This window comes from Rhipicephalus microplus, unplaced genomic scaffold, assembly GCF_043290135.1.
Source record: "Rhipicephalus microplus isolate Deutch F79 unplaced genomic scaffold, USDA_Rmic scaffold_14, whole genome shotgun sequence".
In the NCBI taxonomy this organism is placed as follows: domain Eukaryota; kingdom Metazoa; phylum Arthropoda; class Arachnida; order Ixodida; family Ixodidae; genus Rhipicephalus; species Rhipicephalus microplus.
Window position 1 is genome coordinate 35,415,327 of NW_027464587.1, and position 288,358 is coordinate 35,703,684.

Below are 288,358 nucleotides of genomic sequence, written 5' to 3' on the forward strand. Positions count from 1 at the left end.
TGATGGTGCCAGTAGCCACAACTTTTGCCCCGCGGGACCAAATTCGTGGTGCAAGCACAAGCGTGTGGAAGCACTGGGGGAGCCTGCACCACGCCACACCCCACTGTTGACGAAGGCTCAAGGATTGGAAATTATGCCTATCTACAAGCGCCTTACAGAGGAGAAACTCCTTATTCGGTGCCTTCATGGCAAGACACAGAATGCAGCCGAATCGCTGAACAGCAAGATATGGCTGCTATGTCCAAAAACAAAGTTCGCCTCCAGAACAACTGTGGAGACAGCCACCGCTCTTGCTGTACTCTGGTACAACAAAGGCCACAGGGGCTTTGAAGAAGTGCTCGAAGGCATTGGAATTCTCCCCTCACAAGATCTGGCCACACATGGTGACCACTGTGACGTCATGCGCATGAGGAAGATGAACCTGAAGCAAACTGCAGAAGCGAGGGCACACCGTCGCAACACAGCGAAGAGAGCTCGTGTTGAGGACACTGACCGCAAGAGCCGTGAAGGACCAAGCTATGGTGCAGGGGACTTCTAGACACTTGCAGTGCATTCAAGGCAAGGTACTTTTCATTGTGCCCCAATTTGATGCAAAAAGAATGATTTCCTAATAAATGCCAACTTTGCAAACTTTCAAACTTGTTTTTCTCATTTTCATTTTTTTTGACAGTTTCACGTTTTCCGGGCAGCCTTTTAGGAACTTATATTCATTGTATAGTAACGAAACTTGGCACACATATTCTTCAACACATGCAGAATGCAAATATCTACTCTAAATTGCAATGCCTACCAGCATTAGTTGTGAAAATATTAGCTTATTGTTTCAAGGGAGATTGAAAATAATAGGTCATCCAATACAATTTTTTTTTTCTTGGTTCCAATATTTTTGTGACATATCTATATAGATATTTGCACTTTTCAATCTACCAAGAGTCAAATAAGATCAGACACAGTGCTTTTACTGAAAGTTTAGTACATAAAAGAGTGCCCGCAAAATATGTAACTTTTTGCTATTGTTTATGGCATAACTCAATAATTATAGCAGCTACACAAAAAATGATTGCATATTAGAAATCTGCATGAAAAACTATACTAATAACAAACTTTTCAAGTCTCTATTACTAGAAATAAAAAAACTTTTTCGAGGAGCGTCTCCCCTTAAATACTTTACATTGAAGCTTATTTTTTATTCCTTTGCCAATGACTATTATTGATTTGAAATCAGGGACGCAGGGCCATTGCAGTGCAGGGGTGAATTTCCACCAGTACCTGTAGGGCGTATAATGCGGTGTTCACACAGTCAGTCATTGAATCTGATTGGCTTTTTTGAATTTTGTAGACGCAGCCGCATGACAAGGGAATTTCGTACTCTCACGTACGTCTGTGCTACAAAGACTGTAGCGGCACCGCTGATTTCAAATCAGGATGTCATTAAAACAGGAATTTGGAAATAACATTTAACATGAAAGTGGCAAAATTTTTCGAAATAATAAAAAAGGCAACGTGACATATCTGACGCGAACCCCCAGTTATTAGTCAACCGGCGCACGTGGCGTTGATATTTTGGCGTTTTGTGGAAATGCACTATTTGCACGACAGCTTTACATACTTAATTCTTGGCTTTTTACAAGTAAATATGCAATGTACTAGGCTCACATAGACCATTTACACATGCACTGAAGATTCATGCGTGTGGGGGCATTCTTTATTAGGTATTTAGTTGTTAGTTCAGCACTTGCTCCTTCACTGTTTTGGTGCTTTTAGTTGGTTTCTTACAAAGTATAGTTCCCTAAAGATCACGTTTATCGTCATGCGAGTGACGTATCGACCATCCTCACACTATTTTTCTTCTCCCAATTACTTCACATCATTAGCATATACGAAATTACTTCATCAACGCACGACGTGATCTATTTCACCTTTCATTCACTAACTATACAGACCAATCTACCTTCTTTCAGCATGTTGTACGAGATATTCAGAACAATAATCTGAATCGTGCACAGTGTTTCATCATTGATCATCGTCATCCGAGTATTTGAATAATTGATAAAACTGACAAATAACAAAAGAACCCTCTATATAACAAATTACGAAACGGCATCAAACTCTGTAGAGATATATCAGCGGTTCTAGAGATTGAAGTGTTGCGTCTTGTCGTTCTGGCACAGGAGATTCGCAAAGACGGGGTCGAGGCATCTTGCTGATACTAAGTTTCCTTCAGTAGAAGGAAACTTGGCGTTCATTCAGAATAATTGCATGACAAGTATTTTGCTACGTGACGAACATTTCGTGAAGCCAGACGAAGATTTCTCTACTGAGCCCACGCCTGCCCAGGTTGACGTTATTGACATAGCCATTGCCACGACACTTTACCTATGATGCCAACAGATTGTTGTTTCTTGCTTTATGAATTACTCAGTTTAGAGAATGTGCAGGCTTCAAAATTCTTGGATAGTGCATGTCATGGGGTTCACAAACTGTACTTCACTCTATATGTCAAACTTTGCATAGAGAATCACATTTACCTAGGTAACAAATGGGCTTGTAGTAGTGCATATTTAGCAGCCATTCTTTTTCATATTGTGTATAGATTGCTGTGAATAAAGACTGTTGCAAAGCTGCAGTAGGTACAGCTATAGTAGAGTTGAAACAGTTACTGATACAGCGAGCATGTTGGGAGTGACACTGTCAAAGTTCTAAAAAAAGAAACTGTGCAAGAATTTGTCTTTTTATTAAGCATGGCATGTCTTGCAGAGGTAGCAATCGCGGAGCCGAACCATGAGAGTAAAATAACTAGAAGAATTAGGAAGAATAAGAATGGATGGATCACATTCGGCAAGCATTCTCAAATCATGAGTGATAATCTGCCACTAACCCACAAAAGGAAGGTATATAACAGCTGCATTTTGCCAGTACTTACCTATGGAGGAGAAACCTGGTGGCTTACAAAGAGGGTTCAGCTTAAATTGAGGACGACGCAGTGAGCGATGGAAAAGAAAAATGATGAGTGTAACTTTAAAAGACGAGAAGAGAGTAGAGTGGTTAGGGAGCAAACTGAGGTTAAGGATATCATAGTTAAAATCAAGAAAAAGAAATCGACATGGACAGACACGTAGCACATAGGCAGGATAACCGGTGGTCATTAAAGGTAACTGACTGGATTCCCAGAGAAAACAAACACACGAAGGGGAGACAGAAAGTTAGGTGGGCAGATGAGATTAAAAAGTTTGCGGGTATAACATGACAACGGAAAGCACAAGACTGGATTGATTGGCGGCTCATGGGAGAGGCCTTTGCCCTGCAGTGGGCGTAGTCAGGCTGATGATGATGATGATAATCTTCATGCTTGCGCGTGCGTGTGTGTGGACTCATGACTCGATTGAGTTCCTTGGCTAGTCTTCTTGGGCGCAAAAAACCTGGTATTGCATCATAGCCAGAAACTCCAGAGAATATTATATAACTACTGTTGTCAGTGGTTTGTGGAGAAAAAGTTTACTTAATGCAGAAAACAGCTGAAGTAATGCAAAAAAAACTCCTATGCAGGTTGTTTATTACAAAGCCAGATTCTTCAACAACCAAAAATACAGGCCATAACTTGAGTACACATGGTCCTGCTCCAACATTTTGTTTCCCATTTAAACAGGTGTGCACTACAGCAATGGCTCCCCTGGAGCTAGCACCAAATGCTAAATAAATACTTGAAGAAGGAGGTTATCATAATGGATAATAAAGTTTGTTTTCAGAAAAAAAAAAGCGAGCACAAGAAAAGAAAGGACTAGATAATTACTACCAGAAATAAGCCCATCTTAAAAGATGGGTTTAAAGCTGGCTGAGTCACTCATCAATATCACACATAATAGCACCACTTATTCACATCTACTGAAAGTGGGCCTGATTTCGCAAGCCTGGCAAAAAAAAAAAGAATACATGGTCAAACACAGTACGAAAGAAAAAACCCTCTGGCACTTCTATAACTCAACAAGTCAAAGCAGTTTAGATCAGCTGATTTGTTTTTTTTTTCTTTCACCAGCACAACATCAAATACTCATTAAGGTGACTTCATGAGCATCAATATACAAATAACAAAAACCTTGCAATACAAATACAGCTCCAACAGTATTAGCCTAAGTGACGCCCAATGACCATGTACCATTCTATTATTGCATATTTTCGAACCTTATCATGCCAACCAGAGTTGACGAAAAAAATGAATACGGTGCAAAAGGGCAGAAAGGGGAAGATGGAAGCTTGCAATGAAAAATTTGTGAACAGGGGTTGCATGCTCAAGCTGACTTTTTGACAAGTGGTCTTCTTTAAGGCTGAAACTATTCCAGCCTTGAAGAAGACAAGTCCACTTGCAGAAACGTTACAGACTTTTTCTCAGAGAAGACTCTACTGCTCCCCATCTATCATAAGAGATATCTCTGCCCTACTGGCGACTTCATACATCCTCTCGACCACATCTACGTCTAACCTTCAGTGATCATAGATTGCAATAGTTATTGCTATGTTCTTCAAAGAAAGATAAGTCAGTGCGTTTTCCTCTTAAACGGGCCCTGAAACACATTTTTGAGTAACCATGGAATCGATTCACTGAAAAAGCGTATTACCTCACAAATTGAACGGTGCGAAAATTTTAAGAATCCGTTCATTATGAGCGGAGTTACAAAGATTTGTTACATGCTACAATCATATTCTCTCTTCTCGACAAAAGCACTGGAAGCTGAGCAGAGAGAGATAGGAGGGACAAACAAAAAATGTGACTCGCGCTTTGTAACCTTATTTCTTTTTTTTTTCCCCTTCGAATACGCAGCTCTTTCAGTGCAATTGCACGCGCACGCATGGACAAGTGACAGCCTCTCGCGGCGACCTCTGTAACTACCGAGCATGCCATGTTCAAATAGCAGATGGTTGATAGATGGGCTTACTGGGCTTATTTTTTGTGATTTGTCGAGAGGAGACAAAGCTATTTTTAGCTGACTTTGATATTTTATTGTGAATTCCAGGCCGCATGCTGCGCTATAATATTTGGCTTGTGTGTTGTTGGGAGCCTCTACTACCGATCGGCAGTGTTTTCTGACCATGCTCAAAAAGAGTTGCAGGGTCCCTTTAATACATTATTCTTTTAATTGTGTTTCGGTAAAGCAGCACGCGACACTAGAATTATTGGTGCATGATACTTTATTGATAACTTTTATTGTGCTCCCCTGGCTTGAATGTTTGAAATGAAAGGAGTTTTGGAACAAGGAGGCTTAATAAGCATGAACTACTGGCCAAATTTATAACCTACTGTGCCAGTCGGCAGAGGTGCAGAATGATGAAAAACGAACACTTACAAATGGGTTTCAGTTACTGCAGTAAAGAAAGTCAGCAAAAATGACAGACCTGTCTGGTTAACTTGAAGGAAAACAGCCCAGAATGACACCAAACAAATACCTATCTTAAGACACAGACTCGCTTGAAGTCAGCAGTTTTCCTTAAAAGGCCTTTCCTTTAGCCTTCCTCTAGAAAGGCACCATAAAGGCTTTCAGTATGCGATGGAGGGGGTTGACTTGTTCAAGCTAACTTTTGTATTTTGCATATGCCAGGATTTAACAAAAGACATTTCACTAGATGTCTTTAATCCTCTAAGATGGTCATGTCTCTAAATGGTTCACCATGTGAGTGAAATTCTGGAGGATATGTGCATGCTGTCAGAGGCGCTCTGCAAGGCCCATCTCACTCACATAGAAAACTCAGAGTAGGAGGTATTTTGCAATGAACACACACTCACCAAGGTTACAATAAAAACAAATAAGCATTGACAATTCAGGCCCTTGTACAGGTTTCTTGATCACAATGAAGATGTTAGCATGGGCATGCGGCTATTTATGGGTCCGGTGCCACAGTGTGTGGTTGTATATCTCAGGTCACCCTTGCAAGAGACTTCTCAATTGAACTCTTCATTACCTCAACATATGCCATTTAAAGTCGAGGACGTCTGCCACCTTCTGAAATTTTCCCTTGACAGCACATACTACATGTTCAATGGGCAATACTTCAAGCGGGTGTTCCGCACAACAATGGGAGCATCCGTATCTGTCGTTTGTGCCAACATTGTACTGGAGGATCTAGAATGTACAGCTCTGCCCTCATTTTCGATGTGATTAAGGTTTTTTTCTAAGATGCATGGACAATTGCTTCTGTATCATCCGTCGCCAACGTGCCGCAAAGTTTCTCAAGTACCTGAACTCTTTCAAAACAAGCATACAGTTTATGGTAGAAGAGGAAATCGATGGACAAATGCCCTTTCTTTATGTCCTTGTAAACAGAACCTTTAGCGACTTAAGAAAAAGCTCGTACAGAAAGCCAACACACACGAAAAAGCATCTCAACTTCAACTCGGCGCATCCTATTAGACAAAAGCAATCTCTTGTTGCAGCATCCTATTCCAAGGCATTCGACCATGTCTGCTCCAGCCATACGAAACCCACAGAGGAACTGTAGATAGTGAAAAAGGACCTTTCACTGAATAGTTACTCTTAACAACTGCTCAGGTCCCAGGAGTGCAATGCAGCCAAGCACTGCTGGGAAACAGCGGATTAAAAAGAAATGGCAAAGTATGCAGCAATTTCGTATGCAGCAGGAACCAGCGAGGCTCTTGCAAGAATTTTCAAAGGCTATGTTGTTCAAATAGCCCACATGCCTACTAAGAGCATGTTCACGCAAAGAATCCTCTGGAGTGCACAACTTCCCGGGAGTAACCTGTGCAGGGATTAGGATGTGTCATATACAGGTGAGAGCAGGAATTTCAAGCGGTGTTTCAAACAACACGAACACGACGTCACCGAGGGCCACACAACTGGGATCACCTTGGCAGAACATCACAATCAAACTGGCTGCAGTATTGACTGGGATGCAGCAGCTATCATCGCAACGGAAAAACATTTACCTTATCTGCCCGTCTGCTTTTGGAATAATGTTTTATTCAGTTGACTGACCGCATGATGAATATGACAAAGGGCAATCTACCTGAGACATACACCCTCACGCTGCACCACTCGACCCACAAACAGCCGCACGCCGATCAAGAAACCTGTACTTGGACTGTAACGCCAATACTTGTTCGTTTCTATTTTTACTTTGATGAGTGTATGTTTATTGCACAAGTATGATCCCTCACAGGAAAATTTTTCATCAAATGCTTAATTATTATCATAAAAAAACTCATAAACAATCTACACTGACACCTTGATACAATGAAATACTTTTCATGCCGGAGTCCGCTAGGGGGCCAGGCAAGGCTGGTGTGCCTCACATGGGCTCCGTATTCTACGAAGTTTTTGTTGAACCAAGACTGCATTTTTAGTGCCAACAGTGGTCTCTCTTGAACTTCAGTAAGTTGCTGACGCTGCTGGTGAGTGCCTCAAACCTCTTTGTTCTTGAGGAGCTTTGCAAACTTCAACTCTTGCTGAGCGGGGGAACGCCGCCTCGTCAGCCCTAACGCCACCGGCACCGGCGTCGAGCTCGCGCTTCGATGCGCGTGCACAAGTTCATTCGGCAACGCAATGGCATACAAGGTGAGTGGCACGGATTTACCTGCCACAGAATTCAACCCAGAAGAATGGAGTGTAGTCCTGAATGCCTGACAACGCTCACCTCGACAACAGTCAAAAGAAACTGAAGGAACGCAGTAAAGTAAAGCGGCGTCAGCTGCCGAAACACCAACACCCAAAACGGAATCACCGGCCAGTGTTTCTTCAAAGCTCGACAACACAGCTGTGGCGCGTCCTCGCTTAAAACGACTGCCACGGTTACCAGTCGATGACTTCAAGATTGTCTTTCGTCCGAGTGCGGGCGTAGATCTGGCCAAATACAATGATGGAGAGTTACGAGCGGCTGTAGTCGCCAACAGCGGACTGCACTCTGTGGTTGTCGACGAAGATCTTGTGTGCACCAATCTGGCCAAGAATATTTTCACCGTGTCCACTTCTTGCGCCGACCAAGTTGCCAACTATGCAAAAATACGAGAACTCACGCTACGTGGTAAAAAACTGGGATTTCACGCGTACATAGCTCCCCCGGACGGGGCACGGACAGGGATGATCTACCGCGCTTGGAATGGTGAATCACCTCAGGACTTGCTTCAAGAATTACGTCGGGCAAATCCCCTTCTACCAATAGTCCAAGCAAGGGACATGAGGTGTACCTCACGCTCAGTGCTCATTCACTTCATGGCTGAGGAGCTTTCTTCGTCAGTCAAAATGTTTGGCATCCTCTACGCCGTTTTCAACTTTTGACCGAAGGTGGAAGCATGCCTAAACTGCAGGCAAATCGGCCACCGACGAGATGTATGTCCTTTGCCAAATCGCCTCACTTGCTCAAGCTGCGGACAGAAACACCCGGAGGACTATCCCTGCACCCCGCAGTGCGTCATCTGAGGGGACGCTCAGAAGACGGGTGACAGGGCATGCAAGCAACGCTTTCAGCGTTGCTTCAGCTGTCTCTCTCGGCCACGACAAAGGCCGCAACAAGAGCACCAGCAGGAGCAGCCTGAGTTCCAGCTCGAAAAGGAGTTTTTTTCAAGCATCAACAATAGAAATCGTAGCAGCAGAAGCAAGAGTCCTGGACGAAACCGTAGCAGCAGAAGCAGGAGTCCTGGACGAAACCGTGGCAGCAAAGGCAAAAGCCCTGGACGAAGTGCATAACAAAGCCGTGACTTCAGCACCAAACCCGAAAAGGTGAGCTGGGCAAAGCAAGCCTCCTGCTCCTGTTGTATGCTCTCTGACACTAAAGAAAATTCTAAAACTCAGGAGACTATAGAACGTCTAATGCGAGAGAATCAAGAGTTAAAGCAACAGTTGGCTCTGGTGCTGGAAAGTTTAAGTACACTTACAGCTGCCCCACCCGCGTCTTCTCCACCCCTATCCATCTCCCCCTCTGTAATAGAGCCTGATATGGCAGACGAGTCAGGGACCGATATTATAGATTTCTCTCCACAGCCAGCAAAAAAAAAAAAGGACAGAGCAACCCGAGAATGACTTCAAAAGCACCAGTCAAAGAATTCGGAAAGAACACCGGGAACTCTAACAAAAGGTTAATTTAGGCTTTACGCAAATTGCTGAACGCTTCAATAAGATAGAGAGTATTCTAGACGTGTTAGTTGCTCGGCTCGAATCTCTCCCACAATCTCAATCCTCTCCAGCGCCTTTGCAGCCATAACTTCCTCTTGCACCCTTGCCTCATCTTCACCCTCTTCACTCTGCATATGGCAATGGAATTGCCGTGGATTAAGAAACAAGAGAGACAACCTCTCACTTTATATACAGCGGTCTACACAGGCCCCTGATGTCATCTCCGTACAGGAGCCTTTAAAAAGCTTGCAAACTCCTCGGCTATCAGGCCTTCTTCTTGAACTTCTCCCATGTCGTACAGGACAAGGCACATATTTTATTTTGAATATTTATTCTCATCCTAGAGATGGCCTCACTGCTGTTTTTGAAGCAATCGATAGGGCCATCCAAATAGCAAACTCTGCTGCCATAGTTGTAACGGGTGACTTTAATGCCCCGCACGTAGATTGGGGTTACAGGAGAAACACTCGGAAGGGCACCAGCCTTCTTCAATACATTCAGCGAAACAGGTGCACTCTAGTCACTGACTGCATGCTACCAACACGAATTGGCAACAGTGTGAGCAGAGATACCACCCCTGACCTTACTTTCACTAAAAATGTGTGACAAGCTAACTGGACACACAGTGGGATCAACCTGAGCAGTGATCATTACATCCTAACAATTACACTGTCCCATGCCAATTTTCGTCCACAGTTTCTTTTAAAACCTATTGTTGACTGGGACAAATTTCGCGAAATCCGAGACCGAAACTCGAAAAAAGAAATTCAAGACTACAAAGACTGGGCGTCTCAGCTTAAACAGGATGTAGCTCTTAGCGAAAAAGTAGCCCCAGCAGCACATATTCGTGATCCAGTAGACAGCAGGCTACTCCACCTATGGGAGGCCTATCAGAGCTTGGAGAAACGATGGCTCAAGCAAAAATATAATCGTAAACTAAAACGCAAAATGTCACAAACACTCCAGCTTGTAAGTGAACACGCGGCCAAACTTTCATCGCAGCAATGGAACCAGATATGTAACCAACTCGACGGTACTCTACAAATGAAGAGCTCTTGGTCCCTGCTTCGCCATATGTTAGATCCATGCTCCTCACAATGTGAAAGTAATAAGCGAATTACGAAACTCTTGTTTGAAGTAGAAAAACAAGGGCAAGACGTTGAAACTGCTCTTAAAGCTATGTACTTCCCTGGCCCAAGGCGAGAATCGTTACCTACCTACAATGGAGCTCCCAATGCAGACTTGGGTGCACCAATTGCAGAGGCGGAAGTTTGGGCTGCCCTAAGCGAACTTCGCACCACATCTGCTCCAGGACTAGATAGAATTACTAACAAAACACTCCGAAATTTAGACTCCAAGTCAGTGGCAGCTCTTACCGATTACATGAATGAACAATGGGAGCAGGGCACGCTACCCCAGGAATGGAACACAGCTAAGGTGACTTTCATACCCAAACATAATAAGCCGTTAGACCCTAATAATTTGAGATCGATCTCTCTTACCTCATGTACAGGAAAACTGATGGAGCATGTAATTCTCAATCGTCTTAATCGCTACATGGAACAAGAAAAACTGTTTTCCTCCACCATGTACGGCTTTCGAGCGGGACTCTCCACTCAGGATGTCAAGCTGCAGCTTAAGGAGGACGTGCTAAATCCTACTTTTTCACACATCACCAGAGCCATCCTTGCATTGGACCTGACTAAGGCTTTTGATAATGTTTCTCACTCCTCGATTTTACAATCTCTTAGTGAACTAAACGTAGGCTCTTGCACACACAGGTATGTCTCTGCCTTTCTCAGCAATAGGTCCGTATGCCTACAGTTGGGCACTTTCAAAATTGATCCCTTCACGCTAGGTAGCAAGGGAACGCCCCAGGGATTGGTTTCGTCCCCGTTCCTTTTTAACGTTACTCTCATACCGCTAGCGCGGGAACTTGCCAAACTTTCTTCCATGAATCACTCCTTGTACGCGGATGACATCACCATCTGGGTCAATACTGGCAACCATGGCAATATCGAATCGAAGCTTCAGTTGGCCGCTGACATTGTTGTTAAACACGCCAACAATATTGGGCTCACCAGCTCGGCGGCTAAATCGGAACTCCTAGTAATTGACTTTAAAAAGCAAGATACATGTCACATTCAAGTCACGCTTGATGACACCCCTATTCGCAGGGTCAATAAAATCAATATTTTAGGCCTTAATATTTCCGACAATGGTTTGAATGCTGACACCGTAAAGTTAATCCGCACCTCAGTTCAAAATACAGCTTCCCTTATTAAGCGCATATCCAATCGTCATGGCAGCATGAGGGAAGCAGACACACGCCGCCTCATACAGGCCTTTTGCCTATGTAGAATTACCTATTCTATCCCCTACCTTTATTTCTTACTTACGGAGATCGAGCAACTTAACAGACTCATTCGTAATGCCTATAAAACTGCACTCCATCTCCCTAATGCACTCCATCTCCCTAAATCAACAGCCACGGATAAACTACTTCAACTTGGGGTGCACAACACTCTGGGAGAGCTTGCAGAGGTGGATCTTTTCAGCCAATATCAGACTATCACTCACAGAAACAGGACAGCTTCTCCTGCGCCGACTTGGAATCAACGTTCTTGGTCACACTACGGCCACGCACGCAGTTCCCGTCACTGTTAGCAGCAACCTATTAATCCCGCCACTCCCCAAAAATACTCACCCAGAAAATAATCGGGCGCGACGGGAAGCTCGAGCCAAGTCCCTTCAGAAGTGCTTCCCTCCTAACTCTCCCGCAGTCTATGTAGACGCAGCCGAATATGTAGATAATCGAGCTTCCGCGGTAGCCGTCGTAGATGGATTTCAAAAACTGGTTGCTAGAGCGTCCCTTCCAAATTCGACAGATTCCCTGGAAGCAGAGGAGGCGGCAATTGCTTTAGCCATTGTTCACTCCTCCGCCGAGTATATTTTTTCCGATTCAAAAACTGCAATTCGTAATTTCGCCACTTTCCGATTCATTCCCCGGCTGCTAAAATTCTTGAATCATCTCTTCCGCCTGATCGCTTCATCACCCTCCTCTGGGTCCCTGCGCACTGTGGACACCTAGGCAACACCGCCGCTCACACCCAAGCCCGAGCACTCGCCATTAGGGCTCACAGCGACCTGCCTTCGCTTCGAGGTGCCAGGGATCGACTCCTCAGCTATCATGATATCACGCTATTTTATTGAAATTGCCGCCTAACGTATCCCCCGCCACATAAATATCTCCCCAGAAGTGACCAGGCTTTGTGGCGCAGACTTCAAACGGCCACAGTGACGACTCCTTTTCTTCTCTCCCTTTTTACACATGGCAAAACCTCACCTCGTTGCAACTTATGTCCTAGCACCAGAGCCGACTTCCAGCACATATTTCTGAATTGTCCAAACAAACCCAAGCCTCCGTGGCAAGGGTCAGAACACCAGGAGCGATGGGATGCTGCTCTGCGCAGCTCGCAACCACGTTTACAGCTCCGGACAGAGCTGGGCCAGGGGGGTCGCCGAAGCACAGCAGTGTCCGGCCACCTAGAGCGGCCCGAGGGCTCGTCGTCATCCTGATTCCACTTTCCCGACCACACCCCCCCCCTCAAATGATTCCATCGTGAATCAATAAAGTTGATTACTTACCTACCTGTCATGCCGAAATAGATGAAAAATAGTTTTGTAATTCGTACTATATAGTGTTAGAAATAAATCTTTATAACGAATTTTCGAATATAAAAAACTTACTTTCGTGTAAGGCACAACTTTGTCATAATGAGATTTGAGTGTGCCATGCTTAACGTAGAGCCGGAAAGATTGGTTTTGCCACCCTGGTTTCAGAACTCGTATCGCGAGTTTCCACCAAGTAGCCGCGCTAGAGTTGAATGTGATGCTAGGCCTAAAAACAGCCTCTGCACCAATGATGGCACTGATTGGCAGTGCTCTGTAGCCATAAACAGCAGTGCCTGACCTGTTGAGCAAAACGTCAGTAGAGTAAAATGTCAGGAACAACACTGACAACAGCAAAGTAAGCTTAATATTTTACTGACGTGATAACATGAAAAGTCTCCAAAAGGTTAGCTCATGTACACAAGGGTGCACTGTTAAATGGAATATCGGAGCTTGGGGAAGTCGGGGGCAGTCATCCTAAAATCTGGTAAAACACAAGAAATAGATTTTTTGAACTTCTTGTTCGGGTAAGGCTGTAGAGGATGAACCACCTCAAGGTGCACCTCAGGACCAATGACAATTACATCCCCAATGTGGTTGGCGTCAGAGCTGGCACCTCAAATGAGGACTCCATGAAGCTAACTAGTTCATTGACCAGAGTACAGGAGATACCAGAGCCATTTTTTAATTACACCATGACAATAATTCTGCAGTTTATTGCCGATCTTGCAGAAGAAGGCCTACGACTTTGTGAGACCCTTTCTTGGCCAGAGAACTGCTAAGTTCAAGATCGAAGGGTACCTCTCCCAAGAGGTCACCCTCAATTGACGTTGGACGTCTCAGGGCTCAGTTATTTCTCCTATACTACTTAACATCGTAATGATTGGGCTCGCCAAGATTTAAAGAATCAGCCATATTATCTAAGCAGATGACACACATCTGATGTACTGTCGAGAGCAATGGCCAAGTTGAGGAAGCTATGCAGAACACCATCGATATGATTGAGCATTTTCTTCGTCCCAATGGGCTCAGGGGTTCTCCATTGAATCTGAACTACTGCTCTACAAGAAAAGACTCAGAAGCAGTAGTAGCCACCATGACTGGAAAGCCGAGTCTAAAAGCGATATATGGCTTTTGACTCGTAATGGGTCTCCGGTGCCCAAAGTGAAGTCACTGCGAATATTGGAGATGTATATCTGGTCTATGCCAACAAAACAGCACTTAGATTGCCACAACCGGAGGATCGCCAAGAGACACCGGGGAATCAAGGAAGACAATCTCATCTGCATCATACATGCTTTTCTCTTCTGCCACCTTTCATACCCGGCGGGGATGAATAATTAGCATGTTGCAGAGAGAAGCAAGCTCAATTTCCTCATCTGTGAGGTCCTCAAGCGCCCTCAGCTTGCCTATAAGTGCCCGCACCCAAAACCTATTCAAGCTTGAACTTGAAGAGATAATTGAGGTGCAAGAGTGCTCACGCCGTGTTGATTCCCAGAGACATCAGGTCTCAACTACCCATTGCACCTGTTACCCGCAATACACATCCCGTTACCTGCAATACACATCCCGCACACAATGTTAGTTGACGTTGGGCAAAGAGTAGAGCTCTGCTCGATCATGTCCAAAGTAAGCACATTGAGGCAAGCTTTGTGGATTGTGCGGCGTATGTTGTACAAGAGAAAGTCACTGTCTCCATCGTCTACTAATATTGCTCCGCTACGATAAGCACGTCACTGCCTATGATAGCCGAACAGGTTGCAATAATAGCGCTGGCTGTACTAAATAGTCTCACAGTGTCTATAACAACTCCAAGGCAACTATCAAAGCTTACGAAACCAGGATGGTCACCCCTTCGCATTCTCTAAAGCGTCAAAAGTATCACTCCCCATTCTCTCACTTTAACCCTAAAAAGGATGCACATGAGGACTCACTGACCACACCACCTCCACAGTCCCCCTGCCTCACAGTGAGTCCTTGCTCATGTTGAACGAGATAACTAAACACTTGTATCTGTCAAGACAGGTATTCCCCTTCCCACACCCCCTTCCTTGCGTAGGGTATTGGTAAGCACGTGTATATCCCAACCCTGCAGTTCTTCATGGCATATACCCTGAACAGTATTCCAGTGAGAACTGCCCTGCTTGTGGACTATTAGCAACATTTAACCATGTGTTGGGGGAATGTGAAGCCACTGACGAGGAGAGGTGAGCAGTGCTCCTGTGCAAGCCTGAACTCAATGACCACACACTGACCGTCAAACAGGCCGCCAAGCCCTGCTTGACGGCCTTTACGTGCGACCAGCTGGGTGGCACAAAGTCTCCCATACGCCTTCTCTGGACCAAAATAAAGTTTTTATCACCATCATTGCCAGCCGATGGGCACGAGTTTCATGAATGCACTAAGCGTGCTGTCAATGATGTTCTTTCATTGAACGAAAGTTTCGCTTCGCAACAATTGACAGTGTGGAAGCAGACGGTATGACAAAAGTGTAATACTCCTGTCACACGGCCACCACCAAACTCCGTTGAACACCGTCAACGTAAATCTCCCCTAGGGGGTTCGACGGAGAAGGAGTTGTGGCAGTGTCACACGGCAATGGCAAGGTTGCAACAGTTGCCGCGAGGGGGCTCAGCTGGCGCTTGATTTTCAGAAAAGCATTCTAATTTCATCTCTATTGATTTTTTTTGTGAATCCTTGTTGTGTGGTTTTTACAAAAAAGCACTATTAAGTAAGTATGCGACTAACAAACCATTAAAAATGATTTCAAATAAAAACACATTTGCTAAATGTAGCAATGCTGCTAGTGACGCTGGCCACATTGTGATTTTAGTTGTTTTCTTGCCGGTATACATGCTCGGTACGAAAGTTCTTATGCTTCCTTGCCTCGTGAGCGCACATTTTGTGTTCTTCAGCCATGAGTGACACAGCGGACGACGCGAGGAAGTGGTACGATATTGCGCTGGTAATGACGTTGATCGGCTGGCGCCGGCCGTCCCGATAGGGTGGTTAGTCCCGACTCGCGAGGCACGGTGTGTAAAGCATAGGTGTTGAGAGTAAGAGGACTCTGACGGGCGTAAATATATGTAAACAAACACGCGCAGTGGTTGAGTACTACAAAAAACAAGTTTAATACTGCCAAAATGTATTATTCTGTCACTGCAGCCACTTCGTGCTCCAAATTTTTCTCTGACCTCTAGACTGCTGGGGACGAGAGTACTTCGTTTCACTGCGAAGGGAGATCGTTGAACGTCCTTTGCGAAATGCTCCGTTTACCTTCGTTTGCGTAAGGATGGCCGTGTGACACGGATCGCATCTTCGTTGTAGTAAGGACAAGGGAGTTAAACAGTCTTCGCAGGTGCCCATGTGACAGGGGTATAAGACTCCTTGTTGCAGCTGCTGGCTGGCAGTGGCTTTCACACACTCTCATGTTCCATTTAACAGTGAACCCCTGCGTACATTGAATAACGTCAGATAGGTGATAACACTTTTGTTTCTTTCAAGATTACAGGCATGCACTGACTCCACATGGTCAGATTTTCTTTTCAAATCACTGGCCTGGCAAAATTACTGTTCAGCAAGCCTGATAAACATTTCTAAATTTGCTTTTGTAGTCTATGTTCATCTATATAATGCATCAAGACCCCGTTTTCGTAATCATGCAAGAAGACTATCAATGTAGCCTGTTTGAAAAATATTAACATATTAGTGTGTGGGCCAGCATGCAAATTATTCCTTGTCACGCATCTAAAGTCATGTCTGTAGCTGAGGCTGAATCCCAGACAAGCCAGCTTCGTAGGAGCTGCAGTACGTAATTCACTTAGAGCCATCAATAAGCATCTATGGTAGTTGAGGAAATAACAGAAAGTATTTTTAAAATAAATACAGGTGCCCCAAAATAAGCAAAAAAAAAAGATCACTGGGAAAACTCGGAAGGAATATTACAAAGCAATCAACAATGCATAACAAAATCAGGCATCTATGAGGTACATCATAAATAAAACACTCAAGTTTTTAGTAATACTGTGATACTGTGACTTCCTATTCTCCAGCATGGTGCCAGCACCAAAGCAGGGAGTCAATAAACAAACCACTGCAGTATTTCTCAAATGAGTAGCTAACAATAAAGCACAATCCTAAAGTGTGTGCATTACAGCACAACGTTGAGACATCAGATGCAAAGAAACCCTTGGTGGTGCTCACTCAAAAACAGATGAACAGAAAGGCTTGCCAAGTAGTGCAAGTTTTGCAAAGCAGAAGCCCATGCACACCCCACAGATGCAAGCTAAAAGCTGAAATGTTTCAGGAGAGAACTCTTTAGTTCAGCAAGCTTTTACTAAGCACACACAATAAAAATTAAAAAAACAAATGTTTGTCTACCATAGTGGATCAGTGGTTCAGCTGGTCAGCTGCTGACCCGTAGGATTCGATCCCTGCCACGGGAGTTGCATTTCAGTGGAGGCAAAATGATTGAGGCTTGTGGGATGCAAGAACACTACATGCATAGAACCCTCCATTTTGTTGTCCCTCACAGTTATGTCATGCTTGTGGATTATTATTATTATTATTACTAAACAAAGTACTGGATATGATCCTGAGACGATGACATTTTTCTGAAAACAAAAAGATGTGCACCATCAAGGAAGAAAATTTTAAGGGCAGAAAAGAAAGGGCGATTGGACAAAACAGAAAGGAATTGAGAATGAACAGGCAGCCGATGGAAAAAAAGGCCCATGGTTTTTGATAATGCCATACATGCACAAGGTTGCTCACAACCTGAAGAATATGGCTAACGGGCACAAGGTACCTTTGGTGTTCTTCACGTCCTGCAAGATGGCAAGCCTGTGCCCCTGAGTTTCTACTACATTGAGGCTCCCCGTGTGGAAGAGCCAAGCAAGGCCGTATGTCGCCTGCTCAGTTGGCGTGGTGTACGAGATTCCGCTTAGTTGTGGTAGGGTTTATATTGGCTAAACTGGCCGGTGCATAAACGACAAAATTATTGTTCATAAACTTTATGAAAAATAATCATTTGGGAAATTTGCTTGTGCATTGTGGTTCCTGCAAGTGTATCCGTTTTTTGGAAAGAGTAACGATGCCGTGGCAAATGAAATCAAGAAAGCATTAAAAAGAAGAGAGATGATTATGTTAGTAATACATCTGTTGCTCTTCGTTGTGGTAAATTTAATTTCTTGGAATCGTTTTTCGTTTAGTCACTTTTTTGTTATCATATCTTTTTTCCCAATCTTATTGTGCATTTTCTGATGAGCATGCGAGATCACGTGCGTGCGCACGATTGCTACAGTGACATGTCGCTGATATTCTGAGAAGAAAGTTAGTTGCAAGTAACGGCCTTTCTGTTTCGTCCTTATTTTTCTTCCTTGATGATACGCGTATTTGTGTTTCCAGTAAGCATGAACCAACTAGCCCAACAAAAACTTTCATTAGGATCACTTTTTGCATTACATGTTGCTTTCCTTTAAAGGGACCCTGAAACACTTTTTTGAGTAACCATGAAATTAGTTCACTGAAAAAGCTTATTGCCTCACAAATTCGATGCCACAAAAAGTTTAAGAATCCATCCAGTACGAGCAGAGTTATAAAGATTCGTCACATGCTGCAATCGCATTCTCTCTACTCTCGTCCCTACGAAAGTGCTGGAAGCTAAATAGGGAGGGGGATGGGCAAACAAAATACGTCACACACGCCTCAGAACCTAGGAACACTTTTTTGTTTGTTTGTTTTTGAATACGTGGCTTTTTCAGTGGAATCGTGCACGCAAGCGTGGAGAAGTGACGGCCTTCAGCGGCGATCTCTGGAATGACCAAGCACGCCATGTTCAAATCAGCCAAAGGCTAATAGATGGGCATTCTATGAGTGATTTTCCATCATCTTCCATCATTTGTTGAGGAAAAAAAAAAGCAATTTTTTAGCTGACTTTGATAATTTAATGTGAATTCCAGGCCTAGTGCTGCGCTATAACATTTGGCTCGCGTATTCTCGAATCCTCTACTACTGATTGGCAGCGTTTTCTGACCATGTTCAAAAAGTGTTGCGCAGCCCCTTTAATGGCATTTTAATAACCACTTTCCTGTATTTTCCATTACCTACGTATATTCATTCTCTGCCTAGATATAGTTTCTTGATACAATGCACCAACTAGCCAAACAACTCGCATTATTAGATTTTTTTTATTGACTGTAGCTCGGAGTAGCATTGTATGGCACACTCCTTTTATTGTTTCCATGCCGGCTTTGACATTGGATGAAGTCGAGCCTGAACTTCTTGACTGGCGGGGCACAATTGAGGCCACACATCATTGGTCTATCATTCTACAGCCAGTTGAACATTATTGCTTATTTATTCAGAGCCAAACAAGGTAACCCCATTTAAAAATTAGTTTGGCTCCAGCACTTGACCCCGAACATTAAAAGCAAGCCAAGGTGGCAGCCTAGCCTAAAAACGAAGAAGCGATTTCAGAAGTACAATAGAATCTCGATGATACGAATTTGAAGGGAACACGCAAAATATTCGCGTCATCCCGAATTCGTATGAACCAAAACAAAATACGGGTGATTATGAAGATGAACGATAACCTTATTGCGATCAACTACTTTTTGCTGGAAAAGTCCATAATGTTTTTTTGCACTTTCATGCTTTTGCCGTCTTTTAAGAACACTGCTTGAAAGGCATAAAACCGTGCTGCGGTTTATTCACTCACGTTGACAGCGCTTACGGTGCAGCGCAGGACATCGAGGACGTGGTGGTTTTCCCGACGTCGACGGCAGGTCACACACCTTGGCGCCTTTACTGTCACTGTTGGACTCTCTCTCCTTAACCTCGTGACCCAGTTCTTTAACAGATCACAGCCCACAAGTCGCGACGTTATTGTCCGCGGTGACAAGTCTCGCGTGGAAGCTTCAGTTTCGAAGTTCTCCTAACCCTCGATGTGCAAATCAGCGTCAGGCTCTTCATTATCTTTTGCCAGAGCCGCATCTTGTCCTGAAAAAAAATCCAGACTTGCGAAAACAGTTCGTGATCGTGTTCTTCGTCACATTATCCTAGGACAGATATAGCAACAAAATGTAGCGCGTCCAGCAATATTCAAAATTTCATCCTTGCGCTCAATTTTCGCTGGAAGCAATCTTTTGAAATGATGTTTGACATTTTGAATTATTCTTACGTCCAGCGGCTGTAGACGGGTCGTCGTGTTTGCGGGCAGGAACCCTATGGCGGCATTTTTAAACTTCCAAGTTTTTTGGATGGGCTGAACACTGGTTGACAAAAAGCAAAAGATTTCTGTTTTTTGCTACCACTTTCTGGTTCAACGTAGTCAGAAACTTGCGGAAAAAGTCTGATGTCATCCATGCTGTTTTGTTTCCTTTGTACAAGCAAAGTAAACGTCCTGCCAATCAAAAGCACTTTGGCTGCTTTGATTTGCCTATACCAGTAAGCTACATTTTTTTGGAGCCGTCGGCATTTACGCAAAAAAGCACGGTGACACGCTCCTTACTTTTTTGACCACCCTAGCAAGCCTACCCCTTTACACACAGGCTACTCTCCAGCTGAAGGTTGAAAAATAGTCCCACCTTGTCACCGTTGAATATGTCACATGGTGCGTAGTCCGAAATCAGAGCCAGCAGCGTGTTGAGCGAGCCGTTCATCTGCGACTTGTCCACTTTCTTTGCTTCCCTGCTGACAACTCTGTAAACTAATCCATGCCATTCTTTGAAACGGTGCAGCCATTCGCCGGAAGCTTGAGAGTTGTCGATGCCAAGAAAAAGCGCTACATTGTACGCCTTTTCACGTAGCCCCTTGCCGCTCATGTTGACGCCGGCTGCTGTCACTTCCCGAAACCACGTAAGTAGAACGTCTTCCAGCTTTACGTCCATGTTGACGCCGGCTGCTGTCACTTCTCGAAACCACGTAAACAGAACGTCTTCCAGCTTTACGTGTGTACCCGTCTTCGCTGGCTTCACGTTCACGCCGAAGTGCTGGGCATTTTTCAAGATTACTTCTCGCTGCCCAACAACAGTGCAGAGTTGAAGGCCAAGTCGGTGCACTTTTTCTTGGGGTCTTCGTCGACCTTCCTCAGAATTTCGATTTTCTTCTTGAAAGAAAAAGCCTTCAACTTCCTAGACACAACAAACGCTTCGGTCTTCCGATATGTGGCAAGCTTAGGCAGTCCAAAAACTCTCGAAGACCGTACGAACACAGCAGTTGGAGCAGCTAAATTGGCATGCCCAACACCACCTGAAAATGGCAAGGAAAGAATACAACACTTCTTCGCTATGCAAGAGGTGAAGAAAAGCGGGGTGTAAAAATACCGCCAACAGTCCCGGTGGGCCGGTGGCCATTCCGCATCACGCTACTCATGTGAAATGGTCATTTGCACATTTGTATCATCCCCGGCAGCTGGGGAAACTGTTCGTATAGGACCGAACGATGGCCTATTTTATGTAACATAGACCGTCCAAAAACCTTCAAATTCGTATCATCATGAAATTTGTATAAAGTGTAATCATATCATCAAGATTCTACTGTATTGGTAAGGCATCCAAACGGGAAAATGCAAAAAAAAATGTTTTGCCAACTAAATAAGTTTTAATAAATGGTGTTTTGTGGCACGAGAAGTAGAGCGTGCTTTGAAAACATGCCATGCTGTGGATGTGCATGTTGGTATTACAACTATAATACCACTATATGTTCGTGTACTTCTTAACTATTCAAACAAAGAGAGACAAGAGGGAATGAGCCAAACATAATTGCAGCTCAGAACATTTGTGTAGTTAAGTGCACTATTAATAAGAACTAACAGACAGTTATGCCAAGGAAAACATATGAATGTTAGGGGTGATTGTAATTTTAATGTGTTAATAGTGGACCAAAAGATAAATTACTGCTTTTTTTTCATCACATTCACACTAAAATTATTACCACTAACACCCCCATACTTTTCTTGGCATCATTGTCTGTTAGTTATCATAAATATTGGGTATAAAGAAAAATTACCTCTTATACTATCACTTTTTTCGTTAAGTTTTTTTGCAGAGGTGTTTAAAAAAATGGAAAAATAATGCTTCATCATTTTTTCTTCTCTTCGAAGCCACATTTTTGTTTCAGATACCCTAGAAGCTTCAATGAATGACTGCACTTTGTTCCAAGGGTGCAGCATAATGGTGGTATAAACCTTGCCCAAACACTCTAACATTTGACCTGGTAGATGTAAAATGCAATATTTCGTTTAGACTGCCAACTTGGGCAGATAGGAAGCCTTTGTTCCCTACCATCGAGTGCCTCATATCATGGTTTTAGCGAGTAATACCACAGATTTGCATACGCATTTAAATTGGGAGCTGATATTACACAGCTATAGATGGCACGCAAACACACTGTGTGCAACATATGTTGCTTCTAAAGTATGTCCCACTCTGTAATCATATTTTCAGAAATTACCTCTAAAAACCGACACAATTAGCTCGTTCGATGCCACATGAGAATAAATAGGTTCAAGCACAAAAGGCCAGCAAAGCTATCCAAACCAAGAAGGTGCGAGACTAGGCGGGTTAGTCAAGGTCCATTTTTAAAGGGGCCCCACAAAGCTTTTCAACATGGTTAGAAAACGCTGCCGATTGCTAGTCACGGCTTCACCCATTAATTCCAGGCAAACAACTTGGAGTTGACAATTATTGAAGTGGGCCACAAATCGCACCCTTTTCTGTCTACAGATGATGCCCAAATCACTATGCCATATACACGAGTCCGCAGCCACTGCCGGATTCCCGCATTGTGACCATGGGTACTGTGACATGCTGCCACGCGCCTGTGCGCACACTTCCGATCACATTCAGAATAAGCTGCGCTTTCAAACAAAGGAAGTAATCAAGGTGCACTGACATCATCATCTTGCCCCCTTGTAATCCCCCTCTGCCTAGGAAAGGAGAGACTTGAAGGGTGCAGTTCCTGTCACTCCGCTTGTGTCTAACGGATTTTCACAGCAGTGAGCTCGTGAAACAAGAATATTTTTGAATGAAGCTATTGTACATAAATATTGCAACTCTTTTTCAGAGAATGATGGCATACTGACAGACGCATCACCAAGCACAGCTAGTTACGTGCTTCTATAATCAGCACTGTCATCTTGAACCTATTCAACATAACTGCTTCACTGAATTTGGTTTGCACCTATTTTTCAAACCCTAGAAACCACTTCTGTAGCACGTTATGTGAGAATCTGTTTTCTGGACATTGACACTTCACACACCAATTACAAAACTTGCCGCTTATACAAACCCCGGGCAAATAAGCAGCTTTTATCCTTTGATTTCATGCACACTAAGCTATTCAAGTATTGCGAATGCACGCCTCAGCGATGCACTCAGAAAATTGTGCCAACACACGATGTGCTACAGCTCTGAACAAGTCTTGCACATCAGCTGGGTACCACTGAGTACTCAGGGGTACAGAATATCGATATGGATACCTGCGAGTACTCATTAGAGTACCCAAAACATGGCTGGGTACCCAAGCGACATTTTGTGTGACACAAAAAAAGTGCAAAGAAAAGCATTGGGAAAGTATTCCAGGAATGTGTATGACACCTTTTGCAGTGTCTGAAAAAATTATAAGGTCATGCCCTATATTCATAGTGTCTCCCGTGATACAAAATAGATTGCTCAAAAGAGCAACATTAATGTTGTTCATAGTGCTTTCATAGGGCAAAGAAAAAAAATAGAACATTGTAAAACGAGTTAAGCAATGTTAGGTGCTTGCTCTTGAAATTTTTTCCACAAACCAAATGTACCCTTCTGTAAAACACTGAGTGAAAACATCAGTACTTGACAGACCTTAGTAAGCCGTTTTTTGCAGAAACAGTTGAATCTGCTAACTAGGGAGGATCTTTTCGACACAACTCAATTCTTCAAAAGTTGTTTCCTTTTTAAGAGACAACCTTTCAGTAGTCTTCAATGGCATGTACAATGAGGATGAACAAAGAGGTATCTGTGTATCTTTTTTTTGTTCAAAGAGAAGATACACAAATACCTCTTTGTTTGTCCTCGTATATGCTGTGAAATAATGCTCCACCAAATAGCCCAATGCTCAACCTTTCAGGATTTTATCTGTGAATGTCAAAGATTTATATTTTATTCAATACCATACGATGAGATAGTTCGTAGTGTGATGATGCGCATAGAAGAAAACGGCAAATGAGATTTTCAAAATGCTGCTGGGATGTCCTCAGAAAAATTCTTCTCCCTTCTGGAGTTTCACTTAAGGGCAAATTTCATCTCATTTGAAAATAAGCTACATATTGAGAAAAAAGGGTGTGTGTATTCAGTTGAGTGTGCTGCATGTCCTTTGTGATATATTTTTTATCCTTTAATGACTGCGCTCTAAAAAAGTGCTTTAGACAGTGACGTGCTCTTGATTTTTAGATACATTGACAATTTTCTTGTAGTGATAAACTAACCATGAAGGCCCTGCCACAGTAGCCGATAGTTTAACTGACAATGGCAAGAGCTCAGCTCAGAAGGACACATGAGATCACAAGGGCTCATATGGGACAGTAAACTGCACAAGCAACTGTCCTTACCAGATGGTCATGCCTGCTGGATGTACTCGCTATGTGTGCGTAAAGGTCTTTTGCCTTACGAGACTACACACTCTAAGATTGCGAAATGCGCCATTGTTACAATATGTGTGGTATGGCTCTATATGAAATCGCCCCATCACAATTTGAACAAGTTTGAACGTGCATTTAAAGAAGCTGCAGAATATGCGTTACCCATGTGTGGTAGTGACGTTTGTCTCTGAGGTTTTGCTTGAGAAGCTGAAGGGCAAGCACCAGAGATGGAACTACACAGAAGAAGACAAGAGGCCTGTAGTTATGCCGTATTTTTGTACCACAAAAAGGCCTATAGTTGTGCACAAAGTGGCTCATAATCGCAAAGAGCTGGGTACCGACACAAAAACTTTGACCTTGTGTTTTTTTGCTGCAATGTGTTGCTGAAGGCCTATTAGTTATAACACGGCACATTGTTTACTGCAGCACGTGGCAGATAATTAATTACAGGCTCCTCATTATCGACCAGTATAAGTTTCGGTTTGAGGGAGCTCCAAAAACGACAAGCCACTGGGTGAAACTATCGATGCCTAGCGTGTGCAGCTCTCAACCACGTCGGCACACAGAACTGTGACGCACTTATACACGGTCTGCATCAAGAATTGCTTTTGAATAGTAAGTGAAACTGTAGTGTCGCCAAACACAAAGCTTTCCATGAGTGCGCTGTGGTCATGCCGGCGTCCAGCTGCCAAGAAGATGAGACTGCTGGAAGTAGGCTTGTGCGAATATTTAATTGCTTTGAATAATCGAAGAAACAGTTGAGTATTCGAATTTGCTTCAATTCGAATTAAAATTATCGTATATTTTCGAAGTATTCGCAATCAACGAATAAGTATTTATTATTCCACATGTCACCGCCTGTAAAGGTGGTTTCACTGCAATGTGGAAGTGCTAAGCAGTGAAAACATTTATCCAAAGAAAATTCGCTTTGCCGCAAAGCCCCCCTTAAATTTAAAGGGGCTCTGCAACACTTATTGAACATGGTCAGAAAACGCTGCCGATCGGTAGTCGAGGCTACCGTGGATATGCGAGGCAAATATTATAGCCAGCACGCGGCCTGTAATTCGCAATAAATTCTCAAAGCTAGAAATTGCTTTCTTCCCTCGGCAAATGACACTACAAGCTCGAAAATCACTTGTCACAGCCATTGGTTGATTTGAGCATGACAAAAATAAGCGTTTGTAGCAAGTTACCACTGCGTGCCGTCGTATGTTCTTTCTGGCGTCCATGTCCTTTGCCACACTACAACAAAGCTTAAAAAATAGAACAGGCCTCTGCCCTGCACTAAGAGTATTCAGGGTGATGATGTCACAATTGAGAATTATTATTTGAAAACTTTAACATAAATATAGAAGCATAAATACAAGAATGTATTCAATTAATTTATAAAACACTATTATATAATTAGTGTAATTTCTGGAGTACTACATGCTGAAACCACAATATGATCATGAGCACACTGTAGAGGAAATAACTTCGACCGTCGTATTTACTCAATCATATTGCTACCACTATTTCAACGCGACGAGTGCCATTTCATTGCATCGAAGAAAACAAAATGGCTATTTTGGCATTTTGAAAAAAACGCGAAGGTGGACCTTAAGCTGCAAAAATCGGGGAAAAAAATGTCGCGTTACATTTCAACAAAAACGGTATCTGGGGCTTCAGTAACAATAACATCACATAGTACCAAAGCCTACAACACCATTTGAGCGTTCGCAAGCCCTCCTATTGAAATTTTATAGTGTGTGTACAGAGAACAACGTTCAGGCTTTGTCAACACACCAGGCACATGTCAAACACCTCAACTGCTCAGACATTTGCACACCTGGTGCCAAGTCATGTGCAAAAGAAATGCCATAGCTCAGACGACACGTTTGAAGCCACCGCACAGCCATTGGTTTCAGGTGGTGCTTCCTGCTAGGCAGCACTCAAAAGGCGTGATGGATTGCGACAGCGAAAGTGGCATTCCTTTAAAGTGAGTGTGGCAGTTGGTTTATGGAGCCATCTTGTTCAGTGTCGATCATGGCCTCATCCTCCTCTTCAGGGTCGGCATGAGGCATTCGCAAGCAGAGTCTGAAACCATGCAGGAATAGACAATCAGAACATTCTGATGAGCACAGTACAGCAAGAAAACTTAGGGCCCCGACAAAGCCATTTCAGAACTCGCAAAGTAACCACTAACATTGATTACTAGAGACATGTGCGCTTATTTTCTCATATCATTTAACTGAGCTTCCCGCACAAAAAGCTTTTATCATTGCTCGGAGTAAACCATGCCGCAATGTTTCGGAAACTTCTCCATGTTTCAGACTATTCTGATAAGGTTGTGCCACGATGCTGTCACATGCTACGAAAGATCTTTTACTCAGAACAACTGAGCCGGCACGAAGACGCACAGAAAACTGGCAAGATGGCTGACTCAGTAACAACAACAATTAGCAAGAGTGCACGCTGCCCCATAACATCTTCCATTCTAGCGGACAGCCATGGCATGCGCTCGCTCTACCTAGTAGGCAAGTGGCATTATTCTCCTTGTGAAACAAAGAAAGTGCAAAGAAACAAAGAAGTGCAAAGAAAAGGCGGGGCAAACCAGCAGACAATACGCACATAGACAAAAACAGAACAATAAGATTCATGCGCAGTCGCACTACCACGTGAAGTACGGCTTCAGTCGCACTATGTGCACAATCTCCAAGGGGTGCCTTCGAAAAAAAAAAAGGCATTGCTCCGATGCTCTAAAGTGCAAAGAAAAGGCGGGGCAAACCAGCAGACAATACACACATAGACAAAAACAGAACAATAAGATTTATGCGCAGTCGCACTACCACGTGAAGTACGGCTTCAGTCGCACTACGTGCACAATCTCCGAGGGGTGCCTTCGATGCCGTGGCAAGAAGGCCCCATCAGAGACTACAACGTAGTTCACATCGCTCACGTGTCGCAACACTTTGTACGGTCCAAAGTAGCGACTGAGCAGTTTTTCTGACAATCCCTGGGGTCGGACTAGAGTCCACACCCAAACTTGATCACCTGGATGGTAGTCAACTTGTCGATGGCGAGCGTTGTAGTGGCATGCGTCAATACTCTGCTGGTGCGTAATGTGTAGGAGTGCTAACTGGTGTGCTTTTCCGGCGTACTGGGTAAGCTGCAAAGCGTCAGGCGTGATCAAAGCGTCGCAATTGTGCGGAAGCATCGCATCTAGCATGGTCTGGACTTCAAGTCCATAGACAAGATGGAAAGGCGTGAATCGCGTAGTTTCCTGGACGGCAGTATTGTAGGCGAAAGTGACGTACGGTAGCACCTACCAAAACTGTCCTTAGCACAGAACCAGAACTGTCCTTCACATTTATGAAGCAGAGCACATTGCAATGTGCAGCCAAACTGTAAATGCTACGCTCTGGGAATAGCAAAATTGTAGGTGCAAATCAAACTAAAATAGTGAAGTGTGAGTGTGAATGGAATATTTTTTGCATAATTCTGAAATACTTCTAGAGTATTTCTCGAATACTTTGAAGAGAAATTGCAGAACAGAAAAGAAGTTGAAGAGGATTCCTATGAGCAGCATGAAAGGTTGACACAGCACTGGTAGTGTGGTGCTTCATAGTTGCCTTATCAAGAATGAAGCAATTATGTCACTACATGATATGATGCAACCGAAGCATTGCCGACGATAATTCTCACTAGAATAGCAAAAATGCTATTTGTTTAACCTCCCCTTCTAGTCTTTTAACTTCTGTAAAAACCCAACTAATGTGACAGAGCCTGAAAGGCAGCTTTGCCGCAACACGAGATTGTATTCATCATCATTATCATCAGCCTGACTATGTCCACTGCAGGACAAAGGCCTCTCCCATGTTCCGCCACTCAACTCGGTCCTGTGCTTGCTGCGGCCAATTTATAACCACAAACTTCTTAATCTCATCAGCCCACCTAACCTTCTGTCTTTCCCTAACCCACTTGCCTTCTTTGAGAATCCAGTTAGTTACCCTTAATGACCAGCAGCTATCCTGTCCACGCGCTACATGCCCGGCCCATGTCCATTTCTTCTTTTTGATTTCAACTATAATATCCTTAACCCTCGTTTGTTCCCTAATCCACTCTGCTCTCTTCTTGTCGCTTAAGGTTACACCTACCATTTTTCTTTCCATTGCTCGCTGTGTCGTCCTCAACTTAAGCTGAACCCTATTTATAAGCCTCCAGGTTCCTGATCCGCAGGTAATTACTGGCAAGATGCAGCTGTTATACACCTTCCTCTTGAAGGTTAGTCGTAGACTGGCATTAACGATTTCAGAATGCTTGCCGAATGTGATCCACCCAATTCTTATTCTTCTAGTTACTTCAATCTCGTGGTTCAGTTCCGTGGTTTTTACCTGTCCTAAGAGTTGACATACTCTATTACATCTTCAAGTGCACTATTACCTATCCCGAAGCGCTGTTCTCTTCCGAAGTTGTTGTTCATTACTTCTGTTTTCTGCAGAGTAATTTCCAGACTTACTTTTCTGTTTTCCTTGTCTAATTTTATAATCATGAATTGCAACTCGTCCCCTGAGTTACTGAGCATTGATTGCAATGTTATCTGCGAAGCACAGGTTACCAAGGTACTCTCCATTAACTTTTATCCCTAACTCTTCCCATTCTATGACTGTGAAAACCTCCTGAAAGCACGCAGCAAATAGCACAAGAGAGATTGTATCCCCTTGTCTTGCATCCTTCTTGATTGGTATTCTGTTGCTTTCCTTATCGAGCACTATGGTGGCAGTTGATCCTTTGTAGATTTCTTCCAGAATGTTTGTATATGCTTCGTCAACACCTTAAATCCGCAGTGCCTGCATGGCTGCGAATATCTATACTGAATCATATGCCTTCTTCAATACAACATTAGGATTCAATCAACGAAAGGATCAAGCAGGATTACATACAGGCTGATCAACAACCGACCACATTAATACTGTCAAATAGGTCCAAAGTTTACATTAAGGTAAGTGAGGTGAGTGGCGAGGCCGCGATTACATTTAAATAAATGAGCATGTCCGAATTTCCAACATTTGAATAAACAGTCGCCGCCTGTAATCGAGGTTGAACAGAGTAGTGCAAGCTTTAGTAACGTGTATACAAAGAAAGTAGAAATGTGAAATAGACGCAGAGAGTGAAAAAGCACAGGCTTTTGTGTGAAGTCGTTAAGTAGTAGCAGCCTAAGGGTCCAAAAAATATTTTAGTGAAGGAGAAAGAGTTATAATTAGAGCGATATACTATTTTTGTGAAAGTGGTAGTACAAGAAAAGTGTTAGGAGTTAACAAACAGAGGATAATGACTATGAAAGTATCTTGAGCAAAGAGTGACGTGTAGAAGTTGTGGTTATTTTGGTGTGCAAAACCATTGTTGAAAAATTGCAGCTGATATTCTTGTAGTCCTTCTAAAGAATACAGAGCAGTCGTTAGAAAGATTAAGGAACAAAACTGATATATTTAAAAAATTAAAAGGTCAAAAAGAGGATTGTACCATGCACAATGATGTATTAATGTACATTCGAACCCCGCTACAATGAACAACGCTTCGACAAAATCCCCGCTACAACGAAAAATTCACGGTTCCCTGTCAGCTGTCCATAGGAGTCAATGCATAAATATTGTCGCCACAACAAACACGTTTTCTTCTGACATCTCGCTTCAGGAAAATTTCACGATGCGATTCCAGGCTCAGATATTTATTGCTATACAGTAAACCTAATCTTTAACATTTTGATGCATTTTCAAAACCTGAATTTGCGGACAAAGTCTGAAACATGCATTGGCACCACCGAAAACCACCGCTGTTGAGCAAGCATGGGCGCCGCCATTGCTCGATAGCGATGGCGGTGCCCATGCTTGTTGAACAGCGGTGACTTCTGGTGGTGCCAACGCGTGTCTTAGACTTCGTCGACGTATTTTCAGATTCTGAAAATGCATCAAATGTTCAACATTGGGTTTACTGTATAGCCGCAAACAATCCAAAGCTGAAGCTCAGTTGCTTAGTTCATGGTTTCCTTTGCGCAGCTGCTGGGTAAATCTTCGGAACAATGGCTTTTCCGATTCCAATGCTTAACATTTAGTTCATACTTGGCCTGCGTGGTAACTAATCAGAGCTTCTGTTTGTCCGCATTATCAACAAAATCAGCTAGCCATGAGTGATGGATGATAAGAATGGCATAAAACAAAACAAAAGTCACCGCTTCACGATACCCTGCTGCCATCTCGGCATTTTGATGGCAGACAGCTGCTGGTGCTAACGTGTTAATGCAATTGTTTGGTTCGTTCACGAAAATGGTTGTAGTCATTGTTTCAGCATGCTATTCACCATGGCCTCGCTATGCATAGGTGAGAATCACATCGTGACGCTGCTGGGATAAAATTAAAAGCAGCGAACACTTTTTGAATTTTGAAAATAAACGTTCTTTTGTTTTGCTACTTCAGATCAGCTATATTTTTCGATTTCACAACAACGAAAATATTGCTTCAACGAAATTTTTTCCGTGCCTCTTCAGTTTTATTGTAGTGGGGTTCGACTGTACAGTTAAACCTTAATATAACAAAATTAATTTATTTCCCAAAAAATCGTTATAAAGAGGATTTCGTTATATGCAGGTTTGGTACAAAAATTTGGAAATTAAGAGGGCAAATTAAACATTATGGTGATTGAGGGTTGAGATAACTCAAAATACTTAACTTACAGTAAAAAAATTGCATTACTACTGCGGTAGCAATAATATAGGTAGCAATTATATAGACACTCTCGGCAGGTTTTTGCCGTCGCCGCAATGTTCCATAACAAGTCCAAATTGATAACATGCCCCGCGCATCGCAACTTTCACGAGCGGGTAAAAGCACGTAAGTGCTGTTGAAGCAGAAATAAAATGAGTCGACCCATCCCTATCGCCTGGAAAGTGCATAAGATAACATCTCCCGCGTGATAGAACCGCCTTCGAATGTAACCACCTGCCTTGAACGAGCATGAAACAATGCGGGGAGGTTGGGGTGTTGCTCAAGCAGCAATAATAAACTAGGACTTAAAAGGCGGTCGCGATTGCTGGCACGCTTGCTATCCTGGGGAGTATCTGTGCGGTTTCAACAAGAAGGGACTGTGTGAAAAGAGCACTTTTCCCTGGAGCACCCGTATTTGCTCACACCAGCATTTTGTAGGAGTTCTGCGATATCAGACACAAAAGAGTTGGCTGCCAGCCTTACTTATTATAACATTACACTTTTTTGCTATTGTACTGATTGCATTGCATTGAATGCACCGTCGTGTTGCCAGAATTAATCGACTAATCGCAAAAGCTACCAGCCTGCGAACTCACGGCACGAGACGGAAGCGCGTGACGAGTCGACTTCCGAAGATTCGTTGTCACCGTGGTACCAGAGAGTTTCCATCAGTGCCTAATCTGACATCCCCTCGGTAGTGACGACATGGTTGTCTAAAATTAAGAAAAGTCACAATTTCGCCGTAAGGGCGAAGCAGTAAATGCGATAGCAACAACTCGGAATGTAATGCTGGGAACGGCAGGCAGATCGAAATGTGCAGTGCACTGTTCACGCTCAAATGACGCACGAGAACAGCATACACAAGACAAGAGCGAACAAACAATGTTTACTGTTTGGCACTTAAAGCACTGATTAAACGAAAACAGACACGAAACGTGGTCACAAGTAGAGATAGGAGTGCAAACTAACAAGCGCCCCAGTTGTTTGAAAAGCGCACTCTTTTCGTAAACGGCGCCTGTCCAGTGAGCGAAGTGATCTTTGTGCGCCTGGCAACTAAACGCAATCATTCCGGTCAAAGTCGAAGGCGCACGATTCTACCCAGCGAAAATGAGCACGCACGCACAAGCTAGAGTTACTGTATATGCTAACTTTCAGTAGCAGAGTTGCGCCACTGTTTTCTGGGCACCGCTCGCTCCGCCAACAGGAGTTCAGCTCCCCTATTCGTCGAGCGCTATCACGTGGTCATAGGTGGTTTATTTGCACAGCGGAGAAGCCAACGCTACGCAGATACCGGGCAGATAATGTGGGTTTGACAATGGCTGTTGTCATTCTCGCCGTACTTCTTCGGTAATGTAGCCATGCTGCCTGTTGGTCACGAGAATTGCGGCAGCAAATGCATTTTGTATTGAATTGTACTACGTAGAGGCCATGCGATTAGACGCCGGTGCAGCGGGTGTTGCTATAGAAAGATCAGTGCTCAATCGGAAGGAATAAACGCTTGGCCACTGTCGTCAGCACGATTTTCTCTTCGGGGTGCAAACCATTGTTGAATTGCTGCTAAGGGAAGCGAGAGCACTGGTCTAGCTTGGGTGAGGGCAAGTGCTATTGTGGCTTGAGGGGGGCAAGTGCCCCTTTATCACTTCTCGGCTGATGCCCAGGCGCTTGCTTTTTTTTTAATTAATTGATGACAATGCAAAACTTGCTCAATTTGTAATAACTACAGATGCAGTAGTGAATACGTTATACATGCAGAGTTGACCAGGGTGTGTCAGCTACATACGTCCTAATTGGTCTGGCGGTTTTAAAACACTAAAAAGAAAAGGAAGAATATAAACTAGAAGTATTTGAATCGGCAAGGTGTTTTTGCTAGTTTGTGATTTGAATGCAGCTTTGAAACCTTAAGCGAAAAGAATGTCGGACACGACAGGGTTGTTGATCGACGATTCACATCAATTGTCGTGAGCCACGGTTTTAATACAATCATAATACGAGATGTGCGCTTAACTCAGGCGTCCCAGAGCCACTCTCGATCGCTATCCAGCTCGGTTCAGTAGAAGACTGCAAAGCTTTAGCTGGTTAACTCACACAATTAACGAATGAGCCCAACGCGATGAAAATATTTTATCCCTGGCTTGATAGCGATCAAGAGTGAAAAATAATTTTATATATGTAAATCGGAAAAACGATGCAAGGAAGCCGAAGCTAATGTGAGGCCTACTATAAATATTTATGTGTACCACTAGTTCAATGAGCTGATGCACGTTTTTTCATTACTACTTACCAAAAACGTAAACATAAAATTAAGGCTTCCAGCTGTGACCAGAGCAACTGAGTTTGTTTCGTATCTTTATAAAAAATAGAAAGAAAAGAAAGCAAAAAAAATAAAGCATAGCTATAGGCACGAGCGCTGCTCCTACGTGGGTGGTGAGTGGCTTTCCCGCAAGACATTTGAACCCAAGATGGCGTACCTTGACGCAACTCTGCTACCTAAAGGTAGCATATACAATAACTCTAGCACAAGCATCTACCCCTCCCTCCTCCCCATTCGCGTGGCGAAGTACGCGTAGAAGCTGCAGAAGATGTATACTCGTACCAAAATACCAAAATGCGGTGCGAAACCGCTTGATTGCCCGTGGGGAAAATTCCTTATATCAAGGTTGCCTCCCGCTGTTACTTTGTTACATAGAAGTCGCAAATACATGTGCACAGCGGGGAATAGAAAAATTTCGTTGTATTGAGGAATTCGTTATATGGAGGTTCGCTATAACTAGGCTTAACTGTATATGATGCAGTGAATTGAGTGATAAGGCCCTTCACTTAATAACAATGTAGGGAAGTGACTTGTTAAGTGTGTGTGTGTGACAAGTACGTGGAGAAGTGTTAAGTGCAAAAGCCTGCCAATTTACAAGAAGACATCACAACAGTACAAGATGCACAGGCATTACAACAAAGGACAAAAGAATTTTTTAACGAAAAAAAAAAACTAAGAAAAAGAAGCCTATGTCACGAGTAAGGAGATGACGAAGACGATGAAATGGGAGGTGAAGCATGTGGAAGAGGCACAAGCATGTGCATGGAGTAGCACACGGTCCGATGTGTGTGACATGAGCCGTAATGCAAGAAGACAATGCGATGAGCTGACATTGTCTGTGTGGCTATGGAAGAAGAAGGTTGTATCGACAGCTACATGCTGTCAACGGGTGATATAGGAGTTCGGTTCAGAAGGCCACAACACTGGCACTCTGTTACATAGCTGTTGACCTCTGCGAGATTCGGAGAGGCCCCTCAAAGGTGCTGTAGCATCTTTTGGCTGATCTGGATGCACCGCCCTCAGTCCCCCTTCGAACATCAGCTAGTGGCAATCCCCGGAACACCATGCAGAGCAGAGGGGCCGTATTGGCACTGATCCTAGCTGACAAAGACACCGTGCTACGTCACTGACAGCGACCGGGCACAGGCAGCCCAACTGACTGTTCCACATCGGAGAGACGATTGCATAAGGATTATCGGTTACATCGACTACGGACCCAACAGAATGGACGTTGGACTTACAGTGATGAACGAAACCCAGCAAGAGTGTTCAATTTGGGCTGCAACCCGACTGCAAGGCCTAAGTGGCCAGACATTTAGAGATAACTGATGATCACGTTGGTTTATTTTTGGATAGTCGTGTAGTGTGTTTCATGTAGTGTTTTAGCTGTTAGTTGTGTTCTATTGAGTGTTCAGGTTAGCTGTTAGCTTTTTTTTTGGTCAATAGTCAACCATGTTTGGCCTAGTTAGTGTCTGTCCTCTCAGTCCACACCCTTTAACACATGTCTCTGAGATCTGCGACAAAACACCGCCTGTACATGCATACATGACTTAGTTCGAGACGGTGCATAGGTGGCAGCTAGCCTTAGAGACCGGGACTCGACCGAGCTATGTACCTTATTAGATGAGGTTCGATCTCCAATCGCTATTAGTTGCCAGGCACTGCAACGGCTGTGTGATTTAAAACTGAAACTCCCCGATAGCTTTTAGCCAACAAAGCTTGTTTTCACGGTCATTTGTAAAAGAAACAGCCTTTGAAATGACCGTGACTCACAAAAATGCATCATTAATCTTTTTCAGTGATACAAATCCCACAGCATATTCAAGCATTACAACAGGGCTCGTACAGGCTTTCAAGGGAGAAAATTCAAGGATATTCAAGGACTTTCCAGGACTTGTCACAAGTTTGTTTAAGAACTCAATGATGCTAGCAAAATTGCAATTCACTCCTATAAAATTATCAAAAAAAACTCATCTCATTGCACTTACAATAAATAAATAGATATTGCAATTAAAAAAAAAACCTCTAGTTTCAATAACTTCTCAAGATCACAACACAGAAAGCTGACAAAAGCCGTCGAGATTTTTTCAGCATAGGCTTGAAGTTACTCAAATACATTCAATGTCCTGTGTAGCGTTATTTCACTTATATAAAGTTAAACCAATGTATATCTTAATCTTATAGCAATGAGGAGCCTGGATCAGTTTGCAAATCCTAAATGGTAAAAAAAAAAAAAAAACAGCCTCGCAACACAGTGTATTCTTACAACAGCGGTGAGATTTCTCCATTGTATGCTCTGTGAAATTTACCGAACGCATTCAGCTTCAAGAACTTTTAAGGACGGGAAAAAATTACAGGACTTTCAAGGACCTGTACACACCCTGTTACAAGGAGTTCACGGGTATTTAAGGATTTCATGGGGCTGTGCAAACCCTTTATTACTTTTAACATGTGGTGCCTTTTGCTTGCATTCTGAATTGTCATGAACTGTCGGAATGTTTGAAAAATGTCTTTCCCTCTTCGTCCCAGCGGATCAGATTTCATACAGGAATTTCTTCTGCTTCAGCAAAAACAAAAAATTCATTCAATGCAGCATTTCATTAGAAGCACAGGTGTGTACTCTTTCGAGAGACTCTTTTGCTTCCATCTAAGTTTTGATTTGTGAAAGAGGAAAAGGGGCGAGGCCCCCTCTAAATTTTCTCTAATTACTTGAGAAGAATCGCTTCTGGGCCTAGTTGGTATTGCCTACTGCAGGACATTCTGTTGCAATTAAGAAACACACACAAAAGAGAGATCCAATGTAGATGGCACTTCCAATTGACGTCCAACGGATTTTGATATGAGCGGCACTTCCAACTGAAATCAGTTACTGCCCATGTCATTGTGTTCGTGTCTCACTTTATTAGCAGCAGAAAGTCCCTTTTGTCTGATCACCTTTCACAGCAAGAGAGGGGGATCTTCTAAGCCTCTGAGCACCACAAACTGCCTGAATTCACCAAAGCATGAAGCAGGATGGCAAGTCGGGCCAGTTGGTTGAACTTTTTTTTATAAAAACAGAAGATTATGAAATGATGCATACGACACGCGCTGAGCTGTATAGATGTGCTGCATTTCTGGATGTTAAGCGTGTGCCCTGTGAACTTTTTTCTCATTGTTTGTTAAGTAACACACCGTCTTAAGCCATGGTATGGCGAAATAAATACATCTGAATAAGTTTCAAGAGTGTCGAGCTCATGCGCCCTTATCTGCAGCACACACGATCGATGGGAGGAGGGCGAAGAGAGCTCATGCGCATTGCACATGCGCGGGACGAGCGCCAGCATCCGAAAAAGCTGGAGGGGATGGAAAAGTGGTGGCCAGATAAAGAGGGTGATGAGACGAGCCCAGCAGCTTTTCGGTAGCAGGCGAGCGACCGAATGCGGTGCCGGTCGCGCTAGGCGTGATGGATTTTTCTTCCACGAGTGCTACAGAGCTGAGGCCACGCGGGTTTGGGCGTTTGCTAAGGCGAGTCAATGGCTCATACTCTAAGGCGTGTTACGTGTGAGTTAGTTTTCCTGCTGTTATGTTTCGCGCTGGCTTTCCTGCCATTATATTCTGCGCCGTATGTTTCATTGACCGCCTGTCTATGGGGTTTGTTTGTTCTGGGTTTTTGGTCCTGTTGTGTGCGCTAGTGCTGTGTTGTGCCGGTGCGGAATGCTGGTTGAGCTTTTAGAGTCGTAAACTAAAGGGAGCTCTTGTTCTCAGCGTTGCTGGCTTGTGTCCTGTGAATTTTGACGGACTGACCCCCCAGAGTGGAGGCGGGGCGGGGCCTTCAAGATGCAGGCTTATCTAATTGTTTTGGCTGATCAACGGTATGAGTGGTGGAAGCGACATTTTGATTTTTGGAGCAGATTCTAGAGCAGAGAAAATAGCGCTTTGGAACAGCCATAAGTGCTTTTGGAGCAGAAAATATGCTAGTTTGGAGCAACTATTGACGTTCTCGGAGCCGATGGCATAATATTCCAAATGACTCCGAGAGCTTAAAGTATCATCTAAGCTTCTTATGAATATGAATACTTATCAAACATATTGCACATACAATAATCACTTGAAATAGTATTAAACAATTAAATAAGCAGATGGTTAGTCCCTGAACATTAAGTAGGATGAGCTAACAATATTTGAAATGCCAATACTTGTAATAATGAGAACTAACAGACATTAATGCCACCATAGCTCAGTAGTAGAGCATCGGGCACATTATTCGAAGGTCGTAGGCTCGAATCCTGCCAGTGGCAACTTATCTTTTTTTTCCCACTTTTCTTTCTTCACATTTAAGTTATACTTACTTCCTATAACATCTTCCCTACTTTTCATGGCATTATTGTCTGTTAGTTCTCATTGTTGCTGTGTATAACAAAGGAAATGAGCACTTAGGTTTACTTGTGATGGATATATATTAGTGATAAGGCTGAGCACCAAATCACAAAAGTAGCAGCTGCCACATGTAAGTATTGCTAAAGCAGCTGTCTATGACTGGTAGAAGTACAGTATGTTATCTTCATATTTCACCAAAACAGCCAGCCTTGAAAATCTTGAAAGTAAAATGAGCTAAGTGAGCTAAACATTTGAAATGCCAGTTCTTGTGATATAATTGAGGTCAAAGTGGATAAAGTGGTAAATGTAATCAGTCACGGATGAAAGTCGTGACAGGATCAGTTAGTAATGATTGTAATGCTAAGCTAATCTCACACAGTTCACAAAAATAGTCTGCTTGTAAAACATCTATATATCTACAATGTTAGTACATTTAGTATCGTGAATATGCTAGTATACATCCTGCTTTTGTTTTTGTTTAGGCTCGCTTGATGGTCACGCAATCGAAGTTCACTACTTTCAATTTCCCAGCTCCATTTTGGAATAAGTTTGGAGCAGTTACTACTAACAAAAATTATAGTTTGGAGCAGCATGGAGACACATTTCTCTTTTGAAGCAGTTCGTAGCAATTGGAGTAGCACATTCATCGCTGCAAGACTTTACATTGAAGTCAGTGAGGCCACACTCACATTAATGCAGCCAATGGGAACAGCTGCAGGGCGGCACCAATGAGGAATGGCAGTCCCGGCTGGTAGCTCAGAGCAGCATTGAACACCAAGGAAGAGAAGATGTCTCCAAAAGCAGGCACAAGTGATTCACATGTCGTCCAGAAGGAGAACACCTTGGCTGCAAAGGGAAGTATGTCTGTCTTGTGACGACACAAACACATTCCTGCTCTCTAAGGGGCCCTGCAGCACCTTTTCTGAGTTACAATGAAATTTATTTATTTATTTGCAATACTGCCAGTCTTCACTGGGACCATAGCAGATGGGCACTCTGTACAAATGCTATGATTGCTCATCATAGTAAAGAAGCTGTAATACAGAACATAAAAGCAACATCAACTTGGCCCTTTGTACATTAGTAAGAACAGGTAGGCACTCTGTACAGATGCTATGATTGCTCATCATAGTAAAAAAACTGTAATACAGAACATAAAAGCAATATCAACGTGGCACTTTGTACATTAGTAATTTTTATACAGCATAATAAACAAAATACAAATGCATACAAAATGGCAAGTTTAACAATAATAGTCTCCCTATTAGCCCATGACACTTCAAAAATATACTGTCACCCATTTAGTTGATTAGAATAATTTTGTTTGTCCCATGAAATCCGAATTACGAGCTTATTGCTGTGAGCTCGAGATGTAGAAAAGAAAATGTCTCTCTACAGAGCTTGAAGGTAACTAAAGATGTTTGTTTAGCAGGCACTCAGACACACATTCCCTTGGAGTGCAATCCGATCCATGTACCAGGAGGGCACACTGAGCTGTTTGTTGTTTACACTATGCGGCCCGTGCGTGTTACAATAGGCGAGGTGCCGTGCCACATCTCCCTCTTGAGTGACTGCCCTGTAATAGTCAAGCACAAAGACTCTGCTGCCAGACTGAGTGGTGATTGATGGAAATGTGCTGAGGCATTGTTGACTGGCTTGGGCAGTGAATTGTTGTTGTTGGTTTGCAACAAGTCGCCTCGCTGAGACGCAGCTATATTGTAGAGGGCAGCTAACAGAACTGTAACTGTCAAGGGCTTGCAATGTAGGTAATAAAGGTAATGAGGCCGGAGGCAATTGTATTTTCTTCTGTGAAGCCGGTAATAGGCTGAGCAGCCTTTGGTTGCGACGGACATGTCCACGCTCCCTTTAAACCCAGTAGAAGCGAGGAGTGTTTGTTAGCTGGGTTACGTCCCTTTGGCCTTTTAGGTCTCACACCCAGACACAGGTTTTCTGAGATACAGCTGGTAGACCTTTGGCTGCATGACAATAGTCAAAATTTCGCCTCTGGCATTGTTTCACTTCAAGGTCCTTTTTTGTCACTTGTTGTCAATGTTTCCAGAAAGTAGGAGGGTGGGCAGTACAGGAGCTCAAGTGGGCAATTTAATTGGGCTGAAGCCCGTCAGCCCCAGTGTGTCTCTGTGGGCCAGTAAGGCGAGGTCAGTCATCTACTTTCTTGAGCAGATGTTTCACTGCTCAGCGGTGCAATAGCCGAAATACAATTTGGAGCAATTTTTCAGGCAGCAAAATATTACTTATAGAACACTAAAATCCAAATTTGGAGCAGGTTACGGGAAAAACATTCATTTTTTATCATAAAACATGAAATTTGAAGCAACTTAAGAAGAAGGCTTACATTTAAAAAAAAATGCACATAAGCCATCCAACATCACCTAAATCATGAAATGTGAACATGAGCACTGCTACCTCAATAAAATTAGTATTTTGAACCATCCCCCGAGCAAACAATGATGAAGCACATATTAGCATTTGCTGTGCCTGTCAAATCATTTGACGAACTCTGCAAATTAAAATATGAATCTGCCATGCTCGCCACTTAAAAATTACGGAGATTCGTAAAACCGAAAAGTAGGAGTGAAAAAAAAAAGCAAAAAACTGGCCAACCATTTAGTTTGTTCTTTAGGGAAGCAGAAATTTCATACACTGCTCCAAATGATTGCCAGTAATTTATTTAGATGTCAGTGATTATAATGACACTCCGAGTTATTCGACATAAAAATGCATGAGTAACTGAACAAAATGTATGGTGCAGTGTCTTGTGACTTGCGCTAACAGCCCCTTCTAAATCTCAATATGCTTTTCTGCACGTCCCCAGTCTACTGCAGCGAAGGTAGCTTAAGCAGCATTCTTTGCATGGTTAGAACCAAGGACAAAAAATTTTCCAACCGCTACACTTCTTACAGCCCCATTTCCTACCTCGCCCCCTCTTTTTTAGGGGCAAAGCTCCTTAGGGCGTGGGCTGTGCGTCCCCTGTAGCCTGTATGTAGCCACCTCTAGTTTAGTTCTTGCAGTGTTCACTAGATGGCGGTACCGTCCCCTGTATGTAGCCACCTCTAGTTTAGTTCTTGCAGTGTTCACTAGATGGCGGTACCGTCTCCTGTATGTAGCCACCTCTCGTTTAGTTCTTGTAGTGTTTACTAGATGGTGGTACTTGTAGCTGATGATGAAAAGATGCAAGATGTTATAAACTAGAAAGCGGTACTTGTAGTTGATGAAAGACGCGAGATCTTATAAAATAGGAATGATGTCACATATGGCGCGTGTCACTGGTTGAAGGCAATCGTTCGATTTAGTGCAGCGACGTACGCTAGGGGGAGCGTTGTAATAAAATCCGTTCGCTGTTGGCGCGCGCTCGGAGTCGCCGGATGGATAAGGCTGCACAGCGGAGAGAGCGCAAGGCGGCAGCAGCGCGCGCTCGCAGACAGAATCCCGATGTGCGAGCGCGCGAGGCAAGGGACATCGCAAGCCATCCATCGTTTAAGAACAAATAAAAGTTGATTTGTGTATATACACACACAGCGTTTCTCACGTCTTTACATGATGATCGACTGGGCGAATTACACGGAAGATTCACAGTTTACCGATGAATCCCTCCGGAGCTTCGCCCATTCATCATCATTCACCCCGTGAATATGCCGTAATTTTTTCCTTTCATCGTGGGGTTAGGTGCCACTTCGCCTCACTTGCAAGGCAGGTTCGACATTAGCACACTGGCAGGAAGCATGCCACGGCGGCGTCCCGCCGGTTAGTGCCTCCGCTCGGCAGCCAGCGGTGCTGTCCACATTGGCGGCGCCGCGAGAGAAGCGTGGCAAGAGTGGACATGTCGGAGTGTGCGCGCCCGCCTGCTAGCTGCTGGCTCGCGGCTTGTTTTTTCCGTGGCAGACGGAGAGAGGAAACGGCATGGGTAAAGAGGCGACGCAAATGTAAAGAGGAATTAAGTGAGATAAAGCAGGCGGTCATAAATGAGATAAAGCAGGCGCAATGCTCATTGGTGGTTTGCTTGCGCGGGAGCCGGCGGCAGCGACAAAAATAGCTCAGTGAGCGATCCAGTCGGCGACAAAAAGAAAAAAAAAAACTATGAGCCACTGCTATGGCAATTGAGGTGGTCGCCGGCAACGCCGGCGTTTCCAGCATGTCGAGCTTGTTCGCACAAGAAAAATGTGGCATACGCTTCCAGCTCTAGTTCCTAACAAGAATAGTCTGGTTTTCAGGCTAGAAAATTTACATTTCCCGTGAATCGTTAGTGGCTACAGCAATACAGCAACGCATTTCTGTCTTGAAGTTTCGTCGTCTCGCCCATGGGTATCAGGTACAGTCGGCAGACTGAAGGGAGTGCAGTTTTCTTATTCTATCTGGTCGATCATGTTTCGCGAGCATAGGGCGGGTGCCTAGAATATTCGGGGCATAATTGGTAGGGTCTGCGTGCTTTGACTGACAGCGCAAACTGCAGGTGGCCGACATGGCCTGCCTTTTTCGCCGATATTAGCGCGCACCTGTGAAAAAGGCTGGCTGAGCATTCTGACGCAGTGTGCTCAATTTCACGAAATTTCACGGTTTAGGTGTAGCTCCGCACAACAATCAGAAATTCTACCAAATCGGCACAACTGTTACACCCCTGCACTGCTTGAACAGCACATTCTGCTTTCCCATCGGCCTTTAGATGAAGAGGACTGCTTAAAGTGTGGTTGAAGCCGTGTGCTTTTGCGAATTTTCCAAATGCCGAGCTCGAGAACTGCAAGTCGTTGCCTGACACCACTGTCACAGAGATGTCATGACGAGCGATACAGCTATTGAGATGATTGATGACCATCTGCGGAAGTAGAAACCAGGAGGTACCATGAGCGATAGTCCATGAACATCAGGTAGTTCTTTTCTCCGAAGATGAAATGAGCCGATTCCCACCATCTGCCATCAAAGCTCTGGTGTAGCTGTTGGCAGAAGCAGTTCATATCTGCAGTTGATTCCTGCCACAAGTTACACAGCTAGAAACGATTCACTGGATATCCGATGAAATTCAAGGCCACCCACCACACAGACTGATTCATCCTTACTCTGCAACGTTCAATGCCATGGTGATTTATGTAGGCAAGTGAGAATTTCACTCCTCAGAGAATGCAGAACCACCATGTGCATTCCGTAGAGTAAATAGTCATCAGCACCAGGCAAACTTGTAACTTGTTCAGTAATGCAAGAAAGAATAGAGGGGGGCCGGGACACTGTGGTTCTCTAACCATCCCTTCTTCCGTTCGAGCTTTCTTCACTGGATCGAAGGCAGAAGTTTCCAGGCACGTGAGTGCACTCTGTACATAGGCGTTCCCTTCATAACAAGTGAGAGTCCTGCTATCGAATTGCTTGCTGTTGGTGCTCTCGAGAAAGTGTCAGCAAAAACAATGCTTTTTTCTAGGACGTGCTGCATGAAGTAGCTGAAGCGCAAGAGGCACATGAAGAAGAGTAGCGATTTATGGTGGCAGCAGATTGAGAGACGCATTCCCAGGTGGGGGATCAAAAGCTTGATGATCTGTTTGAAAGGTTGTCATGAGACTACTACACAGGTACCTGTTCGGCTCCCAAGGTTAGAGCCAATGTCTCCTTTGTCATGAGACTACACACGTATCGGATCGGCTCCCAAGGTTAGAGCCAATGTCTTCTTGTCATGAGACTACACAGCTATCTGTACGGCTCCCAAGGTCACAGCCAATGTCTCCTTTTCTAGCTGGCATTAGGGACATTGAGCGAATGCAGCCAGGTGGTTGTTACCATCAGGTTGTACTTACAGCAGTAATGTGCCCAGTCCGTGGGCTAATGCGTCTGCTGAGAGTGTAGTAGGATATTCTGCATGGTATTTTTCCAAGCACTGGCTCAAATAGATGAGGTTCTTGATGTTTTGGGAGGCAGGCTTTTTCCTTAACAGGGCCTAATGTCCACTCCGACTCGATACGCCTATGTTTTCTTGACAATACGTGCACCTTGCGCACTTATGACACAGCCTAGGTATGTCACTTCCTTAACTCCGAAAGCGCATTTAGAATGGTTAAGGATTATTCCAGAGGAAGCAAGCTGCTTGAGAGTCGGGACAACTTTTCCGTTGTGCTCGACTTGACTGCGGCCAAAGATGAGAATGTTGTCGATGAGGTTAACAGCTCCTGTGAGTTCACCCAGGATTTACGACATGCGTCTTTGAAAATATTCCTATGCAGATGTTCTGCTGAATGGAAGACTCAAGAAACAAAAACATCCAGAGAGCATATGAATGTTGTGAGCTCTTTACATGCCAGGGAAAGACGGATTTGGTGAAACTCAAAATTAGCATCTTGTCTTGAGAAACTGGTAACCTCACCTAAGAAAGTGAGCGTCTGTTCCACTGATGGGTGGAGAAATCTTTCCCTCAGGACCAAAGAGTTGAGGCGGGTCAAGTCCACACGTATTCGAACACCTCTTAGGGGCACCAGTCATTAGGGCCTTCTACGGGATGAATCACTCTTTGCTGTTGCGTGCTGACGATCTCTAGTTCGACTGATTTCCGTAAGGGCACAGCAATGCACCATGCCACCGTCACAGAACATGGTACAACTGCAGGATGCGCGCAATGATGTATGCACTCAGTGGCAGTTCTAGACCGTTAAAAACTGGGATATAGTTCCTCAGCACGTCCTGTGGCACACAGAAACCCAATGAGTTCCAAGCTTTTGAGGCAGGGAATCCAAGGAGTAAATGTTTTAGCTGCAGCAAAATGTAGAGGATTTGGTTCGATCTTCGCAACATACACACGATCATAATGTTAAAGTCTTCGACAACCAAAAGCACCTTGCCACTCGGTCCTAAGAGGGTTTCCCTCGGCAGCTGTTCTTCTTAAGAAAATTCAGCAAAGGTAGCTGGGACAACAAAATTGAACACCAGTGTAGATCTTTGCGATTAGTGGACAGCTGTTACAAATTGACATCGACAAGCCTTGAGTGATGCTGATCGTCAGCTGGCAGTTTTTTGGTCCCGAGATACATCACTGAGGTTCCTTGCTCGAACATTGAGATGTCTCTTGCCAGAGCTTTTCAACAAACCCGAGCGAAATGGCTCTGGTGTTGCGCTGCATACACTTTTCATACCTTGATGGGCACAGGAAACGAAAATAAGGCTCTTTATCATAGTAGCCGAGTGATTGATTACTTGATTTAGCATTATGCTTTAGCATTGCGGGAGGCTCTTGCCTTTACCATGATGATTGTGAGAGACAGCATCGAGGCCAGTGTACTCTGATATTAGAACAGATCATTCCTTAGAGGCCTGAAGGAGCTGCTGCGTGTGCACGGACTACTTATGTCATGCCTTAGCGAGTGCCATGGCGAGTGTGAGATTAGCATTCAGCTGTAGAGATTCAGAGAGCTTCTTTTCATGGAGTCCAAGTAGGAAGTGGTAGCAGATAAGGCAATTCCACAAGTCACCTTAGTCGCACTTGTCTGCCACGTTGCGTAAGGTGGTGATGTACTGGCCAACGGTCTCAGAAGGACTGTTGATTGAAGCATGCCAACTAGTAGATGACGTTTTTAACTTGTACGAAGTGAGAGTCACATTTCACCTTGATGAGGCCGAGTTTTTTGCGTCTTCCATGGAGAGTGAAGAAGTACTGAAGGCTTGTCTCACTTGGGAAGCAATCACGGATAGCAGGATTTAAAACTGCACTTCTTGTGCTTGTTGGATGAGGATAGTGGTAGTCGTAAAATTTCAAGATCTATGTTGGCCACTCGGAAGCTTGATCGAAAGTAAATGGCTAGAGAGGCTTTAACCCTTTCGGGGTCAAATTTTTTTGCTAAATGCAGTTAAAAACGTATAACTTCTTTATTGCTATTGTCACCGGGTCGTGATATGGCTGAAGGCAGGAGACTGGATGGTCAGATCAAACTGTTTATTTGGGCAAACCTGTGCCTGGTAAACGGAAAGTCGGATTACAGTAGCAGACTTGCACTGATAGCAGCAAGCGAAGCATCGGCCATTAATCAACTGACAAGTGGCAAAGCGTGTCGGCATTTATACACTTGCCATAGAATATTCTAGCGTTATCACTCGCAGCGACGTAAATTTCAGAATAATCTGTAATGTTCGCGACGTGGGCATAATCGTAACAAAATTATCTACTGCAGTCCCGAAGCTTCTCATACAGTGTAGGCATGGTTTGTGCTAAGAATTACTGACAGTGAAACGTGGTGACAATAAAACTTGAGAAGGAAATGTGGCAATGCGCCCTTAGAAAAATACATAGTCCCGATACTGTAACAAAAGACTAAAGTACAATAATAAACAAGATAAACAATAAGTACAAGAAATAAAGCAATGAATCAAAATACAGTCCTCAGGTTAGCACGTGAAATGGCTTGAGGTGCACAATATGGACAATTTCAAGACGAGCACGGCACCGTTGAGAGTTCATAATGCCGTACGGAACAACCTCGTAGTCGAGTGGGCTGACACGGCAAACTACTCTGTACGGTCTGAAGTACCGTTGCAGAAGTTTTTCACTGAGCCCACGTTGGCGTATCGGGTCCATACCCAGAAACGGTCCCCGGGCTGGTACTCCACAAAGCTTCGTCGAAGATTGTAACGACGGCTGTCGGTCGCCTGCTGATTCTTGATGCATAGGCGGGCGAGTTGACGAGCTTCTTCCGCGTGCTGAAGGTAGGCGGTGACGTTAAGGTTCTCTTTGTTAGCGACGTTTGGAAGCACAGCGTCGAACGTCGTTGCCGGGCTCCTTCCATAGACCAGCTTGTACGGCGTCATCTGCATCGTTTCCTGGACGGCCGTATTGTATGCGAAGGTCACGTACGAAAGAATTTCATCCCGCATCTAATGCTCGAGGTCGACCTACATGGCCAGTATATCGGCGATGGTCTTATTAAGACACTCGGCGAGTATATTGGTGTGTAGATGGTAGGCGGTGGTCTGGCGGAGACTTGTCAGGCTGTACCTGAGGATTGTCTGAGTTAGATCCACCGTAAAAGCTGTACATCTGTCAGTAATGAGAACCTGTGGAACTCCGCGACATAGAATGATGTTTTCGATTATTTATTTATTTATTTATTTATTTATTTACAGATACTGCAGGCCCTACCCGGGCCCATGCAGGAGTAGGATACAAACAATACATTCAAGCAATAACTAGTAATACACTGGAGTACAGGGCATAAATGAAAGAATACATACTATCAAGTACAGAAAAGTCAAATATATTTTCTCGCTGTTCAACAGAACTGCGCACAACTAAGAATATTTTCAACATTTGTAGCCGGATGATTTGCACTCAAATGACACTATTTTCTGCATACATCACTTATATGGTGAAATTAATCTTTTCTATCTGTTGAGTGAATGAAGCCGTCGAGGCAGCATTCACTACTTCCGCAAGTAATGCGTTCCAATGAAAAATTGCGCGAGGAAAGAGAGCGAACTTGTGGGCATTAATGTGGCTAGGTGGCTGCCTAAACGTTTTGTTGTGATTTGTCCTAGCTGAAAGTTTAGAAGGCTGCTGAAGGTATCATTCCCGTGATAATTTAAAGTCCCCGTGATCAAGTTGGTAGACGAATTTTAATCTGGATATTATCCTGCGCTGTTCTAGTATTTGTAGGCTTGCCCTATTACGTAGATTAGTTACACTATGTTGTCGGGAGTAAGCGGAATATATAAAGCGCAGAGCTAAATTTTGGACCCTTTCTATTTTCTTAATCAAATATTGTTGCCAAGGGCTCCAAATAATGTTGGCATACTCCAATTTTGGTCGCACGAGGGCTTTATACGCTTTTAGTTTTAACGTGGGAGGAGTGTTATGCAGTTTTCTTTTCAAAAAGGATAATTTCTTCAGTGCACCCGAACACACATTTTCAACGTGCGTTTCCCAACTGAGGTTACTGGTAAGTGTAACTCCCAGATATTTAACCCGATCAGCTCTCGTGATTGCAGCATTTCCTATGAAATATGTGAAATGAAGGGGTAACGTTTTGTTGGTAAACGTAACGGAATTTGTTTTTGAACGATTTATTTTTAGTCCCCACCTTATACACCATTCGTTAATTGAGCGCAAGGCATCATTAAGTTTAATTTGGTCTTCTTGGTTATTTATGAATGTGTACACTACGCAGTCGTCCGCAAATAGTTTAATCTGGATCGGTGGCTCGACACAGAAATAAATATCATTAATATAAACCAAAAAAAGAAGAGGTCCGAGGACTGAGCCCTGCGGAACTCCCGAATGCACTGCCAACTCTTTCGAGAGACAGCCATTTATGGTAACACACTGTCTCCTGTTACTCAAGTAGCTCGCGATCCATGCTACAACCTTCTGCTCAATGCCTATAGCTAGTAATTTTGTTATTAAATTCTGATAGGGTACGATGTCAAAGGCCTTAGAAAAATCCAAAAATATGGCATCGGTTTGACCTTTCAAATTAAGCGTTCTAATTAAATCATCAGTTATTTCAGCCAGTTGGGTGACGGTCGACAAACCAGACCTAAATCCATGCTGCTGGGCATACAGTAGTTTGTTATTTTCTAAGTGATCATGGCCTTAAATATAATGTGCTCAAATAATTTACAGCAAGTACTAGTTAAGGAAACAGGCCTGTAATTGTTAACTTCCAAAGTGGAGCCCGATTTATGCACCGGAATTATTTTTGCCGAGCGCCAGTCATCAGGAATAACTGCAGCGTCTAACGATGCAGTGTAAATGCAATGTAAATATCTTGCCACCCAAACAGCATATCTACTCAAAAAAGTATTAGATAGTCCGTCCGGACCAGGTGATTTCTTTACATCTAGTTTGTGTAAAAGGCAAAGGACTCCATCCTCAGTGATTTCCACTTCTGGCATGAGACTATCAGAGTCATATGACCGCAACTGAGCATGCGTGGCTGTCCGTGTAAAAACGAACTGGAAAAAGACATTAAATTTGTTGGCAATGATAGTCGCGTCAACAATACTTTCTCCCTCGACCCTGATCTCTGAAATGCCTCGTTTATCTTTTGACAGATAGCGCCAGAATTTTTGGGGTTCATTCTTCATGAATGACGGTAGAGTATCTGAAAAAAATCTTTCCTTTGCCGATCGCGTTAGTTCTCGCAGCTTAGAAGTAAGGCTTGAAAAATCACTCGTGTTCTGACGCTTGCGCTGATGCTTAATTTTGCATTTCAAATGAATCATTTCTCTCGTGAACCACGTATATTCCCTATTAACTCGTTTCTTTTTTAATGGCACATATCTTTGCTCGCAAAAGAGAACCATTTCTCTAAAATTTGACCACATTTCATTGACATTATTAACTTGGCTAAAACAATCAAAGCGCGATTCCAAATATTCTAAAATAGCGTTATCATCCGCATGAGTGTAATCTCTCACGAAAGTATCCGACGGTCTAGTAAATGAACGTGTTCCCGAAACAGGACATGACACAGCAAGCAACTTGTGATCAGATATTTCTTCTTCTACATTGGCTGAACAACCTTGGAACGAGCTGCTAACCAGTGCCAAATCAAGGAGGGATGATGATGAACTGTCAACCCTAGTAGCCCCAGAAACTAGTTGTTGTAAGCAGAAGTTGAATGCGGTCGTAATCAGTATATCTGCACTTCGAGATTCTTTGCCATCATAAGAAAAATCAGCCCAGTTTATACCCGGTAGGTTGAAATCTCCTGTTATTATAATCCGGGATCGAGAATTTGTATTATCTGCAAGGTAGTCTTGAATGGCCTCTAAGTATTCGGGCGAAGAACTCGATGAAGAACTTTGCTACCTCGGCGGCACTGCCTTTAGGAGGGGCCCTTGTCTCGACAGAGGGTGAGGTAATCGGTAGCTAGGACCATCAATTTCTTCTTGGAATGCGACACCGGGAACAGCCCTATAAGTCCATGCCAATTTGCTGGAACGACTGGTGAGGTGGCTCAGTGGGAGAAGTCCGGCGGGCCTAGTAGACGGTGTATTTTGTCGTTGGCAGTCCCAGCATGTCTTTACATAACAAGTGACGCCGGCAGAAAGATGTGGCCAGTATGGCACTTCTCCTGCATTCTTGCGAGCGTACGAGAAACACTGAGGTGTCCAGCCCTGGGGTCGTTGTGTTGAGCATCCAAAATTTCTGGACGTAACGCCCGAAGTGGCGAGAAGTTTTTCTTTGGGAGAACGCCATTCCACAAGAAGAATGACTCAACTCCTCGTTTGAATACCCTTAGAACAATGTCAGCCTCGAGCTATTCTACTGCGACGAGTGGAGTACATTCTTTAGTGCAACGTGGATTTAGAGCTGAAAAGGGGACGAAAATGTGCGTGGTGCGCAGCGGTGCCGCTCATGAGAGAGCGGGAAGAAGAAGAAGAACGATATTGGAGCGCTCGAGAAGCCAGGCGGGTCGAGGCAGTCAGACAGCAGAGGAGATGGAAGGTTGCGGCCGCTACCGGTCTGGTTTGGTTTGGTTTGGTTTTTGTGGTACATAGGTAGCTTAGGCCATCATGCACCAAACGCATGGTATGCTTCTTTGAAAATATTGGGATGCCTTGCTGAGTCCTTGCCTAGGCAAGGGCCTCAAGGATACCAACCAGGTCTAAAAAAACCACGATTGTCTTCTCAAAAGTGGGAAGCCCTACGAGGTGTTCCTGTGTATTTAGACGATGCAGTGTATAAGTTTAGAGTTTATCTAAAAATCCTGCTTCTTTTAGGAAGCTAAAAACTTCTGAGTTTTCAACAAGCGCGTTTTCACTTAAAAGCAGTGCAGGATGAGGAGGTATATGTTGATTGTAAAATACGATCAAATGTTTTTTCCGTAATTCTTCTAGTTTAGTGCATGACATTAAAATATGATTTACTGATAGTTCGCCTCCACATTTCGGACACGGAGGTTTGTCCTCTTTTTCTAGTAAGTAATTGTGGGTGAGGTGTGTGTGTCCAATGCGTAAACGACATAAAACTACTTCTATGAATCGTTCTTGGTGTGAGCAGGACTTCATTCTGCTAAGGTGGGTTTCGTTAGGTGGAGCTTGTTTTCTGTTTCATGCATGGCAGGCTGTGCCATCCAGCCTGCCATGCATTTCTGAGTTACCGGCCTGTTGCGGCGCCGAAGCTCTCACGGGTGGACGCAAGACGAACCTGGACGAGGAGTGAAGCGTTACCATCCCCGAGCATGTTGGTGACTTCGAGGGCAACCAAGCCAGGCAAGCTGCGGGACTGGCCAACCGGTGTTCCAGGCATGGTTGCGAGCTGGCCAGCGACGCTACAGCAAAGCGGCCATCCCAGCGACTGTCATGATAGCAGCACCACGACCTCAAGGTGACACGAAGACACGTCGGACCATCTCGTCGACTGCGACGTGTGAGTGGCTCACATGCAGTGTGGGGCTAAATAGCTGCGCGGCATCAGGGCCTACACGAACCTGTCACATCTACAAGGCTCTTGAGTTCCGCGTCAGCTCGTTGTCGCTCAGCGAAGTCGTGGGCACTTATGCTTCCGAAAAAGAAGTGATCTGCTGCGTCATCCTTCGGCGGTGGTTTGACGGGTGCACAAGACAGGCAGTCGGTGTTAGGGTGTTTTCTTTGACACTTGCAAACGACAGCAACATCACATTTCTGAAGTCCCGGGCTCCATTGTGTGAGGCCACCTTAAGGATCTTTCAAGTTAGCTAGCCAACACAAGGCGTGGTGGTTGCTCACAAATTTGAAGGGCCTGCCGTGAAGGTAGGGGGGGGGGGACTTTGATGTAGCCGAGATGATTGCAAGGCACTCCTTTTTGGTTGTAGAATAGTTGGCCTCTGCCTTTGATAGTGACCAGCTAGCATAACTGATGACTCTTTCCAGTCCGTTAGTCATCTGCGAAATAACGACACTGAATTCTGCACTGCTTGCAACGGTGTGTATTTTTGTCTCAACGAATTCCTTGAAATGCGCAAGTAGCGATGGCATCTGCAGGCGTAATTTCAGTTCCTGAAATGCTTCCTCCTGCCGCGTTTCCTACGTGAACTCCACGTCGATCTTGGTAAAGTTATTGAGTGGCTCTATATTGCAAGCGAAGTTTTTGGCAAACTGCTTGAAATAGGCACACAAGCCAAGACATCGACGCTTGGCCTTGTCGGTGGGCGGTGGGAAGGTGGCGATTGAAGTTGTTTTCTGCGGGTTGTGGCAAACACCGCCCTTGCTGATGACGTGCCCCAGGAACAAGAGCTCCTCGTATGCGAGGCGGCACATTTCTGGCTTCAGGGTGAGTCCGAACTTCTGAACTGCTTGCATTATAGCTACAGGCACCTGAGATGTTCGTCGAAGTTTGAGAAAAACACCACGTCGTTTAGGCACACGAGGCAAGTCTGCCACTTCAAGCCAGCCTGTACTGCATTCATAACTCATAGAAAAGTCGTGGCCGCTGAGCGATGACTAAAGGGCATGACCTTGAACTCAAACAGGCCATCCGGTGTTATAAAGAAAATTTTTTCTCGGTCTCTCCTGTCAACTTCAATCTGCCAATAGCCGGTCTTAAGGTCCACCGACTCAAGAAAACTACCTCGCATTTCGAAATAGATCCAGGGCGTCGTCTACCCGAGGGAAAGGGTAAACATCCTTCTTCGTGATCTTGTTCATGTGCCGATAGCCGGTGCAGAAATGTAGGGTTCTGTCTTTTTTTTTTTTTTTTTGACTAACGCAACGAGTGATGCCCATGGACTCTTTAAAGGCTGGATAGTGTTGTAGCGCCCTCGTTCGGGCAGCGCGCAAACCGGAGAGCGCACGATGCCGACAGAAGAAAATAAAGAAGGCGCTAGGCCGTGGCACGTGAAGCCACGGCTCACGTTCCGGGCTGGCATCGGTTATCGTTCAGGCGTGTCTCTCTTTCGCTCCTGTGGCATAAGCCTACAAGTGGTGACCTCGGACGAAGACAATGACTGACCCGAATGCACCCTCAACCGAACAAGCCTCACGTCCGCAGGACGTCTCGGCCGTGCAACTGCGTCTTCCATCTTTCTGGCCACAGGACCCGCAAGTTTGGTTTCATCAGGTCGAGGCGCAATTCTCCCTGTACCGCATCGCCTCGGAAACGACACGCTACTACTACGTAGCCTCCGTCCTTCCTCCTGACGTTGCCAGCGAGCTCTCCGACGTCCTCTCCAACCCCTCGGACACTACGCCATATCAGCACCTTAAAACCAAGGTGCTGGAACGATTCATGCCTTCGGAACGCGTCCGCCTACAGCAGCTCCTTGCAGAGGGGGACCTTGGCGACAGGCGCCCCTCCCAACTACTGCGCCGAATGGGACAGCTTCTTGGGAAACACGACGTCTCTGCCCACTCAGCGTTGCTTCGCGAGCTCTTCCTCCAACGCCTTTCTCAGCCAATCCGCCTCGTCCTCGCGGCGGCCGGCGACGTCAATCTCGACCGCCTGGCGGAGCTCGCCGATCAGGTTCATGAAGCGACCTCCCTATCTGTCAACGCTGTCTTACCACCAGCAGACACAGCGATTTCGCGCCTTGAGGCCCGCATCGACGAACTCGCCGCCTCCATTGCCGCACTCCGGAGCCCCCTGCAGGAGACTCGTTCGCCTCGTTCCGGTCGTCGAGCTCTTCCACGCACACGAGATGCTCGGAGTCCCAGCCCTCCACCCCTCTGCTGGTACCACCGGCGTTTCCGACACCGAGCCACGAAGTGTACAACCCCATGTTCGTGGCAGGGAAACGCCTGCCGAAATCACTGACGGCGGCGTGTGATCTCCCTTCTCGTCCCAGCCGCCTTTTCATGGTCACAGACCAGCTATCGGGCGCCAGGTGCCTTATAGATACGGGCGCGGAAATTAGCGTTGTGCCCCCGACTAAGGCTGATCGTTCAAAGTCACAGGGGCAAGTGCTTCGTGCTGCCAACGCCTCGTCTATAGCAACGTATGGGCTCCGATCTCTCACCCTCGACTTCGGCTTTCGCTGCATTTTCCGGTGGGTTTTCGTCATCGCAGACGTGGTTCAACCGATCATCGGCTCGGACTTCCTCTCGTACTTCGATTTGGACGTCAGCGTGCAGCGGCGCCGCCTCATAGATGGTAAGACTCGTCTCTTCATCTCGGGAGTCCTGTTCGACATCGCTCCAATGGCCATCCGCATGCTGATACCTTCCTCACCGTTCGAAAAAATCTTGGAGAGTTTACCGGAGTTAACTAAACCGTGCAACCTCACTCAGCCGCCTAAACATACGGTGACATGCCACATCGTCACCCGGGGTCCACCGGCAGCCGCTCGACCACGCTAACTGTTCGGAGACCGCCTAGCTATTGCTAAACGGGAGTTTGACCACATGCTGCAGCTCGGCATTATCCGCCCGTCGTCAAGCGCTTGGGCTTCCCCGCTGCATTTGGCGCCAAAGCGTGATCCTGGTGACTGGCGTCCTTGTGGGGACTATCGAGCGTTGAACGCCAAGACTGTCCACGACAGCTATCCTCTACCTCACATCCAGGATTTTACATCGCGCCTCGACGGCTGCACAATTTTCAGCAAAGTGGACCTTGTTAAGGCGTACCACCAGATTCCTGTCGAGCCCGCCGACATACCTAAGACCGCCATCACAACGCTCTTTGGGTTGTTTGAATACGTGCGGATGCCTTTTGGACTCCGCAATTCGGCTCAAACTTTCCAGCGGTTCATTTCTGAGGTCACACGGGGTCTTCCTACTGTGTTTGCGTACCTTGACGATGTCCTCATCGCCAGCCGCACACCTGAAGATCATGAGCACCATCTACGCGCTCTGTTCCAACGTCTTCAGCAGTACGGCCTCGTTGTGAACGCCTCTAAGTGTACTTTCGGCGCATCTGAACTCGAGTTCTTGGGCCATCACATATCATCCAAAGGAATACGCCCTCTCCGGTCCCACGTTAAAGCAATTCAGGTCATTGCGTCACATTTCATTGACTTGCTTCTTAATAACATCGTGCTCTTGTGTCGACACTCAGTAAGGGCTCGAACGGAGTGGCCTAGTACTCTCTTCTGTTAGGATGCGATGTTTGCAATCAGGGTCTGTCAAATTTTAGACAACGATGAAAAACACTCCTTGTATTGTCGGAGCAGAGTTCTGAGCTGTTCTAGCTTCTGCATCGGAAGGATTATGTTAATGTAGAAATCTAGCTAGCAAGCTTGGTTCGTAGTAGCAGGTTCGGTAGACTCTACGAGGGTAAAAGTGTTGCTGGCTTCCACAATGTCTTCGATGTAGGCAACTGTGGTGCCTTTACTGACGTGCTTGCATTCGTTGCTAAAGTTCGAAAGCTTTCGCTCCTCTCAGGTCGGCTATTCCTCTCGCAACACAAATATCGCAGTGATGGCCTTCAACGATAGCCTTCAACAACGCCTTGCATATACTTGTTGATATCTGTGTGCCGACGGGAATGCAGACGCTGGAGCGAGGGGGAATGGTGGCTTGTTCTTCCATCACATTCAAGGCGTGCTTTCCTGATGGTGAGTGCGGCGGCAGTGGTTTTTCTGTCGATAGCGTTATGGACTTTGATCTGCGATTGATGTCTCCACCGCGAAGGCTTTCTTTGAGAATTTCATACCAAGAATGATGGCTCTGGAGTAACATTGTAGGATTGCAAAGCATGCGGGGTAAATTCGGTTGTTAGTAGAGATTCTTTCTGTGCAGGTTCCTGCCGGCGTTACTATGTGACCTCCAGCTGTCCGTATTTCAGGACCTTTTCAGGCGGTCTTGTCTTTCTGCAACTTCGTGGCAAACGGTCCGCTGATGACGAAATAGTTAGCTCTGGTGTCAACGAGAGGTGTCACATTGTGGCCGTCGATAAGAACATTGAGGTCGCTAGTTCATCATTGCGGGCTGCAGATAGGTTGTGGCGTAGGGTCACGACTACATTGGCTTGTTCTGATAATTCCGTGTTGCATCATTAGGTCGTCTTCAGTTCGTGAAGTTTCGATGTCAGGGCTATGTTGGGATAGTGTCGTGTTCTGAAGGGTTCCTCGTGGCGTCCGCGGCGGCAGAGAAAGATCTTCGATATTTCATCGTACAGCAACCTTCCCTCTATCAGTTGCTGCCCTAAGTTTTCCAAAGGATATGCGCTAAGCAACTGGCCAAGGGTTGGGCCAGTGTACAGCCGGTGGTGTGGCGAGTTGTAGCGACCGGGCGATGGAGACAGATATGGTCATCGTTCTTGCCACCGTGTTCTGGAGGCCTAATCGCTGATGTTGTCAGGCCTTTCACCCAGCTGTGGACGCAGCGTGTTGACGGCGAATCCCTGGTGCCCCATCTGTCGGTATTGGCAGCAATGGTAGGTGTGTGGCCGGCCTCTCCGCAGTGGTAGCATAGCGGGAAGTTGTCAGGGGTGCGCCAAACGTCCGTTTTTCTTGGTGTGTAGCGCTGGCCGAGAGAAAAACGGTAGGGTGCCGGTGGTGGTGAAAGCGGCACCATTTGGCAACGGAAGTTTCGCTGAGAGGCGTTTTAGTGTGGGCGCAGAGCGGGTGCGTAGTGTCGAGCTGCATCAGCGTAGCTTATCGCTTGCAGCTGAGGCTGCGGTGCTTCAGAAACCTTAAGCGATTGCCGAAGTACGGACAATGTCGGAAATCGAGTCCACTCGGGGCTGCGATGAAGGCAGCAGCTTCGGTAGCACCTCCCGCATGATCTGTCGGATCATTTCACGCAGGTGTTTGAAGTCAAGGGCTTGAACAGTTGTACAGTCTGGAGTCAGGCGATGATTGCACTGTCTGGTGCTCATGTCTGGGCTATTTTTGATAGTGATCACCTCTCATACCAATTCTTGTACGCTGTTCGATGAATTCCGCGTCAGTCCAATGAAAAGCTCCCTTTTTTTTTAACTTCTCGCATAAGGAACCGGAATTTCTTGTCTTCTGGCATCTTGGGGTCTGCATGACGGAAGAGTTTTGACATTTCTTCTGTGAAGAGCATGACGTTCTCGTTGGGTAACTGGACGCGGGTTTCAAACAGAGTTTCGGCCCTCTCTTTGTGGATGACGCTTGTGAAAGAAGGCCAAAAACCTGCAGCAGAAAATGTCCCACGTTGTCAGGGTTGACTCTTGGTTCTTCGTCATCATTACCTGAGTGTCAATTTCCAAGTAAATCTTTGACGTACAAACTGAGCTTTTATGAGCCAGATTCGACACTTGGAGAATAGTCCACATCAGAAGAATTACCGCTCGACTGCTTAACACCAAAGCAACCACTCCCGTGAAATAAGCAAACTGCATGAATGGGTGCCTGGAAGAAAACTGCGTAGTTGTATGCCGGTCCATAAAGCAAAACAAGTGAAAAATATTTAATAATCTTTTGTCTTATCGCCTATACGGTCAGTTTCTTCAAGTCCCCAGAACATAAAATGCAACCACAGTGGTGGCATTTGTGTAATTTAGCATCGCATGAAAATAGATGTAATCACTTCCCGGGGAGCAATAAATGTGAGCACAAGCAGTCCCTTTTTAAAAGCACCAAGTAGACCCTTTATGGCCCATGCATTTTAGTCATTGTGAGGTACTGTTTTCTCTCAGTGACGAAAAGAAATACGCAAATAATCCATACATCATTTTTTTCAAATTTTCCTGCTCTTCTAACTGATGCAGATTTATTAAAATCTATTTAGTATTGAAATTTTTTGCCGACTTTCTATAACTAGGACCTAAATGTTGAGTTTACTGGCACCTATGAAAATTTGTAACACAGAAACGGTAAAGTGCATAATTTCAATTCTGTTTGAGTAGCTGTATGCATTTATGCAGAATACAATAAAAAATAATCAATTTCTCACCCTGCAATACTTAGGAAATAATGGTACATAAGGAATAACAACATGGTTTTGAGATACTAAAATTTTAAAGTGGAAACCGCTAAAAAGGGAATGTATTTGTTGACAAACACCGTTAAACGATTTTACTGGATAGCTACAAGCTTGGTAATCATTGCAAAAGTTGATTTTTTACTTTGCAGTCTCTGATAATGCTTGCCTTGCTTCTTCTGTGCTCTGTCATGCAGCTATATGCGCAATGTATTGTCGAGCGTGGTCAACGTTTCACAGCAAAGTGATTGTAGTTTGGCCAAGCTTTAATCCTAACTATTTCAAAATTTTGCCTCGTGCAATATTACGTACCATAATAAAATGCCGGAACAATATGCAATGTCACAAGATTCCAAACCTAAACAAGGCTCTGCGACGCAATTCTCATCAACTCATCACTTGCACTAGGCTGTTCGGTCTTATGGCATCACAAATGATCAAAAGGACGCTCAAAAGGCTTACAGGCTCAACTATGAAGAGCTTGCTGTTTTACCGTTTAGTGCCTCGATACGTCACTGCCATTTATTCACATTTACAAGAAAACTGTATGGGTCGCCGTGAAATTTACACTAGCTGAAGACATTCTTTACCCTCAGCATCCCTTAGCATGTTAACTTATCGACAAGAATGACTAACATACTGTGAAATGAAGCTAGCAGCCGTAAATGTTCAAATCATCATCATCATCATCAGCCTGACTACGTCCACTGCAGGACAAAGGCCTCTCCCATGTTCCGCCAATTAACTCGGTCCTGTGCTTGCTGCTGCCAATTTATACCCGCAAACTTCTTTATCTCATCTGCCCACCTAACCTTCTGTCTCCCTATAACCCACTTGCCTTCTCTGGGAATCCAGTCAGTTACCCTTAATGACCAGCGGTTATCCTGTCTACGTGCTACATGCCCAGCCCATGTCCATTTCCTCTTCTTGATTTCAGCTATGATATCCTTAACCCCGGTTTGTTCCCTAATCCACTTTGCTCTCTTTTTGTCTCTTAAGGTTACACCTGCCATTTTCCTTTCCATCGCTCGCTGCGTCGTCCTCAACTTAAGCTGGACCCTCTTTGTAAGTCTCCAGGTTTCTGCTCCGTAGCTAAGTATCGGCAAGATACAGCTGTTATATACCTTCCTCTTAAGGGATAGTGGCAATCTACCTGTCATAATTTGAGAGTGCTTGCGAAATGTGCTCCACCCCATTCTTATTCTTCTAGTTACTTCAATCTCGTGGTTTGGCTTTGCGGTTATTACCTGCCCTAAGTAGACATAGTCTTTTACAACTTGAAGTGCACTATTACCTATCTCGAAGCACTGCTCTTTTCCGAGGTTGTTGTACATTACTTTCGTTTTCTGCAGCTTCATTTTAAGATCCACTTTTCTGCTCTCCTTGTCTAACTCCGTAATCATGAGTTGCAATTCGTCCCCTGAGTTACTCAGCAATGCAATGTCATCGGCAAAGCACAGGTTACTAAGGTACTCTCCATTAACTCTTATCCCTAACTGTTCCCATTCTAGGCTTCTGAAAACCTCCTGTAAGCACGCGGTAATAGCATTGGGGAGATTGTGTCCCCCTGCCTTACACCCTTCATGATTGGTGTTCTGTTGCTTTCTTTATGAAGCACTACGGTAGCAGTTGATCCCCTGTAGATTTCTTCCAGGATGTTTATATATACTTCATCGACGCCCTGATTCCGCAGTGTCTGCATGACGGCTGGTCGATGACGGTTCAAATCGATGCGCTCCAAAGACGAAGTGTGAATATGAAGGCACAGAGTGTCTTCGGCTGCCTTAGAAGTTACCTGACACTCTCTTATACACAGCTGACTCTATACAAGCATTTTGGCTTTCATACATGACATTTCTTTTTATAAAAATACATTATAAGCGCAGAGCCCATACGAAGGGCTTACCCTGGATGCGTTTTCATTCGCTACTTGCTTTTTAAAAAACTGGTTATGAGCAGAAAATAAACACTGTTTCAGAAAAACATAAATGAGGAAAATATACACAAAGCCATAAACAAATTGCAAAGACTTTGAAGTGAAAGCCTTGAAAGCAAAGGCTTCAAAAAAAAATTCTTAAAAAATGAAGGAAAGGGCTATTGCTATTCTTCAGAAGCATAATCTGGAACATACAGTCGCGTCAGTAAAAAAAGCAAAAGCGATACATTTAGATATATTTTTTGCGGCAAAGACACACGAACGGGGGATTCCATTCTGAGCAATTATTATGGAAAGAGATACGTGGCAGAGTGTTGTGTCGTACTACCTGAAAAAGAACTTACACTGCAAATTATTTAATGATCCCTTTGCATTACAGAACTCTGATGAACTTAATAAATTTCTAGATAAGTCTATCCCTGGTTCCTGTAATGTTTTTATTTGATGTTTGTGACCTGTACTAAAATATTCTGCATGATAAGTTGATGAAGAAAGTGACACTCTGTATTATAGAAGATAATGACGAAGGGAGTTTTTGTAACAATGCAGGTGTTTCTGTGAACATTTTCCTGGAGATTCTTTCCTTATACTTGAATTCTACAATTGTTGAATGGGAAGGTATCTTCCACTTACAATTCTCTAGTATTTGCAGAGGTTCAAAATTTGCTCCTGTGCTGATTGAAATTTTTATAGGATCAGTAGACAGGTCTGTTCAGGTGTGTCTCAAGGGCCTAGTGTTTACAATAATTAGGTATATAGACAATTGTCTTGTTTTTGTTCAGGCATCCAGTTTTGAACAAACAGTAACTGAGATTATCCACGTTTTCAAAAAATGTGATGTGATAATTGATATGTGGGGTTTAATGTCCCAAAGCACCATATGATTATCAGAGACGCCACAGTGGAGGGCTCCGGAAATTTCGACCACCTGGGGTTCCTTAACGTGCGCCCAAATCTGAGCACAAGGGCCTAGAGCTTTTTCGCCTTCATCAAAAATGCAGCCACTGCAGCAGGAATTCAATCCTGTGACCTGTGGGTCAGCAGTCGATTACCTTAGCCACAGGACCGCTGGAGCGCTGCATTTCAAAAAATGTGGTCTGGTCTTGAAATTTACCCATGAGTTACCACTAAATAACCACCTATAGTTCTTAGACATCCAATTAGAAGTTCAAAACATTCATGTGTGTTGGAAGTATCGCGCTTGTTCAGAGAAACCACAAATTTTAATTAAGTTATTTTAAAGTTATTAGGAAAGGTATTGCTTTTTCATGTTTGCTTTTCACACCATTTACGTCTTGCTTTCACCAAATAGGCACCAGCTTCTCGGAACAAGTGACGAGGTATGAATGACAAACTGGGCTTGTTGGTTTAACATACTTTATGTGCAAATACGACACAGACGTAGAGATACAATACACAGAGAGTGCCACTTACAAAAAAGACTTATTTCGAAAGAGTACAGAAAATATATTGACACCACGTGCACAGTCACACTCTAGCAGCGTAACTCTTGTGGGGATAATGAAATGGAGGTTTCGCAGATGCGAAGATTACCTAATTCGATTATTCTCTTGTCCTCAATGATTAGTCTCGTACTGATTTATCAGGACTTTGGGTGACTATCGCGCAGGCGCTAAAGTCAGGAAGGCAACGACAATTCCGGAATTGAATCGTGAGGTGGCCTTCTCTGCCATTTCTGACGTTGTTATTAGTATGCTGTCTTAGCCTGTCATTCTCGCATTGCTTGGCCTGGCCTACGTACCTTCTACCACACGACAAGAAAAACTCATAGACCACACCCATCCGACAGCTTACATACTTGTTCTTGTGGTTCACATTGCAGGCCGGAAATTTCCTGAAAAGGGTCAGTCAATTTGCAGAGCCTGGACAGTTTTAATGAGGCAGAGAAGACCCCATTTGTGTCAACATGTTTGGCAATCTTTTTCAAGTTATGGGATACGCAGTATACATAAGAAATCACAGCAAGCTTAACATTATTCTGGAGCGGCTTGCGTGGCAAGTGGTTCTTGAAGGAAAGGAAAAAGGAGCTAATTTCTGTCTGCCTTATAGGAGACACGGCTAAGCTCCTTGTAAAGGATAAAGAGAATAAAAAAAATTGCAGAAAGAGAAAGATACTATGATGAGTGTTGCGCATGGGTACCGAAATCCTTCTAAGCCCCCTCACCTGCTTGGTCACGCGCCACCACCCAATAGGTTGGTTTTCGATGGCCCTCTCGCTTGCCTCCTCGCAAATACATCCATTCTGTTCTTGTCGCTTCATAGACACGGCAGCTTGTGACAAGTTCCTACGATGAGTGTTACGCACGGGCACCAATATCTTCCCAAGCCCCCTCACTTGCTTCTTCACGCGCCACCATCCAAGGGGGTTTTTGATGGCCCTCTCGCCTGCCTCCTCGCGAATACGTACACTCTGCTCTAGTCACTTCGTAGGCATGGTGCGAGTGACAAGTTCCTACGATGAGTGTTATGCACAGGTACCAATATCCTCCAAAGCCCATTCACCTGCCTGCTCTCAACCCTATTGGAGCACCCCTGAAAGCTCTACGTATGCCATTTATAAGTGTTAGGCATCTTGAAACTCACTTCAGCAGCCAGTATGGCGAAGGGGCAGGTGGTTCATGTGCCAATGTGGCCAACGCTGTGCATTGGCAGCTACGGAACATGACCCAAAACGTTGCCCTCAACGTACACATCATGCGCCGGCTCGCTAACAAGCCTTCCTACAAAAATGGTCTCGCCAAGAAATGTCGTGTGCACCTCCCGGCAAGGTCCCCAGATCATTCACTTTGTGGATATGGCGGTGACTGCTTCTGCAATTTTGCTTCAAAGTCTTCGAAAAATATGCTAGACGTATTTGATTCCATTTGCTAGCCCTTCATTAGTATTCGAATACACCAAGCGAAATCAAATAATAATGGGATTTCTAGTTTTTTGTATAAATGTTCAAAACATTTTTTCCTTTGATTTTTGAAACGGCAACATAGTAGTAGAAAATAGTCGATATTTTCAGGTTCGTTAGAGCTAGAACACAAAACAGATTGCACCAAATCAGACCTGTTTAAGTACAAATTAGACGGTGGTATACAGCATCATAGTTTTGTTATGCGGACTTCGTATTTACATGTGTGTCATGAGTATATGACAAGATATGAAGAAGAGGACAATAACGCCCGCCTAATTTATAGAAATTAGAAAAGAGGAACATGAAGGAGAAGGGGCACAAGCGACGACGTGGCTGAGACAGGCGGAGGCGCAAGGCTTGGAACGCAGACGTGCGCGGACGAGGGGTCGAAGCGGCACGGTGTTTGCCGGAACCCCACAAGCACAGCTCCTAGGAAAGACGTGCCCCAGTCTTTGCAGCAACGCCCTGTGAGCTGCAGGGCGCAGCCAGAAGAACGACTAGCGGTACAACCGCTGTGGGGGGGCCCTACGCTACGGTGACCAGACACGGTAGAGACGCGTCTGTGCAGCTTACGGCCGGGACTATGGACGCAACGAGCTTCGAAGATGGGACGAGCTCTACGACTCGACGGCGGAGCTAGGTCAAGGCAACGCACCTTCAACTCTGTAAATATTACATTCTAGTCTTGTATATATATATAGTGTGTGGGGAAACTGTTATAGCACATTTAGCATAAGAGTGGAAGCTTGGGCTAGCTGGTGCGTAGTCATATTCACAAGATGTTTCAGCACGCGAACAAAGGAAAAAGGACAGGGTAGACAGAAAGAGTGCTGTCGGGAAGAAGTATCTTTAACCGGATGCAGTACGCCAATGAGCGTGCGCGGCAAGCAGCCACACTGATTAAACTGACGAGAAGAGAAGGGCTTGTAGAAGAGGAAATATAGATGTCCGATGTACTAGAAATGTAACTCACAAGAGTGGAAGCTTGGGCTAGTTGGTGCGTAGTCATATCTGCAAGATGTTTCAGCGCGCAAACAAAGAAAAACGGACAAGGTAGACAGAAAGAGCACTGTCGGGAAGAAGTATCTTTAGCCGGATGCAGTTCCCCAATGAGCATGCGCGGCAAGCAGCCACACTGATTAAACTGACGAGAAAAGAAGGGCTTGTAGAAGAGGAGATATAGATGCCCGATGTACTAGAAATGTAACTCACAAGAGTGGAAGCTTGGGCTCGTTGGTGCGTAGTCATATCTGCAAGATGTTTCAGCGCGCGAACAAAGGAAAAAGGACAGGGTAGACAGAAAGAGCCCTTCTCTTCTCGTCACTTTAATCAGTGTGGCTGCTTGCCGTGCACGCTCATTGGCGTACAGCATCCGGTTAAAGATACTTCTTTCCGCAGCGCTTTTTCTGTCAACCCTGTCCTTTTTCCTTTGTTCGCGCGCTGAAACATCTTGCAAATATGACAATTAGCATATCTTTTGTTCTTAGGCTTTTTGTTGTTGAGTATCATCATCATGAATAGTTTTTCGTGTTCCTTGATGTTCCTATCTCGCTGGCCATCTATGCAAAGTGCAACTGCGACAATGCCGCTCTTGGTATAGTAATTTTTAATGAGTCCTCAAGAAGGGAATGTTTTCTGAACCTCGCTGCTGCAGCATGGGCTGTAAAGGCTTGATTGGCATAGTCAGACCATCAAGGAATGTTTGGACGGCTGAGCCAGCCATCTAATTTAAAAATGCACCACAGTGACCTGGCACCAAATTAAGTTGAACTAGACAAATGTTTGCTGGTATCAATGATTTAAATGTATTTAGCACAGCTGAGTCCATTGACGATGACAAAAATGAACACTCAGTAAACAAATCAGTCACTATCACAGCTGTTGAACGAGTCGCAGGAAGTCTTTAAAAAGCTAGAATCATCATCATCATCATCTGCTTTCATGATGATTAGTGCTGCCAAGTGCTTGACAGCACCATTTTTGTCCGAGTCCGGTTGTCACAAGCACTTACAAGATAACCAAGAGCTGTGATTTATTGCCGGCTGAAATCGCACTTTTTAGAGTTCAGCTGGTCTCCTGCTCGACGAAGAACGGCTAGAATGGCCGAAAAACGAGTTAGGTGGCCTTCAAATGTTGGGGAAAAGACAACAACATCATCGGGGTAGCGAAGGCACATAGGCCAGTTATAACCATGATGGAGAGAGTCCATCATGCATTCGAACGTTGCTGGGGCGTTGCACAGCCCAAAAGGCATAACCTTGAACCAATAAAGGTCATCTGGTGTGACGAAGGTAGTTTTTTTCTTGGTCTAAGTTGTCGACAGAAACGTACCAGTAGCCCGAGCCAAGATCTGTGGGTGAGAAGTATTGCGTGCCATGAACGCACTCAAGGGCGTCACCAATTCGTGGCAGCAGGTACACATCTTTGTGGGTAATCTTGTTCAAGGCACAATATTCAACGCAAAATCTCCAGCTACCACCCTTCTTCTTGACCAAAACAACAGAAGACGCCCATGAACTTTAAGAGGCCTCCATGACGTTTTTGGAGAGCATCTTATTGACTTTTCATTGTATGACCTGGCAGTCCGAATGAGAAATACGATATGGTCGTCGTTCGACAGGGGACTAGCGTCACCAGTATGTATTTGACGAGGCACGAATGACATTAGACCTGAAGGGCGCTCATCGAAGTCGAAACTATTGCAGGAAGTCATAAGTAGGTAGTGGAGCTGTGCAGCCTGACAGGGCAGAAGATCAGCGGCAATCATTTTCGTGATTTCGTCGGGAGGTGCATTGGCTCGGCTGGCTGCAATAGGGGATGAGCAGTTGTCAAGGTCTAAAGTGGGGATACGCAGGATACGCATGCATGCTTTAAGTGGGGATGCTTTAAGTGGGGAAACATTGCATGCTTTAAGTGGGGATACGTGGCACAAGAAAATGCTTGCGGGAGAACTTGGGTCAAATAACTAAAGTTCAGGAGCGGAAGCTGAACGTAGTTGTCAATGATAGTGACAATGGTATGCGAGACAGCAACATTTTGGGCCAGGAGCACATCCATTATGCAGTGGCCGTTAGGAGGAGTTGGTGATATTGCCACGTCCCTTCCTCAAGTTTTGTTATCACCTCGTTACGCTACGTTCAGCGCAAACTGCTCGTACGATGTTCGAGAAGCTTCGAGGCTTTCGTAGATCATTTTGTTAAGATTACGCCCACTTCAAGAATGACACAGATTATTCCGGAACCTACGTCGCCGCAAGCGATAATGCTAGAATATTCGATTGCAAGTGTTTAAATACCGACACGCTACGCTGCTTGTCAGTTACGGCCAACGCTCAGTTCGTCGCTATCTGTGCCAGTGCCTTGCCGTAATCTGACTTTCCTTTTACGTGGCCACAAGTTCGGCCGAATAAACAGTTTAATCTTCAACTTACTGTCTGCTCCCTTCCTCAACGTAACGACCCCGTGACATCTGGTGGAGGTGCTTTCCTTTCCATGTTCCACACCTCCCCCTCCAACCGTGAACCAAGTACACGTCGTAGAGAAGACACCGACGCCAACCACGACCAGCGAGTCAGCCGTAGGCAACAAGGCCTACCACCAGAGTACGGCCCTTTACCCAACAAGACTCGCACGCCCACCATGACGACCACTGCTGCAACGATGACTGCCACTGTGCCATTGCCTGCGGCTATCGTGATGCACCAAAACAGAGAGCACAGAGCTTCCATAGAGCATCTAATGAAGACCCGGAAACCTGGCTCGAGACATACGACCGAGTCACCTCCTTGAACAGCTGGCACACCGAAGAAAAACTATGCCGTGTATACTTCTACCTAGAAGATGTCGCAAAGACGTGGTTCTAGAACCGAGAGTCCACGCTGCTAAGCTGGGATGTCTTTCAAACGACGTTCCTCCGCACGTTCACTAGTGTCGTCCGAAAGAAACGTGTTGCGACTATCTTGGAGACGCATCTGCAACTCCCCTACGAGAACGTCTGAATATTCGTCGAGGAGATGATCCATTTGTTCCGCCAGGCTGACTCTGCCATGACCGAGGACAAGAAGGTCCAATTCCTTATGTGAGCTGTTAAAGAAGAGTTGTTTGCAGGGCTTGTGTGCAACCAGCTCAAGCCGGTCAAAGAATTCCTCACCGAGGCCACCACAATCGAGAAGGCACTTGAAATGCACACAAGGCAGTATAACCGCTGCTCTTCAGCAGTACGCTACTCCAAGGCTCATGCCCTCAGTAACGACGATCTGCGTGAAACAATCCGAGCGATTGTGCGAGAAGAGCTAAGCAAGCTATTACCTTCACCGCAGCCTCAAGTTAATTCGATCGCCGACATTGTGCGAGAAGAAGTACATTAATTGCTGCTAATTCACCGGTTATGATGATGATGTTTGATGTTTTGAGGCGCAAGGGCCATTTCATGGCCAAAGAGCGCCAGTTCATCTTACTAGAGATATGAACAATGATCGTGATAAGCGGCTCTATAAGAGCCATAAAATTCCTCGCACTAAGACGGGTAAAAACGAAGAAGTAATAAAATTATGACCATGCCGTGAAAGGTGTGTGGTTTTAATGGATGACAAAAGTTTGTGATAATAAAAACGATGGTGGACATGCTAGGGTGTGAGGCAAATGCTTTGTAGAGTGTAGCCACGGCAGCGGAGACCTTTCTGGAGAGGTCGTGCTATGGAATGCCCGGGTATATGATATAAAAAGTGCGAACCTCTTTTAAAAAGCTAACAATGATTTATGCGTAAAAAGTGGTTCCCTACCGACGGACATTGCAGGGTGAAGTGGTATCTGCTGTCGGGTAATGGAAAGTGTTGTCTTCTTAGCGTGTCTAACTCTTTACACTGGATCAGAATGTGAAGTACCGTGAGTGCTTCTCCACATATTTCACACAAAGGTGGATCGCCACCAGACAAAAGAAATGAATGTGTAGTGTATAGATGTCCTGTTCTTAACCTTGCAAGAATTACTTTTGTGTGGCGTGATTTTTATACTGGTGGCCAGTGATCAGTTTGTGGCTTGATGACATGCAATTTATTACCTGTGTGTGTGTCTGATGTGCTCTGCCAATAACCCCTGAGCTTTCATTTTAGAGAAGATTTCAAGTCGAGTGCAGGAACTGGTATTGATGTATTGCTAGCCGTTTTGTTGGCGGATTCAGCTAGCTGGTCCACCAGAATGTTACCTTGTATTTCGCAGTGTCCTGGCACCCAGCAGACTACAACATGCTGCTTAGATGAGTAGATTGTGCATAACAGCGAATAAAGCTAGACAAACACAGGGTTTGCGTACTTTTTAAGAGTTTTCAGAGCTTTTACTACGCTTAGGGAATCTGTATATATTATTGCCTTCTGTAGTTTTATTTGTTTATTGTGTTTAACGGCCGCAAGTATCGCATAAGCTTCACCGGTGAAAACGCTTGTATCAAAGTGTAGAACACCAGCTTCCGAAAAGGATGGGCCGACGGGTGCATACGAGACAGAAGTGTTAAACTTTGAAACATACGTAAAGAACTCAGGACACCTGTATTTATGTTGTAGTTCAAGGAAGTATGTCTGGATACGTGCTATTGGAACAAGCTTCATAACCTCTCAGAAAGACAAGTCGGAATCTATCGCCTGCTACTGCCACAGTGGCAGGCATACTGCGGAAGCCATCAAGCGGTGCTCGATTGGCACACCGGTTTCCTTCGCTAGGCCCCTCACACCGAGTGAGTAGGCCTGTCTCATAGAAGGCCGTTTTTCAAACACAGCAAGGCTTAACATGTCATTATTTGTGGAATGTGATGGGCGATTCTTATCTGCATTTACATTAAGATAATATTTAAAAGACATGTAACATCTCTGTAGGCGGAGCGACCACTCGTTCAATTCCACGTACAGGCTTTCCATGGGGCTAGTGCGAAAAGCACCCGTAGAGAGGCGGATGCCTAGATGATGAACAGTATCAAGCATTTTAAGAACAGTAGGTGTCGCGGACTAATATGCTATTGCCCCATAGTCTAGGCGGGTACATATGAGGCTTTTATATAAATTCATTAAACACTTCTTGTCACTTCATCATGTAGTGCGTGACAACACTTTTAGAACATTTATGGCTTTTAGAACATTTATGGCTTTTATGCACTTGTTTTTTAAATACTTGATATGTGGTATGAAGCTGAGCTTCGTGTAAATATTAGGCCTAAGAATTTATGTTCAGTATTAACAGCAAGATGTTGCCCATGCAGTTGAATATCAGGTTCGGAATGAAGGCCTCTCTTCCTGGAAAACAAGACACACATGCTTTTCTGTGCATTCAGCCAGAACCCGTTTTCTTCTGCCCGATTGGAGACTGTTCAGACAGAGCTGAACCTGCCGCTCACACATGGCCAGATTACAAGACTCAAAACCGAACTGGACGTCGTCGACATATGTGCAGTAAAAGATATTTCGAGGGATAGACAAGTGTAAAGAATTCATTTTGATAATGAAAAGTGTGCAACTAAGTACACCACCTTGCGGCACGCCTGTTTCTCGGACAAATGTTTGGGAAAGAATGCTGCCTATTTGAACTTGGAATGTCCGATTTGACAAGTACCTTTTGATCATGTTAAACATTCTTCCGCACACGCCAAGATGGGACAGGTCTCTTAATATTCCAAAGTGCCATGTTGTATCGTAAGCTTTTTCGATATCGAGGAACACAGAGAGAAAATATTGTTTATGGACGAAAGCGCCTCTGATCTGTGCTTCGAACAAGGTGGTCTGTAGTGAATCTACCCTCTCGAAACCCGAACTGAAATGGGTCGAGTAAATTTTTTGTTTCAAGAAAATGTACAAGTCGGCAGTTTATCATTTTTTCGAAGACTTTGCACAAGCAGCTTCTAAGCACAATAGGCCAATATCTCGAAACATAAGAAGGGTCCTTGCCCTCTTTCAAAATGGGAATAACACCTAATAGCCTCTTTCCAGGAAGTGGGGAGGATAGGGCCAGAAAACTAGATAGCATTGTACAAACAAAGTAGTAAGGTTTCTTGTGTTTGGATTGGTAGGTTTTTCAACATTTCATATACCACACGGTCAGCACCTGGGGCAGAAGTACTGGAGGAGTTTAGAGATGTTTGGAGCTCAGCTAAACTGAAAGCCTGGTTATATGTCTCGTGTTTAGTGCATTTGTGTTCAAGTTTCTGCTTTTCTATTCTTGTTCTGTATTTTTGGAAAGCGTCAGTATAGTGTGACGAGCTGGACACCCGTTCAAAATGTGCAACGAGGAAGTTCGCCTGATCTTCCAAGGTATGAACTTGTGTGTTTACGAGTGGGAGTGTGTGTACTTGTCTTCCTGCTACCCTACCAACCATGTTCCAGACTTTAGCCTCCTGTGTGTATGAATTGATTCCTGACAAAAACTTCTGCCAGCTTTCTCTTCTGGCCTGCCGACGCGTTCTCCTGCCTTGAGACTTTATTTTCTTGAAGGTGTCAAGATTTCTGCTGTCGGTGAGTTTCGAAGCAACCTCCATGCTCTGTTTTGCTGTTTGCACGCGTTTCAGTATTCAGAGTTCCACCACGGCACACGCCGTTTTCCAGGGTGTCCATTGGTTTGTGGGATGAATTTTGTTGCAGCATCAATCAAAAACCCTGCAAAGTAGTTGACAGCAACATCAATGCTCAAAGTACATATGTCACTCCAACCTAAACGAGCGATGGTATGAAACTGTTCCCAGTCGGCTCTGTTTATGAGTCAATTGGAAACACGTGGTGAGGGACACTCAGTTGCTGTAGTTGCGCTCAAAACTACGCGGAAGTGGTCACTTCTGTACAGATTACTGACGACTTTCCACTGGAGTAGAGGCACAAGAGACGGAGATACTACGCTTAGGTCTATGGAGGAGTAGGTGTTATTAGCGAGATTATAATAGGTTGGTTCTTTTCGATTTAGGAAACACGCGCTCGACGAGAGAAGGAACTGTTCAATCAGTAGACTTTGCGCCTCGCAACGAGAGTTACCCCATAGCCTTCTATGCGCATTAAAGTCTCCTAGGAGAACATAAGGCTACAGAAGTTCATTAATTAAACAGTGTAAATCACGTTTTTGTAGCTGATAGCTAGGAGGAATGTAAATAGTGCAAATTGTGATCAGTTTATCAAAAAAACAGCTCGAACAGCCACTGCTTCAAGGGATGTTAGGAGTTGTAACCGTGTGCATGCAATCTCTTGATTCACTATAATGGCAACACCTCCGGATGATGTCATGGAATAATCACGGTCCTTTCGGAAAATAACGTATTCAGGAAGAAAGTTGGTGTGTTTTGAATTAAGGTGTTTTTCTTGTACACACAGCACTTTTGGTGAGTGTTGGTGTAGAAGTTCTTGGATGTCATGAAGGTTTCTGAGAAGACCCCTGACGTTCCATTGTATAGTTTGAGTGTTCATGGTGAATGTAAAGTAGTGCTGTGTGTAGGAAAAGCGAGTGGCTGTTTAGGCGGGGAGTTTGAGTTCATGTAACAGGGCAGTCACCAGGCCCTGTTATCTGCTTTTTTTGTTTTCTTGGCGCGCTCCAAGGAGCCATGCCGCTCTTTTGGCACCAAGGGTACTACCGATGTATCCATTGCCTCCTCAGAGGCACTGGATGCCCGCACGTACGATCTGGTAGTTCGAATTCTTAACCTCGCCTGGTGAGGTGAGGCCTCGAGACACGAGAACCCTGGAGTCTCTGGTCTATGTTTGTGGGTAGGCGGAATAGTCTGGACTACAGCCATCTTGGGGCCAGGTGCGACAACTGCCGGCTCGCTATGGGCGGGCCGAAGGAGTGACGGGGGCTGGTGCGGCGGTGCCCCTGACGCACCGCATCAGCATATGTAGGTCCATAGAATGGTGAGACTCTTCGCTGTGTTTCCTAAAATAAAATGTTCTCCTTCACCTTCAATGTATTTATCTCTTTTTCTTACTTCCGGAATGGGCAGGAGCGTGAATATGCAACATGGTTTCCTTCACAGTTTACACAGTGTGGTCGTTGTTTGCAGTTCTCAGACACGTGGCCAAGGACTCAACATTGTGCACAAGTCTGGTGACCACGACAGCTGACCACGACAGGAATGTATGGCCTAAGAGAGGTCTTTGTGTACCCTGTTTGAATAGATTCCGGCAGTTTACTGGAAGCAAACGTGAGTATTAGATGCTTTGTTGGTGGTTCTTTGTTATCTCTTCTGATGATGATTCTCTGTACATTGGTGACATTTTGGCTTTTACACCCCTCCAAAAGTTCAGTTTCGGTCAGGTCAAGCAAGTCTCTGTCAGATACCACTCCGCCAGTTATGTTGATTGATCTGTGTGGTGTTACGATGACCGGTACGTCACCGAAAGTTGAGAGGCCGTCTAGCTTTTCAAATTGTTTTTTGTCGCAAATTTCGAAGAGAAGGTCTCCGCTAGCCATTTTGGTTACCTTGTATCCAGCCCCGAGAGTTTCGGTAAGAGACCTGGCAACTACGAAAGGAAATACGGTCCTGGCTTGCTTTCCAGTTTTCTCACAGTGAATGACGTGGAAGTGAGGAAATGTTTCTATTGGCTGGTTGAAAAGATTTATGTCATCCGTGCGTACCCACTTTAATCCGGTACGATCACTAAGGGGGGGGGGGGGGGGGGAACGCTCTGTGCATGCCGGTCTTATTTTTATTCAGCAACGTTGGCGGCCACCCACCACGGAGCCCAACAAGGGGACGCTGCAAGTTTGCGGATGCTGAAAGCTTGTAGACGTCAGCCGTTCAACACTGCCGTAACCCAATGCGCCTAGACCAAGGTAGGCTATTTGCAAAGGGTTAATCCTTGCCGCCAGGAAAATTGGAAGTAAACAGAAAAGAGAAGTAGACAGGACCGACTAAAAGTGAGAGATAAAGACGAAGATGTAGGGAGAGAGAGATAGCAAAAGGCGACGGCAGATTTCCCCTGGGTGGGTCAGCCCAGGGGTGCCGTCTACGTGAAGCCGGGGCCAAAGGGGTGTGTTGCCTCCACCAGGGGGCCTTGAAGGTCCAATCACCCAGCGTCGGCTTGACCCCAAGGATCCCCTTTTCCCCGGACACGGCTCAGCCACAGACGGCTAGGCGTGAGAGGGAGTCGAAACCACCCCTTGCTAGCTCGGGTCCGTGGTGTCACTACACACCAAACGCCTACTTGCCCAGACGCCCCTGCGGGCTTCTAATTCCCCAAGCACCACTGCCCAAGCCGGAAGTTATGAGCTGCGCCTCTGCAGTGCTCCGCGACCCTCCTCCCCGTCCACGTCAGGACACTGCCCCATCGCATTTCCCCCGTCAGACATCACCGCCGCTGCTATCATCCACGTCCTATCAGCCTCCAGTAGGCCAGCGCTGTAGGACAGAACCTACTTCGTAGAACGAAGCTCTTCACACAGCTTTCGACGTCCATTCGAGCCTTCCAAAGCATAAGCAAGAACAGCTCAAGGCTTTGCTCCTGCAATACAAGGACTGCTTTTCGTTGTCAACGAAAATTCGCCAGACTGCAGTCACGAAACATCGCATATTAACAGAGGAAAATACCAGACTACAACGCCAGTGCCCCTATAGATTTTCGACGTGAGAACGCGAGGCCATTAAAAGACAAGTCGACCAAATGCTATGCGATGACATCATCCAACCGTCTAAGAGTCCGTAAGCGTCACCCGTGATGTTAGTAAAGAAGGACGGAACCCTGCATAGATTATCGCCACCTCAAGAAAATTTAAAAAAAAAGGTGTTTATAATCTCCCACGGATGGACATCGCCTTGGATCGACTCCAAATAACGAAGTACTTTTCGTCGATGGACCTCAAGACTGGCCAAAGAGGATACGCCAAAGAAGTAGCCAAGGTCTTCCTTGAGGACATCGTCCTTCATCGTGGCGCCCCAGAGGTTATCATTACCGACACAAGTACGGCCTTTACTGCTGGTTTGACTGAAGCGATCTTGAGACATAGCCAGACAAGCCATCGCTGCACCACTGCCTACCACCCACAGACAAATGGTCTCACCGAGCGGTTAAACAAGAACACGAGACGTGGGATGCCATTCTCCCGTACGTGACTTTCGCATACAACACGGCCATGCAAAAGACGATGCTGATGCGACCGTACAAGTTGGTCTCTGGAAAGAACCCAGCTACGACGCTCGACGCAATCCTGCTCAACGTTGCTGAAGAAGAAAACTTTGACGTCGCCCTCTATCTTCAGGGAGCTGAAGAAGCTCGTCAAATCGCCCACTTGCGCATTACGAAACAACAGGCAACCAAACGCAGCCGTTACAATCTTCGGCGGCGCTTCACGAAATACCAGCTCGGTGAACGTGCCTGGGTATGGACGCCAATACGCCAACGTGGACTCAGTGAAAAACTCCTGCGACGGTACTTCAGACCATACAGGGTTGCACAACGTCTGGGCCCACTTGACTACGAAGTTGCCCCCGACGGCATTACGAACTCTGAATGACGCCGATCGCGACCTGAAGTCGTCCATGTTGCGCACCTGAAGCCGTTTCATGACTGTTAACGCACTGAAAGAGTGTATTTTGTTGTTGACATATGGTATATGACATATGTTGACATATGGATTGACGACATATGAAAACATGGCCTCATCTGGTCATCTGCATCATTTCTTCTACTGCTGTGTTGTATGCTAAGGTCACGTATGGAAGGATGGCACCCTACGTTTGGAGCTGAACATCAACATACATGGCCAGCATGTCGGCGATGGTCTTGTTTAGGTGCTTCCTGAGGCCACTAGTCTGTAGGTGGCAGGCGTTGGTCTGGCGGTGGCTTGTTTGGCTGTATACGGGATATACGGCTATGTGCCAGAACCTGCTAATTTGCCGGAATTTCAAAATCACCTGATTTAACTCTGCAGTGAAAGCTGTACCTCTGTCGGTGATGAGGACCTCTGGGTCACTGTGACACAGGACAATGTCTTCAATGACAAACTTTGCTACCTCGGCAGCATTGCCTCAAAGTAGAGCCCTTGTTTTGGCATAGTGGGTGAGTAGTTGGTCATGACGACAATCGATTTATTACCACAAGTTGATGTAGGAAACAATCCCAGTAGATCTATACCGGTTTGCTGGAATGGTCGAAAAGATGGCTCGATCATCTAAGGAAAGCCTGCTGGTCTTGCCGCAGTGTATTGCGTTGCTGACATTCTCGGCATGTCTGGATGTAACGAGTGACGTAGGTGGCGAGGCATAGCCAGTAGTACTTTTCTTGTATTCTTCTGAGCATGCAAGAAACACTGAGGTGTCCAGCTGTCAGGTCATCGTGTAGAAACTGGAGGACTTCTGATCTGACTGCTGAAGCAGCCACAAGAAGGTGTTTGACTTGAAGGGGTGAGAATGAGAATTTGTTTTTCAGAACTTCCTTTCACAGAAGAACGACACCAATCCTTTTTTGAATACCCTCGAAAAAGTAGCACTGTTACCCTCGAGGTATTCCACAAGGCTTCGAACTTTCGGGTCAGCTCGCCGTTGCTCAGCAAAGTCATCAGCACTTTTGGTTCTTATGAAACAGTCATCATCCTGGTCGTCCTGTGGCGGAGGTTCGATGAGGACATCAGACAGGCAGTAGGCGTCGAGAAGTTCCCTTTCATACTTGTAACGACGGTAATGTGAAATTCTTGAAATCTCAGGCTACACTGTCCGAGGCAACCAGAGGGGTCTTTCAAGTTAGCTGGCCAACACAAGGCGTGGTTGTCGCTCACAACTTAGAAGGGCCTGCCGTAACGGTAAGTGAGAAACTTTGATGCTGCCCAGACGATGGCAAGGCACTCCTTTTCTGTTGTAGAATAGTTGGCCTTTGCCTTCGATAGCAACCGGCCAGCATAACTGATGAGTGATGACTCTTTCCAGTACGTCAGTCCTCTGCACAAGAACAGTGCCGAGTCCCACACTACTTGCGTCAATGCGTACTTCTGTTTCAGCGCATTCATCAAAATGCGCAAATAACAAAGACGTCTGCAGGCATCGTTCTAGTTCCTCAAATGCTTCCTCCTATGGCGCTCCCCACTTAAAGTCCAGGTTGGTCGCCGTAAAGTTAGCGAGTGGCTCGGTGATGCGGGCGAACCTTGTGATGAACCACCTATAATAGGCACGCAGGCCGAGAAATCGATGCACAGCCTTTTTGTCAGTAGGCGGCAATGGCAGCTGTTTTCTGCAGATAAGGGCGAACTCCGAACTTGCTGATGATGTGACCCAGCCACAAGAGCTTCTCATATGCGAAGTGGCACTTTTCTGACTTCAGTGTGAGACTGGAGGTTTTGATTGCTTGAAGTACAGCTTCAAGGCACAAGAGGTGTTGGTCGAAATTTCAGGAAAATGCAACAATGTCTTCCACGTACACAAAGGCAAGTCTGCCACTTCAAGCCGGCCAGTATTGTATAAATAAAACGTTGGAAGGTCGCGGTGACTGAGCAAAGACCAAAAGGCATGACTTTGAACTCGGACAGGCCATGTGGTGTTATAAAGGCAGTCTCTTCTTGGTCTCTCATTGACTTAGACTTGCCAATAGCCTGCCTTGAGATACATTGACAAATAGTATTTCGCAACGTGGAGTCGATTCAGGGCATAGTCTATCCATGAAAGGGGATACATGTCCTTCTTCGTGATTAGGCGTTCATACTCGATGCAGAAATTTAGGGTTCTATCCTTATTCTGCACCAACGCCACAGGAGAGGTCCAAGGACTCTTGGATGGCCTGATTATGTCGTCGCATAGCATTTTATAGATTTTTTTCTTCAAGGCTTTGAGTTCTCCAGCCAAAACTAAGTAAGGGCTCTGACGGATTGATCAGGCACTTCCTTCTGTTATGATACGATGCTTCGTGACTGGAGTCTAATTGAATTCTTAAGGAGGACAAGAAGCAGTTTTTGAAGTGCAGGAACTGAATTTGGAGCTGGTCTTGCTTGTGCTTTGGAAGGCACGGGTTGATGCTAAAATTGCATTGGAAACGTCGATTTGTCAAAGCAGGTTTGGAAGTATCGAAGAGGACAAAAGAATTTCATGAAGTACATGATCGTCCTAACAATGCTGAAGTGCCTGTATTCATGGCTGAAGTTTGTCAATATTACTTTTGAGTTCCCATGACTCAGCTTGGTGATACCTCTCGCAACACAAATCTGATGGCTCAGAAACAGGTGCTTGTTGCCTTCGATTATGCTTTCGCTTTGTTGCCTTTGATGACGTGAGCGGGTATTTCGGTGTCGACAGAAACGATGACACTTGAGCAAGGCGGAATGGTGATTTAGCCTACCAGCACATTCAATATGTGATTTACTGGCATCGTGGCAGTTGGCAGCGTGTTTTCTGAGGTTAGTGTTAACTCAGACCTCAGGTCGATGACAGTGCCGTGTTGACTTCCGACTTCCCTGCCAAATATCACATCTCTGGAGCAATGTAGGAGGATTACAAAGCTCCCAGTATAAATCTAGTAATTGATGGTGACTCTTGCTGTGCGGACTCCAGTCAGCATTATTGGATGACCTCTAGCCGTCCGGGCTTTGGGGCCTTCTCCAACTGTCTCAACTTTCATCATCTTCGCGAAGAATGGTCCACTGACGATCAAATACTAGTTGACCCCAGTGTCGACGTGAGAGGTGATGTTATGGCTATCGGGGAGGCATTATTTATTTATTTACAAGTACCTTACAGGCCCTTGGTTAGGGCATTGAGTAAGGGGGGCTAACAAAGACATGTACAACAAGTAAAAGGGCGAAAGGTGCCAAAACGTAAGCTCGAGACATGAGTAACAAATAAACAAGAAATAAGTAAGTATAAATTGACATCATACATCGTTACCAAAAAACTAGAAAGATGCAGTTCATGGCACGCAGCAGTTAGGAAGTGTACAATACGTTTAAGTTAAATTGGCACAGATTGTGGTATAATACACTGGGAAAATCATGAAAGCGCTTGCAGGAAGTGTGAACAGTTCGTCCTAAGCAAACAAAAATAAAGCACAAAAAATAAGGGGGCAATAAGCGCATTAGAAAAAAAAACTTTTTGCACAGCATTATGAATGTCATATACATACAAGAACGAAGCTGTGAACATAAAATTATCAACCAAAATGTAAGACCAATTTGTTGCGGAAGGAAACAGGGTTAGTGTCAGATACCAAGTTATCGGGAAGATCATTCCACAACGTGATGGCACGAGGCAAATCGGATGCGTTAAAAGAGTTCGTTTTGCCGTACATGCGCGAGAAACTAAGCCGGTTGTGTAGTCTAGTTAATAAATAGGAGGGTCGTTCAATTGGAAGTCTGGTCATTTTAGTGCTATTGACGTATTTATGAAAGAGGCATAAAAGAGAAATGTTGCGGCGAGTGGATAATGATTGAAGTGAATAATTCATTTTAAGTTGTGTTACGCTGCAGCGGAAATTATAATTACGAGAAATGAGTCGGACTGCCCTATTTTGAACTGCCTCGATCATGTTGGTTAAGTAATTTTGGTGGGGGGACCAGATTGGTGAGGCAAATTCAAGTTGAGGTCGAACAAAAGTTTCGTAAGCTAGTTTTCGGACGTTAGTGGGGGAGGAATGTAAGTTACGGCGTAGGTATCCCAGTGATCTCGAGGCATTTGCGCAGATATTAGTGATGTGAGAGGACCATGAAAGATTTTGTGTGAAGTGTAGGCCCAAATATTTGTATGTGGAAACATGCGAGAGCGGGTCATTATTTATACGGTATGAAAAAATGGAGGGGTCATGCTTACGGCTAAATGAGATGGTTTTGCATTTTGATGCGTTTAGAACCATTTGCCACGTCTCACACCATTTCATAATTACATGAAGGTTTTTCTGTAGTGCGTAATGATCGTTAACATTTTTGATAGGGTGGTAGATTATGCAGTCATTGGCAAATATTCGTATGAATGATGTGACGCCATCAGGCAAGTCGTTTATAAATATAAAAAATAGCAGCGGGGCGAGCACGCTGCCCTGTGGCACCCCGGAAGTTACATCGCATATTGACGACGAATCGTTATTGATGACAGTGAACTGTTTCCGGAGAGAAAGAAAATTTCGAAGCCATGATAAGGTTAGTGAGTCTAATTGAAGAGCAGATAGCTTTGAGATTAGGCGGCAGTGGGGCACACGGTCAAACGCTTTCGAAAAGTCAAGAAAAATGCAGTCTATTTGGAGGTTATTGTTCATGTTCGAGTGAAGGTCAGTCGTGAATTCTAGCAGTTGTGTCTCGCATGGCCAACCTTTCCTAAACCCATGTTGGTTGCGGAAAAAGAACTGGTTAGACTCAAGATGGTTGTAAATGTGCGAAGCGATAATGTGTTCTAATAGCTTGCAGCAAATGGATGTAAGTGAGATTGGACGGTAATTTTGGGGTAGATGTTGGTCTCCAGATTAATAGTATGTCCCGGAAGCTAATCCACTGTCCTGCATTGCAGTTATCGGGGCATCAGATCACAGCTACACTGGTTCGCTCCACAGCTTAGACGTAGTGTCGTCAGGTCTTCCTCGAGTCACAAAGCTGCATCGCATGTGCTCCGTTCGGCTTGCAGCGGGCTTTTAGGACTTGGTCAAGGTGTCAGAAGCGGCGACAAAGGTTTTTCGTTGTAGTACAACAACCACACTTCCATCGGTTGCTACCCTTAGTTTTGGGCCATCGATTGCTGGCCCAACTGGGGGCTGCACGCCGGCCCATAGTTGTTGTCACTGTCCTCGTCACTGTCATCGTTGTTTTCACTGTCCTCGAGTGATGTAGTCCGCAATATCACGAGGTCGTTCACTTGGCTGCAAATGCTGCGGCTTTGACTGTGAAACCGCATAGCCCCATCTCTCGATACTGGCAGTGGAGATAGGCCGGCCTCCTGGCAGTGATAGCAGGGTGGGCAGCTCTCAGGGACGCCAAACATCAGCCTTCCTCAGAGCATAGTGCTAGCCAGATGGGCGTTATAGTATCGGTAAAAGTGCTGGCGGTGTCTACTGATGGTACTGCGGCGATGCAACGTCTTGACAGGGGTGTAGAGGAGAAGAGTGACGGTGGGCTGCAGCAGCATAGCTTATGGCTTCCAGCTGCGGCTCTGTAAACTGATAACACCCAGCGATTGCTGGACCTCCTGGCATACAAGTTCATTGATGGAAGGCTGTGCTGAAACTAAACGTTTTCGCAACCCATGTTCATTTATTCATTTTATTTACACTTCACCTACATCCCCGTAAGGCATTACGTAGGGAAGGTACACATGAGTAATTTGACACCATAGTTGGCAATCGATACAATAGATACAATAAATACAACAACATTCAAAATATGCAGCTGCCGCAGCTGGGATTTGGTCCCATGATCCTCAGGTTAGCAGTTCGAGTGCCATAACCACTAGAACACCGCAGCGGGCCAGTCGACGTCTTCAAGGTGAAACTGTTCATTTGGCTGAACTTGAGGCAGTTAAACGGAAAGTCAGATCACAGCAATACACACTGGCACTGATAGTGGCAAACAGAGCATTTGTTGTTGAAAAACTGATCATCTTGGGGATGCACCGTCTTTTATACATCATGTGCCAAACTTGCTAGCTTAATAATCACTAGTGGTCGTGCAAGTTCTGGAATAATCTTGAGTGTTCGCTTCCTGGGCGCAGTTTTAACAAAATGACCTATTACAAACGTGAACGTCCTCGAACACTGAGGCACGATCTGCGCCAAGTATTGCTCCCAGTCTTCGAAGGTTTTAACGGAGCATATCAAAATACTAACACTCATGCAGTAGGCAGTATCTTTTGTCCCACGACAGTGGCTATTGTCGGTAACAGGCGCCCCTAGCTCGAGAATTCGGCACAGTTAGGCACAATTTCCATTGATATGATCAGGATAGCCCATTAAATCTCAGTTGGTGCACTTTAGCGCAGTTGGCGCAGGAGTAAAATCATCTCTGAAAGGCAAGTGGCACCACAAGACACTGTAAGGCCCAACGTTTCTGCTGGTCATTTTGTCCCTATACGACAGCGTGCATAGCCATAATCTAGAGCCATAACAGCAAAGTGCACACATTCATTGGCAGGCATCTCAAGGCTTCTCCGAGGATGATGAAAGAAAAAAAAATACTATAGAGCTGATGTCATAGTGCACACATTCATTGGCAGGCATCTCAAGGCTTCTCCAAGGATGATGAAAGAAAAAAAAATACTATAGAGCTGATGTCATAGCTTCAGCTTCCATTTAGACCACAAACTGCTGTCGGATGAAGTGTGCTTAAGAGAGTGACAATGCGACACTCACTGGCTTCGTGAGGGCTGATCAACTTAGAGGCATAAGATGAAATACCGATGCCTGCTGCTCCCCCAGGGGCCCCAAGGACATAACCTGCAAAGATAACCCCAGCAAGTTTTATGAGAACATAGCAAAGGAACACAACAAACTGCACAATCCCCTTTCGCTTCCCATTAGCAGTTTACAGTGATAAAATGATATAACAAAGCAATAGCTACATTCACCCCTTCACCAGTTTTCATCCAAGCAAAATACTATGGTGAGTAAGACCCTGAACTTTATTGAGTATGCTGTTTGGTAACACTTTACCCATGTTATTCTCTTGAAAAGTGTTCAGAATACGGTGATCCGACTTCTGTTTATTCACTTTGACAGGGTGCCAGTCTTGGGGTTGCTGGCAAAAACGGTTCTAAAACACACTTCTGAGGTAAATAAAACAGCGCAGCTACATTTAACATTTAACTCTTACGTTACCATAAGAAAATGTTTCATTTTCATATGCCTCAGAAAGAAAGATTTGGCAGTCTGAAGAGCCCTCCAGCACACATTCCAGCATGTAAAATTGTGCATAATGAGATGCTATTTGAAAGAAACAAGGGTCTTACACATGCAAAAATAATGTGCAATGTTTCACTATATATGCAAACTATATGCACTATATGCAAACACATTCAAAATAACGACACTTCAGAATATACATTTTGGAGATAAATAACCAAGCAATGCTATAAAAAAATGGCAGCATATCCACTGGGTTAATGATGGACAGTGGGGCGAAGCATCCGCCCGACCATTCGTTCTTGCTTCAGTCCGTCCATGCGTCCATCTGCCTGTCCGTGCGTGTGTCTGTTCGTGCGTCCGCACGTCCCTTCATCTGCCCCTGCGTCCGTCCATCCGTCCGTGCAGCCATCCGTGCGTCCGTCCATGCATCTGTCTATGTGTCTGTTCGTCCATCTAGTCAACACTCCAAGTACCACCATCTCGGATCTTTTCATCATATATTCCGCATATAGAAGCACCGCTATCCAGCAGACATTCTAAGGACTAAACGAGAGGTGGCACAGGCACACTTTCTTATGGCTTGCGCTTCGTGTCTCTTTCCCACCTTTAACCACATCGAGTTCATAGTATATACTAGTTCACTGCATTCATGGCACTGCGGCCCAACTCTCGCTAAACCTTTCTAAAAGCAAGGAAGTTATGCCAATGGCTGCTAATGGGGAATGAGAGACAGGAGAATTCGGCTTTAGTTAATGTACACGCTGCAAATTTTTTATTGTTCAACAATGCACCGGAGAAATTTCCCAACGGCACCACCTTGCAGGTCAAAGCGTAAGACACGTTACACACTACTACGAGGGACCAACGAGTGCCGCTTTAAAGAGCTTCGCCTCTCAAATAATAGATGCTCTACAAAATATTGCCGTTAACACATCTGAAGCACTGTACTGCTTCATCACTCACGCTATGGGATAAACCTTCCGTTCATTATTATTTTTTGTAACGAGGAGAGCATGCTGTTCTCCAATATGTATGGATGCCCGTGATGTGAACTACGCCTATATACATCAGATGTCCAACTAAGTTCACTAGTTTGTCTCTCGTCACTTATGTCCATGAGCAAACTCTTGCTGCATGGATTGGCGTTCCAAAATAACCGTCCAAGCATATTTATTTGTATCCTTGCAAAGGGCAGTCGAAAAAGCAATCCCAGCATATCCATGAAGTGAATGATGACGAGGAGGCAAAGCGGTGGGATCACTTGGTGTTGCCGCAAATCACCCATGACATTGACAACTCATGCATGTAAATAAGTGACAAAGCAGTGTACAGTTATATAATATTTATTGGTCACAAATGGTATGCTGCATTGAGCTATGAATTTCGTTTTGCCTTTGTTGTATATGTAAATGTTCCTCTGGTGGTTATAGGTTGTTTCCAGTCATATGAAATGCATAGCAGAGCATATTGAGACATCACATACTGTACAAGAAAGCAAGGAAGGAAAGAAGAGCCAGGAATCTCTGGCACGCACCCACGTGGGAGGATTGGTCAAGAAGCAGGTAGTTCTGATGAAACACTGTTAATTTGTTAACTCACGTATTTTATACAAATGACGGCACAAGCTAGTCGCTGTCCATTATCTTTATCTTCATTGTTAATCAGAGTCATGGTCTATACAAGAGGTACCTTGCATGTGCTCGGCTACGGCGCACATAAAAAAGAGCCGAGCTTTGCCCCCAACGAACAGGAAAAAATACCACGCAGTCCTAAAATGTCTCGCACCACTCTGTAGTTTATGAACGAGATGCGCTCCAAATGGCCTTCTTGTCGCGAAAAGCTTTGCACAATACGCCTGAGTGGCATGTGGGCCTCGCATATAACAAAAGTAGCTCTCAGATTGCACACAAAGGTCAGCAGCTACGTGCATGCGGCGGAGAACACATGAGGCCGTAAATGATGCCAACCTCCGAACGGCTGTAGCTGTTCCGGGCTGTCACGAAACATTGTTTTCTTCAGAGCTTGAAGCTAAGGTGCAGTCATCTTTGTAGTCAAAGCTCATCGCCATGTCTTTCAATTTCAATGCAGATTCAAGAGAGTTTCAAATAGTGCACGTTTTCCGCGACGCAGGTGCATACACAGGCGCTTGTAATGACTAGAGGCCGGATTTATAGACACTAAAACGTCGAGTTTTAAGCGCCAGAAACAGGCAGGCAAAAAACAGTTTTAGGAGCCCAAAATCCTAAATATAGGCACAATAAATTTTAACAAAAACTCAAATTTTCGAAGAAATACATGCGTGATCTGTGTATATGATAGGAAAGCAAAAAGAAATGTTTTATTTCATGATAGTACAAAGGTGCCAATGTTCGCATCCCCATGCAGTTTTTTTTCCTGCATGGTTTGCATAACACGGTCTCTTCTTTTACAGTTAAAAATAGTGAGATAAGTCTACACTGTCAAAGAAACACGCTCCTGGGTCTCTTTCTTTTAAGAAGAGCCGTACAAAAGCCAATAGCCAGACCGCTAATAGGCCCTTTCAGCCTCGCGATAACCGAGTCTAGTCGCACAGAGTCCATTTCTCCTCTGTCTATGAACACCTTAAGCGCCCGTTACCAAGTTTGAGCATTTGGGCAGGCAAGAGAAATACATGCATCGGCTGCTGATGACCTTTTATGCCAAGATTTAAAACTCTACGTGCCTTGCAAAGAAGCGAAAAGCCAGACTGAACGCTGCTTGCCCTTCATCTCAAGGGCGCACACCCTTGATTGGTCGAAGTGACACACAACAAGGTATGGTCCCGCATACTCAAAGTAGTGCGTGACACTGCGAGCATAATTCAAGGCATGTGTAATTAGTGACCTGTTTTTGAATACCTAGAAGCATGAAGGTTGATATAAATATTAGAACGTACAAACACAACCTGTGTGTGTTATTTTTTTGTATACTTCTTATCAAACAAGGTGCAACACTAAGCTGCTTCCATGTCATTTGCATTTATGTTTTCACCGCACTCGCACCGTGCCAGTGCCAGCCCTGAACACGCTTGGTGCACCGTCCCAGCACTGCGACGCTGTGCATTGTGGTGAGGATATATGATCTATGCCAGCATCTCCAAACGTGTGCACACAGAAGGATCCATCTCACAGAAACAGGCAGTACAATATAGAGAACGCCAAAAAGCTTGCGTGCACGACCTCGCTTAGGCATATCATGCGAATGTAATATTGCATGCACATGACGTGTTGATGTGTCTGTGTCGTGTGATTTTCCGGCTCCGAGTTGTTCCGATACCGATGAAGGCAGAGAATATGGCTTGCAAAATCTACACAGGGTGAGTAGCAAAGGTTTCAAGCTCACCCCTAACATCATGCTTTTGTGGCTCGTGATGAACCAATTGAAAAATTCTGATAATACAAAGCTTTCCATTGGACACGCAATAGTTTCCACTGTCTAACTAAAATGAAGCACCTTTCAAGAAATAAAAAGCAAAACAAAACAAAACAACAACCACGTGAACATGTAATTTTTTTACGCACACTCTACTTTTCCCTGATGACACAGCCAGGTTTCACATTCGTTCCCCGCCATCCCTCGGCTGCACAGAAGCACCTTCTGTTATCTACGCAGGCAAGCAGACGCAGGGAGATGTCGAGGAGATGACACAGTCCGGATGAATACATGTGTAGAGGCTAATCACCTTTTAATGCTTGATAGTACTGTATAACTGACAGTGCTGAAAGGAACTTCTGAGAAGTATTGGTTGCATCCCATAGAGTTCTGAAAGCTCAATTTTGACCGATAACATGAATACCAGTCTCCAGGTGTACTCGAAAGAAATATTTCAGGTTAAATAGCCTTCATATAGACTCTGAACTTGAAAATAGGCCTTTCAGAAATCAGAAATAAATTTTTATTATTTCCATAACATCTGGTTATTGCAATTGAGTACACAGGAGGCACTTCTACATAGGCACTTATAAAAATTTAGACGAAAATGACCTAAAAGGAAATTTATAGGCACTATAAGGACACTATATAAGCCTTTCTTGACTTCTAATTCTTGCTCATATATTAAAATGCATGATAAGAGCACAACGAACAAAATAGGCATTTGCCTAAAATCCCGTCTCTAGTGATGATGAAGCTATAGGTACAGCTAGTGACACTGGATGTGGCCTTGTGTCTGTTGTAACAATATAATCACATAGCTGCCAACTTAGGAGCATGCAGTACCATGCAGCACCAACCAGCCTAATGAAGCACTTTGTTATAGGAGCATGAAAATTCGGAAGACCGCTGCGAGGGAAGGGGGAGGGGGTTACTGTATCGCATAATAGAGCTGCACTTTTCTTCCACAAAAATCCTGCTCCAAGTACGAGCTGCGCCTATTACGCGGGGTGAAATTTCTGAAAATTTTATTTTCAACGACAGCATTGACCACTGATGTATAAGTCGCCAAAGCCATGAATATTCGCACTAAAGCTGAAACAACCTCCTTCATAGCTAAAATAGTGCAAAATTTGTTGAGCACGCAGTCCGGCATGTCCGAGAATCGAAGCAGGCGATGAATTTCAAATTTCCGAAATTTCCAAATACCCGTGTTGCCAATGAAATGAACGCTACAAAAAAAAAAAAAAACTGCGAAAGCAAAGCTCCATCATGGAAATTCGTCGATTATGTTTCAGGCCACATAGATTATTAATGTGCACAGCGGTAATGATTGTTTTGATTTCACAGGCTCGCACCCCCATATCTAAGACATTTCAATCACATCACGAACCACCATTCGAGTGTTACAAGCGCCACCCAAACCCTCCTTCCTTGATGCAGAGCCACTGAAAAGAGTTATGTTGATTCCTTACAAAACTGTAATACGATCACCCGCAGCGCCATCGAAAAGCACGAAGTGATCAGGCCTAGCCTGCAGCTCGGCATGTTGTCGCGGAAAGTTTGTACTAGACAACATGAAGATTTGGGGTCGAAAATATTACAGGCAACTACTGATCCAAGAGCAGCACGTGTGATACGATGTTTCGGTTTGCGGCCAAGAAATCAAAGATGACAAAAGTCCGTCGAGCTTGTGCAAGTTCCTGCAGTGGCAGCAAATGCTAAAGCAAAGCTTGTGTTGTAAAGATGAAAAGCTTTTAAAATTGCGGACGAGGTAGCAAACACAATAACGATGTTTCTTTCTTGATAGATAACTTAATTCACACTTGACAAGGACCAGATTGCGCGTTTCATAAGGAGCGCGCGCAGCCGGCGAGCGGCCAGGGCTCACGTCCGCGCGCCAATGCAAAGGTTACTCCGACGTCCGCTTACGCTCTGGAAGTGGTCATCTGGTTGCTGTCCATCAGCAAACACCTGAAAATCTATTTGTCTTCATTGCTAGTAACTCGGTCATGATGGGTCTTGGCAAGTTAGGACTAACTTCAGGGGTTAATGTCCCTTAACGCAAACAAAACGTCACTAGTCTCTTTCCATCGCCGACAGTGCTACCCAACTCCAGCATACTTCATTAACAACACTAAAATTTCATGTGTAACTACATACAAGTATTTAGGTGTCCATTTTTCTTCCGATTTAACATGGTCCCTTCACATAACGCACATTACTAACGAAGCAAACCGTGCTCTTGGCTGTCTGCGCCGAAACCTTCATCTAGCTCCTACCCCTGTCAAACTACTCGCTTATCAGACACTAATTAGACCAAAACTTGAATACGCATGCGCTGTTTGGGACCCTCATCAGAGTAACAATACTAAAACACTTGAAACAGTGCAAAGCCGGGCAGCAAGATTCATCTTTTCAGATTATTCATATCAGTCAAGCGTAACCGAACTTAAATCTCGTGCTAACCTCGCTACCCTTTCGTCACGCCGCTGTATAGCTCGTCTGTGCCTGTTTTTCAAGTTTTATCATGGATCGCTTCGTACTCCCACCATCAAGCCAGCCCATCGTCATTCAGACCGCATCAATCACAGGAAAGCTGTTTACCCACCAAGAGCTCACACCACTGCGCACCTTTCATCCTTCTTTGTCAAGACCGCACAAGATTGGAATGGCCTTCCTCCTCACGTTGTGCACCACTCCAGTATCATCAACTTCAAAGCAGCGATCGAGCATCTACTCCTTTAACCGATCGTAATAGCCCACCCCTCATGTAAAACCCCTTCATTGGGGTCTTTGAGGTACTGTAAATAAATAAATAAATAAACTGCATTTCTAGTCTGTCTTAAAGGGGTCGTGAAACGTTCTTCAAAAATTTTTGAACTATGCGTGTTTTCAGAATCCTGGAAGTCCATTCAACGCTATACCTCGACTCATTTGATCGTCTGAGCTCGATGAATACATAAAAAAGCGCAATTTCGGTTTTCCAGCTCACGTTCCCGTCAACTGTGTATCTGACGTCACTTTAAGACAGCCAATGAAGTCTCTCTATCGTCGACAAAACATGGTGACGCAGCGATGTTTTTGAGCCTTAGTTGACCGTGGTTCGCAGCATCATAATGTTTGGCCCCATCACCACCATCCGACTTTCCCGAACTACATGCAACTACTGCGGAGATGAAGAGACCATCGAACACGTCCTGTGCAGCTGCGCTTGCTACGACACACAGCGATGCCAGCTACGGATGGTTTTGAATCGACTTGACCCCGGACCATTTTGTGTGCAGATGATACTAGGACCTTGGGCATCTGCCTCAGTTGCGCAGAAAGCAACTAAAGCACTGCTACTTTACTTTAAGTCAACAAACCTGAGCGACCGCCTGTAAACTGTGTGTGCTCCCCGAGTGAACTCGTGATTGTGTGTACCTTCTCATCTTTCTGCAACCTCTTTTCTCCCCTTTATCCCTTCCCCAGTGCAGGGTAGCAAACCGGATGTGCGTCTGGTTAACCTCCCTGCCTTTCCTTGTATCTTTATCTCTCTCTCTCTCTCTCCCGAACTACAGTGTCGTCTGCTTCAGGGGAGCCAGCTCAAGAACACGGCAGCGGCAGTGGTGACGACGGCGAAGAAGCCTGCACCCTGCAAGCACTCGTATCGAGACTGCGTGGCAGAACCAGCGCTTGTGAAAGGCCCGGCCACGAGTTTCCACTCTGTAGGCCCATACTATCGGGGGACATCGTGGTTGATAGCTCGAAGCAATGCTCAGCGCCGGGCAGCTTGTGAGAACGAACGGTGTTTGCACTTTGATAAGTTGTGGATCCGGCACGGTCTGATGACGCACACGGTTGACGTAGTGAGGGCTAAGCGCTCAACACATGGTGCGATTCAGCGTCCGATCCGGCGTGCGACGCCGCACACGACGTACGACGCTTCACGACACATGGGGTGAACGAGCTATCGGCGCTCAGGCTCCACCTACGTACGGCATCTCAGCTTGCACACTCGGAAGACATTGTATCCTCTTACAAAATAAACAACCTCACACAGTCATGGGTCGTTGCCTAATAGCATTGCTGGCATCTCAGCTTGCACACTCGGAAGACATCGTATCCTCTTACAAAATAAACAACCTCACACAGTCATGGTTAGTTGCCTAATAGCATTGCTAACAAAGCTACGCCTTCGCGAGCGACAAACATCACTATAGCCCACATTCATTCTCAACTCCGAGCGTAGGCCTAACGAAGCCAACGTTCTCGGTAGTGCCACTCACTTTCCAACGTGAGCTCATTGTTGAACGCTTTCTTTTACCAACACTATAAAAACTTGTTCACTTACATATAATGCTTTACCCGTGCAACTAGTTTTGTCGACACCCTCGGTCTAAAGAGCAAAGACGGCAACGAAGCTGGCCGGTTCACCGAGACGGCTGGTGCCACTGTTTGTTTACCTGCGAAATGGCCTTCCATCACTGTTCGATATCTCGTTAATAGCTCGGAAATGGACATTGCCTTGCAGAAATAACACACTTCAAGCATCAATTTATTCAATCATCAGTCATTTACCATCAGAAACAGTTTATCAAACATTTTTCATGACGATATGCACAAATACCAGGGCGATTGGGGCTATCGGAGCGGCGAGAAAAAGCTTGCGACGGGCGCCCATCAGTGGCGCCCCTTGTCATGCTGCCGCGCTGCCATTTGCTGCGATCGCCAGACCGGTGCAGTTGTCGCATGGCTGCATTCAGCAAGTTGGATGCTTATCCAGAGATCACTCATTTTAACTGCACATCATACAACTTAAAGCGCAAAGATTGCTCTATTAATTTTTTATTTTTTAGGTTCTTATAAATTATTACTTTGGAGCAATATAAAGCTAGCACTGTGTTTTTAACTTCTCTTAATGTGACGTTTCACCGACGTCACATATTAGTGCCTATAGTGGCCGATGGTCGCGCATGGTCACTAGCGACCCCAGAAAACTGCGACTTTTAATGGTCGTCCTTATTACAGAATGGATATTGTGCCGAAATATTTTGGAATTGGTATGTCCACTTCCAATCAAATCAGAGAAAATTGAAACCGGGAAGTTTAAAGTTTTGTTTCATGACTTCTTAAAGTGTTTCCCGGGCAAACCGACGATGTGCACTCTGGGGAGTGTCAGGTGGACGCAGCCATCCTGTCAATAAGGTGAAGAGTGGCAGGTGTCCTGGGCACTGCTGTTACGAGGCGCTGCATGTCCGGAGAGCATGTCTTAGTGTCTATCAAGATCGATGGCTACTTTCTGGCACTTTCACACCTCTACCTCCAGTTATGGGTTACTGGTACTTTTGCTGTCAGAATGACTCTGTCTTCTTCAACCTTCTTCTTTCAGTGCTCCACGAAGCAAAGCCTCTGGAGTTTTTCACCATGGCTCAAATAGCGCGCGGACAGCCCTTCACCCACCAATCGCATGTGCAGACGTGGCAGGGGCGGTTACCATTGGGTATTTTTCTGTGGCTCTGCGAGCCATCGCCCCTTGCAGACCTTCTGTACATGCCTCGTGCTCCTTTACTCATGACATGTCTCATCAGACTCCCGTCAGACCCCAATAATGGTTAAGGGCATACAGTTTCATACAATAATACCTAGAGAAGAATCCGGCACTGCAATCGTGTACCTCTATGGTAATTATAGAAAGTACAGGCTTCGGATTAAATAGGGTTAGCTAGCGAACTGTCTACAGACATTTTTCCACATTTTCAGTTTGACTCTTCATGCATCGTGGGGAGTGGGTGCGATGAAAAGGGCTGAAGCAATGCCTTTGTTCCAAGATGCAGAAGACTACTGAATTTTCTGATTTGCTGCGACGTTTGAGCTGTACGGGTTGTATTTGACAAACGAAGCGTCGTACACTCACCATTGTGCATAGATGTAGTGTCTGATGCCAGAGCAAGATATTGCATCAAGTTCATGTTTTCCACAAGCGAGTCTTGCCTAAACTTGTTTAAATTGGCTGCAAAACAGTGACGAAGCTAAGTAGACGCACTATTACGCTCCGCTGACTCAATTTCACATCAAAACCAGAAGTGTGTTGGGGGCAGACCACTTGGACAGAAGCACCTAGCATCGCAGAAGACGAAACGATAAGCGTTTCTCACTTAATACTGTACTGTTATTTCTATAAATATGTAATGCGTACTTTCAAGAGAAAAACATGCATGTTTCTTTTCAAGTGTTTTAAAAAGTAATCCATTAAATCTTGAGGCCAAATCTGGAACGCATTGGCAGAGCAATGCATACCCTGACAACTAAATTTGCCCAGGTTTCACTTCTACTACATAGCCACAAAAACGTTTGGCAATAAAGTTTACATACAAAAAAATGAAGCAAGTTTCAATTAAATATAGGTTCATATCTCTCTGTTTTACACTCGCACAAAAAGCGCCTGATCACAAAAAGAATGTGATCCATCTGAAGCGAATCAGAAGCCTGTAGTTCCCATAATTCCCATGTAGGTACAAGCGCCGCTGGCGGAGCCCACGTAGACACTAGCGCCAGATTCCCCTCTATGTATTAGTGCATGAAACTCTATGGTTAATCAATTACCAAATTTATACAACTGTCTTTAATTCAGTATTAGAAGATATTTAGAATGTACAGTGTCATCTGTGAATGATTCTGTGAGCTTGGTCCACCTTGCAATGTTGGACACGAAAATGAAACGAATGGCATATCACAGCATTTATGGTGCAAGTTACTGCTTGTCTATCTTCGTTCTGCGGTGACTTTTCCATGCTTCGTGCGCTATTCAGGCAACATGGGAGACCTAAGAATGCTGGGAACAAGGTAAGACTAATCTTGATGGAATTTATCAGTTACATGAATTAAAAAAAGAACATCAACAAGATCAGCAGCTTTGGAAGTGTCAGGCACATGCAAAAGCACTCTACAGCCTCAGTTCTTATTTCTCTGTTCAAGTTAACTCCTCAACTGCAACACAGCTAGACTTACAGAAAAATCTATTATGATAAATGCATTTTAAAACAGATAGCCGCCATCGCACATGTGCCAGAGAGCAGGATTTATTAATATATAGCTTGTTGGCGGTGGAGATCGATGAAAGAGAAAACTTACATATGCATAAGCAGTGCAAGAAAATCAAGGCCACGTATAGGGTCATGGGGGCAACGAGCTAGCATGGCAAAAAGGACTACAATGTGCCGACAAGCAATGCTGACATGAGCAGTGCACATTCTAACGACTTCTATGGTGCCACCATCAGCAACAGGCATGGCTTGAGTCGTAGAAAGTGTTATAATTTTCTGCAAACGGCGGCGCAGATGAGTGCTCATAATAGGTGGGCGCCTGTGTCAACAAGGGCAGTTACCGGAACATTGTTGACATTTACTTCAAGAGGAGTGTGGTGTGTGGGCAGCGTCAGTAGATTGTTTCTGGGCATCGTTGGTATTGCAGTTGCACCTTCATAAGCTGCAATATATAGTTTTCCAACTGTGATTGTCCAGAGGAGCTTGACGAGGAAAGGCACCGAGGTGACGGGGATTGGGAGTAGGAGTCACCGAACGAAGGGGCGACAGTGGGGAGAGGCTCGTGAGGAGGTGGCGAGTAGAAGTTGGACAGTGTAGCAGCTGGACGTCTGGAAGTGGTAGGGCGCATATAAGTAGAATAACTTTGGCGTGGCGGGTTTGGCCAGCAGCGACAGCAATAACGAGAAACATGCGTGGGTTGATGACAGGAAAAGCAGATAGGCTGGTAGTCAGGGGTTCGCCATTCCATAGGGTTTTGGAAGGGCAATGTTGGAGGAGAGCAGTCAGTGTTACTTGAGGAGTAATGGCACACTTCAGGGTGAGTGAAGGGACACGCTGTTGGAAGAAGACCGACATTACCAAACTCCTTCCTCATCACAGCTTGAATTAAGGCTACCGATAGCTGAAATGGATCAGTGGCTTGGGTTGTAAAAGCACGCTGTTGAATAGAAGCTGGACAAGCTGTGGAATAGGAGCTGGCCAGGCAGCTTCAACCTCCGGACGAACGATTTGGGTGATGTGGTCATAGGTGGGTGGCTGGCGAGCAGCTTCGCACAAAGAAGCTGCGGTGGTGTAAGGCAGTCGTGTAAATCTCTGCGTCACATGGCGGCTCTTGGCGTGTTCAAACCGCCGGCACTCTTCCATGATTTCATTGACGGTGGCAACGTAAGTGTAGACAAGCAGGTTGATGGCATCGGCTATGATGCCTTTGAGTACATGCGACACCTTCTGAGACTCGAGCACGTGTTCGTCAACCAGGCCGCAAAGGCGATAAGATCGTGAATATACGCAACGTACGATTCGGTAGAGGTTTGTGCCCGAGTAGCCAACTGATTTCGCGTAGCCATGTGCTGTCCAGCGGTCTTGCCAAAAAGGTTACAGATCTCTTTCTTGATAGTCTGCAAGCTGGTAAAATTTCGGCTTCGTGCGTCTCGAATCACACCTGCGGTAGGCCATCAAGGTAAAAAAAAGCACATTGGCAAGCTTGAGTGTCCGGTCCCACCTATAGCCGGCGCTGATTCATTCATACACGTTAAGCTACTTGTCGAAGTCAACGTTATCCTGTCCGGAAAATACACCAGGATCTCGAGCAGGAGTTAAGACAACATAGGTAGGAGCCACAGAAAAGGCGAGTGGTGAAGAAAATGTTCCTTTAGCCTGGTTTGAGCCGCGATGATACGTCCTTTGCGGAGCTTCGTGATGGGTACAGAGCAGAACCAGCAGCTCCACCACAAATATGTTATGTAAAATGAGACGAGACGTGACTATTTGCAATTGTATTGCCACCGATCAAGACAGAGCACAGCACAGCAGGTTCGTAATCAGCAGGTTTAACTGTATCTCAAAAAAATATAAGTTGATGAACGCACACACAGAGCGCTCAAGAAAATCAGAATGACAACGGCCAATCCACATAACAGGTTACGACCACAAGGCATTATAAATAAGTGTGTCTTCGGGTTCAAAGAACAATGTTACTCCAGACACCCTTTCCATAGCGCATCCTCGTCAAGATGCGCAATCAGTATTATTGTTCGGTCATCAGCTACTAGAGCTCACTTTCTGCTAAGATCTCGCTTAGGTTGTCTCACCTTCTACGCGTATAGGTCCAACTGGATCCTCAGTGCTTGACTTGATATTCTTATCTGGATCTCTCCTCCCGTTTCTTGATATGTGTGAAATTGATGATGGTCTTTCTGATCATAAAATGGTTTTAATGTCTTTAGATGTCTGCTAATGCCATGGGCAATGACAAAAAACTTGTGATTCCCAATTTTAGGGCTGCCAATGACTTAGCTATACTTGAACATCTGGAGCAGTCGTTTCTGAAAATGTACCGAGCAACTCGATTAACAGAACAACTATGACAGTTTTTGGTTCTTTATTAATGTTTTGCGTCCAAAAATTTGTCCTGAAATGTTGTAAAATTGTAAGAAAATGAAACCCTTGAATAAAACGCGAGATGATAATACATGCTAAAATAAAGATTAGACGCAAGCAAAAGGCATGCACTGCCAATACAAGCAGTGAAAAAAGGAACAGTATGCAGCTTTTAATTAAAAACGTCAAGCAGAGTGTGAAGACCTCTGAAAATGGGCTTTGTAACTCAACATTAAAACAATATCTCAACAAATCCTCAGATAAATTTTGGAGGTATGTCAATCCTTCAACGAGGCCAAATGGCATGTCTAGCTATAAAAGAAGCAAGGATCAGGCAGAGGCATTGATTGATTGATATGTGGGGTTTAACGTCCCAAAACCACTATATGATTATGAGAGACGTCGTAGTGGAGGGCTCCGAAAATTTAGACCACCTGGGGTTCTTTAACGTGCACCCAAATCTGAGCACACGGGCCTACAACATTTTCGCCTCCATCGGAAATGCAGCCGCCGCAGCCGGGATTCGAACCCGCGCCCTGTGGGTCAGCAGCCGAGTACCTTAGCCACTAGACCACCGCGGCGGGGCGGCAGAGGCATCTATTCCTTCTTTTCGTCAGTGTTTACAATCAATGATGGTATTGTTCTTAACATCAGTGATTCTTATTCAGGATACGAGAATCACGAACCTCTTGCTTTACATTAATGCTAAAAAAAAGCCCTGACCCTGATAATATTCCAAATGAATTTCTTTACATATATGCCGAATGGTCATTGAAGTTTTAACATTAATTTTTCAATCATCTGTCACTAGTGGTTCGTTTCCCAGAGCTTGGAAACTTGCGAAAATTGTGCTCATACACAAAGGTGGTTCTACATCTGACACTTGCAATTACTAACCTATATCGCTTGCAAGTACCTGTTCTAAAATATTAGAGCACATTCTATCAAAGCACTTGTTAACCTATCTCGATGAACATAACCTAGTTTTTCCTTGTCAACATAGTTTTAGGAAATGATTATCCACCATTACTCAGCCTACTGAGCTCGTACACGACCTCTCTATCACAATTATTACCCTTGGTCAAATTGAGATATTATTTTTAGATTTCACAAAGGCTTTTCGTGAGGTGTCGCACAAAAAGCTCTTACTTAAGGTCGATGTTACCTTTAAAAATTGTGCCCTTAACCGCTGGTTTCATTCCTATCGATTGCAAAGAGAACAACATGTTCAACTAGAACACTACCAATCTGGTTTATCTCCCGTGGTATCTGGGGTTCCCTAGGGGCCCCTCCTGTTCCTGGTGTTCATAAACGATCTGCCAAAAGTTATTACAACCCAAATGAGAATGTTTGCTGATGATTGCATACTGTACAAAAATACAAAATCCCTGAGTGACCCGGCTGAACTTAATCTTAACTTACAGAAAATTAAGAAATGGTTCAATGAGTGGCGAATGCAGCTTAACCCAAGAAAAACCGTATTTATGTCGATTTCCAGAAAAAAGAGCATTCTTAGTTACCCTTACAGTATTAACGGTCACCAACTTTCTCAAGCTCATGAATACAGATACCTAGGTCTGATATTTACGCCCAACTTGCGCTGGAATCTTCACATAGAGAAACTTTGTTCCAAGGCTAATAAGGTGTAATGAGGCCTGAGACGTAACCTCTACTGTGCCTCTCCCTAAATTAAAATTTTAGCTTACAACACCTTGTTAAGACCTATAATCAAATATGCCAAAGTACATTGGTATCCCTGCACCCTAATTAACTGCTTGAAACTCGATTAATAAGTACCACGGTTTTCATTCACCTACTGAATTATGTAAACATGCAGAGCTTTCACCACTAAAGAAGCGAACCGAAATTAAAAGCCTGAAATTCCTTTTCCTAATAATTCATAATCACATTAAAATAAGCTACGATAAGTACTTTGAGATTAAAACACAGGAAACATCAAGACACAGACACAGTATGCACATACTGCCTCTCATAGCTCATAACGGTTGTTTCAGGTACAGTTTCTTCCCTAGGGCAATTTTACAGTGGAATTGGTTTCCAGATCTCGTAGTGAAAACTAAATCCCTTACTGAGTTTTTAGAAGCCATAAGCTCTATAGTGTTTTCTGATTTCATGAATTAAATTGAGATGACTTGTGTAAATTATGTGCCTTCTAATTAAGCTATAATTTTCATTATGTGTTTTGATAAGCTGTATAATATATGTTTCAGCAGTGATACTTGATTTCCTTGTTTTACTGAGGAGCTTGCAATTATAATACCTTTATTCTCTGAATTTCGATTTGTACCGTCAAGGGATAGGTGTTTCTATAATATTTTTTTCGTGTTTCCCATATGCACATTTCTGTTTATTTATGATTTCTTTCCACTTCTGTAACAGCCCTACAAGAAGGGTTGACAGTATCAATAAATGAAATGAAATGAAATGTTAGGTTTGCGAAGGCCTGCTCATGCACATGTCCATGCCATGTTTATTTCGACACAAGTACGACACGCCCTGTTGTGAAGGGTCTAAAGATCATCATCATCATCATCAACCTGACAACACACACCGCAGGTCTAAGGCCTCTCTCATGATCCACCAATAATCCGCCTCTTGTGCTTTCTGCTGCCACATTATACCAGCGAACTTTTTAATCTCGTCAGCACACTTAACTTTCTCTCTGTGGTGATAGCACCTATGCGCATCAAGTGTCCGCAGTATCTGGTGTTGTCCCCCACAATTGTAAAGTATTGCTTGTACGTGACCTCATTTGTCACATGAGTGTCTGGTATACATGTATGCTGGTTGCATAGAATAAAGTTTGACCTTTTTTTCTGCACATCGACAGCGGCTCAGTCCCTTCATCTGCTCCCGCGGCTGGTATGGACGCGTATGGCCTTTCGCTAGGCCGCAACATGACATGGTGTCAGAAGTGGCCGTCTTTTGATATTCCAAGGGTGTTGCACCAGTCTTCGCCAAGCACCACCATGTAAGAAGACAACTGAAGCCAGTCCACGACATGTTCACTGTTCCAGCTCCGTCAGCATTTGACTTTGACCGGATGTTCGAATGGCCTTCCAGGATCCACCTATTCGACGACTACAGCTTTGCCTCTGGCTTAAATGAGCAAAGTAAAGAAGCGCAGAAGCGCAAGTCTGGACTCTACTTAACAAAATGGGCAGGCAAGCAAGAGAAATCTTTTTGACCTTCTCACTATCTCAACAACAGCAGAAGCAGCATGAAGTCGTCAGAAAAAAGTTTGACGATCACTTCGTGGGCGCACGGCATCTCATTTATGAGAGTACATGTTTTCACCGACGCATACAACAACTTGGAGAGTCAGTCGACCAACTCATCACCACATTGCACACACTGGTGGGCTAGTGAGACTACACACAAAAAAAAAAAAGAAACGCATGATCCTTGACCGGTTTGTGTAGTCGGCCTCAGTAATCTCTTGGAATGTGTGGGGGTGCTGACATCCCCGGTAAAGTTGTTTGCGCCGTGTGGCGCACGTGTCTCGCCTCAAGGCCGCATTTTGGGTGACGACCGCCGGGCGATAGGTGGCGTTGTATTCGCGTTGAGCACCACTATTGTCATCATCATCATGGCGTAGCGCCGGCAGTGACCCCTGGCGAAAGCGAGCCTTGGTGGTGGGCGAGAGTTGAGAGAGTCTCTTTTGCGCGTGGTGGTTGCCGCGAATGGTTGTCTTTCGCGGTGGGTCTGCCGTGGACGCCGCCACGAGCCGCCTGCGGTAGGCCCACAAGGTGAGTGACGCGTTGGCGACGCCGCCTTTTGTGTGCTCTTGTGTTATGTTGTTTGAGTGTTTGGTAATTTTGTGTAATGATGACTTAGCGTGTTGATAACGATTGATGTATCGATTCCGCAGACGATAGCGTCGTTCAAAAGTAGTTAAATAAATGTGTATTGTTTGGTTTGTACCAACCGAGTCTACAGCGTCCTTTCATAGTAGCCACACTCGCTCACCACATCGAGACCCCACACTGGCTGCCCAACATGGAGCTCTTGTAGTATTGGACGACAGTTTTTGCGGTTCGGTACAAGCTTTTGTTAGAGCCGGGGTAGAGTAGGCCTAGGGGGACTTCTTTGCTAGCGTCGGTGGTGTGCTTTGTTGAGAGCGAGGAGATCGGTATTTGTGACGTGTTTGAATTTCTCGGCAGGTTGAGTTTTCATTTTTTTTGTTTTGCTCGCAAGTGTTGTTCTTTTTTGTTGGTGTTAGTTTTTAAAACCATTGTTGAATTGGGACGAGAGCCATGCGGTCTGCGTCCTGGGGTGAGCAAGGCCTAGAGCACGTGGTTTGTAGGCCAGGCACGAAGTGAGTGAGTACGGAAGCCTCGTGGGTGGTCCAATTTTCTGTAAATAGCTTCTTTTATCTCTTTGGGCTGAGGGAGCCGGGGGTCGTTGCTGACTTGTATTGCGGCTCGACGCCGGGCGGTGGACGCCGATCGCTCGATAAGCTCCTGTGTGCGGCGAGTGATAGGGCCACCTCACAGAGTGGCTGTCTCCTCGCGGCTGCCTCTTCTGCATCTAGGCTGGGTGCTGGATGGATGCCGGTTGTTGTCGAGCGACTCATTAGGCCTAAGGCCCTGCGCAGCCGCCTGTCGCACGTGGCACAACTAGGTGGATCGTGGCATTGAGGTGTTGCGCTCTGCTTCCCTCACTTTTTTTTATCTTGCGATGCACGAATTAGGAAAAGTGACCTTTATATTATTTTTGATGGGCGTCTCGGCCGACGCCGATGTATTAGCTAGCCGTACTCACCATCGTACAACGTGGGCGAAAGGCCCGAATCTCCCTTTTCTAAGCCCTGCTTGCTTGTTTCGAGTGTTCGGAAGATACGCAGCGGGAGTGATGTGATCCATGGCCGGCTGTCTTGTGCACATCGTCAGCGCCGCTGGCCAAGAATGCGGTCGTGAGGTCGGGCGATGGAGACGCCTGAGACATGCGCAACTGCCTGCAGTCCGGCTCCCTCGTGAGTGCTGGTCGCAACTGGAAGACGTGTTGGCGCTAGCGACGGTTCGTCGCGCCGACGGCAACGTTGATGTTGTGGGGTTGGTACTGAGGTGAAGTCGAGCCGGACAGTGCAGCAGTGTTGACCGGCGGCGGTGTCGTAATGCAAGGACATTATGGACATGTGGTGTCATTTTCTCTTTAAAGCTTGTGTAGCTTATCTTTTTTTTTTTCGGGATATAGTTTCATTTAAGGTTGAGAGATTGTGGGGGTGCTGACACCCCCTGTAAAGTTGTTTGTGCCATGTGGCGCATGTGCCTCGCCCCAAGGCCGCATTTCAGGTGACGACCACAGGGCGATAGGTGGCGTTGTATTCGCGTTTAGCACCACTATCGTCATTATCGTCATGGGGTAGCGCCGGCAGTGACCCCTGGCAGAAGCGAGCCTTGGTGGCGGGCGAGAGTTGAGAGAGTCTCTTCTGCGCGTGGTGGTTGCCGGGATTGGTTGTCTCTCGCGGTGGGTCTGCCGTGGACGGCGTCGCGGGCCGCCTGCGGTAGGCCCACGTGATAAGTGAAGCGTTGGTGACGCCGCCTTTTGTGTGCTCTTGTGTTATATTGTTTGAGTGTTTGGTAATTTTGTGTAATGATGACTTAGCGTGTTGATAACGATTGATGTATCGATTCCGCAGACAATATCGTCGTTCAAAAGTTGTTAAATAAATGTGTATTGCTTGGTTTGCACCGACCATGTCTACTGCATACTTTCACTCTAAGAGTGTGGTGGCAGCGCTCGCTCGCCACATCGAGACCCCAAATGAATGCAAATTTGACACTCGCCAGCGCTTTCACAGCTCGCTTAAAGGAGACCGTCCAACGACATCAGCAAGAGCAGCGAAAAACCAGAGACGACCCTTTGGCAGCACCAGCAAGCAAGTTGAAGCAAGCTGAACACGGTCAACAAACAATAGCAGCCCTGGAAGCATTCTTCAGGACAGTATCCCAACATGTTGCCAAGGACCAGTGCACCTGTCACACAAGGTCAACGCACCAGACCACAGTCTGATCTCCCCCAGTTTATGCGCCAACTGCGTTCAAGGAGAGCACCCGAGGGCCTTCTGGCCGGCACGAGCTAAGAAACACAACTACTGTGGCTGTTCCAGTCATTTCGCAGAAGTGTATCAGAAAAAGGCCGCAGGGGAGTGAAAGAAGGTACAGCTTCCTTCTCTCCATATGGACAAGGGGGCTCATTTCATAGTCACATTAAATGGGGAGCGCTATAATTTTCTGTATGCTCACGTTGTCAGTAAAGACACTTCGGTGTTTGCTAAACTTTATTCGGGTGCAGAAGTGTCTGTTGTACCCTCAACGTTTTCGGGATTGCCTACCAAACTAGAGAAGTGCGACATAACCTTAACAGGCCCTGTGAATGAGCCACTGCATGTTCTCTAAAGTTTCTTGCCACTATCCAGTGGAAACAACACAATGTCCTCTAAACGTTGTATGTCGTCTCGCCTTTGGGCTCGATACTTTTGGGTCTCCAAGCGCTCCAAGCTCTTGAGCTGATCAAGTTCGCTTATTCGGCCAGTAGCGCGACAGCCATCGAAGCTGTCTACCCTCAGCTTTTCGGTAGTCTGGGAGCTCTGAAAGGGGATGTCAGACTGAAGCTGAACTCTGTACCCTTTGCTATTCGGGTCGCTCGCCCCACTGCCTTACCCCTGCGGGACTGAGTTAAGCAGGAGCTAGAGTGTATGAAGCGAGAATACGTAATCCGTAAAGCACTAGACCAACCAACAGAATGGTGCGTGGGTATTGTACCAGTACTCAAACCTGCTGGAGACGTTCGTATTTGCATTGGCTTGACGCAACTGAACAAAAGTGTACTTCGAGAGCGCTACGTTATGCCAACTATTGAAGATAGCCTTGCTCAGTTAAGGGGAGACGCAGGTCTTAAAATGATCAAAAATGGTTCAAAAACTAATTTTTCACAAGGCTCATATTTGGGGTGTTTGTACTTCTGAGAACCTACTCTCAAATTGTTAATGCTGAATTCGGTCAAGAAACGCAATAAAATAATGTACTTCAGTTGCACTAAAATGCCCCCAAAAAGACAAAATTTGTTCGAACTTCCCACTCGCGCCATGGACTTCCCATTCGCCGCCACCTTAGGCTTTATTTGAAACTGTACTCTTTGTGCATATTTTTTGCCATCTCAAAATGGCGTCGCTAAAGCAGAATGGCTGCTGTCGGGAGTTTTCTGAAGGTAATTTCTAGATCCTTGATAGGGTCTTATATGGCGCCCGTTTCACGTCAGTTTTTCCAAGTCTCCCATTGGCTGGCGTGACCGATGTGCCATCTATTTTCTTTGTGTTGCGTTCGCTACAGTGGCTGCCCATTTGTGTGCGGTTGCTTTTGCGATAGTGCATGTTTCTCAATGCACTGTGTTTCCGCTTTGCACTGGTACTTTTTCAATGCGATCGAGATGCCTGGAGACGCTCGACTAAAACCATCAATGCGACAAGCTTTTGGAAGCCGTAAGAAACAGCCTTGGAACAAGTAGGCGCAGTTTACAAGTGCGCCTTTGGCTGCTAAGTTGGAATCGCGGCCGGACCTATTGGATCTGCCCGAAGCTCCAAGGGCGCTGCATTCCACTGATGACGTCGTGGGACCAAGTTCAATGAGTGATACACTTTGGATTGATGCTGCGTAGTATGCAACGGCACAGTAGGCGCAGTGAGTTGAGAAATCGCCACAAACGAAGACCGTTTTGTCAGGAAAGTCTGCTACACAGTGAAAGTTAGACTTTTTTGGAGTGAGCGTGGAGTGCCGAAGACTTTTCGCTTGTCGATTGATAAATTTGAATATCGCACAAGTGAAGTGCGACAAGTGCGACTCAAAAAGTCTCAACCTGAGTAAGGCAACGGACAAGGTATAAGACCTTGCGATTAAGCTTATTCTTGCTTGCGGCAATTGTGACTTCAAGAAAAAGCAATTTTTTTCTCCAAGAATGAGCGGAACTGCCATCACCACTCCCTTCGAAGTCAACATGAGGGCCATGAAAGGAATACAGATGATAGGCAAAGGCGTTACTGCTTTTCCAGACTTTTGTGCATCTATGAATCTTTCACATTGAGGTCTGCACCATAAGACATTAAAGAGACACCTAAAAAGTTTTGTGGCAGTGTGCAAAACACGACGACTGAAAGTGAAGCTACTAGTGTGGCAGTGATAAAAGATTTGTATTCCGACTTTTTGAACCCCCATAGGGAACATTGATGTTGTGTTTGACGAGTCTTAGATGACATGAGATCAGAGCCCACACGTTGGCGTGGGCTGCATCATTAAACTTAACACAGGCCTTGTAATTGACCATGTTGTTTACTCACATGGCTGTACCCTTGGACCGCAGCCACAAGACGAACGGTACACAGACTGGCTGGCGACCCACAAGTGCCAACGAAACATTGAGTGCAACTCTGGTTGCATGGAAGTTGAGGCTGTGTTGACCACGTTTCAAGGGCCATTTGCCAAGCGTGGTATGCGCTACACGACTATGCTCTCAGCTGGAGACAGCCGCATTTTCCATGCCTTGCGTGAAGCGGAGGTGAACAGATTATTCAAATTGACAAAAGAACTGCATTAACCACGTTTACAAGCGAATGGGTGCAGCTTTACAGAGCCATGTCGACAAAAAGAAGGCTTAAGATGAGTCTCTTGGGGAAAAAGGAAAGCTGACACAAGAAAAAAATCGAGAAGATCGCTAATTATTATGAGTATGCCTTGAAAGCAACGTCAATAATGTACCAAATATGAAGAGGGCTGTCAAAGCTACACTGCTGCACATGACATCAGAAGATAATGCCACACACCACTCAAAGTGCCCCGAGGATGCTAGCTCTTTGTGTAAATACAATAGAGCCGTGGCCAATGGGGCAATCTGACATTTTTTCACTGGGTTTTCTGTTCACTCGGATATATTAACAGCCTTCTTGTCAATAATATTTTAGTTGGAAGTCAACGCTTGTCCTGTCCTTTTCCTGTTCGCCGTGTATTTTTTTTGTGCTGTTAAACCTTAAGTTTGAAAGTCGGTTCTTTCCATCCCATCTACTCGAGACAAGCTAAGCGTCAAATCAAGCGAAAGTCAAGTAAAGACGCCCTTGGCTGAATTCCAAACGCTCCATCCAGTGCCTATCTATATGGTGTGGTCCGTGAACGGTTGTGTCGCGCCTGCCGTCAGTTTTTACTCACACGCGCTGCCTGGGTTGGCTTTGCGAGGTGAGAGAGTGTGGGGAGTGACACTTGGCACGAGATGAGAGCATACGCAGTAGGGGCGGAGACACCACCACTGTCGCCGGATTTGTGAGTAGGCGCAACTATAAAATGCTCCGCATTTAAAAAAGCTTGCATTATGCCTGCAGCTGGAATTCATATACAGATGGCTCTACATACGCTAAACAAGAGTAATGGGAATCTTCTGACAATGTACTATTGCTGCTTATGTCACGTATCTAGGCACACTTAAGTACGGTGAGCCTTTCTTATGGCTATTAGTGTAAACAAGGCTCTCTCCCATATTGGGTACTGAAAAGTCAGTAAACTTTATGTGTCCTATGGGTCGGTGTATCTACTACTATTACTACTACTACTACTCACATTTACACTCAGAAGCAAGAGCTATGCACTGTCTTTTTTCTTTTTTTTTCACACCCCCTTCTAGCACCTAAATGTAGTTGCAGCTGAGAGAGACTTTTTAATCTTTGATCAATGGTAAAGCTTCTTTTTGTGACAGTCGCACAGAACATCTGTCAGTTTTCATGACCTGGCCAGCTTTTTCACAAATTCCTCAACTTTTCCATGACCTTTCCAGAAGGGTCCAAATTCCCTGACTTTTCAAGGTTTTCCAGGTTGTTCAGGTTGATAGACACGCTGAATTTTTTCAAGGTACCCAGAGATCGCTTTGTTATAATTTATAACCTGTGTTACTGTCATTGCACACCTTAAAAGTTTTTTTGCAAGACATGGCATACAAAAAGTTATGTCTGATAATGGAGCGCAATTTGTGTCGCAGGAATACAAGTTGTTTGCTCACAACTTTGGTTTCCCCCTGTGGCGTCTAGCCCCCCGCACCCCCTAACAAATGGTGAAGGAGAGAGGATGGTCCAGACAATTAATAGCCTCATTACAGAAGCGAAGGACCCATATCTTTCTCTCCTAGCATGCAGGGACACTCCGGTGCTACTTGAGAAAAGCCCTGCAGAACTTCTAATGGGCAGGTGGCTTACGCAACAGTGCCTATTCTTCCCACCAGCCTTCTGCCTCAGACGGTGCACCTGAGGAGGTCCAGAAGCCATGATATGACCACCCGACAGCGGCAGCATAGGAACTTCAACTTTCATCATAGGGCTACTTCATTACGAGTACTTGAACTAGGCACGGACGTGTGGGTGATGAACTGCAAAGCAAAAGCAGGAGTCTTGCAACTTGCTTAGCGGTCGAGGTCATATGTGGTTAGAGCTTCTACTTGCGTGGAAGTTCTAACGATGGCTTTTTTTGATTAAGATGCCACATTTAAGTGCTGGAGAGTTTGAAGCAAGTCCTCAGCTCGCTCTTTCTGCAAAACATTCACAAATGTTTCAATGCCAGGCTCTTGAAAGCATCACACATTGTCACGTAGGGCTCTTGGTTCTAGTACTAGGTGCTAGCACAGTCCACGAGTGCAAGAAAATTGTTTAGATGCTGATCCTAATCAGACCACTTGTTCAGGACTGTGACTCACTCATAATACTCCAGCCAGTCTTGCACCTTCTTGGAACCAGAGCCCTTAAACAGTAGGGGTTGGCGAGGCTGCTGGATGACCACTGGTGTAGGTGCTCTGGCGGTCTCCATCGGTGAAGTTGAACGGTAGTTCACGTGATGATTAGTCGTTGGGAGCTGTCCCAATTCTGTTGGTAGCCCTTGTAGGCAGTTACTACTCTGCGATTGTTCTTTCTTGTCATCTTTGGTAGCTCCGTTAGTGTCAGCTGCTTGAGGGGCACTTGGACTGGTGTCACAGTGCAATGGGGATGTGCTAAAAATCAGGAGCTCTACTAAATGCCACGCAGGTGATGGTACGCTGGCTGGAGCACAGACTAGTAGAGAGACAGACCACAACAGCAATAAAATAAAAAGAATTTATTGGGCTGACTTGCACTCGAAAGCAAGCTAACACACACTGCTCAGTGACAGCGGATGCAGTAATCCCTTATCTATTTGTTGCAACACATTCGGGTATCAAGATGGCGGCTACACTCGATCACATGCATGACGCAGGTAATGAACGTGACACAATAGTCTAGCCCGCATCTGTTTTCTAAACGCACATATAAAGAATGAAGAAGACTGAAATAACAAGCAAGCAATGGAAAGACACTCAAGGAAAGAAAGAGAGAAAAATAAACACCCAGCTCCGCACTTCTTTCATGCACACTAGTGCTCCTTTCAGCATCCAGCGCAACCTACGATAACTTTTTATGGCTGTCATTTAGCAGCTCAGCCAGTCTTTGCCAAGTGTCTCCTCTAAACCAACAATGGCAGAAATTTACGTGCAAGCCAGCATCACAGACTTTGGACCACTATGGGACCCATAAACTTAAGAGTTTCAATACCACTATATCCTAAACAATTACCATTCAGCACTTTAACTTAATCATCTCATTTTGCAATCATAACTAATCTGTATTTCTATATTGGTTTTCCCTTACATCTAGTGCTATTACTGTAAGAGTTATTTCTATATTTATTACTCATGTAGAGTTGAGTTGTCTCTTTAGCTATGTATCATTAATTAAAGTCACTTTTGTTCACGATTCTACTTCCATTTTTTATGTGTATTTGAATCTTTTTCACAGCCATGTATAATTACTGAACGTTGTTTTGTTGCCCTTTTTACTGAAACTTATATTTCATGTTTCTATTGTTTTTATTCCTATCAAAATTAGTTGTTGCTTTCAGTTCCCATTTTGTTGTATTTATCTACATGTATACTTCTGACAGGAGGTCCCCTTTCAGCCTTGTCCCATGGGGCCTCCTTTTGTATATACTACCCCAATGCGTGTATATATTTGCAACAAATATAGATTTTTTTTATTGATTGATTGAATAGTAGGTAATATCCCCACACAGGCACACACACTGTCCCCTTCCCAATGACTTCCCCCTGCCTTTGACTTTTCAATGGTGACTTCAACTGTGCCTTGAAGAAAACCAAAGTGCAAATGCCTTCTGGCTACTATGTTGCATTCCCCTCTCACTCATGGCCAATGCTTTTTCGCCCACAACCAAACACCACTACTGACACTGACACCGAAAATTTAGCAAAACGAGCTTTATCACTATTGCATTTAACATGCACTACAAAACAAAGGGCTGCATGCATCTATTTTTCTTTGCTCATTTTTCACTTCTCAAAAAAAAATTCTATAGAAAAAAGACTCACTGAGGTAGTACATCCATTCGTGTGTGGAGATGCCCTTGAGGGCATTCTGTAGAGCAAACGCCACCACTCCGAGACAGGCCAGCACCAGATCACGAACCTGCAGCAGCCGGCTGAGCACCACCACACACACGGCTGTGGCCAGCAGTTGCACCAAGCCAAAAAAGGCCGTCACGTTGGAGAACTTAACAGGACTCCAGTCGAAGCGGGTCTCAGTGTAGAAATAGTTGATGTTGCGTGCCGCTGCATGTAAGGGAAAGTCACACACGGTGCAGAACCTGATGTTTTTCTCAGAGAGCACCAATGAAAATGCGAGCTTATCAAAGGAGTGCCAAGGTTATGTTACACTGTTAGTGAAAGAAGCGTACTAACATTCAGGCAACACCATGCAAGCGACAGAGTATTGGACTTTCCCCTCACAAATACAGTAATAGTTAAGGCTGCTTCATTTGAAGGTGCAGCTGGCTGCTTTTGGCACGCTAATGTGCATTCATCCTGGACGACAACATGTTTTATGTGGGCCACAATTACATTGGCGACCGCAAGAAGCAAACCTCAGTCTCGTTTGCAGGCTCGGTCTGCATTCGAGTGAGTAAGTTGACTCATGAGTGAGTTTGCCGGCCTATGAAAAAGGCCTCTTCGGCCTTACTAGACAAATTTGTGCTCTTTGCCTACACAAAATTTCTTTGTGGATGGGTTGATTGTGTCAGCACTGTTGATTCCAATAGTTTATGCTTTATTATATTCGAACTGTGTGACGAGACAATGCACAAAGTGATAGGACGCATTTAGCATTGAGTCCAAGATGCGTGAATTGAAAACTATATCTTCCCCAAGTTCTACTGTCGTCGTCATCTTTCGCTGAACGAGCCACTCCACCTTATTGCCAATTGGTTCTGTTCTTCGTTGTACTCTCCGGCTTGGTTAGGCTATGCCTGGCTCGTCAACAACTTCTTGACTGTGGTGCGGGCCGCATATGTTCCGCCTGAAAGCCGAGGAGCTGTAGTCCACCCAGGAACTGCTGTGACAGGTTGCGGTAAATCCTGGCAGCCTCGCTCGATTCTTTTGATATCGATGGCCACTTCCCAAACCTCTTCGCCGACATCCTCAGAACCAGGTGGTTCTACTGCTTCTGTCGCAGTAGCGACGCTTGTTTCCCACGTCTTCGCATTTCGGCGTCGCAACACCCAGTGCCAGCTCATCCTCTGCAATTTTTCTCCTCGGCTCAGGTCGCGTGCCACGAGCCTTTCTCCAACCGATCTCTTGCGCCTACGTGGCTGGTGTGCGCGCACTCGGGTGACTCTCTTCTTCTCGTGCCTCGTCACCATGCTTCCGTGTTAGGCACGCACCTCGTGCCTCTCCTTTATTCATCACATGTGTCAGTAGAAACTTTCTTGGAAGTTATGAACCTTTATGTTGATTCGATCACTCCTAGAGTGAAAAGCGTACTCTTCACGCAAAAAACTGGTATTTGCATTGGGTCCACTGTGGCTCTAATACTGAGTTTTAACAGACAATCATGCCAAGGAAAGTATAAGAAATGTCATATGAGTTAGTTGTAATGTAAATGTTAAGAAGAAAAAATAAACTAAAAGATGACCTGCCGTTGGTAGGGACCAAACCTGCGACCTTTGAATAACACGTGCAATGCTCAACCAACTGCAAATACCATGAAGGCTATTGCCCCGACCACTTTATGGGGTATATTTATCAGGAATGAAGGCCGGTCCCCGGCAGAAACGTAGGAAAAATAAAAAGTTTTCCTTTTGCCTGTTCTCCTAGCACTTGGCTAATGAAGCCTAATGCTGCTAAATGTAAAATCATTCGTTTTTGCCACAACTGTCAATCTTAGCCTTTGGTGCCCTAATGCCTGTATTTGAACGAACGCTGTGGCATCAGAGCCTACCAATGCAGCCTAGGTGGAGTTGGCCCTGCTTGAAACGCTGTGTGTGTGATTGGGCTTGTATTGTTTGGAAGGCCTCCATCAATTAACATAACTGTATTCATGCAGAAAAGTTGTGAGGTAATGCATAAAAAGTGTCGCGTCTAATTCGATATATCCATGACATGCATATATGTGTTGTCCCAGTGGAAGCTGCTTAAAACCGACTGTCCCTTTTTTTACAGTATTGAACAAGTGCCCTGTGTAGGAAAATTCATCTCAAAGTGCGAACAGGATATATATATATATATATATAAGAATAACTTATGTTGCCGCAAGATTATAAGTATTAAAGTAGATGCGCTTTTTTATAACAACTGTTTATTCAGCCGACATTTTGACGGGAGCCCTGGCTTTTTCGAGGCATAACAATATTTACACATTTTTCATGTCTTCTTATAGCTTCTCGAGATAGGAGGGAAGGGGACAGAAGAAAAATATGAAAAAAAAAAACCCGGGAAGATAAACGTTGAAAAATAAAAAAATCTAGGAAAAGAAGCAAGAGAAACAGGACCGGATTAGGAAGGGAAAGCATCTCCAGAGAGTAAGGCGAATGTAAATGAGCCATGCCATCATTGTCAAAATTACCTTCCAAGCACCCACCCTTCCCTCAGGTGAACACTGTGATGACCCTTTTAGTATTCCACCTTCCGGTGCAATCTGCTGATGGCTTGTCCACATTTGAAGTTTACAACAAATCGGTGCGGATAAGCTTAAGCGCTTAAAGTGCATGTTGGTGGGGCCGGAAGATATGAAGATGTGCTTAAATGCAGAAATATCAAGTTTACAGAAATATCAAGTTGAGGACGACGCCAGTGTGGAACTCCCTGACTATTCACAACTTCCAGGCACCGTGGCACCGCTGTGCCGTGGCGGCCGGAAGCTCTGTTGAGATGATCGAAGTCTTGGACCTACTTCAAACACCAGTTGTTTAAGCTTGTTTTCTCGCGTTAGTAGTCGTTTTACATCATTATTAATGGTTTCGATATTCCCGGAACCCTTTGAGTTTCTCAAGTTAAAGAGAAAGTAGAAAGAAAAAGAAAAAATCCCACCGTTTTCATTCGACAAAAGTCGACTGATGGCGAGCCTCATGTGAGAAAAAGTAAGTCTCCCGTTCAAATTAGCGCTCCAAAAAGCCATGAGTGGTTAAGAGGGTTAAAACTAACAGTGAAATAACCAAAGCCCGTGAATGTATGCACACCTATTTTGAGTACGAGTACAGCAACTTCCAGGTTTGCAGTTTTCGTGCTTAGACACGGTCGCTGTGCAGACAGTACCAGAACTAAATTAGGAATGTGTTCTGCTTCTAGAATAGAATTAAATAAACGGTTTCAAAACGTTCATTGCATCATTACACACCTGAGGCATCTGCAAAGTGCCTCCATGACCTTCATATCCGCAGCAATTTGTGTTCGGTTGTACATGCTGATGGCATTTTTTTTTTTTTGTTTGTCGTTTCTGCCTCGTACCATGCTATCTTTTGTACTTCTCAAACACCGAGACATAGAATAGTAACGAGAATGTCCCCTCTTAAACGTGGCAATACGACCTTGCCTGTTCATCATAACTGCTCATCAGTGTGCATAACTACGCATCAGTACTGCTCATCATAACAGGTCGTACACGACAGCTGTAGGATGCGCCCGCAGTTTGCTACTACAAAAAAACCAACATATTTGCCAGCTGTCAAGACCTTAGGAATTCAGGCAACGATCTGCCTGACAGAAAAGAGAACTAAAGAGAGCAAAGTTAAGCACCAAGAGAGAATGAAAATGAATTCTGACAAAAACAGAATACAACGAACCCAAGAATAGAGATGGGAGACTTCATGCTAGTAAGAAAAAGATTGCCAAACTCGGGTGCAAATCGCCGTGGGCCAATCTCTGTAGTCAAGACAGCAAGCAAACAAGAACACTTAAAGACTATTTGGTATATAGGCTCCAATGGCACTGTTGAATCAGTGTCTACAGCCACCGACCGATTTTCCGGACCTGGTGGGGGATTGCGAAATAGTACGAAAAATTGAACAATCTGAAAAAGTGGTCAAGCCATGAAAATGAAGTTTATTTGGATTACAAACACCTAAAAAAGTCCTCTATAATGTAATGCATCATGCTGTTCTTGTGAACGAGCGAATTTGGTTTTATTTGGGCTACGGTAACATCATTGGCAAGTGCATTGGCCGACCTTTGCAGTCGGCAAAGCTCGTGGTTACATGGTGCCAAACAATCAAAACTTGATGCTGTTCACAAAAGATGCATGCAACATCTTGCCTGTTTAGTGGGATTTAATAACGGGGTCTGCGATTCTTTTACCTGCGCCGACAACGCACAGTACCCAAGCTTCCAGCATTTTGCCCCCATCAAAACACTACCGTCGCGGCAACGATCAAACCCACGTGTTCCAGGTCAGTAGCTGAGCACCATGACTACTGGAGTGCTACTGAGAAATCGCAAACAGCAGCGTAGCAAGCATGCGATGTACACGACGACACAAACACACTTGGCACACCACTAGCCCGACCACGTACACAATGATGACCAGAAAATCAACCAACCAGAAAATAAGAACAACCTACCACTGTATTAATGATGATGATAAGGCTGAGTAAGAAAAAAAAGCCGTTTTTTCAGCCAAAGAAGATGAGACATGGCCTCTGAAGCTGAAAGATTGCGCACGCTTCCAATCTCGGAAGCCACACAACTAGACTTTGCAAGCCAAACTCGACCAAGCCACGAAAAAATCCAGCGTCACAGCTTTTATCATTATTAACTCTATGTTCATCCCCAAGTGAAATAGCTCAAAAAAAAACAATTTAGTCCAGAAAATCGAACTTCGAAACATAAATTCGTCTGAAAAATTGGCCTTGGAAATGCATTAGTGCAATGAGAAGCTATACGGTGCATTTGTGACATGTGAAATATTTAGCAAGCTTGACTTTTCGGAGTCCCAAAAATCTTTTGGTGACTGTATTCGCAACTTTCAGCCACTATAGGGGGTGCCACGAGAGAACTAAAATGGCTGTCGATGCAGTATTCACCTGCATGGACGGAGTCATGCACGGAGCTTTCGTTGCAGGTGTTGTAACTGCATGGTCGCCGCTGATTGCGGCTTGGATAATTTTCCACGGCACTGAAATGCCTAAAAAAAAGCAGCTTGTGATTGAGTGCATTAAGCAGGGAAACGCGGCATGGTCTTGCGCCGCATTCGGCGTCCGACGTGCTGGTGCAGCAGCCAGTTTGGTGATGTTCTGTTGTACTGGGCTGCTGGATTGGGCATCCATTGAGTGTCACACTTGGCAGATTTTTGTCATCCACTCAGTTTGGATCTTGCGGCAGAATATATTCAAATTAGTAAACAGCACAGAAGACGGATAACATGGAGCCGCCTGTGCTGTCGCTTGTTTATTTACCACTCCTATCATTTTGACCGAGGATGACGAGGGACTTGCCAGTAGTGGTGCTATCACTGGCACGAAAAAGATGGCTTGCAATTGTTTCTTTGTGCAAACTAATTAATAATCCAATAAAACCATGCTCCAGTGTGCCACTTATTCAAAACAATGCTGGCTTACAAGCTACGAGCAAGATCGGTAATAGGGTATTTTGAAGGTGAACATGTGACACTGCATGCTGTTTCTCCCAACTGGTTTACTAAATTGCTTACACTTTCGCTCTTCATACCAATGTTGTCGAGAAAACTCCTTGCATATATTCGCACAAGCATAAAGCTACAAGTATCACCATAAAGCTACAAGTATCAGGACAGCAGCGGCATCTGCTTGGGTGCTGCTCGCATATGTCAGTTGCGGCTAGCTGTTGTCAAGTATTGTTCCCTCGTGAAAGCATATTTGTATTAACCATGTTATTGTAGACCAAACAAAAAACAAGAGCACTCGACTATGCCTTAGGAATAATAATAATAGTTCGGGTGGAATGTCCCATAACCACCATATGATTATAAGAGATGCCATAGAGGAAAGCTCCCCAAATTTTGACCACCTCGCGTTCTTTAATGTGCACTCATACCTAAGCACACAAGCCTCAAGCATTTTCACCTCCTTCGAAAATGCGGCTGCCACGGCTGGGATTGAATCCCGCAACCTGTGGGTCTACAACCGAGTGCCTTAATCCCTAAGTCACTGTGGCGAGTGTGTTTAACTCAGAATTACCCACAGGGGTCGCACAGTTTGGTGAGCGGAATTTCGATAAGGCCAAATGCAACGAACAACTTTGAGCTGAAGTTTAGAGACACTTTAAAGAACCCCAAGTGGTGAAAATGAATCCCAAGGTCCTCGCTATAGTGTGTCTCGTCATATCGTGGTTTTGTCAAATGAAATCCAAAAAATTCTGTTCCATTCCACTAGTAAGCCAAGTAGACGCCAGTAACCCCTATGTTAACAAGCTTCACGATGTACAGTTTGATAGCCCATTCCTTTTTCTGTCATCAGCCGAAAATAAAACCAAGTACGCTTATGAAGCATTTCACCATGCAGCTTGGGCCTTGCAGCCTGCAGCACAATCGACTTCTCTAGTATCATTTGCCCATTTGGGAAGCTGAAAGGTTCCACAGCCTTGCACCAACAAAATATATCGTACTTCGGTTCACGCATGCGCAAAAAGTTGTAGGACACAACAACGACGAAGCAGGGCTTTTACATTGTTGCCAGGCAAGTTTTCGTTATATCACCGCATCACAGCTGTCACCAGTTGTCATGTGGCGGCGCCAGCATAACTGAAAGTTGCAAATAGCTAACCTTTTTGTTGTTTATTATGTGCAGACTTGACACAACATAGTTGCAGCGCCAGCTCAAAATGAGAAAGTGTCGTTACAGTAAGTGAAGGGGTAACCTTGTACAGGGCCACTGTCATAGACTCTGTGCCTAAAGGGACACTAAAGTCAAATAACAATTTACGTGAGTGCGAAAGCTCAATGTAAGACAACATCTAAAACGACAATATAAGCAACAATAGTGCCCTACTTACCAAGAAATTAAGGAAAGTGCAAGACAACACATGCGCCACTGTAGGGCATTTTCAAAATGACCCCTATGGCATCAGACGGACCACCTAGAATTAATCACTCGTAATCAATCTAGCTGTACTAAATAAAGAACCTTCTGTGCCTCAAAAGATGCAATAAAATGCTGTTTGTTCATTTCTGTTTGATTCATGGAAAAAAGAACTGCTGGATGTCACTATGAGGAATAATGCGAGTGGTTCAAAAATACAATTTTTGCGTGATCGCCTTGGAAAAAGGGCCCCACTCGCTATAAACCACCTTTTCGTTTAAAGACCTTTGACGAAAAAATTTTGGTCTGTCTGTCTGTCTGTCAGTACATCTGTCTGTTTTTCCACCCTTAACAATATCCTAAATGGCACCAAATTGACCAAACGATACTCCAAACGGCCGACCCCATCCGCAGCGCCCATTGATATTGCTCAAGGTTCAGCGTTCATACTTGTGCGATCGTGAATTAAAAGCAATTATTGCACATATGGAGGCACGATAACAACACGTCAATATTTCGTATGTGTGTCTTTCTACTAGAAAAGGCCTACATAAGTAATTCTAAGGACCGTAGCATTTATTACGCTGCGCTGACCATGCAACGCTTTCACAAAAAGGCCAGTGTTTCCAACGCTTTGCTAAGAAGATATGGTGGTGGCACCTACCCGTCGCCTTGCGTTCTACACCTTATTACCTCAGAGACGGGCACGCATGCCGCGCGTCCCGTTTTCCGGAATAAATGCCAGATAGTGATCATGTCTCAGGTATGACGTGACTTCATGCGCTCGTTCACCTACGCTGCACGCTCGAGGCACTCTAACGCAGCGACCGCAGAATACCATTTACCATTTTTTTTTTAGCAGAACATCAAATAAACGTTTTGATCACTCTCTCCAGATGCAAGACTATCGTCTTTCGACCAGATTTGCAGGGTATTATGCAGATACGGGGTCATTTTTTATAAAGTAACTGTTGTTTTTCTCTGCGCGAACCGACCAACGTTTATAGAACCTGTTCAGTTTGAAAACTCGGCTGTCTAGCGTGGGACCACCGCAAGCAGTGGCTGGAAGTGGCGTTACTGTCGCAACAGGTTTCCACCGCTCCACCAACATCACCGTGCGCCGGTTTGAGTGTGTGTTTGGCTGCAGTTATGCTGTGTTTGTGTGTTTCAGTATGCATGCTAAAAAGATTTCACCTGCTGTTGTGTTTTATGTAGCATGGATGTTTGTTATCTGCGATGCTGACTTGTGTGCTTGTATGCCCAAGCAGATATAGCACTAACAAGTGCCAGCGACACTTCTGGGCTCTCCGTGCTGTGTGGAACTGCACTATTCTCCGTCTTTGCAAAAAGGCTGTCAGATATCATGAGTTTGCGATGTGCATTTTCACCCTGAGGACACTTTGAAAACCTACAGCCTCATTGTCGATGGGGAAAATGTCGGAAAGGTTCGTGGTTATGAAGTGGAGCCTTGAGCAGGAAAGTGTGCTTAAATTTTTCCTAACTTCCCGAAATATCTTCGGAGTCACAAAAAAAGATTTCAGTTCAAGGGAGGATGGTCGATAAAAATTGTTTGAGTGTGTTAAATCAACACGCAAGCTTAAAAACTGTGCTGATACAGCAAGCATTAAGCTAACTTTGAGCAATATTGAAAGGGTTCATCTGCCGTCTGCTAATTGACGCAGCATTAACAGCTGTGATAAAAACGACCAGTTTGTGGTTTTTTGAGCACTAAAGGCTGAAGAGATCACACTAGTCACTGAAAAAAAAATGCCACCCGCATCTTTCCACAGGGGAAACTCGAGTTGATGCGTCGCAGAGTGGTCGGGGGTATCGCATCAATGTTGCGTAATTGGGTATGGTTTGAGAATGCTGAATTGTTATTTCATCTTTACTATTCTTATTCATTGAATAAAGGAGAAGCGTTGTTTTCAACGAGTGATGGGACGCTAATGTGCAATCCAGTGCCTACGTATACGGGGTGGTCAGTGAACGGCTGTGCAGCTCGATCGGTTTTTACTAGCAGACACTGCTTCTATTGGCCTTGCGAGGCGCGACCATGCGCAGTGGAAGTGTGGACATTGCCGCTGACGCACGACACGTGACATCGTACGACTAAAAAATGCTACCGCATTTAAAATGCACGATTGTCACTGAAAATATCTCACTGAGTGTTCGTGCGCATGGGCTTGTTGCAAATACATTTAAATCTGACACTATTACCGTGCTTTCACAACTGAGAATCGCTCATCCGCATTGACGCACTAAATGTGTGACCCGGCTGCAAGAGATGTTGTCACAAACCGAGCGCTCAAAAAAGGGCGCGCCGCCAAATTCTCGCGACGAAGCGCCGAGAGGTCAACGATAAAAAAAAAAAAGAAGCAGAAAACAAGCATCCAAAGACTCCCCGGGCGCGCGTCCCTCTCCCCTCGGAAGTGTAGGTTCGCCAACAAACCTCCTCGCATCGGCGGCCAAGCAAGCCCTAGAACGTTCTCGATGGAAAGGGGCGTGGTGATGCCGGGTTGCGTCATCCGTCGTGGACGGCCCTCATACCATCTCGCCTTTTCCCCAGCCTTCGCTGCGTATCGCGCCGACGAAATGATGAGAACTTTCTGGAATCTCGCGCAGAAGGTATTTAACTGAGCAGCAGAGATGGGAGATCAGGAGAAGAAGGAAGTTAGCGCCAGAGTGCGTAGGGTATCCCGCCGCGTATGTCGGTGAAGGTTTTGTCCTTAGTGACAAAGCAGGAGAAGAAGAAGGTATGCGCCAGAGTGCGTAGGGTGTTCCGCCTTGTGGGCGAAGCCTTTTGTCTTCCGTGACAAAGGAGGAGAAGAAGAGGATTACCATTTGAGGGTTGAAGACTCGAGCTACAGGCAAGAGTGTGTGTCTACCGCTATCGAGCGAAGACGCGTGGCCACAGCTGCGTGTGTGAAGCCGACGTGTTTCCGGCGCAGAAGTTCTGAGCTTGGAGAGCGGCCAATTGAAGACGCGAGGTTTCCTGGAAGAGAAACTTCGGGGGCAGCGGAACGACAAGAACGCTGGACTTTGAGTGAGTGATTTTCGGAAGAGTATCATCCAGGCCTTTGCTACAAGGACTTTTGACAGAATAAGTTTCCTAACTCTTTAGTCTTTAAGTGTCTTGGTTGTTCGATGCATGCGACTGCATTGTAGTGCGTATTGTTGTCTGTGTCCGTTGTTTCGAGTGTGGCTGATTGTACTGTGTAGTACATTGTTTGATTGGTGACATATTGTAATCAACTATTGTCGAGTGTGCATACTTGTGTATCGTTTTTATCTGCCGTTATTGAGAACATAATTTTGTTTTGTTTATCAACTCTCGGCTCTGACTTGTTCTTTGGACCACAGCCGGTGTCCGCTGGCGCACCAAATAGGACCACTTCTAAATTGTCCACACTTTTGTGGTGCGGTTCAGGGGGCCGATACTTCGGCCCTTGGAATTGGCCCGGCGATCGCCCCCCGAATTAACGGGACCTGTGACAATTAATCTGGCGTCCGCGACAAGGACCTTTTGGTGCACAGTGTGTCCAAAGTAGTGAGAAAGAGCCTCGAGTTGTTGATACTGCTATCGGAACGATTTTGTGTGTTGCTCAGTGTTCTCGTTAACGAGTGCAGGGGAGTGGTCCGATAGGCTGATTTAGGCAGATAATTTTGCACGCGGCCAGACTTTATCTGCGAGACACCATGGATCTCGAAAAGTTAGTAGCTCTTGGTGAGAAGATGGGCCTTTCTGGCGCCGAACTACGGAAGTGGGTAAGCCAGAAGGAGAAAGAGGCGGTGGATAGAGAGAGGTTGGTAGTTGAAAGGGCCAAGGAAGAAAAAGAAGCTGAGTTAGAACGAGAGAGGTTGGCAGCTGAGAGGGCCAAGGAAGAAAAAGCAGCTGAGTTGGAAGGAGAGAGATTGGCAGCTGAGAGGGCCAAGGAAGAAAAAGTAGCTGAGTTGGAGAGAGAAAGGCTGGCCGCTGAAATGGCGAAAGAAGAAAGAGAGGCAAAGGAGCGACATCTGAAAGAAGAAAGAGAGCAGCAATTGAAGTTGGATCTGGAGAGAGAAGCTGGCCGCTGAGAGGGCGAGAGAAGAAAGAGAGGCAAAGAAGCGACAGCTGAAAGAAGAAAAAGAGGAAAGGGAACGGCAGCGGCAGCACGAGATGGAACTCGAGCGGCTCCGTTTGCAACAGCAAAGTGAAACTCCCGTCCAATCTAGAGTTGAAAGCAGCGAACGGGAAGATCATGGCTTCCGCTTGAACCCAAGCAAGCTGCTCGTAGCGTTTGATGAAAGGAAGGACGACCTTGACGCGTACCTTCACAGATTTGAGACGATTGCAAGGAGCCAGAATTGGCCGGAACATCAATGGGCAACTGCTTTGAGTACTTGCTTGAGTGGTGAAGCGCTAAGTGTGTACGGCAGGCTGACGCCGACTGATGCAGCCAACTATGCAAAGGTGAAAGCTGCTTTGCTGAAGCGATTTAGATTTACTGTGAAAGGTTTCCGGGACAGATTTCGGACAGGAAAGCCAGCTGATGGTGAGACGGCTACGCAGTATGCCGCCGGACTTTGCCATTATTTCGACAGATGGATTGAACTTTCAAGGACAGTGCAGGAGTACGATAAGCTTAGAGAGCTCCTAATAAGAGAACAATTTCTTACTAGTTGCCACCCAAGCCTGCCGCTGTACTTGAAAGAGAGGAGCTCAGTCACATGAAGACATGCTTGAATTAGCTGATCAATTCTTGGAAGCGCAAGGTGGCACAAATTTGGCCAGAGTCAAGAAGGAGTGTCCCGAAGATTCGAAAAGTTCGGCACCCGAACAAAAGAAGTGTGCACTGGAGAGTGTTCCGCGATGTTTTCTGTGTAACCGAGTGGGTCATCGCGTGAACAACTGTGGAACGATCTTTACGAGCCCTACGGTATTAAAATGTTTCAAGTGTGGTCAGACTGGGCACAAAGCAGACGCATGTCGTAAGGGAGCGAGTCAAACCCACCAGGTATCCTGTGTGCTAGCAGCACCAAAATCCGATGATAATGCCGTCACCGACGGATTCGTAGAGTTGAAAAATGGGGAGAAACTTCCTATTGTGGGTGCTGTAATGACAAAACAGCCAACCGGTGTTACGAAGGGAATGCCAACGCTGCCTGGAAAAGTTGCGGGCAAGAACGTTACGGTGTTAAGAGATACCGGTAGCTCCACTGTTATCGTGCGAAGAAATTTGGTGCGGGAAAGTGAGTTAACAGGCAAAACGAAACCAGTTTGCCTAATTGACAGAACGATTCGGATGCCTCCCGAAGCAGAGATCGAGGTTGAAACCCCGTACTTCAGCGGGAAGGTTACCGCTCTATGCATGACGACCACCCTGTACGACCTCGTCATCGGACCACTGTTATCGTGCGAAGAAATTTGATGCGGGAAAGTGAGTTAACAGGCAAAACGAAACCAGTTTGCCTAATTGACAGAACGATTCGGATGCTTCCCGAAGCAGAGATCGAGGTTGAAACCCCGTACTTCAGCAGGAAGGTTACCGCTCTATGCATGACGACCACCCTGTACGACCTCGTCATCGGAAACATCGACGGGGCGCGAGGGCCGAATGATCCAGAATGTTTGGGAGAAGACCCTAAGATAGAGCCCTCGCCAACCCAGCGACCGCGAGATACAGTGGAGGAGCATCCCGTGACGGATCTCACTCGAGCCCAAGGTGAAGCCGCGGTGCAAGAGACAGTGAATGAGAAGATGATCGTGTTGAATGAGTTCACGTACAGGGCAGCTGGATTTACGTTGGCACGACCTTAACCGACCGACAGTGTAAAGGTGACGGAGTCGGCCAGCCAGGCCCAACGCTGTGACATGAACAAGCTGGTAAATAAACAGACAGGACCCGTTGAACGTTATGACCCGTTAACGGTGTCGGAAGTGACAATGATGGCTGAGACGCCGCCTCAGATACCATCGTTGGACAGGGCTCATCAGAACAGAAACAAGAACAATAAGAAGAGATCGAGAGAGCACCGCAAGAAAGGGCACAAGCGCCGCTCAATGTACACAGGATAGGTGTTGAGGTCGAATCGGAATGTGTTTGGCAGTGCTGAGTGCAATATGTTGTGTTAATGTTGTTGCTATCCTGTGTCACAATTGTATGTCGAGCGAGTCAAAGTGTTTGGTGTGGTGATGTGATGTATAGTATCGTACAATTGTTGTAATGAGAGAACTTTGTACATTTGTATTGTTTGGAATATGTGATGGAGTGTTGTACTCATGTACCTGTGGTTATATTCCATGTGTTGTGAGATTGAATTACAATGTACAATTGTGTTGAGTGATCTATTGTGAATGTGACGTGTCATGAGAGACGGACTATGCTACAGTCTTTGAGAGTGAGGGGACTGTTCATGCTCGTTTGTGTGGTTTTGAATATTATGAGATAATATTCTTAAAGTGGGGGGCAGTGTCACAAACCGAGCACTCAAAAAAGGGCGCGCCGACAAATTCTCGCAACGAAGCGCCGAGAGGTCAACGATAAAAAAAAAAAGAAAACAAGAATCCAAAGACTCCCCGGGCGCGCGTCCCTCTCCCCTCGGAAGCGTAGGTTCGCCAACGAACCTCCTCGCATCGGCGGCCGAGCAAGCCCTAGAACGTTCTCGATGGAAAGGGGCGTGGTGATGCAGGGTTGCGTCATCCGTCGCGGACGGCCCTCGTACCGCCTCGCATTTTCTCCAGCCTTCGCTGCGTATCGCGCCGACGAAATGATGAGAACTTTCTGGAATCTCGCGCGGAAGGTATTCAACCGAGCAGCAGAGATGCGAGATCAGGAGAAGAAGGAAGTTAGCGACAGAGTGCGTAGGGTATCCCGCCGCGTCTGTCGGTGAAGGTTTTGTCCTTAGTGACAAAGCAGGAGAAGAAGAAAGTATGCGACAGAGTGCGTAGGGTGTTCCGCCTTGTGGGCGAAGCCTTTTGTCTTCCGTGACAAAGGAGGAGAAGAAGAGGATTTCCACCTGAGGGGTGAAGACTCGAGCTACAAGCAAGAGTGTGTGTCTACCGCTATCGAGAGAAGACGCGTGACAACAGTTGCGTGTGTGAAGCCGACGTGTTTCCGGCGAAGAAGTTTGGAGCTTGGAGAGCGGCCAATTGAAGACGCGAGGTTTCCTGGAAGAGAAACTTCGGGGGCAGCGGAACGACAAGAACGCTGGACTTTGAGTGAGTGATTTTCGGAAGAGTATCATCCAGGCCTTTGCTACAAGGACTTTTGACAGAATAAGTTTCCTAACTCTTTAGTCTTTAAGTGTCTTGGTAGTTCGATGCATGCGACTGCATTGTAGTGCGTATTGTTGTCTGTGTCCGTTTTTTCGAGTGTGGCTGATTGTACTGTGTAATACATTGTTTGATTGGTGACACATTGTATTCAACTATTGTCCAGTGTGCATACTTGTGTATCGTTTTTATCTGCCATTATTGAGAATATAATTTTGTTTTGTTTATCAACTCTCGGCTCTGACTTGTTCTTTGGGCCACAGCCGGCGTCTGTTGGCGTGCCAAATAGGACCACTTCTAAATTGTCCACGCTTTCGTGGTGCAGTTCGGGGGGCCGATACTTCGGCCCTTGGAATTAGCCCACGATCGCCTCCGGAATTAACGGGACCTGTGGCATATGCGCAGGGGCTCTACTATAAGAAGGAGATAGCAACAGCTGTGAAGTATTTACCCACAGTTTATAAGCCGCATACTTTGTTCACATGTGAGCCTCCCGGCCTCAATGAGCTCCTTTCCACAACTTGTGCGGATGAGCCAGTGAAAAAATTCGGTCTAGACTGGGCTTGATCACTATCGAAGTGTGCACATGCATAACATAGTCATGCGCCTGGGAGTGTTGATTTTTGCACACATGCAGTGCCACATAGCCAATCTGCACAACTTTAGTGATGTTACCGAGTCTTCTTGGCATTTTTGGGCACTTAATACAAATTATTATAGCAATAACTTGGGTTTAACCATACTAATAGGTGACTTAAATTTCAACCATCTGGTGCTCTATACTGTACACTGGCATTGCATAGCACACAGGCCTCTCGCATTTCCGCTGCATCAAAATGCGACCCCCATGGCCGAGAATGAACCTGTGACTAAATGAGCATGTTGCGAAAACATCTAGATCTCACACTATCCCAGAAGTTTTGCGCCGCTTTCAATGTATGGCGGAGGCAAAGCGTTTGGCGACAGAACAGGTTATATAAACGTTCGAACCGAGAAACTGTTTTGTGTTCTCCATACTCAGGCATACTCATAACCTTCTCTTGAGGAAGCTATTCCATACTGTAACTCAAGCTGGCAAATGTACTTTATTCGTGCAAATGATAACGCACATGCAATATATTTTTAATGCCTACAAACTATAGATACCATTTTTAAACTGCTCAGCGCAAGAAATTTCGACAAAGCATGCAGAAAAGACGACTACCTGTGTATGTTGTTTAAATTTCTTGTGCTGAGCAGTTTATTAAAAGAATACCAACTAGCCCAATCCCACACTTTACTGTAAGAGTCACACTGCACAATTCATGATGGAGCCCAGAGGAGGGCAAACCTGCTTTTTAGCTTAGCAGATTTGACATGCAGACATACAAATGGTGCAACTTCAATCAGATAAAGCGATTGTCTATGCTAAAATGTAAATGAGACCAAGACACTTTTTGAAACCATGGAAAAGCCACCTTATTACTTGCCCCAGTGTGAAAGGTGATATTTCAGCTTCGTTACCATGCATGACTGACCTTTTGCGAAATCCTGAGCATGCTACTGAAAACTGCGTGAACTTGAATGTACCAATGAACTGAACGGCATTCCGAGGTAGTATGTACCGGGCGTGCCTGATAAATTTGCTGCAGTAGAAAGCTGCTAGCGAGCAAGTGCGATTGCTACTACATGTAACTCAATGTTTAACGTGGCTATAGTTTGCAGACATATTATGCAGTCGTCATTACTTGGACTGTCAGGAACACGGAGTTGCTCATGAACGGAACACAAGCATTTAACATCCCCTTAAAGTGCTTGTGCCACAGCCATGCTCAGACTCTAGCCATGTGCAATACACTGCATTGGAATGTTACAGGTTCAATCACTGCGCTCGAAACATGAATATTGAAAAGCATACTACACATGTTTGCTTTTCACAATGCCGACATTGCAGAAATATGTCTAACAATTATGCCGTTTGGGAGATACCGGTAGTACAGAGGTAAACTCAGAGGCATAGATTGCGTAGCCGTAACTCCCCGTTGCATCACTCTAACCATTTCGCTTCGCTGGTCGAGCTTGAGCATGTTAATGGCATGCAGCACTCCATATTATCCACACTTATAGCACTACATGCAATGCACAAGAAAAACTATGCTTTTGTTTTGACTTTGCTGAAGGATATGATATTCACATGAGCAGAGGCTAAGTTACCCTACTGCTAGGGAGCACACACCCTGGCATTTCTCTCTTCAAATGCTGATGCTTTGAATGAGAGCATATTAAGTAACAGTGTTATGTGCTTATTGATACCATCTTTGAATGACATTCAGCACATGCTTCATCCAGGTGTATGTTAAGGGGAGACAGACATCTTACAACGACCGAAAATGGCCAACAAAGAAATTTTTTGTACGACTTATTTTCGGGACGTTTCTACTTTGCAGAACCTGCTCTCAAATTACTATGATGTATTCCGCTGGTTGTTTTCGAGTGCCCTGAAAAGTAGCTGTGCCTCTGATTGCTGGAATTCGAGCGTTCGCACTACCTTCGGTTGGTTCTTTCAGAGCGCCAGCCTTTGACTCGGAGTGCTCCCGACCGCCCTGATTTCGAAGTGAGAGCGTGGCCTGATCTAACTGAGAGGACGGATCCCATGACACAAGGCAGCCAATCACGTGGCTGCCAGCAGGTGAACAAGGTAAGGAATACGAGCATTCATTTTGAAAGAGGGCATCACCAGGCAAATAGTACTTCGTGCACTTGCGTTATTAGTGTCGTTTTTGAGCATGTGCGGCGCGAATTCACATCTACGAAGCCTTAAATGCACCAGGTCAATAAACAAGGCGGCTAGCGAAGGTGGAGGAAACGCCAATGCTGTCGTCACAGCAGCTCGTAGACAGTCTCGTGATTTGCATTGAAGACAGCAGCTCGGACGAGGACGATCGCCAGATTTATGTGCTGAGCTCAGAATGCTTTCGCTAGATCCAGACATGTCGGAGAGATAGACAGAAACAATATAAAAAAGGTCAGATATGTCAGAGTTGTCCACTGAACTGATCGGCACCCTTTGTTGACCCGGCACAGCAATGTTTACTCGGCAGCTTCCCGCGCTGGCTGCACCGTGGCGCTATAAGCATGCTGCTCTTAAGCTGCTCCGAGATTGCCGATGCATTAGATTAGTACGCTGCCTCTCACGCTCCGCTTGCAAGCCGCCTCTGCATCTGGCGACTCTGAGCTAAACCAGAGCGGCCAACCGAATCACGATAACGCTGAATTGAGTCGGGAAATGCGATAAAATCGGCGTTCAAAGCACCCCAGCAGCAGTAAAATGCCCCCAAAAGAACAAAATTTGTTTGAAGTTCGCGTGTGCTATGAGCATTGCAGTGAGCTGAGCACAGCCACCTTGAGCTAGATTTGAAGCTGTTTTCTTAGTGTGTAATTTGCACTATCTCAAAATTGTGTGGCCAAAGAAATCGAGCAGAATTACAGTTAATTAGAACTAACATTTTAGTGGTGCGAACAGAGGAGCTTTGCGACGCAGCGGCTGAAACAGAATACCTTTACTCGCCGCATTGATTGCGACTGCACTTTTCGCCAATGCTTTGCTTTTTTTTCTTGTTTTTTTTTTTCTACCTTTTGCGAATATTGTGGAGGGGGGCAATGCGAGTTTGTGTCTCACCGGCTTTTTGAAACACGGTAGTTGCGCCGTAGTAGAAGCCACTACATTGAACACTAAGAAATATAATAAAGAAAAGCCTATTACACTACAGAGGCCACACAGATTCCGCCACTACAGATGTACCTCCTCGCCTGAAATCGGAAAAAGAGCTCATCAGAGCACCTTAATTTAGTAGTGTTCATCGCCGTGACATTGTGCAGTCGGAAGGGCTCTTTGGTTTACTAACTCGCGTATTTTTGCATGGTTCTTCAAGAAGCTGTAGTGAAAATCACCTCGCATGTGTCCTCCTGTGCAAGTGCTCTTGAAGCTAGTCGAAGCGAATTGCATGCACATTCTCTATATTAAATGTGTCTCAAACTATCCAGGCAACGAGTTTTTGGAAGTGGTAGAAGCGGGCTTGGAACGAGGAGACACCGGCTAGAAATGCACCGTCGGGACAAGAGTAAGGTGGAGCCGGTGCCCATACGTTTACGATCCGCTCCGCGTAAATGTAACTACGAAGTTTGTGTGCAAAACAATCGTACGAGCAGTGGAACGTAGAGCGCATCTCAGGCTCCGCTCACGAAGTTGATTGAGCGAAGGGTGAAGGTGCGTCTACAAGATTTCGCCGCGATTTTGCAGCCGATCTAACTGCCTCTCGGTAAAATGCACTCATCAGAAACACAAAATATAAGCACTTCCCAGCACTGTCTGATGCCAAATCTGCATGTGGCTGAGCGTAAGCGACGCTCAGCTCACAGCGACCTATTGCACTGGGCAGCATGCTTCTTAACATCCAGGTGGTTAATTAATGAGAATCAAGTTCTCATAAATTTACGAAGAACGAGTGGCTTTAGTCTTATACCTTATGGTCTTTTTAGGACTGCCCTCACCCAACCACTTGCCACGATGGGGCTCAGATCATGCTTTCCACATTTGAATTTTTTTTTAAACGATTCCTATGTTGAAATAAGACAATTTCTTTTGTTTAGCAGGAAAGTAGACAGGAAATATCTAAATAAAATTTATTGTTGAAATTCTTTTTAGAATTTTTTGCAGTGAGTGTCAAAACTTCAAATGCGATTTTCTCAGCTTCACATGTTTTGCCAGCCTGACCAGCCTTACGGAACTTCACGTTAAGTGTTTGTGAGCACATTTTAATAAATTTTATACCGTTGAACTCGTAAGAAGCCAAAGTTTGAAGCTATGCTATTTCTTTATGGCTAAATTAAGCATATGAAATTCTGTGAAGAAGATTGTAAAGTAAATACATTTCAGAATTAAGGAGCATTAATACAAATAGCATAGCTCCACATGGCAGATCTTTGGCTACATCTGCATTTTAAACTGCATTAAAGAATATTGAAGGAAAGTGCTTTAATGACCCCGTAAAAAATGACATAGTTACACTTCACTCATTTTCTCATAATCTGGGAACTAATATTGAGATACCGTAAAACTAATTACATTTTCAGAAACAGAAGAAAAAACATATATACACACCTTATTTCATTAAAATATATCTAAAAATAAAGATATTCACTTTTTAAGACCAGCATCCTCTTCACTCTTTAAGACCACGTTTTAAGACCACACAACAAGGTGAAATCATGGTATTCGGCGTTAGTCATCGGGATGGGGAAATGCCACTGGCGTCAACGTGGATACATAGTATTAGATATGCCAAGCACTGATAGACATTGAACAAGCTGCTGTACATAATTGTACAATAAACAATCAGCTACCATGTTCTATTGATTCTTATAATGAAGGGACCAATATGTTTTTCAGCAGCTGTTGATGCCTAAAGCACCCATCAAGCTTTTGTGAGATCCTTAAGCTAGCCTTAGCCTGCACTTTGGTTAGTTAATATGCATACAGTCACACACAGTCCGGTTTTCATGTGGATCAGACACTGGCAGTTGTTGTGACTGGCGCCCGAGCTGAGAACGGCGCTCTTTGGATCTTCAAACAAGTAGCCGACCGGCCGGCTGCCTATGCCCGTCAGTTATTGTCCCTCCTAGCCAGATGGTGAGGCATCGTGTCACCACAGCGCCGTAAGTGGTTCGGGAGACGACGAGTACAGCTTCTTCCTTGAAAGAGACCGCTGGGGCCGCCGCAAATGGCCTCGCTAATTAGGCGAGCAGTTCGGCAGACCCTTCCATGTATGCGGTCATGAGCTTGGGACCCCTCGACCAGCTGCAGAACACAACGAGGAGGAGCCCCGCTGGTGCCACCTTGGATTGCAGTGATCACGGCTCAATATTCGACGTTCACGTGGGCCGTGCATGCTCGTCCCCCTCGCCAGTTGTGTGTGATATGTGATTGGACAGTACCATCTGAACGTGTTCCCTGATCTAAGGATCTGGGAAGCACATACCCTTTATAATGAGTCACCCGGCTCATTTGAGAGAGCGCCATGTAGAGGAACGCCAGATTCAAGAGCTCGCCATGTAAGAAAGAGCTCGTCATGTACGAGAGCTCACCTTGTATATAATGCAAATAGACCCTCTTCAAGTCTCTCTTCTTCCTGCCTCGACAACTTCATACCGGACCTCCGGTGCCTGCAAACCCCGGTTGTAACACAGTCCATCCCTTCGTGTCATTCCCCCATAAGCTGCTGGCATTTGGTCGGGAAACTTTACTTTAACTTTACTAAGAAAACTTTACTGTTGTACTAGATGCACTTTTCCCACAAGGTCATTATATTGCTTGTTCCAGAAAAACTGCTAAGCCTGCGCGAAAAGGGCAGAATAGTCACATCGAAAGCTGGAAGAGCAGCCTTTCTAGAGCCTTTTTTAAGCACTCTTGGAGCAACTACTACAAGCACATATACATGGTCTCTACTATGCCATAAATTATAAAAATTCTTATCCTGTACACAAGTGTCCCCAATGCCATTATTCATCATCCTTCGAAAAAGCATGGTACGCGGTACACACTTGTAAGGCATTGCGTACACTTCGTTGAAGCTGTGGTTGACGACGGTGAAGAGCTAAGCCTGAGGCTTTTGTGAGGAGTTGGAACATTCAAGGACCCAACCTTTACACAATTTCCCCTGTGTGGTGCATATTTGTTACTTTACTCTTCTAAAACACTTTGCTACACGTAAATGCAATACCTTACCCAACCCGAAACCTGCACAGAGTCAATTTGCAATGAAGTTTGAAGCACCGGTGCAGCTTTGTGGTAGAACACAGGGCTGTTATGCAGACGAACCAGGTTCCATTCCCATTCCGTCCTTAGTGTTTTTTATTTATTTAGGTTTTTTTCATTTTGTACAAGAGCGATGGTCGTTAAGGACAGCCACGGCGAACAAGCACAGCACTAGAATCAACCCTTGTTGTAATCTAGCTGTAAAAGAAGGCACTCACTCTCACTGTTGAACAGAATGAACCAGATGGAGATCATGAGCAGGAGCAGCTTGGCTCGGTTGTAGCCCGGGCGTTGGCGGAACACTGCCTGCCCACCTTCACGTAGGTTGTCCAGTCGTATCAGGTCCCGGACCAGCTCCCTTCTGCTTGTGCGGTGAAGCTGATTGCTGAATGGCACCGTCCAGCCAATCCACACAAACATCAATGCTAGCAGGATGGCCGACGTAACATAGATGGCCGTGTAGTTTCCTCCAGCTGCTCGAAACACCTGTCCTCCAACAAACAGTCCCAGCTGAAAGCCCAGTGTCAACGCAGTCATGATGCAAGCAAAACGCACAGTCTTTAGCTCGGCCGTGGCTGTCCGTGTGCCACTGCTATAGACAGATGCACACACGGATACAAGACCACCACTGAAGCCATTAGGAATAGCGCAGAGGACGGTGGCATACAGTGGAACACTGGTGTACATCACTGAGAAGAGAGTGGTGAGGTCCTGCAAGATGCCACCAGAAGTGGCAACGAGCAGCGGTATCTTGTGACCGTACCGGTCACTCCAGGGACTGACAAAAATGGAGAGCAGGCCGGCTGGCACAAACTGTATCAGGAACAGCACCAAGTTGTGCAGATTGGCATACCTGCAAGGAAAGCCAAAGCTCTAGAATGTGTTTGGGTATCTATTTATTTTTAACACAAAAGTGTTTTTTACCAAGGTCCACCAATACTTAAGTGGCACATTTTTGTCACAAATACAGCGTAAAATTATTGCTTTGCAATGAGAAAGAAAAAAATATTAAGAAAAAGTTCCCCCGCCAAAAGTCGAACCTCTCACTACATGGCTCACAACAAAAAGCAACCGGTGCTTAACCAGCTGAGATACTAAAAGAAAAACACACTTTGTTACAAACGCGCCTTATATCTCTCACACATTCTCTCTCAAATGGTGCTCTCTGTTGGCGAGGGGCGAGAGGAGCGGCCGCGTGTGAATGGTGAAGAGGAGTAATGTGGCATGACAATTACTAGCACAGACAGAGAACGATTTATCGACGACATGGTTAACGCATGAAGTCCGAGATTGCGCACCGGTGTGCAATCTCAGCGGCCATGCACAATCTCAGAGGCCATGGCTTCTCAACAAGTGAAAAACTGTGGCCACGCTAGCATCAGAGAGTCGCCAACACAGCTATGTTCTTGCCTTTCACTTCGAGTTAGCATGTGTCGGCTTGTTCTTGGAGTTGTGGAGCTTCCATGTGCACCAACAGTGTTTCGCCGCCGATTACTTCGCGTGCGATAGCATCGACTAATAAAACTCTGCAGTAAGCACTTTAGCAAGGCAACAATGTCGACCGATGAACATCGTGCTTTGGCGAAGCGAGACAGAGGCCAGTGGGACATTGAATGGTGGTGTGTGTTCAGGGCTCAAGCTACGACGCCTCGACCTCCTGCATTTCTAAAGTGCAGTGTGGTAGTGTATGCACAAGTCCAGCCATAGGTGTCTCTGGAGCGCACACCATAGTGTTTCTCTTCTTACTTGACGACAAAGCTGCGCAGAATTGAAGATACATGTATCTTAGATACTATTTGGGTATTTTGTATCTGTATTGCAATACGTCTAAAAAAATCAGTATATGCATCTGCATTCCTGTTATATTTAACAATGTATCGCGATCTGATACTGACCGCTACAGCAGCACCACCATGTGAAACAACAAACATCAACAGAACTCCACTTCTTAATCTGGTACTAGTGCCCCTAAGCCACCTCAATAGAAATAGCATCCGTGGCATACTTTTGCCTTTCTGTCAGAGTCTACGGGTTAAGGCAGGCAATGAGATGTGCGCGTCCTTTTTGGCAAGGCTGAGAGAAAGAGAGAGAGAAAGCTTTATTAAATAGTCAGTCAATTACTTCAGGCATGGCCCGTTGCCTCTAGCTGTCGGCCGGAATCCCATAGAAAATGGCAGCAGCAAGGGCTTGACTTATTATGTCGCGCCGGACGTTGGGGTCTAGGCTGCGGGAAACCATCGTTTCGACTTCGACATGTCCACACCATGTGGACCAAATTCGCTACCTCATCACAAAATTTACACTGGGACCGGAAAACTGCGGGGTGCCACTTACTGTAAAGTGCGGGGTTAGGAAAAACCTGGGTCTGTAACTTTTGCCACAAAACTTCATTTTTCTTACTCAGTGAGTTGTCCACTCTCGGGCATATTTGACGATTCAGCCTGCAGTGTGCGACGATTTCATGGTATGTGCGCATATCCTCACTTCTTTGTTCGGTAACTTGGGAGGTTCCAGGGGTCGACCAATAGGTGAGACCTCGGATGACCAAATGAGCCTCCTCGTTTCCTCTAAGTCCCTGGTGAGCTGGCGCCCAGGTGAGCAGAACCAGCTCTTTGGGCACTCCTACCATGTTTATTATACGGACAACAGTCTCCATCACCCTTCCCAATTCATAATTTCTCACGGTGTTTTTGGAGTCGCTGATGACCACCCTGACCCCTTTTTGGATGATGGCCAAAGCTATAGCCACTTCGTCGGCCTCAACAGTCTCGACACTACGAACTGTGCAGCACACCATCAGGCTGCGGTCTTCCGTGACCTCTACTGCCGTGTGTGCGGCTTTGCCTTCATATGCCACAGCATCTGTATACGTGACGTCCTGTCCACAGGTGTACCAGGTTTGCAATGCCATTGCCCTGGCTTTACGCCTGCCTTCATGAAAGGTATGGTTCATGTCCGAGTAACATGACAGCACTCGCGTAGTCTCAACAGAATCAAGCACCAAAGAAAGAAGGAGTCAGACAAACAACATATTTGTGCGCTTGCCAACGTGACTTTTGTTTTATAGATTTTTTTTTTCTCTTTTCAATAGTCATTGCCATGACCCTTGGCCACTTATCAGCATCCCGTACCTCAATGCTTGGAAATAATTAGGGTTATGAACGTCCCAACGTGCCACTTCAGGCTATTTTTCATAAACACTGCATTTTCTGAGTTTTTTATTCTCTTACCTTAACTGCAAAGAGGTTGACACTTCATGCTTAATTTTCATAGCTATTGGGGGCACCGCCTGTATTGTGCTTCTATACCTATTCGTAATTATTCTTTCATAAGGAACAATTTTTTTATTTTATTTATAATTCTTTTTTCAGTAGGCTTCCATATGTTTTTATATCAAACTCAGATACATCAAATTATTGGCTACGTCGAACAGCTGAGAAATCGCCTTGAATTTTTCATGCAAACGTATGGGACCGCTGCACACATATATCAAACTCCTGTACAGTGGGACACTCGCTATATCGAACGCTTCGCCGAGCCGAAGCCCAGCAAATCATTTTTCTTAGGAAATATAGATCGATTTTCAGCCACGATATATCAAGTTCAGATGTCTTCGCGTGCGCAATTGACGAAAGGCAGTATTGTTCCATTGCGCTGATCTGGTTCCTTGCGCGGCGCTTGGGAACGCACCAGTATCTTTGATGCGCGATCTGTAGGTCTTAAGGCGCAAGCATAGTGTTTTTCAAAAAGATCGATAGCTGGCGACACCAAAATGAGAATGCGAAAAAATTCGGCGATCTCGCTGCAATGTTCCCATTCCCTTCTTTATTTTTTAGCGCACAATGGCACACGAGCCTGAAAAGCATGGCCTTCAAGATGTGAGACCTCACGACGCGTTTTTAGCGTTTTCGTCATTAAAGCCCACGCCTCAGAGGCTACGTTTTTGCTAGCTCTTCGCACCTAAGCAGCTAGAAGCAGCGGCTGCCAGCTACAAATACACAAGTGACATCGATTGTGGGAACACGACGTTGTCTTTTACACCTTCTGGACTTGCGTACTTCTTGCCTCATTTCTGATAAATCCTTATTCAGGAGTTGAACTGAACGTTGACCCGCACGCAGCAATAAAAGTCATGACTGGTGCTTGGAGTCGCATCAAGTAAAACATCGTCGTAAACTTTCCTTGCTGGCCAGGTGACAGCTTCAGTAGCATCATGACCACTGGCGTACGGTGCCTCGGTGAATTCTGCCACTTATGAGTGTTTCCTGGCACCATCTCGGACAGTGCACGACTTATTGGTGCAGATGACGACCTAGCTGCTTCTGACTCCATCGATGGTGAAGTCATGACTGCCATGTCCAGTGCCTCCAATGTGTACCCATGTAATTATGAATATGCCATCGCTACCGTCGCTAACCAACTTCTTGCTGCGCTACAAAGCTTGTATCCGCGACCTGCATCAATCAATAATGTTGAGGCCGAATGAGCTGAATTTGCTTATTTGAAAATCTTCAATAATATTGAAGATGACTGGAACTTGACAGTGGCGGACTATTTACGACAAAATTATGGACTATTTTCATGCTAAGTAAAGTGCAGTAACTTTCACTTCACACCTTGTCCTTCATTATACTGTCAAAGAACTGTTATGTTAGCACTTGTAACGATTTCTGAGGCCAGAAATGCTTTATTTAGGCATCAAATATACATTAGTTGTGCTTCCAATTATCAATATATTAACTATTTTGTGATCCCCTTTGAGTTGGATATATCCAGGATCGACTGTATTACTAATTACCACGTCAGAGCTACATGCAGCAGAAGCATGAATAGCGGCATTGTTTTGCAATAGTTCGTGAAACTATACTGCCATGTGCTTTTACTTTTACTTCGATGTGATTGGGTTTAAAGCACAAAAAACAGTACCACTGCTTCTCTGGGCAAGCCACTCCGCAATGTATCAAAATCTCAGTTCGCGTGTATACCCTTCCCCCGGTGTATACACACGGACTGCGCTCTACGGCAAAACAAGAGAGAGAGAGGTCATTAACCGCCCCGAGAGTGCTTTGAAGACGCCGCTGCTACGTAGTCCCAGTCCCCCCTGAGGAAGGAACCAAGTCGGTTCCGAAATACGTGGTTCCTTCGCCTACTTTTAGTTGGAGTTTAAATCATTTCCCTGATTCTAGGGTGCAGATGTTCTCTCACTGAGGAAAAATCACAGCATATCCACGGACCAAATGACGATGAATGGGGCGAAGTGCCCATCAGTCCGTCCGTGCTTTCGTCCATACGTGCGACTGTCCGTGTGCATCCACCTGACCTTCCGTGCATCCTTCCGCCCCTGTGTTTGTTCGTGCATTCATCTATGCCTCCGTCCGTCGGTTCGTGCGCCCGTCTGTGCATCCATCCGTCTGCTTGGCTGTCTGTCCATGCGTCCGTCCGTCCGTCCATCTAGTGAACACTCCAAGTACCGCCATCTCGCATCTGCTTATACCACCTGCATTAGTTTATTCCACCAACAACAATAATCTAACGGTGAATCCTGGAGCGAGGTGGCTATGTACTACATACATCAGGAACGACCAAACACGCCCTAAAGGGGCCCTAAAACACTTTTTGAGTAACTATGGAATTAATTCACTGGAAGAGTTTATTCCCTCACAAATTCAATGCCGCTAAAATTTTAAGAATCCACACAGTATGAGCGGAGTTACAATGATTTGTCACACGCTGCAATCGAATTCTCTTTTCTCACGTCCCAACGAAAACGCTGGAAGCTAAGCATGAAGGGATGGGAGGGGAAAAAAAAAAGTCACGCGCACCTTATGACCTTGAGCACTTCTTTCCTTTTTTCTTCTTCGGATATGTGACTTTTTCAGTGCAATTGCGCGCGCACATGCATAGAGAGGTAACGGCCTCCAGCGGCAATTTTTGTTACGACCGAGCGCGCCATCTTGAAATCAACCAACGGCTGATAAATGGGCTTTTCACAAGTGATTTTTTAGCGTCTCCCGTCATTTGTCGGGGGAGGAGAAAGCCATTTTTAGCTGACATTGATAATTCATTGTGAATTTCAGGCAGCATGCTGCGCTATAGCATTTGGCTGAAGTGTTTTCGGGAGCCTCTACTACTGATCGGCAGCATTTTCTGACTGTGCTCAAAAAGTGTTGCAGAGCCCCTCCAAGAAGCTTCGCCCCTAAAATTGATTGCATAGACAACAAATGCTAGCAGTGGGGAAAATATTATGAGATGCAGATACGAGATGCAGATTTATTTACACAGCGGATCGTCAGCCGCACAATATAGCTGACGATTCTCACGGGCGAGCGCTTCATGTTTACTCCTCATTTTCATCTTTGGCCACCGCTATACTAATATTGTCGCTGTTGTGCAACGGTGATTCAGTACTGCATAAACAGCCTTTTTGGACACCGGTATTTGCATCTTCATCAGAAGGATTCTTTAGAAGCTCATGCAGCTAGTTGGCACCTTGGTAGCTGGTCAGCAAATGTATCAGCGAATCCCATCAATAACAAAAAAGCAACCAAGAACGACAGCCAGCAAACTGTATAAAAAGCTGCCCTCTTAAGAGGCTAAAACAAACCCTAAGTTCTTTCGGAAGTAGACTGATGTATTTTGAGAAAGCAGGACAAAACCTTGGAGCTACTAACAGCTATTTCATTAAAAAGAAATGAAGTTGGTCACACTTGAGACATTTTCAAGGAGTCATTTTTGTGCATGGGTGTTGGCTATTCAATTATACAGGTTTACAACAAATTTTCAAATATATCGAAGTATCTTATGATACAATGAGCAAGTATCGTATTGGACACAATTGTTTCATTAGTATTTTGCATCTGTATCTCCAATACTTCTTGCCTGAATATCTTTTATTGTACTGTGATAACATTTCAAAGTATCTTTGCTCAGCCCTGATACGATGCTTTGAAGATTCGTATATAGAGTACAAGTGTTAATTATGTGCGTGTTGATGACATCTTAGCTCGGGTTGCACACACAATACCCATATGCTGTCAATTTCAGCTTCTTCAAAGATTAAATGATGATCATGGGAATTAGTCGCCGCCATGGAGATGTGCCACTAGGTGTCCGCGTGGGTATATTTACGTCAAACAATCCTATAGCTTTGAAACATCAACAGACTTTGTGCAAGCTCTCATGTACCACCACAGTAATAAGCATTTCTTCTGTGAAGACGTATTTAACTTTTTTTTTATACCAGTTCTTATGAAGAAAACATCAGCCATGTTTCCTGTTTTGTTATTTCTTTATTTAAAGGGCCAGTGAAGAGGCTGTGACTTTCTTTGCACCCTCCAAATAAGCCTGTTAATTGGCACAGTAGACTGTGGCAATCATAATTCGTGAATATTGCAGCAGTCTGCACCATGCAGACCCTCCATTTTGAAAAACAATTCCCACACTTTTTTCCTGCAACTGACCAATTCTCCTTGTCGGTGCAGTGACGAAATCCTGCCCATGAGCAACATTATGCATCCCCGTGCACCCCTAAGATTGTTAATTGGTCTTTTGCACTATGAAATGACGCCTAGGCCCTGCGGTGATGCAGTTTCGACCAAGAGGTTCGCATTTCCATTTCCCTGCCGTTTCATAGAGCCCGAGATTACCGATATAGGCAGTATTGCCTGTAGAATAAAGAGGCATCTCGCTCTTTTTTAACGTTTAGGGAAGGGTGCGCCTCGCATTTCCATTTCTCTTTGCACCACTATGACATCTGTGCAAGTGCGAGAAGCCTTGATCAGTCGTTAGCTGCGCGCGAATGGCGCATCGCTTACATACTGTGACGTTGATAAAACGGATAAAGTTGTGACAAAGGGCCACACTTACTCCCCTTCACTGTGGAAAAAGTTGGGAAGGACGAGAGAAAAAAACTAGGCCAATCCCTCTTTTTAGGAATCACTATGTATAAAACGAAAATGAAACGTGTCTTCACGGAGGAAGCTGAGCCGTGAAGGGATGAATTCTACAGCTACAAATAGCAATGTCACGCGAAGAACGGCATGCAGCTCGAAACTGGCAGCGTGCACCTCAAGCAGCAGAAAGCAGACACAAAACGAGCATACACAGCGGGGCTTTTCGATTTTCCACTTCTATTGGTCGCCAAACACTTCCCGGACAATTTAATCCTAGAAGCTCTCTGGGAGGTTTTAGGCTGGGTTTGGGTTGGCATATGCCAAAAAGCTACAATACACACTCGCAGCCATCTTTGCGACGACTCGACAAATTGCATAGGGGGTGCCACAGAGTTAATATACTGACTCTAGAGGAAAAGCTGGGCCGGAAAAGCTATAACCATTAAAGCGCTGACATCTTGGAACGTTGTCAATGTTGCCATCACAATAATTTATAGAAATGGGAAATTTAGACGGTTCAAACACCCAAGTTATGGCAGTGAAAATCATCAACAAGCATGTTCACGCATTACGAAACAACGAAAACTGCATGATGTTTATACCAACTACTTTTAGGAAAAATCCGATGGCCATTTATGCAATTTACTGTGTGTAGAATGGGGCGTTCACAGATTTGTTCAGTAGGTAGCGCCACCATTTTTGTAACTTGAGAGCGTGGTGGTGCAGCATGCGGCTTATTGCACCAGCTTGCCTGCCTTAGTCGTCCGTGTTTTTTGTTGCCATGAGCCAAAAACTCGACTTCATGTGACAGTCTCTTCCTTCTATGTAAGAGAGATCCACATAGAGCAAAAATGATGTTATCTTGTAAAGCCTGCTCCGCCGTGCGATATGGGGTGATTACGAGTAGCGGCAAACATCAGAAGCTACTGTTTACCACTTTAGTTATGTTTCTCGTGAAGCTTCCTTCCGTGAATCACATCCGAAACTACTGCCTGCAAAGTGCATCATGCACATGCTTAAAAATTTATGTACACATTCGTTTGCAGACATGGAGACAACCTTAGAGTTATTAACTTTTTCTCAGTGGTTGTTCCTGGTGCCCTCATATGCAGCGTTTCTCGACACCAACGGTTAATTTTGCGTGAACGAACACCACGTAGCGTATCAACCTTAAAAGGCCACTCACTACGTTTGACGATTTTGAGCTGACAAGCGCAATGCGTTAATAGGGCATTCAAAAACACATATATTAAAGCTTGCAACGCTATGCGCCGTGGAAATGGGTCAAATTTTAAGATGATTGCTGCTCCACCTTCCTTTCACTGGCGCACCGTGGCCAGAGGATGAGCGCATGATGTGCACGTATAAATTGCCCTACGTACACGGCAGTGCAATGCCGTTGCTCCTCTAGATAGACGATTGTGCTCTGACATTTCCAACAGTGGCAAGTGGCATGAAAAAATTATTTAACACGACATGTGTAGTTTATGTGATTGGCTGCTTGAATAGATTTACAAAACTTGAGATAAATAATGAGACACAATAAGGGAATGTGCGCGTCTTTTCCTCATTTTATTCCCGTGAACTGAAATGAGATGCGGGGCTGATGCACAGGCGTTTCGCATGCGGTCCTGTCCTTGAGCTCAGCGCATCGAGCAGAGGACAGCCGTGGAAGCGAATGTAACACTGCTACGCGTTCGCGCACTCGTTGTGCTTATCTATTCTACCGCGTCTAAGCCAGCATTTTTGAACCGTCCCGCAGACACAGGCAGCAGACCCCGAAATAACACTGGTCAACAAAATAACGCCACTCTCGGGTTCGAGAGCTGGGCTAGTTCGGGCACGTCGTGTGCACGCGACCTCTTCATCGGATGCTGGATAGAGTAGGGAAGAGATTTGGCTTATGAAGGCTACTCGGGGGAGCGGCATGAGTTTCGAGCTCGCCTTCTCTAATCCTCAATCCGCACCGCTTAGAAGAAAAAAAAAAAACAGTTTTCTCAGCTCGTAATGAACTGATCGGAAAAGTTTTGTGGTATAATGCTCCTTATCGGACACACAACAACTTTCACAGTCTAACTACAATTCGTTATGGGGCCTAGTGAGTGGCCCTTTTAAAGAATTGAAAGTTCCCGCTATGACGTATGCAGTGGTGTAGCACTAAAGAAATATAATCAAAAGAAATGGCGCACACACCTTGAGACTGTCACTTCACCTCAGTGCGCAGATAAGAGAGCGCGGTATGTCGGCATTATCTCGACGGCAACGACTGGCAATGAACTGATAGTTTTTCTAGACATACCCTACCAGACAGCTCGCAGCATTCCGCATGAAATGTCTGAGTGTCATAGACGCAACCTTGCTTTGATTGATTTATATGTAAGGTTTAACGTCCTAAAACCACCATATAATTATAAGAGACACTGTAGTGGAGGCCTCATGAAATTTCGGTTACCTGGGGTTCTTTAACGTGCACCCTGATCTGAGTAAACGGGCCTGCAGCCTTTTCGCTTCCATCGAAAATGCAGCTGTCTCAGCCAAGATTCGATCCCACAACTTGCGGGTTAGCAGCCTAGTAACCCATAGCTACTAGACCACTGCAGCGGGGCAAATAGATGCACCCTCGCTGTATCAAAATGAGCGCATTTGTTTTTGTATGTTTTTAGTTTCTGCACTGCCATATCGGTGGGGATATTAGAGAAGCATGCTGCTTTCAGGGTTCCGTGTTCACCAAGTGCACCGTGACCGAGTGTCAAGCATTATGCTTGAGTACAAACAGGACATTGTGGTTGTATAGTAAGCAATTTTTTCGTATGTGCGCTACTTAAGTGATGCTCATTTGCTCCTTGCTTTACATCAAAGTAAAACAGCATAACTTTGAGAACGCTAGGAATGAGAGTACTAAAAATAAAAATGAATAAAAATGGGTATTGTTTTCATTTAGTGCTTGTCGAAATGTGGCTGCCTTCTTCAGCTCTGCGCCCTCGAAGGGCTGTGGCTCGAACTTACGCACGCAGTCAGGCTTGCTTTTACACCGCACAATGTTCTCGGTGTTGCATGCACATTTTTGATCGCAATCAGGGCCGGTACAGATCGAGTATGGTTCGGAGATTAGTCACACAGCGATTGAAATTAACCATGCAACAGCACCTCAGACTATGTCGTAATCAAATCTGCAATGAAGCGTGCCTGTGCCAGCCTGTTGATGCTCTCCGGTCCCTGTGCTCCGCACACTGCATACTCTCTACCCGCGCAAGCGAAAAAAAAAGAAGAGAAAGAAAGCAGCAATAATCTCCCCAGTCAAAAGCCTACAACAAAGTAGAACATTAGATAATTTTAGATTATTTGAAATTTTATAATACCTCCAAATATATGGTGAGGTTGTTTAGGGAGTTTTCAACTGAGGGGAAAGTTTTATTCTTTAATAAAGTGTCACTCTTTAAATATACAATCCAGGTTACGAGGAGTTCCTGAGGGAGCAGTGCCCTCGCTTCTTTTAAATATATTGTTAAGAAGGATTCCTAGTCATGACGAAGTATACACATATGTATATGAAGATAATATAGTAGTTTTTTTGGCTTCAGACAGTGACATACATTCGCTATATATTCACTTACAAATGTATAAATGAGCTAGTAAAAATTTGTTGCAATCTATCCATCTTTGTCTTAATGTTTCAAAGAGCACAAATATAGTTGTGCCTTTGGTCAAGTCAGTTACCATCAGAATAACTAGCGGCCTGGAGAACATGCCACAGTTGGATTTGGTAAAATATCTGGGAATATTTTATGACAACCACTTCCCTTGACATATGACCAAGAAAGGAGTCCATTGACCATTGGGAGTCCCCAGAGGCTGTGCAGCAGTCAATTGGGGATGTGGAGAGACACACTAATTATGTTTTACAAAATCCATAGAGTACATGCAGCTTTTCTGGGCACCAGCTGTTTAGCCCCGTATGAGCATTTGGATGCATATAATAATATGGTGCACCCACTTATAAATTGCGTCTTCTTCTACTCCTGCAAAAGGAGACCCTAAATTTATTCCTAGGATTACCAATATTTAGAGCCAATAATGTCCTCTACTAAGAAGCGAGATCATCTTCTCTTTTGTGCAGATTTGGAATACTAACTGTACAATCATTCCTAGTGATCTATGAGAATTCTATAAAAACCCAAATTACTTTCAAGTGTATGTCCACCAGAGTTGTTTTTTGCATCTTATTGACCACGGTTTCATACAGCGTGGGTGGACTATGAAGAATCACTTGCTGAAGCATTACATGTTAAAGTGAGTGAAGTTCCTTTCATCAGCAACGAAAGACAGAACTTTAGGAATGTTTTTCAGGATATATATCCAAACCATGCAGAAATTTCGCCTTACCATATATTAAACTAGCTTTTGCAGAAGCATTTAGAGTGGATAAATATAACAAATATCATAGCTACAGATGTCTCAAATTCTGAAGGAAAATTCGGTATTTTTTTCCAAAACTTTCAATTGTTTATTCTGATTAACACTTCCAAATTTCTTACCAGTATCTTTGGCGGAATAGCATTAGGAAAGCTGAGCCAATCAAACTCAAGTGTGGCCACAGTCACAGATACTTTATCTGTGTGTTCGACACTCGCTAAAATAGCGAATCACAGGGCTTTGGGACGTAAAACCCCCAGATAGTATTATAATTATTCTAAATTATTACAAACTTTATCAATTTCTGTTCTCTACCCACGTAACTTTAATCAGATTGTTGTGAGTGTACCGAGTCGCAAAGGGATAAAAACGAATGAAGTGATGGATGCTCTGGCGGAAACCACTCTAAGTGGTCTGATTATCTCAATTATTTTGCCAACTGCCCACATTATTCGTGACAGATTTAGAATGCGAGCAATACCTTGTCCTTAAAAAGTCATTATTCACTCATCAAAATGAGTATCGACACCTCTCCTTCTCTTGGCGTATGAATTTCTGTTGAACACGAAAAGAGGTACACAGTTAAACATGGATATATTAACCAAAAAATTCTTTGTAGAGAGGATTTTTTTATATGGAGGGTCGGCACAAATTTTGAAAAATAGATGCACAAATCAAACAAAAGTGGGACAGAAGGCAGAGCTAACCCAAAACACCTGCAAAGGAAAACTATCAATCAGCGAAGAAACTAGACCGAATGCTGTTCGCGGTTTCAACTTCCACTTCTTTTTCTGGCAGTGCTCGCCTGCATATGTTTATTACTACATCTTTTTCTAAAACATCTATTTAGCGGTAAAAGACTGCGTTACTATTGCGTTAGCGATTGTATGGACACTTTCGGCGGGTTTTCGCTGTCGCCACCATGTTCTATAACAAGTCTAAATTGATAACATGTCCCTGCGCATCGAAGCTATCTCGAGCAGGTAAAAGCGCCCGAGCCCAGCTGAAGCTCAGATCAAATGAGCTGGTTCATCTCCCCATCACTTGGAAGAGGCATAAGATAACATCCCCAGCATGTTAAAACTTCCGTCGAATGCTCAAACAGAAAGGAACCACCTGTCTTAGAGGAGCATGAAAAAAATCGCAGAATATCCACATAGTGAATGATGATGTGTGGGGCGAAGAGACCATCCGCACTTCCGTCCGTTCGTTCGTTCTTGCTTCCATCCATCCATGAGTGTGAGGCTACACAGCGCGCAAGCTGGTATACAAAAGGTGGCAGTGCACAAAAGCATTGTGTCAGCGTCAATACGCATCCCAACTTTAAGAAGTGTCTTTTTGAATATGTGACCGAGCCAGTGAAGGCTACTGAAGCAAAAACAAAAAATTTAAGGGTGGGGAGAGAGCACGTGGCTGGGGCGCCGCCGAAGAGGAAAGAAATCACAGCATATCTACGGAGTCAATGATGATGAGCAGGGCCTTATGGGGACTACAATGGTCATTATGGGGACTACTGAGATTGCATTCTAGAAATATGCATTATGAATAAAATATTACTAGCATACCACTCAGTGTTTTTTGCCTCTCTTTTGAGACAGACTTTCAGTGCATTCTCAAGAAATTAATTTGGACCACCTCGCCCAACTATCAACCGTGCTAAGCAAAAGCTTGTTTACTCAGTTATGCTTGTTTACTCTCCCAGCCCAAGTAGAGTTTGCCAACCAAATGATATGACTAGCCTATACTGCATGCACTTACTACTACCATTTTGTCAGTTTTCGAAGTCAACGGGGCAAACGCGAGGCCCTGTGTGCAGACACTTGCACTCACATGTGCAAGCAGATGCACGACCCAGAGGAAAGGTATGAGGAGAAGTCGAGCCAATAAACATGTTCACTTGTGCACAGGTGTAACTAAATTTCATGCAGCTTGCTACGGGGTATCCATTCTTCACTTCAAGGCCATGCGAAGATATACAGTGAAACTTGCTAGACTTTAACAGGAAATGCACCTTGTGACGTCGTCCTTGATGGTAACATTCCAGGAGAGGTTGCGACATGCACTGGCATTGATGGCATGCCGCTGCCAGCAGGCCTTGGTGAGCAGCAGGTCCTGGGTCATTACGAGCCGCATGGAGTACGACACGGCATACACAAATAGGAAGAGCTCCAGGTGCAGCGTGCGCACAAAGTGCAGCCAGTCCACACGCCGCATGTTTGGGGGGGCCTTCTTGTTGGCCATTGTTATGTTGGGCTGCTGCTCGGCCATGTCCATAAAGCAGCTGGTCTGAAACATTGCACTCAAGATGGAACCTCATCTAACTGAAGGTGTGCACTTGTTTATTCATAAATACTGCCGTCTAACTTTGTGTAGTACGCAAACATGGAAATGATACGTTTGGGCAAGATAAAAAGGCAGTCAGAACAGGTTAGAGAACACTTCAAAAGACACCAAAGATATTTTCTTGGTTACAGCTTCAACACACAGGTTATTCCAATTGTTTATTGTACAAGGAAAGAAAGACTATTCGACACTTTGAGTGTTTTTCAGTTACTTGTACAGGAAAGGTTTTCTGTCCCACAGTATCTTTGCCGTATAGGTATATTTTCAACCCTCCGCCTGAAATTTCACACCATAATGTCGATGCATGTTCCGTAGGAGGTGCTGCCGCCTCTAGGATTTACAAGATGCATTGAAAATGACTATGATACCTTCTTTCAGAGATATTCTTGTGAAGGAGTCTCAAATTATCACAGCATACTGTAACATAATGTAGATAATCGAAGAACAACTTTCTAAAGGCATTGGCCACATGTTTCGTTGAATTGACTACAAACAGTGCAAAAAGGAAAACAGAACAAGTGCCTTTTTCAGTTAGTTTCTGCAAAGTTACTTGAAGCATACAGTCATCAACTTTGCCCACTGATGGTAGCCGGCAACTTCTAGGACAGTACATTGAAACGATCTGTTGCAATCAACGTTAAAAAAAAAAAAAAAACTGTTTGTAGAATCTAGTCCACAATGCTTGCTACTTATTTTTGTTTCAGTAAGGCAAAAAAAAGTATGGTCCAGCAAAAAAACAAACAAAACAAAAAAATAATGTAGATTCGGGGCTGGTTTGAACCAGTGCATGTTTGCAAGACCAAGGAATTATTCTGCAATAACAAAATAACTATTCTTATCAAAATAGCTGATTAGTTGAGTCGGTGATTCCCAATAAATGAAATAGGAGCGCATAACTTAAACAGGGACTTATCTTCTCAAATGCCTGTCTAAGGTACACACTCGTTTATCAAATAACAGTTCTAATTTTTTCTTTTCTGCGTACCATACAAGGCAAATATTTCTAGGCTAAAAATAAAAATATTTATGCCATATTTGTTACAAATGACCTGCAATGTTCCCCCCAAATATTTCTTTAACTTGTGGAGAAGCAAACACGAATTGAGTGAAACGAATTCTCCATATGTCGTTCTGATGAACCCGGCAGCTCGAACTTAGACTCTCACAAATATAGCCACTTATGGCGCCTAACACACTCACTTTGAAAATATAGTCACATGCTTCTGACAGTGAGAAAAGCAATAACAGCCAGTAAAAATAAAACTCCAAATGAAATGATAATGGCACATTGTAGCCATTATTTGTTGAACAATCTAATAAGTGATAAAGCATGTCAGCATTTATACATGTGGCATCAAAGACTCAAGCGTTATAGCTGGTGGCCGCATTAGCTCCAGAAATGAAGTCTTGCCTTCATGTTGTGGATGTAATCTAACTAGAAGAGTCTAAAAGGCTGTCGGGCATTCCGGCTGAGCCTGCAGAAGGGCAAGATTATTACATACATAATAGATCGGTCACATGTTGAAAGGAAAAGCCGTACAAACATGAACTCACGAGAGATGTCAAGAGAAATATTTGTTTTTTCTTCTTGCTGTGAGTTTTCAATCCAGTTGTGGTCCAACATTCTGAATACCTAAAATGCTAGTCCAATGTCCTTACCTGATCACTCTGAGCTCTGGTTCGTAGGAGGGGCGTTCTGCTGCTGGTGCTGTGGACACCCTCGAAGTCGTCTGTATCCAGTGACAAAGCCGCGTGCATAGAGGGCTACTGCCTAATGTTCCTTTGTCTTGTCATCCACTAAACTTGTACTGAGGCTCACATGCTGCCTGCAGAGCTGCCAATGATGCACCAAAATGAGAGCATTGCAATATACAAACCACATTTTTAAACAGCTACCTCTACTGGACTTCTTAGTGGGTTGGATAGCCGATATTGGAGAATTCACCTTACCATACGTAAAACAGACACAAAGAATGCAAGATGTCAAAAGTAGGACAAAATCACATCTTGTCGATATTGCTCAAAGTCAAAGGTAAAGAAATTGACACCAGCCAGAAATGTGGCAAAAAAAAAAATGCCTCGGCTACCCTATGAGAGCTGAAACATCTTATTTTTCTCTCTCCTTTCTCTCGGCAGGTTTACCTTTGACAATGAAAGCAGAAATAATGCCCATGGTTCATTTTTGTGTCTATCTCTATTTTCACTACAATGGTTCCAACAGGTACTAAACACTTCAACACATGGCTATCCACACTGCCCTTTTTGTCCGAGGTAAAAGAACCTGCATGGTCCACATTATATTGTAGCACAATCAAAAGAGCACTTTGACAAGACAGGCATTATATATTTATGTTTTGTTGCACGGCCTTAAATGCAGTACAGACCAGATTGCCCAGTCCCCAACATCGCTTCAGCATTACAATAAGTTCACTAGAGTGACGGGCCGGTTGGTATGGCATTATTTACATGCAGACAGCAAAACAGGTGCAAGCTTTTTAATGCGTGGCACCCAAAAAGATTTTGCCATAATGTGGGATCGATGCGGAAACATAGCATCACAAATGAATACATCATGAACTTGCAGTAGAGAAGGGGGTACCCTTAGTGTCGTGCTCAGCCCACTCCTTTTCATCCCTACCCTGATACGCATAATAAAAAAACTGTCTCGAGGAGTACAAATAACGATTTACATTACTGACATCTGTATCTGGAGTGCTTCAAGTTGACGTTACATCACCAAACAGCGACTTCAAAAACATTTACAGAATATCTCTCCACGTATTTGGTGCCCTGAGACATGCCACTTTCTTTAGGAAAGAGTAACAGCCATTGCTTTCACGAGAAAAAAAATGAGCTAGTATCCACTCCTCGGTGGACGACCGCTGACCTATGAATGTCTCAAAGATTTGTGGGAATCGTCATCGACTGAAATCTTTCCTGGTCTCCACGGGTGAAGAAACATTGAACTAGAATAGTAGCAGCAACTCAACTCTTCAAATTCGTGACTGGAACACGATCCGTATGTAGAAATCATATGCTGAAGGTGCTTCGCTGATTATCTACAGCAAATAAGAGAATTCTGGAAGCCGCATGCAATAGCTGCCTACGAATATGTCTAGGGTTCCCGAAAAGCTTGTCAGCATTAGGAACTGTAGCAGAAGTAAGATGTTTCCCACTGGATGTCCTCTGAGCCAAAAAAAAACATGCGTCTTCAACTTCGACATATATTACAAGGCAAAAAGCATTTCCTGTACCGAGTTCATCTGACCCACAGCAATTGTGTGTTCGGCCAAGTTGTGCGAACGCTTCAACTCTCCCCTGTTAGTCAGCCGCAGAAATTAATGCCTGCAAAGTTTACTCCTTGGACGCTTTTACCTCTAACTATAAAACAAGTTGTACCTGGCATCAATGGCGAAAGGAGATGAATGCCACAGACTGCGCTGTTGCAGACTACTCTCCTCTCCTTAGCTGAGAACTATGCTCAGCACTCATACAGTTACACAGATGCCTCAACCACTCAGGAGACTTCTGCTTATGGTCTTTATATCACTCCTACAAGACAAACACTATCCTACCGACTGCAGTGGAAAACATCCTCGACGGCAGCAGAACTTCATGGCATCAAAGAAACTGTCATTTACACCTAGCGCCAAACGCGGGACCGATGGGTAAATTTCAGAGACTCCTAACACTACAGATATTCATCAACATCTTAAAAAAATGAATTCTCACACCGTTTCATTCGACATAGCATACCTACATTACCTGGCTATTACCAGAGGGAAATTAATCGGATTTCAGTGGATACCGGCTCATTGTGGCATTCTCGCCAAAGAAAAAAACAGATGAAGCAGCACCCAAAAGTCTTCGACACTACAATTACAGATGAACTTATTTAACGAAATTAGATGCTTCTCGAATGGCTAAAAAACTTGCATTTGAAGAAAATAAGAGACGCTGGAACCTTCCGACAGATCATTATGCCTTCCTTCACTCAATCGACCCCTATCTCAGAACAACGCTCTCAATCAGAATTCCTCAGCATCTGGCAACGCTATACCATCGTCTTTGTCTAAACAGTGCCTATGTTAACAGCTTACAGTACCGAACCCGTACTGTTAAGAGCTCACATTCAGCGAGTCCGTACTGCAACAACTGTGGACCCCATTGAAACTGTAGAACATATCTTATTTTAGTGTAGAGCGAATGCTGATGAGTGTGTGCTTTATGAACATTGCATGCATTCGATAACAGAGAGAACTTTCTCTCTTGACTGTTTATTAGGACCTTTATTTTGCGCCACGCTACAGAGGCATGCTATAAAGTCCGCGTCTTGGACAGCACCGACCAGCTAGGCAAACTCTAGCTGTAGCTTGACACCACAGAAAAACTATTGACACGCATACTCATTTAATGGTCAAAGAGATGGCTTTTCTTTATTTTTTTTATTCCATCTATCTAACTTTACATCTTGTCTTTTTTTTTTTTTTCTCTCTCCCGATTCATACTTTCAATCCCCAATCCCTTTCCCCCCGCAGAGCAGTAAGTCAGCGATTTATATATGCCAGCTAAATTCACTGATTTTCAATAAAGAGTTTTCTTTTCCTCTCTCTGATGCACCGAAGCGGAGGCTGTGCAGGGGGAGCGTTGCTGGCTAACTCAACGAGGTAGTGGCACCTTCTCTTGGGCCCTGCCAGAGTAAGCCCCTGATTCCAAAATGTTTTAGTGATATTAAATGAATTATTTCAATTATTTCTGCACTATTTTTGTAGATTATATTATTTAGGCCTTGTTTGTTTATTTTAACCCTAGTATGAGGCTTGTTATGGCCTGCGTTGGGTGCTTTACTGCAAGAGTGACCCCGCCACAGGAGCTCAATGGACAACAAAACTGGGCCCCTGAAGTGCTTCTTAAAACAGCTACACTCTTAGTCACTGAAAGCATGGCTTCATCCGAAGAGCTTGAATAATTCTGGCAAATGTCTTTCGCGCTTTCAACAGTGAGGGCCACGCATAACAACTTCGTAATTGACATCACTGATGCAATGAAAAAAAAAAAAGGTCTAATGTATCTTCGCGCCAGCTTCTCGGAGACTGATGGATAGGCATTCGCACCCCCACACTTTGCTGCCTACAGTGTATGATACATGACTGTGTCGGAAATTGCAGTGTCTGGCATTATAGTAAGCTCGGTAAGCTACCAGCTTCCTCTATTTGTAGTGCCAACTCTTCAGTGCCAGTCTCATTGCCACCATTTTGGTGAAAGAGCATTGCATCTAATGCTTTTGTAACTTTGTGGCCACAAACAAGACTAAAAATTGTCTTGCGAGTAATCTCCTGACGAGCTGTGTTGTATGTGAATGTGAACACAAAGTGTCACATGCATCATAACACAAAATGAAGAGATGAAGAAAGCAAGCAAAAATAAACTAATCCAGCAGGCCTAAACTGATACAGCTGGTTCGCATGCCAAATACAGCATTCCTTTCTCAATAAGTAAATGAAAACTGACCCAATTTTACATGTGGTGCACAGAGGTCCTTAACTCTTCGGTATAGCACCATAGGCCACGGACACAGAGTTTCAATGATTTTGAATCTTCCGCAAAATTTAAACCTGGCGCGTCATGCACAACCAACGTCATCTGGGATGGTTACTGAGAACTACTCTTTCTGTTGCTGTTTCTTTTTTTTTTCTTTTTCAGCGTGTGGAGGTGCCATTGGAAACGAGAGATTAACCGAAGGTCACATCATGCTTGACAAGAATGGCGCCCTGTCTGCGTCGCGCAGCGACATCCGACTTCTGTTGCAAGCACTTCGGCCGCTTCATCTGTTGATTTTGATTATCCAAGCAGCAGTGATGAATCCAGTAACGATGTGGGATCGTCAGATTTGACCTCTAATGACGTTCCCGCTCAGATGCCTCGGACCTCAACCGGTGCTCGCAGGTAAGCTTTGTTTCTAACTTTGCGCTTTATCGACACAAAAACGTTCTTCACATTTGACTACGGTTTTATTTTTCTATTCAGGGTCTAAACAGCCTATGGCCAGGATATTTTGCCGAATATAGCATGCCACATTAAGTTTGTACCCACAAGTGACTCCCGTGCTCATGTCGAACTAACGCTGCAAAGCGACGCGCGCCGATTCTCGAGAACACTAGCTTTTTTTCTGCTGTTTTTTTATGACAGAAGTAATAACGACATTGTGTGACAACACAAATAAATATGTATGCATTCATATTCTGGAACGGCAAACGTACGCTCGACGTGACGTCTCCTAGAAGGAGGTTACGCCATGGGAATGCTGAGATTGACTGGCATTATCATCTACATGGGAGTCGCCGAAGTGCCACGACTGCACTTGTACTGGAGTGCATCAAGAATATTCAGTGGCCTTTTGCTATGAAATGTAATGTTATGAAATGTAATGCTGTTTCTTCCTGAGTGTAAGAAAACCGCTGCTGTCATTCCTGAGTGCAAGGAATCCAGAACATTTGGCAGCTAAGGCATCAGATAGGAAGACTTGGAGGGTGTCCTGGCTATTGCGCCACATCAACCAGGAATCTGTGAACTTCTGCCAACCACAGCGTGACCTCTTTGTTGACGAGCACATGGTTAAATCTGAAGCACGATCGAAAATTAGGCAGTACTTTGAAGACAAGGTGACAACGAACACGATACACCCTGTAATTTTTCGTCGGTACTGGAAAGCGTGAGGCACCAGGATCACATGGTCTAGCCTTTGAAGTGGTGAACAAGGTTTGCACAGTGTACCTGGACCAAGGGTATAAAATTTACATGAATAATTTTTATTTTTCCGAAAGACTTTTCAAACAACTACCTGAACGCAGGACTCTAGCATACAGGACACCTCACAAAGACCGCCAATGTTTTTCAGTTGAGTTGAACGACTCTTCCTAGGAAAAGAAAGCACAGCGTGGAGATTGGGAATGGATCTGCGATGGCAACGTCCTGTACATGCAGTGGAAGGGCCGGCGTGCTGTAAACCTCATGAGCACTATGCACACTGCAAATCAGCATGTTCCCGCCAAACGAAGAAAGAAAAGGAGGGCCCAGTGGGCTCTGAGAGTCATAAAGAAACCACGCCTTGTCTATGAATATAATGGTGGAATATTAGGTGTTGACAAGTCCGACCAATAAATTGTTACGCAAACGTGCTTAGAAAGTGCGTGCACTGGTGAAAGACACTGTTCTTTCACTGATTGATTGATATGTGGAGTTCAATGTGCCAAAACCACCATATGATTATGAGAGACGCCGTAGTGGAGTGCTCCGGGAATTTCAACCACCTGAGGTCTTTTAACCTGCACCCAAATCTGAGTACACGGGCCTACAACAATTCCACCTCTATCAGAAATGCAGCCGCCACAGCTGGGATGCAATCCCGCGACCTGCAGGTAAGCAGCCGAGTACCTTAGCCACTAGACCACCGCGGAGGGACTGTTCTTCCACTGTGTGGACATTGCTTGAGTCAACAGTATTATACTGCTGCAGGACCACCGAAAAGAAAACCCATCAGTGCCAGAACTTTCTCGAAGCACTAACTATGACCACCATGCATTTAGAGAAAAATTAATTCAGCAAGTTTTCCAATACAACAAAGTTGCACAAGCTTGTACTCCATTCTTCCCACCCTTGGACCCCGTTTGGTACTAATAGAAGAGAATGAAGAGAAGAAATTACAAGATTTGCTGCAAAAAAACAAAGACATAGAATAGAACAAATTTCTTCAGCTCCACTTGCAATGTATCCCTTTGCTTCCTGCCCTCAAACGACTGCTTTGCTGAATGGCACAGCCATCAACGCTCCTAGATTGACGGGTACCGAGAAATCCACGACACAGTGTGCAGAGTTGCTGCACATAGCTAAAGGGACAATGAACATTTGCTATATTTCATAATTATGAAAATAATTTTGTAGCTGATTACACTTGCTTATTTCTGTCTGTTTTTACCTTTAATTTCATTTATGTTGTTCGTTTGACCAATAAAATTTTAATAATTATAAACCTGACAGAATTTCCATTTTATTTTATGAAAGCCACACCAATAATATATGATTACATATATTGCAATGTTATATGCATTTAGTTATTCTAGAGAAAAGAGTTTCTTTAAAGCACTGTAAATTGGCCAGTTTTATGCCGCAACGAAAGAGTCAAACCATGTCCTCTGGCAGTGTTCCCTTTATTCAATAGAATAACAGATTCTGAACAAAACACTCCATTTGCAACATGGCTTGAGCTTGGAGCTGTGGCACCTTGTCGCATCATGGCAAGACAGCAGTTGTGCGGCGCGCAACACAAAAGAACTGCTGGTGTTCTTGAAGAACACTTACTGTCTGAGAATGACTATTTTGTGCGCGTGAATGTAGAAGGTACTCGTGCATATATTCAATCCCTACATATATTATAGTCAACAGCAGACACCCGAAATTTCGATGACAGCACTGAAGACACCACAGGTGTTTCTGCTGAAGTTTGGAGTGAGCTGGCAGAGTTCCCGGGCGCTTTCGACGGATCAACAGTTCGTCAGTGCAGACGATGTCGCCATCACAGGCGAGCTACAAGATGAGGACTACGTTGCAGATGTCTTGCCCACCATGAGCCAATGCAATTTGCAATGAGAAAATTGGCGATGGCCCGTTGTCTCCGAAGTGATTAGTGCACTCGTCTAAAGCTATTGCGTGAATATAGAAGGTTGCGGCCTCAGCTGCTCCGATTGGTTGAATAACGTGGAGGCATGTGTGCTGTCGCAGGCAGCGAAGTCATTGAAACAGAAGAAAATCCCGGACTATATTGTTTCAAAGTAGGGCACGCAAGTAAGCCACCATATCAATAAAGCACTTTTCCTATTGGATGTGCCTTTGCATTATCAAATCCTATAGCAGGCATATATCAAATTATGCCATATATCGAACTAATAAGCACTTTTTGGGAAGTTGGATATACCCGGGTTCGAATGTAGTTCACCTGTATGCGACAGCTTCAAAAAAAGTGTACTTTCGCATCATCTTTTCAGATATTTGGTGGGATCTCATGTGACAAAACCCCCATATTATTGATGATGACATGTGATGTTTATTGGTGCAAAGGCCATTTGATGGCCAAAAAGTGCCAGTGCATGATTAAGAGTGAAAAATGGTTATGTTAAACGGCTGTATAGAGGCCTGAAATTTCTCGCCCTAAAGGCGGGTAAAGTATATAAGTATTATATTTACGAGAATGACATGTAATGTGTGCATTGAAAATGAGCGGCAAACGGTTGTGATAATAGAATCACGAAGGAATGGACAGTGGCACGCGTGCCCCCTCAAAGCCTTTGTGGCCAAAGGCAGGGAGGCCAGAGCTTTCGGTAATGTAGCCACTGCACCAGTGACCTCTGTTCAAAGATCATGCTGCAGATTACCCGGGTAGATGATGTGAAACCAATGAACATCATTTAAAAATGGGAACAATGAATTGAGTTTAAAAAAGGGATCTTTACCAATGAACTTCACTGGATGAAAAAGCATTTGCTCTCGATGCATGCAGTAATGGCAAATGCTCTCTTCTGATAGGGTCTAGTTCACTGCATTGTACTAAAATATGAAGCACGGTCAGTGGTTCACCAGATTTCTCGTACATGGGTGGGTCACCACTGGACAGAAGGTATGAATGTGTACTGTGTGTCTGATTCTAAGCGTTAAAATTTAGTCGCCACCACAGCCGCCAGCTACCCGCCACTTCGTGCAGCAGCGTTGAATTTTTTTGCGTTCTCTTGCTCAGACCACAGCGGCAGAAGCTTAAGGTTAAATTTCGCTCATCGCAAATTGTATTTCACATGTGACACGACGACCAAGCAGGCTTGAGTAAATTAGCAGTTTAACATAGTAAACATGCCAACCTGCAGCGCGCCAGGCTGTCAAAGTGTCTATGCCTTCGAGGAAAACACTTGCGACCGGCGGCATTTCTTCAAAGCTCCAAATGACCTTGAAGTTCTCAAGACCTGGACAGCTGCTATTTCACGAAAAGCCTTCCATGTGACAGTCAAGACCTACATTTGTGATCTTCATTCCAAATCCGAGAACCTGATTAATTGCTGCGAGCACATAGTAGGCGAAAACGTCAATATTACACGTGGTAGATGGACACCTAAGCTCTGTGCTGCTCCTCGAATTTTCTGGAATATTCCTACACACTTGCATAAACCAGCCCTATTAAAGTGCAAAAGAAAGCCCCCGAAACTTAGATAAACCACAAATTTCGAGGGTTGTGCCTCGGCAAGTGGTGTCGATGTGCCTGACGTTAACCTGGAGAACAGCAATGTTGACGAGGCTGCTGGCGTCCCCTGCGATCTAGAGTTCTGTCCAGCGGTGGCAACTTGGTTTTCTGCGTTAGTGGACAAAACGAAGTTCCAATCTTGGAATGTGAAGCTTATTGAGGAAGAAGTTGGTTTTTGTTTTTGTTTTTTCAAGTTTGCTCTTTGTTTAGGACTAAAAGCTTCAAAAACGAATTAAGGACAAAGGTAGGTGCTACAAAACCAAGTGGCTGATTACTTGCCTGCTCCTTAAAATATCGAGCCCTGCTGCTTATAGACTGTCAAAGATGAAAATACTGTCTCTGCCGACATCCTCACGCCTTCCGCAAATTATAAGGGGATGCTTTATGAAATTGGGTTCAATAAGGCTTCACTCAGCAGCATCAGCTGTTTTGCTGGAGGAAGGCCGGTCATGAGTTCGTCCACTTGACTGGTAGATAATATTCAAAGCTGTGTTTTCGTTTTTCCAAATATCGTTCTTCAATTTTTCTAGAAAAATTGTGGCCCTAATACCCGTTTTTCTTTGGTATTTAGTAGCCGAGAGTAAATTTTGGTGAAGCCTTGTTGGTTTCGTAGATTTTTCTTTTTTTTTTTTTCTTCTATTGAGGTCCTTGATTTTTTTTTTTTTGTGCTCTTGCATGGTAGACACGTTTCCCCGAGACAGCCCAAAACACTTGGTGCTCCTCCACACGTCCCGAATCTTCAAGGCTGATGTTGCAATCGAAATGGAAGGGAATAAGCTGCTATGACAGGGCCTGCATTAGGTTATCAACATAACTGAGAAAAGCTGATACCATCTGCAAGCTCATGAGTTTCAGCTGGGTTTTCAAACCATGTTCGCTCTATGCGCACAAGGGAACAAGCTGCCCCCTAGAACTGAAGTATTTTGTTACCACCACTGCCTTGTCGATTTCGACAATACCTCTGTTTCGAACAATTAAAAAAATACTTCGTAGATAAGCCCATTCTAGGATTGGAACATTGCAGGGAACAAAGCTGCTACCTCTGGACACAACTCTGAATTGGAGGAGACGCCAGTAGCTTCGTCAACATCGCTCTTCTTCGTGCTAACATCAGACTCATCGTCATCACTTGCCGACACACAGCCTTCGAAATTCATGGTTTTTCATAAGTTTCGGAGGCTTCCTTTTGTGCTTGAATGTCGCTGGTTTAGACAAGTGTGCAGAAATATTCGGGAAAGCTTGAAGAATGGCACCGGGCTTTTAAGTGTTCGCTAACTTTTAGGTTTTCGCATATAATGTGCTCGTAGCAAGTAATTAGATCCTCGGATTCGAAATTTAGAATGCCAATGTAGGTCTTGAGCGTCACATGAAAGGCTTTTCGAGGAACAGCAGCTGTCAAGGCCTTGAGAACTGCAGGGTCATTTGGAGCTTTGAAGAACTGCCGCCGATTGCAAGTGTTTTTCTCGAAGGCATAGCCACTTCGACAGCCAGGCGCACTGCAGGTTGGAATTTTTATTACGTTAAACTGCTAATTCACTTAAGCCTACTTGATGGTGGTCACATGTGAAACACGATCTGCGAAAACACTTTTTCATAATAAAAGTCAATTAAAATACTCTCTTTATGTCATCTCTTGCACTGAATAAGCGCATGATGGGAAGCTAGTTGGTAAAATGTTTAGGAAAATTATAACCGCGCTAAAAACGAGACACAAGAACAAAGTGGACAGGACGATAACAAGGATCATCCTGTCCACTTCATTCTCGTGTCTCATTTTTAGCGCAGTTATAATTTTTCTAAATCTATTGCACTGCATTCCATTTTTTCTTAAATTTTCTGTCTTCACTTTCAAAGTCTTTCTTGTAACTGCTCAAATAATTTTCGCAACAATCCAAGAAGTATGTGTCTAAAATGCATCTTCACATAAAAATTATACCATTTATGTCAGCTGTGCCAGCTGCGAACCCTGTGAGCTCACCGATAAAAAGCATAGCAGGGTTGTTGCGCCAATTTGCGTAAGGCTGTCAGTGTAGCGTGTCTATTTTTCCTTAGCTGTGCAAAAAGAAGCACAACCATTTCTGAATATATTTTTACATGCAATTTATACGATATGTAATTATAACAGGCTCGTTCGCTTAGAACCTTTCACAACCTGAAGGCGCAGATGAACTCTATCTATTGCAGAGGTACAGGCAGAATTTTTTGGGGGGATAGGGCGACCACCTTTATCTGAAGTAGGTGCCAGACATGCAACTGTGATTGAGCGTCACCTTTTACTCTGTAAACAATAGCGGAGAAGATTTGGTGAGTGGGGAGGGGGAGAATTGTGGAGGAAAAACGACAGAGGCCCGATGTGCTACCCCCTGACTACCCTATTGATTCATTGCAGGCACAGAATTCATAATACTGCATATTCGAAAACAAATTTCCCGCTGTTTAGCATGCAGAGGTAGCAGACGACGCTCCTTCACCGATTCCAAAGGGAAAGCAGTGCTGCTGCTGCACATGATATGAGAGGGGGTCACTCCTCACCGTTGAGACCACACACGTTTACCCATTTTACAATATCTAAAAACGTTAGTTGTGTGCAGTGCTCCGCCTACTTGGCGTACACTTTGTGCTGAGCTGCCTGCGTCCTCTGTGCTTCAGACCGAGCACAGATGTGGCGAGAAGCCTGTCGCAATAACATGATGATGCAAGCTTTCTGCAAGCGATGCTCTAGCGATCCTGGCAGAGGACTGAGGCGCATTTGGGCTGTCACCTTATGAAAGCGTCTCCTACGCTTCCTGTCTCGGTGCCTGCGACCCACAACGCTCAATTCCGCAACAGTGAGCTGCTTTTGTTTCGCTAGAGCGGTGCATGCTGAACATGGTCCGCACAACGATTGAGGTGGCAGTGATCGGCGCCTCAGCACTCTCCAGCAGTCGTCGTGCAGGAGACTTAAATGGCCACTCACCAGGTTTGACAATTTTGAGCTGACAAGCGCAATGCGTAGATGACGCGTTCATGATCACGTCTGCCCAAATTCGCAACGCTACGCACCGTGGAATTGGGTCAAATTTCAAGATGAAAACTGCTCTCCCTCCCCTCTGCTGGCACTCGCGTAGAGAATAAGGACATGACGTGGAGGTAGGAATGGCCCTACGTACACGGCAATGTGGTGACGTTGGTCCTCTATGTAGACGACTCTGCTCTGACGTTGTCAACACTATACCACGTGACATGGAAAAAATTATTTAACATAGCACGCATAGTTTATGTGTTTGTTGCTTTAAGAGATGAATAAAACTTGAAATAAATAATGAGATGCAATAAAAAATTGTGCGTGTTTTTCTTACATTTTTTCTCGTGAAATCCTACGAGATACGGGGCTAATGTGCCAGCGTTTCTCATGCGTTCGGGTCCCCGCAGTCAGCGCATTGAGCAGACGACCACCGTGGAACGCTCCTATGCTTTTGCGCACTCATTGTGCTCATCTACTCTACCGCGTCTAAGCCAGCGTTTCCAAACAATACCACAGAAACAGGCAGAAGACCACAAAATAATGCTGGTCAACAAAGAAACGCCGCTCGCATGCACCTGGGCTGGGCTTGTTCGGGCACGTAATGCGCACGTCACCTCTTGGTCGGATGTCGGACAGGGTGGGGAAGAGATTTGGCTTGCGAAGGCTATGCGGAGGAGTGGCAAGGGTTTCGAGCTCGCCTTCTCTCACCCTCGTTTCACTCCGCTTCAAAAAACCTGTTTTCTTTGCTTGTAATGAACCGATTCGAAAAATTTTTGTGGCAAAACGTTCCACATTGGACACTAAACAACTTCCACTGTCGATTCGAAAAATTTTTGTGGCAAAACGTTCCACATTGGACACTAAACAACTTCCACTGTCTAACTAAAATTCGGTATGGGGCCTGGTGAGTGGCCCTCTAAAGCGGCACTAGGCCACACACGTAGGCCTTTTGTTGGCGATGTCATATTGGCGTACCTTTTCGTAGTTGCCACATCGCCTTCATTCTTTGCCAATGGTTACCAGAAAAGATGCTGCCGCAATCGGACAAAAATCAGAACCATTGATCCGCCCATTCTGTACTTTCGCAGCAGCGCAAGAGTACACAAATGCAGCAGCACAAGTGTACAAGATGGCGACGAACACGTAATATCCACTGATGGTGCATGATGTCACCATCACTTTCAGTTCCGAAAACATCTTGTGGTGCAGCAATGGTGCAAATTAGACAAAAAAGATCCTTTTAGAGCATTATTATGCAGTAATTTCCAATTACCACAGGTTTCCCACCACTAGGATTAGGTGTTTTCTGGAATTTTCCTAATCATTACACCTGATTTTGATTCATTGTACATTCATGACATGCTGTTCACTCCAGCCCTCAAGCATTCACTCTCTGACAAGTTGAGCAAGTCGTGGTCAGATACCACTCCTCACGAGCTCTTCAGAAAACGGTGTGCGGTGGCTGAAAGAAGTGCATTCTCAATCGAAGAAAGTTTAGACAGCTTATAAAATTGTGTCTTGTTACCTTCGAGAAAAAGATCTCCTCTAGCCATTGTGGCCTTGTAACCCCAGCTTAGTGTTTTGGTAGGAAATTAGATACTATAAGGGAGAGATCGTTCTGTCATTCTTGTCGACTGTTTCACAGTGACACATGGAATCGTGGAAAAGTTTCTTGAAAAAAATATTTTCAGTCGATTCATTCCACCCTCTCTTTGAGTGACGACGACCATTAAGTCTGGGAAAGGAGGTAGAAGCCATACAATAAGGGTATTCTGGGCAGCTATGGCAGCCGCCCACCAAAGAGCCCAACATGGGGACGCGATAGCTCCTAGGCTTATATTAGGGCATGGCAACGCCAGCTGTACACAGCTACTATAAGCGTATATAATGTGCCCAAGAGAGGACACACACAAGGTTAACCCTTGCCATGAGGAAACAGGGAAGTAAATGGATGAGACATGAAGACAGGAAAGATAAAAAGTGAAAGAGAAAGACGAAGATAAGGAGAGTGAGAGATATAAAAGGGGACTGCCGGTTTCCCATAGGTGGGTCAGCCAAGGGGTGTCATCTACGTGAAGTCGGGGCCAAAGGAGTGTGTTGCCTGTGCCGGGGGGCCTTGAAGGTCCAAACACCCGGTGTCGGCTCCAAACCCCAGAGTCCCCTTTTCCCCTGACACGGCTAAGCCAAGCAAGGCGATGCGTGGGAGGAGGTCGAAACCCCTCTGTTGGCTCTGGTCCGTGGTGACTCCACTCGCCAAACGCCTGCTTGCACAGACGCCCCTGTGGGTGCTCCCAATATGATTAACAAGCACGCCACAGTGGAAGGCTTGGAAAATTTCAACCAGGTAAGGTTTTTTTTTTTTTAATATGCACACACAATAAGCACTGAGGTGACTAGCATATTTTCTTTCCAAATTCTTCTTTTCAGATTCTGGCTAATTTTGTGTGAGTAGGATACAACTGTTATTTTTTTTATTTCTGCTGCCACCTCGCCAACGATGTTGTAGTTATTATCCTTAAAAAGTATGAAGAATAAGAGTATCTTTCCCATCAAAGCTGAATTTCTTGGGCACATCAGACACAACAATGTCAACAAACTGCATTTTCATTTTATTCAGATATAATGTACACTCACAAAGTTAATAGAGTAAAAGCTCGTCAATTCAACATCGGCTAATTCAGACGCGCCCAAACAGGTCTATGCATTGTTCAATGACATCACGCTCTTGCTAACTTGGCCATGTATGGCCACAACCTAGTTAATTCGGATGATTTTTGGAGTGCGCCAAGCGCGAAGCGCTGCAACATGTGCAGGAAAAGGAGCGAAAACTGAATTCGCAGACAACTGACACAAGGCCGCACAATCTACACTGCCATCATCAGCATGAATATTACGGCAGCGCCAGTAATGCTGCTCCAGGTTATTCTGGTATAATTTTAGGTTAGCACATTTTGAGTTAGGACAGAGACGTCTTGCCCCACAGTCACTTTGTGAGCAATGCCGCGAGTGGTGAAAGTTGTGGCTTTTGCAATCCTGTCATGCAAATCATGCACAGATTCATGTATTCATCAAGAAAAGGAAGGCGTATAAGTGTGTCGACGTAACAAACATTTGTTTATGGTTTACTTGACACTTCTGATGATATAGAATTAGGTTAGATTGGTCATTATTTCTGTTCCAGTGAAATACGAATCAAAGAGTTTTCACTTCATGTTAACCGGCCATGTAGTACAATGTCAAATGGCATTGTGACACAAAAATAAGAAAGTGTAAAGCATTTTTTCAATGGTTACCGTTACTTAAGCTACACTGTAATGCATAAAACCATTCAACCACAATAACAACATAGCATTTTAGCCACCACTGTATTAAATGCACTAATATGCATTACAACTTCAATCATTTCTTTCTTGTTTTGTTTTACGTGCCCCAGTACACCATCGAGTTCCCACTTACTTTACTTTGTAAAATAAAGTCAAATAATTTGATTTCCCTGAAAGTAACAGATCCTGGAGAAGTTCACTGGCTAACAGCCATTTACGGACAGCTTGAAGAGGTCCGTCAACCCTTTACAAGGCAGCTGAGACAATGAAAATGTCTGCAAAATGTCTACTATACAGTAAAGCAATCATATCGTACAAAGGCTAGCTTGTGCAACCAAATGATAGTGCAAGAAAAATTGCATGCATAAGAAAAACTGGAAAATGCCCTAATACCAAGAATAGCGTATAAAGTAACTATATGCATAACAAAAACGAACAAAACAAACAAAATACATGGATAGAATTATAACCTAAAAAATCATAACATAAAAAAATGAAGAAATATCAGGGAAGTCCTACAGCGATTCTTTACTTGTGTGTGACTAGCATCATACGATTTACATCAGATGTCACTAACAAGGTTATATATAGGAACAATGAGATAACTGTGATATGTTTTCCATGATATAATCTAATTGATAAAGTATAGACGTGCACACTGAGATGAAAAGGATTTTTATGAGAACATATCCTCTTTCTGCCCTCTTGCATCGAGTCCATCACATGAATAAACTCTTTTTACAATCCGTGTGAAAACAGCTATATTGAATATGATATATGAGAAAGCTGGTGAATATTGTTCTTTTTTTAAGTGCGAAATTGGCAAATACACAGCAATGGTCATAGAAACATCTGAGGTGGAATCACTGAGAAAAGCCCTAGCATGTAGCCCATTCAGCTTCCATTGCACTTTTGCAATATCATAGTGCAGCTGCAAGTTTCATTTTTCTTGAAGTAGTTCCTACCCAACTAATACTCAGCGATGCATAGCATGTAAAATGCAGAGATGAAAAAGAGCAGACTGACACATTATGAAAAGCATTGTGAAATCTCCAAAATTGTTTTATATCAAGAAAGAGGTGCGACCAATTAAGGTTCGGTAGTATGTTTCTTTCTCTAATTATTGGTAAGCTAGGTCATTGATATGCTTCTGAACAACATAGAGTTTACGCCAAACAGTGTTGACCAAGCCCTGGCAAGAACCTGATACATTATGTGCATTGTGACTGTGAATGTTTGACAGAAATACAAAGACTACATCTTGCCTTTGGCCACATTACACAACACAAGCATACTTCCACACCAACTGTGATTGCACCCATAAAAATTAGCCTACTTTTAAGAGAAGTGGTGCCGGTAAACCAATTGGCATTCCCAATTTTACTATTAAACGACACAACGACTTTCTTTTGGCATGCTCGTGTTAAGCTTCTTCCGGCAAGAGTAGCGAGGTTACGTAACAGTAAAACTGGGAAATTTTGCACAGTTGCTTGCAAAAACAATGCCACAATGAAGCCTAGAGGGACCATGAAATGAATTTTTGAAGTTTTGTCAGCATTTAGGCTTCAGCATCATCAAACCAGTTGCACTACAAGCAGCAAGGCCACTATGGGCAATTGATAAATTATTTGAATTATTTATAAATAAAAAGAACCTTGATCAGTTAGCAGAATATAAAAAAATGAGAAATAAATTAACAGCTGATATTAAATAAGCACATAACTTGTAGGTTTACTAGTACTTCTAACGATTCCAGGAAAGTGTGGAATTGTGTTAATGAACTACAAAATAAAAATGAGAGACATAATATCGGAAATATTAATTGAGGGCGCACCATATGCGGGTAGCTCGCTGGCAAACAAATTCAATGAGCATTTTTTAAAGACAGGCGTTTGCACGTCTTGGCCGACAAATGATAGCTGCACATCTTACATCATCAGCTCAGACTCAACAGTTTTTATGTATCCCACTACAACACAAGAAATATGCGGCTAGTTAAAAAAATTAAAATACAGCAGTGCCTGTGGTGTAGATGAATTGAAGGCAGTGCCTCTTAAAGCAGTCACTCATGCTATTTGTTTACCTCTATCGCACATGTGTAATCTTATTTTAAGCTCTGGAACGTTTCCCAATGAACTAAAGAATGCAAGAGATCAGTTATTTTTGAAGGAGGAGATAAAAACGATCTCTGTAAATATAAGCCAATCTTTGTTTTACCTATGTTTTTCAAGGTTATAGATGAAGCAATAAACTGTAGGCTTACTCATTCTTTTTCAGCAAAAGAACATTATCGAGAAAAATTAATATAGTTTGCAAAAGAAAAAATCCACAGAAATAGCATTACTCGATATAAAAATAAAACAGTTGACAATATAGAAAAAGAATTATTCACGGTAGGGCTTTTTCTTGACTTCAAAAAACATTATATTCCGTTAAGCATGAAATTTTACTGCTCAAACTGTACAGATATGGTGTTAGAGGTACAGCTCTAGGTATTGTAAAAAGTTACTTAGAAACAAGTGTCCAATGCATCAACACTGGCAATGGGAAATCTGAATTCAGTAAAATTACATGCTGCATGCCAGAAGGGTCATTCCTTGGCTCACTCTTGTTTATTATGTACATAAACATTATAGTAATCTTACCGCTAACACCTGACATTATTTTGTACGCCGACGACATGAATGTATTTTTCTCTGGGCCAGATCAGATATTGAGGACCTTAAGTTGAGAGCAAATCTATGGCTACAAAACTTATCCACGTGGCTCAGGCCCAACAGGTTAAATCTAAATGCTAAAAAAAAACTAAATACATAGTTTTCAGACCTCGTATCAAAACACACACTAGCAAAAATATTATTAGCTTTAAGGGACAGCCTATTGAACGCATAACGTCTCTCAAATTCCTCGGTGTTTTCTTTTTTCATGAATATTTAGATTAGTCTGTGCATATAAATTATTTACAAAAAAACTCGCACCCTCTCGTTCCCACACGGCCCCCTTTTTTTTTAAAAACATGGACTGCTAGTCATTATTATTATCCTATATAAAAAATTAGCAATGATCATACATATAACGTGAAGGTAAATCTAACTGAATTGAATTTTTGAGGAAATTTCATGAGTAGGACCACAGTCATAATATAGGACACATCAGCTTCAAGAAAGATGCGCTTCATACAAATTATGGTACACAAAAACTAACTTACCGAATTCCCCACTTCCTTAATGAGCACCCCACTGTGATGACATTTACTGAACAAAGTTCCTCCATTTATGTCTTCAAAAAGAAGATACACCATTCCTCCTATAAACTCAGACTTTCATGTCTCTTCCGATTCACCTTACTTTATGTAACTTGCATATAAGGCTCTTAGCTGTGTTTTTTATTAATTTTATATTTTGCCTGCCATCATCGTGAAAATAGTCTCCCATTATTTCTTCATGTGTTAATAATAATTATGTACATTTTTTGTCAAATGGCTTGATGTCAGAAAAAATTTGCTAATGTTTGATGGCATTGTAACATTGAATTTTGTACTGCTATATATAACCGCTTTGTATACGGATTGTCTTTGTATACGGATAAACTTTGTATACGGATTGTCTGAAATAAAATAAATACTTAAATCTCAGAGGCCATCACACGGTGCGCCCTGCAGCATGCAGGCTGTCTGGCAACAGAGACGATCGCGGAGTGGTTCACATCTGCTCTGACAGGAGCCACCACCCCACCAGCTGATCCTACTTCCGCGTATGTAGAGCCCATGAAAGCCAATCAGATCAGCAGCCGCAGTGACGTCAAGTTGCCAGAGCATGTCACTTTATGAATGGGTGAATAAAAACGCGTTTGAACAAGACCCAGCGATCCGCATCTATTTGCAGTCATTCGCCGCTTTGAAGCGTTTTAATATATTACACAGTTTAAGCAGAGGGCTCAAATCCGTCTCTAAATGACCCTTAGAAGTTGGTCACCGGCCCAATGTGTTAATACAAAATCGTCGAAACCGTTTTAGTGGCCCTTAAGTGGTATGGCACAGTTCAACACTGAAATTGCACATTCCCTTCAAGTGAAAACTACAATAAACTGCCTACAAGTGAATTGAATTCACATACAAGGTTGCCTCCAGCCAGAGAAAGCAAGAAGAATACCAAAATATCGGATATTCTGGCTGCCAGGCAGTAGCAAACTTGACCCAAGGGTGGTAAGGATAGCCATGCGTGCAAAAAAACTGCACATTTTTTATTTATCAAGTCTGCCCTCGAGCGAAAATGTAGGTAAATACAGCATGGACACTAGAAAGTCATAATTAATTAAAGCATATATTGATTACTTCATTTATTAGTTATTTCATGTAAGATAATATTTATTGCACTAATTGGAAAATGGCACTCACCTCACAGATGTTGCGCTAGTTTTATGTAAAAGAACTAGAAGTGCCAGCTTTGTGGCCAAGAACATGCAGCTATGACCTCCTTTGTTCCAAGTTATACTGAGCCCAACCGTAGCTACAGAAAGCGATGTAAATGAACCTAGCGGATTTGCTTCGTACTTTTCCAAACTTTCTAGTATTTGCTCATGCATGCATGGAGCACACACAAAATCTGCGACTCCGTAACAGGGTGACGCATGTGTCTCCGCATGCGTCACCCTCTTATGGCCATGATGGCCAACAGTATTTGAAAATACAAAAAATAAAGAAAAGAGTTTGTGCCACTTCGAGAAGTTTTACCAGTACAAAGAAAAGTGTTTTTTTGCAACCATAGTAGGTATCCACTGGACTGCATACTCAAGGCACGGTCGGCTACGAGATACTGACAAGGCAGTCTCTCCCAAGGTGAAACATGCCAACTCCATAAAAGTGTGGTGCGATAAGCAGATGCATGAGATGGGGCTCAAAGAACCCACAACAATAAATATTTTCCTGCAGAAACAGCACAGCGAGCAGGTTCTTCTTTGCACTTTTTGTGAAGCAGGGGCGGCACTAAAATTCCGGCATGTCGTAGGTGCCCACCATGCTCTGTCGATCGTTGAGGACCCTCTGCAGCGGTGATGTGTAAGCGTACGGTGTGCCCTTCAATACTTCTTTGCGGTCCACATAATAAACACAATGCGCAAAGTCGTCATCCCACGCCATGTTTGAGAAAGCCAAAAGATAGGTCATAGGCTTAACAGAGGTCATAGACCTTAACCGAGCATTAAGTATGAGACAAGTTTCGCGATAAATACAAGGTAGGCTCTTGAAATGCATTAAGGGCAGACTTATGGCTTAGGTTGACTTAAGTCATAAGGATACGTTCAAGTTAGGTCAGGGAATATAAGGATTAGCGTGACACAGTTTTACTTCGGTGGCTTAAAATTATTGTTTACACTTTTAGGTAGCAGAGTTGCGCCAAAGTATGCCATCTTGTGTTCAAATGTCTCACGGGAAAGCCACTGACCACCCGCGTAGGAGCAATGCTTGTGCTTCTGAGTACTAGCATTGCTTTATTTATTCTTCTGGCTTTCTTTTCTCTCTATTTTTCATGAAAGTACAAGAGAACTCAGTTGCTCTGGTCACGCCTAGAATCCTTGATATTATGTTGACGTTTTTGGTATGGTATAATGAGAAAACATGCGTAAGCTCGTTGAACCAGTGGTACGTATGTATATTTATAGAAGGCCACACATTAGCTTCGGCTTCTATTGTGCTGTTTTTCCCATTTACATGTATAAAATTATTTTTCACTCTTGATTGCTATCAAAGAAGTTAGGGATAGAATATTTTTATTGTATTGGGCTCATTCATTATCTGTGTGAGTTAACCAACTAAAGCTTTGTAGTCTTCAACTGAATCAAGCTGGATAGCGATCGAGAGTGGCCGTGCAACACCCGTGTTACACGCGGTTCTCGTATTAGGCTCATAATACAATCATGGCTCACGACAATTGATGTGAATCCTTGTTCAACAACCTTGCCCTCTCCAACATTCTTTTCACTTAAGGTTTCAAAGCTGCATTCAATTCACAAACTAGCAGAAACACGCTGCCGATTCAACTAGTTCTAGTTAATATTCTCTTTTTTTTTGCGTTTTAAAAACGCCAGACCAATTTGGACGTATGCAGCTGACACACACTGGCTAACTCTGCATGTGTGACGTATTCACTACTGCATCTGTGGTTAATACAAAAGAGCAAGTTTGCAATATGGTATGGTATGGAGAACTTTATTGAAGTCCTAAGGATCAGTCCAGGACTGATGCTGGCTGCTCCCACATCGGAACAGAGATGACAAGACCCTCTGCCGCCAAACGGGCCCTCTGGACAGCCCTGAGTTGGTTTGCCAGCACGTCATTGTGCAACATTCGCTGCCACCACTGTTCACCGTGAGAAGTCGCACCGGCGATTGCCGAGCAGCGCCAGGGTATGTGTTCAAAATTGAGCAAGCCCCCACACTTACTGCAATTAATTGAAACCACGCAGTCCAGATTATTTTATTCATGACGACCAAATTGGGGTACGTTTGCATCTGCATAAGTCTTAATGTAACCACCGCCTGTGGCCTGTTAAGTCTAGAACGTGGCATGGGGAATTCACTGCGCTCTAAGTAATAATGCTTGGTTATATCGTTATACGTTAACACTTGGTCCCTAAACTCCGGAGCGGGAGATTAAGCCGCCTCAGGGATTGCACGGCACACTAATCCTCGTGCCACCCTGTGCGCCACCTCGCTGAAGTTACGGGGAGCTCCCTCCACTGACCCCATGTGCGCCGGAAACCAAGTAATGGTATGCGGAGCGATGTCCTTGCCCTGCAGCAGTCTGTAAGCCGGTTCGCTAATAACTCCCCTCAAGAAGGTTTTAATTGCAGAGTGAGAGTCACTAAATACTAAAACTAAATACTAAACTCCCTGCTATGTCTATTCAAACCGCTATGGCTCCTAAATCGACTATGCTGAAATCCGCCTTCTGGAAGTTCCCAGAGACAAAAACGTCAATTCTCGTCATCGGCGACTCCCAGATGAAGTATGCTCATGAACACTTTATTCTGTCCTGTGAAGGAACACAGACCTTCATTTCACAACCCAAAGCTCCAATCACTAACATACAGAGGATTCTCGACCTTGTGCCCTGTGGTATAGTATAAAGACGCCTTGGTGTTTGTGAAGTGTGGTGGCACCCTGGTGTTGTGAACAACGTGCTCAGAGGCGACGGCAGCGGTGCTTGTCGATTGAGCGGTGGAGAGACGACGATGACGTGGGCGCCAAATGTGATGCGTAAAACTGCGGCCCGCCGAAAGAAGAGAAAGTTCGCTCAAAAATTTGTGTGGAAGGCCCTTATGAACACCAACGGGAATAACGCACGAGAAAGAGAAAGAAGGGACAGTCGAAAACGAGTCGAGGGCAGAACGGTATCGAAGAGGCTGGGGAGAAGATTGTTAGTGTCACGTGACTGCGGTGTCGAATTCTGGGCTTGGAACGCGTGAAGTCAGACAAAGCCACAATGCTCCAGCTGCTCAGGGTGTACTCAAAGGTACACGACCTTCTAGAGTTCCTGCTGTGACTGTTCAAGGCCACGTACCAGGCATCTGGGCCTCGACTCCGGTCCCGAACTGCCCGTGAAGGGCGGAACCTTCCGGATGGTGTTCACCTCCTCGGAATGAGCCAGTGTCGGAAAGCAGCCGCAGTTCTTATGAGGGCAACAACTACCTTGTCTTCTGCCAAGCCGTCGATTTGCTGGTTTGCATGCGATTCCAGCTGCTGAGGCATCACCAGCATCCGCAGCCTCAACCTACCAAGCTGCTGCCACCATCAACACCACTGATGACTGTTTATTTTCACAAACACTATAGCAGGACAGCGTATAGGACACAATTTATTTTGTCAGCATAGGCTCAGTCTGTACATTGTGACTTCTCAATTTTCCTTCATTATGCTTAAGGTTGCTACTTTGCTAGTTTTTATTCTAAACTGCTTCATTATTTCTTAGCTCTAGCACTTTCTCTCTGGGCAACAATTGTCAAACGTAAACCTGCATAACATGCCCGCAACTACTAAAACCCTCGTGCTCCACCTCGGGACAAATGACATGAAGGCAAGTGTCGCCTTTCATAACTAGAATCTACGCCACACTTGTACTTTCTGAAAGAAAAAAGCAAAAACCCACCAGCCAAAATGTTTGTAATTATTAAACGTGTTTCGATGTATGCCGTGCTTTCTCGCTTCCATATGTATGTGTGTGTGTGTGTGTGTGTATATGTATATTATTACGAGACCTTTGTCGAAGTGAAAATGAGGGAAAACAATTGACTGCGTTATGTGCCAGGCCTTCTCTTGCAACCATTGATCATTCCGCCTGTACAATACAATAAGCATCTCTCACCGAAACATAATTGGTCGAGAGTGCTGGGTAACGCCTTGGAGCACCGGACAAGTACGGCGAAAGACACATCCCTGGAGCTTCGCCGAAGCCGCAGACTCGCAGGACTTCCGCTGCTACCAGTCATCTTGAACCCTGACGGCGAAATTCAACCAGCTGCACCTAAAACCTCTGGACACCATTACAGAGAACCACGCCTGTTCTCTGGGAAACCCAGAGAGGACGCTGAGGAATGGCTTAAGCACTATCGGCGGGTGAGTCTGTATAACCACTGGGACACTACCGGCCAGCGTAGCTACGTACCACTTTTCCCTGAGGGGACCCCGGTGATGTGATACGAGAACCATGAGGAGAATTTGACTACGTGGGTGAACTTCGTCGAGGAAATCAAGAAGTGTTTTGGAGATCCGACCATGGCAAAGAAGCGTACTGAGCAGACCCTGAGCCAACATGCACAAGTCCCTGGGGAGACGTGCACGATGTATATTGAGCAATTTCTCAAACTGTGCAAGAGTGTGCAAGAGTGTGGACTAACTAATGGCTGATGAGGATAAGGTCGAGCATCTCCTCAAGAGCACTGCAGAAGATATCTACCACTACTTTACAGCAAAGGATGACTTGCAGTCGGCGAACGACATCATCCGACGTTGCCGTACATTTGAGGCTCTTAAAGCTTAGTGCATTTCGTCAAAGTTTGGTAGACTCTCCAATGTCACTACGGTTGCAAGCATAGATGTGGTCCCTCCACCCAGCGATCTGGCTACAAAAATTCCACAAATAATGTGCGAAGAACTTTATCGGCGGGACGCTGCTGCGGCGTCAATAGCACATGGTCCCGGATTTTTCGCGCCATGCGGCCCCCCGCCTGTGTCTATCAACGCTGCGAACTTCGTCGGCTAAAGGACGCCGGCAGAGTCGCGTCGTCATGCCTATGTATCTGATCCGCGAAACGCCTCCATGCAGAGGTCACCCCCCGATATGGCAACATGGCAAGATTATCCTGCTGACCAACGTTACTAGAATAAACTCAGTTTCAAAGCTCCATATCTCCCCCAGCAAAGGAAGATAGGCTGAACGGCAGTCTCGAAAACTAACAGCGCTGCAGTCTGATCTTGGGCTACACTCGCTGCGTCTGCTACGGTGGCGTACCATGGCGGTTCACTGCACTGTTCTTCGCGCCAGCGTCCCTGTTGCACTGTTTTCAAACTTGACCATTCATTGTGCGCTTTCAGTCGACATTCTCGCTCGCATTTGTGGACTGCTTATGTGGATACACACAGGGTCTCCTGTATAGATTGGCTCGGATGTGTTGTTCATTGCAAATTGGCTAGGAATCAATGCCCCACCTGTATTTGCACTGTCTGAATTCTGTTTAACATCCAAGTACGGGAAATTCTCCGTCAATGAGTATTCCCAGCGTAAAAATTTTATGACGACCACTACCATTTTAACTACTGTCATCTTGCCTAAACGAAAAGTGGCCCAAAATGTCTGTAAAGACCTCAATCAAATTGACTCACTGGAATACAAAAACGCTTTAGAAAAACAGTACTCATTTTTTCTATTTTTTCTACCAGTTACCAAAAAAAAAAAGACTTTATTTAAGGAACACTACCCACGCTTCACACTGTTCATCAGACAAGTCTTCATGATGGCAGTCAATCAAGAGGAAACTGCAAAATGTTACAGCAGCTTCACCTCCTTTCTCGCATTTTCCACCTTTTCAGAAAGCTCCTGATTGGTTTTCTTGCAAAAAAAAAAAGAAAACGGATATTCTCACCACAATGTCAAACATAAACATCACTTTCTCAAGATGAGAAGTATACCTTAAAAGATGCAATGACAACCATTCCAGCTTATCAAGCACAATCAGAAAGAGGTCATCAATCAAGGGGTATTCATGAAAAGCTTCTCAACCATTTTCTCCATTGCTTTTATTGTAGAAAGAAGGCCGCAGGAATGACCTAAGGGATGATCTAAGAGATGATCTAAGCAGCCTTTTGAAAACACCTCAATGAATGAGTGTACTTTCGTGTGGTTTGGGCACGCCTGCTCCAGGGGTACTTGTGAGAGATGCTAGAGGCCCTCTTTGCAAGCTGCCACTAATTCCATTTTTTAACGAAGGTACCCACAGATGCAGTGCACTCACGACGTGCTACTTCCTGGTGCACTTGCCTGCACCGAGAAGTGACACGGACATGTGCCACTGTTACATGCTCTAAGGTTCAGAAATGAAACACTGCGATTGAGAAAGATATCTATTGCTCTAATTTGAAGGAAATGTGAAAAACCTGGTGACTGGAAAAACATGACCAATTACATACGTTTGTGTTGATTAAAAAGAGAAATATATATTGAAGCAAAATTATCCACAGCTTTTAACACAGCGACACAGTCGAAAATTGATCGATTGTCACTGTGATGCAACTTTCAAGTATCCAAAGCGTTGCTCATCGCGTGCCTTTCGTCTTGCTGTTCTACTTTGGTGGCTGCTCCAAACTGGGCACTGAGCATTCGAGGGGCGCCATGCGTTAAGGGGGGGGGGGGGGGGGAATGGGTGCTTTGGCTATGAACTTTTCGACTTCGATATAGTAAGCAGAATCGCTGGGAACAAGCGCGGATTGGTAGCGGGTGCAAACTCGCACTTTCCGCATGAGATCAAAACTTCTTGTGCAAGAAAACATGACGGTAGTGCATCATGAAGCGGCTATTCTCACATTGAACGTCATAGACTTTGCATTTGGCAGTGAGCTTTCTATCTTTGCGATGCAAAGTTTGGTACCACCTTTTGAATTATGCCGGATTTTTTTTTTCGGAGGCCTGTGATGATGACCGATAATTTGTTTATAGAGCAATCAAGACTGAATGATGGCATGCAAGTGATTCACTTCACTATGCCTGATTTGAAAGTTCTAGTATAGTAACATGGTCTAAAATTGTTTCTATCATCTGGTCACTTTCCTGGGTTATTTTTGTTAGAGGTTACAACTACCTTTCTGTGTGTGCTTTGATCATGCTCTCAAACTAGGTTATAAGCTGAACGACTGTTTTTTTCACCTATGCTTATACTTACAATATTTATGCACTGTATACTATTTGAATGTGATAGCTTCAACAAGCTCTTTTCCGGTGTCAGAGTCACTGTCAGCGTCTCTGGTTGTGAGCGAGAAAATATCATCTTGTCCATGACAAAAAAATAATCAAGAAACCTACCAATAAAATAAATAACAAAGAACTTCAGTACGAGTGAAAATCGAACCCAGGCTCTCCTTATGGCAATTAGGTGTTATACCACAGAGGCACGCCAATTGTCGCAACTGATTCGAAAAAAAAAAAAAAAACGTATGAATTTCATGTAGTAGAAGGTATCGTTATTATTGTGTCCAACCAAAGAAGCAAGACCTATGTTTACACTTCTTTTCTTCATGTAGTAAAAGGAATTTCTTCAATCCAGGCAATATTAAGTGGTAGATGCGTGGAATCGCGCCAGGCGTCTAAACATGTGAAATGCGCAACGAGTGGGTGTTAGAAAGGCCCAGCCATTACAGGGCACTCAAGTTCCTGTATTGCTTTACGCACATGTAAAGGCCCCTTTGATGATTCGCAATAGGAACAACTATGGCACTGTCAGCGGCACTCGAGTTCGCACAGCTGAATTCTCCGGCAGCGTCTCATCCTCCGGCAGCGCCTCCTTCTCGGGTAGCGTCTTTGTGCTTGCTCGGGAAACGCTGCACTGCGTTAACGTGGACTCCGAGCCCTGAGCGCGTCCACTCGACGCGGTTGCCCATTGGTTCAACGAACATTCAAAAACAAAAGTGAGCCTTCAAGCCGGGACCGCATAGCAACGCATCGCCAGAGAGAGGGGAACGAGCCGAGATTCGAGCCGGGACCGCAGAGCGAGCCGAGACGCGAGTGGTGTCGGACGTAGCCGATCGAGCTCCTGCACCGAGTCCAGTTTCCTTATACATGTAACCGCTGCCGATTCACCTGTAACTTAGCACAATACAGTTTTTCTTAGAATTTGAACCTTGCCTTGACTACATTCATTCGGACATCGCTGACATGGCGCAGTCAACAGGATGTGAATCGACCGAGCTGCATGCGGAGGAGGAAACGACGCCACGAGAAGGAGCGACGCCGCGCCGTACATCGTCTCGGGACTCCGAAACGACCATCGTCGAAAGCGTGTTCAGGACCCTCGACCACAGCACGATGGCCAATGCAACGAAAAAGCAACTCGTCGACGAGCTGAGAGCACGAGGTCTACGGTGCTCCGGACGAAAGGACGAGCTCATCGCAAGAATCATCCGCGACAACATCACTCGCCAAGCTCTAGAGCCGACGGACTCGTCAACGAAGGACCAGGCTGCCTACGACGACGACAGGCAGGCGCACCTGGAGACACTGTCCGCCGACAACGCGAGGCTTTGCGCTGAACTGAGCAGCCTGCGAGCCCAGCTTAACTGTGCGACCACGAGTGAACGTGAGACATTGCACGAAGCCCATCAGAACGCTTCACTGCCAACGAAACGGGTGACGACTCCAACCCTCGGGCTGCACCATTCCGTCCCTGCTGACATAACGATGTCCTCGGGTTTGACGCGGCCACCGTCACTGAACGACGGCACCAACCAAGACGCGGCACGCCCTGCCGGGCCGACCGTTTCAACGCACGAGGGAGAACGTTCCATGGCCCAGATCCTCGCCGCGCTCGTGAACACACAAGCCCTGCTCGCCAACACGCTGTCGAGAGGTCCACCGACGACGAGCCCGATCCAGATTCATTCCACAAGGGACACGTCATCCTCAATCCCCTTGTTCGATAGGATGCCGCAAGAAAGTGCTCACGAATGGATTACGCAAGTGGAGAGAATCGCAGCGCTCGCCCACTGGACGCCATCACTGACGTTGGTGACAGCAGCAAGCTGCTTGACGGGATCTGCCAAGGATTGGCACAGTGCCTACGGCTCACAGTATGACACCTGGGAGCAACGGAAAGAAGCGCTCATTCTCCGATTCAAACGAAAGCTGACAATGCAGGAGTTCCTCGAACTGCAGACGAAGCGACGCCTTCAGAGCCACGAGACCATCGTAGAGTACATGTACTCGAACAACGCCATTCTGAACAAGGCGCCGTACCGTTCAGCAGAGGAAGAACGAATTTCCCTCATTCTCAGCGGCATCGAGGACGACACATGGGCCAACCCACTCGCAGCGCAGCTGTGTGGCACAGTAATCGAACTCATTGACAGAGCGGCTTTGCTCGACGCGAGGCGTCGCACGACCGTGTGTGTCGAGAACGAAAAGAAACCGTCATCGTCTACAGCGAGCCATGGTCAGGGTTCGAACCAGCGGGTGCCAGCCAGCAGCTCTGCCAACTTGCCGAAGGCCAACCCGCGCAGCGATTTCTCGGGAGCTCCACACCCGCGGCCCATCTCTGCTCGTTCGTGCTTCAACTGCGACGACATCGGTCACCTGTCCCGTGATTGTAGAAAGCCGAAAACGCCAGCAACGATCAGTGCGGACGAGAAGCGAGCGAAGAGGGACAATAGCAGCCACGAAACAGGGACTACGTCACCTAGTCAAGCGAACTGTTTTTTGCATTCGACGGGCGGCACATTACCAATAGTGTACGGTACTGCTAACAACCGACCAGTCCGCGTGTGCATTGACAGTGGCGCCAACTTATCCATCATGAGTGCCAATGCCTTGACGGACGACATTCCCACGCACGCATGGGTATCGCGCGAGAACATTGAAGTTCTCAACCGCAGCATATGCCCAACTCTCGCTGCAACGCTTGATGTGACACTGGGCACCACGAATGTGCAACTCGAAGACGTCGTGGTAACCAAACTGCCGAGCGGCATCGACCTGATTCTGGGATCAGACTGGCGACGAGTCGCGAACGTCGACGTAACGTTTCACACGTCTCACGATGTCACTATCGTTCCAGTCGAGCCGTCCGGAAAATTTTCATCGTCCGAAGTGCCACCCCCTAAACAAGGCACACCACACCGCACCGGGGAAACGCTTATTGCGACGTTCTGCCGGCAATCGGATGAGAGTGTTTCCAAAGACGAAGAGTACGTGCGCCTCAACACAAAATGTCCCGCACCCGACGAAGACTTCACGAGTCTAGTCGAAGACGCCACACGGAAGATAACGAAGAATGCCACCGAGGCAGAGAGGGAACAACTTCACGCAATTCTGTTAAGGCATCACCAAGCGTTCACTTCCAAAGGCGACACTTTGGGCGTGTGTCCTCACACTGAACACAGCATCGAACTCAGAGAAAATATACCAGTGTCATCGAGGCCGTACAGGTGCTCACCGGCTGATCGCAAGTTCATCCGAGAACAGGTGAATGACTACTTCTCCAAGGGCATCATAAGGCCGAGCGAAAGCGAGTACGGTGCTCCAACGATAGTCGTCGACCAACCGCACCACCCGACGACTCCACGAAGAATGGTACACGACTATCGCAAGCTCAACGAGAAAACCATCAACCCTTCTTATCCAATGCCTGTCATGGAAGTTGTTATTGACGATGTCATGCGCGACGGATCGGCTTACTTCACTGTGTTGGACGTGAAGACGGCATTTCTGACTATACGAATGAAGCCGGACGACGTACACAAGACTGCATTCGTCACTCCAGACGGAAAGTACGAATACCTTCGAATGGCCTTTGGGTTTTGCAAGGCCCCTCAGACCATGCAAAGAGTCATGCGTCGCACGTTCGATGGCTTACCTAGGACAGCTACGTACATGGACGATGTCGGGCAGGGAGCCACAACAGTGAGGGAGGCTTTAGATTTGCTGAACGAAGCACTCAGGAGAGTCGTGATCAACGGCTTGAAGATGGATCTCCGGAAATGCCAGTCGATTCAAGACAAAGTATCTTTACTGGGTTACGTGATCTTTGCCGAAGGACGAACACTGGACGAATCCAGAGTTGCCGCTGTCGAGAAGTTTGAGCCGCATCGCAACGCAAAGAAGCTGTACTCCTTCCTGCAGTTCGCTAACCACTACCGAAAGTTCATACCAGAGTTTGCAAAGGTCACGCACAAGCTACGGCACCTTCTGGCGAAGGACGTTCCTTTCGTATGGACTGACGCTCATGAAGCAACCGTCAACGCCATAAAACATGCCTTGAAGAACCCGCCGATTTTGGCGAGCTTCCGCCCAGACTGCCCGACTAACGTTCACGTCGACGCTTCGCAAACCGGGCTGGGTGCGGTGCTTTCTCAAACTCAAGACGGAAAGAAGCGAATCATAGAGTACGCAAGCAGATCACTAAACGAGCACGGTCGTGGTCTACACTCTAATATGCTCGAGTGCATGGCGCTCTACTGGGCGATCACTGAGAAGTTTTCGGTCTACCTGAGAGGAGGCCCTCGTTTTACAGTGTTCACAGACAACTTCAGCTTGTCATACCTCGTCCAGAAGGGAGCCAGCAACCACAGATTTGCGAGGTGGACGCTCGACTTAGCAGAGTACACCTTCGACGTCAAGCACAAGCCAGGATGCCAGAACTCCGCTGCTGACGCACTCTCGAGGCAGTCGGAATCTGCAGAGGCTTTCGACCAGGGCGTTTCGACCCGAGACCTCCACTGCTACGCAGTAGCGGTCGGTAAACACTGTCGCTTACGCGAGTTTCAGGAGAGGGATACTGACTGCAAAAGATTTCGGGAGGAGGCCAAGCACAAATCTTCAGACTACGAGATCGAAAACGACATACTGGTGAAGAAATCTCTCGAGGGAGGACGGGTCCGTCGGAGGGTGACCGTTCCCGCTGCCCTCCGAAGCAGTGTGATGATCGTTTTCCACGACAACAACGGCCACCTAGGCGTCGAGAAGACAAGAGACCTGATCCAGCGAAAGTACTGGTGGCCATCGATGAGAAAAGACATGCGCGAGTATGTTGACTCCTGCCACACGTGCCAGACTATCAACGCCCGCACGACACGGAATGAAGGTTGCCTCATCCCACGCGATATTCTTACTGAGCCAAACGCGGTGATATCCCTGGATCACATGGGTCCGCTAAACGAGAAGGGAAACCACATCCTCGTGTGTATCGACCACGCCACGAGATACATGGATGCCGTGACCGTACCGAGCACTTCGTCGGCGCACTACCTTGACTTCATGACAAACCGGTGGATTCTGCGATTTGGAGTTCCCAGCGTCATTATTACGGACCAAGCTAAGGGATTCGTGAACAAGAAAACCAACCAATTCCATCACAGACTGGGAATCACTCATCAGAACTCCCCACCGTACTGGCCACAATCAAACGGACTGATTGAGCGAATGGTAGGAACGTTGAAACAGGTGCTACGCAAAATGCTAAGCAACAAGGACAAATGGCAGAAGGAACTACCCCGAGCAACGCTAGCAATCAACGCCACGAAGCATCGTCACAGTGGCCACAGCCCATTTCGACTCATGCACGGCTACGACCCAAAACTGCCAGGAGAGCTCAACCTCGCCTCAGTCGAGGGAGACATCGACGAGTCTCATAGACTACACGACTTGGCAAGGGGACGTGCGGAGACAAGAGAGAGGCTACTGCAGAGTCAGCACAAAACAACGGTCCGATACGACAAGAAGCGGCGAACTCCGAGGTTCATAAAGGGGGACCTCGTCCTGCTTGAGTTGAGCGCTCGAGGCACATTAGACCCTCGCTATGAAGGTCCGTTCGAGATAACGGCCCTCGTCGGAGGAAACAGGGCCGAGATCCAAAGAGTACCCCACACACCGGGCATGATCAACCAAAAAATCGTCAACGTGGAGCAGCTTCGTAGATATAAGGAGCCGCTCCTAGAAGTTACGGAACCATCGCCATCTAACGACATGCACGCCTGAGGACAGGCGCAATTTTCGGGAGAGCCATGTCAGCGGCACTCGAGTTCGCACAGCTGAATTCTCCGGCAGCGTCTCATCCTCCGGCAGCGCCTCCTTCTCCGGTAGCGTCTCCGTGCTTGCTCGGGAAACGCTGCACTGCGTTAACGTGGACTCCGAGCCCTGAGCGCGTCCACTCGACGCGGTTGCCCATTGGTTCAACGAACATTCAAAAACAAAAGTGAGCCTTCGAGCCGGGACCGCATAGCAACGCATCGCCAGAGAGAGGGGAACGAGCCGAGATTCGAGCCGGGACCGCAGAGCGAGCCGAGACGCGAGTGGCGTCGGACGTAGCCGATCGAGCTCCTGCACAGAGTCCAGTTTCCTTATACATGTAACCGCTGCCGATTCACCTGTAACTTAGCACAATACAGTTTTTCTTAAAATTTGAACCTTGCCTTGACTACATTCATTCGGACATCGCTGACAGCACAGTGGGCGCTTCACAACGGTACTTGCAGTAGACATTCTACGATAGTATGAAACGGCCAGTATTGCACACACAATGGTTCATACCCGCACAACACAGTTGAGGTTTACACTGAGACCGAAAATAGGCTAGTAAATGAAAAGGTAATTCGCACAGAGCCTGGCTACGCTGTTGCGGTCTACTCTTGAAATCGAAGCTCAAGCCTCTTCCAAGTTTTGTAGGTGTTGTGTTTATAAACATTAATTGTTGTAAATGTAATACTTCCCCTTCCCATAACTGAATGCGACGCCGACAATTTAGACGACTGTCAAGCCGCTCTTGACTCACGGTTTCAAGATTTGCAAACGTTCCGTACAGCACAACATCAAGACCGTAGTCTGGCTCCTTTTTTCTCATCTGCCGTCAATAAGCCACATCAGTCCCCATTTGTCATGCAGGATGACGTTCTTTACAAGCGAAATTTTGCTGCAAAGGGGGCCTAACTTTTGGTTGTCCCCAAATCTTTGGCACCCAACATGCCGCAAGCTATGCATGACGATCCAACATCTGGGCATATGGAGCTTGCCAAGACCTATCACAGCACACTGAAGTGTTTCTACTGGTCCTATATGCGTCAGGCTACAGCTAAATACGTAGCCAGTTGTGAGCATTGTCTACGGTACAAAAGGCCAGCAAGTGCGCCGCAAGAATTTCTCCATCCCATATGGCCTCCCTTTGAGGTCGTCGATATTGACTTGATGGACCCTTTTCCACGATCGAGCACTGAGAACCGCTGGATTATAGTCTGTGTTGAACGTCTCACTCGGTATGCTGAAACCGCAGCGATCCCTGCCGTAATAGCCGATCATGTTTCTGACTTCCTACTACGCTACATCAGCCTTCAGCATGGGTCCCTTCGTGCCATCAGTGACCATGGCCAGCAGTTTGTAGCCAACGTCGTGGAAGAGTTGCTTCGCCGGTCTGCTTCCCAGTTTCATGACGCCACTTAGTACCATTCACAGACCACTTGTCTGACTGAGCGTGTCAACAGGATGCTGATTAACATGCTCCCTATGTACATTGATTCCAAGTACAAAAAATGCCAAGCCTGGGCGGAAGGCGCTGCACAGTCACAGCGAAAGCTAGAACAGCGGCATTTCAGACCCTTTCTCTAAACACTCATTGGGTGACTGCTGCAAGCACACTTGCTTGGTGCCCACTACGGCATCAATAATAAAAATTTTAGGGTAGTAGGCCTGCATTCCCTATGCTATTTTTTGTCATTCTTCTGAGAAGCGTGGTATCCGCTAAACTATTGCAAATAATTCTGTGCCAATTGTTCATGCAGCGGCTGACGACGATGAGGAATTATGTCTGAAATGGGTACGTGCCACGGTTAATAGCTGAACACAAGCAAGCTTACTCATTAGGCTATTCGCATTGGACGATTCTGTTACAGCTGTCATTTTTTAGTAATGGCTTAGGACTAACCTTGAAGCCCTTTTCCACATTTTTTCATGTTTGTCACTTAAAGACATATGACAAGGGATTTCATATGCAACAAGCGTATTCAAGCATATGGTGAATGTATGCTAAGTACACCGCTGATTGTAAACATGCCGGCACCTGTCTCAGGCTTTGCTCTGTAGAGTACGATTTGGCGACTTTTGCCACCACTGAATCAACAATAACATTTCATGAGTGGCCCTCCAAGGTTTTTCATTCGTTCTCCAGCTACCTGTAGCTGCCCAGAAAAACTTGCTCTTCCTTTCCTAAAGCAACACCTAGGTTTTAAGGGCGTTCTTCAGTTCGTTCAGGGCGCTCGATAGCTGTCTGTAGAAGGTGGTCGCCACGTCCTCAGCCATAGACATCCCTTTTATTTTCTTACACCATCTTTATTTCTCTCTTCTCCTTCCCCTGCAGACGCTGAGACATGCTTCCCCTTAGGGCTGCAGAAATAGCATCTTTTGCACTCCTCATGCTCCTCCTCCAATCGCTTGCAGCATGTCAGCTTTGTCTTCGTTGAACCTTATAGTGTTTGGAAATATCAATGTTGCCTTTTTTACCTGAATAACGATTTCACAGTATGCTCGAAAACAAAATTTGACCTTTAATGGCACTCATATGGGCGCTGATTTGGAAAATAGGCATTTATAGGCATTTAGGCATGAACACCCAAAGTAGGCATTTATAGGCATTATAAAAACACTATAAAAGCCCTTCTTAACCTCTAATTCATGCTCATATATCAAAATAGCAGGATAGGAACCCAAGGAACAAAATAGGCATTTGCCTATAATCTGGTCTCTGCTTATGATGATAACTTGCGCGTTTCAAACTTCACGATGGAGTGCTACTTCGGCTAATTTACCATCCTCTCGGTAGCTGATTGGTCCTGGTCATACCTTGCTCACTTCGATTGCAAGTTTAGAAGCCTTTCATAATGAGCCAATGGCTGGCCACTTGGTTTTTCAAAAAACCTAAGATCGCATCAAGACTCACTGTTTCTGGCCTCGCCTCTCCACTAGTGTTTCCAAGTATGTTGCTTCCTGTTCGCCATGTCAGCACCAAGAACATATGACATTTCTTTTCGTCAGCTCTCTACAACCTCTACCGTACCTGTCCTCTACCTTCAAGTTCATCGACCTAGACTTGTACAGACCCCTTCCGCTCACACCCGCCGGCCACCACTGGAGCATTACTGCCATGAACTATCTTACTCGCTATGTTGTGACGGCAGCTCTTCCTTCTGGTGCTGCATCCAAAGTGGCCAACTTTGTTCTGCGCGCTGTTATCTTGTGCCACGACGCTCCTCGTGTTCTCCTGAGTGACCGTGGCAAGACATTTCTTTCTCACGTCCAAGCTGAAGTCCTACAGGTCTCTGACATCGTCCATAAAACTACCTCGGCATATCATCCGCAGACAAATGCCTCACCAAACACTTTCATGAAACTTTGTCAGACATGATCTTTTTGAATGTCCAGCCCAATCACAAGAACTGGAGCCGCGTTGACAGGAGCAACGCGATAGTTGACTTCAAATGTTCGTTCCAGGACGGTGCATGGACCGAGATATCAGTGAATGAATTTTTCACAGAGCCCAGGTGCACGAACAGGTGGACACAAAAGGACTTCGTCGCCTGGGTGGAACACAACTGGACGCTTTGCATCAATGTCGATTTTTCTCTTGTCATGAATGGTAGCAGTGTTGGCGCGTGCGATTTCACGGCAGCGGGCAACACAAGCGGCGAACTCTTCTGGGAGAGATAAAGAAGGAAAGGAAGATGTGGACAAAAAGGTGGTGTCCAGAACAAAAGTTGGTACACAGCAATACACGAGAAAAAAAGGGCTGAAATTCGTCGTACGCTGTATGGCAGTATTATATGCGAACGTGACGAAAGGAAGTATAGTGTCCCAGTTTATGTGATCTGGTTGCACGTACATAGAGATCATGTTGGACAAAGTTCGGTGAAAATGCTCAGTCAGACCATTGGTTTCGGGGTGATACGCTAATGTGGTCTTGTGGATGGTGTTAGAGGCCTGGAGGACTTCAGCAAGGACATGTGAAAGAAATGTCTTGCCACGGTCACTAAGAAGCACACGCGGTGCGCCATGTCGTAAAATAATGGCGCGTAGGAAAAAATCGGCGACTTCAGCGGTAGCACCACACCACGGAGTAAGAAAAATAATTTAGGTGCCTGACGGAACGTTTACATAATGTTCGCCTCTTTCCTCCTCTTGGCCCCCATGTCGCAGCGCCTCCCACGCAACCACGGCCAGCGCATGTACTATAGAACATAGAGTTTCTTAATATACACTAGAGGGAACTCTGGCGCTAGTGTTTATGGGAGCTGCAACGCACCATGCTTCAGTGAGCATGAGAATGATGGGTAGTACACAGATTTGTCTAATTTTCGTACTTATGGCCTGCTTCTGGCTCCGTGTGTGTTCGTGTGGCTTAGAGGTGTTTTTTCTTCACGAAAAATAAATGAGCAAATGTGCAGCGTTTGCGCTTCACAACTTTATTCTTTTAGGCTCGCCATTTTGGTTAGGATCACAAAGTTCAATAGGGTTTGTTCTTTGCTTCAAAACAAAACCGTAATTAGCATTAAATGAAGCCACAAGTACGGTTCGCCGCCCGCAAGTACGAAGACTAGGCAAATCTGTGTACTACCCATCATTCCCATGGTCGCTGATCAATCGCAGCGCCAAAGTCCCCTCTAGTTAATTTTAGAAAGCTCTATGAAGACGAGCTGCGCGCGTAGCGTCCGTAACGAAGTTGAGCACGTGAGAAGTATAATCCTTTTTTTTTTAACGCCGTGCAGCCAATTCTCGCATTTGCCAGACGTCGCATTTTTCGGTCGCGAGCATGGTCGTGGAAAACGTGGTATGCCTTCCTTGCTCTAGTTGCTAGCGTGCATAGTTAAAAAAAAAAAGAAAAAAAAATCGTGCTCGCCTCGTTGCAATATGTTTCTTAAGCCCCCATGTCACAGCGCCCCCCACGAAAGTGTGGCCGGCGCATGTATTAAAGGCGAACATTATCTGAATGTGCTCTCTTTCGCAGCGGGCGGACAGTGTTCACACCTAAATTATTTTTCTTACACCGTGCACCAGACTGAAGAGCTGCGAGTAAGGTGGGCCACGGCAGTAACAATCCAACGGTGACCGGCTGGCATAAGCGGAAGACATCCGTATAAGTCTATGCCCACAATTCAAAGGGAATGAACGGGCACAGCAGTGGTTGCAATGGTCCCGCGGGTAGAGACGTGGTACGTTTTCGGTGCTGGCATGATGCGCAGGAAGCAACGTACTTGGTGACACAAGTGGAGAGGCCAGGCCAAAAGCAGGGAGTCTTGAGGCGGCCGTAAGTCTTGTGGAACGCTAAGTGGCCAGCTGTCACATCGTCATGAAACGCTTTGAAAACTTCCAGACGAAGTGAGCGAGGAATGACGGGAACCCATTGGTTACCAAGAGGATGGTAAATTTGCCGACATAATGTTCCATCTTGAAGCTTGAAACGGGCAAGTTGTCGTCTTAGGCGGCTGTTTGGAGCACGCGATAAGCCAGTGAGCCGATCGATGACTGTGCGGCAGTAGGCATCGACATGTTAGAGCAAGTCGAGATCTGTGGACGAAAGAAGGTCTGCCGAGGCAACAAACTTTTCCGAACAAGCAGCTGTCTGTTTGGTCACTTTGGTCGGTAGTGACGAACAGATGGAAGGTGACACTTCGGCACTTTGCGAAAGCGGGCAACGTGACAAAGCGTCGGCATCTTGGTGCTGTCGACCCGACCTATATGTGACGCTGTAGTCATACTCTTGCAATCGTAGTATCCAACGGCCAAGGAGCCCCGAAAAATTTTTGAGAGACGATGACCAACACAGAGCATGATGCTATAAATAAGGGCGGAACTTTTGTACGGACCACACAATCGCGAGACATTCTTGCTCAGCGATGCTGTAATTTCACTCAGCAGGTGAAAGAGTACGGCTCGCGTAGGCCATGACTTGTTCTCGGAGAGCGAGGTTACGCTGAAAAAGGACAGCACCGATGCCAAGTTCACTTGCGTCAGTGTATAGCACAGTAGGTGCTGCAGGGTCGAAATGGCGAAGCAATGGCCGTGATGTGAGGCATCGCTTGAGGATGTGAAAAGCGGCTTCGCAGTCATCTGACCAGACAAAGGGTGCGTTCGCAGTACGAAGTTTGTGCAGAGGAGCCGCAATAGTAGCGGAAATACGACGCCAAGCCAAGGAAGCTGCGGAGGTCTTTGGGTGTGGTTGGAGTAGGAAAGTGCAGTATCGCAGAAACCTTGTCAGGATCGGGCTCAATGCCATGTTTACTGATGATGTGACCTAATACCTTGATGCTGTGACTGGCAAACCGACACTCCTTAGTGTTGAGCTGGAGACCGGCCTTAGTTAAACAAGTGAGGACTTCGTCTAGCCGTTCCAGGTGCTGTGAGAAGCTGGACGAAAAGATGACAATGTCGTCCAGGTATCCAAATAGGAAAGACAGGTCTTCCATTTTAATCCTCACCGTACCGTGTCTATCATTCGTTCGAATGTGGCTAGGGGCGTTGCATAGGCCAAAAGACATCACATTGAATTCAAAGAGCCCATCTGGCATAGCAAACGCAGTCTTCTCTTTATCAGACTTGTGCATCGGAATCTGCCAATAACCAGAGTGCAAGTCAAGACTTGAAAAGTACTTGGCACCTTGTAAAGTATCAAGAGCGTTGTCAATGCGAGGCATTGGGTAGACGCCCTTACGAGTAATTTTGTTGAGTGATCTGTAATCAATACAAAACCATACTGAGCCATCCTTTTTTTTGACAAGTACGACAGGAGAAGACCATGCGCTTGTTGAAGGCCTGATGATGTTGCGTGCGAGCATGTCGTTGACTTGTTCTTCTATAAGCTTGCGTTCAGAAGCTGACACAGGGTAAGGACGGCGGTGAATGACACGGGATCTGTCGGTGTCGATACGATGAGCGGCCACTGTTGTTTGACTCAGACCTTCGGAACACACGTCAAAGCAAGTTTTGTGCTTCATTAATAACGCTAGCAAGGCATCAGTTTGCGTTGGGTTGAGATGTTCACACAAAGTGGCCTTGAGAGCAGGAGATGAATCTTCCGCTGGCATAGACTTTGAGAATGACGAAGCAGATGAACCAGTGACGACACAAACCGGTGCTTCTTTGGTAATGCTGGCAATAGTGGTCCCCTCTGGCAAAAGTAGTGGGTCTCGCGTCGTGTTGCAGGCGGTGATGCTTGCATAACCACGGGAAAACCGCACCAAATAAGATGTGATGGTGATTGCTCGAAAAATGCAGCGCTGGCAAGGAACAATCACAGTGTAACCATCTAGAATGTCTTGTGACTTGATCGTAAGGACACGTTCTTGTCCGGAAGGCCGGAGAAAATCCGCAGCTGTCACAAGGTTGGGCGACGAAAGGTTGGCAGCAGAAGGAAGCTCAGTGTCCGTAATACAAATGAGGGGCCGACCACACAAAATTACAGCAGACGCAGCTGACAAGAAGTCCCAGCCTAAGATTATCTGATGAGCGCACGAAGACAACACAGCCAATTGTATGTGATGACGGATTCCATCGATGAGAAGACGAGCAGTACACGATAAGGTAGGGCAAATCGGACTGTCATTAGCGCTGCATAACATGGGACTGGCATAAGGAGTTTGCACTTTACGCAGGCGAAAACACAATTCGCAATCAATTACCGAAATTGCGGCTTCAGTGTTTCAACACTTTCCACACAAACAGGCAGTAAATTAGCTGGACGAGACGGAGGAGTTGTAACGTTTCGACAACAAGCAGTTTCCCCTCCAAAAACTGCACCTTCTAGTTTTCCAAGTACAGAGAGATCGGTGCGGGATGCAGGGATGATGACGTACGCTGAAACGGTGATGCAGAATGATGGCGAGATGAACGAGAAGGATGAGGCCCAGCTTGAGACCGTGGAGGAAAGGTCGACCGATGGGAGGTGGACGGATACGGTGCGGGATCGTATTCATCGGGTCTCGGGGCAAAGTCTTTTTCGGTAGCTGGATAATCACGTCGTTCATCCTGCTGACGGCGGCGGTAGAAACCGGATATATGACCCGTTATGCCTCAGTAGAAGCAGATGCGGCGCGGAGGACACCATGTAGAATAGTGGGGTGGCCTTGAAACTTGCGTTGTGATCGCTGCCAAATGGTCGCATCCGACGACCGCAAGCACGGTTGGAACTAGTGCAGGGGCCCGTGATGCAACTGCTGCGTACAAAGATGCTGGAAAGCGCACAGGAGACGGGGCACGTGCAGTGCTTGTCATTGATGCTAGTTCGTCCTTGATTATCTCGCGCAAGTTGGGAGGAGGTGTACGGACAGACGCAATGGTTGGGTTACCTGGAACAATGCCGTGAAGTTCTTCTCTGACAATTGTGCGGATAAGGGCCCGCAATTCATGCTCTTTGGTAAAGCGAGCATCGCAGGAGGCGTAGGGAAGGCGCATGGAATGAAGCGCGTCCAGGCGTTGGCATGTAGTGATGACGTCCCGGACGGTAGTCGGATTCTGAATCACGAGACCATTGAAGGCCACCGAGTTGATACCTTTCAGTAAGTGTTAGATGCGATCGGCCTCCGTCATGTCATTTTGTGCTCGGCGACAGAGAGCCAGAACATCTTAAATGTAGGTCGTATATAATTCGGCGTCCCCCTGGATGCGGGTTGCGAGCTTCTGTTTCGCTACCATAGAGCATCCTGCAGACATGCCAAATACCTGACGGAAATGCCCCGTGAAGGCCAGCCAATTGGAGAAGTCGCTCTCGTGGCTGTAATACCAGGTTTTAGCTACACTATCGAGGTAAAAAAGAACGTAGCCCAGTTTGTGCGCCTCGTCCCAATAATTACGAACGCTCGTGCAATCATAACTGTCCAGCCATTCTTCGACGTCTTCGCCGCGAAGGCCGGAAAACACCGGAGAGTCTCGGTGAGAGGTACTCACGGTGTAGTGAAGCTTAAGTGGCTGAGAAGAAGCGGTTGCAGCAGCGGACGCATTGGGTTCTGCCATCGCTGTTGCTTGAGGGCACAACTGTCGACCAGACCGGAGCTCCAGGGGTGACGGGTAGAGCAGGAGGACGTGGAAACCAAAGCACGCTCCACCACTTATGAGACCATAACTATCTGTTGGATCTCATTATTATTGTGTCAATCAGAAAAAATGAGCCCTTAAGTATACACATACTTCCTTCTTTCATTTTTATATATATATATGTGTGTGTGTATGTGTGCGTGTGTGTGTGTGACGAACCATTGAGAACGGTGTGGTGGAGTAGTAGAGAAGAAGGAAGACAAGTAATGGATCATCGTATATCCATCACGTCTCCTGCATCACACTAGTCGACAGGATCTACCTAGCCCTTCATCATGGCGACATCCAAGAAAGTCATCATCCCTAAGTACTCGGGAGCATCTAAGGGCGTCCCCTTTGACAAGTGGCTTCGGCTCTTCGAGGTGAGGACTGCGGCCGCAGCATGGACGGAGCGAGACAACCTGTGCTACTTCTCCGATTACCTTGAAGGTGAGGCTTTCCGATAGTTTCTCAACAAGGTTTTCGACAATGACGCGTCTTGGGAGAGCTTATCTGAACACATGAAGGAACGCTTTACGAGCGGCGTCATGAATCCTTTCCGCCAATCTATTCATTGACGGTTGAGACCAGGCCAAAGCCTGAAAGAATACTATAATAAAAAAATGTCTCTCGGACGCCTCGCCGACCCAAAAGACGCGCACCTTGTATTAGGGCTCATCGACGGCCTTCCTGCGCATATGAAAATGGCGCTTGCTGGGCTTACCTCGACTACACCAGCAGCATGGCTTACAGCTGCACTTCGTGTAGAGTAAACCATGCAGAGATGGAAGTTGCAGCGCCTACCACCAGCTCAGAATACACAGAATTAACATAACAAGCGACAGCACTGGTCAGCATCCACATGATACCCCGGTACGAACACCCGTGCGCGAGTGCAAACACTGCGTGATGGATGGCTTACCCAAACAGATGCACTGGCATAATAAATACCCATGTTGCACAAGCATTTCCGCCCTCTCCACCAACGAGGGAAACGAGGAGGGCAACCCAGACTTCATGTAATTCAGTTTGATGCCCTCATTTACAAGGATCCTGTCAGCGCTACTCTTGATACCGGAGCTACAATTATCTGTATCAGCGAAGCAGTGCTGAAGGCACTTCACCTGCAAACAATGAGGAATTCATGCATCTCAGTTCAACAAGTCATACCATCTACCAAAACTTTGGGTCGCATTCATCTAAAAGTACAGATAGAAAAAGTGACAAAAGAAATTCAGGCTTATATTCTACAAGGCATGAAGATCAACTTACTTCTTGGCTTGGATAGTGCCTGCCTCTTTAACTTGTCTCTGGACCTTGACACCATGACTCTATGCTAAGTGAATGACATCCTTCATTCTCGGACACAAAACCATACCACGACTAACATGGGCACGTCTTTGCAAGGTGTTGAAGTTTGTGATGTACTACATCCAAATAAAACTCAACAGTTGGCATTGAGCACCTACCGCATCCACAAGCACGACGGCATTTTTTCCAAGTCACAAAAAGGCTTTGGGTGCATCATTGGCAGAATCCATCATATTTCTCTCACCAACAATGCTCCCATTCGTAGAGCTCCCTATCAAGGGTCAGAAACCAGCAGCGTTGAAATTGATAGACTGAACAACGACCTTCTCAAGCAAGGTATCATACAACTATCTACCTCCCCATATGCTGCGCCGGCACTTCTGGCAGAAAAAAAGGGGAAGGTCGCATTCGCTTCTGCATCGACTACCGCAAGGTAAACGAATTGACGGTGCCTGATTATCAGCCCATTCCTCGCATCGGCGAGGTTCTCGATTCTCTGGGGAAATCTAAGTACTTCTCGACGTTAGACATAATGTCAGGTTACTGGCACATGATGATTCCCACTGATGACATTCTGAAAATGACATTTGTCACACGTACCGGTCACTACGAATGGCTCGTCAAGTTTTTGGTCCTTGGAATGCTCCGGCCATCTTCGAACGGGCTGTCAAGTTTGTATTGGCAAAACACCGTTTGCAGAACATCACGAATTACTTTGATAACCTTGTCTACTCTGACATGTTTCCAGGCCATCCGAGGCATCTAGAGGGCGCTTTAAAAGCTTTTAAAAGCGAAAGCGTCAAGCTGAAATTGAAGAAATGTCAATTTGCTCGAACCTCCATTGAGTACCCGGGACACAAGGTTTCGCATGGCACCGTCACTCTAAAGCAAAGCAACGTGGACGCAATCCTAGGTTTCCGACACCATCACGCCTTAAAGAGTTGCAGCGTTTCGTAGGCACTGTCAATGTTCATCGCCGATACATCGATCACTTCAGTCGTTGCTCACCCACTAACACGCCTGCTCAGCAAAGACACCACCTGGAACTGAAATTCGGAGTATGAACTGTCTTTCACTCAGCTCAAGAAATGTGTGACAGAAGAGCCTATCCTTAACATCTACAATGCCGCTAAGCCTTGTGTGCTATACTGTGATGCATCGAATACAGGTATCGGCGCCGTATTGAAGCAGGCTAATGATGAAGGTAAAGAACACCCAATTGCACATCATTCAGGGAAGTTACTAAAACATAAAATTATTTACCTCATCACAAAACTCGAATCTTTTGCAATTATTGACGGCATTGATAAATGCTGCAATCTACACGGGAAACTTTTCACTGTGATCACAGACCATGCAGCGTTGCAATGGCTTAAAAGCGTCGAGAATCCACGAAGTCGACTTTTTAGGTCCATAAAACTCTTCATGAACTACATGAACATCAAACACCAAAACGGCATTGGCAACATTGAAGCTGATGCACTATCTCGAAGCCTGATAGTTCAACTCCTATCTGCTGAGCAACTGCGAGAGCATGAGAACGACAAACCACCCGGAAGGCATGCCATTGAGAATGGACTGAGTATAGTGACACGCAAAGGAATACGAAAAGTCTATGTGCCTTTTGCCCTGCGGTCTTCATTTCTCCGAAAAGCTCATTGCGCTTTCTGTCATGTCGGGGTAAAGAAGACATTAAGGCTTCTCTCTCCACAGTACTATTGGCCAGACATCACCACCGACGTGAGCGAGTACATGCGGCACTGCGATACTTGCCTGCGCTGCAAGAAGCCGAAGACCAACCGTCGTGGTTCCTTAAGTCTTTGCCACCAGCGGAACAACCATTTGGTCTTCTGGCCATAAACACTATCGGAGGTTTTGGCAACTACGGCTCATCCAAAAGATTCATTCACTTAGCCGTTCATCATGCCACCCGTTATGTGTGGGCTTTCGCACACAAGAATGAGACTTGCGACGCCTACATCTCTTGCATGAAGAGTATCTCCGCAGCTGGAAAGCCTCGAAAGTTCCTTTTCGACCACAAGCAGTATTCACTGCCGGTAAATTTGATCAGTTCCTCAAGCATAACAATACTCATTACTTTTACCAAGCTCACAACACCAACAGTGTAATGGCTTGAACGAGCGCACTAATCAGACGATCGTTACTCGCCTCCAATGCAAGATCAATGACGAACCCCGAAAACTGTGGCCGCGTCTCCTCTCTGACATTGTCGACAAGTACAATAGAACACCTCGCGAAGTCACAGGCTACCCACTCTGCTTTCTTATGTATGGCGCACCATCGTATTCCTATCTCCTTTCAGACGTTGCCGAAAATCTGCAGGAAGCTCGTACAAACGCAGTTCGCAATTCAGTGGCATATCATGAGAAAAACAAGATCATATACGACAAGAAGTTCCTACCATTAGAGCTTCAAGTGGGCGACTTTGTTCTATATGAAACACCTTAGCACTCAAACCGCGGCAAATTCAGCGCAATCATAGAAGGACCCTATATGATCATACGCAAAATCTTGGCAAATAACTACGAGATCGACCGCAGCATGGCTCCACTCAGTCACCACACTGACATCGTTCATGTCAGGAGACTTAAACGATATCATCCGCCCCTGTATCTACAACTCTCTCGGGGAAGGGGGGAAGCGTGTGATGAACCACACGAGAATGGTTTGGTTGAGTAGTAGAGTAAGAGGAAGACAAATAAATGGTCCAGCGTAAAGCCATCTCGTTTCCTGCATCATATATATATATATATATATATATATATATATATATATATATCAAAGGGAAAGAAGTGTATACTTAAGGGCTCGTTTTTCCGTGTTTTGGCACAATATTGATGAGATCTAACAGACAACAATGCCAAGGAATGTATAGGGGAAGTTATTAGACCCAATCGTAACGTATATGTGAAGAAAGAAAAGTGGGTGAAAAGATAACGTGCTGTGAGCAGGAACCGAACCTGCGACCTTCGAATAACGCCTTCGATGCTCTACCACTGAGCTACCATGGCGGCTATCCCTCTAGCCACTTTATTGGGTTTACTTGTGAATTTAAATGTGGGAGTGTCAGTCAGCGCTACCTGTAACCAAGGCGGCAAGTGTGGCACACTCTTTATGAACCTCTTTGGCGCCAGTAAGCACAGGAACTTATTACGAGCTGCCAGCTGACCAATAGTCCCTCGTATACAGCCTAACGGCACCAAGTCTGCCCCCACGAAATCTTTGCTAATGAATAAGAAAAAGAGGTGTATAATTAAGGGCCGGTTTTTCCATGTTCTTACACAATATTAATGAGATCTAACAGATAATAATGCCAAGGAATGTATAGGGGAAGTTCTAAGAACCAATTGTAATGTAAATGTGAGGAAAGAAAAGTGGGTGAAAAGATAACTTGCCGTGAGCAGGAACCGAACCTGCGACCTCCGAATAACGCCTTCGATGCTCTACCACTGAGCTACAAAGGCGGCTTTAACCCCAGCCACTTTATTGGGTTTATATGTGAATTTAAGTGTGGGAGTCTGTCAGCGCCACCTGTACCTATGGCGGCGAGTGTGACACACTCTTTATGAGCCTGTACGGCGTCACGTAGTACCTTAACATATTACAAGCTGGCAGCTGACTAAGCGTCCCTCGTATACAGCCAAACGGCACCAAGTCGGCCCGTACGAGACCCTTGTTAATGAATAAGAGAAAGAAGTGTATACTTAAGGGCTCATGTTTACGTGTTTTGACACAATATTAATGAGATCTAACAGACAATAATGCCAAGGAATGTGTAGGAGAAGTCCTAAGAAACAATTGTAATGTAAATGTGAAGAAAGAAGAGTGGGTGAAAAGATAACCGAACCTGTGACCTTCCAATAATGCATTCGATGCTCTCTACCACTGAGCTATATATATATATATATATTTATTTATTTCGACATACTGCCAATCCCATCAGGGATTTTAGCAGGAAGGGCGTGAACATAAAAATTCGAATAGGTACACAATAAAGACATACATCGCGATAAAGTACAGAATGAAACTAACAGAATCGGATCATTTAACAATTTCAGATCAAAGAAGGCATAAAACATTAGTGTAAAGAAAAGTTGTCAGGAAGAAAATAAATGCAGCGACTTGGTTGACACATTGGTTGACATATTGGCATATGCATCAAGAAACACAACAAGAAATCACAGCAATAAGAAACTACCCTACAATATGGCGAAGTATTTCAAGGAAGGGCAAATTTATACACACTGAAGAACAGAAACATGTTCAAGAATCAACAGAGCGATTTCTCTTCACCTGGATTCAGTACTAAAAATTGCTTAAAGAAAAAATATGATGACATGATACTTCGCTCGTACAATGTTCACATGAACATACATATTAAAATCAACCAGGTGATTCCGTTTGCATAATACAAAGTTCATTTTCGACAAGGGTTAGAAATTTTGCTAATTCGGTAGTGCTGGAGATACTCGGATCCAGTTTATTCCATTCATTAGTGGCTAACGGAAAGAAGGAGTACTTAAAGCAGTTTGTGTTGAAGGAGTATTCGTTAAGTCTCATTGGATGTTTTTGGCGTGTTGTTCTAGTTTGATCAAACGTAAGATAGGCGGATACGTCAATGTTTAAATGACCATGTATTAATTCATGTATGAATTTTACACGTGCTAACCTTGTTCTATTCATTAGAGTAAGTAATCCAGCTTTTTTCGTTAGTTTAGTCGGAGAATCTGTATGTCTGTACTTGTTGTAAACGAACCTCATAGCTTTCCTTTGTATTCCTTCCAGTTTCGTGATTTGCTGTTTTGTGAATGGTGACCAAATAATATTACCGTATTCAAGTAATGATCGCACAAGGGAAGTGTATGCAAGCAGTTTTAGAGAAGGCGGGGCCTGGCGAAGCCGGTATCTGAGTGTAAACAAGCGGCGTAGTGCAGCTGAAGTAACGTAACTTATGTGTGCATCCCATCTTAGATCTTCAGTTATAATAATTCCAAGATATTTATGCTGACTTACTCTAGTTATGGGAATGTCATTAATGGTGTAAAGAAAATTTGACCTAGTTTTTTTTCGACTTACTGATAAAATTGTACACTTGTTTGCATTAAGTGACATCTGCCATTTACGGCACCAGCAGGAAACATCTTGTAAAGCACTATTTAAAGCTACATGGTCCTCTATATATATATATATATATATATATATATATATATATATATATATATATATATATATATATATATATATATATATATATATATATATATACATATATAAGGGAAAGAAGTGTATACGTAAGGGCTCGTTTTTCCGTGTTTTGACACAATATTAATGAGATCTAACAGACAGTAATGCCAAGGAATGTACAGGAAAAGTTATTAGAACCAATGGAATGTAAATAAAAAGAAAGAAAAGTGGATGAAAAAATAACCAGCCGTGAGCAGGAAACAAACCTACGACCTTCGAATAACGCGTTCGATGCTCTAACCACTGAGCTACCACAGCGACCTTCTCTCCATCCACTTTTTTGGGTTTATATGTGAATTTAGAAGTAGGAGTGACAGTCAGCGCCATATATTAGCCAAGCGACAAGTGTGAACCACTCTTTTATGCGCACGTTTGGCGTCACGTAGCACGTGAACTTATTACGAGCGGGCAGCTGATTAATAGTCCCTCGTATACAACCTAATGACACCAAGTCTGCCTGTACGAGACCCTCGTTAAATGAAATAAGGGAAAGAAGTGTATGCCTAAGGGCTCGTTTTTCCGTGTTTTGACACAATATTAATGAGATCTAACAGACAGATTGATGATTGATATGTGGGGTTTAACGTCCCAAAACCACCATATGATTATGAGAGACGTCGTAGTGGAGGGCTCCGGAAATTTTGACCACCTAGGGTTCTTTAGCGTGCACCCAAATCTGAGCACATGGGCCTACAACAATTCCACCTCCATCGGAAATGCAGCCGCCGCAGCCGGGATTTGATCCCGCGATCTAACAGACAGTAATGCCAAGGAATGTACAGGGGAAGGTATTAGAACCAATGGAATGTAAATAAGAAGAAAGAAAAGTGAATGAAAAAATAACCAGCCGTCAGCAGCCGTGCTCACGGCTGGTTATTTTTTCATCCACTTTCTTTCTTCTTATTCACATTCCATTGGTTCTAATAACTTCCCCTGTACATTCCTTGGCATTACTGTCTGTTAGATCTCATATATATATATATATTTATAATATGAGATCTAACAGACATCGTTGATCAGTTAGATCTCATTATTTGATATTGTGTCTACCAAGAAGAAACGAGCCCTTATGTATACACTTCTTTCCTTCGCCTTATTTGTGTGTGTGTGTGTGAGACTTTCAAAAAATATATATATATATATATATATATATATATATATATATATATATATATATATATATATATATATATATATATATATATATATGACCTAAGAAAGCAGGGATGGTTAGGAGAAGTAGAGGAGGAAGAAGTCAGAATGGAATAAACATGGCCTATGAGCCAGGCCACGCCTTTCATTCATCATAGCGTTACAAGGGTCGACAGGATGAAGACCTCCCAGCCACTTCATCAATCGGCCATCATCAGCGAAGACCTCAGTGAGACGCAGTGACCGAACGCGGACCACCGAAGTGTACCCCCACTGGACACCGTTGAGGGAACCATCGACTGACCTTACCATCCCCAAGTACACCGGAGCAGCGGACGATGGACCCGTGCAGGACTGGTTCGACCTGTTCGAGCTCCACGCTACCGCTGCATCATGGTCGGAACGGGAGATGATCATCAACTTTACTGACTACATCTCCAGTGAGGCTTTCAAATTCTACCTCACCCACATATTTCAAAACGACGAGTCATGGGAAAAGATCATAAAAGAAATTATCGTTTGGTTTAAACAATACAATGACGACTACGACGAAGATTCGCTTATAACCCACCCTCCACAGACAACTGCGCTCAGTCGTCACAGTCAAAAGCAGTCCTCAAGCATTCGAACGCCCAGAATGAATCGACCACTGCCACAACACAAAATGGAACATCAGTTCACTGACAGGCGGCCGTGCATATTTCAGGAACAACTCAACCATTGAGCCCAGCTCCCTTGTGCACGAAAGTCGGCATTTCCAAAGTCGTGGCACCAACATACGACACGACACGTCGCTCCCCCTACTGATGCCTTTCATGCTTCGTCTCGCATACATGGTCGACCGCCTGGTTTTCTACGACGCAGCTCTTGAAAGGCTCCTAACGGTCACTATTCGTGTCATAAGGACGCCTTGTTCATGGTAGACCAGCTGACACATGGAAAAAAGGCCGAACAACGCCATGACGACCCGAAGAGTGAAAATCAGTCTTCACACAGTGGATCAGCTTACTTTCCATCTAGCACAATTGGGCTACCTCCTGGTTTCCGTCACTTGGCTCTTTCGTCGCTCACAATGCCCACCTCACATCTAGCATACTTACAATGGACGGGATAGAGCTGCGAAGCTCGGAGAATACTCAACCAAGCCTTGAACCTACCATCCAGATTCAGGCGCAAGGACCACTCGCAGTGAACAGCGAAGAAGAAGCCCCTGATGATGTATCTATCAACTCTGAAGCATTACCTTCATTACTCGAAATGCAGCACAACAGCCTAGAGACTACTACCTGCCCACTCGACACCACATTCAGTTGCCCAGAAAGTCAGTCTCATGGTCAAAAAGGGCTGCCACCTCAGCTCTTTTCGCAGCAACATCATCAATGCCAGCAAGTCCAAGAACAAGGGCTATACGAACAATTCCAAGGGCTATACGAACAAGGACAACGACAAACACAAACATCATTGAATTATCACTCAAAGGTTAAACGAAGGCGTCTACAAGCTAGTCAAGTGTGAAGCGACGACAAATTCAATATGTTTCGCTTAAGACAAACAAGTCTTCTGATTCAAGATATTTTCGCAAAAAGGAAAATTGCACAAGTTTTCTTCAAGAGAGATCAAGACTCAGTCTACAATCAAAGCTGTTAAGACAACAGGACACGAAACAACGAAGAAGGTGCAAAAGCACACCTTGTATTCCGGAAGGACGCAGAAATCAGCTCATCAGTCTTGGACAACAAACACGCAGACGGGTGGCACTGCATGTGTACCAATCAAGGCAAAGAACACGACGCCTACGCAAATCATGCTGTTGGTGCTCCAAAGCCTTCACACCGCGTTCATTCTTTGCAAGTATACAAGCACTTTCGTCATCTGCAGTTTCCACGTTCAAGGTGTACTTGTGTTTTCCAGTACGCAACAGTCAGCCTCGCCCACCAGAACTCCAGCACTTACCGGACTGCTGCACTCTCCTGTGAAGCTATAGTGTGTTAACGGAAACTTTCTGAAACATGTAACGATCTTCCCTTTTTAACAGTCTTCACTTCTAAGCCATGCATGTTCAATTTTTGTTTCTGTTCATCTGACACGACTTCTTTCGGGGAAGGGGGAATCCTGGGATGGTTAGGAGAAGTAGAGGAGGAAGAAGTCAGAATGGTATACACATGGCGTATGAGCCAGGCCACGTCTCCCTTTCATCATAGCATTATATATATATATATATATATATATATATATATATATATATATATATATATATATATATATATATATATATATATATATATATATATATATATATATATATATATGTATGTATATACAGTTGTCTTCAAAAAAGCAAAAACTAGTGATTAAAAACAATGAATCGGCATACAGTACAACTGAGTATGGAGTGGTCCAGGTTTCCGTAATAGGCCCGGCACTTTTTTCACTATACATAAGTTATCTTCACAGAACACTACAGTATTCCAAAACAATGTACGGTGATGATACAGCCCTAATGACAGGTAATGGACTGTCAACATTGCACGTCAACATGAGGTCACAGTTGATAAATGTAAGCAACTGGTTTATTGAAAATAAACTGAAAAGGAACTATGATGTCTTTCAATCTAAAAGAAACAATATTGACCTGTCATCGATGATACTTTACATAAACAACAATCTCATTGAGCAAGTATTTTTTTTTAATATCTAGGAGTGATTTTTGACGAGAATCTTCACTGGAAAGAAGAAACCCATAGCGTTTCTTCACTGGAAAGAACGAATCCATAGCGTTTGCATAAAAGTCACTTATAGTTGTTATGAGTTAATCGAACGACTGCTTTCCCCGTTGTGTGCTTCAAACGTTGTACTTGTCCTTTTGTCACTCTCATAAAAGCTACTGTATAGAATACTGCAGTGTCCCATGCACAACATACTTTAAACCAATTCTACGACTACAACAAAAAACCCTAAGCATAATAGGTGAAAACCACAGGAATCCAAATTATATAATTCAAGAGCAATGTATCATATCAGTCTCGACACTTCGTGATTATAAGGTTGCCCTTTCTGTTAAACAAATCATAGACACAAGCTTTCCCCTCTCCTCCAGTATGGTCATCATACCATAGCGACACACTAGACACACATCCAACGGGAATATTAATTTACCTCCTCACTATAACTCATATGTGAAACATTTATAGGAATTCGATGGAACAAAAATTTGGAACAGAATACCCTTATAATTTAAAAGAGCATGCAACTTTAAGCTCAGTGCAAAAATGTTTTTTTTTTTTGCAAGATCAATGCTTGTGAACCGTTTCTTTTTCTGTTTTCTTTTTGCGTTCGGTGGTGTATTGAACTTTTCACCATTACTGAGTTGAAAGGATGTCATTATGCACCGGACTTATTACATGTTGTTTACTTTGTCATTTCTATTCCTTTTTTTAGTAGTGCAATTACGTATATTACTTCACGTGTATATGTTTTTATATGCATATGTGGATACACATGTATATTTATATAAGTATATATATATATATATATATATATATATATATATATATATATATATATATCGAACGCGTAATTCGAAGGTCGTAGGTTCGATTCCTGCTTACAGTTGGTAATTTTTTCATCCACTTTTCTTTCTTCTTATTTACATTCCATTAATGTTAATAACTTCCCCTGTACATTCCTTGGCATTACTGTCTGTTATATCTCATTATTATTGTGTTAAAAACACGGAAAAACGAGCCCTTAGGTATACACTTCTTTCCCTTATATATATATATATATATATATATATATATATATATATATATATATATATATATATATATATAGTCCAGATAGCTTGTAATAATTGCTTACGTTTTGTCAATAAAATTGAGATTGACTGATTGATATTGTCAGATGTAGCTGGCCGTGATAAAGTCGTCCTTTGTATCTTGGCGTTTTCCTAATGACCATATCACCTCGCACCCCCCCTCCCCCCCGGTCAATAAAAACAATTTTCCGGCTGCAGTTTTAAAGTAAATGAAGGTGATAATACAGTGCATACTAAACTTTCACCGATCTTATTAATAAATTCTGATGTCCATTAATATTCCCCGCAAGAAAGACTCGGTAAATGCAGCACCATAACAAAATAGATAGACTTTTTGTCATCAAAGGCTCTGTCGTGCTACTTCGCGTCCACATTTCGTACTTTACGCAACGAAACGTAGCCACGTAGCAAATTGTGCGCGTCACAGATGATCGAATAAGCACGAAACCGAGGTCCGTACCAGCTCTCGAAGTACAGATGGATGTAAGCGAAAGGTTCACTCATAACCACTTGATGGCGATTAATAAAGCAGCAGACCGCACTTCCACATAGACGGTGTCAGAGCAGTTTATCTACGCAGTGCACGGGAACCCGTTTCACGTCTGCGGCTCCGATTCTAAACAGTTGCATCGATATGTCACTGAGCTCATTCAGAACACACTAAAATCTAGTCGCAAAGTAGTGTAAACTATGAAACGAAATAAACAGCCCGCTGCCTTACCTTGTCAAGTGCAAGAGCTGTAGCGAACCGGTTGTTTACAAAGCTCGTATCAAGGTGTCCAGTCAGTCTCATCAAATGAAGGATAAGCGCGACGATACAGCAGCCGTTACTGAAAACCACCGATCTATAGACGCGTGATGTGAGCACAAAACACTAGAAAAACCGTAGGCACACACTGCGCACGAGAATCGCTAGAATGTACACACAGAACACCATTCAACACCACCCACAGGCCAACGCGTGCCTAGGCCTCCGAGACCATTACCAGTGAGTGCAGCTTATGATGATGAAGTGTTCGATCGTTTCTGCTTCATTACAAAATATACATTAGGGTGATGGAACCAATCCAGGCCTGTGTCAGTAGAAATTTAATGATGGTATTCTGCATCGCAATTTTGTTATTGTAACTTTCAATTGTATTGTGCTGTGTCATGAGCTATCCAATGGATGGTGCTGGAAACTTGTGTCGCTAAGTACAAGATATTTAGTATGGTCCTCGTGCAGACAATAACTTCTGAATCGCGCGACCGTGTTCTTGCGGGATGGTTTTAGCGTATTTAGGACAGGTCTTTTAGCAGATTCTGCCGCTGAGGTATCCGCTGCTTCATTTAACTCTAATCCAGTGTGGCCTGCTACCCAAACCAGGCGGACGTTTCGCACATGATTTGGCGTACACGAATAAAGTTCTGCGAGGCAGCTGGACAAGTGAGATGCTACTAGCGCAGTGCACACGGACAAGGAATATGTCAAAGGAGCACTGGCACAAAAGCTTCGACCTCGCGTTTTTCTGCTGCAACGCGTTGCTTGGGGCCTGCTAGTCATGAAACGACACATCATTTGCTGCAGCACGCAACAAATAATTAATTACAGGCCCTATTACTCAGTTTTGGTTTGAGAGAGCTTCAAAAACTGGGTGCGCAACTAGCATGTGTTCTTGACCACATTACCTAGAGGTGAGGTGAGCACAGAGGGGTCGGCGCGCTGCCACCGACAGTTTTGCTACGCCACTAGAATGTACTACTGTAAAGCCGCTGCCGCCGACGCCAACCGATCGGCGCAGCGCCGCCGGCTACGTGTTCTCTAGGCGCGTCATTTAAAGAGGATTCTTTTTTATTTTTCACCTAACCTACGTTTATTTTGCACCTTCTGTCACTAGTCTGGCCTTAATTCTGTCCACTTCACAAACTCATCAAAATTGGTTCCCCTGCCATTTCAAGTTAAATAAGTGAACTGTAAAAAAAAAAAAAAAAAAAAAAAAAAAAAACTTGTCGAGTGCTTCTAATAATGTCGGATTAGATTTAAACGTGAAATTTAAGATAATTTTGTGTTCATTGTATTTTAGCGAATCCCGGTCAGTGACAGCGCCAACGGTGGTGTTTGGCGATGACTGTCGACATATTCTAGCTGACGAGAATATGTAATATTTTAGGCGGGCTTTGAACAATGATGAAAGGTGTGGGAAGTCGGTACTGGAATATCCATAATTATGACTGTGCAAGCGAGTCTAAAAACAAAGGCAGCTCTATTGGGAAGGGTGGGGCCAGAACTGAGGATGGACAGGGTAGAAGTGCAATGTGTATGAAGATATTGTTATCACTGAGGAAGGGCTAGCTGTTTAAGGGATATTTACAAAAAAAAAAAGAAATCATTTAAGAAACTGGACCACAAGCATGGCGTTTAATAAGCAAAGAAAGGTAAAATGACAATTAGGATACGAAATGCTCTATCAAACAGAAACGACCCCCATTGTATCGCAAATTGAACAAGATCAATAATATATTGCGTGAAATGGTGTGATCACCATAAATTAAGTTTGTGTGAACTGTGAAGTAACGCACAAAAGACGAATGCGGACAAAACACTGAAGCGTGGGCTTGTATTTTCAACGTTCTTTGTACTGCACACCATGCGACGCTCCATGCCGCGCTATCAAACCAAGTAATCTGCCTTTCCTCCACCAGTTTTTATCTCAGACTTAATTCAACTAACTATAGATGCCGATATGTCACAAACGTGTTTCAAAAAAGGACAGCAGATATGCAGCTTGCTCGGCGAGTTGGTTTATAATATTTTTGAAAGAACAAACTAAGGAGCTCAACCTGAGGAGGACATCGAGCGAAAGGTTTACGGGGGAAAGTCTACAAATCCATGAACCAGAATCGCATTCATGAAAACTAGGCTGATGCGTTCCACAGCTGCACACCTAACACTAACTACAAGGGCAAGAAGCGTGTCAAAATAGTACAAACAGCACACTTCCATTATCAACGTCACGTGCACCCGCTATTTAGCAACGCGAACCCCTTATCTAGCTGTAAGGAAAACTGAAGGATTACTTATACATGCGTTGCACTTTGCCCTTTTTTGTTTTTTTTAAGGCTTCAAAATTTTCACATTCAATATATTTCTTCCTTTTCCGATGACACTGATATATTGGGGACGCAGAGACTAGCGAAGAGGTCAGTTTTGTGCCTGAAGGATGTTCACACTGCCTATAGGTGTCACTAGGCCCCGATTTCCGTAGACACGGCCGCATGACATAGGAATTTCTTTTAAATCATTACGTCATTGGCAAAGTAAACAAAGATTGAACGCAAAACTCGTGAAGCCTTTGAAATAAAAACAGAGTGAAGCGTCATGTGTGAGTGATTTCCCAGCTTTCCTCACAGGTAAAAAACTCGCGGTATAGATAGCGGGTATACCTGGCGTTGATATTTTGTTGTTTAACTGTGCAACTGTGGTTTAGATAGCCCTTTTCAGCCTGTGCTTTCGGTGAATTATCGTAAGGGCTTTCTTTAATAACATTTATTTTACGTCCTGCACTTGTCTTTCCTGGTTCCTACGCTGCATTCATGTTTTTCGTTGGTTTCTTCTTACGTAGATCGGCAAAGGTCATCCCTATTACCGTTAAGTGGGCATAGCAACCTCCCTTCCACCTTTCCTCATTCTCCCATATTTCATCATCGTGAACGCACACAAAAGGTCTTCATCAACGCGTGACGTGAACGAGAGATGTGTTCCGAAGTCAGCAAACTCACTGATGAGTATATCAGAGGAATCGAAAGACTCAGATTGAAGTGTAAGAAAGAGTCTGAGTGAGTCCACCTGAGTTGTACTTAGGTAAGCCTCAGTCCGATTGAGCCTGGCTGAGTTTTACCATGGTGAGTCTGAGTTCGAGCGGGTTCTTAGTTCGATTTAGCAAAATTTCAGTTAGTCTGGGTCCTTGGGAGCCCTGTGCGAAAAAAAAAAACTTATTTAATGAGGACGTCTTTTTATTTTGCTGAATTATTGTTACAAATATTTAGTCTCATTTTATGGCGTACCTTGTAATCTTGTATGTGCCGGCTTGTAAAGCCACTGAATTGATTTTCCAAATTGTAAATCTGTCCAATTTCCCACACCCTTGGAACTCGTTTCAGTGAAGGTCCCTAATTAAAACCACTTGCTCATATCTTCGAATAAAAATGATAACATTAACTTAAAGGCACGGAATGAAATGGAGACATAAAATGCACCACTAAGATGAGATACTAACATTAAAACGCTAACATGATTAAGAAGCTAATGTATACTGCCTATTTCCTAGGGACACAGCTATTTGTGAATTTGTTTGCAGTGTAAGTGGTCATGGAGCTAATGCCGTATATCCAACAAGATGTTAGGAGCTGCTCCTAAAAAACCAGGACTTTTTGGTGATGTAATATTGATTTTACGCATCGCACTAGTTTCAACTTTAATGCTAATATGTAATGCCTTTATACTTTATAAAGTATACATAATTACCTTTATACTCTATAAAGTATACATAAATACCTTTATACTTTATAAAGTACACCATTCGCAGACTATGACACAAAGCATAATGAACAATCTGTGCTCGTGCATGCTACAAAACTCGCAGGATATTTTCTCAGAGCAGAACGCATATCTGATTGTGATAATAACGAAAGGAAAAACTGAACAATTATCCATAACTTCATTACTGTGTGTCTAGTGCATTTCACTATTGTTCGAAATAAATGAACATGGCTTTAAGAGGGCATGGAAGTGAGTTGCGCAGCATGTTCTGGCACATGTGCAACTCCCGGGAATTTCATTACATAACATCGTGATTTACATTGAGTTTAATCTGCATTTATGTACTAAATCAATGTAGAATGAGCACTGTATTCCACCTTCATAAATCATGCGGCTTCCAAGGCGACAGAGCAGCACGATTCGCGAGCATCGAGCGGCCCTACGCTCTCTACTGCATTGAACTGTTTGTCTCCAGACGCCGCTTCCTTTTTTGCATGAATAAATGTGGTGATTGGAAAATTACGTAGCGCAAAACAAAATATTCACAAGAACGAGAGAGACGGGACGGGCGCTTGCGAATGCCCTTTCGATATATTGTTTTGCGCTAAAAAAAGTTTCCAATGGCAAAGCACCATATCGACGAATTCAAGATTTGTAAATGTAGTGACAACACATGCCATCAGCTTTTTATCATTTCCTGCCATGTGATACGTTGAGAGCTTTCCGAGTGGATACCAAAGAGGAAGGGGGCAGGAATTAACACACCACTCCTGCCGTGCGCGATGCTTAGTCACTCGCAAAAACAAATTCCTTCAAACTGTAATGAGGTCAAACGTTTTTGTGACCCCCTGAGAACTTGAGGAGCTTCTAAACATTTTGACAGCCCGCCTGCAGTTTAGGACTCCACACCGAGACAGCATAGCAGTGCCCGTTTTTTGTATTTTCTTTTTTATTCAAACTGCTTTCTATTCATAGTCAGGTTTGACACGCGGAAGCAATTTTGGCGGTTCCTCACCCATCATTGTGCTCGCCCAATCCATTCTGCGAAAATCTTGATGACACGGGCTTTTCCCAGGCTCAAGATAGTCATACCTGAGCTTTGCATGAATGCAGACATTACATAAACGCAGCAACGAGCTCTATTCCGGGTTTTGGGGCAAGCAGCACATATATCTGTATTATTTCAAAAGTGAGCATTCGGCAGAAGTATGCTTGGTTGGGATAACCGAAAAATGGAAAAATAAAATTCCAGCCAATATTTATGTTAACATACCCGAAGTTTTGAAGCCTCGTCGGCTTTTTTCTTCAGGAATGAGAAGGCCCGAGATGTTTGCCGAGTCGTTGCAAGCCCTGGAAGTAGATGGAGGGCAGCGTCCCTAGTGGTGTGGTTGTTGTCGCCCACTGTCTGTTGACTGTGCCAGGATTCAAAGCGGAACCACCGGTGAAGGTTTCTTTTTGTTGAGATCAACGCGCCGTCGAGACTGTTATGGTGGCCAACCCTGTTACAATGTTCTGCCTCTGCACTCCGTTCACTGTCCATTTGTCAGAAGTCATTCCTGTGCTCCCACATTTCCACATTTTTTCATGGAAGTTCTTGGTTTAGCCCGGCGCACGTGATCCTGCACATGACGTCCTGCACTCTTCCCGCAGATGCAAGGTCTTTGGACCAGCGGATGAAACTGCCGATGGTGGTGGAAGGCAACGTCGACTCTTGCCTAAAAAGGCAAGAGTCGGGCGCCCACGATGTAGGGGATCGACACGTGGCGTTGTTGCGGCACGGTTAGTGTCACATTTCTCCTTTGCTGTTACGGAGGCTCTGCGAATAAACGCCTTTGTAAATAACCGTTGGTGCCGACGGAATATTTTCTCCCTTCCACCGCTGTGGTGACGAGTTGTGTTTGAATGATTGGTTATTTTGATTGGAGTTTTCACGTTCATTAAGATTTCCTTACTCTTGCCCGAGAAAGGTGATTTCGAACATTTTTGTACGTGTTTTGTACGTTCAGGAGAAACTTGCAGTAACTGATCTGTGAGGCTGGTGGGATTAGCTAAATATCGCCTCACCCACAGCTGGCAAGCACAAAACAAAGCTGTGCGCGGGGTCATGAGAAGGCAGGAGATGCCACAGCAAGATAAAAAGAAAGGATTTTTTGCGCAATGAAGCGTTACTAAAGCCTTTGCAGCAGCCATTTCATTCCCGACCATGCCCACTTTCAGTCGTACATTACGCCCTAGCACCCCGGTCTTCAACACACTATGATAGGAGATAAGGCTGGTGCGCGTCATAAATAGCTCCTATTTTTTGGACTCTGTGAGCAAAGAAGCACTTACGGAAAAAATATGTACACACATGTTTTTGTAACAACTTTTGGTGTGTCTGTGGATGTTGTGTTCTGTCGCAATGTTCTGTTGGATTGTAATTGATGTTCACTGTCTGTGAGAATAAATTTCTCTAAACGCAAAAAATGTCGCTTTTTTTGCAACTCACGGCCGAAAAGCTTGTTTGCTTGAGCATGCGATGTTAATTGTTCAAGTCTTGGTTCCACAGAGCGCCGAGTGAGGCGGGACCCAGAGAGGTTTGCACATGGAGGAAAGGAATCCTGGGTTTTCGTGCAAAGCAAACTGGCTAAGTAGACGCACAAAACCACATGCACGTGAATCACCATGTCAACAAGTCTTTTCAACGAAGGTTTTGTGGGCGCACCTTTGATCTCCTCTCCGGCGTTGTAAATATGCGTGACCCCTTCAAAAAACGCTGGTGGTGGTGGTGGTGGTAGTAATTAGAAGAGGAGAAAGGCACCTAATTTCTGCAGCCCAGTCGGGAGCACGGCGCAGTGAACACCAGCCTTTGTATTCCCTTACAAGTTTGCCCCTCTTTCCCTTGCCATGGTTCGCCAGGAGCAGCCAATGGAAAACCGGTGACGGGGGGGGGGGGGTGGTTGTTTGTTTACCCGAATAACGAATGCATAATTTTGTGCCATTGGGCAACACGCGATTCAAAATTATTTTGAATATGTTTTGGGTGACAATGTTTGTTTACATTTCATAGATGATGTCTCACAAGGGGTCTCACAAACAAACGAGACTCAAGCACTGCGCTCCACCCCACCCCCCACGCGCAACTCCTTGGGTCTTACAAGAATGGAGTCTTTGAAAATGGAAACAAATAAAAAGCGCATGTAGTCCCATATTCATCTCGCTCTTTTTGTATTAGTTGCGTTGTAGCACTTGCATCATAAGTCGCTCAGCAGTGTCCCCCGATGGAAGATGAATTAGCGCCTTTCTCGTCTGTTTCATGAATCACTATATGCCATTGTGACCTACATGAATTGTCCACCTGTCTGTTAAAAAAAAAAGCTGTACATTACACACGAAGACTGCGAGCTCCACTTGCCCCTATTTATCCGTTGAAAAGAGGCTCCTCCATTATACATTTATTTATTAGTAGCCTAGAAGCCGGAAGGCATTACAAAGGCAAGTGGTACATTTGATATTAAATACAAGATTAACAGTCACTTCAAAGTAAAAACAATACAGAGTGTAAGTTAAGGAAAATTACCTAGCAGATATAAGAGCATCGCCGTGAGAGTAAAAAGAAATGGAATTTCTTGTGATACAGTGTTAGCTGTGTGAACAAACGGTGGTGCTGAAAGAACGTACATTCAATATGTATTCTGGAACACAAATCTTTTACGGAGCGTTTTCCGGTCCTCTTACATCTGCATGCTGTTGTCTAAGGCATTACTGTTAAAAGTACTGAATTTCAGCTAAATAAGCAGAGAAAACAGAGTAAAGTAGTTTTTTTTTTTGTTTTGAAATTGAACTTTTGCTTTTCACGCCACCGCCACCGACGAAAAGTGGCCGTGCACCGCCGCTGATCATTTTACACGGCGTGCGCCGACGATGCCACCGCCCCTGACTCGGAACGACCTCCACGCCACCGCCGGTCGAAACCGCCTCGGCTCACACCTCTAACGTTAGCACACAGAACTGTGAAGCGTTTCCGCACGGTCCGCATCAAGAATTACTTTCGAATGGGAAACGGGACTGGAATGTCACCCAACACAAAACTTTCTAAACGTGCGCCATGGCCACGCCCTCGTAACCAGCCGCCGAGAAATTTAGACTTCGGGAACTAACGCGGCAAAAAAGAAATATTGACTATGACGTCATCATAACTTGTTTTGTGGACCACAGCGTGGTGACGTGGGGGAAGTAGGGGGTCCCCTCGGGGTCCTTTCCGATGGAGTCAGCCGCTCACGCAATCTTCAAAATTAACTTAGAATATCTACCAAGCTATATTCACTGTTGATATCTTGCAGATGGCATACGAATGTTCACGAGAATCGACCTTGCAGGCTGTCTCGGCCCCGAAATTTTGTGTCAGTACCCCTGTAACACCACCACTGAAGAAATGTGGGATGGGAATTTACGCAGTGCAAGAATAATTGCCATTAATTCTTTCTGGAATATTGTTGTGAAATCGAGCAAGCGAAAAGAAAAGGACCACCTTAGGTCCGTTGAACAGTTTCCCACTCTGGCCTTCAAGTCAATGACAGAAGCATCTGTGGCTACCACTGGGTTTATCGACACGCTTTTGAAGTGGTCTTCCAACAACCCTTTTAAGCACTTGGTGAATAATAGTTTAATGTTTCTTGGAAATATATCATCAAATTCTATGACTGGTGTAGAAATATGTACGTTTGGATTAAAAATATATGAAGAAAGGATGCTCGAAGTGGTCCCAAAAGATTCTCCGCGAATATACTGATACTTGTACTGGTTCCCAAAGTTTCTCTGCGAATAATATTTGAGGCCTATGTAGTCCAGACCATTCAGACTGAAAAAAAAATGTGAAAGGCTCGTTAAGGAAGACATAATGTAAGCGTCTGCGTGGGGAGGCATATATGTTTAGGTACGTTTTAACTGTTAGCATGTGGAACCTATATTGAAGGGATGGCAGGTATGCTTCGTGATAAAGTGTATTGTTGGCTGCAAATTTCGGAAAGGCCGAGACAAAAGGGTAGCGCCTCACGCCTTAAGTTAAAAGCGGGCGTAATTTATAAGCGGCTCCCACAGAGAACAATACACACCCAAACTCTAATATTGGATGAACGTACATACAATGAATCATTAACAATGTTTTCCTACTCATTCCAAACAGTGCAGACTTCAACCATTGAAATAACTTTATCAATCAGCATGACAATAATGAAAAGCACCAGCTTCCACTTCAATTTAGTTAGCCAACTAACATTACCTGGCGTTAATTGTCTCTGGTTTACAGCCGCAAGTGCAGTTTCAGGTTCATTCCACGCGCAGAGAAAGGTATATACCTTCCTCTGCGCGTGGAATGAACCTGAAACTGCCCTTAATTATTGAACCTGAATGCACTTAATGAACCTGCACCTAATGAATGAAATTGAAACTGCATATAATGATTCTAGCAAGAAGAAAAAATAAAACGACGCTACTTCCCTGTTTTTCATATATATATATATATATATATATATATATATATATATATATATATATATATATATATATATATATAAATATGTGACGCTTCACAGGTGAATGTGGGCAAGGAAGATGAGGAAGACGAAGGGTCAGAATAAACTGGTGTTCTGACTGACGCCATGTCTCATCCGTTACACTAAGTCGACAGGATCTACCGCAGCAACATCATGAGCCCACCAAAGAAGATGATCAGCCTGCCGAAATACACCAGAGCTGAAGACGACGTCCCTGTTGACAAGTGGTTGCACCTCTTCGAAACGAAGGCGAGCAACGTCAGCTGGTCCGAACGAGATTGCATCGACTGCATCAGCGAGTACCTGGAAGGTGAGGCCTTCCGCTGGTACCTCACCGAGATTTTCGACGCAGAAGATACGTGGGAAGGCATCAAAACAAGCATGATATCACGATTTTCTGCACCTGTTAGCGACCCTTTCCGCCAATTCATACACTGCAGGCTCAAAAGAGAACAGCGCATCAGGCACTACTACGAAGAGAAGACACACCTTGGTCGCCTCGCAGACTTAAAAGACGTTCACATAGTATCAGGATTGACTGATGGTGTACCTGAAGAGATCGAAAGGCGCCTTGCTGGATTGACGCTCACCACCCCAGCCAAGTGGCTTGCTGCTGCACTTCAAGCGGAAGACTCTGTCCACAGAGATGCTTCCCAACACTCGTCAAAACGGCGGCTCATGCGTCGAGAGCCTCATTCTACGCGGCCATGGCTCCCTACAGGATTGATGCGCACCCCTCACAGTGAGTGCCGACATTGTGCATCTGCTGGTTTGCCGAATCAGTTTCACTGGCACAATGAGTGCCCTCGTCGTGAAATGGTGTCTGCTCTAACTGACAACCAGGGAAACGAAGAGGGCGGCCCAAAGGCTCATTAATACGTTTTGGTGCACTTGTGAACGGACACATGGTAAACGCAACTCTGGATACAGGAGCGACTATTACCTGTATCAATGAAGTTGTGTTCAAAAAACTCAAGCTGCAGTTGCTCAAGGAGTCATGCATTAGTGTCCAACAAGTCACCTCAACCATAACAACTTTGGGCCGCGTAGACATACAGTTGGAAATAGGGAAGTTAAAGCGGGCAGTCCAAGCACACGTTCTACCAGGCATGAAGACTGAATTTTTGCTAGGCCTGGACAACGCCTCCTTTTTCAACCTATCACTGGATTTAAACACGATGACTTTGTTTCAAGACAACATAGCTTTGCATAATTCCTTTCAAACACAAAAGTGTGTCTTTAGCGCCGATACAACCCCTCTCCAAACCGTTGATGTCACGCACCTTCCACCATCGCAACAAGCTGCTTTGAGAGAGGTGCTTCACAGTTACGAAGACATTTTCTCAAAGTCTCAGATGGACTTCGGATGTATCGCGGAGGAACGACACTGCATTGCCCTCAGCAACAACGTGCCTATCCACAGACCACCGTATCGATGCTCCCTGGCAGACAAAGAGGAAATTGCCAAGCAAGTGGACTTACTTCTCAAGCAAGGTGTAGTGCGTCCATCTTTTTCCCCATACGCGGCTCCAGTCATTCTTGCAGAGAAAAAAGGTGAAGGACGCACACGTTTATGCATTGATTATCGAAAGCTTAACTCTGTCACTGTGCCTGACTACCAACCTATTCCGCGTATAGACGATGTTCTAGACTACCTGGGAAAATCGAAATATTTTTCGACATTGGATATCACATCAGGCTATTGGCATGTCAAAATGAACCCAGAGGACATCCCAAAAACAGCTTTTGTCACGCCGAATGGTCATTATGAGTGGCTTGTTATGCCTTTCGGTTTGAGAAATGCTCCTGCTACATTCGAAAGAGCTGTGAAATCAGTTATCAGAAAACATAACCTAAAGAATGTCGTTAATTATTTTGATGATATCGTAGTCTTCTCCGACACATTTACTGAGCACCTACAGCACCTGCAAGCTCTATTGCATGCCCTAAAAATGGAGAATATAAGACTTAAATTGAAGAAATATCATTTTGCCCAAGATTCTATTGAATATCTGGGTCACAGAGTGTCGCACGGTACAGTGTCGCCTATACGAAGAAACATAGAAGCTGTATTGCGATTCCCAAGACCTAAATCCCCGAAAGAGCATCAGCGTTTTTTAGGCACCACCAACGTTTATCGCCAGTTTATACCGCACTTCAGTGACATAGTTTTCCCACGTACGAAGCTGTTGAAGAAGGACACACCATGGGAATGGGATTCCTCATGTGAACAAGCCTTTGAGAACATGAAATTCTGTCTGACCAAAGAACCCATTTTACGAATTTTTTCTTGCGAGAAACCATGCATTCTTTATTGCGACGCATCTAACGTAGGCGTAGGTGCAGTTCTGAAGCAAAGAGATCATGATTGTAAAGAACACCCCGTTGCCTATCACTCGCGTAAGCTACTCGCGCACGAATTAAATTATGCCATTACAGAGCTCGAATGCCTCGCTATAATTGACGCTGTGTACAAGTGGCACTGCTACCTACATGGACGACCATTCACTGTTGTCACCGATCATGCTGCTTTACAATGGCTCAGAAACATAAAAAACCCACATGGCCGGCTCTTTCGATGGTCTTTGAAGCTGTCGATGTATGACGTTAACATTCGACATCAAAAAGGCAGCGAAAACATCGAGGCAGACGCATTTTCGCGAAGCCCTATATATATGGTTCAACTCCTTTCATTACCAGAACTTCAAACTTACCAGGATGACCACCCTCGCTGCAAGTACACAACGGAAAACGGGGTCACTATCGTGACACGTAAAGGAATTCGCAAAGTGTATGTTCCTCTCAAGCTTCGACTGAGCCTTCTGCAGAAAGCACACTGTCAGTTCGAACACGTCGGAGTAAAGAAAACTCTGGGCTTGTTGTCATCATCCTACTATTGGCCGGAAATCATCACAGACGTTTCATCCTACGTCCGCCACTGTGACATATGTCAGCGTTGCAAGAAGCCGAAAATTAAGAGATTCGGATCTCTAGAGTCACTACCACCTGCAGAACAACCCTTTGATCTTTTAGCAATGGACACTATAGGTGGCTTTTCAGGATATGGCTCGACAAAGAAGTTTATTCACTTGGCGATCGACCACGCTACGCGGTATGTCTGGGCATTTCCCCACAAGAACGAAACTTGTGACGCATACATTTCGTGCATCACCGCCATCTTTGCAGCAGGAAAACCCAAGAAGTTCCTATCTGATCGTGGACCAGCTTTCACAGCTGGAAAATTCAAGCAGTTTCTAAAACGCAATGGTGTCCACCAATTGTTCACATCCTCCCAACACCCTCAATGTAATGGCATGAACGAACGTACAAATCAGACTATTGTAACCCGGCTAAAGTGCAAAATGAATGAGCAGCCACAGAAGTCTTGGGTCAAACATCTTTCGGATGTTGTCGATGAATACAACAGAACCCCACATGAAGTAACACGATATCCACCATCGTACCTAATGTATGGAATTCCTTCATACGACACAATTTTAGACGCATCAATGGAGAGTGTGCAAGAATCAAGGAAAAGTGCAATCAAGAACACGCTTGCCTATCATGAGAAGAACAAGATAATCTACGACAAAAAATTCCTACCACAAGATCTCCAACCTGGTGAATTGGTCCTCTACGAAACACCTTGGTACCCGAACAAAGGAAAGCTCAGTTCAGTCATGGAAGGACCTTACACAATTCTTCGCAGAGTCTCTCCTGTGAACTATGAGATCGATCGATGCGTAGCTCCGTTAAGCAGAACTACTGATATTGTGCACGTCAACAAACTGCGTCGCTACTATTGTCCCAATAAGTTGACGCTCTCACGGAGGGAGGGGGAAACGTGTGACGCTTCACAGGTGAATGTGGGCAAGGAAGATGAGGAAGACGAAGGGTCAGAATAAACTGGTGTTCTGACTGGCGCCATGTCTCATCCGTTACACACACACACACATATATATATATATATATATATATATATATATATATATATATATATATATATATATATATATATATATATATATATATTTATCTGGCTGTATCCTTTAGATCAGGTGGTGGCTAACGCCACCTAGCCGTAATACTGAACCAAAAACTGGATTAATTTTTTTTTGCTTTAAATAGTGAGGTTGAGGACTCGTGCTTTGAGGTGAAGGGTTTCATTTTCACTCGTGCCTTAACTTTAACCACCAATCACATAACATCCATCTAGTTAATTCTACCCGCTTGAAGTCTATTTTGCCCTCCCTGTCCTCAAATCCCAGTGCTTTGAAAACTGTGCCATCATCCCGAACTATAGGGTGAAGCCCTTTACAGAACCTTATTAAGTGTCCGACAGTTTCCTCCTCCTCTCTACAGGCACTGCATACCGTGTCTACCTCTTCGTATTAGGCCCGATATGTCTTGGTTCGCAATACTCCCATCCTGGCCTCAAAGAGTAGAGGACTACCCCGAGTATTATCATAGATTCTTTTCTGGGCATTTTCCTGCTTAAAATTTTGACAGATCTGCAGTTCGGACTTCTCAATCCTGCCAATATACCACATATTGGTCTCAGCTTCCTTCACTTTCATCTTAACCAATAATTATTTTTGGTTTGGCCCGCCCCCTTCTGTTTTCTAAGTATTTATCATTCAATTTCTTGAATCGCTTCACCCATTTTGTATCGACATTCTTCACGTACAAGTAGCTGAAAACCTTCCTAGCCCAACGCACCTCCCCCATTTCTCTCAATCGCTTCTCAAATTTTATTTTGCTACTAGCTTCCCTCTCCTCAAATCATGTTCATCCCATATCACCTTGTACTCCCTGATTTGGTGTATTCCTGTGAGCTCCTAAGGCAAGTCTATCTATTCCACGTTGCTTAATTTCTAATCATGCTTGAACTTCTCATATGATGCACAATGCCTCATTACCGAACGTCTGACCAAGATCCATGACCCCTTTCTATATTCCTCTCACAACATCATACCTATTGTAATTCCAGAGTGCCATATTTTTTCATCACTGCTGCATTCCTGTAACATTTAGTCGTCACGTATATTTCGTCTTCCCTTAGGTACTCGGTCCCATTTCTTATCCGTACACCCAGATATTTGTATTCATCTGTTATCTGTAGCGTGACTTCCTGTATCCTAAGCTCACAACCTTCATTATTATTAAAAATCATGACTGCTGATATTTCCTTACTGAATCTGAAATATAACCTATCTCCCTCTGTGGTGTTCGCGATAGCACACCTGATAACCGAACTGTCGTTAGTGCGCATGCGCCCACTAGTGCTTAAATGGTAACGCTCAAAGCACTGTCCTCCATTCCCGTGATGTAACCCCAGTCGTACGCTTCGGCAATAAACGCTGTTGTTTGCCCGTTGGACCCTTGGCCTTGTCAGTCCCTGGACGAGATTCAACACTGGCGACGAAGATGGGATGAAAAATGAAGAGTAGCGAGCAGTGTGGTGAAGAAGCGACAATGCGGTCTGGTGAGCAGCTGGGCCAGATGGTGAGCAGAGGGCAGCTGGGCCAGATGGAGTCATTCGACGTTACTGCAAGCGACTGGACGGCATACAAGGAGAGGTTGACCTCTTTTCTGATTGTCAACAAGGTTCCCGACAGCGACAAGGTACACGCATTCCTCAGCATCATCGGACCGCGTACGTATGGGTTGCTGAAGTCGTTGGCTGCACCGGACCTACCATCGGGAAAAAGTTTCGAGCAACTGAAGAGCCTCTTGGATGCACATCTTGCCCCAAAGCCGTCCATAATCGGGGAACGAGCAAAGTTTTACCGCAGAGCACAGCACGAAGGCGAGTCTCTGCCCGAATATGTTGCTGAACTTCGGAAGTTGTCCCAGAGTTGTCAGTTTGGAGCAAATTTGGACGAAGCGCTGCGGGATCGTTTTGTCTGTGGACTACTGCGAGAGGACGTGCAGCGAGTACTCTTTACCGAGGACGACAAACTGACGTTCCCGAAAGCAGTCGAGCGCGCCCTGGCCATGGAAGCGGCCCGGAAGAATGTTGCCGAGACTAGAGTCGTAGAGTCAGTGGCCACACAGCTGCACAAAATGGAGGGAGAATGCAATTATGACCCTGCTGATTTGTACGAGGCGCAAGCGATTTCCGGTAAGCAGCGACTGGCTTGTTATCGCTGCGGTTCTCCGAGCCACACTCATTCAGTATGCCCTCACGTTAATAATACGTGCTATAAGTGTGGAAAGAAAGGGCATATTCAAAGGGCCTGTCGCAGCAACGGGCAATATTGTGGCGGGTATCAGCAGAAACGGAGAGTGAAAACGCTGAAAGTGGTCACGCAGGTGCCACCCATAGGCGTTTCGGAACAAGGGGCGTCCGGCCGCACTCCTATTTTTGTTGGACTGAAAATAGATGGAGCACTGGTGGAAATGGAACTTGACACGGGAGCCGCGGTGTCTATCATGCCTTACAAGCAGTTCAAGCAGCAGTTCCCTTCAGCCAGATGCGGACCAACAGACATCGTCCTGCGCACCTATACCGGAGCACTCGTCCAACCTTGCGGCGTGGCGGTCGTCAAGGTGCAGCACGGGGAACAGACGGCGAAACTACCACTCTACCTCGTCGATCAAGCAGGACCACCACTGCTAGGGCGTGAATGGCTGCGCACAGTACGGCTAAACTGGAACCAGATTTGGGGCCTCAACCACGTCTCAAGGTCAGTGTTCGACTTGTCCTCGCGAACGAAGGAAAGGCTAGAATCGTTGCTCGAAAAATACAAAATGCTGTTTAAGGATGAGCTAGGCGCTATCACAGACGAAAGGGCCGAGCTGTTCTTCAAAGCCGATCACCGGCCGAGGTTCCTGAAGGCACGCAATGTGCCATTCGCACTGCAGTCAGCAGTAGAAGCAGAGATAGAAAAATTGGTGCAGCTGGGAATACTCACACCCGTGAATACATCAGAATATGCCAAGCCCTGCCGTGCCTTGAAGTAGCTGGTTCTTGTGGCGCCGCCACTCGAAGCATCCTGAAGATGTCGACGCTCGTACCCTGAAAGACACTGGTCCACTTTGAGCCATCACCACAGCTGGTACCCATTTGGGCTGTCCCCTGTAATTTCGTGCAAGTACATGATCACCAACACTCACGTCACGGAGGATGCATTTTGCTGGGAACGCGGGTAGTCATTCCCGCAAAGCTGCAGAGAGCAGTTCTGGCCGAATTACACGAGGGTCACCCAGGTATAGTTCGCAGCAAGGCGCTTGCGCGTAGTTACGTCTGGTGGCCGTCCATCGAGGGGGACCTTGAGCGTATGGTGCAGTCATGTACAGATTGCCAAGAACAGCGCAGTGCCCCTTGCAAAGCTCCGTTGCACCCTTGGGCCTGGCCCTCAGCGCCGTGGCAGCGCATACATATAGATTTTGCAGGACCATTTCAACAGTCAATGTTTCTTATAGTGGTCGATGCTCACTCGAAGTGGCCCGAAGTTTTTATGATGCGTTCAACTACTGCAGATGCAACAATTGAGTGCTTACGAGATGTTTTCGCTCGTTTTGGGTTCCCTGAGACAATCGTGTCGGATAACGGCCCACAGTTCACGTCAGAGGAGTTCAAGCAGTTTGTAAGGGAGATGGGTTGCCGACACGTGCAAACAGCCCCCTACAATCCCAGCACCAATGGACTTGCGGAGCGTTTCGTACAGACCCTGAAGAACGCGCTAAAAAAGGATGACGTGCATCAACCTATGAAGGTAAAGCTCAACAAGTTTCTGCTCGCTTATCGCAACACGCCCCACGCTACGACACACGAGGCACCAGCCAACTTGTTGTTGGGGCGACGTTTGCGCACCCGCCTCGATGTACTCAAACCCGCCGTGGGGGAAAGGGTGGCTTACAATCAGTTCAGACAGACGGTGAACCGACAGTGTCGTGTGCGTGACGTGAGTGTTGGTGATCATGTACTTGCACGAAATTACAGGGGACAGCCCAAATGGGTACCAGCTGTGGTGATGGCTCAAAGTGGACCAGTGTCTTTCAGGGTACGAGCGTCGACATCTTCAGGATGCTTCGAGTGGCGGCGCCACAAGAACCAGCTACTTCAAGGCACGGCAGGGCTTGCCGAAGACGTCGCGCAAGACGACGGTTTCTCCGTGTGGCCACAGAGTGACACCGAACCGGAGCCAGCACCTTCATTGCCTGCAGCTAGGGTTTCGCCTTCACCACCGACGTTGCTGACAGACACTTCTCGAGGCGACCTGGATCGGCGCTACCCGCTACGAAATCGCCGACCGCCTGATTGGTTCTGAGAGGGAACGTGAACTATTAGCTTCCGAATAAAAGCAGAGGAAGTGTGGTGTTCGCGATAGCACACCTGATAACCGAACTGTCGTTAGTGCGCATGCGCCCACTAGTGCTTAAATGGTAACGCTCAAAGCACTGTCCTCCATTCCCGTGATGTAACCCCAGTCGTACGCTTCGGCAATAAACGCTGTTGTTTGCCCGTTGGACCCTTGGCCTTGTCAGTCCCTGGACGAGATTCAACACCCTCATTACTGCAGACGTCCATCAATCTCTGCAAATCTTCCTTGTTGTCGGCCATTGGCATTATAGCATCTTCGCACATCAATGCTGGTAGTGTCTGGTTAACGAGTTTTTCTTGTTTGATGAAAGAGAGGTTGAAGCCAAGTCCACTTCCCTCTAATTTGGCCTCTGATCCTTGTAGGCACATCGTGAATAACAAGGGTGACAGAAGACACCCCTGTCTGAGCCCCCGTTTTACCTCTGCGGGCTTGGATATCTGTTTTCCCCACTTTATAACTACCTTGTTACCTTTATATATATTCTTCAAAATATTAGTCACTCCATCTTCCACACCTAGTGTGTCGAGTATTCCCCACAAGTCCTCTTGAACCACGCTATCGTACGCTCCCTTGATATTCAAAAATGCTAACCACAGGTGCCTGCGTTTCTTTTCTGCTATTTCGATGCACTGCGTCAGTGACAACAGATTGTTTTCCAACTGCCTGTGTTTCCGAAACCCATTCTGTAGTTCCCCCAGCACCCCCTCACCCTCTACCTATGCCTGCAGTCTTCCCTTTGTAACCTGCATCACCATCCTGTAGACCACTTAGGTCACTGTTATAGGACGGTAGTTGTTTATGTCAGCTTTGTCCCCCTCTTCCTTTTAGATCATGCTCATCCTGCTAGGTTTCCATCCATCGGGGACTTCACCATCCATTATTATTTTGCTCACTGCCTTTCTCAAAGTCTGCTTAGACTTCAGACCCAATGTATTTATCAGCGTAATTGGAATGCCATCTCGGCCTGTTGAAGTACTACTAGAGCCTTTCCAACTCTCGTTGTGGAAATGGAGCCATTGCGCCACTTGATTCATCCTTGTGTATTGGGGTGCATAAGGCACTTCTTTGTTGAAATTTTTTTGTCACCCTTGTTCCTATATATTCAATAGCTTCGTCCCCATCTAGCCTAACACCTTGATCTGTAGTTATAAACCTCTGCTCTAGGCTCGTCTCATTTCTTAGGCAGTTTAGATGGTTACAAAATTTCGTAGCTGCCTTAACATCTTTTTTATGTACTTCAGCCAGTCACTGAGCCTCCTTTCTTCTAATCTTCCAATTGATTAGAAGGGACGCTTCCCTTTTACAGCTTAGAAAGATTTTCCATTTTCTTCCAATATCTTCTGTCGGTTCAACCCACTGCTTAGCATGTGTGTGTTCCCTAGAGGCTTCCTGACGTTTTGATATGTCTCTCTTAACTTCCTCATCCCACCAACTCTTGGGTTTGTGTCTTCTTTTCCGGGGTGACTTGTCACGTGCCTTAGCAAGCTGTAGTTCAAGCAGTCTAATTAGATTCGTGTATTTCCACACTGCTTTATTATCCTCAGCGATTACTTTCTCAATTTGTTTAGTAGCTATTTCAATTTGCCTTTCTGAATAAAAAAATTCCTGTAGTTGCTCATCTTGTCTCCTTCCCACTTTCACTGCTCTTCCAAAACTTAGCTTGATACGTTTGTGATCACTAGCCAGACTTCTGGAGCCACCTTCATCTATGTGCATTCCCCTGAGCTTATCATACATCCTATGTGACATCAGTGCATAATCTATCGTCGTCTGCAGTCTTCCTACCTCCCATGTTATTTGCCCTTCACACTTCTCGGTACTGTTGCAAATGATCAAAGCAAGCCTTTCACTTATATCCATGATCATTTTGCCTGTCGAGTCGGTATACCATCTATATCTTCTATGTGTGCATTCATGCCTTCTAGTATAATTATCTCGCACTTTCTTCCTAACTCCTGAATGTCCTTTGATATACACTCTACCATTGCCTGGTTTTCCTCTCTGGCCTTTGCTCCCGTCCACAAGTAAACGAAACCAAGGAGTGTCATTTGACCTGCCACTTTCCCTTTTAGCCATAAATGTTCCTTGCACTCCTGCTTGACCCTTTGCCAGTCTGTACTTTTATGAATGAATGCCCCAATACCACCCCCCTTTCTGCAGCCTTCTGTTCTATTACAATATTCCCACGCGTAGTCCGGAATGTTCGGAGGTTGTTCCATGTCCCTGAGATGTGTTTCTACAAAACCGTATACCATCGGCCTCTCTTCCCTTAGCTGTTCTTCTATCTTTTCCCACTTCAGCCTGTTCCTACCACCTTCATGTTAATATACCCTATGCCTGAATTGGCTCGGCACTCGTGGCTACGTCTATTTATGCCCGGACTCTACCTATCTTAGATATTGGTGCCACTTTGGAATCGTATCTGTCCATACCACCTGTCGAAGAGTCTCCCTGGTTGTTTTCCTCGTTACTAGCTATCCTGCATCCCGAAGGGCTCACTTGACTCCAAAAAAGCTACTGCGCGTCCTGCAAGTTGCCAACCCACCTCATGACCTAGCCGCCCGTCGAAGTGAATTCTGTCTCGTTGAAAACCACCCCACCTATGCACATCTCTGTTTATTTCCACCACCTCAAAGCCTTTCTCTCGACTCATCCGCCATATCTCTTGGTTTGCGTTGACAATCGCTCTTTGCAGGTTGCTATCACGCACCGGTACCTCCGGTATCATGCATATCACTACCTGTACCTGAGGAGATGTGGCGCACATGTCATCGACCCCTTTCACCAGTGTGGTTGCTAGTCCTGTCGCATCTTCAGTTAAGACATCGTTTAAACTGGCTGAAATTATCGCGAGGTTTCGTCTATCAGCTGTAGTTTTAAGTTTTGCGCTCGCTTGCCTCATGACTGCTTTCAGCTTGCTTCCTGGGAACGTCCCTATTGCAACCCTCTTGTCACCTCTTACCCTCTCTTTGAATGCTTCTGCGCATCGATTTAAATTCGAGTCCCCGCGATAGTCACATGGTGTGACTTTTCAGCTGGGGCATCCTGCACTTGGGGTTACTTGCACCTGTGACGACGGCTCCTTTGTCTCCTCCCAGCCCCACCACTACTTTGCTGAAGCTTGGTACTGCGATCGTTGAACCGGCTCAATTGGTTTTTTCCGAACTTGCTTGCTTTTCCTTTTCTGCCGTTTTAGTTTCTGGTGCCCTACCGTTATATCCGTCCGCCGCTCCTTTGTTCACCTTCGCTTGTACCTTCTTGGCGTACTTGAGCCTTTCTCCCATAGCCCTCGTTTTCTTTTGCTCTGTCGCCAACGCAGTCTCCAGCTCGGTGATTCTCATCACAGTTCAGTCTGGGCAGCCATCATTTTCTCCATTTTTTCCGGCACCTCTCATTGCCTACACTTGCCGTCAGCTTCCTCTTCATTCACTTGTGCACTTGGGTGCATTTTTCGAACCTACCCCGTATCCTGAACACTTTACAGCCTTTTTAAATATGTCTTTCTAACACCAATCGTCCTTATGAATTGGCTCACTCGATAATTACAAAACACACTTCCTGCCCCACGAAAAAGAGAAAATCTAAGCTGTACTACAAAAGTTTGCGTGTTGAATGTACGTGCGCCTCCCCCAAGGGGTGACAGGAGGGAAAAACACAAAGAAACAAACACTCACACAAACATGCACAAACTAGTAAATACCTGGTGACTGACTCCCGAAGAAGCCGTACAATGTAATAAGTGCTACAAAGATTTCAAGTGCTGTCTTATTAATTATAAAGGCAGGCTCAAAATATGCAAAACCATTTATCTGCGCAGTCGATTGAGAGCGCTCAAAAAGCACGTCCACCCTTTTCGAGAAAGGGCGCTGCGGACGTCAACTACAATTTGCCGCCATTGTGAGGGCACCTTAGCAGACGACGCAGGCTGTGTGTCCCAGTGACGCTGATGCGCGTTTCTTGCAGCGCACACAGACACCCATTGCGTTCCTGCAGGACGCAGACCGTGTCGGGAGGGCATGCCTATGCGAGTCTCTTGCAGGCCAGATCCATGCATTGCCAGTCATAACAGGCCAAACTACTCGTCCAACCCATTTAAGGGTACAAAATAATGCTCATGGTGCAGCGGAAGCAGCTAAGGAAGCTTATTCGAGAGTACTGGGAGCTCGTTAGAGCTGGAGAGTAGTGCGATGGCAGCGGATGATACGGAGAACTAGCATCCAACACAAACATCACAGCACTCACGCATTTGACGGCTCGCTTTTCTTGCCCTCATGTTGGCGCTAGCTATCCCATGCTCTTATGCGAAGCGAAACTGACGAAAAGCTCACTGACAGGTGGCGTATTTGTAAGAAAGATATATATATATATATATATATATATATATATATATATATATATATATATATATATATATATATATATATATATATATATATATATATATATATATATAGTGGGAGTAATAATTCAATGGGCCAGTTAGTCTTCGTGAAGGTATGGGATATGGCACAACGGGAGCGTTGTCAACAAGGATAAATATATTTATTTCCCAACAGTTTCGGGAGAGGTCCTCCCTTCATCAGGGGATGAGTTATATATATATATATATATATATATATATATTATGAGACCACGTCCTGTACGGCAGCAACCAGGTTATCCTTTTTTTTAATCCAGACGCATGAGCCAGAGAGCCAGCCCGCGTGACATACGATGATGATCACTACAATGGTTTGGTCATACAGATGAAGATGAAGTACATAGTCAGCGCTCACAATATATATATATATATATATATATATATATATATATATATATATATATATATAGAGAGAGAGAGAGAGAGAGAGGGTGTGTTCCAGAATGTTGTAAAAAACAGCTGAAGATACCTCGCTTCGACACAGTAGCTCTTGCTCACGTTCTTGCGAAGTCTGGCACAAGGTCTACATTACTTTGAAAAAATAAAAAAGCAACAACGGATTGCGAGCTTCCCCTGCGTAGGCGCTTCCAGCTTATTTCATTGGGGCAGCCTTCCGACGTCATGGGCGAGTGAAATATGGTGGAATGACTCGCCAAAAAAGAGTTGAGGGTAGGCATTTTTCTCTTGTATTTTGAATTCTAGAAGTAGAATAACTTCAGACTGTGTGCCGTTATCACTGCCGTTTTTGCGGCATTAGCGTGTCTGTATTTCAGTCCACACAACCCACGAATACAACATGGGGCGTTGAATAGTGTTGGAGGCCCCCTTTAGGAAAAGCGCATTTGTGTATCGTGTTTTCCCTAATGAAGGCTGGTCCCCGATGAAACGTAGAAAAAATAGTTTTCGTTTTGCCCGTCCTGCACAGCTTAGCGTATATATATATATATATATATATATATATATATATATATATATATATATATATATATATATATATATATATATATATATATATATATATATATATATATATATATATATATATATATATTATGACGACTCGGTTGTAACGAGGTTTATTGGCCGTGAACTCGGGAACGAACAAGCGCAACGGACCCGAAAATGAAGCGCATGTTCAAAGAAGAAGATGATTGTCAGTCAGAACAGGTGATGATGATTGACTGCTGACAAGATGAGGATGAAGCGCATGATGGATGCCTACACTAATTCCCCCCACGTGGAAGCGGCCAGCCTGGTCGCAACGGGCGAGTAGTCAAGAAGACGATGAACGTCGTGTAAAAAGCTTCATGCGGGAAACGTGTACAATTTCGGTGCTGCGGTAACAGTGGTCAGTTGGCACGACAAGATGCGTAACATGATAGTTGACAGGTGAAGTCTGCTCTAAAACAACATATGGGCCGATTAATCGAGGCTGGAACTTGTTGCAGAGACCAGGTGTGCGAATTGGTGTCAATAGCAGCACCTTGTCACCAGGTCGGAATGATACCACACGATGAGAGGTGTCGTAGACGGTCTTCCTTGCTTGTTGCCTATAGCTTCCGTGTTCATACGAGCACGCTGGCGGCACTGGGCAAGGCGAGAAATATATTCTTCGCAAGAAGATGGTGATGGAGGGCCATTGCTGGTGAAGAAAGAAACATCGATAAAGAAAGTAGGTGAACGTCCGTAAACGAGATAAAACGGTGAGTATATATAGCTGCTGGTGCGCTGAACAGTGGTGTTGTAGGCGAAAATGAGGAGCGGTAGAAGTTTATCCCAGTTTCTGTGATCCGGTTGAATGTATACGGCGATCATGTCGGCAAGGGTTCGATGAAATTTCTCGGTCAGACCGTTTGTTTGAGGATGGTAGCTAGACGCCATCTTGTGTGTAATACCAGAAAGGCAAGGAACTTCACCTAAAAGCTGCGATAAGAACACCTTTCCACGGCCACTTAGAAGTAAACGAGAAGCACCATGACGTAGTATCATGGCCTGAAGGACGAAGTCAGCAACTTCCGATGCTGAACCAGTAGCTACTGAAGTTGTCTCGGCGTAGCGTGTCATTTGGTCTACGGCGGTGACTATCCATCTATTTCCAGCACCAGTAACAGGAAGGGGCCCATAAAGATCGACATCGACGACCTCGAAAGGTGTTGTAGGGCACGTCATTGGCTGTAACTGACCAGCAGGGGGAGATGTCGGAAATTTGCGAAGTTGGCACGGAGAGCAGGAACCATCGTACTTTGCTACGCTGGTAGAAATCCCAGGCCAATAAAAGCGGCTTCGAATGTGGTCGTAGGTTTTGTGAAAGCCTAGGTGGCCAGCAGTCAAATCGTCATGAAAGGCGTTAAGTACATGATGTTGAAGAGCGCGTGGCAGAACAGGTACCCAGCGTTGGCCGTCAGGATGATATATGTGACGATACAGCACACCGTCCTGAAATTTGAAGTGCTCGAGTTGTCGACGAAGGCGTGCATTGGGTGGACGCGTAGCTCCTGAGAGGTGGTCTATAATGCGCCGACAATATGGGTCAGCCTGCTGGCGAGAACTGAAGGGTTGTTCATTGTCGATTGGTGGTTGGTACTGCGAGGCGAGCAAGGGAACAGAAGTGGGAGTCACGTCCGCAGTGGTGTCGTTGGAGGTGGCAGCTGGAGTGTCGAACGAAGTCGTAGGTAGTGGGCAACGAGAAAGAGCGTCGGCGTCTTGATGTTTTTTGCCCGATTTATAAATAATCTGAAACTGATACTCCTGTAGGCGTAAAATTCAACGACTTGAGCGTCCGGACAAGTTCTTCATTGTAGAAAGCCAGCATAAAGCGTGGTGGTCCGTTACGATGGTGAATTGACGGCCGTACAAATAAGGACGGAACATTTGTATGGACCAAACCACAGCGAGGCACTCCTGCTCAGTGATGGTATAGTTCTTTTCGGTAGAAGTAAGCACTCGGCTAGCATATGCGATGACCCTTTCCCGTCCAGAGTTATCGCGTTGGAGGAGAACAGCACCTATACCCCAACCGCTGGCGTAGGTATGCAGGAGTGTTGGCGCGGTGTCATCAAGATGGCAGAGTACAGGCTCTGACGTCAAAGCTTCCTTCAATAGGTCAAACGCCGACTGACATTCCTCGGACCACACAAATGGTGCATTAGAAGCAAGTAGTTTGTGAAGTGGCGCAGCTATTGAAGCGAAATTTCGTATGAAGCGACGAAAATAGGATGCGAGGCCAAGAAAACTTCGCAAATCCTTAAGTCTTGTGGGGCGTGGAAATCGAAGGACGGCAGCGATCTTTTCAGGGTCAGGGCGAATACCGTCCTCGCTGACGACATGACCAAGAACCCTGATAGATTTGGTGGCGAAACGGCACTTCTTAGTGTTGAGCTGCAACCCGCACCGGCGAGGCATGTTAGGACGTCATGCAAGCGCCTCAGGTGCTAAGAAAACGTTGATGAAAAGATGATAATGTCATCAAGGTAGCAGAGACACGTCTTCCATTTGAGACTACGCAGGACGGTGTCAATCATGCGTTCAAACGTCGCGGGCGCATTGCAGAGCCCGAATGGCATCACGTTAAATTCGTATAGGCCATCGGGGGTTGCAAATGCCGTTTTTTTTGTCGTCATCATGGATGGGAATTTGCCAAGATCCCGAACGCAAATCAAGGCTTGAAAAGTATTCGGCGCCTTGCAGTGAATCAAGGGCGTCGTCGATGCGTGGCATGGGGTATACGTCCTTGCGTGTGATGTTGTTAAGTGCCCGGTAATCATCGCAAAAGCGCACGGAGCCATCTTTTTTTGGTACCAAAACAACAGGGGATGACCAAGGGCTAGTTGTTGGACGAATTATTTCTTGTTGGAACATGTCAGCGACGTTTTCATCGATGTTTTTTCGCTCAGCGAGAGACACGCGGTACGGGCGGCGATTTACAATAGATGTTGCCTCCGTCTGAATGCGATGCGCTGCAGTGGTAGTTCGGCCCAACGTTGAGGAGCAGATGTCGAAAGAATCGGCGTGTTCTGTTAATAACGCAAGCAACTGCTGCAACTGAATAGCTGGTAAGTCATCACTGATAAAGGCTGTGAAGGGAGAGCATGATCCAGGCTTACTCATAGAACGGCAGTTGGTAGAGGCAGGTTGAAGTGGCGTGACGCTGACAGGCTCAGCATCCGCAACGCAGGCTACTGGCGTGCCCTCTGGCAGAAGAACTTTCTCTGGCGTTTCATTCGTAGTAATGACGAGCGCGGAGCCATGGTGAAAGCGTACGACACCTGATGCAAGGGCTACGCCTTTAACGACGCAAGTCGACGAAGGGGACACCAAGACGTCACCGAGGTCGATGTCCTTAGAGGTCAGGGTCACAATTCGTTCTTGATGTGGCGGTAGTTCGAGATCTTCGCGAGCGAACAGGCGTAGTGGCTTGTAGACGCCTTCGTCGAACATGGAGTCCGTATTAGTTAGGTGCAGAATCCGTTCACCACAACATATAGCGGCTGAAGAAGAAGATAGGAAGTCCCACCCTAGAATTAGCTGGTGAGAGCACCGGGTAAGCACAGTGAACTCGATGTAATGCAAAATGTCATCAATAAACACACGAGCAGTACAAACACCAAAAGGGCGGATAGTGTTCCCCTGGGCTTCGACTAGATTGGGTCCATTATAAGGTGTCATTACTTTTTTCAGGCGTTTGCGCAAATCATACCTAATCACAGAAACTGTAGCACCGGTGTCCACCAAAGCGCCCACGAGAACTCCTTCCATCGTAACACAAAACCATGTTGAACGGGCGTGCTGGAGGAATATGAGCCCTACTGTTACATGCAGTTTCTCTTCCGAAAACTGCATCATTTAGTTTTCCGACCGGTTGTCAGTCGTAAACGAGGCTGGCCGAAGAGGAGAGGAGGAGCGACGGAAGGGCGAAGGTGATCAGCGTCGGCTTGAACGGTAAGTGTTTCGTGTCTCAGTCGACGCGGGCGGAGATGGAGACCACTGCTGTCCAGATGAATAACGCCGAGCGTGAGAATCCCTGCTGGGAAAGTACCGTTCGTGCATGTCGTACCCGCGACGCTCGTCCTGCTGGCACTTGCGGCAGAAGAGCGATATATGGCCACGATATCCACAGTAAAAGCATGTTGGGCGAAACGGGCACCGAGGCGGGTAGTAGAGGGTGTTCGGCGCACCGGGAGATAGCGCACTCAAGTGGACAGATGGAGGGTCGGGTGGCATTGGCCGCAAGTGGACCGGTGATGCAGAAGCAACCGGCGTGAATGATGGCAGCGGCGAAGTAGAGTTCACGTTGCGAGGAGGCGCGGCCGCAACTTGCGCGTACGTTGGAGGGCTAGAGGGAGGTGGCTGTACGTAGGCTGGACCGGTGAATGATGTTAGTTCCTTTCTTACGATGTCACGCAGGGCCATGCTTGAAGGCTGTGTGACAGATGAAGAAGGTTGTGAGATGCCCATTGATTGAAGTTCTCGTATGAACTCCCGTATCATGTCACACAGGTCCCGGTCTGCTGTACGGTGTTCACTATTGCCCGACTGAAGGCGAACAGAATCAAGTTCGTCGAGACGCTGACACGTAGAGACGACGTCAGCGACAGTAGAAGGATTCTGGGCAACAAGGGCATTGTAGGCAATGCTTCCGATGCCCTTCAGGATGTGGCGCAGTTTGTCCGACTCGGACATCGAAGAATTGACGCGCCGGCAAAGCGCAAGGACATCCTCCATGTAAGATGTGTATGACTCGCCGGGATGTTGTTGGCGAGTATCTAGGGCCCTCCTCGCTAGAGCGGATCTAACGGCTGGCGTGCCGAATACTTGGCGAAGCTTCTGCTTGAAGGCAGGCCAGTCAGTGAGGTCGATCTCATGGTTCGAGAACCATGTCTTGGCAACGCCCGTGAGATAAAGCGATACTCGGCGGAGCTTGTTACAGTCGTCCCATTGATTAGTTGCGCTTACTCGCTCGTAGTTATCGAGCCAGTCCTCCACATCTTCGCCGCGGAGACCAGCGAAGATCGGAGGGTCACGCTGGTGGTTTACGATGTAAAGAGGAGGGGCTTGCGGCGCAGAGACGGCTTGCGGCGCAGAGACGAGAGCAGAAAGGGCATCCACCCACTCACTCTGAGACATGTTGGCGGACTGAGGGTCCAAGCGGCGGCCTGAACGGAGCTCCAGCGAGTAGGCGTTGTAAGGAGAGGTACTGGAATCGTCAATCCACCTCCACCACGTATGACGACTCGGTTGTAACGAGGTTTATTGGCCGTGAACTTGGGAAGGAACAAGTGCAACGGACCCGAAAATCAAGCGCATGTTTAAAGAAGATGATTGTCAGCCAGAACATATGATGATGATTGACTGCCGTTCAGATGAGGATGAAGTGCATAATAGATGCCTACACTGAATATATATATATATATATATATATATATATATATATATATATATATATATATATATATATATATATATATATATATATATATATATATATATATATGTGTGTGTGTGTGTGTGTGTGTGCGTGTGTGTGTGTGTGTTGCGAAGGGGGGGGGCTGCAGTCTTCGGAGCTAGAGAAGCTCCTGCCACCAAAGCCGGTTTTCGTAGCATTCTCCGCCATTTTCAAGCCGAGCGTGCGCATCGGGACGTATCTGCAACGCAGTTGGAACGTTCCGGCAGTCGGCAGGCAATTGATGCTGGTGTAACTACGGCGTTTTTCGAACGCTGTCACGTACAATGCCCGGCTGCTGTGTGCCACTCTGCTCAAACCACTCGAGTAAAGGTTGGCGGCTGTTCAACTTTCCAATTGACCCAAAAAGAAGAACGGTATGACTGGCAAAGATCAAGCTCGACAAGTGGTGGCAAACAAACACCTCGTCAGTGTGTATTGTATTACTTCTTTCCCTAAAAATATTTGCCTATTCTGCGATATTTGTGTAGCACGAGAGTGGTGATTGAAATACACTTTTCCTCATACACACCGTGTTCGGGAGAATTTTTCTGGAGCAGAAACAGTGCGGCATGAAGTAATTTACAAGTTACGCTTACTATTAGCTTTGTATCGAAAGCATTCAGGAAAAAATCCGGTTGTAAATTTCTGTGCGTGTCTGTACCAATCCTGATTCGTCCTCAGCGCTCGCAAAATTGCACGGGGAAGACTATTAAAGCTGTTTCTTTTCGACCGCCAAGCACCTTTAACGTATTGGTATTGCAAGCTGCACGCTGTCTTCTCTGATTGATTTGTGGGGTTTAACGTCCCAAAACCACTATTTGATTATGAGAGACGCCGTAGTGGAGGGCTCCGGAAATTTTGACCACCTGGGGTTCTTTAACATGCACCGAAATCTGAGTACACGGGCCTACAACATTTCCGCCTCCATCGGAAATGCAGCCGCCACAGCCGGGACTTGATCCCGCGACCTGCGGGTCAGCAGCCGAGTACCTTAGCCACTAGACCACTGCGGCGGGGCTGCACGCTGTCTTCTCTAGTGATAGTAATGTGCTGTATTCTTTAGAGGATATTTTTCGGCGTTCCGATGCAACATACAATTCAAGTTCAAGCTTACTATTGTTCGTTTGATACCTCGTTCAACAACCAGGAATAAAATGTCAGTTAACTTCGATGTGATACATTGTTTGCGTTTAGAGAAATTCATTCTCACAGACAGTGAACATCAATTACAATCCAACAGAACATTGCGACAGAACACAACATCCACAGACACACCAAAAGTTGTTACAAAAAGATATGTGTACATATGTAAACGGAACACAACATAGACAACTTACCCAACTACACAGGAATTGTTACAAAAACAATGTCTACATATGCACAATACATGGTAAACGAAAAACACACAAATTAAATGTAGAGATCTATATGTCAGATATTTACATAGTATTTACAAGGTATTTGTATGAGTACTAAACAAAGAATAACCTACCAATACCAGGCAGGCCTGAAAACAAGCCTTACACGTCTCTCACAGATGAGCACAAAACGGCAGGACCAGTGTCGAAGGAATTCCTCCTCACCCAGAAAGAAGAGTTTCTCAGACTATACAGATAGTATTTCTTTGTACAGTCGCTCCAAAATCGGGAAGAGAGCACGGCGGCGACGACCTGCTGCAACAGCTTCACAACGGTTACGCCAAAGACAGTAGGCACCAGCAACAATAAGAAGGCAAGCAAAGCGGCCTCGAGAACAACGTCCAGAAGAAACAAAGCGGTTTACTCCGAGGCCATGAAATCCTGCATGCACAGCCCTTCAGAAAACACGAGCAACGACACACTGCTTTAACACATGCTGATTTGTTTCCCGTAGGGAGCAGTTCGGACATGTTGATGACTGGACCATTCTCCATTTTTCTAGGCGGTCAAGGGTAGGGAGAACGCCCCACCCAAGCCGCCCCATGAAGGTCCCGAAGGTGGTCAGGTAGAAATGGTGCCGTCAGCGTGCTCCAAGACACACGACTAGAGCGGGTGCGGCGTGCTGGAGGAACAAACGGGAGCAACAACGCGGCTGTTGTGTCAACGATAGAATTGTCTAACACATCTAAATTGGGGCAAGTCGACTGGATATTACGAAAAAACGCGACAGCTGTTGCATAAAACGAACGAAGTACTAATGATTGTGGGCCCTGATTAAGGCGCACATTAGGCAATAAATACCGAAGGTGAGTGCCTAGAAAATAATATGCCAGAGTTCGGGCGGGGGATTCCTCTCCTTGTACGAGGCGCAACAGTAAGCGCAGGGCCAATAGCCGGCAGCGTATTGATACCGAAGGGAAAGCAAAACCTCCCTGGGAACGCTGCTGTCCGAACGCCGCACGAGAAACCAACTCAGTGCCGCCAGACCAAAAGAAGGAACACAATGCAGACTGCAATGAGCTCACGATGCGTAAAGGCGGCTGTTCCACGTGAGAAAGGTACCAAATGCGACCGCAGAACACAGCCTGCGCAAGGTACCTCCGCTCAAGAAGCGGGAAGTCAAATTCCCGGGCGTTCTCAATTTCTTGTTTTACTTCATCGAGGGCGTTTGACCGAACGGAGTTACAAATGCCGTAGTAGTTGTATAGAATTCCTAAAATGCGAAGAGACGCAGCCGGCTGAAGAAGAGATGTGGACCTAAGTGTGGAGTTGGGATAGCCGATGAACAAATACCGGGATTTAGAGAGGTTTAGCGTGGCACCTGAAATGTCCCCATACTGGAAGAATAAACGCAGGCTATGAGAAAGACTATCTTCATCTGAAAGGTACAGGGTTATGTCGTCAGCAAAAGCTGTGACTTTTACGGTACTGCTGCCGGGAAGCGCAAGACCCCTGACATGCGAATCTGCTTCTTGAACACACAAAAATGGCTCAAGGCTCAAATGGCAATAGAACAGGAGACAAAGGGCATCTTTGACGGACCCCACGTGTAATAGAAAAGGCAGCACTCTCCCAACCATCTAGAACTAGTGTGCTTTTTATACCAGAGTAGGTATGTCTTATTAATTCAACAAAAGTACCAGGAAAACCAAGGGCTGTGAGCACTTTAAAGGTATACGTGTGCTCTAGTCGGTCAAATGCTTTCTCTTGGTCTAAAGACACAAGGAGACCACGCTCAGATTGCGACAGAGTATAGGCTATGATATCACGGGTGGTAAAGGACAAACTGTGTATTTTCCGTCCAGGCATAGATGAAGCTTGGTGATGACCCACAAGGGTGTTCAACAGAGTCTTCAAACGTTGAACGATCACCGTCGCGAATATCTTATAGTCAACGTTAAGAAGCGTGATAGGTCTCCAATCTTCAGGATTCACAGAAGAAGCATCACCTTTTGGAATAAGCACAATGCGTCCATCTCGAAAACTTGATGGAAAGACATCATCCTCGAAACATCGCCGGATAACCGCGGTTAATGCAGTACCAAGCTCATTCCAAAATGATAAGTAAAATTCAACTGGAAAACCGTCTGGCCCAGGGGCTGTCCCCCGTTTTATAGATTGTAGTGCTGCCTTTACCTCTTCAACTGATGGAGGGAAGTGGAGAGAATCAGCAGCTTGTCGAGAAACGCGAGGCGAACCTCTAAGCATAGGCGGTATTATATCACAGTTTGTCCGCATGGCCGAACATGACATCTCTTCAAAATGCGCTAGAAAGAGATATCGATCACGCTTAGGAAGCGGCTATGTAGGTGGTACGTGTCTGCATGGTCGTAAAAACAGGTGATTGTGACTGCCCAAAACACGATTGCCTCGCATAGCGTAGCATTTCGGGGTGGGCACAAGGGTTGTGCCTACAACGCCATGCAGCCGCTGCCAGAGACGAGGTGGCAATCAAACGCTGGAAGCGTTCACGTAATTCATGTTGCCAAGCTCGCATCAAGGGAGACGGCGTTTCAGCGCACAATGTGATGCGTAAATTCGCTGCAGTATCGGCCAGCTTCTCAGAAACGCGACGACGAAGGGAACGCCCTTCAACTGAGCAGTGCAGGCGCCACTACGTTTTAAGCGCATCCCAATCAAATAAATCAGACGCAGCGAGTGACACGCGTATTGCACGGGACAAATTTGAGCGAGAGCGCGCGTCCTGGAGGACGCGAACATCAAGACGCCATAGTTTCTCCGAAAAAGAAAATGGAATTTTTATTTCTAATAGAATCGGACGATGGTCAGAGATATACACAGGCGAAGGTGGGATGGGCGGAACACGTAAGTCGGAAACAAACGTCTCTAAAGCATGTGGAATATAAGCCCGGTCGTGTCTGCTGGAGGAGTGTCCGCGGCGCCATGTTCAAACAAAAGTATTCCCGTGTATGACATTATGCGCATCCAGCAATGAAAAATACTGGACAAGGCGTCGCAGCTCATGTGAATTTCAAGCAGACCGACCCCAGCCAGGACCTTGTACATCGCATCGCGTATTTAGCACACAGTTAAAATCTCCAATTAGAATTACATGACGACCGTCTAGGAAAAAACATCCAAATTTCGAAAAAAAATCATTAGACTGTCCGGTTTGTGCAGGCACATACCCACATAGTATCCTCATTCGAAAAGAAAAGGAGGTACAATCTAGAGCAATAATTCTACCGACGCCGTCATAAACAACGTGGTGACCTGTCAATAAAGCCCGATTGAATATAATGATGCTTACTCCCGTAAAACGAGTTGCAGCGAAAAAAAATAGCAATCTAGGTTAAACTTTTGTTTAAAAGCCCTAACGTCGGATAGTGAACAGAAATTAGTTTCCTGCAGGCAAAAAACATCACAATTTGCAGCACGGGCTACACTAATCACCTCGGCCTGCTTTACCGGACTGCGAAAACCTTTTACGTTAAAGGAAATAATATTCAATGCGGTATCCATCGTAAACAATAAAGACAAATTTGGATACTAGACTCACAGTTCTGACAGACGCGGGAGCGGGTGCCCCGCAAGCAGCTCAATCACTTTTTACGACCTGGCGACCCACCGGAAGCGCGGGGCTTTCGGGGCCGCATCGAAGTCCGCAGGGGACTTCTGTCTCTGCTGGGGGCCTCCGAGTCGCTGCTGAATATTCGGTGGTGCTTGGTGCCGAGGCTCTTGAATGAAGATGGCACAAATTCGTCAAAGCTGTCCCGACTGATCTCTCGTGTATTTGATGCGTCCCTGTTCTTTTTCGTTCCTGATTTTGCAAAATTTGTCGCAACCTGCGCGCTTTTTCTTCCGTTCGCAAATCGTCGGAGGTACACCTAGGGCAATGCTGAGGTTTCTGTGATGACTCTTCAGGTATTCAAAGGTGTTTTTTGACGTGATTCACCCGGCATTCTTGCAGAGTGTCCAGTACGGCTTGGTGTCCCTGTGAGGGCCCACACTGATCCCAGTGTGCGAAGCTGGCTTGTTGAGAATGGTTAGGCCGGCGTTGTTGATGAGGTCGGGAAGATTTTTTCTTTCTTAGATGAGTGCGCATATCCCAACTGCGTGCGCGGAGCATGACATTCACCTTTTATGACAAGTCTGTGGTCACCAGCGATGATTATCCTTTTGTTAATCAGTTCCTCGAGAGCATGTGATAGGCCCTTTTTAGACGGGCTGCTGTTTACGTTCAGGACGGAAGTGCTGCTCTTCCCTTTGCTGCGTAGCACGACTTCTATGAGGATGTGGTTGACGTCCGAGACTAGTTTCGTATAGCGTAAGATAGAAAGTAGCCCTTTCTTTTCTAGTGTGGTCCTGACTATGTCTCTCCCCTTTCCTTGTGTGCGTTGTTTGTGGGTAGCATAACCGGCAATTTTGGCGTGGTCGAACATCTCCTGGAAAATGATCACGGCAGGCTTTTTTCTTTTTGTGGTGATTTCGATAAGTTGCGCCATTGATGCTTTTTTGTTAGAGAATACGCAGCAGTTCCACTGTCAAATGTAACGTTAGAACATTTGGCAGCAAGTGTATAAATGCCGACGCGCTTCGCCGCTTGTCAGTTGATCGACAGCTGACGATTCGTTCACCGCTTTCAGTGCAGGTCTGCTGCTGTGATCCGACTTTCCGTTTACCGGGCACACGTTCGCCCAAATAAACAGTTTAACATTCATCCTACTGTCTTTTTTGTGTCGACGTCTTGACCCTGTGACATCTTGTCGAGGTGCCGCTTCTTTGATGTTCCGGACGCCCCCTTCAAGCCGCGAGCCCAGCCCAAGCGGCAAAGAAGACACTGACGCCAACCCTGAACAGCGAACAAGGCGCAGGCAGAGGGGACCACAACCAAAGTACGGGCTACTTGCTGAAACAACCAGGCAGCCCCGGATCACGACATCAACTACAGCAACCATGACCGCCCCCGTGCAGCCTGCCCCGGTCATTCTCCGGCAGCCCAAGGAACCCCCAACGTTCCATGAATCGTCAGGCGAGGACTCGGAAAGCTGGATCGAAATATATGACCGAGTCACCGCCTCGAACAGCTGGGACACCGAGGAAAAATTACGCTGCGTCTACTTTTACTTAGAAGACACCGCGAAGACGTGGTATGAAGACCACGAATCCACACTTCGAACCTGGGAACTCTTTCAGACGACGTTCCTGCGCACGTTCATGAGCGTCGTCCGCATAGGAAATGGCTGCCACATTGCTGGAGACAAGGGTGCAACTTCCTGATGAAAGCGTAACCCAATGCGTCGGAGAAATGACCCGGCTCTTTAGACACGTCGACTCCAACATGGCTGAGGAAAAGAAGCTACGGTTTCTCATGCGCGGAGTCCAGCAGGAGCTGTTTGCAGGACTCTCTAAGACTGTCAGCGAATTTCTTGCCGAGGCCACAACTATAGAAAAGGCGCTTGAGATGCGCACAACGCAACACAACCGCCGCGCCTCATTGAACTGCGCTGATGCCTTCAGTACCGACGACCTGCGCGAGGCGATTCAAGCAATCGTACGGGAAGAGCTGCGGAAGTTGTTGCCTTCAACGCAGCCTCAAGCCAATTAAATCGCTGACATTGTCGGCGAACAAGTTTGGCAGTGGCTTAGAATCGCAGGAGCGCTGCAGCCTGAACTTGAATCAATGAGCTACGCCGCTGCAGTGCACCGCAACGCTCCTCGACGCCCTCGTCAGGACATAGCCTCGCCGCCACCACCGCCGACGTCATACCCCCTGCCGGCAGGCCAGCGCTACGCTTCAAAAAAGACTGACGGCTGGCGCACCCCTGATTACCGCCCACTGTGCTACCACTGCGGTGAAGCCGAGCACACCTACCACCGCTGCCAGTACCGACAGATGGGACGGCGTGGCTTCGCTGTCAATGCACCATGTCTGCAGTCAGGGGAACCACCACGGGACATCGCCGACTACCTGGAAGGAACGCAATGGACACCACGAAGTTCTTCCCGTTCACCGTCGGCCAGCCGCCGCATGCCACCGCACCACCGGCAGTACTCCGGCCCAACGCTGAGCCGGTCTCCTAGCCCATATACGGGAAACTAAAGGCAGCAACTGATGAAGATGCGGTTGCTGTGCGACGAACTACCGAAGATCCTTCGACAACGACGACGCCGGGATGGAGCTTTCCGAACACGACGCCAACCAGGCAAAGCTCTGACGGTGAAACCTCACTTACAGAAGCTGACATGACGACGCAACATGGAAGCAGCGGAAAGAGCCGACGCAGCCATGACACGACACCACGGCCTAACTGCAACGCGAGACGGCGAACTAGCAATCTCGACATTTCTCTCGATGGCCACAGTGTGACCGCTCTCGTCGATACTGGAGCCGATTATTCCATCATCAGTGGGTCGTTCGCCGCGAAGCTGAAGAAAGTTAGGACAGCTTGGAAAGGCCCTGAAATCCGCACAGCCGGAGGTCATCTAGTAACACCGGCAGGAATCTGCCCGCAAGAGTCACCATTAATCGCCATATTTATTCTGCAGACTTCGTAGTTGTACTGCGTGGCTCGAGGGATGTCATCTTTGGCATGTACTTCTTACCTACATGGTGCAGTCATCAACTTAGGAACAAAGTAGATAACGTTATCGACATAAGAAGCACTACCGTCGCGCACGCCATCAAGGAACCACGCCTTGAATGCGCCAGAAGAACTAGTCACCATTCCGTCTCGCTCCAGCGTCATTATTTCAGTCGGCGCTCAGAAATCACGTGACTTAGAAGGCGCCGTTGAAAGCCGTCAGCAGTTGTTGGTCACCCGCAATATTTGCATCGCAAGAAGAATTGCAGAGCTGCGGGAAGGAAAAGCAGCGGTTATGCTCACGAATTTCAGCAATGAGTACAAACACGTGAACAAAGGGACGACGGTCGCATACATGGAAGAAACTGTAGAAGCCACCACTACTTTCGCCCTCGCCGATTCTGCAGAACCTGCTCAAAGGAATCAAGCTCCTCCCTCAGCTTTTGATAATAATCTCAGCCTTTCGAAAGATAAGCAAGAACAGCTCGATAACCTGCTCCTGCAATATGAAGATTGCTTTTCGTTATCGTCAAAAATTCGGCAGACCCCAATCGCGAAACATTGCATCATAACCGAGGAAAATGCCAGACCACTTCTTCAGAGTCTGTACAGGGTTTCGACACGAGAACGCGAGGCCGTAAAGAAACAAATCGATCAAATGCTGCAGGGTGACATCATCCAGCCGTCCAAGAGTCCATCGGCGTCCGCCGTGGTGTTAGTGAAGAAGGAGGATGGAACCCTACGTTTCTGCGCCGATTATTGCCACCTCAACATAATTACAAAAAGGGACGTTTATCCTCTTCCACGAATAGACTACGCACTGAATGGGCTCCATAACGCGAAGTACTTTTTGTCGATGAACCTCAAGACTGGCTATTGGCAAATCGAAGTCGACGAAAGAGACCGAAAGAAGACTGCGTTTATAACACCAGACGGCCTCTTAGAGTTTAAGGTGATGCACTTCGGTCTTTGCTCGGCGCCAGCCACTTTTCAGCGCGTTATGGATACAGTACTGGCAGGATTGCAGTGGCAGGATTGCCTTGTGTACTTGGAGGACGTCGTCGTGTTTTCCTCGAGTTTCGACGAGCATCTTCAGCGCCATGAAGCTTTACTTCAAGCTATCAGGATGTCCGGACTCACCCTGAAGCTAGAAAAGTGCAGATTTGCGAACGAGGAGTTCTTGTTTCTAGGGCACGTGATTAACAAATCTGGAGTCCCTCTCGATCCGCAGAAAACAGCCTCTATCACCGACTTCCTGCCGCCCACTGACAAGGACGCAGTGCGGCGATTTCTGGGACTCGGCTTCTATTATGGGCGGTTCGTCAAAAACTTTGCCCGCATCGTCAATCTACTCACTAACCTTACCAGGGCCGACGTGGAGTTCAAGTTGAAAAGCCACAAGAAGACGCTTTTGAGGAGCTAAAGCAATGCATCCAGACGCCTCCGGTACTTGCCGAATTCAAAGAATTAGCTGAGACAGAAATACACAATCACGCAAGCAGCGCAGGTCTCGGCGCCATTCTTATGCAGAGGGTGGATGGACTGAAAGGGTTATTAGTTGCGCCAGCCAGTCGCTATCCAAAGCAGAAGTCAATTATTCCACAGCAGAAAAGGAGTGCCTTGCCATCATCTGGGCTACGTTAAAATTTTGACCCTACCTCTATGGCAGGCCCTTCAAAGTTGTGAGTGACCACTACGCCTTGTGTTAGTTAGCTACCTTGAAGCACCCTTAAGGTCGCCTCGCACGATGGAGCCCGAGACTTCAAGAATACGACATTACCGTCGTTTACAAGTCCGGCAAGAAACACTCCGACGCCGACTGTCTCTCTCTCGTGCGCCTGTCGACCCGCCACCACCCGGCGACTCGGATGACGGCTACGTCTTGGGAACGATAACTACCGACGACTTTTCTGAATGACAGCGGGCCGACCCGGAACTTAGGGCCTTAATAGAATACCTCGAAGGCGGAACCGCCGAAGTTCCGAAGGTATTCAAGCGCGCACTTGCGTCGTTCATCCTGCAGAACGGTCTTCTCCAAAAGAAAAAGTTCTCAGCGCTTCGAGCCAAGTACCTCCTTGTGGTGCCTTCAGCTCTGCGACTAGAACTCCTGCAGGCCCTGCACTACAATCCGACGGCAGAGCACCTCAGTGTTTCCCACACGCTCACGAGTTTACAAGAAAGGTAATACTGGCCACGTCTTACCACCGAAGTCACTCGTTATGTGAGGACATGCCGGGATTGCCAGCGACGCAAGACACCGCCGACAAGGCCAGCGGGATTTCTGCAACCCAGTGATCTACCTCGCTGACCGTTCCAGCAGATCGGTATGGACCTACTGGGGCCGTTCCCAACGTCGACTTTCAGAAACAAGTGAATCATGGTAGCTACCGACTACCTCACCTGCTACGCTGAGACAAAAGCCCTGCCCAAAGGCAGTGCATCCGAGGTAGCTAAGTTTTTTTGTCGAAAACATTGTCTTACGTCACGGTGCCCCGGAGGTCCTGATCACCAACAGAGAAATGGCATTTACTGCCGACCTAACTCAAGCGATCTTGGCATACAGGCAGACAAGCCTCTGCCGGACGAATTTCTACCACCCACAGACCAACGGCCTCACCGAGCGGCTAAACAAGACCATCGCCGACATGTTGGCAATGTACGTGGATGTCAAACACAAGACGTGGGACACCATTCTTCTGTATGTGACCTTCGCATACAACCCAGCGGTGGAGGAGACGACACAGATATCTTCATACAAATTCGTTTACGGAAGAAGCCCGGCAACGACGCTCGACGCCATGTTACCCAACGTCACCGACAAAGAAAACCTCGATGTTAATGAGTACCCTCAGCGCCACGAAGCCCGAGAACTCGCGCGCCTCCGTAACAAGAACCAACGAATGACCTACAGCCACCGTTAATATCTTCGACGACGCTTCGTGGAATACAAGCCCGGTGAACGTGTTTGGGTGTAAACGCCAATAAGAAGACGGGGACTCAGTGAAAAGCTTCTGAGACGGTACATCGGATCGTACAGGGTGGTTTGACGTCTCGGCCCACTCGATTACGAGGTTGTCCCCGACGGCATCACGAAGTCTCAACGACGCCGCTCGCGAACTGAAGTCTTCCATGTCGCGCTCCTCAAGCCATTTCATGCGTGTTCACGAGATGAAACAGTGTAATTTGTTGTTGTATTATTGCTCTATCATAATTTATTGCTTTTACTTTCTTCCATTATTGTTGTACTTTCTTCTTCCGTTAAAGCATTGGGACGATGCCTTTTTCAGAGGGGGGCAATGCCGAGTTCTCGTTCTCATGTCTTGTTATCGCCCCATTACACTACGTAATTCTCAGCGCAAACCGTGCCTGCAGTCTTCGAGACGCTTCGGAACTGTAGTAGGTTATTTTTGTGAGATCACGCCCACTCCGCAAACTATAGAGATTATTCTGGAGCCTACGTCAGCACTATCGATCACGCTAGAACATTCGACGGCAAGTGTATAAATGCCGACGTGCTTCGTCGCTTGTCAGTTGATCGACGGCTGACGATTAGTTTTCCGATCCGTTTACCGGGCACAAGTTCGCCCGAATAAACAGTTTAACCTGCATCCTACTGTCTGTTATTTGTCGACGTCACGAACCTGTGACACTATTTTGAACTTGGATTTGTATCTGGACCTAGATGGGGGTTGCGGGTTGGTTGTGTGTTGCTGCTTCCCCAGGTGTCCTAGTCTTGTGAGCCGACCTCCCGCTGGAGTTCTTCCTCCTGTCTCCTTGCAGCCCTCCTTATTTGTTGCTTCACCAAGTACGGCGTAATAAATTCAGACCTGCAAGTCCGCTCTGCCGTGGGGTGCGCCTCTCCACAAAGCTTACACTTGGGTGCGCATTCATCGTCTTTGGTAGCTTTTTTGGCACCACATGCCGAGCACAACTTGTCTGACAGTCTTGGGAACACATATGGCCTGTGGCCAAGCCTCCTGCACTCTATACAAAACTCTATTTACTTCCGGTAGAGGGAAACTAATCATGATGCTGTTGAAATAAGCCCACCCTGTCGCCTTCGTACAGTAGTAATATGGTGGTCGTGCTCCACAGTCTTTTGGCGTGCGCCATTAAAGTGTTCCTAGCATTCACCAGTGCGTGCAAGAGCTGATCATGTGTGTACTTCAAGGGAATGTTGCAGATTATCCCCTTGGCCTCATGTTCCTATGGCGAGACGTACGCGTTATTTTCGTACTTCTTCCCGTTGATATTTAAATCATTGATTTTGACGAATGTCGTCGCCGTCTTCGCGTCCGGTATGATGATCACCAGAATATTTTGTATAGGGTTCAGACAGATCAAGAAGATTTCGTCGTCGCTCACCCCTGATTCTTGGCGTATCTCTTCGTCAAGGCTGGCTCTGCACGTGTGTTTTATGCTCAGCTCATCTCTTCGTCTGACGATTATCTTGATGTCATCTGCAGGTAGCCTTCACATCTTGCTTGCTTGTAAAATCTTGATCACTATGCTCTTCTCACTTCTGTGCGTCGGGATTCTTTAGCGGATGCCTTTCTGCTCTGTCTCTTCGCCAGGGTTTACACGACCTTTTCTTTTGTACGTGACTTCGATCCAGCCTTCCGTGTCGCCGTCAGCGTGTCGTCTCGTTGGATCGCTTTCGCCCTCTTCGGAATTATTACTCGGGGCTTTCCCCCCTTCTGCCACATGTACGCCCCTTTAGGAGGTGTGTCCGATCACTTGGCTTACAACTCGACAATGTTATTAACCCTGACTGAGGCCGGCGTCGGCCTTCTCGGTGTAGGCTTGGCTGGGCACACTTGTAGCTTGGGTGGTTGTTCGCATCCAAAAACGTTAAAAAAGGTACCTCACCAGAATTTCCGTTGTCGAAGCGTTCGGGTAGACTCGCTCCATGCGGTGGCGATCGATTGTTGGCTAATAATTCAGAAACTGCAGAAAATATTCAGAAAAAGCTGAACTGATGTGAAGCTCAGGGTTGCGTTGCCCGGCAGCGTCCATTCTAAAAGACGCTAATATATTCAAAATGCGCGTTAGAAGGCGCACATGTCTAGGCAAAGGTAGCTCTATTAGTGAAGTGGCGTGGTAACGGTGATTATTATAAGGCAGCCGCAGTGGCGTGTATTTTTGGCCTATATAATCTTACCCACAGACGTTGCAATGTAGCATGTTTATCACATTGCTGAAGTCAAAAGTAAGGTTTTTTTGTTATGGTGAATTTCAATTCCGAGAAGTTCGCTTTTCATTCACGTGTTGTGAAAATCTTGGGCATAACTTGCAACTAGCTTTCCGCAGGGATGGCACCCTGACTGAACTATAGAGGGGTTTGTTTTTTCGTTGCCGCCAGTTCAACACTGACACAACAAATGCCCTTCCGCTTTTTATCACTGCGGCACACCAGTGTACCGCAGTGATGAAAGCTGTGCAAGTATACTTGCCCATATAATGTCATTTACTTGGTCTGTGATAAGAGACACCAGGTTAGATATTTAGATTGTGTGTGATGCGTTGTGTACAAGTTTTGTTATGGTGTGGAAAGTACTATATAGGGCAGACCAAGTGGTGTCTCAAGGAAAGAGTTCGAGAACATTCCTACAACGCAAGAAATAAACTTTCAGCGGGAGGCTTCCTAGCAGAGGCGGTGATCTAGTGGCTTAGGTACTCGGCTGCTGACCCGCAGGTCACGTGTTCGAATCCCGGCTGCGGCGGCTGCATTTCCGATGGAGACGGAAATGTTGTAGGCCCGTGTGCTCAGATATGGGTGCACGTTAAGGAGCCCCAGGTGGCCGAAATTTCCGGAGCCCTCCACTATGGCGTCTTTCATAATCATATGGTGGTTTTGGGACGTTAAACCTCACATATCAATCAATCAATCAATCAATCAAACAAATCAATTCCTAGCAGAGGACTGATAAGGTTGTGGGTGCTCCCCAGATCTAGACAGCTGCATTGCTATAGGCCGGTCTCGGAATCAGCTGGCACGGGAAATTAAAGAAGCTGATGCTATAGCAGAAATGGGAAACTTGCGTGTGAGTTTGCTATCAACTGCACTCACGATTAAAGATATGACGTTTTTTTTTTAGAATGACACCACGTGGAAGATCAGTTGTGTTTTGCACACGTGTAAGATTGATGATAAGGACATGAAATAAGCAGTTGAAAGTTTAGCGCCTACCTTTCTAGACATCTCTGTCGTCTTTCTTCCTTCTTTATTTCATTTGTGCCGCGCTAATACAAGCCAAGTTCATGATTTGAGTCCTCTATGTAAGAGGGAAAAGTTAGTGGGATATATTTTGTTAAATAATTCATGAAATCTGATATAGTCGAGGGGTCGTGACATGAACAAAGGAAGCAGAGTGCAGGTCAAATATTAAACTGTTTAATAGGGCCGAACTTGTGGACCCGTAAAAAAAAAGTCAGATGACAGCAGGAAGCTGGCATTGATAGCGGCGTGCACGGCGTCGGCCGTCGATCAACTGACAAGCGGCGAAGCGTGTCGGCATTTATACAGTTGCCATCGAACATTTTAGCGTTATCTAGCGGAGACGCAAGTTCAAGAATAATCTGAAAGGTTCACGAATTGGGCGTAATTTTAAGAACACAACTTACTACCGCTTGAAGCTTCTTTAACACCGTAGACGCGGTTTTTGCTGAAGATAGTGTAGCGGGGCGATAACAAAGCTTTAAGGAAGGAGCGTGGCATTGCCCTCCTATCAGAAAGGCATCGTCGCGATGATGTAACAAAGGAGTAAAGTACAGTAAAAGAAAATAAGGAATAAGTACAAGCACATTAACAAAATACACTCCTCAGGTTTGCGCGTGAAATGGCTTGAGGTGCACGACATGAACGACTTCAGGTAGAGCACGGTGCTGTTGAGAGTTCGTAATGCAATTGGGAAAAATCTCTTAGTTGACTGGGCCGAAACGTTGAACTACTCTGTTTGGTCCGAAGTAACGTCGCAAAAGCTTTTCACTGAGCCCACGTAGGCGCATCGGCGTCCATACCCTAACACGGTCCCAGGGCTGGTACTGCACGAAGCTTCGTCGGAGATTGTAATGGCGGCTGTCGGTCGCCTGTTGATTCATGATGTTCAGGCGTGCTAGTTCACGAGCTTTTTCCGCACGCTCAAGTTAGGCAGTGACGTCAAGGTTCCCTTAGTCAGCAACATTTGGAAGCATAGCATTGAGCGTCGTTGCCGGGCTCCTTCAATAGACCAACTTGTATGGCGGCACCTGCGTCGTTTATTGGACGGCAGTATTGTACACGAAGATCGCATACAGAAGGATTTTATCCCACGTCTTGTGCTCGACGTTGACGTACGTGGCCAGCATATCAGCAATGGTGTTATTAGGACGCCTTGTGAGGCCATTGGTCTGTGGATGGTAGGCGGTGGTCCGGTGGTGACTTGTCTGGCTGTACCTATGGATCGCCTGAGTTAGGTCCGCCGTAAAGGCAATACGTCTGTCTGAAATGAGGACCCTTGAAGCCCCGTAAAGTAAGGACGATATTCTGATTGATATGTGGGGTTTAACGTCCCAAAACCACCATATGACTATGAGAGACGCCGTAGTGGAGGGCTCCGGAAATTTTGACCACCTGTGGTTCTTTAACGTGCACCCAAATCTGAGCACACGAACCTACAACATTTCCGCCTTCATCGGAAATGCAGCCGCCGCAACCGGGATTAAGGACGATATTCTCAACGAAGAATTTTGCTACCTCGGTGGCAGTGCTTTTGAGCAGGGCCCTTGTCTCGGCGTAGTGCGGGAGGTAGTCGGTAGCAACGATGATGCATTCGTTCCCGGAATTTGATGTAGGGAACGGCCCCAGTGAGTCTCTGTCAATTAGCTGGAACGGGTTGCGAGGTGGCTCGATGGGCTGGAGAAGTCCGGCTGGCCTAGTCGGCGGCGTCTTTCGTCGTTGGCACTCCCGGCATGTCTTCACATAACGACTGACGTCGGCGGAGAGGCGTGGCCAGTAGTACTTTTCCTGTATTCTTGCAAGCGTACGAGAAACACAGAGCTGTCCAGCCGTCGCATCGTCATGTCGAGCATCCAAAATCTCTGAACTTTTGGAACAACGACGGCCTTGCCCTCGAGGTATTCAACAAGGCTCCTGAGTTCCGGGTCAGCTCGTTGTCACTCGGCGAAGTCGTCGGCTTTTACTGTTCTCAATAAGCAGTCATCGTCTGTGTCGTCCTTCAGTGGTGGTTCGACGGAGGTACGAGACAGGCAGCCGGCGTTGGAGTGCTTTCTTCCAGATTTGTATACCACGGAAATGTCGAGTTCTCCCAGTCTAATGCTCCACCTTGCGAGACGACCCTACGGGTCTTTCAGGTTCGCCAGCCAACACAAGGCGGGTGGTCACTTACAACTGTATAAGGCCTGCCGTAAACGTAAGGGCGAAGCTTTGATGTAGCACAGGTGATGGCAATGCACTCCTTTTCTTTTGTAAAATAGTTGGGCTCTGCTTTCGATAGCGAGTGGCTAGCATAACTGATGACCCTTTTTTGTCCATCAGTTCTCTGCACAAGAATGGCACGAAGTCCTTTGTTCTGGCTTTAACATGTTGTTTCGAGATGACCAATTTTTTCTTATGCTGACGATGATATCTTTTTGAACAGCTGATATATAGATATCGAAGTGCTTGTCCCTCTGCTCACTTTGACACCTTGACTTGCAATTTTTTTCTGTTTTCTTTTTTCACAAGTAGGTAAAGTGTGAAGTGATTGCGCTCCCCTGCTATTTGAGGCCATTGACAAGAAAGGGGTGGAGATGAACAAGGCACTCGGTTTTTCTAGAAAGTGATGCCCCTTATGAGCCCCTAACTTTAATTGTGGTCGCAACGCCATGCCACAAACGTACAGCTGCTTGGAGAATACAGTTGTTTGCATTTCTTGCGAGCTTTCCTACTAGCTTGGTGATTTCCCTAATTTCTTCCTGCGTAGTTTTGAAGACTGTGGTTCCGGCACTAACTTTATCCTGCTCGCTGGCTTTCATACGATGGTGGTGTTACGATGGACGGGTAGGTACGAGCTCGAATCTCCATCAAAAATAAATCTGGTGTACTTGGCGCCCTGAAGGTCAGCGCTTTTCTAGAAGCCTGCAACGATAATACTTTGCTCCATACTTGTTGAGCTTCCGTGCCAGTTCCTCTTGCACCTAAGTTTTGTATTAGCACCTTGTAGAGTGCGGGCGCACGTTGCACACATCTTATTCCTCGCGTTCATGTAGAGGACATTTCATGTTGTGTGTCCTATGATAGCAGCCTGAAAAAATAAAACTAAGCCACAAAATTACTATCTCAATGCAGAGCGAATCACTGCAATATGTAAGCATTAGAACGTAAAATAAATATCTTTGTATAATAAAGTTCTATTGGGTAGCAGCCACTGCTCAACTTTGCATATTTTCATGGCAGTTGGCCATATATCCTTGCTTTCACACATGTTTGCCATTGTATTGTCAAAATGTGACAAGAACGGCACCGAGCCCTACACTGCTTGCGTCTGTATGTATTACTGTTTCGGCAAAATCGTCGAAATGCGCAAGTAACAGAGGTATCTACAGGCGTCCTTTTAGTTCTTGAAATGATTTATCCTGCTGCTTTTCGCACTTGAATTCTACGTCGAACCTGGTAAGGTTGGTGAGTGGCTTGGTGATCTGGGCGAAGTTTTGGACGAACCGCCTGTAATAGGCGCATAGGCCAAGAAATTGACTGACGGCCCTCTTGTCGGTGGGTGGTGGGAATGCAGCGACGGCTGTTGTCTTCTCTGGGTTGGGGCGTGCTCCGGACCTGCTTATCACATGGCTCAATAACGTAAGTTCCTCGAACGCGAAGCGGCACTCTCTGGCTTGAGGGTGAGCCCGGAGATTACGATTGCTTGAACTACAGCTTCAAGGCGCTGGAGGTGTCCGTGGAAGTTTGAGAAGAACACAACGACGTCGTCCTTGTACACAAGGCGTCTGCCATTTCAAACCGGCCAGTAAAGTATCCATAACACGTTGGAAAGTCGCGGGAGCGGAGCAGAGACCAAAAGGCATCACCTCGAACTCGAAGAGGTCGTGTGGTGTTACAAAGACGGTTTTCTCTCGTTCTCTCTCGTCAACTTCAATTTGCCTATAGCCGGTCTTAAAGTCTATTGACGAAAAGTACCTCGCGTTGTGGAGCCTGTCGAAAGTGTCGGCTATCCGTGGGAGAGAGTAAACATCCTTGATTGATATGTGGGGTTTAACGTCCCAAAACCACTATATGATTATGAGAGACGCCGTAGTGGAGGGCTCCGGAAATTTAGACCACCTGGGGTTCTTTAACGTGCACCCAAATCTGAGCACACGGGCCTACAACATTTCCGCCTCCATCGGAAATGCAGAGTAAACATCCTTCTTTGTGATTTTTTTTCAGGTGACGATAATCGACGCAGAAACGTAGGTGCCGTCCTTCTTTTTCACTAACATCATAAAGGATGCCCACGAACTCTTAAAAGGTTCGATGATGTCGTCGCGTAGCATTTAGTCGACTTGCTTCTTTATTGCCTCCCGCTCTCGTGTCGAAACTCTGTATGGGCTCTGACGAGTGGTCTGGTACCCTCTTCTGTGATGATGGGATGTTTTGTTACTGGTCTCGTCCGAATGTTCGACGGCGACGAAAAGCAGTCCTCGTATTGCCGGAGCAGGCTTTTCAGCCGTTCTTGCTTATGCTTCGGAAATATCGGATTGACTTCGAAATTATCTTGAAGACCTCGATTCGTTGAAACAGGTTCGGTAGACTCGGCGAGGGTGATAGCGTCTCTGGCTTCCACGATTTCTTCTAAATAGGCAAGCGTCGTCCTTTTGCTCACGCGCATGCTTGTATTCGTTGCTGAAGTTCGTAAGCATCACTGTTGATTTCTACCCTCTCAGCTAAACTACGCACTCCTCTTGCGACGCAAATCTCGCAGTTCATTCAAAGGTGCTGGTCGCCTTCAAGGACGCTTTGCAGGTATGTTGATTTCCGAGAGCTGACAGAGATGTTGATGCTGGAGCGAGGGGAAATGGTCATTTGATCTTCCTGTACATTCAACGCCACCTTTTCGAGCAGCGTGTGTGGTGGTAGGGCTTGTTCTCTTGATAGTGTTATTGATTTGGATCTGTAGTGCCATCATCACCATCATTTCAGGCATCGCCACGCCGCGCCTCTCACGCAGCTGATGCTAGCTCGAGCTGTGCGAGGATTAGAACAAGCTAGCGCACTTGGTGTGTCGGTCGTGGACAGCCACCGCGGCCCCGTTTTAGGCGTGGAATAAAGTGGCGAGAGAACGAGACGACCACGTTGGCCACCGTCTTGTCTTCCTCTCTCGCTACAGATCTGTGATCAAATTGCACCATGAACGCTTAGGAAGTTCAAACGAAGGACCACATCTCTCGAGCACCGCTGTAGTACAACGAAGCTTGCGGGGTAAATGTGGTTGTTAACGCAGACTCTCGCTGTACAGATTCCCTCCGGGTTTACTAGATGGCCTTCAGCTGTCCGTATTTCATAGCCTTCCCTGGCGTGCTTGACTTTCTTCAACTTCATGGCCAACGCTCCACTGATGACAGAAAAGACAGCTCCGATGTCGACGAGAGCTGTCACACTGTGGCCGTCAATGAGGACTACGAGTTCGCTAGTTTGTCGCCTCGCGTTGCAGTGAGGTTGTGGCGTCAGGTCACGGCTGCGTCGGCTTGTTCTGCTGCTTCCACGTTGTGTATGTTGTGTCGTCAGACCATCTTCGGTAAGTGAGGTTCCGCCATCAAAGCTGTGCCTGGTTCGCGTCGTGTTCAGAAGTTCCGTCACGTCGTTGTCGGAGGACTTCGTTAGTTTGTCAGACAGCAACCACACCTCCATCAATTTCTGCCCTTAGTTTTCCGGATAGGGACTAAAAGACCGGCCCCGGGTCGGGCCAGAGTACTGCCGATAGTGCGGGGACATACGGCGGCTGGGTGACGGAGAACGGGAAGGACTTCATGTTGTCCATTGTGCTCCTGCCAGGCAGTCGGTGATGTCGCGAGGCCTTTCACCATGCTGCGGACGCGGCGCGTTGACAGCAAATCCCCGTAGCAATATATGTCGGTACTGGCAGTGGGGGTAAATGTGGCTTGCCTCCCGCAGTGGTAGCACAGCGGGCGGTTGTCAGGGGCGCGCCAAACGTCCGTTTTTCTAAGTGTAGAGCGCTGGCCGAGAGGAGAATGGTAGGGCGTCGGTGGTGGGGGCAGCTGTGGCGTGTGGCGACGGAAATTAGGCGGTGTGGCGTCTTAGTGTGAGTGCGGAGGTGAGACGTATAGCGGTGGGCTACAGCAACGTCATTCATGGCATGCGGAAGAGGCTGTGGTGCTTCGGAAACTCCAAGCGATTGCCGAACTTCTTCGTTGACAATGTTGGCAATAGAGTCCACTTGGAATTGCAAAGAAAGCAGTAGTTTTTGTAGCTTTCCCCGCACAATGTGCCGGATCATTTCACGTATGTCATCGGAGCCGAGGGCGTGAACAGTTGCACTGTGTTGCGTCGATCGGTGATTGTACTGGCGGGTACGCATTTCAAGCGTTTTCTCATTTGTCGTTGTCTTCGACGCAAACTCTTGGACTGTTTTGGGTGGCACCGCACCAGCCCAGCGAAGAGGTTTTCCTTTACACTTCGCATGAGCAAAAGAACCTTCTTCTCCTCAGTCATGTAAGAGTCGAGGCGCCGGAACAGACGAATCATTTTCTGCCAAGACTGTGGCATTTTCGAGTGGTAGCTGTACCCGGGTCTCCAGCAAAACAGTGGCCCTTTCCTTTCGGGCGACGGTCGTGAAAGTTTCTTGGAACGCGCCGCGAAAAAGATCCCGAAGCGAAGTACTGACTCCTGATTCTCGAACCAAGTCCTCGCTGCGTCTTCTAGGTAGAAGTAGACGCAACTCAGGTTTTCATCCGAGTACCACTTGTTCAAGGCTGCCACTAGGTCGTACGTCTCGAGCCAAGTTTCCGAGTCTTCAAATGATGATCCGTGAAAGATGGGCAGCTCCTTTGGCTGTTGCATCACGACCATGGCGGGCGTTGGTACAGGGGCTGTCATAGTTGTCGCAGTAGAGGTGGTGGCCTTTGGCTTGCGACTGTTATCGGTTACAGTCTCGTACTGCGGAGGCAGCCCTTGTTGCCGGCGGCTTGCTCAAAGGTCGAGGTTGGCGGGATGTTTGGTTCATGTTTGGGGCTTGGCTTTCGACAGAAGGGGGAAGGTGTTCGGTACTTGGACGGAAAGCACCTCTACCAGATGTCACGGGGTCATGACATGAACATAAGAAGCAGACTGCAGGTCAAATAATGAACTGTTAATTAGGGCTGAACTGGTAGCCACGTAAAGGAAAGCCAGATTACAGCAAGAAGCTGGCACTGATAGCGGCGAGCAGGGCGTCGGCCGTCGATCAACTGACAAGCGACGAAGCACGAAGCATGTCGGCATTTGTACACTTGCTGTTAAGGCATCTTTTGGGTCCGGCAGCAACAAAATCGGCGCAACGGGGGCAAATGACTCGGTTAACGCATCAATATGAAGGCACAATTGAAGAGTTTATACAGGAACTCCGGAATCGGTACATAACTGATGGAGTAGATGGTTGCTTACCACACTACTCGGGGGTGGAAAACTCAGACCTAGATTAAGAATTCACAATTGCGGAGGTGGAGTTTGCCATGGGGCAGCTGCGTACTACGTCTGCCGCAGGTCCGGATGGAGTTACTAATAAAATGCTGAGAAACCTAGACTTCAAATCGATCGGGGCGATCACTGACTTGATAAATGAGTATTGGGTGGCCGGGGAGATCCCAGCACAATGGAAGCATGCTAGGATTATATTTATTCCGAAGCCAGGCAAGAAACTCTGCTTGGAAAACCTGCGCCCCATATCGCTGACATCATGCGTGGGCAAATTGATGGAGCACGTGGTTCTCAACAGGCTTCAGAACTATGCAGAGGACAAGGCCATCTTTCCCCCAACTATGATAGGTTTCAGGGCCAATTTGTCCACACAGGATGTCATGATACAGTTAAAACATGATGTAGTCAATCCCGGGCATGGTACGGGCACCAAAGCTGTATTGGGGCTTGACCTGAATAAAGCTTTCGACAATGTTTCGCATGAGGCAATATTGAATAACCTATCAGAAATTGGCCCAGGGGTCAGGACATTTCGCTACATCAGATCATTCTTGGAGGGCCGAACTGCAGAAATTTCAATAGGAGATATCAAATCGGACTCATTCACGTTGGGAGGCAAAGGGACGCCGCAGGGTTCAGTTTTGTCACCGTTCCTGTTTAACATCGCCTTAATTAAAATACCGCCGAGGCTGGAGGAGATACCGGGACTCAAAAACACATTTTATGCAGATGATATTACTCTATGGGTAACCAGGGGTAGTGACGCGCATCTGGAAGAAACACTGCAACAGGCAGTTAATATTGTCGAAGAGTTGGCAGGGGAGGCGGGACTTTCATGCTCTCAGCCAAAGTCCGAGCTCTTTGTGGTTCGGGACAAACCCAGAGGGCTACATGCAAGACACTATATTCCGCCACCGCCGTTAGAGGTAAAGGTAGGGGGTAGGCCGGTAGCTGAAGCTCAAACGATTAGAATTCTTGGCCTATATCTGCAAGCTAACAGGAAGAATAGGGTGGCCCTTGAAAAACTTAAGACCACGGTCAATGCTACTGTCAGGCTAATCAAAAGAATCGCTAACCGTAAGAGCGGGGTTAAAGAAAAAGAACTCTGTAAGCTGGTACAGGCGTTTGTGCTCAGCAGGATTACTTACGCGACACCTTATATGAAGTTGGATGCCGCAGAAAAAGGTAAGGTCGAGGCTATGATCCGGCAAGCGTACAAGGCAGCGCTTGGGTTGCCTAACAACGCGCCTACAGAAAGGCTATTAAAACTAGGGGTACACAACACCCTGGATGAATTATGGGAGGCGCATCTGGTGGTGCAGCACGCTAGGCTTTCGACAACCAAAGCGGGCAGGATTATATTGGAAAGGATTGGCATTGGAGCAGAGGCTCCCACTGGGGACACTAAAATTCAGGTGCGGCGAGAGTTACATAAGGCCCTGTACATAAAACCTTTGCCCAAAAATATGCATCCGATTCACCATACGCAGCGCAGGCAGACAAGAGCCAGAGCTTTACACGTTGAGTACGGCGAGTACAAAGCGGCAGTCTATACAGATGTTGCGGAATATAAGGACAAAGACGCTTTTGTGATTGTGGTGGTGGACAGGCGGGGGCGCTTGATTGCTTCTGGATCGGTCAAAACCCGCTCCTAGGAAACTGCAGAGGAAGCGGCAATAGCGCTAGCTATAACTAATTCGCAGTCAGATTTGATTTTCAGTGATTCAAAGACAGCCATCCGAAATCTGGCGAGGGGCAGAATATCGGCGACCGCTGCACGATTTCTGCATAGGGCCACGGGACGAGAAATGAGAGAAATAGAAATTGTCTGGGTACCAGCACACTCTGGGAACCCTGGGAACGAGGCGGCTTACCTGAATGCTCGAGGTTTCGTCAGCCGGGTAGGTGAGCCGCCAGTTCCGGGGAGGTCCGCGAGAGATGGGCTGGTGTCCTTTCATGACATAACGAATCATTATAAACAGGAGCGGAGGTTTTATCCGCCCCCGCACAAGCGGTTGACTAAGGCGCAGGAATGCGTCTGGAGAAAACTGCAGACGCGATCTTTTTCCAACCCTTACGTGTTGAACAAAATGTACCCGGAGGAGATTAAGCCGCAATGCAAATGGTGTCAGGCTGTGGCAACATATGATCACATACTTTGGGAATGTAGCATAGTGCCGCCGCCGGTGGATATTATGCGTGATCCCTCTCTTGAGCACTGGGAGGCCGTGTTGACCAGCTCAGACCCAGTCGTCCAGTTAAGGGTCGTGGAGTGGGCCACACAGGTCGCCGCCAACCTTGGGTTGATGGCCATCTAACACGGAATCATCCTCAGTTGCTTTCTGACGAAATAAAGTTTTTCCGTCCATCCATGTACACTTGCCATCGAACATTCTAGCGTTATCGCTAATGGCGACGTAAGTTACAGAACAATCTGAAAGGTTCACGAAGTGGCCATAATCATAAGAAAACGATCTATTACTGCCTCGATGCTTCTCTAACACCGTAGACACGGTTTGCGCTGAACATAGTGTAACGAGACGATAACAAAACTTGAAGGAAGGAACGCGGCAATATGTTTTCTGCTGATGTGCTGTTGCTGGATACTAATAGATATCGCGGATAGCCTGTTTGTGTATTTTAATTAATTCATTCACTATTTATTCGGACAAAAACAATGATTGCCTAGATTGAAGGGACTAAAGGCAGGTTACCACTGCCTGACTAAGGTCCCTCCACCCATACATACGCATCGGCACCGGTTGCCGTCGGGCCGTGCCGATGGACGCTCGTCGCGCTAGTCCCACCTGGCGTCAAACTATAGGGTGCTCGCGTTTTGCTAACATAGCGTCTCTGTGCCCAGTGTGCGTGCTCGTCAACGAAGCAGATAGAATCAACCAGTAACAGAATGGACCGGTAACATTGCTTTTACCAGTTTGCCGGTAATTTTCTCGTCTCGGCAGAGATTATTGAGGGGTTGCTGTTATCTGACGTTCGAATTCGGGAGTTTGATCTGTTGGAAGGTTTTTGCTGAAGCTTGTCTGAGAGTTGTCGTTCCCCATCCTTTAGGTAGTCCTACGCGTTTACACTTTCTATGCAACCACATTTATGAGCATGTTTGATGGTGATTTCAACTATTTTTGTAGTTTATCGAGTGCCCTTTATTCTGGTTTTAATAGGTTGTTTTGAGATGACCAATTTTTTAAATGCGAAGCATTTCTTAGCGAACTTCGGCTACTTTGAGCGTATCTATCTATCTATCTATCTATCTATCTATCTATCTATCTATCTATCTATCTATCTATCTATCTATCTATCTATCTATCTATCTATCTATCTATCTATCTATCTATCTATCTATCTATCTATCTATCTATCTATCTATCTATCTATCTATCTATCTATCTATCTATCTATCTATCTATCTATCTATCTATCTATCTATCTATCTATCTATCTATCTATCTATCTATCTATCTATCTATCTATCTATCTATCTATCTATCTATCTATCTATCTATCTTTCTATCTATCTATCTATCTATCTATCTATCTATCTATCTATATATCTATCTATCTAGCCGCCTACGACCTTTATCTCTCCTGACCATTTCAATCATGGTATCGATACCAAACGTGGTGCAGCATAGCATGACTGCGTTTAGAACATATTTGGCTAGTCATAACATGAAAATCATGACTTGTATGTCATAAATGTCATGATTTACTTTTCCTGGTCCTGCAGTTCTCGCGGTGGTTTTGTTCACATGGCATGTTGCAAATATGGTATGGTATGACATGATTGCATGGCGAACACAAGCGACAGTCCATAACATGAAAGTCATGACATGCGTGTCATGTAATACATGACTCCATTCTACGCTTATGAAGCACTCGCGGCAGTTTCGCTATCGTCACGTGTACCAAATTTGGTAAGATGGTACGTGAATGGATGACAAAGGTATGCGACTAGTGCAAACATGATAATCATGAGATGCGTGTAATGTAACAACATGACTACATGCCGCCCTTATGATTCACTGGCAGCCGTTTCGCTAGGTTCACTTATACCAAATTCGGTATGACCGGATGTAAATGAATGGCGAAGGTATGATATTGATGGAAACAGGATAAACATGAGAAGTGTGTCATATCACAACACGATTATAAGCTATGCTCATGAAGCGCTCGCGGCCGTTTAAATAGCTGCGCGCTGCATAATACAAAACTCGGTATTATGCAGCGCGAACGACGATATAGGTAAATGACACATCCGAACATGATAATCACGACATGTGTGTCATGTAACAACTCTACCACATGTCACACTCATAATGCCCACGTGGCCGTTTCGCTAGATTCGCATACGCCAAATTTGGTATTACGTGACACCAATGAATGTCGAAGGTATGTGACTGCTGAAAACATTATAATAATAAGATGCGTGTCATGTGAGAACATGACTATATGCCACAGTCAAGGCGCAAATACATTTCGACGTGACGTGGTGCGCGTGCTCGCCAGCGTTCGGAGCGTCACGTCGAAGCGTCACGTCGGAGCGTCAGCTCGGAGCGTCACGTCGGCGTTGCCACGCCAGGCGCCGGTCCTGCCAAATACTCGCAGGCGCGCGCCGCGTTGCTTTGACGCATGCGCGCTTCAGCACGTCCGGCGTCCCTCCATCACAAGAAGAGGGAGACGCAGTTTGTCTGGGTAACGCATCGGCGCGAAATGCAACACGTTGCATTTCGCACTGGTTGCCGTCGGGCCATGCCGATGGACGCTGGTCGCGCTAGTTTCACCTGACGTCAGACTATAGAGTGCTCGCGTTTTGCTAACGTAGCGTCTCTGTGCCTAGCGTGCGTGTTTGTCAACGTTACGTTGGAGTATATTGGACCCTTCATGATGCACTTGTGGCCATTTCACTAGCTACACATATAACAAATTTGGTGTTACGTGACGTAAAGAGATGACAAAATTTTATGACTTGTGCAAACATGATAATCGTAACAACCGTGTCATGCAAGAACACGACAACATACTACGCTCATAGAGTGCTCGCGGCCGTTTCGCTAGCTCTACATATACTAATTTTGGTATAACGGGACATGAATAAATGACGAAGGTAAAAGACACATCCAAACGTGATATTCATAACACGTAGGTCAAGTACGGCGTCACTTACTTCAACCTCGTAACATTGTGCTGATTTTAGAGCGACAGATCAACTTTCTTCATTCGTGCTTCGCATATTATTGAGTCCCACCATACGTGGGATCTGCCATCTTTTTTTGTCTTTTTTTGTCTCGTGTTTGATGAGGCAGTTATAAGACTTTTAATTTGAAAAAAACGAAACAAACTAAAGTGAATAATCGATAGCAGTGCACTACCATGTACGCCTTAATTCATTTACCACGCAATCCCACGAAAATGAATGTTATAATCAGCTATATGCCCATGATACACAAGAAACTTGATTTGTTTATCAGGCCATCTCTTTACATTTATTAAAGAGATGGCAGATACTCTACGTGAGTTAATGGGAAACCTTTGAACCATGTCACACCACTACGTACGGAGACTAAGCGAAAAAATGTAGTGCTCCCTATATTGAGCTTTTCAGGCAAAACAAGCAAACTGCAGCGAGGTACCCCATCGACAGGCACTCGAAATCCCATTTCATGTAATTTCTCGTATGCATCTTTTTGTAAAGTCTCTGATCTCTGCCAGAACTAAGCACAACGAACCTAAAAATATCAAGTTAAGAATGAGTTATTTTAAGCTTTATTCTTGGCTTTAACAGCGCACTGGAGAACGAGGACTAGAAGAAAAGTAAGGGCACAACATGGCCGCTGACTCGCAACTGACCTTTATTAAGAAAGAACATCGATATCGTCCTTCACTTAAGCCATTGCTAGATTGCTCTTCAAACCATTCAAAGATGATAAAACCGGGCATATCCGTGTCATCTTTTCGCTCTGCCTTGCTAAAATTTATGAAGAACGGAGTAAAACTCGACCTTCTACCCACTCCCTCTGTCTCTAGAGCAGAGCTCTCTCAGCTACGTAGCTGCTGTTGCTACAGAAGGGAGTGGAAAGTTGGTTGCATGGTGTCCTTCTTGTATTGTCGTGGCTGCTGCTGCTTAACAAGGAGGCAGAGCAGCGTCTTTCGATACTTTGCAATAACTTGGCTTTTTGTACAGGACCTTATGTATAAATCTACAAGGATTTTCATTGTTAGAATCCTTGCATGTTGCTTCGGCAGAGCCGATAGTGCCGAGCACTGTTTGCTGCGACCAGAACGCCCGTGAGGAGTCGGGAGCCAGGTTTCAACCTCTAGGTTGCCCCTCCCCGTTATCCTCACAGGCAACCAAGACAATTAGGTGCGTTTACTGGACAGCCTAACACGCTTATTGCGGTCCTCTTTTCTCACTTTCCTATTCAAGCATTTGAGCTCCTAGTCCGAGAGAGGGAGCCGAAAGGGACGGCCTACAAAAGAGGTTCCGCGAACTGTGCGAACGCACACGATGGTGGCGCCATATGGTTGCCCCACTCATGTTACCCAGGAGAAGCTGGTTCGTTAGCGGGTCCATGCCATTACTGCCAAATGGTATACATGGTCCTGCGCGGCAGCCACCTCGCGGACTCTATTAAAGAACTATGGGTGTAAACACGCCGGACGTCTTCACGCCACATGCCGGCACCCCGCTGGTCAGAGGCCATCTCGCTGGTCGTTAAAAGCGAAAACAGACTGCCCCCCCCCCCCCTTCGAATGATCACGGGAAACTGTGAGGGGGGATGGGGCTCTATTGCCACACCACGTTTCTATACTAGAACGGGCGTCCTTATGCCGGGATTCTCGTTTCTCAAGAATCGGCTCTTTAGAAAGCGCACACTTTTGGGACAAAGAAGACTCACCCCCTTGCCTGTGATGCCAAATCTTACATGCCCTTCCAAGACTCGCGGAAGCGTTCAAAAGCAGCTACGCGAATAACAACCACATAAAGGGATGGCGCCGAACGTCCCCAAGCCCTGTAGCCGCACTTCGCTGTTTCCTATACGCCAGAGGCGTTTCTGCAACACGCGCAGTATTCTTTTTGCTTAATCCTTGGGACCCCACCGAACGGGTGCCACCAGAAAGCAAACAAAAAAGAAAAACGATACAACGTCACTGAGTACACAAGTGCAATCGATAAAACAAACAAATGAAAGAACAACCAAACTCCTGCACGCTTCTAGTCATACACATACACAAAAAAGTGCCGCCATATCCACGAAGTGAATGATGATGAGTGGGCGAAACTCCGGAGGTAAACCTGGTAAACCATGAATCCTCTGTACATTTTGCCCACTCGATTTTATTACATCGCTCCCTCTAGCGTACGTCGCCGCACTGAATCGAACGATTGCCTTCAACCAATGACACGCGCCATATGTGACATCATTCCTATTTTATAAGATCTCGCGTCTTTCATTAACCACAAGTACCGCTTTCTAGTTTATAACATCTTGCATCTTTTCATCATCACAAGTACCACCATCTAGTAAACACTACAAGAACTAAACGAGAGGTGGCTACATACAGGAGACGGTACCACCATCTAGTGAACACTGCAAGAACTAAACTAGAGGCGGCTACATACAGGGGACGCACAGCCCACGCCCTAAGGAGCTTCGCCCCTAAAGCACTTCGCTGAAGCCCACACACATTCCAACACATAGTGCTGTTCAAGTGCCTCAAGGTTCGCGCACGTCACTCTTAACTAAAAGAGTGTCCACGACACTCTGAGGCAAAAGGGTGTTAAAAGGGTTTGTGGTTCGTTATTTGAGGACTAATGGGGCTGCCCCAATCATTACCCTCTTTAAGGACTAACGGCAATAGGTCTAATAGTAAGTCCCCAAAGGCGAGCTGAAGGGACTAACATTTAGTTCTCACATTCACTCCCTAGTGAGTAACTGTTAGTCCCATAATTCACCTCAAAGGACTAACATATAATCCTCCCATTTGCAGCTTATATGGAAACTGTTAATTCCTTCATTTACGCCGTATCGGGCAACTGTTAGTCCTTACATTTGCACCTCGCCGGATAAACGGTTAATCCACTCAAATACTCCAATCAGATGGACTTTTTGTCCCCAGTTCAAACATTGTTTTATTTATTTTCCGTCATGCCTAATAATTTTTTCGCCTGTTTTTCTATGCAGTGAGCAACAAATAGCGCAGAAAAGAACACGTGAAAAAGTAGTTAGCCACCTATGTGTAACTGCTTTCGCCGTCACGGCAACAACGAAACACAAAGGTGAGAGATCGAAATCTTTCATTTTCCTACATGCACATGACGTTTCTCCATCCTTTTAGGTGATTTTATGGTGAAGTGTACAAGTCCGGTCTCGGTGTCACATCTTGTTCACTCCTTGTGGAGCTCCTCCGGCGGAAGCGATATATGACAGGCATTGCAGAGGCCAGCGCACGCAGCCTTCTGCCTCTTGAGTTGCCATGGCTGTACGTACAATCAGATTGTAAAGATTATTAGACACACGGGACAGAAGATGAAGATGCACGCATATGACAAGTACGTGCAAGTTAATAAAAAAACATGCACGTAAAATATGACACACAAACAACTTTACCTTCACATCTCGTACAGTCCTTTTGAAGCTGCTCTGATGAATGAGATGGATGACAGGCATCGCCGAGCACGGTGTGTTCCCACGGCTGCTCAATAAGTATGTAAAATAGTGAGTCACACGTGAAAGAGGATGAATACGAATGCATATGAGAAATACGTGCAAGGTGAAATGAAAACATACTTGAGATATGACATGCTCATAATTTCAACGTGATGTCACACGTCGTCAAAGACTCATTTCAATCCCCGTAGCGCAAAAGCTTAGGAGCGGCGGCTGCAGCCAAAACTCCGCGAACCTCCGCCCCGCTAACAAGTCCTCGAGTTCTAAGCGAGCGACGTCGTTTAGCTCGAGCAAGCGAACGCGAGACTAAACACGGCGTTGCACGCGGAGTGTCTGCCGCCAGCGAACTTCGATCAGGAAAATGAGTGTACGCTTGGCCCCCGCCACGAACAGCGCCGAGCTGGTTTGGAGCTAGCGCCGAAGAAATCCACGGTAATGCGGCCCTTTTCCACAGACTTGAGCGATTGCAGCGCGCAAACGCGAGTCTGCCTCCGCGGCCGGCGAACGGGGCCGAGCTGCTTGCGACCGACTGTAATGGCGACCGACATTCAGTGAGTTCCGACACTAGCGAAAGCCCCGCCAGCCCGTGCTGGTGCGCTTACAGCGCGCGACATACTACAACCAAGCTCTTTACGAGAACTCGCAACGTGTTTTCGACGACTTCCAACACAGCGACGAGGACTCAGCCCAATATCGTCAGCCCGGAGCTCATCGCGGCGGCGAAGACAGGCGAGCACTCGATGAGCGAGTGTACGGGAGGCCGACGGCAATGACGGCGAATTTCCAGGCGGTCGCAAAGCACAGGCGAACGCCCAAGCTGACCTTCGCGGTGCATTTCATGTGTGCGATATACAACACGACCGAGCCCGTTGCCGGCAAGCGCGATCCGTATTGCACACGCGACATGTAGAGTAGAGTAAAGAATGATCCCCTAGTTGCAAAAAAATCCGGTGCTGAGTTGCGCCCTCGATCGGACTGAAGTAATGTATCCGATAGGCCTGCTGTCTTCTCGGCCGCCATGTTGGCCTTCCCAACTGTTCCTGTAATGTGTTGGTTGCGACTATCTTTAAGCCAGAGATATACAGCGTGGCGTGGTGACGTGTCGAGACCTACTCCAGACTTCATGGGTGCGGCGAAACGTAAAGCAGCAGCGCACGTTCATCCAAGCATACAAATAAGCACCACGTCGTAATTCCAAGATCGTCGAATCCAAGCGGCCGTGGTCGAGCACTCCGAGCGCGACGTGACGCGAACCGTCACCAGCAAAATACAGGGAAAGATTGAGCCAGGAGAGGAGGAGGATGGCTAGTGACCTCTACAACGCTTTGCGCGCTGCCTGCATTTTCCGGGCGGTTCACCCCTTTGGAGCGCGTTTGGAGACAAAGTGGTTTGCACGCGGCACGCTTCCCTCTGTGGTTGCTCCTTAACGGTATATCCGTTCATCACGCGAGCCCATTGGGCTTCATTACTCCTTTTTCGGGTAGTTCTGCCTTAGAGTGCACGTGCTTAGTCCTCTGGTGTTTCAACAGCCCATGAGGCCACGCTGCTATTTCCCGAGCACCGATGAGGTGCTCTCGACGGTGTGCGTGCGTTGGCAACATTAGTGGGTGACGGCCACAGACCATGGTCATCGTTGCGCTGAAGAGCGAGAAACCTAACGTTTCGGAATTCCAACTGGTTGACAAGGACTCGCGGCGTTGAGTTGGAGAATACCCGTGTCGTGCAAACGCGATCGACACCTGAGCATTGCTCTTCACCCGCCGCGATAGGTAGACGTCAGAGGTGGCCATGGACAAGTGTACGACGAGCCAATATGGCTTTTCGTGATCTACTCTTGCCAATGGTACTGCCATACACAGTGTGGCTCCGCGCCACCGATGCACCTCATCCGCCCACGTAATGTTGTCCACAACCCACTCTCCCGTTAGCTTGAACAACGGCGTAGCAACCTCCGCGTAATTTAGCTCGCACCTTAGGTTGTGTCCACACGATCCCTGAAATTCATCAGCTGCGTCCTTGTGGTTGGCATATTCTACTTCTTGACCACCGCAAGCTCCTCACAGTCAGGCGCCCGACAAGGGGAACCCACAACACGGTTTAAATAGCTCTCCAGATGATTCTCCACGCAACACTGTTCCCACTCGAGAAGTTTTCCCACTTTCGCCTTTACGCTTCTCATGTATACAAGCTCTTTCGGGTTAACCTCCTTCCTTTAAGAACCTCTGGTTGCTGCACCGAAGTCGCACTGGGCTGGCCGCCGAACGGTACCCCATGCTCACTAAATATCTTGCGGACTCGGTCATGGTCTCTTCGGCATGGACCGACTGATCAGAAGCCGGGCAAGTATACGCCGCACACGTTGGTGCTGGTCGTGGTTCATAAATAGCATTGATGACTTCCACGCCTTGCTCTAACAATACGCCAAGTGACTTAACTTTTAGACAACAAAGGTACAATTCACTCGCGCTCAACAGCTCTCAAGGCTCTGCCGGCACCCGTGTTACGCGCAATCGCTCGCGGTGTCGCTCAACACAAAGGGGCTTTAGCTCAACAGTGCCTCCCGTGTCCTCTTCGTCTATCTGTGGTTTTACCTCGGCATGCTCCTTTTCGTGCCCTTCTTCGGGTGCGCCTGTACGTCTTGCCCACCGCCTGTGTAGCATCGGGCGACGCAGTGGTGCCCTTAGCACTGTCGTCGTCCCTGCTCCTCAAGACAACATGGGGATCATACCCCTTACAGCTACGGTTACTCTCTGGCTTTCAGAGCTCTCAGCTTCTAACTGCCGCACTTTACCCGTGTTTAAAGGGCCATTTTTTACCATCAGCTGTTTGATGTCTGTCTTCTTAGCGTCTTTCGGCATGCTCTCAGAAGCCCACTCTTTCTTCAGCAACTTCCTCGCTTTTTCTGACAGCAGGCAATCCGACCGTGCGATCAGCTGGTGAGTTAACAAGTAAAGGACGGGAACCGTTCTCTTTAGGTCAGCGCTAACGCCGCTTTCACTAGACATCGTCACCGCGAGCTTCGCATTCCCTGTATCACCGCACCGTTAAGTTAACAGAGCTTTGCAGCTTCACCATCTTCGCTAGAATCACGCTCTCCCGCACCACAGTGATCTCCGCCCTCGTGTCTAACACCGCTCCTATATGCATATTTTTACAGTGGAGTGACATAGCGATAAGGTCTCTGTGCGCTAACACCGGCTCTCCCAAAGAATCGAGCGCCGCTGCGCTCTCACTCCTGCACCCGACCCATCTGGTGTTTGCTACTCCTGTCGGTGCGGGCAATTCCACTTTTGGCGCCCTGTGCTACCGCAACTGTAGCAGGTCCTGGACTTAGGTTTGTATTCCGCTCCCAGGCGTTTTTTTTTGTCACGGCGGCACCTCGCTGTCTCATTGTCGGATCCAGCACTGCTCGTGCTTTGCGATTCTACCACATTTTGCTTCGCCTGCCGCGTGGCGCTGTTCGCCCCCTGTGCTTCTTCAAACGTTCGCAGCAACGCGGACATCTCTGGGGCGCTCATCCACTTTCTCTCTTTTTGAAGTACCACATACCGCAGGGCCTCCTCCGACAAATCTTTCTTTAGTTGGTCGGCAACTAAAAGCTTAACCAGGCCCTCGAACGTCGACACCCCTCTTGCCTAGAGGTAAAAGTGGAGGTAGCTTTCTAAACCTGTCGAAAAAGGCCTCCACCCTTCGTTCGCACGCTTCCCTGACCACAAAAATGTTTACAGATTTGTCCTGCCGAAAGTTTGAGCTCATCAAGCCCCGTTTGCTTGATTACTTGATAATCTTTATGCTCTGTTGGGCTTAGCCACGTGGAAAAAAATGGGACTCTCTCCGCTACCAACGGGAAAACCAAACGTCCAGAAAACTCCTCCAGTACCTCTTACGCTTCTAGGGCCCTCTCCACGGACTCAAACCACACCGGGGCTTCAGCCTCTGTTGGAAATTCGTGTAACACCCCTGTGAGGACTTTCGAATAGCATCTGAGTTCGCTACACGGATCCCACCTGCCGAACTCAGGTTCACTCAATTGAGAGCTTCAGCCCATCATCTGCGATAGTCTCTCTATCTCCAACCGTAATTCCTATGGCCTGTGCCCCGGCGTGACATTTCCGAAATGGTCATCTCTCGACTCTCCCGCGCACCACCCTCTCCCGGTTTGCCACTTCGTTGTCGTCTCTCTACTCGGGACTCATGCCCCGCGCGCACCAGTCCGGGTTTACGTGGGCGAACCTCGCGTCCGTAGGGTACCTTAAGACTCAAGAAAGGCAGCGGCACCCCTGAGATGTAAGAACACCAGAAGACTCAGTTTTTGTGATGCTGCTGCTCGGTGCCCTCTCGCCTTGCAAGCTGTCAGACGCTCGACATCACCCGATGTCGCCTGGGTTGTCGCTGGACCAATGAATTGGGATGACAGCTGCTGGACTGCTGACTTCCTCGGTTCGATGGCTGCCGCACCGCAGCTTCCTTCGCTCGGTGGCTCGCTTCTTCGTTGGACAAGCCGATGTTCTGGCTTTCGTCTTACGTGTTCTCCGCAACACAATAAACTCATTGGTACGCAGAGCCTTCCTTGTCGTCATCGTCTCGATCTTGTCAGAATGCGCCAGTAAAACTCGATCTTCTAACCACTCCCTCTGTTCCCTAGAGCAGAGCTCTTTCAGCTGTGTAGCTGATGTTGCTACAGAAGGGAGTGGAAGGTTGGTTGTATGGTGTCAGTCTTGTCTTGTGTCTGCTGCTGCTTGTCAAGGAGGAAGACCAGCGTCTTTCGATACGTTGCAACAGCTCGACCTAATGTATAGGACCTTATGTACGATTTTACAAGACCTTCGGGCTCTGTTCGCAGCAAACAGTGCTTTGCTCTATCGACTTCACCGAGGAAACAAGCGACGGCCCCAACGATGAAGAGTCTTGTAAATTTGTACATGAGGTCCTGTACATAAAGTCCAGTTGTTGCAACGTATCGAAAGGTGCTGGTCTTCATCCATGACAAGCAGCAGCAGCCACGACAAAACAAGACGGACACCATACAACCAGCCTCCCACTTCCTTCTGTAGCAGCAGCAGCTACGCAGCTGAGAGAGCTTCACTCTGGAGACAGAGGGAGTTGGTAGAAGGTTGAGTTTTACGGACGGGCTAGAGATTAGCTTCAGCGAACAGGTGGAATGACTTAAGCCTGCAGGTTTTCCGGAATCTAACATTGCGCAAGCCTGCGAAAAGATACGCAAACTTTTGAAGGCAAATCGTTCACAGGCGGGAGGCGACAAAGAAAGCGCTACGAGAGCAAGAAAGTACACGGTCATTCCGTATGCTCATCCTGTGGCTCACGGTTTGAAAAACGTGGCCCTACGCTACGGCGTCGACGTAGTTTTTTCCTTCCCACAAAATCTGGAATCCATGCGCCCAACAGTAAGAAACACTAACACATAAGTCAGCGAAAATGGGATGGTTCACAGCGTGTGCGGCATCAGACTTTTTAGTACATTCAATGCATAATGACCAACGTCTACCTGATTCCACTGTCATGCGGAAAATCATACATTGAACAGAGTGGGTAATGTATCAATCTCTGTCTAAGGGAGCAGGAACGATCAATATGAGACACCAAATCTTCTTTAATCGCCACCCATTGTGAACAGTGTGGTTGCATTCCGTTCTTTGCCGACACAAAAATACTGTCACGTCATGCACAACAGTTAGCAAGAGAGATCATCGAAGCGATGCACATCCAAAGGAAAGGCAACAATTGTATCAGCGTACCCGCTATTGCGCTAAGTGATGCAGACTTCTGATACCAAAGCGCCACCTGCACATGTTGATATCAATGATTATCAGTTTTCTGTTCATTTTTTCACCTTTATACATGCATGTTCTTTCTTAATAAAGTCAGATGCGAGTCAGCGCCCATGTTGTGCGCCTCACTTTTCTTCTAGTCCTCGTTTTCCAGTGCACTGTAAAAACGAAGATGAATCCGTACCGACTCGCTCAAGTTGCAATTCTCATGAAAATGTATTCATTGCGTATGGTAAGGCTTGAAGCAGCGCAAACATCTCACCGAATCATTCTATACTGACGTTCAGCGATCTCTGTAGATGATAATAACAAACCCTACACATGAGTGACCAGTTAGCTCCTTTCTCTCTCTCTCAATATATATATATATATATATATATATATATATATATATATATATATGTAAATTCGCCTCTCTAATTCATAAGTCTAGACACTTCAGTAATTTCTATCCTTGAGCTATTTCTAAACTGGTTCAAATAGTACACTTTGACATTTCTAAGTATCCCGGATTTTCATTAAGGCAGCTATATAACTACTAAAACAGGATCGGGGTATTTGTAACTTTCATCGTACCGAGGCATTGGCAGAGCATTTTCTAAAGTACGTCTTTAATCCAGACACTTGTGGGGGAATATATCTTTACCTGGCATTTCTTTTCATTTAATCGTCAAAATTTACCTCAAGCTTTGCTCTTGATGAGCCATGCTCGCTGCCTCAAAAGTGAAAATGAACTAACAGTATTGTGGTCGTATGGCCATTCTTACCCTTTCTGTTGTTTCCTTTAAATTTTCGTGATATGCACTGTACATAATAATTTGCGCTAGCCGAGGCCAATAAAATACCAAGAAAGCAGCGTGCGTATTTTATTTTATTTATTTTTTACAACATATTGCAGGCCATTTGGCCCAAGCAGGAGTGGCAAAGTACGAATTAAATAAACGTACTACGCACAATTAAAAGTCTTGAACAAAAATGGCTAAGAAGCAACTATAATTATAAAACAATTAGGAAACAGTGAGGATGTAGTTCTTTGTTGACTCAAGCGAGTCCAGATAAAGAAAAGGTATTAGGTTCCACTCTACAATAGTCTGGGGAAAGAAAAATTGCCTAAACAGTTCAGTTCTGGCAAGATAAGCAGAGTGTGAGGTAGTGTGAATGATGAGTTTTCCTAGTCTCAGAAAGGGTTGTCGTGTAAGGTTCGGCATCAACAAAAAATTTACCATTGAAGAAAGAATGAAGCAACTTTAGCCAGGAAATCTTACGCTTCATTTGTAGAGTTCGAAATTTGTCGGAGTGTAAAAATGTTCAGTAACGAAGTCATTACGGCTGTATTTAGAAAAAGTTAATCGCATGTCTTTTCTTTGTGTTTTTTCGAGAGCATCAATGCTGGTTTTGGCGAAGGGATCCTAAATGATGCAGGCGTATTCTTATTTGGGTCTAATGAGAGTCGTATTTTCTAAAGTTTTGACGTTATGCAATGCATGCTTAAGCTTTTGGCGAAGAAGGCATAATGTTTTAAAGCTTAAGAGCCAATGTTAGAAATGTGGGTGCTCCGATTTCGATTGTTAGTAATGGTAACTCAAAGATATTTGTACTCAATAACTTCCGTCAAGGGATGTGTAGTGAACGAGCGACGTGACTCGCACTCACGGGTAGCGGTTGCATACTCCTGTTTTTTATAAGACGTTCCACAAATATATACAATCACAACGACCCAGTGTTGCCAACTCAAACACAGAAACCGAAACTACAGGTGCTATATACAGGATACAACTTTTTCCCTCCTTCATTTATTTTTTTGATTTTGGGAAGGTGTTAGTACGTTAGTATAGGTTAATCGCGCACAGTTTATATGTGGAACGAGAAATACACAACAAGAAATACACATCAATATATACACACAAAATTATCTATACAAATGCCAAAAATATTGAATACATTAGGTAACAGGTACACCAACTAAGAAATATTTACACATTCACACTTTATAACCATATCTGTCCAGTCGCCGTCTCTCTCGGTGCGGCTGAATGCGACGACCAGTTGGGCACGACACCACAGGTTTTTCTGTAGTGTTCACGGGCGGGCTTGAAACAGTTTCTGACGCAGGAAACTGTCCGGCAGCTGGTCTCGTTGGCAAGCTAGAATTGTAGTCTGCACTAGGCACAGGTTTCGCTGCGGGAGCACTTGCCTCGGCGGACGCTGGCTGCCATGTTGCAGCGAGAAGCGTCGCGTCAACGGGATCGTGATGGAACGAATATTCATGCCCTGCTGAATGTTGCTGAAGGCCATTGTCGCCAGGGCGCCTAGCAGGCACCTTGCATAGCTTTGCCGTGTTCCATGTTTTGCCGTCGTCGAGAATGAAGGATGCTGGGCCGCATTGCTCAATGACTTTCCTTGGCTTCGAGAAAGAGATGTCACCTTTGAATGAAACCGATGGTTTCTTCACCCGCACCATGTCTTCTACTGCCACTGTTGTCGGTTTAGCTGCTCGCATCCTGTCGGTGTAGGCTTTGCTGTGCTCTTGGCTGCGCTTGACACGTTGCCGAAGCTTGGCCAGCTCCTGGTAGGGTGCCTTTGCGAAGGACTCGAGCGATAAGCCGAAGATGTCAAGCTTCGTTCTTGGCAGCCTTCCATGTAAAAGTACCGCAGGGGCCACTCCTGTTGTGGCGTGTGGTGTACACCTGTATGCAGCGAGGTAATCCCGTACAGCAGTTCGCAGCGGACGTTGTTCTAGACGGGCCAGTTGCAGGTAAGTCTTGAACGTGCGGTTGAACTGCTCAATCTGTCCGTTTGCCTGCGGGTAATAAACAGATGAGTGCGACAGGCGGATCGCTCGTTCTTGTAGGAAGTTGACGAATTCCTTTGACGTGAATTCGGGCCCATTATCACAGACTATCGCTTCAGGATAGCCTTCCCGTGCAAATACGTTGAGCAGGAACTCGGTCACGGTTCTTGTAGAAATTTCCCTTGAAAACTGTACTTCTGGCCATTTCGAGAAGTAATCTACGAGTGTCAGCACAAATCTGCAATCCGGAGGCGCCCTCTCCAGGGGACCAACGATATCCATTGCAAGTTTCTGCCATGGTCTCTCTGGTAGCTCGACAGGTTGCTGCGGGGTAGGCGACGTCTTTGCCGATTTATCTGCTGCTTGACAGATGCTACAATTGTGGACTGCTTCTTCCACGTGACTGTCCATGCGGGGCCACCAAAATTGCTCTCTAAGTCTGGCTTTGGTGCGTCCGATGCCCTGGTGAGTTTCATGTGCTGTTGCCACAAGTTGAGCCACGAGAGATGATGGAACTACAAGCCTCTCTGCACGCAACAACAATTCACTCACCACTGACAATTCGTCTCGAACTCTGAAATATGGTTCCAGACCTTCCGGAAAGTCTCTGTGTGACGGCCAAGACCCATTTACAAACACCTTCACCTTTTGAAGAGTGGCGTCAGCAAGAACCACTTGTTCAAACTGCTCTTTGGTCAGGCAACTTAGTTGAACCATGGAAACAACTTCCTCCTCAAATGTCAGCCATCCATCTGCCATATGAACGGGTAACCGCGAAAGGGCATCGGCTACTCTGTTAGATGAGCCTTTCTGGTACTCCACCGTGAAATTGTAACGTAGTAGCCTTGTGCACCAACGTGCAATTTCAAGTGGGCGTCGGCCTGAGCCCTGCGAAGACAGAAGCGAAACGAGGGCCTGGTGGTCTGTTCGGAGAGTGAAGCTCCGTCCCCACAGGTATGCATTCCAATGCTCGCATGCCCAAATGCATGCAAGTGCTTCCTTCTCGCCAACTGCGTACTTTCTTTCAGCCGGAGATAGCGTGCGTGATGCAGAAGCAACAGCACGAAGCTTATTATCGGCGTGCTGCTGAAGGACTGCTCCAAGACCACATTCGAATGCATCGGTGGAAATGATAATTGGAAGCGCAGGATCAAACATGTGCAAGACAAGATCTGACAATAATACCTCCTTTACCGTGCTGAAACTGTTATCCACCTCAACAGACCAGGAGAAGGTTTCGCCTTTTCTAAGAAGAGCCCTCATTGGTTCTACCATCTCGGCCAAGTGTGGCGCAAACTAGGCGTAGTATTCCACCAACCCAAGAAAGGAGCGGAGTTCAGCGGCATTTCTTGGAACTAGGGTTTCCACAATTGCGTCTACTTTCCCTGACAGTGGCGAAATACCGCAAGGTGTCACCTTGTGGCCCAAGAATTTGAGCTCCTGAACTCCAAACACATTTGCTGTTGAGCTTCAGACCTGCGTCTTTGATACGCTGCAACACTGCCTACAAGTTCTTGAGGTGCTCCTCAGCTGATTTACCAAAAATAATTACATCGTTGATGTAAAAGAGGACACCCGCAAAATTGCGAAGGATTCGGGACATCATACTCTGAAAAGCAGCTGTTGCTGAGGCTAGCCCAAAACAAACGCGTTTGAACCGGTACAGCCCTTCATGTGTTATAAAAGCTGTCAAGTCCCTGCTCTCAGGATCCAACGGAACTTGGTTGTCGGCAGACGCTAAGTCGAGTTTGGAAAAGTGCGTGGCACCCACCAAGGCTTGTAGCAACTCATCCATATGAGGCAGCGGAAAGCTGTTCGGAACGATGACCTTGTTAGGTTCGCGTAAATCTACACAAAGCCTGATACTTCCATTTTCTTCTCAATGACTAAACTAGGGGACACCCACTCTGACGCATCGATACGTTCAATGATGTCCAAGCTTTCCAGGCGCTGCAGTTCGGAAGACACGCGTGGTCGTAAATGAAAGGAAGCCAGCGAAGTTTTGATGCTACTGGCTGAAGACCCGCACGTGTCTTAATCTTGTGAACAAAACCTTTTGCAAGGCCTAGCTCATTTGTGAATAGCGAGCAAAACTTTTGCTGAAGTGCTAATGGCAGCTGCATGGATGGCTTTATTGGACATGTCGGAGCTACTTCGGCGTTCGGTACCATGCTGGTTTGAATACGCTGCAGCTGAAATCCTTCAATAGACAGCTTCAAGGCCTTAATACTATCCAAGCCAACGAGAGAAGTACCCCGTTCGACGACATAAAACAAAAGCGGTGCGCTGTGATTCTCAAAAAAGACCTCAGAAAAGAAGCAGCCTCGAACCGAAATTGGTCTTTTGGAATAATCCAGAAGCGTACCACTAAGAACAGGAAGAAGCGGCACACCAGAAAAATGTTGGTCAAACAACTTGCCTGAAAGAATGGAAACGGAAGAGCCAGAATCGACTAACAGCTTCATAGCGACCTGCCCGATTTGAATGTTAATGTGTATTCCAGATGCAACAGGCTGTTGAACTACAAGAACCTCGACGGTTCCATCCTGCAACGGGCTATGTACTGAAACCTCGTGGACAGCTGCTTGCGACCGCTTCTGGTTGCAAACGTTTTCAAAATGTGCGATACGGCCACAAAAGAAGCATTTTTTTCCTTTAGCTGGGCGGCATTTCCAAGAAGCGCGATGCTGTTTAGAACCACAGCTGAAGCAATACGAAGAATTCGCGTGTTGCTGCGAGTTCGATGGAGTGCGCGTTCGAGATGGAGGGGGTTCCCCGATGTAGCTGCCTTATCGTGTTGACTGAAAGTGCGAGCACGCGGCAGTGAATTCGGTGACTGCAACGATGAACCGCCTTTTGTGCCAGACTGCGCGGATACTGGTTGCACAGAGACGGAAAATTCCTTCATTTCCACTGCTGCCTGCTCGATTTTACTCACGAGAGCAACTGCCTTGTTGAACGAAAGCGAAGACCCTTCTAACAAAAGACGTTCCCGAATACGATGCGAAGACAGACCGGCAACAAACTGGTCACGTAGTGACTCTTCTTGCGACATTAATGAGCACATCGTGGCAAGCTCTGTTAGCGCGGTCTCGTATTCTTGAATAGACTCACCTGGGAACTGAATTCGACGGTGAAATCGGTGGCACTCGACGACCAGGTTGCAGGTGGCATCGAAGTGCTTAGCCAGTGCCGCTACCGCGGAGTCATACATGTCGGGTGTAGCTCTGGTCCCTTCCTCCTCAGTCTTTTCGGCCGCCTGCGAAATAGACAGAGTATTGAAGATACGTTGGCCTTCGGGTCCCAAGGAATGTAGTAGAAGAGCCTTGCGTCGCAGTGGGGAGAACTCTGAAGCACCGGACGCCAGCAGATAGACCTTGAACATGTCGTGCCATCGGAACCATGGCTGCACGGGACAACCCAGTGTCGGAAGGAACGGATCCGGTGGGGCGATGCCAGCGAAAGCCATCAGGGGGGCGTGGCTGGTTATCCCCCGGGAACTATCTCAGACGGGGTTCACACACTCGTCGCCATTGTAGTGAACGAGTGACGTGTCTCGCACTCACGGGTAGCGGTTGCATACTCTCTTTTTTATGAGACGTTCCACAAATATATACAATCACAAGGACCCAGTGTTGCCAACTCAAACACAGAAACCGAAACTATGAGGTACTATATACAGGATGCAACAGGATGTTTGCCAATACAATATAAAAATTTCTGCGGTACTGCTTTTCTAGTTATACGCAGGAGCACAGACTTGGAACAGTTCAATTTCATGCCCCATTCATCGCTCCATCTAAGCAATACCACGTAATACTGAAGTAAGCAACAACTCATCTTTAACTGTATTAATCTCAATAAAAAGAACGAAGTAATCTGCAAAGAGACGAATATTCACAGGAGCTTGTATGACATTCACCATGTCGCTAAAATAAATGAAAAAATAATAGAGGGCCAGGCACACTACCTTGGGGGACAACAGAGATCACCGAGGAAGAATCATATTGCTATCAACTGCAACACGCTGTTCACAATGCTTTAAGTAAGCAGCTATCCACGACAGGATATCCGCGACAGGATGAAGCTAGTAAGTGCAAGGAGATGTAACTTGTAAATTAATTTTTCATGAGGAACTACATCAAAAGTATTTTAAAAGTGTAAAAATATTACGTCCATTTGGCCCACTCGGTGAAGGACAGAAGCTATATATGGCTTGATACTTACTGGTAACCAGAAGCACTGGTGCTTGTATATAGCGGTGAGCGAAGCGGTCACTGCGCGTTAGTATTTCAGCAGCCTGTACGTGTCATATACTTTTTGTTACTTCTCTTGATTCTTGAATGCGCAATGTATTGCTCTATTAGACGTGAACACAAATTTTTTTCGTTCCTTCTTTATGACTGTTCATTTCGCGCGTTTTTACGTGCGCACAAACGCTCTGAAGCTCTATCACTAGAGCTAGACCACACTGCAGCCACTTGACACATGAGTTTCTTTATTCTGTTGTGGCCCTAGGCACAAACACAGCACTTAAAGATGGGCAAGCTGCATTACGCACCGCATTGGTAAGTTAAGTAGACTTGAAGCGCCCTGTCTGGAAACCCAGCGCAAGTCAATATATCCCAATGCTGTCTGTCTCCTTAAAAACATTTAATAAAGACTTGGACTTCCTTTCTGAACGAGGTCTTTCCCTTTATCATATTAATGCACAGAACATGAGGAATAAGGGTGAAGAAATCGAAAGTAAATAGACCGACCTCGGTTATCCATTTTATATCATGGGTTTCTCGGAAACTTGGTTTTCCTCACAGTCGGACGTGATTAATCTGGAAAATACAATACACAATCACTATTTAGAATAGAAAAGCGTGGTTGTGGTGTATCTTTATATACTGAAGAAAACTTGTCCTACGAGGCGTGGCCCGACTATTGTAATGTTTGCAAAGATTTCGAAGCTGTTTCTGAGATAACAACAAATTTGTAATAGTGCTGATCTACCGACCCCCAGATGGCACCACAGACCTATTTCTTGAGTTCGTAGAGAAGCTCCTTTTTCATGCTGATTCTAACCGATGTTTTGTTGTATCATTTGGTGACTTTAATATTGATGTCTCAAAACATAGTCCTATTAACCAAAGCTAATACAATTGATGTCATATGGCTATGAAAACGTCATTAACACACCTACCAGAAAAACAAGCAGATCAGAAATCATTATCAATCTCTGTTTCACTAGTTTATCGCCCAACAATGCACCAGCCGGAGTATTCAGTTCAGGCATGAGTGACCATTCGCCTTTTTTTCGCTATTACAAATGCAAGAACTGCAGAATTCCCCCCAATATACGTGTAGAGTCATAAACAATAGAACTGTCCTTGAATTTTGCTCTCTAATGCTTGACTGCAACTGGGAGGACTTGTATTGAGAACCTGATCCGTCTAAGGCATATAACCTGTTCATAGCGAGAATAGCGGGAATTGTTAGCAATTATGATTTTGCTTTTCCGTACGCTGTTGAAAAGAAACACAAGAGAGCAAGAGAGGAGTGAATTTGCCAGTTCTTCCTAAGTGGATAAACGAGAAAAACGAAGTTTTTCATCGTTTTCTTTAAAATAGACCAAACTGCACTCGTTGAGTTCAAGAAGTTCACAAACAATCTAAACAAGAACATAAAGAAAGCAAAAATAGCTTTTTATGCCGACAAGTTTTCTACAATGATTGAAAATTCAAAACTGGTTTAGAATTCAGGTAATAAATTGATAGGAAAAAAAGCAGGCCACTGTTTCTCACGATATTAAGATAAACTACATTCAATATAGTGGCAAAGCGGACAAATGACCTTTACTTCACTGATGCGGGATCATCAAGTACAATAACGCAAGCGTCTGACCTTAAACCGGCCGAATCCTATATTCAAATTCCAGGCGCTAATTCATTGTTCTTATCACCCGTTACCGAGGAAGAAGTAGCCACTGCTATATGCTCACTAAAGAATAGTTCATAAGGTGAAGATGGCATTGCCGTAACGTCTATTAAGGCAAATACTGACTTAATTGTCGCTTCATTTGCTTATATATGTAACAGGGTCTTCTTGACAAAACGTTTTCCATCTTCTATGAAAATAGCTTGCGTAACAATTATTTTTAAAGGAGGCAATAATAATGCACTTCAAAATTATCGCCCAATTACCATATGTCCATACTACCACTTTCCTCAAAGGTAGCTGAACGCTTGATTTATGAGAGGGTGTACTTTTTTACAGCAAACGGAAATATAATTTGTGAAGAACAGTACGGATTTCAGTCAGGTAGATCAACCCATATTGCCCTACTCCGTATTAAGAACAGCCTACTTCAAAACTTTGAAGAGAAGCTGTACCCTGTAGGAATATTTCTTGACTTACGTAAGGCTTTTGATTCAATAAAGCATGACATATTAATTAAAAAGTTACATATGTTGGGTATACGCGGCATTGCGCTTGACCTAATGAAAACCTACCCAGGGCAAGAAAACAATATGCGCAGCTTCATAATTTTAAATCTGACTTGGGTATAATTAAGTATGCGGTTCCGCAAGGATCAATACTTGGTCCTTTACTTTTTGTATTGTACATCAACGACATCGTAAGCATTCTTTCTACACCAAACATAGTCATGGACGCTGATGATAACAATGTATTCTTTTCTGGTTCACATCTCACCGATATTGAGACAACTGCAAATTCCTGGTTGAATGAACTAAAAATATGGCTTGCAGTGAACCAGTAAGAATGAAATACGAAAAAAACTAGCTTTACGCTCTTCAAGCAGAAAAATAGTCCTGCAGATCATACTATTTCTTTAATATTCAATGGTGAGAGTATTTCTCAAGTAAACAAAATTCAATTCCTGAGCGCATGTTTTCAAAGTGACTCTAGTTGGCCTGAGCATGTGTATAACCTTTTATTGAAGTTATCAAGGTCTATCGGTTTAATTCGACGATTGCAGCATCTACTTCCAGGGACAGTGAAACGGCAGGTGTAGTTTTTCTTTATCCACTCGCACATCATGTATTGTCTTCTAATCTGGGGCACGTGTAATAAGTAAGCGAAAGTATTATTATTCTTCAAAACGTGCACTGCGTCTGCTAACTACCTCGGTCCCCCAAAATACGTCCCTTTTTCGTGTGTTCACAACGTGATGCCATTCCCAGAGTGCTACATGGTACAGCTAGTGATGTTAACATAATGTTACGGGTAACTTATTTAATAAATTAAATACGATGCACCGTGCTCGGTGAACAAGATGGCGACAGTTCATCAACAACCAGCCACCAACGTGGCCTTTCTTTTTCTTGCAGACAGGCTGTGCCGGCTGTTGCGTATCATAACCCCCCGGTGGTAGAATAACCGTCTCGGTGGTTGAGCAACTCGGATGCGGTAGAAGGAGGGTGATAAGGCTTGAGTCGAGCTATATCACTCGATGTCACTCGAAGGTGACGATGATGACGTTGAATCGGCTGGGACGATCTCGTATGTAACGTCAGTCACCTGGTGAACGACGCGGTATGGTCCAGTGAGGCGTGACAGCAGTTTTTCAGAAAGCCCTACACGCCGAGTGGGGGACCAGAGGAGGACAAGGGAACCCAGTGAAAAGTGCACGTTTCGATGATGGGAATCGTAGAGCTGTCTTTGGTGCTCCTGTGAGGCCTGCAGGCGGCTGCGGGTGAGTTGGCGTGCGTGGTCGGCTCGCGCGATGGCTTCCCCCACATACTCAGTGACCGAGGGCAGCAAGGTGTCAAATGGTAGGGCTGGTTCTCGGCCGTATAGAAGATAGAATGGTGAATAGCCGGCAGTGTCGTGACGTGACGAATTATATGCAAACGTCACCAATGGCAAATGAACGTCCTAGTCCTGGTGGTCGGCCGCTACGTATTTAGAAAGCATGTCGGTTATAGTGCGGTTGAGGCGCTCCGTAAGACCGTTCGTTTGCGGATGGTACGAAGTGGCAAACTTGTGCTTGGCAGAGCAAGAGCGCAGGATTTCATTAACGACAGCTGATACGAAGGTCCGGCCCCAGTCAATGAGAAGTTTGCGTGGAGCGTCGTGTACTAAAATAATATCACATACCAGAAAGTCCGCCACATCGGTTGCGGAACTCGTCGGAAGTGCTCGTGTGATAGCGTACCGTGTCGCATAGTCAGTGGCGACAGCGATTCATTTGTTGCCTGAGCTGGAGATCGGGAATGGGCCAAACAGGTCGAGCCAACTCGAAAAAAACGTTCAATGGGAATGTCGATCGGTTGAAGGAATCCAGCTGGTAGAGAAGATGGCTTTTTGCGGCGCTGGCAGGGCTCACAAGCGGCGAAGTAGCGTCGAACAGAGCGGGCAAGACCAGGCAAAAAGAAACGACGACGTACATGGTCGTATGTACGAGACACGCCCAAGTGGCCCGTTAAAGGGGCGTCATGAAGTTGGTTGAGAACAGTCGCACGAAGGTGTGCTGGTATGACGGGGAGCAAGTCATGGCCATATGGATCGAGGTTATGGCGATACAGGATGCCGTCTTTTACCAGGAACACTTGTAGAGATGCGTCGCGAGGCATTGACTCAAGCTTGTCAATGATGGTTCACAGGGAAGCATCCCGGCGTTGTTCGTGGCCAAGGTTGAGTAGCTGCGTCACAGACAGAAGGTCTGGAAAGGTGTCAGTATTAGCAGCATCTTCCACAGGGTAGCGTGATAAACAATCTGCATCTTGATGTGACCGCCCTGTTTTGTGAGTTACGGTGAACGTGTATTCTTGTAATCGTAAGGACCAACGAGCGAGGCGTCCTGTGGGGTCCTTGAGTGAGGCCAGCCAGCAGAGCGCGTGGTGGTCGGTGACTACCCGGAATGGACGCCCGTATAAGTATGGGTGAAACTTGGCGACTGCCCACACAAGAGCGAGACACTCACGTTCCGTGATTGAATAGTTGCGCTCAGCTGTAGATAGCAGGCGGCTTGCGTATGCTATAACACGGTCATGTACGCGTTGATGTTGCATAAGCGTTGCCCCGATGTCATGCCCACTAGCGTCAGTGCGAACCTTGGTCGGAGCTGATGGATCAAAATGGGCTAAAATCGGGGGTGTTGTAAGGAGCGTCGTGAGCTGGGAAAAAGATGAGGCTTGATCAGCGCCCCAGAAAAACGGGGTGTCCTTCTTCAGGAGGTTTGTGAGTGGGCGTGCAATGATGGTGAAGTCCTTAACAAACCGTCGAAAGTAATAGCACAAGCCCACAAAACTGCGAACGTCCTTTGTTGACTTCGGAACAGGAAAGTCCGTGACGGCGCGAATTTTCTCGGAATCCGGGCGGACTCCTGCAACATCGACGATGTGGCCAAGTACGGTTATTTGACGACGAGCAAAGTGGCATTTCGACGAGTTCAGTTGAAGTCCGGCTCGACGAAAGACTTCAAGAATCACCGATAAACGCTTGAGATGGGAGTCGAATGTGGGCGAGAAAACGATAACGTCGTCTAAACAACATAAACAGGTTGACCATTTAAACCCTTGGAGCAATGAGTCCATCATTCTTTCGAATGTGGCCGGCGCATAGCAGAGACCAAAGGGCATAATTTTGAAGTGATAAAGCCCGTCAGGAGTGAGGAATGCGGTGTTCTCACGGTTCATCTCATCCTCAGCGATCTGCCAATAGCCAGATAGAAGGTCGATAGTGGAAAAATACGTAGCACCGTAAAGGCAGTCTAAGGCGTCTTCGATTCTAGGCAACGGATAAACATCTTTCTTCGTAATTTTGTTGTGATGCCTACAATCTACACAAAAACGCTATGTTTTATCCTTCTTTCTGATCAGGACGACAGGAGAAGCCCAGGGGCTACAAGAGGGTTCGATTACGTCTTTTGCAAGCATCTTTTCGACTTCCTGTTGTATGACTGTGCGCTCGGATGCGAAAACACGGTATAGACGTCGGTGAATGGGACTCGCGTCACCAGTATTGATGCGATGAGTAACAACACTCGTTCGACTTAAAGCCGTGGTCGCGAAGTCGAAAATGTCACTATAGGACTCCAGGACGTGACGAAGGGCTTCCGCTTGATCAGGAGCGAAGTCTGATGGTACCATGTGGTCAACGTCGATGCCCGATGAACGTTAGAGTTGGTTCATGGTCTGAGGTGCAGCAATTATCCACTCTGAAGGGTTCAACCGTATGGTCTTGTAGAGCAGTAATTTCGGCAAGGGAGATACCTTTTGGAAGAATTTGGGCAGTGAGGGCAAAATTGACAATAGGAAGGCATGTGCGGTTTTCAACGATTGTCAAAATGGTGTGTGGAACAGCGACGCCATGCGTAAGCATCACGGCATGAATTGGTGTGACCATGTAATCGCCGTCAGGTACAGGTGGTGTAGAGAAGAGGTCGATATGTGTGACGCAGTTAGGCGGAAGGCGTGCGAAATCAATGCAGCAAAGGCGACTTCGGGGTGGGTTGGTCAGATCAGAAAGTAGAGGCATTTCAAGGTCAAGACAGCCGGCTGAACAATCTATAAGGGCCGAGTGAGCGGTTAGAAAACACATGCCTAGAATTACTTCATGAGAGCAATTTTCTATAACAGTGAAAAGAACAGCAGTGCTTCTATCGGCGATAGTCACACGGGCAGAGCACATGCCAATAATTGCGGCAGTTCTCCCGTCGGCGACTCGAACGGCTCGGTTCAAGGCGGGTGTGACAACTTTCTTTAGGTGGCGACGAAGAGCAGCACTCATTATGGACACATGCGCACCAGTATCGATCAACGCGTGCACAGGTACATTGTCTAAAGTAACGTTCAACAGATTCTGGGTAGTCAGTAATGTTAGACGAGGATTTCTTGCAGAGGTCGTCGTCAATGCAGCTTGACCTCCAGAAGCTGCACTGCCTAGTTTTCCTGTCGGGAGCGCTGCGAATAGGTCGGAGAGGCAGGACGGCGTTGTGGGGCGAACGAGATTGATGGTGAGCAGGGGATGGTGAGCGGGCGTAGCGAGGTCTCGTCAGACGTGCGGCAGAATCAGAGGATGTGGTCGGCATAGGCGAATCAAAATCAAATGTTGAGGACGACTGGTGGTCAGAAGTGGCCTGGGTGCGAGGCCCACAGCCTGCCGGCGGAGCCCAGTGACTGCGGCAGTGGCGAGCAATATGACCGACACGTCGGCAGTTGAAGCATATGGGCTTGTCGTCCAGTGTACGCCATTCGGACAAATTGCGCTGTCGAGAGTAGTTAGAACCAAATCGAGGAGCGGAGGGACGACGATAAAAAGGCTCGGCAGAGTAGACGGGTTGAATGAGGTGTAGGCCGACGTTCGATAATTCTTGACGAACGACGGCTTGTATCAGTTAGATAGTGGTCGGTGAAGGATCAGGCGTTGGAAATGAAGTAGCTACTGGTTGGGATGCCTCGACCTTGCGACGAATGATGCGGGTGAGGTTGTCACATCGGGGAACTGGGCGAACGGCGTCATCACAAGAGGAAGTAGTAGCTGTGTTCGGCAGGCACGTGATGCCGTGGGTGACGCAGTGGGCTTTAGCCTGTTCTAGACGGCGGCATTCTGTCAGGATCATGTCGATGCTCGTGACGTTATTAAAAACCAGCAGGTTGAAGGCATCGTCAGCAATCCCTTTGAGGACGTGATTAACTTTTTCTTCTTCTGACATGCGCTGGTAGACCTTGCTACAAAGCGCCAAGACGTCAACAATGTATGAGACATACGATTCAGTAGACGTCTGGGCGCGAGTGGCGAGAGTCTTCTTGGCAGCGAGCTGACGACCAGATGAATCGCCGAAAAGATCACGGATCTTCGATTTGAAAATATCCCAGCTTGTGATTTCGGCTTCGTTGGTTTCGAACCATGTCCGCGGCGTGCCGTCGAGGTAGAACACAACATTGGCGAGCATGAGCGTGGGATCCCCGCGGTGGGTAGCACTGACTCGCTCGTACCGGTGCTGCCAGGAGTCAACGTCGATGGTGCCGTCAGCGGAGAAAGTTCCAGGATCACGCAGGGGTGGCAGTGTGATGTAAGAGGCACTGGCAGTTGAAATAGCCGAAGAGTCCCCGGTGTTGCGACTGCTGCGCGTCTCCATCGAGGTACGGGAGTCGTCCACCTCTCCCAATAATGTTACGGGTAACTTATTTAATAAATTTAATAGGATGCACCGTGCTCGGCGAACAAGATGGCGACAGTTCATCAACAACCAGCCCCAACGTCGTCTTTCTCTTTCTTGCAGACAGGCTGTGCCGGCTGTTGCGTATCAATATAAAAAAATTAAGAACACTTTCCGAGTTTTTCTGATCCATACTTAAGCAGAGATCTTGCATACAATTTACGTACTGTTGCGTTGGTGGGTCCGATGTGTCGGACTAACTGATTGATAACCAAACTACTGACTTATCGATTGACGAACTAATTGATAACCAAATAGTTTTACTGTGCAACAAGATTCCTGAAGTATTAAAATATGCTAGGGAAACGAAAAACATTACAAAACTTAAAAAGCAAACTACGAATGTAGTATTACAAACCCACTTATAAGGTGCTTGTGCTGAAGATTGGTAATGTATGAAATATATCTGTTGTAATCTTTGTTTTTTATCATTCTTTACCATATACACACAAATTGTATGTATTTCAATATAGTGTTACCACATGTGTAATTTAGGTATGTGCACCTGTGTAGCGGGGAACATGGTGGTGGCGGAAGACGAGGACGTTCGGTTGGTGGCAAGAAGTCGCTGCTGCGCGTTCACTGCTGTATACCGTCGAGTCGACCGTTACGTCGGCTCTGAATAAACCCCTGTCGTAGACGTAACAGAGTGGTGGAGGTTCTGGGTACGGCACGTCGACGTACCAGGGAGCCACAGCTGTTCGGAGTTCGCCGGAGCCGTCGCCTTGCCGGTCTGCCGCCGACAACAATCGTCATGGCCCAGAGCGAAGGTCAGGAATCAACCGCCTCGACTTCGCGCACGTCTACGCTGGCTACACCTAGGCATCACTACATGGAACCCCGCCCGTTCGCGGGAATGGCAGGAGAAGATGTGGACGCGTGGCTAACCCACTACAAAAGGGTGAGCCGGTACAACCACCGGAACTCTATCGATCAGCTGGAAAACGTCGCGCTGTTTCTCACGGACACTACCCTGATGTGGTATGAAAACCACGAAGAGTCCTTGACAATATGGGCCCTTTTTGCTCAAAAACTGAAAAAGTGCTTTGGTGACTCCGACTCAAAAAAGAAAAGCGCGGAGTGGACTATTGCTGGAGAGCCCAAACTCCAGGAGATACCTGCACTGCTTATATAGAGAACGTTCTTAATCTTTGCAAGATTATAAACCCGCAGATGTCTGAAGAAGACAGGGTCGGACACCTCTTGAAAGGCATAGCGGAAGACGTCTACAATTTTCTGATAGGCAGGGATGACATCACCTCTGCCTCCGACGTCCAACATCACTGCCGCACGTTTGAAAAATTGAAGACTCGTCGCACCGCCCCGAAATTTGGTAGGCTGGCAAATGTGACAATGGTCGCCAACGTCGACGTGAGCCCGCCAACCGACCTTGCCACTACTATTCGGCCAATTGTGCGTGAAGAGCTGCAGTGCCAATGTGGTAGGGTGACGAAACCACTCCGAATCTACCAACCAATCCACCCTACTACACGGTGGCACCATCAGCTCCTTTGCCACCATCGGTATGTGTGGCAGACATCAGCGAAACTGGAAATCTGCGGCCACGTCGTGACTCATTCGCGACCGACCAGCGAGTGATATGGCCAACGCCTTCGTCACGGCCCCGCCACCCAGAGGTGGGCAGCCCCCGCTCAGCAAGCTCGTCACCGACCCTTCACAGCTGAGCGGTCTCAGCATTGGTTCGGCGAGCGTCCTCTACCAGTCTGCTACAACTGTGGCTTCGAAGGACACATTGCCAGGTATTGCAACTACCGGCAGCCACCAAGGTACGACCGATCACCGAGATTTAACCATTGTGGCATTACCCGAGCACCGACATTCCCTGGAAGCGCGTCTTACGAGATCCCAGGGCCACTACGAAACCGATCTCCGACCTCTGACCGCAGTGTGACACCACCACATTCCCCTCGCGCCAACCGATCACCGTCTCCTCGGTGCCGCCACTCCTCGCCTCCTACGGAAAACTAGCTGGCGCGGCCGCTGGAGGTGAGGTCGCCGGATAGCCTTCAATTTCAATAGATATACCTTCGTTAGATTTCATGTTTAGAAATAAGGTTCGAGTGCTTATCGATGGTGTACCAACAATGGCGTTGGTGGACACAGGTGCAACCGTGTCAGTAATGAGTTTAGTTTTCACCCGCCTTCTTGGACGAAAGGTTATGTTTCGTTGGGATCGTCCTGTTACGTTTCGTGGAGTGAGCGGAGAGGTGTTACAACCTGTTGGTGTCTGCACTGTGACTGTTAGTTTGGCGTGCCAGAACTTTGTCGCAGAGTTTGCTGTTCTCTCTCATACTACGCATGACGTCATTCTGGGACTCGATTTCTTGAAGCTATGTGGTGCTACTGTCGATTGCCGCACAGGACAAATTACAATAGATTACGATATCCCAGTTGCGTTTATGGAAAACTCGCCCTCTCAAGAAAGCTCTCTTTGCGTGTCTGTAGACACAACTGTGCCACCGTTGTCTGCAAAATGTGTCGTTGTTGTCTGTTCACCTGCAAGCGAGAAAACATTTGACGCAACTGTGGAGCCCGTGCATCTCAGTTGCATAAAGAAGACAGTCTCAATACCCTACTGCACGCTATCGGTTGCGCAAGGGCATACTGGTTTATGGGCAATTAACTGCTCTAATGAACCTACAGTGCTGCCGGAGGGTTTGAAACTTGCAGAGATTCGTGGATAACAAGTATTCTCGCTTCTCACTCTTGCAGAAAGCAATGATTCCCCGGATAAGACCCATTGCGATAATCTGCACGCCAGGGACACCACCATTATGGCTATGATTGATAAGTTACTCAGCACCAAGGAAGGTAATGAACTGGCGAGTATTCTGCGCAAACATGCCGGTATTTTTTATTTCGCTCAGCATGATTCACCGTAATTCCCTGCTTCTCGTATAAAACACCAAATCGACACGACATCTCACAGACCTCTCCGACAGAAACCATATCGTGTATCGCCTTCGGAACGCGCAGTGATCAATGAACAGGTTTTGCGAGATGCTCAAGCAAAATGTAATTCAAGAATCATGTAGTCCGTGGCCCGCTCCAGTAATTCTAGTGAAGAAGGAGGATGGGACATGGCGATTTTGTGTTGACTACCGCCGTCTCAACGCCATCACTAAAAAAGACGTATACCCACTCCCGCGGATTGATGATGCTATCGACTGTCTATCATCAGCCTCTTACTTTTCGTCTGTTGATCTAAGGTCAGGCTACTGGCAGATTCCAATGCACGAAGAAGACAAGGAGAAAACGGCATTTGTTACAACAGATGAACTATTTGAATTCAATGTGATGCCGTTGGAACTCCGCAACGCGCCTGCAACTTTTGAGCGATTTATGGACAACATTCTGCGTGGATTGAAGTGGGAAGTGTGTATGTGTTACTTGGACGACGTTGTAATTTTTGGGCGCACCTTTTGTGAGCACAACACACGCCTTGGCCTCGTACTGGACTGCCTAAGCAAAGCACGCTTGGTGCTTAATTCAAAGAAATGTCGTTTTGGAGAGCACCAAACACTCGTCCTTAGACACTTAGTAAACAAAGAAGGCATACGACCGGATCCCGCCAAGACGGCCGCAGTGGAGGCGTTTAAGCAACCAATCTCGGTGAAAGAACAGCGCAGATTTTTGGGGCTTTGTTCATAATTTCGCCGATTCATTCCTGGCTTTGCCAATATCGCATACCCGCTCACGTGTCTGCTTCAGAAAGGTGCGCCGCTTGACTGGACCCCGGAATGCGAGTCTGCTTTTTCGGAAATGAAGTTTTTTTTTTCTTGACGTCTCATCCGATTCTTCGACACTTCAATCCTCTGGCGCCCACTGAGATTCACACAGACGCCAGCGGTATTGGTGTAGGTGCTGTCTTGGTTCAACGCTTAAATAATCAAGAACACGTCGTAGCGTATGCAAGTCGACGTATGTAACTGCGCGGTAGTAAACACGGACGACAAGAAGATACAAGGACAAGCGCAGACTATCAACTGAAGGTTTATTTTTCACAAACCACATATATATGACTGAACCAGAAACAGAAAACACGAAAATCTACAAAAAATGATGACTTGGCACTTAACAATCGACAAAACGTGAACGTTTGACAAAAGCAGATTCAAGGACCATGTGCGCCACTTGCCAGATACCGTAGCTCTTTATCTAAAAGAGCTAACGACGGTTTGCTGACGCAGCGTTCTGGTTCCCGTGCCATTTTTTCCGCTTCGACAATCATACGGGTATGATCGTCTTTGTGCCTGAACATTACGACCGTGCTTTCGAACTGCGCAAGGCAGCCACACCTACTGACGTGCTGAGCTAAAAAACCCTCATTGCCAGTGCGCACATTGCGTGCGTGCTCGCGCAGGCGCTCATTTAAGCATCTCCCAGTCTGCCCGATGTAACACGCACCACAAGATAGCGGAATTCTATAAACTACATTCATGTCACATCTGACAAACTGGGTTTTATGCCTGACAGTGCAAGCTTGTTTGGGCCTATTGTTTACACATGTCATTTTGGCTAGCTGAGAGAGCTTGTAAGGTGCCGAAAAAACGACCTTTACGCCCATGCGCTGTCCGAGCTTTTTTATCTTGTGAGATAGCTGGTGCTTGTAAGGGATTACCGCGACTTTGTCACGTTTGCTTTTGTCTCTGTCATTAGTGCTCTCTCTGCTTCTGGGCTTTTTCTTCTTTTTTATTGTTTCTGCCACAGAAATGAGAAGCGAATCCGGGTAGCCAGCTTCTTTCAGACGCTCAACTTGATTTTGGAAGCTTGTTTCCATCATATGGAAACATGATCTGTCCAGGGCATTAGTGAAGCAGGAGTTCACTATGCCTCTCTTAACCAATTTGCTATGTGCTGATTTAAAAGGCAAAAGCGGTTTCATAGCGCGAGGCTCATACATCCAGCATGCGTGATTCACGCTGAACAAAAGTCTCATGTCTAGGAAGCGAATCGAGTTGTTCACTGGGAGTTCATGGGTCAGTACGAGTGGACTCAAGCAGTCACTAAAAACTTCAATGACATCAGATGACAACCCCATTACTCTAGCAGATTCACACTTAAAAACCACCAGGTAGTCGTCGACGAACCTGAAAATCCTCACAACTTCCTGACAACACAGCCGCTCTTTCAAGTTCCTGTCGAACTTCGCAAGCAACAAATCACTCAGAATCGGTGCAATCGAAGATCCTATTGACACACCATTATTTTGATAAACATCACCGTTCCATTCTACATAGGTAGAGGTCAGATAAGTAGCTAGCAGGTCAAGAAAACTGCTAACACTGACACCAGCTGCATTCTGGAACGTTACGTGGCCCATTAGATCAACACATTCTTCTATGCATGAATACAAAGCGTCACGAGGGAGAGAATAATATAAATCTTTGATATCTATGGAAAAAACACTTAAAGTGTAGTTAGAATACTCTTTGAAGAATTCAGTGACCTCCCTTCAATTCCTGACTAGAAAGGGATCATTAATCTCTAAAAGTTTCAACTTTTTCTGCAAAAACATCCCTAAGGCGTTTTGCCAAGAACCCTTCTCTGTAACGATGACACGAAATGGCACGTCAACTTTGTGTGTCTTTGCCGAAAAAAAACATCTCTAGGGCCAACTTCTCACTTTTTTCTATCTTTCTTGCTATTTCAGACAGGTTAAGCTTCGTGCACAGTTTTTTCGCCTTAGATTTGACTTTAACCAGGTCAATACCACTGCACTTTTGGAAGACGGATGTGACCGCACTTACAGCTTTCTTCAGGTACAAGTCTTTGTTGAGGACCGCGAAGCCTCCCTCCTTGTCCGAAGGCACCACGCACAGTTCGTTGTCTCGTAGATGTGAAATTGTCCTGCTTAAAGGAAGACTACTTGCGCACGGCTTAACTTGCTGCAGCACATCAACTCCTTCAGACACGCACCTGTTACAGTCTTCTTGTGGAGCAAGGCTTGAAACACGTCTCACTATGGCCAGAAGATCCGGTGCGGTGTACTTCTTGTCTACGGCATACTTGGGGCCTAAGCTCAACGTCCGCCGCACGAAGTCTGGAAGAACTACGTCACCACACGTGTGCACAACACCTTTGAAGCGCTGCTTCGCCGCGATTCCAGAACGTAGCCTCCTGAGTTCACCTGCCCACAGAGTGTCTGTGGTATGCTCGATGCATGCTGTGAACTCCTTCATTCTTCGTCTTTTGATACTGGGACTGGCCTCCTGTTGAAGCTGAAGTTGCAGGGCTTCTCTATACAGGCGGGCCTGTCTATTCCACTCTGATCTGAGAATCTTACAAATCCGGAGACCATGGCTGCTGGAGGGGTTGACGCCACCGAATAATCCTTTCACGTCTGAAGGCAGCTGCTTCTGTCGAATGTGGAACGCGAAAGCACGGGCACGGCAGGTAGCCAGTGCGACGAGGGTGATGAGTATAGACGGAAGAAGGGTTAGGGACGAAACACTGCCCGAAGAACTAGAAATGTAACTAATCAAGGTGGACGATTGGGCGAGTTGGTGATTCATGATCGACGTATGTAACTGCGCGGTAGTAAACACGGACGACAAGAAGATACAAGGACAAGCGCAGACTATCAACTGAAGGTTTATTTTTCACAAACCACATATATATGACTGAACCAGAAACAGAAAACACGAAAATCTACAAAAAATGATGACTTGGCACTTAACAATCGACAAAACGTGAACGTTTGACAAAAGCAGATTCAAGGACCATGTGCGCCACTTGCCAGATACCGTAGCTCTTTATCTAAAAGAGCTAACGACGGTTTGCTGACGCAGCGTTCTGGTTCCCGTGCCATTTTTTCCGCTTCGACAATCATACGGGTATGATCGTCTTTGTGCCTGAACATTACGACCGTGCTTTCGAACTGCGCAAGGCAGCCACACCTACTGACGTGCTGAGCTAAAAAACCCTCATTGCCAGTGCGCACATTGCGTGCGTGCTCGCGCAGGCGCTCATTTAAGCATCTCCCAGTCTGCCCGATGTAACACGCACCACAAGATAGCGGAATTCTATAAACTACATTCATGTCACATCTGACAAACTGGGTTTTATGCCTGACAGTGCAAGCTTGTTTGGGCCTATTGTTTACACATGTCATTTTGGCTAGCTGAGAGAGCTTGTAAGGTGCCGAAAAAACGACCTTTACGCCCATGCGCTGTCCGAGCTTTTTTATCTTGTGAGATAGCTGGTGCTTGTAAGGGATTACCGCGACTTTGTCACGTTTGCTTTTGTCTCTGTCATTAGTGCTCTCTCTGCTTCTGGGCTTTTTCTTCTTTTTTATTGTTTCTGCCACAGAAATGAGAAGCGAATCCGGGTAGCCAGCTTCTTTCAGACGCTCAACTTGATTTTGGAAGCTTGTTTCCATCATATGGAAACATGATCTGTCCAGGGCATTAGTGAAGCAGGAGTTCACTATGCCTCTCTTAACCAATTTGCTATGTGCTGATTTAAAAGGCAAAAGCGGTTTCATAGCGCGAGGCTCATACATCCAGCATGCGTGATTCACGCTGAACAAAAGTCTCATGTCTAGGAAGCGAATCGAGTTGTTCACTGGGAGTTCATGGGTCAGTACGAGTGGACTCAAGCAGTCACTAAAAACTTCAATGACATCAGATGACAACCCCATTACTCTAGCAGATTCACACTTAAAAACCACCAGGTAGTCGTCGACGAACCTGAAAATCCTCACAACTTCCTGACAACACAGCCGCTCTTTCAAGTTCCTGTCGAACTTCGCAAGCAACAAATCACTCAGAATCGGTGCAATCGAAGATCCTATTGACACACCATTATTTTGATAAACATCACCGTTCCATTCTACATAGGTAGAGGTCAGATAAGTAGCTAGCAGGTCAAGAAAACTGCTAACACTGACACCAGCTGCATTCTGGAACGTTACGTGGCCCATTAGATCAACACATTCTTCTATGCATGAATACAAAGCGTCACGAGGGAGAGAATAATATAAATCTTTGATATCTATGGAAAAAGCACTTAAAGTGTAGTTAGAATACTCTTTGAAGAATTCAGTGACCTCCCTTGAATTCCTGACTAGAAAGGGATCATTAATCTCTAAAAGTTTCAACTTTTTCTGCAAAAACATCCCTAAGGCGTTTTGCCAAGAACCCTTCTCTGTAACGATGACACGAAATGGCACGTCAACTTTGTGTGTCTTTGCCGAAAAAAACATCTCTAGGGCCAACTTCTCACTTTTTTCTATCTTTCTTGCTATTTCAGACAGGTTAAGCTTCGTGCACAGTTTTTTCGCCTTAGATTTGACTTTAACCAGGTCAATACCACTGCACTTTTGGAAGACGGATGTGACCGCACTTACAGCTTTCTTCAGGTACAAGTCTTTGTTGAGGACCGCGAAGCCTCCCTCCTTGTCCGAAGGCACCACGCACAGTTCGTTGTCTCGTAGATGTGAAACAGGAGGCCAGTCCCAACAGCTTCAACAGGAGGCCAGTCCCAGTATCAAAAGACGAAGAATGAAGGAGTTCACAGCATGCATCGAGCATACCACAGACACTCTGTGGGCAGGTGAACTCAGGAGGCTACGTTCTGGAATCGCGGCGAAGCAGCGCTTCAAAGGTGTTGTGCACACGTGTGGTGACGTAGTTCTTCCAGACTTCGTGCGGCGGACGTTGAGCTTAGGCCCCAAGTATGCCGTAGACAAGAAGTACACCGCACCGGATCTTCTGGCCATAGTGAGACGTGTTTCAAGCCTTGCTCCACAAGAAGACTGTAACAGGTGCGTGTCTGAAGGAGTTGATGTGCTGCAGCAAGTTAAGCCGTGCGCAAGTAGTCTTCCTTTAAGCAGGACAATTTCACATCTACGAGACAACGAACTGTGCGTGGTGCCTTCGGACAAGGAGGGAGGCTTCGCGGTCCTCAACAAAGACTTGTACCTGAAGAAAGCTGTAAGTGCGGTCACATCCGTCTTCCAAAAGTGCAGTGGTATTGACCTGGTTAAAGTCAAATCTAAGGCGAAAAAACTGTGCACGAAGCTTAACCTGTCTGAAATAGCAAGAAAGATAGAAAAAAGTGAGAAGTTGGCCCTAGAGATGTTTTTTTCGGCAAAGACACACAAAGTTGACGTGCCATTTCGTGTCATCGTTACAGAGAAGGGTTCTTGGCAAAACGCCTTAGGGATGTTTTTGCAGAAAAAGTTGAAACTTTTAGAGATTAATGATCCCTTTCTAGTCAGGAATTCAAGGGAGGTCACTGAATTCTTCAAAGAGTATTCTAACTACACTTTAAGTGCTTTTTCCATAGATATCAAAGATTTATATTATTCTCTCCCTCGTGACGCTTTGTATTCATGCATAGAAGAATGTGTTGATCTAATGGGCCACGTAACGTTCCAGAATGCAGCTGGTGTCAGTGTTAGCAGTTTTCTTGACCTGCTAGCTACTTATCTGACCTCTACCTATGTAGAATGGAACGGTGATGTTTATCAAAATAATGGTGTGTCAATAGGATCTTCGATTGCACCGATTCTGAGTGATTTGTTGCTTGCGAAGTTCGACAGGAACTTGAAAGAGCGGCTGTGTTGTCAGGAAGTTGTGAGGATTTTCAGGTTCGTCGACGACTACCTGGTGGTTTTTAAGTGCGAATCTGCTAGAGTAATGGGGTTGTCATCTGATGTCATTGAAGTTTTTAGTGACTGCTTGAGTCCACTCGTACTGACCCATGAACTCCCAGTGAACAACTCGATTCGCTTCCTAGACATGAGACTTTTGTTCAGCGTGAATCACGCATGCTGGATGTATGAGCCTCGCGCTATGAAACCGCTTTTGCCTTTTAAATCAGCACATAGCAAATTGGTTAAGAGAGGCATAGTGAACTCCTGCTTCACTAATGCCCTGGACAGATCATGTTTCCATATGATGGAAACAAGCTTCCAAAATCAAGTTGAGCGTCTGAAAGAAGCTGGCTACCCGGATTCGCTTCTCATTTCTGTGGCAGAAACAATAAAAAAGAAGAAAAAGCCCAGAAGCAGAGAGAGCACTAATGACAGAGACAAAAGCAAACGTGACAAAGTCGCGGTAATCCCTTACAAGCACCAGCTATCTCACAAGATAAAAAAGCTCGGACAGCGCATGGGCGTAAAGGTCGTTTTTTCGGCACCTTACAAGCTCTCTCAGCTAGCCAAAATGACATGTGTAAACAATAGGCCCAAACAAGCTTGCACTGTCAGGCATAAAACCCAGTTTGTCAGATGTGACATGAATGTAGTTTATAGAATTCCGCTATCTTGTGGTGCGTGTTACATCGGGCAGACTGGGAGATGCTTAAATGAGCGCCTGCGCGAGCACGCACGCAATGTGCGCACTGGCAATGAGGGTTTTTTAGCTCAGCACGTCAGTAGGTGTGGCTGCCTTGCGCAGTTCGAAAGCACGGTCGTAATGTTCAGGCACAAAGACGATCATACCCGTATGATTGTCGAAGCGGAAAAAATGGCACGGGAACCAGAACGCTGCGTCAGCAAACCGTCGTTAGCTCTTTTAGATAAAGAGCTACGGTATCTGGCAAGTGGCGCACATGGTCCTTGAATCTGCTTTTGTCAAACGTTCACGTTTTGTCGATTGTTAAGTGCCAAGTCATCATTTTTTGTAGATTTTCGTGTTTTCTGTTTCTGGTTCAGTCATATATATGTGGTTTGTGAAAAATAAACCTTCAGTTGATAGTCTGCGCTTGTCCTTGTATCTTCTTGTCGTCCGTGTTTACTACCGCGCAGTTACATACGTCGATCATGAATCACCAACTCGCCCAATCGTCCACCTTGGTATGCAAGTCGCTCGCTCAGCAAGTCCGAGCGTAACTACACTGTCACAGAGCAAGAATGCCTTGCAGTAGTCTTCGCAGTGCAGTGCTTCCGGTCCTACCTGTACGGACGCCCCTTTACCGTCGTGACAGACCGTCATTCTCTCTGCTGGTTGGTCAATCTGCGTGACCCATCTGGTCGGCTGGCGCACTGGGCACTTCGTCTACAAGAATATGACTTCACGGTTTCCTATAAAAGCGGCCGGCGTCACGCTGACGCAGATTGTCTTTCGCGACTACCGCTTCCAACGACGGAATGTGACGCGGAAACCTTCGATACCTACATTGCATCACTCGACCAACCATTTCCCGATAACAAGACCTTCAAGGATGAGCAACAAAGGGACAGAACCATACAGCAGCTTCTTGCTACCAAACCAAAATCATCGCCTACGCACTTCTGCACCCGAGACGGGCTAGTTTACAAAAAGAACTACACCAACACCGGCTCACGATATCTTCTGGTGGTTCCGAAGAGTCTTCGCGTTTATGTCTTGCAGGCTATGCATGATGACCCAACATCCGGTCATCTAGGCACAGCGAAAACTCTTTGCCGTCTTCAAGCAAGATTCTACTGGCCCAAAATGCGCCAGACGACGGAACAATACGTGTCTAGCTGTAACGAGTGCCAA

General features: G+C 45.7%; 5 protein-coding genes across 7 annotated transcripts in view; 3 read left to right on the forward strand and 2 right to left on the reverse strand.

Moving 5' to 3' along the window:
* LOC142784538 (uncharacterized) overlaps nucleotides 1-638 on the forward strand; it is a 1,972-nt gene extending 1,334 nt beyond the window's left edge. The window contains exon 1 of the mRNA XM_075882975.1: nucleotides 1-638. This exon is cut by the window's left edge and continues 1,334 nt beyond it. The gene's annotated coding sequence lies outside the window, so the exon portion shown is untranslated.
* Nucleotides 1-638, forward strand: part of LOC142784539 (uncharacterized) — a 784-nt gene extending 146 nt beyond the window's left edge. Inside the window, exon 1 of the mRNA XM_075882976.1 lies at nucleotides 1-638. This exon is cut by the window's left edge and continues 146 nt beyond it. Within this exon, the coding sequence (XP_075739091.1) occupies nucleotides 1-538 (538 nt within the window). The 3' untranslated portion in view covers nucleotides 539-638.
* Nucleotides 639-3,536: 2,898 nt separating this feature from the next.
* LOC119181521 (proton-coupled folate transporter-like) lies at nucleotides 3,537-198,260 on the reverse strand. Of its 3 annotated transcripts, XR_012888676.1 has the most exons (9): nucleotides 197,269-198,132; nucleotides 143,754-143,928; nucleotides 141,763-142,037; nucleotides 127,665-128,299; nucleotides 106,449-106,688; nucleotides 80,716-80,799; nucleotides 38,505-38,661; nucleotides 19,507-26,484; nucleotides 3,537-16,239 (listed from the first exon to the last, which is right to left on the reverse strand). XR_012888676.1 is itself a non-coding variant. In XM_075882974.1 (8 exons), exons 2-8 carry the CDS (start codon nucleotides 143,850-143,852, stop codon nucleotides 26,382-26,384), a joined length of 1,593 nt encoding a protein of 530 aa, XP_075739089.1. In that variant the 5' UTR covers nucleotides 143,853-143,928; nucleotides 198,216-198,260; the 3' UTR covers nucleotides 3,537-26,381. The 3 variants fall into 3 exon arrangements, 2 of the variants coding, with proteins under 2 accessions (XP_075739089.1, XP_075739088.1); XM_075882974.1 differs by lacking the exon at nucleotides 197,269-198,132 and adding an exon at nucleotides 198,216-198,260 and having other exon boundaries at nucleotides 3,537-26,484; XM_075882973.1 differs by having other exon boundaries at nucleotides 3,537-26,484.
* Nucleotides 198,261-211,881: 13,621 nt separating this feature from the next.
* On the forward strand, nucleotides 211,882-213,566 carry LOC142784402 (uncharacterized). Its single transcript, XM_075882770.1, has one exon. It carries the CDS (start codon nucleotides 212,040-212,042, stop codon nucleotides 213,564-213,566), a length of 1,527 nt encoding a protein of 508 aa, XP_075738885.1. The 5' UTR covers nucleotides 211,882-212,039.
* Nucleotides 213,567-267,098: 53,532 nt separating this feature from the next.
* On the reverse strand, nucleotides 267,099-268,254 carry LOC142784439 (uncharacterized). The gene has a single exon (XM_075882804.1). The coding sequence runs from the start codon at nucleotides 268,155-268,157 to the stop codon at nucleotides 267,210-267,212; it is 948 nt and encodes a 315-aa protein (XP_075738919.1). The 5' UTR covers nucleotides 268,158-268,254; the 3' UTR covers nucleotides 267,099-267,209.
* Nucleotides 268,255-288,358: the final 20,104 nt, after the last annotated feature.

What these genes read in the sequence shown, in the direction of transcription:
- LOC142784439 (XM_075882804.1), bottom strand. Translation starts at nt 268,157, where the DNA reads ATGGCTTTCGCTGGCATCGCCCCACCGGATCCGTTCCTTCCGACACTG.
- LOC119181521 (XM_075882974.1), bottom strand. Translation starts at nt 143,852, where the DNA reads ATGCACGCGGCTTTGTCACTGGATACAGACGACTTCGAGGGTGTCCAC. An exon ending in CGAATGGATGTACTACCTCA is followed by an intron (nt 80,800 to 106,448) that starts GTGAGTCTTTTT and finishes TTATCTTTGCAG; the next exon opens with GTTATGTCCTTGGGGCCCCT. An exon ending in TTCCCATTGGCTGCATTAAT is followed by an intron (nt 26,485 to 38,504) that starts GTGAGTGTGGCC and finishes GCATGGTTTCAG; the next exon opens with ACTCTGCTTGCGAATGCCTC.
- LOC142784402 (XM_075882770.1), top strand. Translation starts at nt 212,040, where the DNA reads ATGAAGAGTAGCGAGCAGTGTGGTGAAGAAGCGACAATGCGGTCTGGT.